General features: G+C 46.0%; 3 protein-coding genes across 13 annotated transcripts; 1 reads left to right on the top strand and 2 right to left on the bottom strand.

The window, feature by feature from the left end:
- The first annotated feature begins 845 nt into the window (after nucleotides 1-845).
- Nucleotides 846-24,632, top strand: Syt4 (Synaptotagmin 4). Its single transcript, XM_075895682.1, has 8 exons — nucleotides 846-1,245; nucleotides 10,626-10,898; nucleotides 12,747-12,952; nucleotides 18,164-18,343; nucleotides 19,477-19,716; nucleotides 20,096-20,219; nucleotides 22,733-23,065; nucleotides 24,397-24,632. The coding sequence occupies exons 1-7, from the start codon at nucleotides 1,176-1,178 to the stop codon at nucleotides 23,038-23,040; spliced, it is 1,401 nt and encodes a 466-aa protein (XP_075751797.1). The 5' UTR covers nucleotides 846-1,175; the 3' UTR covers nucleotides 23,041-23,065; nucleotides 24,397-24,632.
- A 13,961-nt stretch (nucleotides 24,633-38,593) lies between these two features.
- Nucleotides 38,594-102,354, bottom strand: LOC119188255 (aquaporin-9). Of its 4 annotated transcripts, none has more exons than XM_037436208.2 (8): nucleotides 101,953-102,354; nucleotides 72,849-72,975; nucleotides 71,098-71,232; nucleotides 67,715-67,833; nucleotides 65,655-65,875; nucleotides 64,079-64,206; nucleotides 43,669-43,755; nucleotides 38,594-38,995 (listed from the first exon to the last, which is right to left on the bottom strand). In XM_037436208.2, exons 1-8 carry the CDS (start codon nucleotides 102,016-102,018, stop codon nucleotides 38,892-38,894), a joined length of 987 nt encoding a protein of 328 aa, XP_037292105.1. In that variant the 5' UTR covers nucleotides 102,019-102,354; the 3' UTR covers nucleotides 38,594-38,891. The 4 variants fall into 4 exon arrangements, 3 of the variants coding, with proteins under 3 accessions (XP_037292105.1, XP_037292106.1, XP_037292107.1); XR_012895381.1 differs by lacking the exons at nucleotides 38,594-38,995; nucleotides 43,669-43,755 and adding exons at nucleotides 47,285-47,740; nucleotides 62,065-62,274; XM_037436209.2 differs by lacking the exon at nucleotides 43,669-43,755.
- A 9,652-nt stretch (nucleotides 102,355-112,006) lies between these two features.
- LOC119188254 (aquaporin-7) lies at nucleotides 112,007-215,049 on the bottom strand. 8 transcript variants are annotated; one of them, XM_037436202.2, is made up of 9 exons: nucleotides 214,636-215,049; nucleotides 133,340-133,466; nucleotides 130,663-130,800; nucleotides 127,112-127,230; nucleotides 124,701-124,918; nucleotides 119,610-119,761; nucleotides 117,989-118,034; nucleotides 116,082-116,115; nucleotides 112,007-112,087 (listed from the first exon to the last, which is right to left on the bottom strand). In XM_037436202.2, the coding sequence occupies exons 1-7, from the start codon at nucleotides 214,711-214,713 to the stop codon at nucleotides 117,991-117,993; spliced, it is 876 nt and encodes a 291-aa protein (XP_037292099.1). In that variant the 5' UTR covers nucleotides 214,714-215,049; the 3' UTR covers nucleotides 112,007-112,087; nucleotides 116,082-116,115; nucleotides 117,989-117,990. The 8 variants fall into 8 exon arrangements, with proteins under 8 accessions (XP_037292099.1, XP_037292101.1, XP_037292102.1 ...); XM_037436203.2 differs by lacking the exon at nucleotides 112,007-112,087 and adding an exon at nucleotides 112,919-113,071; XM_037436204.2 differs by lacking the exon at nucleotides 116,082-116,115.
- Between the last annotated feature and the right edge of the window lie 23,142 nt (nucleotides 215,050-238,191).

The raw sequence follows: 238,191 nt of genomic DNA, 5'->3' as shown, positions 1-238,191 counted from the left end.
TCTTCAGTGCTGCCGTGGGTATTGTTTTGTTTCAGCCTTATTTGCTTGCTCCGACTTTCCCCAAACATTGAAGTGTTACGTGCAAGGCGCGCAACTGTTTCCAGTGAAGGCTAATTAGTAAGTGTGAAGCAACAAGCACTGATACGTGCATATACGACCGCGGACGTGTGAAGGAATTAAAGAAGAAACTATTATGCAAATATCACTGGTTCCCGCGAAACAAGAAAGCGGGAATTTTCCTTGCCATGTGTTTACTAATGAACTTTCAGGGCGTTTCCACTGTATTTTCCACGTGTTCAGTGGCTTGTTTATACACCGATGATATATTAACGCTGTGAACGGTTGTCAGAACTAATGTAAGTGGATATGATGTCACAACAGAAGTCCAGTCACCGCATCAATTCGCATACAAAACTCGAAAAATATTCAGTGGCGCCTAACCATGTCATGCACTGAAGCGCCGTAGACTATAGCCATATGCAGCCCAGTCCGGTAGCTATAAATCGAGTCATGGTCGTGCCATAGTATGAACCGGCGACACAGTTGCGGTATTATTTCATCATAAGTCTTTGAAAAATTGACACCACTGCACTTCAAAACGTATCTACGCCAACTCTACTTATTTCCACACATACACACCGTAAATAGAAATTCTCGAGCACCTCGCGTCTGGTAACAATGACCAGTGGGCCGCGGCTAAAACCCCGAGTCGCCCCGCGACTGGCGAGCCAATAAGCCCCGCACTGTCATCGTGACGTCACGTCTCCACGGCGACGCCTAGCGTTGACGCGGCCGGCCCGCCAACTTATCGATCCGTTCGGCGTCCTTCGAGAGGCGCTCTCTCGCAACGGGGCGCTTGTGTGTGTTCCCGACAATCGGTCGCGAAAATTGCGCAGATTTAGTTTTGTTTTTTGCTCCGTTCCAGCTCGACTGGCCCCTCGACCGTCCGTCGGCAAGCCTAAAAATCTGCGCCGCTTCGTACGACAGCGGAACGCCCGGTGTGGCCACCATGTAAACGTGTTGGTTCTCTCTGCATCTCGCACGCGTCCGCGTACCCCGTGAAGTGAGGGGACTTTCCTTCGACTCCTGCTGCTCTGGGAGCCGCAGGGAAAGAACAAAAAAAGGAGGAAGCTTGGGCGCATCGGTTACGATAGGCCACTCGAACTGGAGCGGCGATGAAGCTTCGCGTCTCGCAGCACAGCTTCCACCACGACGACAGCCCTCAAATCAAGGCGGTCGATGAATGTAAGTATGGTGTTTAACTGACTACGCGAGTTTGTTGTTGCACGCGCGGATACGGCCGCTTCTCTTGCGGACGTAAGCTGTGACTCACCCAGCGCCACATTCAATATGGAGGCTGTCGTATGGTATTGCGCCGGATGGCCGACTCACCTACACACAGCGCTTGGTTCGCTTCGCATGGGACCAGAGCAATCAAAACTTCGTTCACAGTTGGGTGTTCCGAGCCCAGGACTAGCGGTTCTTGCGTTGTCTTAAGAGCGTGTAGATGTGGTTGTTGATACAACGCCATACTTTTAAACGCGCACGACACCGAAGTCGCGCACAGTTTACAGGAGGCCATGATTTTTGGCGTGGCTACCGACAGAAACATGAAGGCGAGTGCTGTGTCTTCTGGACCGTAATATGGTACATTTGTTTTGGCAGATTAAGACTGCTGCTGCTTGCATGAAAAAAATAGGGGGCACTCTAAGGTCTTTGTCGCGCAATGTTTTATAACGACTCTAAGTAGCAGGTACAAAACGACGTCACCGAGCAAGTGTGACAGGTGTATTTGATACGTTGTTCTTGATATCTTCGGCGGTGTTTTTGAAATAGTGCATAACGATCGTGTTTATTGTTTTTTTTTTGTTGTTTCTCTATTTGTTTTTTTTTTCATTGCTTACCTTGGCAGTTTACTCTTCGCACTTAACGCCATGTAACGGCTCACATTAAGCTTGAACCTGGGTGCACAGTCGTGCATTTCGCAACATTGTCATATCTGCTAACCAGCTTTGTTGATTACGATAAAAAACTCGCCTCGTAGTTTTTTTTTTGCCACTATGCTAACCCTTGCTAACACTGTGCTAACAATTGAACGATGTACCCCATGCTGATTATAAAGCATTCGGTTTGTATGCACCTGCTCGGAAAGACAAGATCACCTCTCTTGAGAATTGACTCTCATGCCTCTCTTGAGCATTGCGAACGTGGTTTCGTAACGGCAGATCGCCTAAGCCTTCTGTATTCTCGTTCGGCGTGCTTAAACTCAGTTTGTATAAACGCACTTTATCCAGTTCAGGAGCTCTCGTTCATGATGTTTTTTGTTTACCTGCTGTTAACTGCTTCTGTGGTGGCACGCATTTTTTTAGGCGTGACTCGGAACAAAGAATGTCGGCTTTGTGTTGACGTTTGTATAGTCGGCAGTCATCATGCAACAAACGAGGAGTAGCCAAGCCTAACCATTCGCTAGTTTCGTTCTTCTACTAAAAAAAGTACTAGGTTGGCTTTTGTAGAGCTCAGTAACGTATGCTGTCGGGCTAGTTGGTGCGTAGCTGTGTAAAACATCGTTGGCGCAAACTTGAAAGAAGACGAGCGAAGAGACTCGGAAAAGCGCTTTTAAGAGCTTGTGTAGCGAGTAGTGTGATTGGTTTCCTAGATTCAGGGATGTCTATACAGTCCTTACTTTTACTCAAAGCTGACCAGTCGTTCTCATTTACGACGGCGTCTGTCGGGATTGCTGATGTAGCTATTAATCATCGAAGCACTGCGTGAGAACACACACAAGTGCTTTTATTACATACTGCAGACCTAAGGGTCTGCAGTATGTAATAAAGAAAAAAGTAACGTGCACGAACAGGAGAAATACGAAACATCCAACGACTGCGTGCCCGTCGCCCTGCAAACCAGAAAGGAACGTAGACACAAGTATAAATGGGAACAGACCGGAAAAGGTGGGGAGATTGGAATTTGCGAGCACTCAGAGTGGGCAAGAGAAAAAGGGGGAGAGAGGGAACAAGGAGGGAGGCCCGACAAAATCCAGGGCGAAACGAAAGTACTGCCGGAGGCATTTATGTGGAACCGAGAATAAGGTTAGCAGGGAAAGGGGGAAAGGGGGGGGAAGCAGCTGACAAGGTGACCAGACGTAACCTTGAATCGAAATGAGTGTGCGTATACCAATCGATGGCTCCGCGGTGCGGAGAAACGATCTTCCGGCAGCGGCATGCACGGCTGGTCAGGCTATCGGCACGCACGAACATTCGGCGCGTCGCAGCGTTCGGCCCGGGTCTGTTTTTTTTTTTTCGGCAATCTCGGACTGTGCACACGCGTCGCATCCCGATGCCTGGCCCGTAAGCTCTCACGTCTCCCCGGGGGAATCGAGATTGGAGGCCACTATAGTGTTTCGCTCGGCGTGTGCGCCGTCAACAAGAGACGAACATAAAATTTCTTTTCCCCTTCCGCGCCTTCCCATAGAAAGGCCGGGGAAAAAAAAAAGACACACCATAGTAGATCAAGAAGCGTGACAGGTATTGTTCTCTTTTATTTTTTTTGTGCGTGTTTTGTTCATGACATTTGCGAAGATATAATAGAAGGATCGCTATTGAAGGGCTGCGCCGAGTGAGGAAGAGAGGGCTCTTTGTTCGTTCCGGTAGTGATACTTCGCGGCTTTTAAGGTGGAGAATGGCGATTCCGGCAAACGCTGCGTGTTTTCTTTCATGAGGGGGGGGGGGGCTGTAATGACAGGAAGCAGCAAGTAATACTGTAGAGACAGACCTTTTGCGGTCGTTAATTGTTTCCAACTCATGATTTTTTATATTTTTTGGGGGTGGGGGGAAAGGGTGGTGATTGCACTTGTTTGAACAAGAACGTCATGTGAATGTTTTGTGTTCTTCCGCAAAGGCACCCGAGCATTGCATTGCGGGTTGTGTGCACCAAAGCCTCGGTGGGATTACGGAGAACGCTGAATTAGAAGTATGCAAATTAATTTTGATCGCTTGGGGCCGTTTAACGAGTGGTGACCGAATTTGGTCCCCACTGTAATGCGGTCACCGTGACTAAGAGTTAAACCCGCGCTGTTAAGCAACGCAACGTTATAGACGCTTCGCCAAGACGTCGGCTGCGAAAATGTTAGAGCAGACTCATGTGTCCAAAAATACGGTTTCTCAATGGGTTCATGCTGAAAACTGCTTCAAAATTTTATGGTATCGCTGTCTGTTTTCGTCGACACCGACAAGCAGTTCGCAAAAAACAAAAAAAAAAACTCTTGGGTTTTCGTCGGAAGTCTTGAATGAGGCACGTCAACCGGCAAGTTCAAAGCTAACGTGCTTGATATGCTTAACACACAGGGATAGAGATAACAAAATGGCTTGTGAAGTATGTGTGGTATCGAAAAAAACAATAGTGGCGCCCTATATATTGAAGTAGTGCCTTCAGGCAGGAACACATTATACAGAACAGAGAAAAAAAAATAGAAAACATGCTTTGACACCACAAAAGCTGTAGCAGGTGATTCAGGCGATGAGACCTTCTTAAATACTGGCAAATATCGAACAGGAAAGCACTCTACACTTTTGTCATTCAGTTTTACTGATAACAGTTACAAGATATGTTTACCGAATATATCTTGAACGAAAGCCTACAGTGGCCAGTGGTGGGTTCATTGAGGAATATGACGGAGAGGTTAGTAACAGTGGAAATATAGTAAATGCATACCAGCAAGCAGTGTACGGGCTTCGTGAAAAGGAATTTTCCGGATTAATACCTCAGACTCCCAATAACTGGGGCTCTTTCTTACGTTTGTTCAAGTGCTGAAGAGGGAGATAAGAACAGTAAACGTAGTAACTGATACATGTACTCAAACCCTGAAAATGCCAAACAGCACAGCGGCATTGACATTTGAGCGCTCTGTTACCTACATTGATCACATGGTCACACTTTTCGCGCTTATATTGATTTATAGCAATTTGTATAAAGGTACACGGACGTTGCCAAATTTATTGCACGCAATTCCATCGAATGTATGTACGTATCTGACAGAAAACTATAGGTGGGTTGAGCGTACGCCATTGCGTCCTACTGTGCAGGAAATCGCAAGAAGAGACGTGAGACGCAGTGGAAGCGTCGTTATTAAGTGACGCCGCGCAGAGTCGTGTTCCGTTACACACAGGCGAACCTGTCGAGGTGTCATGACGATTGCGACGATAACATGCTATGCTGTCGCATATCCAGGAAAGTAGACGGGGCAACTTAACGACCACTGCTTAGGCATCGTATACGGGCTATCGGAGCGTCCACATTTTGTTACGCCGTCGTTTGCGTTCTTGAACATAGCCTTTAGTCACAATTGGGCACTCTTCAAAACGCGCAAATCCTTCACCTTTTAGGTACTCTTCTTTTTCTAATCGAAAGGGGAAGAGAGGGCTTGCCAAGGGTAATGTTGCGAAATATCTATTATGTCATCTCTTTCAATCATTTATTGTTAATAGCCAAGTGGCCACAAGCATCTCTTAGGCAGCATACCAAGTTCCACAATAAGGCGTTTGTGTGGTTGATAACTATCGTGAGTCTCGGCTGAGGCTTTTATGGTGAGCTGGGCAGTTCATGTATGCACTTTTTACGAAAAAAAGCATCGTATACGTATACGGGCTGTCGGAACGTTGTATAGGTTCGGAGCCTACCGGCGGTAAATGATTCTTGTTTCGTCAGCTGTTATGTACCTCCATTTATGCCGTGATCACTACGCTACAGTTGCATACTACGCATATTAACCCATGTTTTCCTCGGTTTCATCGTTTGTTTCCTTAATTAGGTCGTCTCACAAAGAAACGAGCCCTACATTGATATATTTCCCTCCCTCAGTTACTAGCCGCTTTAAATAATTGTCTTAGTTTGGCAATAGACATTTTACTCGATCACTATACTGGTCGTCTCTCGCGTACGGTTGCTCGGAAGAAAAGAAAAAAAAACGCCTAAAAGCAATAATGAAAATAAAAAAAAATGGAAAGAGAAAGATGTTTCGCAGAGTAAATTATATTATTATACACAACGGAAGTTGCGACTGTGATCAGTACGCTTCTGACGTGTGGCTATAAGCATCATTCATGCTTGAGCTGCCTAGGTAGTGAAGATTTATTATAATTAGCCCACACCCTTCATTATCATGCCCATCAAGCTTTATCCCCCCCCCCCCCCCGAGCATTAATGTATTAAACCTCTTCATTTCGTATGCAGCAGACGAGGTCTTCCTATTTTTATTCTTACTATAATGCTGCTTTACCGTTGACGCTTTACGCATCGCATCGTTCATAATTAAGTGTAAAGACCAGCGAAGCGAACACTCGAAAGTGTCGTGAACACACTGTAGAGGCAATAAAAAGAAAGAAATAAGAAAAAATAAAAAAGAAAAAAACTAAAAAAAAAAACGCATGATGGAATGATATATTCCGCTTAACTCACTCGACTCTGCCCTCTATATCGCTTAATATTTATCCTTAGTTTGGGCGTCCAGTCTCTGCCACGATATCCTGTCAGTCTTAGTTTCCCCCAAATTTGTTGCGCCCGTTTGTTTCTCTCCCCACCCCTCTTTTTTTTCTGTCAGGGGATTATGCCTTATATATACAGTTCGTGAGAAACGTTCCTGCTGTCCTTTCATTCACCGCTAAATTCTCAACATACCGAGAGATGCTGGCGCCTTGCTTTACGCAACATCGTTGCTGCCATATTCCATTTAGGTCTACAGAACTCTGTAGAAGCCCGGAAGATTAGATTACGCCTTGTGCCTCGTTTTAGTATATTTTTTACGTGCTTTTCTTTCAACTCAACAAAACACATCAGCGTTATTTATTATTTTCTGGAATGTGTGTGTGTGTGAACTGAAAAGAGCCGCAGAATCTAATCTTGACTATAGCGCTTTCGAAATAGAACGTTCACTGCCTCGCAACATCAGACGCCCTTTGGTGTTCGGTGTGTCGCAGTTGGCGGCTTAAAATCATGTTGTTTCTCCCGCGGACGATTTCTTTCTTTTTGATTTTTAATTGTGCGTGAAATAAAAAAAAGTCTTGAGTCTTTAGTGTAATAAAACCCAAGAAATCATTGTGAGGCTTTCGGGTGAGGCGTTGGTGTCTGCATGTTTGTTGTTGCTACATTATGGTCTGTAACAACCTTTCTTTCGGGATAAGAATGATCGTTTTATAATTATTAAAAATTTATTGATGTCACGCTTAAATCTAACAATTTCTTTCGTTTCAACTATTGGCAAAATTTTGTTCTTGGTATGCGTTATGCCACTGAAATGAACATGCGCAGAGGAAAAAAAATCATACATGGTTTCGACAATGACATATTGATTTTGTGTGTCTCCCTCAAAATGAAAGTACGGGAGAAAGGACGTGGTTCGAGGGGCTAGTTTTTTTCCATCAGACACGACTAATTAAACTAACTTTCAATGAAGCCGATGAATAAATACAGAGGGGGGGATATTACTTGCTGTTGTTTTCTCATTGAAGCCATTACAACTGGCATTAAAATGTTCATGGTCACGAGAACACTATTATCGTCATGAACGGACTGGGCATGTGCTGCGGGTATTGGGCAAATATAAATATCCCACTACTCATGAAGGGGGAAACTAAAAACGAAGGCAGCAACAGTTGGTCAAAAAAAAAAAGAAAAAGAAAATGGCTGTTAGCACGGGGACGTGCCCGTGAAACTGGGCTAACCCCACCAGTCACCACAAATCTGCCAGAAATGAAGAAGGCCGATAAATGGCTGCAAAGGGGCGGCGGCGATCAGCAAACTCACGAGTACTTAGAAGTGTGGCAGCTTGGGCTAGTTGGTATGGCATGACGATAGTTATAGCGCGAGAACAAAACGACGACTTTCGTGTCCTTCTTGTCTCCGTGTCGTCGTTTTGTCCTCGAGCTATAACTATCGTCACGAGTACGATCAGCCAAAGGAAAAAAGATAGAGAAAGCGATTAATTCTTGGAGAAAATAATCTCTTCGCGAGGCGAGATTCAAACCCGCGTACACTGGCATACGAAGGCGAGCGGCTAGCCGAGCATAGTATATATAACGTTGTAGAGTGCAGTATAGCAAGGGGGTGGGAGAAGAAAGGGGGGGGAAGAATATGGAAAGGAGTACAGCAGAGAGGAAAGCATACTATAGAGAGATAGAGGTAGAGGGAAAAAGGGACAACAAAATGGAGCCAGAAAAGGGTGGGAAAAATGAGGGAATCAAAGGAAGGCAGGAAGACGAGCGATGCTTAGAAAGAAAGGAAAGAGTAAAGGAAAATATGAAAAGAAAAATAGTTTGATACAGAAGAAAGAAAGAGTGTCAGAAAGAGAGAAGCTAGAAATACAGATAGAGATAAAAAATGGAAGGGGGGGGGGAGAAAGATAAAAGGACCACGAGAGAGCAAGAAGTGTAGAGCGATAGAGAAATAATAGAGAGGCGAGGAGGACTGGAACACCACTTGCTCCACTGTTACCTCAGTCTGAGCACCAGACACTAACACAGAGCCGCCCTAGTTTTTTCCTTCTTTTTCTTTTAACGGTTGTGTAATGACCTGGACCTAGATTTGAGGGTATTAAAGTGAGCCGGAGATCGGCCTTCCCGTCTGTGGGATCAGAACCCACAACATTCAAGTTACGCGTCCGGTGTTCCGGGACTGAGGCATGGGGAACGGCACTTTCTCGTCCTCTTCTTGAAGGGCCAGCTTAAAACTGAACGCATCCCTCGATTTATCATCGAGGGAGGCGTTGGGCCGAATCGTAGCTGAGAACCGTGTTTTTTTTTTTGACCTCGCACGATATCTCCAGGACACTTAGCTGACCTTCATGTGCACTAAAACGGATATCAAGAAACTGAACGCTAAAACTGATATCAAGAAACTCAACGCTAAAAAAGATATCAAGAAACTGAATGCTAAAACGGATATCAAGAAACTGAATGCATCCCTTGATTCATCATCGAGAGATGCGTTCAGTTTCTTGATATCCGTCTTAGTGTACAGGAAGGTCAGCTAGGTATGCTGAAGATATCGTGCAAGGTCAAAAAAAAAAAAAGAACAGTTCTCAGCTACGATTCGGCCCATTCTAAGAATGTCTAAAGGGTATTGCTAAAAACTGCATGCGCGCTGCTCTCAGAAAGTCCTGCGTTCGTCAAGTCACGTGCAGTATTGAGTTATGTGCTCCGCGTATACGCCAGGCTAGGTTCCCCGTTGACCCGTTGAGGTTCCCCGTTAAGCTTCCCCATTGCCGGAAGCTTGCCTAAGAAATGGAATAATGAGAACCACACAGGCCCCTATTAAGTGGGCACCAAAATGGTGCGGCCAGTGACCGTGCTGTATACCTGCATGACCTCTCCCACCGCCTCAAGAAGGTGGTCGGGAAGTGCGACCCCTCGGTTGTTCTTTCGGCACCTGATAAGCTTAACGTATGCACAGCCCTGTGAATGGGGCTGACGAGGCTGGCTGCGCAAAAAAGCACGCCACAAAGTTCATTGATTGCAATGTCGGTGTGGTGTGCATGATTCAATTCACTAGAGGGATGTGCTGTGAGGGCCAAACTGGCTGCGGCATTAATGAAAGGCTGGGAGAGCATCGCGCAGCTCTCAATTCAATGGGGGTGGGGAGGGGGGACATTTGGCAGATCACTGCCGAAGGTGTTTTTGCACGCCTGAGTTTAGGGGCATCCGTGTCTTGCGTAGCTTTGTTGCTCGGCAAGCTCGCAAAATCTTCGAGGCCTACTGTATTGCTGTATCGAAGTTGATAAATGCGTGCGTACGCCTTAACTGGCTTTGCACGCGAAACATAAAGCATATTTTATTAAGAAATACTGCCAATCTCAAACGAGATCAAGGCAGGAAAAAGGGAGGAGGGTTACAGCAGAATACATAAGAACAGTGAACAAATTACACCAAGTTGAACTAAAATGCGCTAAAATACATAAATGCAAACATAAGTTAACTACAGATTATGCAATATAAAGATTATTCCGCTAGAAAGAAGAGTAACAGAAAAAAACATACATAAAAATAAATAAATCAGAAATAACATAACCGTACTGTGTTAGTAACGTTCCCTCAATTGTTGCGATGAATCTGTCTAGTGAGTGAATGTTAGCAGTTGATGGATCGAGCTCGTTCCATTCTGTTATGGCTCCAGGGAAGTAGGAGGATTTAAAACAGAATGGTGCGTACATTCAGTTAGTGTCATAGAGTGTGTGTTACGTGTAGGTCTACATGAGGTTACCAAATATATGTAGTGGTGTCTGAAGCATCATGGCGGACATAAGCGTTAGTAGCACTGTCTGCACCTGCTTGTGGGTTCTGCGCATGTCTGTACATTTACGCCGTTCCATGTCAGTAAATTTTCAGTTGATGTCTAACGCCCGTTCTGCTTACGTGCTGCGTTTGCTCCGCTGCGCTTGCTGAGATGCACAAAATCTGCGAGTCTGCGGACCACAACCAGTGTCGCCTAATGTAAGCTATCCGATGTTACGACACCAGCACTGCCTTCGTTTGATTTGAATATTATAGAGCCCTCGCATGCACACAAATAACCTGCGTTGGCACTGAGTCGTCATATTTTTTCTTCTCTCGTTGACCGTCGATGCTGTTCTGTTTCAGCGAGCCCCGCCCTGGTGGGCATTGGGGTGGGCAGTCTGGTGCTCGTGGTGGCCCTGGCCGCCGTCTCGTGCGCCTGCTACCGTCGCCGTGGAGTGGCGCAGGCCAAGGGCCCCTCGCAGCGCCGGCACCCGGACAAGAACCTGCCCCTGAAGAAGTCGTCCGCCGTGCGGTCTCCCAGCAGCGGGCCTGCAGGTCCCATCCTCAAGAAGTCTCCTAGTCCGACGGGGGGAAGCAAGTCGCCGCTTGGAGGGAACAGGTCGCCCTCCAGTCAAGGTGCGTTCTCAGAGGAAAGACCATTAAAAAGAAAGAAAGAAAAAGAAAGGCGTGAAAAAGTCGTGGGGTGGCTTGCTGCCACTACGCTTAAGCACTTTGCGATCTCCCTTAAAAACTTGTTCAGGCAAGGGTTTATCCAAAAGTTTGATTTTCAGAATTTACGTAAGGGGGAAAAGAGAAGGGCATTTTTCCTTGGGGGGGGGGGGAGATAAAAGATAAAAATATTTATCAGGCGAGGAGTAAGTGATTCAAAATGTGTTCAACCGAAAATTTATCAAGAATATCGATTTGAGATTTTTGTGGTGTGTTGTGGGAGGGGGAGAGAAGGGGTAAATGAAGGCCTGTTTCTATGGTGGCGCGGTGTGTTGGTGGTGGATAATTTTTTTTGTTGTTAGAGGGGGGGGGGGGGGTTCTTGGGCGTGTTAGTGGGGTGTTGTAGATGTGTTTCCGTCACTGTCAGCAAAAGTGATTATAATTAGAAGAAATGCGTAATTTTCGGCAACTCACCGAGAAACACAACTTCGCGCCACAGTGAAGAGAGTAGGGAAATAAAGGAATCGAAGAGATACGAGCCAGGAGTGCAGTTGAGCTCGGCTTCATTGGTGGCGACCCTTGCTCCTTCTCTATCAGGCAAGCATTACATAGCAACGAAAGTCTGGCCTCTATGCAAATAAACGAACAAACAAGACAAGGTCACTTATTGCCTACGTGGTGGGCGGGTGAGTGCAGAGCTTTGAATCTACAGCAACTGCTAGAAGTGCCTGCGCTGTTTTCTCTGTAAACACTTAGATACTCGACGACGATTCCATGACGTCAGAAGAGGCGAGAGCGATCGGTCCGTTCAGTCAACAGGGGAATGATTGACTTCGGGAGCAGATTGACTACGCTGGCAGAGAAGTAAACATCCCTCGCTTTGCCTATTTCAGTTTCCGCTCTTCTTTTTCTCTTTATGTGTTATTGTCAGCACGTTTTCCTCTTCGTTTATATCTTGATCACTGACTATTCTTGCCTCGACTGTACTCTGGCATCGCGGTTTCTTCTCAAGAGCGCTTAATTACCACTCATCGTCAGTTAGGCTATGCTATCTTGGTTGGTTAACGGGTTATGTGCGGAGAAAGTTTCTTTTTTTTTTTTGTAGTGCAAGATGGGGGGGGGGGGAGCACGCCCACGAGAGGAAGGGAATAAGTAACGCGTGTCATTAGATAATGACAATATCTATGTTTACGTGACAAAACCACGATATGAGTATATTGCACGCCGTATACTGGAGAGCCCCTGAAATTTCGACCATCTGGTGTTTGATGTCATCGTACACTGACATCACAAGGTACACGTGGTGAGAACATCTTCGAGTTTGACGTGAATATTAGTGCTTTGCGACCTTACCTGTTAAGGGAACATTTGTGTGTATTGAAGTACTAGGGTTACGTGCGTGAGCGTTGGTTCACGTGCCTATTTGCATTGCTTTTTTTTCAATTGCCCGCCACTTAGCGACGTTAACTAACTATGCAAGAGAAGAGTATACCGTGTGCCAGAGATTGTCATTAGTACATTTGACAATAAATTGGCGTCGCCCCGCCGCGGTGGTCTAGTGGCTAAGGTACTCGGCTGCTGACCCGCAGGTCGCGGGTTCAAATCCCGGCTGCGGCGGCTGCATTTCCGATGGAGGTGGAAATGTCGAGGCCCGTGTGCTCAGATTTGGGTGCACGTTAAAGAACCCCAGGTGGTCAAAATTTCCGGAGCCCTCCACTACGGCGTCTCTCATAATCATATGGTGCTTTTGGGACGTTAAACCCCACAAATCAATCAATCAATAAATTGGCGTCTCGCACTGTGTCGGGGTCGCAGGTGGTCTGACGCCTCCGACAGAGACAGCCCGCTCGATATGCGAGTCGGCGACCAAGGAAGTGCGTACCGCGGTGCCCACCGCGGCGGCAGCTTCGACCGCCAGTTCCGCGGTCGTCGCCTCGACAGCCAGGGCGCAGGCGGACGGCGACAAGAAAGACGTGAGCCCACCGGCAACTGAAGATGTCGCTGACACCAAGGAGAAAGAGGTACGCCTGGTTAAGCGCTTATTCTTGTGCTAGTTCACTCAGCAATTATCCTAACATAACCTACATACATAAACAAACCGGTCCGAACCGCATGCCTTCTAACAGCTCACCCGCATGTAGCCGGGATGCGCATACCATTTATCCCGTTTAAAGGCAGCAAACCTACAATAGTTTTCACTGATCCTTCCTGCTTTTTTGTTTTCGGTCTCTTTCAGGACAGTTAGTATTTCTTCTTCATTTTCTTAGTTTAGTTTACCTTTTCATTTAACACTCTCGCACCACGTCACTCGCGGGCCCCGCCGCGGTGGTCTAGTGGCTAAGGTACTCGGCTGCTGACCCGCAGGGCGCGGGTTCGAATCCCGGCTGCGGCGGCTGCATTTCCGATGGAGGCGGAAATGTTCTAGGCCCGTGTGCTCAGATTTGGGTGCACGCTAAAGAACCCCAGGTGGTCGAAATTTCCGGAGCCCTCCACTACGGCGTCTCTCATAATCATATGGTGCTTTTGGGACGTTAAACCCCACATATCAATCAATCAATCACTTCACTCGCGAGCTCTGTCTTTCGATATCACAATCGAGGAATCACGCATTTTATCGCTAATTCGATCGACCATCCATTCGCACCCTCGCCCTGCCCGAAGGCTCAGCGTGTACCGCCGCCGCTTCTAACTTTTGTTGCTGCTACGACGTCATTGCTTTCCCTCTCTAAACGCTTCCAGCCCACGAATTTGTATTGTATGCGCGCCGCTGGCGTGCGCGCGCTTATATGGATGGGTACGCAGACATTGTTGTTTCTGATGTGTTGTTGTGTGACACTCGGGGATTGCGAGTGAAACGGGCTATGCCAGTCGTGTTTTCGTCAGCCGTGCTTTAAAAAAGGGCCCCTAAACCACATACAGTTGAAAGGCGAGGCAGCAGTTTTATTTATTTATTTTATTTATACTGTTAGTCAAAAGCCGATACAGGGTGGAGTACTGAAACGCTCTTCACATATTGTTCAAAAGACACATGCACTACGCAGTGAAGTCAAGACAGACAATGCATCTGACAGCTTTCAACAAAAGTACACCATACAGTTCATACAAATCATAATGCAAACGAAAAGCAACACTTACCAAAAGTACAACGCACAAAAGTATTCAAGTTTTACACAGTAGTGACCAACATTGAGCAGAGTTTCTTTCTCGCCTTCTCTACCCTTCCCTCAAGCGCTATCTTCTCCTGGCCACTTTTTTCTTTAGAAAACTCGTGGAATGTGAGCCTGTAAGGAGTCGGTGCTTTTCGACTGCACGCTGCATGCCATCTCCGCTTGCGTAGTAGCAAGCGCACAAAACGGAGTGAAATCAGTTTATCGCTCACGACAGTGATGTGAGGCAGCGCAGAACAGGCACGTGACTGCAGGGCCAGAACGAGTAGGCGACGATTCGCAACACGTGTCTCTCGTATATAACAGGTGTAACCTTAAGAGACAAGAAGAGAGCAGAGTGGATCAGGGATCAAACCGGGGTTAAGGATATCGTAGTTGAAATCAAGAAGAGAAAATGGACATGGGCCGGCCATGTAGCGCGTAGGCAAGATAACCGCTGGTAATTAAGAGTAACCGACAGGATTCCCAGAGAAGGCAGCCTGGTTAGGGGGAGACAGAAAGTTAGATGGGCAGATGAGATTATTAAGTTTGCGTGTATAAAGTGGCAGCAGCAAGCACAGGACCAAGTTGACTGGGGGAACAAGGGAGAGGCCTTTGTGCTGGAGTGGACGTAGTCAGGCTGATGATGATGATAATCTCTCGCATAGGAATCAATCGAGAGCTTATTCCATCCTGACGTCACGTGAAGAAACAAGTGACGTCATGAATTACGCCTCAAACATGGGAGGTAGTGGGAGAAAATAACGCGCTTGTTCTTCGCATTTTCAAAGGTTCTTTCGGGGGCCCTTAAAGCTTCAAGTGACAAACAGCAAGGTATATCCCTACCCACAAACTATATGACTCAACCTCGTTTCGTGACTCACTCTTGCTCAAATTTAGTTTGGCGTGTAGGCTCCCTCAAGTGTTTAAAATATTTCGTGACTATTTATCGTCATGTTAAACATTGAATAGTCATTTGATGTTTCTTTTTTTTTACTTCGTCATCAGGTTACGTGCCTTGATAACGCCCTGAAGAGCCATCTGTATATCTCTTCCTCACGCGAGAAGCCCCCGACGCGCTGTCCTCGGAAGCAGCTGTGCAACTGCTGTGTCAGTTGTCACGTGATCATAGAGGGTGGTGGCGAGCTTTGGGCTGGGCGGAGCCTACGTGCCATGACGTCGCAACAAGCGCGTCAGTATGTCGACGGCGCCTGCCACTGTTTACAAGCATAGACTAGGTCTATAGATGATGATCCTGCAGTCTATTGGCTGATTATTCTGAGTGGAGTGTCAATCATCATCATCATCATCATCATCATCATCATGATCCTCATCACCATCATCATTACTGCTACACAGGAGGGGTCTTCCCAGGGAAGCGTCCAAGCAGAGGTGTTTCCTAAAGAGCATAGCGGGATCAGAACAGTACTACAGTAATTCTTTTTTTTTTCCGAAACGTTTTTTCAATTTCCCTCATCCCGTTCCCACTTGTAAGGCAGCAAACTTATCCTGGACTGGTCAACCTCCCGGTTTTTCCTTCTCTACCACTTCCCCTCACTCTTCTCCGAAACGTTTAATCAGTCAACGTCTGGTGGAGTAGCCATGTAACAGCGTAAAACATACTCGATAAGCATCAGCCAAGAAGGTCAATCGAACCTCGTATTTTACGAGACCACTTCAGTCGCACCGCTACCACTGTAATTTGTAGCGTACGTCTACAGATAAGCTCGTTCACTCATTCAAAAGACTGATCGTTTGCTAGTCCTCTGACTTCGCTGCGAAAAGTTCAGAATAACGTTTAATTCTTCGCACAGTGGGATCACGTTACGCAGGAAAGACCAACGATTGCCTCAGAAGAATGAAAGTTGATAATGTACAACTACGCCCTAACGCCGTGCATTCTTACGTATTCAGTGTATTTCGAAAACTGTACTGATCGATACTGCCCTAAAATACGATGGTCAATAATTCGATTACTTGGACGCCGTTGAGGATACAGTGCAGTGGCGTGACCTTGGATATAAACGAAAAATAAGTAAAGAAAAATGAAACAAGGATTCGAAGACTCATGTTTGAAGTTCTTGAACTTCGCACAGACATTTAACAATACTGCCTGATGGATGGCACTAAAGTGAACCGTTTTACACGTAGTTTTTTTTATTTATGGTTTTATTTACTCTTCATTTGGCCGCTAAACGAGCGTGCATTGTGTAAGCTGTTGTGTACGGGTCGAACTATGCCTTCATATTTTGTCTGTCGCATTGAAGCGGTCCGTACCGGATGGGATATAAAAGCGTTGTCGAGGCCGCCTTTCATTAAGCGCATAAAGAAGAAGAAGGGAAGAAAAAAGAAAAAAAGCTCTAAGCCTGCGTGGTACTCGCAGCACAGTGGCACCATTAGTTGGAGAAGGGGCCTTTTTAGAGCACATTGCAAACTTTATTGGGACGCCTACTGCACGTACAGCTGTGAAGCAGCCACTTCCACATAGTTCATCGTCATTGCGGGACACGTATAATAAAGCAGCCATGCGTCTTTAAAGTGCTGCCCTCTGTGTTGATGCTGAACAACTAATGCTAATGATGATGATAGTGAATGGTCGCGGTGGTCTAGTGGTTATGGGGGTTAGACTGCTGATCCGAAAGTCACGGTATCTAACCCAGGCCGCAGTGGCTGTATTTGGATGAACGTGGTATGCTAGAAGCAATGTACTTAGATTTATAGGTGCACGCTGAAGAAGACCAGATGACCGACATTTCTGGAGCCATCTGCCACGGCGTCCGTCATAGGGATATCGTGAGACTGGAACGTTAAAACCTCACATATATCAGTGATGACGATGATGATTATCACTGAGCCCATTGTAACGGGCGGGCGTCTTTCAATCACCTGCTCGTTGCTAAAGTCACGTGGTGTGACGGCTTGTGCGCTTCTACACTTGATTGATATGTGGGGTTCAACGTCCCAAAACCACCATATGATTATGAGAGACGCCGTAGTGGAGGGCTCCGGAAATTTCGACCACCTGGTGTTTTTTAACGTGCACCCAAATCTGAGCACACGGGCCTACAACATTTCCGCCTCCAACGGAAATGCAGCCGCCGCAGCCGGGATTCGAACCCGCGACCTGCGGGTCAGTAGCCGAGTGCCTTAGCCACTAGACCACCGCGGCGGGGCGTGCTTCTACACTTCTGCCACCCAGTACTATACGACTGTTAACCTGTCCCCTCGACCTATATATGATATCTGTGTATATGGTGTTTTTCCGAAGAAGTTGCAAGTGATGTAGTGGCTCTGTAATAGAATGCTTGAGTACAGCGCTGTGGACTTGTGTTCGATTCCTGCTTGAAATCCTGGTTTTTATCTGCGCTTCTACGCAGTCGACTGTGGATTATGTGACAGTACGAGAGTGGGAACCTCACTGGGGGTGTACCATGGCGGTTGCTGTAAGAAGTCGCACCGAGATAGCCCAGAGTCCGTGTTTGTGAAAATTTCGCATCCCACAGGAAAGGCGAAGAGAGAAAAACTGAGCGTTTAGCAAGTCGTATGGTTCTTCATTTGCACCAGGTTCATTCCTTTGCTAGCAGCACATATGCGTGTTCAGCTGTTCATTATTTATTTGTTGTTTAGATTAAGAGGCTTTTTGTGAATACGAGACAAGTCTGCTAGTTAGTACACATAAAGACAGCACTGACTGACCTACGATTTAAAGCGACAGCCTCATATGCCTCATCAGACGTGAAAAGTGAGGCTCGACGTTGCGAACACGAACGATTTGATGACGTCACAGGTCGCACAAATGATGACTTCACAGGTTACTACTACGTCCCATGATGACGACCGAACATGACATCGTCGCATGGTCGAAGGTCACTAAGACAGTGAAAAACCACGCTGTGTGCAGAGTTTTCAGGAAAGGAGAGGTTGGGTATCGAAACGAACGACTGACAAAAATAAAGGCGGCCTCAGCCTTTGAATTCTCTTAGGAACCTAAAGAACCGTGTCACTTGTTGTCTTAATAACACACGCAGTTTCTCGTGTTCTCTTCACCTGTATATGCCAGTTGACATTGCTTTTCTGATTGCACAGGTGACGGAGGAGAAGCCCACGCAACTGGGCCAGCTGCACTTTCGACTGCGTTACAACTCGGAGAAGCACGCGCTGCTCGTGACCATCGTGCGCTGTTCGGACTTGCCGGCGCGGGACCCCAACACGGGCTCCTCCGACCCCTACGTCAAGCTACAGCTGCTTCCAGAGAAGCAGCACAAGGTACGCAATTGGTCACCTTTCGTGCAACGCCACGTTGCCCGGCTCAACGAAATCCGTAAAGGAGAGCCGTGTTTTAAAGACGGTAGTCTTTCTTGGGGACCTTAGACAGACCAAAAAATTTTCGTTTTTTCCGTCGGTCTGTGCATTTGTCTGTTTGTCCGCTTTTAACGACACCTCACACGGCACCAAACGGCCAACCCCATCCGCAACGCCCACCAATATTGCTCAAGATTGAGCGTTCATAGTTGTGCGATTGTCAATTAAAAACAATTATTGCGCATATCTGAGGCGCCATAACAACACGTCGATGTTTTGTATGTGTGCCTTCATACTAGAAGAGGCACACACAAGTAAATATAAGGACTGTAGCGTTTGTCGCGCTGCGCTGACAGTGCAACGCGATGCTCAAAAAGGTAAGCGTTTCCAACACTTTGATAAGACGACATGGTGGTGGCACCTGCCTGTCGCTTTGCGTTCTACACCTTCTCACCTCCGATACAGGCGCGCATCTTTCTCCGCGAGTGCCCACGCCTTCGTTTTCGAAGATAACTGCCAGATGGCACTCGTGTCTAACGTGCTTTGATGCGCTCGTTCGCCTCCGCTACATGCTCGAGGCACTCTAACGGAGCGCCTCCAGAATACCGTTCACCGATTTTCTTGCGCAGAATATCAAGGAAACGTTTTGTTCACTCTCTTCCGACGCAAGACGATCGACTTTCGACGACATTTGCAATATAACATGCAGATTCTGGGCCAATTAATTTTTCTATGATTGCATCATGGTAGCTTAGCACCTAACGGTTAGCTCTGCTCACCTCGAGGGGGTGCAATTCACGTCTGTAGCGGCCAGAATTCGATAGGAGCGGAATGCAAGAACAAGAGTTTAAGAAGGTGGTGATGTTAAATCTGGAGTCTACTGGGGCGTGTTGGTTCATAAGATAAGGAAGGTGTCGCATAACAGAAATTAGACTAATACACATGGACATTGGCTTCGTAAAGTCAGCGGGTTTGGAATGGGGTCCATTAAACCTCCCTCACTCCGACCTTTTTAAGCTCTGCACGTGCATATACGCACCCATACACACAAACACGCTTTCGAAACGCCCGTTAATTCTGTATGGCTTTCCGCGCAGGTGAAGACGCGCGTGCTGCGACGCACGTTGAGCCCGGTTTACGACGAGGACTTCACCTTCTACGGTATCAACCCGAACCAGCTGCAGGCCACCACGCTGCACTTCGTCGTGCTCAGCTTTGATCGGTACTCTCGCGATGACGTCATCGGCGAGGTGGTCTGCTCCATGGCGGGTCTCGACACCGACCACCTCGACAAGACGCTCGCCCTGTCGAGAGACATCGCACCGCGCCACTTCAAGGTATACCTGCCCTAGGTTACGGTTTGTTTGCTTCTATACATTCTAGCTTTAACCGCGTAAATATGACACGTGGTACACTGAGACTTTGGCTCACCGAAAAATGTCGAGCTTTCAATTTTTCGGTTGACTTATTAATTATAGACTCCCTGAGCATGCGTATAGCCGCTCAAAGTTTCCGTCAGCGATCACCTCTGCTGAACGCCACCATAATCGTCACTGCAACTGCAATCTTCGCAGTGACCAATTTAGGTATGCTGTCCTATATGCTACCGGAAACTTGAAGATAGGTCTTGCGGTGTACCATAGATAGAGTTGTTAAGTATAATGTAGCGATGATCCTAACGCAACCTGTGTCATAACCTCGACCGCGTTTCTCCAGATTCGATCCCAGGGTCGCGGCGAGCTGCTCGTCTCTCTGTGCCACCAGCCGGCGGCCAACCGACTAACCGTAGTGGTGCTCAAGGCCCGGAACTTGCCCAAGGTGGACATCACCGGACTCTGCGGTGCGTCTTTACCCTTTTGTGACACGGTGTCCCCATTTTGAGGCGCACCTTGCTCTTGTCATTTCTGTCTACTGTTGGCCAGGAAGAGTCCACAAACACTGAGCTAATGGTAAATTGAACATTTTTGTCCTAATTATTGTTGAGTGATATCGCTTTTGGTTGAAAAGTATTGCTACAAACGATCGCTTTGGTGGAGGCAGTACCGTGCTTAATAATACGTCGGATGCGGGGTGTTCCAGCTCGAATTTGAAAATTTTTAACACGAAAGTGTTTGATACCAGGGTCCACTGATATTTCAGTGACGTACTTCCGTCACGGAAATGACATATTAAAGTAACTTTCAGAAGACAAAGAAAAACGTTCTGCCAACGGGAGTCAGACCCACGACCACTCGTGTGGCGAGAACAGCTGCCCGGCACATTATCCACCTCACCACGGTTACTTTTTTCATTTCTTTCATGGTATTGAATAAGAAATAGTTGCATAATAAAGACAAAAATACAGCAAACAAGAGTACAATCATGGGGCGCGCTGAAGCGTTACTAAGAAACACTCAATGGCTAACACAGCGTTAACATAAGAGCGAGAGTGCTTCACACCGTGTTAAAGAAGAAAAGGGGTGAGGCCGAACACCTCACCTACGATATAGAGTACCAGCCCGGTCAAAAGTCTACCTCGTCACAAATGTCCTTGATGTAAATAGCCATTTTAATGAAGTGTGTACTTGAAGAAGTGGTGGGTTCTGCATTACGGTCCGCATTTATACAGTTACCATCGAATATTATAGCGTTATCGCTAGTGGCGACGTATGTTCCAGAATAATCTGTTATGTTGAAGTGGGTGTAAATTAACAAAATGATCTACTGCAGTCCTGGCTTTTCTCAAACACTGTAAGCGCGGTTCGTACTGAGAATTCCTGACAGTGAAATGCAATATCAAGATGGGAGCCGACACATGGAAACAACGTAATGGGATAATCAGGGTGAACAGTGGAAGTGCATCAGACAGGCTGGCCTGGGCGCTGTGTCACTACTAACCCCTTTAAAACTAACACGCCAAGGATGACACGGCGTTTTTGAGAAAGATAGGTCCTCCTATCGAAACGTCGGCCAGCCTGTCTGAGGCACTTCCACTGTTCACCCTGATTATTCCTGACAGTGAAATGGGGCGATAACTTGAGGAGGAAATGTTGCTACATGAAGAAGCGTATAGGACGACTTAACGTACAATTAATAGGCGAATATTTGCGATGCAATTGCAAATATTTGCAATGAAATACACCATAATTTATTTATTCTAACAATCCAATTTTCCTTAAGATTAGTCTCCAAATTGTTGGCATCAAATTATGCAAATTTGACGCGTTTGTAGGCAGTAACACACGAATATGAATCGACCCACGAGTCAGAGGACTCCATGAATGATGATCGAGAAAGAACGTGCGGTACGTCACGTGACTCGAATCAAGCCTAACCATTTGAAGTCAGTAACGTGCGCGCAGCTACTTGGCTAGTAGAAAAACCGTCGCTGAAGAGCGCGCACGCGTGAGCGGTTGGGAAGTTCGTCTTCTTGTTTGAGCAAATCGTCTGTGAAACATTGTGAATTACGGCTACGGGCATTCAAATACTGCACCAGTGCAACGGAGGTGCTTGATGTAGGCACGACTGCGTGAGATTGTGTTGACCCCGTGGTCACAATGGTGTGTAAGTACCAGTCTTAGCATTATTACGTCACGTTCGGTGTCGGTTCCCGCCGGTCGCGAGCGTGAGGTGACCGTGACCTTGTTGAAGGCGAATCGACTGTGCATAAATCCCTTTCCAGATGTGACCAAGTATATTGGCGCACACTTCAAACGGCCCCATTCACGATTCCTTTTATTCTCCCCCTTATAGCACACGGTGAAACATCTCACTGCAACTTGTGTCCGAGTGCCACAGCCGGCTTTAATCTCGTCTTCCTAACGTTCCCGAACAAACCCAAGCCCCTGCGGTGAGGGCCAGAACACCAGGAGCGATCGGAGGTTGCTCTGCGCAGCTCGCCACTGGCGTAGCTACAGCTTCGGACAAAAGGCTGGGTCGGAAGGGTCGCCGGAGCAATAAAGTGTCCGGCTGTCTAGAGCGGGCTTTATTTGGAGCTGGCCGAGGGCGCATCGTCTTCCTGCTTCCTTTTCCACCTTCTCTCCCCCCCCCCCCCACCCGCACGGTTATCTCGTCCATCAATGGAGTCTGCCTCGATGGTGCACCTGCAATGCTCGGCTGAAGACGTGAAGGTCGCGAGTTCAATTCCGGTCGTGGCTGCCGCATACCAGTGGAGGCACAATGCTACAGGACTATGTACTGTGCGAAGTCAGTGCACGTTAAACAACACCAGATGGTCTAAATTTCCGCAGCCCTCCACTATGGCGTCCCTCATGATTACTTCGAACGTAAAGCTCCAGATATTATTATATTATCTGTGAATGGATGAAGTTGTGTGCCTAACTAAGCGAGGTCCACCCCGGCGGTGTCGCGCAGATCCGTACGTGAAGATCTACCTGCTGTACAACGACCAGCGCATCGCGAAGAAGAAGACGCACATCAAGAAGCGCACCGTGAACCCGGTGTTCAACGAGTCGTTCGTGTTCGAGGTTCCGTACAACGAGGGCCTGGACAACCTGAGCCTGGAGTTCCTCGTACTCGACTGGGACCGAGTGACCAAGAACGAGGTAGTGGGCCGCCTGCAGCTCGGCCCGCACGGTTCGCCCACCGCGCAGCAGCACTGGCGCGAGGTGCGCAACTCGCCGAGGCGCCAGATCGCCGAGTGGCACAAGCTCAGGGAGTAATTGCCACCTCCGTGACACACCACAGGTGGGTGCATGGGTGATATTGCAGTGCATGCGCAGTGGCCTGATTTCTGGTCATTCTTTCGTCAGAGGAGGGCACTAAAATGAACATGAGTGGAGGTATGAATGGATGGATGGGCAGAAGGATACATCACTCACTAACTCACTCACTCACCCACTTATTCACCCACTCACTCATTCACTTTATCACTCACCCACTCACTCATTCACTCACTCACTTCCTCATTCACTCACTCACTCATTCACTTTATCACTTACTCACTCATTCACTCACTCATCCACCCACTCACTCATCCGCTCACTCACTCACTCGCCCACTCACTCATTCACTCACTCACTCCCTCATTCACTCACTCACTCATCCACTTTATCACTTACTCACTCATTCACTCACTCATCCACCCACTCACTCATCCGCTCACTCACTCACCCACTCATTCACTCACTCACTCCCTCATTCACTCACTCACTCACTCATTAACTTTATCACTCACCCACTCATTCACTCACTCATCCACTCACTCACTCATCCGCTCGCTCACTCACTGACTCACTCATTCTCTCACTCACTCATTCACTCATTCGCTCATTGATTCACTCATTCACCCATTCACTTTATCACTCAAGCACTCACTCATTCACTCACCCACTCATTCATTCACTCACTCATCCACTCACTCACTCACTCACTCATCCACTCACTCACTCACTCGCTCACTCACTTTTACTTAGAGTTGTACCTATGCATGTAAAAAATGCCATTTACTCTGCTGTTTAACTTGTGCCCTCTGTCCGCCTCGGCGGAACAGAACCTGCGGTGCTCAGCTGCTGTTTCGAAGATTGTGAGTTCGACTCCGGTGTTCGCATTTCTTTGGAGGCGAAGTGCGCGTTAAGAACACCAGATGGTCCAAATTTCCGGAGCCCTCCACTATTTCGTCTCTCGATCATATATCGTGGTCTTGTGACGAAATACCCCAGATAATAAAACAGTGATTAATTATCGTGTTCTACCATCAATGAGGAAGGAAGCATTCCATCGCCTGTGTTAGGAGTGGCCTTCCTTATCAATCACCTGTCCCCTCATGAATGTCGATATTAATTTTTTTTCATCACTCCCTAGACGGTTGCAGTGTTTCTAGCTTATCTCTCATACCTTTGCAGTATACTGATTATATTGTTATGCGGCTTTCACTATTTTGCTCTATATCACTTAAATGTAGATTTTTCGCTTACCCTTTATTCGTCTTATTTATAACTGCAAAGTTACTTGCTTGAAACGTTTGTGAAAGATTTCTTGTAGATTTAGTCATTTTACGTAATTAATTTTCGTTCCAGGTTTAGGAGGGAAAAGCACGGCCTCCGTCTCAGACTTCAGACTTTGAAGACGCAAAGAAAAAAAATGGAGTCGCACCGGACGAATGGCGAGACGTCTTGTCACTTATGTTGTTCATTGGCCTTCTGTTTAAGCTATATATCAGAAAAGTTTCTTCTGCCGAACGGAGAGTATTATTTTCCGACACCTATAGCGACGTGAATTCATTGAAGGGAACTTGCCTTATCTGTTAACCGATGACCCAACTGACGGTGTCCCACGCTTTTCAGAAAAACAAAAAGCGCTTAGATAAACTAGAATAAGTTGTAAACCGAGCACGGGCCTTTTCCTTTCGCACCTGTTTGCCCGCACTGACACTTTGCAACAACTGTTTCGTGAGCTGTAGTTATTGCTTAAGAGAAAACTTGCTTTTTTATGCTTATGGCCGCTTGCGTTCCTGATTGACACAAGTTTCGATGTTCTGAGATTCATTTGCCGCCGCTTGTTGCGTGGCCGTGCGCGATGTATATCCCATAGTGTGAACTGGATCACTACATTTAAATGCATGTGCAAAAAAAGACTATATGTACATACAAGTCGCGACGAAAACTGATCTCTTTTTCTCTCTCGGTTGCTTCCTCATCGGTAGAGTGCTATGACTTAAAAAGCGGCGTAAGGTTTTTCCCTATAATTCGACAGTGATACACCAGCTAAATTATTTTACGAGATCATCCACCTTTCATTCTTATACAAAATTTGAAAACTAGAGCTTTCACTGCAAGATGTAGAGAAAGTCCTCGAGTATAGGGTGTGTTTTTCGTCGAACGGCAAATTCAGCTCACACAGCCGGGAACCACGTGCTCCTGTTCAATAAGACCTGCGGTAGTACCTAGCTTAGCTACTTAGGAGTGTTGCGTGTGAGTGGATTCATCTGCCTGTCTCAAGTCAGTACTACTTAACAGGAGAACATATAAACAGTGCGGCCGTTCACGTACACCAGATATGCGTGACGCGTTAGCTCTTAACAAGAGCTACAGCTGCTAACTGAGTCGCAGTATTTAACTATACACGATACATCAACGCGAGCTTCTGTGCCACCAGGTTGCTTTCGTACATCATCGCCTTTTTCTCGTTGCTTAATATTTCAGCCGATGCGAACCTGCGTGTTATTGTAATAACGACGACAGACGAAGCTGTTTTATGTGATAAGTGAGACGGAATAGATGACTTAGGTTGAAAAAAAGAACGATAGAGCACGAACTTGTTTCCCACGCGAGGGCTGGTGCGCGACGTACACTTCGAAGATGTCCCAAGTTTTTTGTCACTATAAATTCAAAGCAGCGCGAAACACGCCAACACGATCACACCGTTTACCGCTTACACCGCTAACAAACAAACACGTGCACCATACGCTAGCCGCGCGGTGACATTGCGAAACCGAGCGGCGACCTTCGACAGGAAGCCACAGCAGCGCTTGTGAAATGTGGCCCGCGGGGAGCGTTCCGTACACAAAGACGGGGCTGCATGTTGAGACGGCTTCACTTTCCTACATGAAAGACATATCGTGTTAGTGTGGAAGTGGTTGCCCTTACGTGAACCTGCGCGCACACAAACGATGTGCGAAGATTCTTTGCGAGGAGAGCGTTTGTGAAGCCGTGTGCGAAAGTTAATTGTTTATCCTTCCCCTCCACCCTGTACATACGACGACCCACTGTAACACCACGCGGTAAGCGACGACAGCGGCAGAGTATTTTATGTACCACGTTGAATGATGAGGAAGGAGAAAGTGCGTTGCACGTTTTTTTTTTCCCTTCTTCTTTGGTGTCTATACTACTACAGCAACTATTACTGCTTCGTAAGTACGAGCGTACACATATTCGTGCGTATAATGTCGAGATACATGCTTCTGTATAAGCAAAGTGAAAAACGACGAAGCAAAGCCTATACTTACACAACTCCCGCTGTTATCCAGACACAAGCCTCCGCTCTGAACGAGTAAAAAACACCTTTCTTCCCGCCAACTTACAGAGTGTTGTTCCCTCGTAGACCGTTTTATCGCATCGTTGGATCGCGCGTCGCTGCCGATTTTTTTTTTTTTGCGTCATTGTCGATGCTTATTGCATGACGTGCGCGGATACGTGTTGCGACTAATATTCTTGTGCCTCACATCGAGACTACCCGACCTCCCTTTCCTTCCCGCTCAACCTTTATCGCCCTCACCTACCCTCCATCATCTCCTATGACCCCCCCCCCCCCCTCTCCAAGTTCACTTCTAATTGTTTTTAACACCGATCTCGTTGCGAATACTTTATAATATAGGCGTGAAGTATAACGTGTCTTTTAATTAACGTATCGTGCTGTAAAGTTAAGATATATATTACACCGCTGGTCGGGCGCCGTGCGTCGAGGGCAACATTGTTGCAAATCGAGCCTGTGGCCGTGCAAATGACGAGCTCTCTCTGTAACCCGCGCAGCAACGCAAGTCTGTAGATTTTTTTTGTGACTTTCATGAAGTGATTCTGCAATAAACACAAAAAAACTTTATCGGAAACACACGTATCTTGCACATTATTTCTTGTCTTTATTTTAATTTGTGTGTGTGTGTGTGCGCGCGCGCGCGTGTGTGTGTGTGTGTGTGATAAACTTTATTCTTTTGCTTTTGAAGTTAACCGCCCCAGGACAGCAGATAAGGCACCGGAAGTCGCTGCAGAACTTCCTGTTGCTTGATAGCGTCTTCCTGTTGCTTGATAGAAGTAACGCAACGGGCACATTGTTACACGCCACGGAACTCTGCAGTGAGCCGAGGACATCTCGGCATTCTGCTGCATGGCCCATGGTCGTCAGCATTATTGTATCATTTAAGTGGCAAAAGAGAAGTCCCCGCCGTGGTGGTCTAGTGGCTAAGCAACTCGGCTGCTGACGCGCAGGTCGCGGGATCGAATCCCGGCAGCGGCGGCTGCATTTTAGATGGAGGCGAAAATGCTGTAGGCCCGTATGCTCAGATTTGGGTGCACGTTAAAGAACCTCAGGTGGTCGAAATTTCCGGAGTCCTCGACTACGGCGTTTCTCACAATCGTGTAGTGGTTTGGGGACGTTAAATCCCACGTATCAATCAATCAACAAAAGAGAAGCAAAGAAAGTGTCGTGGGGAAAAGGTAACAATGTTTTGGGAGTTGACGAGTCTCATATCAAAGGAAACGTGAAGGCAGTGATAGTGCGACAATGACTGGTAACGATATGAATGGTGACGAAAGAGGTGGGATGCAAACATTACGCCTTTATCGCTGAGCTTGGCAATATGGTGTCTCATTGTGTCTTATCTGAAATTCCGGTAGCTGTGGCTGACGCACTTTAAAAACACGTTACTAAAGCCGAATGTTCATATTACTGTGTGAATGCGTGTTCAACGATCTGTAAAAGTAATATTGCAAAAGTGTGCTTTCTACCCTCCGCCATCATCTCATGTGCTCAAGGGACTGGCCAGATTAAGGCATTAATTTCTCCTATTTTACAGGATGCTTTATCCAGTGCGCCCGCCTTGTAGATATATGACTGTAACAGTTTTTCTTTTTTTTTTCACGGCGAAACGATCCTTACAAGCCAACAAACACGCGGAAAGCAGTTGACAGGGAGTGGGATGTGGTGTTTTTCACGCTATCATTGACTACCACCGCCCGTGCTACGTAGTGGTAATTTCTTGAGTGATTATTAGAAAAATAGTGACAAATGTAATTTCTCTCTCTCTCTCTTCGCAAAAGTTCTTTTTACCATCTTTTATTCCCTTCACCCCTTTCCACAGCACAGGGTAGCCAGCTGGTCTAAGAACTGGCTAACCTCCCTGTCCCTCCACTTAAACTTTCCTCCTCCTCCTTTCCTCCTTGTGTGATTATACCGCGCATGCGCATGACATTGAGCGCAAAAATAGAAGCACCTCTTACGCTTCAAGGATTACGGCTATCGGTTAAATCTGAAGAAAAAAGAAAGACCATTCTTTTCAAAATTTCGTGGACGAAGATAGAGTCAACAAACTGCTGAATTTTCGGTCTAGTCACCTCTGAGACAAGTAGCAATTTTTTCCAGATAGCTGCACACTGTAGCACGAGTGGCGGGCAAACGTGTAGTAATTTGACGTCAGCGCCTGCATGTGCACCGGTGTTTCCCCGTGATCGCGCGAAGGGGCGAGCGATGGTTGTCTCGAGGAAGCATCGGCGGTGGAAACACTTCCAGCGTCAACTCTCGGTGGTGCGTCGTTTTAGCGAGGCGCTGAAGAAACATTCCGCTGTGCCCACGTTATCCCTCGCAAGATGGCGAGGACGAAGCCACCCAGCGACGACATCGAACCGCAGTAAGTACGCAACGGGGCATTGATTGCAACCAGGAGACGCTTACGTGCAAGCTTATATACTCCTCTCCCTACACTGGTCAGATGGCATTGCGACTGCTTCAGCTGTTTGAATGTGCTGCCGACGCCTGCCGTTTGGCGTAAGGCAACCGGTGAGACGCGCCCATTTGTGGGCGTGAGCTCTGGTTAGCTTGCGCATGCCAATATAAAGTGTTAGGTAGTTGTGCATTCTTTGCAGTGCGGTGATTCAGTAAGAATAGATGGATGTATGTGCAGCGTGCTACAGGTTCAAGCGTGGATATGTGTTCATTGGTGGTTGGCGTCATAATAAGGCTTCCTGTCCTGGAAGGGCGTGGGAGGCGGCCGTGGCAATCTTCGTGGAAGGCGAGAGCGTTACAGGATGCGAGGCATAGATTTGCGCTATAGTCGCCTTACTCTCGATCGTGGCTCCGGTTTTATCCGTGTGCTGTGGCACAGTCACGTGCCTGCCGATTTCCGAGCAAGGACTCGTGCCCCGGAGATCGTCCAGTGATCATGTGTGGTGGAGATTGGTGCACTACACTCAAAACCCCACTCGAGGTCTTTGTACAGAAAAGATCCTCGACTGAAATCTACGCGCCGCTCGAGACTCATCGCTGTGACGCACTCTGATCGTTGTTTCGTCGTGATGCGTGGCTCCTGCTATGGCTAATTCCTGCAACTTCGCTGCGCCCGCCTTGAAAATTGACGAAACCGCAAGTGAGGCAACTGATAGACTCGTTGGATATGGGCGTCAGTGATGGAGTGCAGTGCGCACTACGGACACGATTGACTGATGAAATGCGAATGCTGTTTTTTTTTTCACTTAAAAAGTGTGTCAGACCGCGTGTATTCGGCGTGTGGGATTCACATCTCGTACATCCAGTATTTCCAGAGACAGGCGCACGAAGAACGACTGCACCGTCTGCGTTAAAAAAAAAAAAAAACATCGCGGGCTCCATTGCGGGTCATTCGCGAATGACCTCATTACAGTATACAGGCTCAACAACATGATTTCCAAAAAGTAGTGAAACGTGTCCCCACTAAATTTCACTAAAATCAGTCCCCACTAAAATTCCGGTGATGTATAGCGCATGGATGTTTATACCCAGTGACGGTAAGGAAGGAAGGAAGGAAAATAGGAGGAAAAGAACGGTGGGGAGGTTGACCAGCCTATAGGCAGCCGGTTTGCTACCCTGCGCATGGGAGGGGGATGGGGGAGATGAAAGATAGAGGAGTGACGGTAGCAGTCTCCATTAGTGCATTTGAGCTTTAGTTGAGAGGGGAATCTATATATGCTCGGTGCCAAGATAGTCGTCTAAGATGCAGCTAAAACATACGGGATGTCTTCGTCTTCATGACTGTCGCTTGGTGGAAGCGTGTGTGTTTATTGATTGAGCACGCTGTGCTCTGACTTAGAAGCCGCGTGCTATACGTAGGCAGGCAGCGTATAGCGCTACTCCTATCGAGTCTTGATCAGTTGCACGTTCTTTGATAGATTTCCGTGTAAAAGTCAGCAGCGCTGTGGTTCGCAGCTAAGGTTTAGAAGGGAATGTACTGTTTTAGTGCTTGTCGTAGCACTGCATGTCCGTTTAATAGATTCCAAAATTCTCTTGACTTTTCTTCGTTATGCGTACAGTTTTTATTATGAGCATATTCTTGGTAACCGTGGGAAAAGCTCGACGTATGCATATCGGCGCAATCCAGGCAAGTAAGCGCTCACCTCTGTATTCTGGAACCTCCCTTCACTCAACGCTCCACCTTCACTTGAGAAAGCCGATGGGAGCGCCATCTTTAGGCAGGGCAAGTCACTGCATATCAGTGATAGTCTACTGCTATTCTTGAGTAGCGCGGCGTCATTTTCAGCCGAGCAGTGGCGCAGTGCTCAACTCTGTCAAGTGAAGGATAGAAGTCGAGTCGAGGAGCGTTTGTGAATACGGGGGTCGGAGGCCTCCCGCCGTGCCTGTGAGCCAAGTGATCCACAGCTGTGCCGTTCTTGATATTTTATTATATGACTTTACTTAAGACGCGTGTGTTGGGGAGAAGGGGCTCAGGAAGGCCACATGATGGATTCTAAGAAGGTTCTTTTCTGACTGTCCTATATGTATACGTGAAATATAATTCGGCGATGCTTTGCAAGTGACTTCGGGACTTTGCGCGTTCGCACTCTTGCGCGTTCTCGGCGTGCATCTCGTCACGTTCGCCCTAACAGCTGTCAAGCACGTGTCATCGCTCCGCACCAAGAGCGACGACCCCCTAGTTCAGTCTAACCATAGCGGAAACTGGAGCCGCCGCTCGAAGACGTTATACGCCACCTCGCAAGCAGCACTCTTGCAGGATCCTCAAATACGCGCTCGAAAGAGGTCGGCGTACCGAGATGATGCGACCAAGACACTGCGTTCGTTTTACTTCTCAGAAAAAACGAGGTGACCCCGACAGGGTCTGCAATGTAGGCCTCGTGCACACCCGATCCAGTAGAGCGCATCAGATTACCACGGCGCCGCTGCTGAAGCTCTTCTGCTATCGCCAGTTTGCACGGCGGGAAACAAACTCAGTGTGGTGCGGACACAGTTCTATACGCAGTGTGGACTCATTTATGTGTGGTGTGGACACTCATTGTGGAAAAAACGTGAACTCATTGTGTAAGTGTTGTGCTATGTACATATGTATATAGCCTTGTGTTTGCTACTGAATGTGCGATGTTGACTTTTGTGCAAGAGAAGAGGAGTAGCCGGCGCCACGCATTGGCACCAACCTCTCCCTAAATACATTTAATAATAAAAAAAGAAAGCAGTTGGAACAACGCAAGGCTCACAAAGTGCGAAACCCTACTTTTCTTCGAAACATTTTGTTCTTAATTATTCTCTTTGTAACTGTCCCTTTGGCTGAAAACGAGCTCTGGTCCGCCACAGTGGAACAGTGGTTACGGTGCTCTGAGGCTGACACGGAGGTTGCGGATTCGATCCCGGCCACGGCGGTTCCATTTAGATGGAGCCGAAATGTTAGAGGTCCGCATACTGTGTGATAGTGGTGCGATGGTCGAAATTTCCGGAACCCTTCACTACGGAGTCTCTCATGATCATATCGCGGTTTAGGGACGTGAAAATCGCCGGATATTCTTAAAACAAAATTTGTTGGCCGGTGAGCACCCTTAAGTGACAGTCGAAGGCGGTATGATAATTTGTGACAGTTGCCGTTCTCCAATTTAGCGGACACAACTTCTTTCTTTCTACGAAAATTCTCTACAATTACCGCATTTGTTTATGAATTACACGTTTTTATCATTGCTTTTTTTTACTTTTCATATGCAAATTAAACCACACTTTCGTTCTTCATAAGTGATTCTCTCTTCAAATGATAAAGTAACTTTCGAAATCTCCCATATCTCAAGATATTCCTGTACCTCTCGCGCCCACAGAACGCCTCTGGAAGCTTCTGGATGATGCCTGCAGTTCCGGCCACCAGAACTATATATTCATTGCGAGAAGGATTTTGCACGCCTCAACAGCATCAATATTCACACGATAAAATGCAATTATGTACACATCACCCTTTTTGGGTCCAGTATTCATCACTTCATTTGCCAAAAAAAAAAATGGTTCAAGAAGGCCAATGGTTCAAGTAGGCGTAACAAAGAAAATAAAAAAGAGGAGAAAGTGAATAACATTTGATTGATATAAACGGTTCTTGGACAGGTACGTACCTTCTTACGGGGGTATCGGCAGGATAGGAAGAGAGAGAGATAACAAGCATCTTTATTTTGGGAATGTAGCTTCAGGGGGGGGGGGTGGGGGTGCTTAAAGAGGCCATGACACCAAATTTCCTATCATAATCTGTTATGTGACTTAATACTTGTGGATGCAGAACAAGGTGGTATGATTATGCCGTGGGGGAGCGCTTCAAGAGTTTCTTCCGCCTGGTGTTCTTTACCTTGCGCTAACATCGCACAGTCTACGGGCCTCTAATATTTCACTTTAACCAGATGCCGCTGCCGGGGGTAGGAACCATGCCTTATGGGTCTGCAGTCTGCTCTTCTGCAGACCCAAACTGACATCTAATCACTGTGTCACCAAGGGGGACAGACGAACAAATTACAAACAAATGGAAGTTGCATTTGAGTGTTCAATACTGAAGAAAACTGAAGCTCGGCTGTGAACGTCTTTTTATTTTGATAAAGCTGCGATAGCACCAACTCAGTGCACTGCCGTTAGTCGTGGAATCCTCGCGCGTTGATCGTTTCATCTCGCGTTATTGCACCATGCTGCAGACGCGATGAGCGACCGTTTATTTTCCCAACCGCTTTCCTTCCCGGGCTAGGCGTGAATATTGCTTGTATCGTTATGTGAAACCGTTAACGAGACAGCTGTACATGGCGTCAATAAGAAAGAGGGGCTGCTCTGCAATTTCGCTGGCCGCATGCGCATTACGCAAGCTCGAACGGTAAATGCACCGAGCCTTGCAAATTGGATTGGTGTATATTGCTCACAGTTATTCGATTGATATGTGGGGTTTAACGTCCCAAAACCACCATATGATTATGAGAGACGCCGTAGTGGAGGGCTCCGCAAATTTCGACCACCTGGGGTTCTTTAACGTGCACCCAAATCTGAGCACACGGGCCTGTTATTTCACTCTATTATATTTTCTTCGTACCGTGTATACACCGTTCACAGAAGAATAAGATGCCAACGAGACTGTGAGCAGGGTGCCGTTCATACCACGCGCAAAAGAAGCGTAAAGGTATGAATATTATTAGAATATAATTGTTATCGGCCGGCCTTGGAACCTGGTGCAGCGTACCAACGCACTGCTTTCTTCTCGGAAAGCATGGTCACATACTTAACCTGCAGGTGACACATCAGTTACTCGCATCCGCAATTACAAGTGACAACTGCACTGTGCCTCGGTGATCTTTTACTGCGATGACGTTGGACACGGGTGACAGTGTCTAGCAATCACTTGAGCAGAACTTGAGGATCACCTCAAGGCAGAACGTTGAAGGTAGACCTTGAGGCTCTGCTTAATTTGTCTTTGTGCTCAGTACAAAATGCAAACGGCACTGCACTGTGCCCATAATTGATCCTTTTGTAAATGGGCGAAACACGTTTTCCCGCAATGTTCAATTTCTTGTAATGTAGCGCCTAACGAAACGTGTTTGTTGTGAAACTTCAATACTTTATTCTTGTCCTTCTATTGCGATGGGATGATTAACCATGATGCTATCTCGTGTTTTTTTTTCTTTCTTTCATTCAGTTTGGTTTTTTTGCGCTTGCTTGCCTAAAGCTACAGAAGTGACGCCTTTGCATAAAGCGTTCTTCGTCGTGACTCGGACAATCAATGAATGTTACGTTCCAAGGTGGCAACGTTCACGTTCTATCAGCAGCCACGTCGGGGCGCTGAGCTCTGGAGCCGTAAATTACGCTACCCCATAGCTCCCTGACGCCCAATCGTCTTATCTGCGAAAAACCGCTTTTGGTTTCGGCCGCCTCAAAAAGCCCCGAAGCTTGACCTCAGTGGCTCAAACTGTCCCTTTGACACCGCTGCGTTTGTATGCAACCACGTTGTTTTTGGCAGTGTTATTCTTTGACCGGCCACGACCTAGTTATTTGATAGGGCCCTTTTTCACGCAACCGGACCCTTGGTGGTGCAATAAAGCCTTTGATACATAAGTCAAGGTTGTATGCCCTACTGACACTATGAAAGAACAAGGACGTCCACACTCTGCTTTATGGGAACAGCGAATCACTTATGTGGGTCGAATGATCGTTAACACGTCTGCTCGAGCTATAAAAGCATGCTATAGCACCAAGCGCGCTCGGTAAAAGGATGATATATACTGTGGTTGAAATGCACACTGCCTTCTGCACAGACGTTTTTCTTACTAAACACCGACTTCCCGAAAGGGCGAGCTTAAGCTTGGTTTAATAATTTGAGTGCCTTGCGCACGCAAATCGAAGCGGGACAATGCGCCGCTCGCTCGAAACGATAATATTTAGCAGCACTAAAACAGAAACAGACATGGCATGCGTCCTTAATTCAGTTAGTCCTATGGTATAATCCCAAAAGAACTTTTTTGTTGCCAAAGTTGAAGCAAACTGCCTTACTTACTATTTTGCTCACTTGTTACCATATCATGAAACTTTTCTGAAAGTTGGCCTCCCTTTCGAAGAAAACAATGCGTTCAGTCAATGCTTCGAATGAGACACTCCTGTAACTCTCATTTTTCCCCGTGTTTGAAATTTGCTTGTGAATTCTTTGAACGTAGCAAGTATGCAAGTATGCAAGGTTTTTATGCTCAGCAATCCGAAAACATCACACCACTGACAACTTCTTTCATATAAGATGACATAGTTTTATTAGGCGACTTGTCAAAGCATTGGTTTCAGCAACAGTATAGCGGCTACAAGATGCGGCAGAAACGACACTTTGACACAACAACACACGAGCGTCACCAGCGACAGCTCGTTCAACGGTTTGTCATCCAGAAAAGTGAACCATAGCACATATTCAAAGCAGCTTGACCTGCGCATATATATTGACAGGCTAGACAATATTCGCGACGTGTACAGTCAGATCAAGGGGAGCGCGTTCAAAACGAATTATAATAACGGCGACAGAAGCGTACCGAAATTCACCCACGGACGTCTCGCCATTTTGTAAACTTTTACGCTGTTTGAATCTGTTTCAGTTCACTCTAAAGTTCTTACCTTACGACACTGTAAACCTTCGTGATGACGACAAAACGACACGTTACGCACAAAAACATGCTTCTTAATACAAATGTCCACACTTAATACAACGGCCACGCATACACAATGTTGTTCGTGCGTGCCATCAAATAGCAATGTCCGGATCAACAGCCCGTTGAGAGTCATGGCGTTAAGCGACAGAGCGTTTATTTCACTTACGAAAAGCTTTCTCGAACGAACCACAGATGTTTACATGCTGGTATTTGTTGCCGCCCACTCGGTTAAAAGTATTCAGGAACAACGTCGTGCAGAACTACATTTCAGTTTGGAACATGCTGGCCACTATACATTCGAAGCTTTGCACTGCTACGTTTCACACAATTGGCGTCGTCCAAATGAAACATGTATATGACATCTGTTAATGTGCGGTATGATCGATGCTTGTGTGGCTACCAATGTCCTTGATATGATTACAGTTGACGTTTCGCACTGCACCAAAAGAAATTGACATCTCGACACTATTGTAACACCAGTCAAAGCTTAAGGCCTATACTGCGTAAGCTATTTGGTCAACTCAATCTTTGAGGAAGGAACCAAACTGAACCCGAGACGACGCCGGGACTACCTTTTATGACATGATAATAAACTGATTGATTGAAACATTGGCTGATGTCACTTCATTTTCAAGAGTCTTCGGACGTTCTAAACAAAGTTCAGTTGGAGATGTTTACATTTCTTTAAAAATTGGCACATTTACTCGCAAAATTTCTGCGATTTCACGCTCAACGTTTGCGTGTGCAAATTCAAGTGTGTTACATTTGGGCGACCGTCATTGTTATCTACTCACGAAAAGTAATTTGGCCGACGTTCGCTTAAGAGCCAAGTTTGTCTCAACACCGAAAAAGCCAGTGCTTGCAGTATTTAATTTTTTTCTTCTCGTATGAGGCATTAGCCGTAATTTATGCATTCTGTTTTAGCCTTGCGGAAGACAAGTGCCCTTGTCGAAGCGTCGGTTTGACGCCACCCTTGTTTACAGGATTTTTTTTTTCATCGCGAGCTTCTATCTTCCCTTTCTGTAGTTTTTTAATATTGTGTTATTTTATACAATATTTTCCGGGTTTCACTGCATTGTAACCGTTATTGATTGAAATTTCTACAGACTCTTGCCTGGAAGGCACGGGAGTAAGAAAATACCAATATTTTGCGACTTAATTCAATGCTGTAGATATTGCAGATTATTGAGGGATAGCAGTTTATACTTGAGCATACTTTTTTTACACTTACATAAGATTCAACGATATAATATATTGATACAGCTATTGCAGCACTAAAAGAGCATAAAAACTTTGAAAACTCAGATGCCTTGAACGTACAAGTACGTGAGCATTTTTTATTGCGCTTTACGAAGCGAACTTTCCTACTTAGTATTTCGGGCAACAATTGCTTCAGCTCACATATGTAGAAGCCAGCCCAACATGATTCGTGAAAGGAAGCAGAGACCCAAGATGCCGACGGGCTTATAGGCCTACATGCCTATTGCCATTTGTTTACGCTAACATAATGTTGCCAGATTTTCATAGACTAATTTTTAACCAAGTCACAGCATGTGAAAATCAACGCATTATCAAAATTTTCATCATAATAATGGCTCAAAACTAAATCGGCATTGTTTTTCAGAAAATTTTACTTTTTTTGTTTATTTGAATAAATAATAAGCGAAAGAGTTGTAACCATTAGTTGGCGATGTACAAATTTTACTACTTTATTGTCTGTGAGCAAATCTTAATTTTGAGCGGGACTTTGCTTATTAATAATATTGCTGAAGTTACATTGCGTACAGCAGTCAGGCTTGTAAAGTCGTACGTGACTGTTTCGTCTAACACTCCTTTCGTGCAATAACATCATTATTTGGCATATAACCACCGAACTCTGCTTAACTACTGTCAAGTTCAAGTGGCCACAAAACTATCTATCTATACTTCTGCAGGACACTTGTCTCTCCATTTAGAAGCAGAAACCACCCTATTACACGCTATAGTCCACTCACTCTTCAACAAAAGTGTATGAAACAGGTGCCCATCTGGCGCGTCGCCAACAAAATAAACACGCGAGGTTCACTCATACATAAACTAAACACCGTGAAACGATCTACCTGCTACATCCAAAAATAGCCACCGACGCTTTGTATTTATAAAACCTATAGGCGTGATTTGTCAAGCGCGGTAGTTGAGAAAAACCCTGTCCGCATACGTCAGCAATGCGTTGAAGTACATTCTGGCGGATAATTACTCGCCCTTCGTTTGGTTGCTTTCAAAACATCCCATGTTCAAGAATATATAGGAACGAGTAGCATGTAATAAACCCGATGAATAATGAACAAGCACTTGAGGCATGAGGGGCAATATTTAGAACACATCTCTATTCAATGTAGACTTGCTGTCAATGACAGCGATGCACACGTGTAATGTAAGTGGAGCGACGTCCCTTCATTTCCCTAATGGTCAAATAGAAGTTCTGGTAGCATTACTCGTGGCACGTGACCTCTCCATAGGCCGATAACATGAAGTTATTTCGCAATTGTGGACCTGACAAAAACCACTTTGACAAACAATGCTCGGCACTTAGAAGCACCAGTTTAACTCTCAGTACAGCAGCTTATGCCGTTTAATTTTTTTAAATTTGGAAAAGTTTCCGTCTACCGGCTCCTAGCTCTATGTCACTGAGAAAAGAATAAACAAAAAAAAAGATTGCAGTCCAGCACGATTGAAGCCAAAAAGGTATCGGCCTAACACGTGATCACTAAGTGACGAGCGCGCGTGCAGGCACTAAGTAACGGCCCTGCAACCGAATAAGCACTATCGACCAATACCATGGAAAATTCGCTGTCTCTCAGTGTTCACGTATCAGGACGGTACTGTGAGGTACAACAAGGAGAAAAATGACTGCCAGGGGAGTTTCCCTGGTCAAGGCTGGCCGTGCGAGGTGAATCTCTCTCCTAGTTGATTTCTTCCTCCATGCTGTTTAGTTTAGAGTAGGCTTAGTATACTATCGCATCACATCGCGTCGTTAAATCTCTAGAAATACAAAATGAAAAAAAAAGCCCTAGCGATGTTTCCGTGACCACCATTCACGACGGCCCAATCTCGTAGAACAGAAAACGTAGCGCAATAGTTGCACGGCGTACATCTTCTATTTCCCTAGCCGTCATCAGTCCAAAGGGGTGATCTGCAGAGAAACTGCCGGCCTGGCAGGCCACACAATGATGTGCGGGGTTGCCAGGATTCGTTCGGATGAATAGCTCGTCAGTACGAAGAGGGGCGAACGGCTTGCGTTGTGTCATTTGAGGGACACCGCCATCCGAAGTGACACCCGTTGTTGGCCCACCTGGACAAACGTGCGGGCGTAAACGCTAGCCGTTCGGCACAGCTTCGGGCGATACTTGTGTAGCAGCGGGGGCACGCACGAGGTTTCACAGCCGCTGGTGCTGGGTAGGTTCCAGCTCGAGCACCATCTTGTCGCCGTCGACCTTGTACAGTGTCTCCACCAGGTCCTCCTTCGTCTCCTTGCCGTCCGCTGCGAAGTGGAATTGAATTACACAATTCATTAAAACACGAGTTCTCGCGCTCAACCTACATTTGTAGCAGGATGACACTCGCTTAACAAGAATGGCATGACCTAAAGAAAAAAACTGCTCAGCCGACAACTTCACGTTAATTTTCGTTTGGCGAGCCGAAATATTTCCTCGTGGTTCGAAAGAGCGACGGAAATTCGTCGACCCGATCTTGCAGACGGGCAGCCATCGACATGCAGACGATGACAACGACGAGAACAAAAAGCTGCGGGTGAGGTTCTACTAATAAATTCACAAAAATATATTTCACCCTTTTTATTAGTACGATATTTGTAGTATTCTTTTCGGCTAATTATTTCATAAATGAAATTCAGTTAGTCCGACTAGTAACCCGAATGCTTGAGCACATTTCTTGGTTTTTCGTGGCAGCCGAGCTCTTCCCTCACAACAAATCTATTCACCGTCGTTCCACCTTGGAGTTTGAATTTGACATCTTAAGCCGGATGGTTAGACGTAGCAGACAAAGATGTACATAAGGATAGATATTTGTACACCCAAGAATATCTACCCCAGAATAGCCAATCAAATGCAGTCAATTTTAAGGGCATGCAAAGAGGTACCTCTAGAACGAAAGAAGGTTCGTTGTAGAAAGGTGGAAAAGGGCCGATATTATTGCCAGGGGCACAGTTGCAACGTGGTCATTGATGCGCTCGTTTGAAATCGGGCAAGCGCGGGACAATAAGCTGCTCGCTCAAAACGATAATAATATTTAGCAGCACTAAAACAGTAACAGACATGGCATACGTCCCCAAATATTTATCCCTGCCTTTCTTTGTAAAAGAGTTGACTAGGGGGAAAGAGTTCTCTGAACTCGAGTTTCTAAACGCACAGATGACGTTAGTGCGACGTGAATGATTTCATTGCAGCTTCACTTATTTGGACCTGCACCGAGATTGACGAGGAATGCCAGGTTAGCCTGCCACTGACGCACAGTTTTTATAAACTGCAAAGACTGTGTGCGATTCTGGGGACCAAATTGCTAAACGTTTCAGCCGGAACGAGTTGACGTTTGAGGCCGGCCGCTTCCATAGGCCTAACACGTTCGCCATCATGGTCCCCTCCTCCCTTCCACCGTGTAAAGCAGATAGCCGGGTGTGATGTGGTTAAAAGGGCCATAATACCGAATGATCACTCCCTGAATAATCAGTGTTATGTGGGTTAATCCTTGAATGTTTACAAACAATCTGGCGAAATTTCAGCGCATTTGGTGAAGCACTCAATATATATGTATAACGAGCATTTTTATAAAGCGAGCGGCCAGAGAGTCGGACAATACTGGCACACTCGCAAGGACCGTCACGTAACAAGTCCCTCGCTTTGCGAGCGTCCGAATTCCGGTCAACGATTTTGTTTCGTGGTCAGTTTCGCGTACAGTGGAGCTATCACACCTTTCCTTAGCTCGGTGTTGGAAGCTATAAACGATTTGTCGCGGCTGAAACTTAGCTGGAAGACGACAGCTCCGCTCCATGGAACTCGTGACGTCACACACGTCATGGCCAAATGGCGGTCGCTGTTGGTGGGAGGGGTATATGTCCGACGACGTCTAGGGCTCCCTTTAGAATGAAATGTTCTTTGACATTCTATTTTCGTCCATGCATGATAGACCGTCTACTTCTATTTATTTTTTTTTGCTGAAAAGCGACATTTTGGTGGGAGACCACGCTGTGGCCCCTTTACCCTTTCTGTTCTTAATCTCTCTGTTTCTCTCTCCCTATTACGGTTCACGAATCCTTTGATAAGAAGAACTTGTTTGTACAAAATTTTGTGTGAGTTCATTGTCAACACAGACGTCACATGGAAAGTTTTAACTTCATCACAGTTAGGCTTAAGTCTAAATTTACCGGAGACAACGACCTCTTTCAAGCATTTCTAGTTACGCTGGAAGTGCTCTTCTCATAAGCCTGAGAATTAGGTTTCGCATTTTACTAAGTCTGCTTATGTAGACTTGTTTAAAGGCCCCCTCACCTCTTTTGGTATCTGTCCTGCTTTTATAACACACCACCAATAATTAGTGCGCCTGACTTATTCTGGCCAAGCTCATTTAACATCAAATGTTCGTAAACAACCGCAGTATATAGTTGTTTGCCTGTAGCGTATCCTAACCATGCATGTTAACTGTGTCTGCCTGTTTCTTGGCTGTTGAAGCTTTTTAGTTACTCGTTTGCACGTTTGTTGTTCTTAAGGCTCCATCGATACAGCTCAGCACCTGTAAGACGATGGTATTAGATATAGTTATCTTGCATATATTGGGTGAGTTGCCGTTCATCACTTGGATGTGTTTTGTCAAATAAGTGCCAGACCACATTGATATATTTTTTTTGCATGCTTAACCTTCACGATCCGACGGTTCCTCTATTGTGAATACCTGACCTAGATAAGGTGTGCTTAATCACCGCTTAAAAACGAATAGAGTAAGGCAAGGCGTATCTCGTGATAAGCTGATCGCGATAAGATGGCCTTTTTCTTTCTCGAGCGCCGGCGAGATGCACGCGAAAAGAAATCGCCAGTGGCGTTTCTCTCAGCGGACTAAAAATGCTCCCGTGTGAGGCCCCCTTGCGAAATGAACACGGTCACGACAGCCGGTCTGCTGTTATCGACTAAAGCTGCGACGCAAACATAAGCAGACAATGAGGCACCTGTCAGGGCCGCTTTGTATGATGCGTAGCCGGTCTGTGTATACAGCCGTCCTGCTCTCCCCCGCTAAGTGCGCAGTTGTGAACAACGTGAGCTGTGTAAACGCATCGCCGCCCCGTTTTTACAAAACCTGATAGGTTTGTTTATCGCGAGCATTCCGCTCGAGCCGTGATTACGTGTGAAGTCGTTCTATTTTTACTCCCTTGTTTCACATTTTTCCCACGGGTGGGTCACGTAACGCGCGTGCTTTGGAACTAAAAAAAAAAAAAAAGATGCCACTTCTTCGTCCTTGCGATCTTCGAAATGGACTGTTTTTCTGCGCCGCTTTTGATCATGGCAATCGGCCAAATGTACCTCTAGTGTTGTCACTTGCGAAAGTACTTATATAATTACCTGTTCTGGAGAGCAAATTTAACAGCTACCTGCTTGGCGCTCACACACAACTATCCATAATCTGAAAGAAAATAAAGCGGGCCCCTGTTGCCTACGGGAATGAAGATAATTACTTTGGGCTACTGGAAACCTGGCTATACCACTCTTCAATTCATTAATTCACTTGCTGACAAACACTGTGGCCTTGGTGTGTGTGTGTGTGTGTGTGTGTGTGTGTGTGTGTGTGTGTGTGCGTGTGTGCGTGTGTGTGTGTGTGTGTGTGTGTGTGTGTGTGTGTGTGTGTGTGTGTGTGTGTGTGTGTGTGTGTGTGTGTGTGCGTGTGTGGACGCTGCAAAAGATTTGCTATCTCCCATCAAGCAACTGGTCCCTTCTCGTCCTTGTTTTACATCGCACTAAATATTACCCAGTGTTTTAACAAGGACTAATTTCCCTCCTTGTTTGGTAACACATTTCGTTTCGTATAAGTTTCGAACTGCTATACGACATTTCGAATGATATTTAGCTTAACTAAACTTTATGAGGATGCGCAGTAAATCACCTTATTGCTTTTACGCGCAACCACATACTGAACCTCTTAAGTTTATATATATACTTGCTTTAAGCTGAGTTACTTACCTTTTCAAGTTAACAAAACACACCAGAAAAATTTCACTTCCACTCCAAAAAACAAACAAAAAAAGGCATTGTTCATAAACGCCATACACAAGGACACTTGCAGTGTCATTTAGTGAGTGTTGCGAAGAACAAGTACAAAAGTGCGCATGCCATAAGTAACCGTGCGGGTTAGTGTGGGAAGCTAAAGCCTGCAACGTGCTAAAGCAAAAATGAAAGCACATGCGGTTTAATGTAGCGGGATACGGCCAGCAGGCAATACTTCAATGCTCAGAGAGCGCATGCTTATCACTATATCTGCGTACATTACTCGCACAGCAGAATGTGTATAACTTCACGATATCGAGCAAAGAGCTGTCGACGTGGCGAGAACCTTCCGGGGTGTGTTACGTAAGGTTGATGACAATGTTGGCAGGTTCTTTAAGGTATACGTAATTAGTTTTGATACTGGTTTCTTGTAGCGCAAGGAATCCCGGTAGGGGGGGGGGGGGCTTTTGGCTACGACATTGAGCTGCTAAGAACGACGTCTTCCTATAATTGAATCGTGGTTTTGAGATAAAAAACACAATAGATTTTAATGCAAAGGTGAATGAATGTTTATACTGTGTCATCAAACAGACTTAGAACACATCCTTTCTCTTGCGATCTTGATTGTATTGTCGGGAAACCATCAATGAACCATTGTGGTCACCAACCGAATTCCTTCGCACGCAAGCTGGAACAAAATCGGAACGTAATCTCGGAGAGCAAATGAACGGCATTCTAAAAAGTCACTGGAAACAAATGGTAAAAGTAATACACAGAGGCGAACATAATCAAATGAAGTGAACGCAAAGTGAACGTGCACTCGTATTTTCGCCGCTTCAAGTGCCTTGTGCTCAAAATTAGGAGTCAAGTCAGCGAAGCTCGTGAAGGCAGGTTAGCAGGCGTGGTGGTGGTCGCGCTGTGCTTGTGTCTTCACGTATGTCATACTTACGGCTGCCCACCACCCTAGAAGTGGACACCTTGCGCATGGGCCAGCAGTCCGCGGGTCTCGGCCTGCCTGTCGTTGGCTCTCCGTTAGCTACAAAGAGATGCGGGCATTGTCCAGCTCTGTGGTAAACGAGACGGGCCACTGCTGCGGTCCGACCCAAACGTTTATCGCGTGGTGAGACGGTGTGTCAGATGTGTTTCGAAAAGCATCGCCTCCGTACCTGTGCATCGCCCGTTAAACTACGCTTGAACACCTCCAGTGACAGTTAAAAAGTAGCGGATATGTGTAGTTGGTATAGTAATGACGAGGGTTATAACACGAACTGGGAACGAATAAGAAATAGCAGGGGAGTACAAGTGGTATACCTCCAACTGTGCTTGCACCGTTTGCAAATGCACTTTTTTTCGAAGGCACAATAATCTCCTATTAACACAAGGATGATGACACGAAGATTATCGTCGAGGCCGCGAAGATACGGCACAGCGGCGTGACATTTGCGGCAATAATCCGTCCATGTTCCCGAGACCGAATTAAGGTATCTGTGAGGCATGGATGCGTGCACTATGCGACTCCAGTGAACATTTTCTTATCTTATCTGATTTCGTAGACTTTTGCTTGCTGGGTTTTCGCTTTGATCTTTTCCTCGTGATCTTGTGGTTCGTCGTTGACTACATACAACAAACGCAGTTTCCATGTTCTCGCCTGTTTTGTCTTCTTCGTTCCCAGTTTGCGCTACAGTTATTTGCAGTTAGAGATTGGGTACCTATAAGGCATCATTAGCTACCGAGCCATCATCTATGCATATAGTAGAGTTTTAGGCATCGTGATAGAGTTCGAGCCGTTACCGTACCGCGTTTACGTTTATGTTCCTCCCTAACGCTGACAGAAGCATAATTTATTATCTATACCTTGAATGACAATAACATCATTAATATGAACTGGATGGTTAGAAGACTTCCGTTTACACAGAGCCGAAGGCTTCATAGTAGACTGCATGAGTTCTGCGGTGATATACAAAATCAAATTTATTTTCATTTATCCTTGTGCTGGGAAGCAAAACAATCATAAATGTATGCGCGAACCTTATCAACTTCGTCCCGAGCTGTCTTTACACTTCCTTATACCCCATCGTAGCATTCACTCTTGCACCATTAATTCCAGGTACCATAGGCGCAATATATGCCTTCCGTCCACTGCAGTTACCATTGCTTTACCTGCTATGGACTTGGTCGTGTTACTTACAAGCTGTCGAGAAGGCTCACTTTCGCTTAGTTACTGGCTAAAATGAAGTGGTTTCAAGCAATTCGCTTGTGTCCAAATATAGCTAGCACAAGGCTATTCCTACGTGCAACAATAAAATACAATTCAACCTTGAGTATGTGTTCCACTGAATACTGCACATGAGCGTATAGTCCGCCAGTATATGCGATTACCATGCATTCGAGTGTGTTATCGCATTTTATCATTTTCTAATCATAGCAGTGTATGTTTGGTGCATCACCACTTCCTCAATGTCACAGTCACGGCTATTTATGCATATGTGATAAAATGCGACCACGTCGCAACTTAACGGATCAACTATTACTTCACGTCGTATATGTGCGCGCGTCAATCCACTTATTACAAGCAGCTTTATGTTTTGTTCAGATAATTGTCTACGGTATAGAATCAAAGAGCAAGTCAACTCTTTCATTGACGGGAAGCCACAGTATGTCGAAATTACCGCTTTAGGGATGCTATACTGATCTGCGGAATTCAGCATTCCAGCGAAACACGTTGCCGTCAGTGAAGGGCTTCAAACTTTCAAGAATTGGGCTCATCCTCTCATATAATGTCTTACGGGGTCTCTAAATCGTGCCATATTGTACCGTTAACTCTGGCGAACTGTATCCGTAACCATTTAATGAACAGCGCAACGGTGCACTCATACGCATGAATATGGTTCACATGGTTCATTACACGAATTATGACCTCGTTAATTTTATGTCAAGTCAAAAAAAAAAAAAACCTAAGAAAACACTAGTTTTACAGCCTAAGATGCCGATGACTATGAATCGAAAATGAAATTGCCTGCATCTTAACAAGCAAGCGTTCCTAAAACTTGTCTGTATCGGAACGTGTCGAGCCGGTTATCGAACCGGCAGCCTCGTGCCTAGGAACAAAACAATAGTAAAAGTCGGCAAAGAGAAACAGCAGCGCAGTTGGTTGTCTACTTATCAGTCTCAACCTTCGTCAAGTAAGATTTCCTGGCCGCATTGGGAGCATCGAGTCTTATACAAGATTTCGAGTATTCTAATCTTTCCGCTGTCTTTTGAACGACGATTGATTTACGGTCTTTTTTTCGACACGATTTCGCACAGTTTACAGCTAGGAAGGTGCTGAAGCTCCAGTTCAAGTTTAACGCAAATTATTACGTTGTACAGTTGCTCCTTTCGGTGCCTTGCTGTTGGCGAAATGCTAACGAAACAGGGCCGTTGCTGTGGCACGCGCAGTGAGCTGCTGACATACGTAAACTTCCATCGAGATCTGATAGTTCGAACAGACACTTCTGCGTGCACGGCTTATTTGTTATATAAAAGGCATCCGCGTGCCCTTAATTCACATTCAGACGCACCTTGAGCAGCTGTGTTCCCAAACGACATGTATCGTATATTCTTCACGGCTTCGCGACATCAACTAGTATATGCTCTTTAGCGATGTGTATTAATTTCTATTCTCTACGATCAGGGCCCCTTCGGGACACGTGCACCAAGCAGCACGCAACTCGCCAGAGGAGCTCACGGACCACCCATCGCTTCTAACAGTAGATTGATTCAGCCTAACCGGTGCCTGAAAAAAAAATAGAGGAGGCGTTGGCTGGGCGCACCTTGCTCTCAGCTGAACATACATGCGCCCCAACGCCGTGGTTTTGGTTCTCAGCTCTGAGCTTAGAGAAACTCAAGGCTACACACCTACTGAATGTCGGCTTGAAACACACCATGTATGCACCAGCTGGCCTCGCAGTGGCTGGGCGCACCTTGCTTTCAGCTGAATCTACGTGTGCCTTAACACTATGGTTTTGGTTCTCAGATCTGGGCAGAGAAACTCAAGGCTACACACTTATACTGAATGTCGGCTTGAAACACACCATGCACCAGCTGGCCTCACAGTGGGACTCACAGACTACCAATATGCTTTTAAATAGGTTCCGCATACAAGATAGCTTTTGTCTAGTCGTTCTACTGAGCCGGAAAGTATCAGCTTGAACGGCAAAGCTTTTTTTGTTGGTATAAACGAACAGTAGTTGCCGGAAGAAGATGGATATCCATATTATTTTATCCGTACGGAGTACTTTATGCGAAAACGCTGGAATACAACTCACAGCTACACCAAGATTACGTTACATGAAGCGATGCAAGGTGAATGAAAAGAGAACATCGAAATTGGCAAAATCATTCGATAGCATATCAAACGTAATTTAGTTTCGTTTGCGCTGCCTTCCCATGGTAAAAGCATCCAGTTCTCCAAATGATAACACGTTAGCAAAAGTAGCTGCTCAATATTGGGGCTGACACTCACTGTGAAAGCTTGATGCAGCAACTAGAACATTAAAGTGCAAAAAAACACCCTTAGTAAGACCTTCTTTTTGTTCTGCGCTTTCATGCCTGATTTATTAGGGACGCTGAGTTAAAAACCATGCTAGTCTTGCTCAGTCAATCGTCCGCGAACGTAGTTGAAACTCCTTTAACGAAGGTAGACGTCTCCGATGTAATGATGCAGTGGTTCTTGGAGGCTCACGTCACGAGGTTTAGTATGACGCAGCTCTTTTGATACCCATGGTTGCCCTCGCCACAGTTCCGTTGCGCACACGTGAAGTAACTACACTGAGCGATGAAGTTTGGAATGTCGAGTGTTAATGACGATGACGGTGATTGCCAGTATGTCCGAGTCCACGAACATCAACAGACGTGTCTCCAAAACCGACGTAGAGAGAAAAAAAAACAAGAAAGGAAAGCAATCTGGTTTTCCGTAGATTCGAATTAGGCTTCTTTTGCAAGTTGTCCAGGGCTGGGAGATGCGACCACCACGTGTTCGTCTGCGGGAAAAAAAAAATCGCGCATATGGACGAATAGAGGTCAGATGGGCCGCGTTTTTACAAGTATACGCGCTGCTTCTTCACCACGTATTCATCCAACATGCTACACAGGTACAGACGTCAGCTTATGCGTGCGTTTGTTGACGTGATCTTCCTACGATACGATTCAACGTTGACGCCTATAGGCGTGAAGTTTCTAGAATGATTTATTTATCCTACATTCGATCGACTGTTCATTTCATAGAGGGCTCCGGCAACGCGCGTCGAAGTTCGGCTGCTTGGAATAGACTGAATACGTCCGGCTGCTGTTTTCAGAGCACTGCACGCTAGCTCACAAGTTCAGAGTGCTCTGACGGGCTTTCGATTCCAACCTCGACGCACGGCTGAGATCCCATCACGTGCCCTATCCGAATATCGCTCTGGTGTTACGTCAGTCACGTCTGCATGCGAAATGCGACTGCGCGTCATAGTTGCAACACGATACGCGGTGACGCGTTCGCTAAGTTTTTGTGACTCGTGCTAATAGCGGGCTCCGCAATGCCGCAATCCGAGTGAGCTCAGCCCCACGTACCATGAATGCTCGTTCACACCTGCGACTATATAGCACCAGTCGCGCGGCTCAGCTATTGTCGCAAAGCGACTGGTGGCAAATGCCTTTTATGTATCGGTGTAAAGCGTATGCGTTTTTTCAGTCCGCGCGACTGTATAGTCATGAACTTTCGGAACCAGTCTTATGCATCGGAATATGGCGTCGGCTTACTTTAGCCACGGCGCAAGCAGACGCTGTTCCTGATTGGTCAAGGGCAGGTCGCATTCGCTGGTGTGAACATCGGCCACCTTTTTTTGGTCGCCAATTGCAAATGGTCGCGTGACCGATGTAGTCGCAAGTGTGAACAAGTATAGCTTAAATCGTTTTCTTTAGCAACCTCTACCCGATGGCTATATACGTTTCGACATAAACGGTGTCACTAGACTTACAGTAAACGAATTGCCGAAGAAAAGTGAGATATGCCTATAGTGTCATAGAGCATTAAAAAGAGGGTAGCAGAAAATAATTTGAGTTGCATTATTATGCGGAGTCATTTTTCAGACAATAACAGGTTTTTATAAAATCCTATGACAATACGGCTCCTGTCAGTTTCACACATTAAAACCACGTCGTGGGGAAAATACTTTGCCGCAGCTGAATTAACACTGTTGTGACTAATTAACTAAAACTCAATATTGACTTTCTAATTTTAAACTTTAGTACAAGTATACATACCTCGAAGTTGTAGTGCGTGTCGATTTATGGCACATTTTTTTATAAATCAAGAAAGTTGCGCTTAGCGCGAATTATTTGTCACAGGTGAAACCGAAATGGACCGCACCCGGTCCTGTTACGTCAGTCCTGTTACGTCAGACCGGAACTACCCATGACAAGGAAGTGACGAAATTTGAATGAAGGTGTGACGCGGCGGCTGTATAATTTCGAGAAAAGCTGCAGGTCATCTCACTTGTGGCATCGCACAGCCTTACTTTTGCACCTAGTGTGTGGCACTTAGCTGTTTGTTTGATCTGTGCATAACAAAGCTGCCATATGAACTTTTTCTTTGCCTGGGAAACGTGAAACTCAGGGGCAGCCACTGCGGAAGAAAGCTGAAAATTTTTTGGCCTATTTATAATGTGTAAAGAGGTTTATTGGGCGAACCAAACGGGCAGGCGGGAGATTGCAGATAGCGACAGGACGAGGAAGATGGAGGAGCTCGAGCGCCGATCTCGTGGTGCCTTACTCTGCGATGATGCTTGCTGTTTCCTTTTGTTATCATCATTCCTTCATTATAATTGCCCCCGTCGAGAAAGATCAAGCCATCCTGGCGATCTAACAAGTAGGAACGAGCGGGTCGAAGTACGGCTTCAAGCGGTCCACGTGAACAATATCGTGTCCACGCCGACGATGGCCACCGGGTGGCGTAAGCGGTTCGATGGCGTAATTGACGGGCGATGTGCGCTCTACCACGCGGTATGGGCCATGGTAATTTGAAAGTAGCTTGGTAGACAAACCAGGTGCACAGGGTGGTACATACAGCCATACAAGGGTTCCAGGGGCGAACTTGGCGGCAGGAGGGTGGTCGTCATCGCGGGCCTTTTTCTGGCGTTGCTGGTCAGCCGTAGTAAACTGCTTCGCTAGTTGGCGGCATTCTTGGGCGTGACGGGCGGCTTCAGACACGGTCGTGCACTCAGATACATCTGGTGCGTATGGCAGCAAAGTGTCAATTGTGTGCGATGGTTGACGTCCGTATAGAAGGTAGAATGGAGAAAAGCCGGTGGTGACTTGGGTAGCGGTGTTGTACGCGTAGGTCGCAAACGGAAGAACCAGGTCCCAGTTCGTTTGGTCAGATGCCACATGCGTCGCGAGCATGTCACCCAGGGTCCGATTAAACCGCTCAGTCAGGCCATTCGTCTGAGGGTGGTAAGCAGTACTCATCCGGTGTACAATATGGCACTGACGGAGAAGTGTTTGGATTACGTCGGATAGAAATACACGGCCCCGGTCACTGAGGAGCTCGCGAGGAGGGCCGTGACGCAACACAAACCGATGGAGGATGAAAGATGCGACGTCCTGAGCGGTCGCCGTAGGAAGAGCAGCGGTTTCGGCGTACCGTGTCAGGTGATCTACAGCAACGATAGCCCACCGGTTACCTGCTGTGGTCAATGGCAGTGGTCCATAAAGGTCGATTCCGACGCGATCGAATGGGCGGTCAGGGCACGCAAGCGGCTGTAGTGGAGCTGCTCCTGCATTCGGTGGCTGTTTTTGTCGCTGACACTCGTGGCAGCCGCGAATAAACTGTCGAACAAAAGTAAACATCCCACGCCAGTAGTACCGCTTCCTTAAACGCTCGTAGGTCTTGAAGACACCGGCGTGAGCGCATTGCGGGTCGGAGTGAAATGATGCACAGATTGTAGAGCGCAGCTTTCGGGGAATAACGAGCAGCCACTTCCTGCCGTCTGGTGAGTAATTGCGCCGGTACAAGAGGCCACCTCGAATGGTGAAGTGCGAAGCCTGGCGTCGCATTGCTCGAGTGATGGGAAGTGTCGGTACCCCAGATAAGACGTCCAGAAGCGAAGTTATCCATGGATCGTCGCGCTGTGCAGAGGTCATTGTGTCGATGTCAAGAGCGGACAGCGCGTGTTCCATAGAAGATATAGAGGCAGCCTCAGTCGACAGTGGTGATCGCGAGAGCGCATCAGCATCAGCATGTTGGCGGCCGGAACGGTACACGACGCGGATGTCATACTCTTGAAGTCGCAGAGCCCAACGAGCAAGGCGACCTGATGGATCCTTCAGCGACGACAACCAACATAAGGCATGATGGTCTGTAACTACAGCAAAGGTGCGGCCATATAAGTATGGGCGAAATTTCACAATTGCCCAAAGTATGGCTAAGCACTCTTTTTCGGTAACACTGTAGTTTACCTCAGCCTTGTTGAGCGTTCTGCTGGCGTAGGCGACGACATACTCAGGGGATCCAGGCTTGCATTGAGCGAGAACTGCACCGAGACCGACACCGCTGGCGTCTGTATGGATTTCAGTTGCAGCCGTGGGATCATAGTGGCGCAATATAGGCGGTGATGTCAGGAGACGGCGAAGAGTGGTAAATGCGTGATCACATTCGGAAGACCATGATGAGATGTCGTTGGCACTGCTTAAAAGTTGGGTCAAAGGGGCAATTATGGAGGCAAAGTTGCGCACAAACCGACGAAAGTAGGAGCAGAATCCTACGAAGCTGCGTAACTGTTTTACAGTCGTTGGTTTGGGGAATTCAGCAACAGCGCGTAGTTTAGCCGGGTCGGGAAGAACACCATCCTTTGATACGACGTGACCGAGAATGGTGAGCGTCCGAGCAGCGAAGTGGCATTTCTTTAGATTCAGTTGGAGCTGCGCATTCTTCAGACACGTGAGGACATGTTTCAGGCGTACAAGGTGTGTTGCGAAATCGGGTGCAAAGACGACGATATCGTCGAGGTAGCAGAGGCATATGTTCCATTTCAAACCCCGCAGAACCGAGTCCATCATGCGCTCGAATGTGGCCGGCGCATTGCAGAGGCCGAAGGGCATGACATTGAACTCATATAGCCCGTCCGGTGTCACGAATGCTGTTTTTGGACGATCACCATCTGCTAAGGGCACCTGCCAATACCCCGAACGCAAATCTAGCGACGAAAAAAACTCGGCACCTTGTAAGCAATCAAGGGCGTCATCAATCCTGGGCAAAGGGTATACGTCTTTGCGAGTGATCTTATTTAAGCGCCTGTAATCAACGCAGAAGCAAATTGCACCATCCTTCTTAACAAGAACGACAGGTGATGCCCATGGACTTTGGGAAGGTCGGATAACGTCGCGCTTGAGCATATCGTCAACGTGTTCGGTGATAACCTGACGTTCTGTGGCGGAAACACGGTATGGTCGCTGTCGTACTGGCGCGTTGGAACCTGTGTCGATGCGGTGGAAAAAACTGGGAGTTCGGCCAAGGGTAGGTTGAGCAACGTCAAAGGATTCAAGAAACTGGTAGAGCAGCTGAAGGAGCTCAGAGCGTTCAGATGGCGATAGTCCGTCGGCAATCGATGAATCGAAAAGCTCGCAAGGTGGTATATTGGAAGGGTTGAGGGCACTTATGGCGTCGTAGTCACCGGAACAATCTGGCGGCATGGTAAAAATTTGTTCTTTATCAATGGCATGCACGTGTCCAAGAGATTCACCTTGAAACAGTTCAACGGGATACGGAAGGGGATTGATGAGGCAAAGAGCACTGTTTCCTTCAGAAATAGAGAGGGTTGAATAAGGCAGAAGAAGTGATCTTCGACTAAGGAAGAGGCTTGATGGCTCAAAGAATGCAGCTTCGTTCCTAATGCCGTCACAGAACACGGGGAGCAACACAGCTGCTGTCGGAGGAATTTCAGTGCCTTCTTTGACGACGAGTTTGTGTACGGCGGGCTGAATGCGGCTGGTTGGTTGGTCGTAAAACGGGAAAAGTTCAAGCTCCGATCTTGCACAATCAATAACGGCATGGTTACGCGATAAAAAATCCCATCCAAGTATGATGTCGTGTGAGCATGACGACAGGACAATAAACTCAACAGTGTAGTGGTCATTCGCGATCATCAGTCGGACAGTACAGGCGGCTACAGGCTGAACCGGGTCCCCATTCGCTGTTTGCAAGGACATCATATTAAGAGGCGTCGTCACTTTACGGAGCTTGCGGCAAAGTTTAGCGTCTATCACGGAAACGGCAGCACCAGTATCCACTAGAGCATATGCTCGAGTACCTTCTACAAAAACTTCGACAATATTCGACGGCAATGTCCGAGGACTTGAGCATTTCGACAGCGCAGTTCTTGCCTCCTGAACTGCGGCGGTTAGTTTCCCTCGTGTTCAGGAGCTGGCCGACGACGCATGGGTGACAGGGAGCGACGACGGGGTGAAGGTGAGCGACCAGACATAGTACGCGGACATTCCCGTGAAGACGAGCTTGACTGAGGGTCAGAATTTTCCAGACGGGATGGAGAAAGGTCCATGAAGCTGTTCTGTGTCCGGGCGTCTGGGTATCCCGGCACGCGACGACGGCAGTAACGGGCGATATGGCCAGGGCCGCCGCACGCAAAACAGATGGGCCGGTTATCGCGCGTTCTCCAAGTATTGGCGACGAGGGGACCAGTCCATGCGGCAGACGGGTGTGTCGAGGCTGTGGTGGCAATGGGAGGAACCCAGGCGGTGGACGGCTGAGTCGGGGCTGAGGTATACGACAGTCCCTGGAACGACGGGGGGTGGTGTCGCTGCTGCCGCTTTAGTGCCTCAGCGTAAGTAAGAGGCGCGGTGACGGTGGGCTGCTGCAAGGGCACCGGCATAGCCTCGGAAATCTGCTCCTGGACCACATGTCGGAGCATGGGAGCCAATGGTGGTGGGTGTCGCAGTGGCTGTTGGTGCGAGAGCTCCTGGCGTTGAGCAAAAGGCAGCAGAGAAAGCTGCCGAGCCACTTCCTCTCGCACGAAGTCTTTCATTTGTGCGAGAAGATTTGCCTGGTCAGCCATAGCGTCCAGTGCGGTCACTGGTTGGATTGTCTGGAATGAGCGTCGCGTCTGAGCTCGTTGCCTCCGCAATTCATCATAGCTTTGGCACAAAGTCACTACTTCTGCCACAGTGCTTGGAGACTTCGCGAGAAGCATCTGGAAAACGTCATCGTCGACGCCCTTCATAATGTGCTGTATCTTCGCACTCTCGCTCATGGAAGCATCGACGCGCCGGCAGAGATCAATCACATCTTCTATATATGATGTGAAAGTTTCACCTCGCTCCTGTGCCCGTGTGCGCAGACGTTGTTCGGCGCGTAGCTTCCGTAAGGCAGGACGACCAAAAACGGCACGTATTGCCTCCTTGAAGGCGGACCAATTCGCGAACTCGGTTTCGTGGTTCGTATACCACAGCTTGGCCACGTCGGTGAGATAAAAATTGACAGTGCCTAGCTTAGCAGCGTCATCCCACCTGTTGGGTCCACTGACTTTCTCGTATGACGACAGCCAGTCCTCGACGTCCTGGTCTTCGGTGCCGGCAAAGATCGGGGGGTCTCGCTGATGAACCGGGCCAGGGCAAGTAGTGGCCGCGAGAGGTATTGTTTGTTGGGCAGCGTCTACTTGCATGGTCGACGGCAGGGTGCGAGATCGGAGTTCCAGGTTGTAGGCGATGTGGTTACCCAGCACGATCCACCAAATGTAAAGAGGTTTATTGGGCGAACCAAACGGGCAGGCGGGAGATTGCAGATAGCGACAGGACGAGGAAGATGGAGGAGCTCGAGCGCCGATCTCGTGGTGCCTTACTCTGCGATGATGCTTGCTGTTTCCTTTTGTTATCATCATTCCTTCATTATAAATGTAAGAATGGATAAAAACGCCGTACACATCGTACGCAATCAATAAGCTTTATACTTGTGTGTTTCAGAATACTTGCACATTTTTCTCACGAAGTTCTACTTCGGTGAGCTTTAATTCAAAAATAGTCATTGCCCTGTCGCGTGGTCTGACGTATCAGAACGTTAGCGTTTCGTGCGCGCCGACAGTGATCAGTTTCGACTTCCTCCTTGAAATTCGATGTCGAACATTTCAGAATATACGTGCAGCTTTTGCGATGTGTAGAGAAACTATAGTTATGAATTACAAAGTATCATGCACTACAACTTTTTGGTACGAACCACTGCACTCAAGTCAAAAAATAAAAAAAAGTTGATTGACGAGTTTTGTTAGTTCGTCTCGTCAATCTCATTTTAGCTGCGGATATGTATTTCAGCCTCAACATAGACTTCAAGCGCGAAAACTATAAGAGGCTGAGTCTATTGCAATTTTTATAAAACTTAGTGTTGCCTTAAAAACAGCAACAAAATAAAAAGCTGCATTATCTGTCTAGCTTACAGAAGAGAAAACACAAATGCTGTAATGCGATTCGTCGTGGCACTACCAACTCAATTGTGCTTTCCGTAACAGCATGCTGTGACGTCGCAAATTTTAACAGTTTGCTTAGAGCTTAGCTAATTGGTTATCTGCAAAGGACTGCGCTGCGCCCTGAAAAAGCCAAATACTGAACTTAAAACAAGTTCCTGGTATTTATGTAACGCCACGCTGCCGCCGAAGTTAATATTTGGACACAAAACAAAATTAATAAGAACAATCGCTGTCAATCCCTAATTTACACACTTATTACCATAAAATTATTGGAAATATGATTCGGAAAGCACACTTATGTTATTGCGTGGTTAAACATTTTTCTGAAGTGCTACGCACGGGCTGGAATATGTGCGTTTTAGCGGCAAGCTCCATAATTTTCTCGAGTATACCCATTGTTCTATAAAGCGTGTCGCAGTGTTTAACTTCTTTTGCGGCCGCGTCTGGCTCCCATCTCTAGGTAGCCAATTTTACAGTTGCTGAATTGCGCTTCAGGTGTAGCGTGATTTGATGAGGTCAAAGCGACTAAAATTAGAATGTCCGACGAATGCACGTGCTGAAAGGATGTGTAATTTCCGGTTGCGTTCGCGTTTCCTTGGTTACCAGCACACGCTTCACTCATGAATAATGAGCATCGGAACTCTTCCGAACGGTCCACTCGAATTGCCTCCAAAAGCAATTTCCTGAGATATATTAAGCGTTGTCGCCACGCAAGCTAGTTCCTTGAATGTTCAAATAAAGTTCAGAAAACTCGTCCCTTCGGCAAATAGGAATGAACACACATATACACTTGCCTAAACGTCGGCTAATATCGCGCAAGTAAAAACCAACTATCTTTCTCGCTTTCTCGCATTCGAGCATACTGAGTGGCACAGAATAAGAAAAACCCGTAAACCTCGTTTGGGTGATCTCTTGTAACCTATCTTGAAACCTATCTCTGAATTTTGGTGAGCTTTTAAATCTCTTGATTTCTTGGCCAAATATATTACGACAGAAAATCGAAGCACGACATGAACAATTGGTGTGACTATCGGTCGTTGGCAACATGCTGTCCATCAGGAGCATAGCCGGGGTGCGTTCCCACGACCTGAAACACGAGTGCCTTTTTTCACGAAACGATTGTCTAGCGGCGGGAAACAACAATGAGATAAAACCTTGGCTACTTCTAGGGACCGTGAGCCAATGTCCCTACAGGCATTTCCTCCACAATAACTTGTTTGGGGAGACGGCGCGGCCGACCGACCTCGCAGGTCGTGACCAAGCAATGTAGTCGCTTATCCTTTGCTGCCCTTCCAGGAAAAGACGGCAGTAAGCACTGATAGACGCCAACTTGCCCGCGTGACAGATATCCCTCTTTTCAGTGAAAGTTAGCAGAGCAACATTGCGTCAGCGAATACGACGACTCGCCAACGACCGCGTATTATTGGCTGATGCCATGGTGGGTGGGGACGTGTGTGTGATTGGCTTTTCGATTAAGGAGGAGGAGCCTGATATGGCTTGAAACTACGCCACAAAGTACAGGAAGTCGCCCTGAACCACGGTTTGACGGTTCATCCACCACACTCGTGGCTCGCTAAACTCTAACCGTTGGATATTGTAAATAGTTGTACAAAGTGCCAGTAAATCTGTTTGTTTTCATTTTCCCCAACTTGTCAGCATCGTTTCCTGCACCCGGAGATACGTAAGCGCCAATTCTAAAACCAATTCTTCTGAAGACAACGCCGTAGCAAGACGACTGACAGTAAGACGTGACAATGAGACACCCTGTAAGGTATAGGACTGAAAGCTGGGCCGGTTGGTGTCAGTACTTGAACATTTTTTAACACAGCGCACGACTATGCGTGCACATATTTTTCCAATAAAAATTTAGTTGCGAGTCAGCGCTGCCGTTTGTTCCTTCTTCTGTTGTGTTCACGTAGTCTTGAGCTGTGTTAAAATACGTTAAGCCCTGTGTAGCACAAAAAGGTAGAATGCTGAACGAATTCAACAGATGTACAATGAATAAATAGTCCACTCTTAGAACTTGGTTCGCAGTCTTCTTGGTTTCTTCCATTTTCTTATTACCTGTCTTTATCAGGTCGCCTGGTTCTTTGCATCTGGTTATTGCTTTCCTGAGAGTTGTACAAATGTTTCTGGTGACCTTGATTACGCAATTAAAGTCACCTGACGCACCTGGGAGCTGATGCGAAAGGTTTGGTGGTTGAAAAGATGATTTATCAATATCTTCGCAGCAGATACGTATTTTTTGGGCGCGTCTGGTTGTACCGCTGTCGAGCGCGAAGTTGTACCACTGTCGAGGCTAGTGACTCCTTTAGTAAAAGGTTCACGCCGATGCCACGTGGCTTTGTACCTCAGGTGCTTCGAAGCCTTTGCATGAAGGAATCATTTTGTTCTGCTGAACTATTGTTGCGGTGTAGCCATGCCCACTAGGCTGTAGTGAGGAAAGAGGAGGACGACATGTTCTGGTGAAACGCAACCATCATATTGACTGTCGGGTTGTTTACCCCTATAAATATCATGTAAATACAATCGCAACATTTTGGTAGACGTGCTGAGTACGACGCAAGACGAAACTCCACAGCGGTCGTGTCCTGGACAGCTCCACAATGAAAACAGAAGGAAAGTCTACCGCTTCTACTTCGACTGCGGCTACGGGCCAGCAGCCGGTCGTACTGACTCAGTCGAGTGACCCGGGTAACTTCTGCGGTACAGACAACGTTTACGTCGACGACTGGATTGAGAAATATGAGCGTTTTGCAACGGTTTATTAGTGGGTTTATTAGTGAAAAACGGAGGAAGCGTCAAAGCAGTGAAGAGGAAACTTGGGATAGGCAGAAATCGGATGTATGCACTAAGGGACAAAGAAGGCAAAATAACTACCAATATGGATAGCATAGTTAAAATAGCGGAGGAGTTTTACACAGACCTGTACAGTAGCCGGGAAAACCCTGACCTTAATACTATAAGAACTAGCAGTAACCCAGATGATACACCACCAGTAATGATAGAAGAAGTCAGAAAAGCATAGGAGAGCATGCAAATAGGTAAAGCTGCTGGTGAGGACCAGGTAACATCAGATCTGCTGAAAGATGGAGAACAGATTGTGTTAGAAAAACTAGCCACCCTGTTTACTAGGTGCTTCCTAACGGGAAGAGTCTTGGAATAATGCTAACATCATCTTAATACATAAGAAAAGAGACGACAAGGACTTGAAGAAATACAGGCCGATCAGCTTGCTCTTTGTAGTATACAAGCTATTTAGAAAAGTAATTGCTAACAGAGTAAAGAAAACATTAGAATTCAATCAACCAAAGGAACAAGCAGGATTTCGAACAGGCTACTCAACAATCGACCACATTCATACTATCAATCAGGTAATAGAAAAATGCTCAGAATATAGCCAACCACTATACATAGCCTTCATTGACTACGAGAAGGCGTTTGATTCAGTAGAAATATCAGCAGTCATGCAGACACTGCGAAATCATGGCGTCGATGAACCATATAAAAACGTCCTGGAAAAATATACAGGGGATCAACTGCTACCATAGTGCTTCATAAAGAAAGCAACAGAATACCAATCAAGAAGGGTGTAAGGCAGGGGGACACAATCTCCCCAATGTTATTTACCGCGTGCTTACAGGAGGTTTTCAGAAGCCTAGAATGGGAACAGTTAGGGATAAGAGTTAATGGAGAGTACCTTAGTAACCTGCGCTTCGCCTATGACATTGCATTGCTGAGTAACTCAGGGGACGAATTGTAACTCATGATTACAGAGTTAGACAAGGTGAGCAGAAAGGTGGGTCTTAAAATTAATCTGCAGAAAACGAAAGTAATGTACAACAACCTCGGAAGAGAGCAGCGTTTCAATATAGGTAAAAGTGCACTTCAAGTTGTCAAAAAGTATGTCTACTTAGGGCAGGTAATAACCGCGGAGCCGAACCACGAGATTGAAGTAACTAGAAGAATAAAAATGGGGTGGAGACCATTTGGCAAGCACTCTAAATAATGACAGGTAGATTGCCACTATCCCTCAAGAGGAAAGTATATAACAGCTGCATCTTGCCGGTACTTAGCTATGGAGCAGAAATCTGGAGACTTACACAGAGGGCTCAGCTTAAACTGAGGACGACGCAGCGAGCAATGGAAAAAAAAATGGTAGGTGTAACCTTAAGAGTCAAGAAAAGAGCAGAGTGGATTAGAAAACAAATGGGGGTTAAGGATATCACAGTTGAAATCAAGAAGAGGAAATGGACATGGGCCGGGCATGTAGCACGTAGACAGGATAACCGCTGGTCATTAAGGGTAACTAACTGGATTCCCAGAGAAGGCAAGTTGGTTAGGGGGAGACAGAAGGTTAGGTGGGCAGATAAGATTAAGAAGTTTGCGGGTATAAATTGTCAGCAGCAATCACAGGACCGAGTTAACTGGCGGAACATGGGAGAGGCCTTTGTCCTGCAGTGGACGCAGTCAGGCTGATGATGATGATGATGACGATGATGATGATTAGTGGAACCCAGCAATGATGCTCGCCAACGTAGGCTTCTATCTCTGCGGCACAGGAGGCATGTGGTTTCAGGCCGATGAGGCCGATGATATAACACGTTTGGGGGCATGTAAGCAAAAGCCCCATGACCTCTTTGGTAGACCAGCCGGGCGCCAGCAAGCCGCTTAGAAAGATCTCTCCAGCCGAGCTCAAACTTCGACTGATTCATATGCGTCGTGCATACTTGATGTCTGGCACTTTGTCATCGTATGGACACCAGCATGGCCGAATATGAGAAAGTCAGACATCCTTGAAGGTCATTGCAGATGATGATTTCAATCTCCTGGTGTCCTAGGACTACTCGACCATGGACGACATCATAATAGAGTATCGGCGCTTCGAAGAACTGAAGAGTCGCCGCATTGCCAAGTTTTTCATGTGGTTTCCAAATACTGCATCTACGTCATCCTGCGAGGACTTTCAGCCGACATGCACTGCACTGCCCACCACCAAGAGCATAGCCCGCATTGTGCGTCGCGAAATCGAGGCGGCATCTCCACGATCTTTCCTGGGGCGGCCGTCTGGAACTCCTCGACCAACAATCTCGCTTATCGAGAAGAGTGTGCGGGAAGAACTAGCAAATGTCGGGTTTTCAGCCCGTATGTTCGCTCACACCAGCTCGTCCAAGTGCCATGACGCCACCTTCGCGTGCACAGGAAACGTTTCGTCGCTACCGTGACCATTCATAGTAGAGAACGCAGGACGACTAGCCGATATGCTTTCGTTGCCATGACGTGGGGCATACTGCTCGCTATGGGCGGTCTCGCACATCGCCATCTCGCTCGTTTTTTTTTTTTGGACTATCAATTTGGTGACAACCGGCCCCTGCAGTTTGACGCTCGTGACAGCGGACCACACAATCGGGCTCCTCCAACATCAGTCCGACGCTCCAGTCGTTCACCATCCCCGCACTAAAATTTCTCCCTATGAACAATGACTCCGATTTCTCGGCATTATGCGTCACCCTGACCGAATGATTAATGCGCAATTGACTGGACGTCAAGCATACAACTAACCTGAAGAAAAGCCGGGCTTGTCACCACGTGCAGTTTCACCTGTGGTGTTATGAATTTTCTGCGTAACCCTACGGTTGTCATGAGCAGCTTAGAAGCTACACTTAAATAGAAGTGAGGACACCATAAGTATAGTTCAGTATGCCACTCATACATTATATGCCAGGCACATAATAGACATACTCCAGCGTTTTATGAAGGTCCGCTGTTCTCAGCCTAACAACAATCGACTACACTCTGTTTCATAATAACCACCGATGATGTCATACAAAAAAAAAGTTAGGGGATCCTAAAGGTTCGCCTTTGGGAGTTGAACGGGATAGCGATCACCTGTTCCTAGTGCGTACTTCAAACACATAGTGCATGAAAACCTTTGGAACTAGTTATGCACTCACTACGTTGCCTTGAAGTAACACCTATATATGCACTCACTACGTTGCCTTAAGAGAATCGGCGCAGTAGCGTTTGTGCCTTTTGTAGTGGGTGACCGGCTTTACACCACGAAGCCATTATGATAATCACATGTTCTGACGGCCGCTGGCAATGGGCGCTTGTACCGCGCATTATTACTGCAATATTCCGTGTTGCATTGTGAAGGTTGTAACATGACTAGTGTGTTTGTAAAGCATGAAAGCCGCTTTAAATGCATTTCCAAGCAGAGGGAGTTTTTTTTTTTAATGGTATTCACAAGCAGATGCGTGGCCGTGTGGTATAACAACCACTTTCCACGCAAATTACCGGGATTGATCCCCAATCGGACCCCATTTACCTTGGTTGTTCTGTCCCAGCTCTGGCCCAAGATTTCTTTTATTGTTTATTTGATTTGCATCGTTCTAGATTTTTTGGTCACGCATAATATCATAATTTTTTGCTCACAACCAATGACACTGACGTCAACACCAACGCCGGAATTTCAGCGCAACGAGCTCTTTAACGCTGTCCCATTATAATTAGGACAATTTAAATGTACGCACGTTGATTACTGCCATAATTGCAATTTTTTACATTCCTCGCAGAACAGCCGTTTTGCCTCGCCTCTGTAAGATAAATTACATGTTTCGTAAGAGAAACATCACGTTCAGCTACCTCTGCACTTCTCGAATTATGCATACTGTTATATATAATTTGACTACTCACATCACACGTATGTATTGAAGGTACTCGGCATTTCAGCTAACTCTCCAAATTAAGTTAATTAAAACAAGAAATGCATGTTTATCAACGCGCGATCGCTCTCGGAGTAAGACCATTGTTGGATTCCGCTCCGTACGGTTTACCCGAGGATTCGTTCTTACGTGTATGAATGACGTCTGATGCGGGCAAACACACACAATGGGGGTCGCTTCGTAACTAGGCCTTCGCAGGAGAGCCGGCATTGACATCGGTGGCCTGTGGAGCCGCAGGCTGAGGCGAAGTCGACGTAGTCGGCGCAGCGGAAGGAGAAAGGGCAGGAGGCGTCCGAGATGGTGCTTTCTTGGCGACCACCACGGCGACTGGATGATCCACTGCGCGATGCCGAGAGCGCCGACGCGTGTGTTTTACGAACAGGTTGTCTCGTATGTCACACTTCACCATCCCGCCTAACTCCCCCCTTCTTTTTTTTTTCTTAAGAAGGTCAGCATATCTGACCAGGAACAATGTTCGGTTTGTGATCGCGGCTGCGCTGTTCACTGAAAAGTGCACGCTGTGATTGGACGAAGCATTGCGAGGGGAGAATGGACCTTGCGACAAGCGCATATAGAGTCCAAGGAACTGTCAGAGCTATGCCGGCGATGGACCCTGATATAGAGCAATTGGCGTCTCGGACACTGGATTCTCTGAGTATAGAGTTCTCCAACAGAAGCTAGCGGCACCGAAAAGCAACTCACCCCAGTGACGTTCGAAGAGTAAATGATCGTTAATTTCGTTGAGATTATGTTGTTTATAGGAAGTGACTTGCGGCCTTCATGCAGGAATACCATACCACTTACGCAACTTTCAGTGGAAGGAGCTTCATAGAATCAGGCGGCAGTGATAGACCACGCGGTAAGCATGCGTACTGTATAGTCAGAATAATCTTGGCGTTTCATCTGCTTCTTCCAATCACAGCGCGCTTTCCGGGGTCACTGTTCTTAGGTATTGAGATGGAGATGCGGTCACATTCTGCGTAATTGAATTGGCGCGATACGGAGACACTATATTAGGAAAGATCAATGGCTAGATTCTAATGATAGCTGGCCGTGTACTATTTTTTGCACACACTTAGAAATCGCCTAGCTATAGTGGACAAAGCACGCATATCAAACAATAACAATTTTTTTTCTAGATTATCTAATTGACGTATCCTAGTGTTTGCGGCACAAGTTCGTCATGTTTCAATTTTTTTCTTCTATTGAAATTATTGGCAAGGCTGAGTTTTCGTTCATGCTCACGAAGGCCACACAATTGGTTAATGAACGATGAACAACCACCTCTGACTTTACGTTGGCTTAATGTGTGGATTCACGGGGAGCTCAGGCCGGTGCCACTGCTGGTGTCGGAAGGGAGTAGAGAAGGTGCGCATGGGTAGACAACCCGCCTTCACAGCCCCCCCCCCATCCCATTCCTTCTGAACTTTTTAAGAAACTCGCTTGTCGTGGGTCTTCTCCATAAATAATAGTAGTGGCAGGCTATACGAATCTGTTGAAACATATTTGCGTCGACAGCACATCATGTGGTATGCATGTTTATGTGGCACGTCAGCATGTGGTCTGCATGAAGAAAAGATTGCGCAACAGGTATGCAGAAAGGTCGCTAAATTTTACAAGAACCTACAAATTCAATGAGTGCCTGTGTACTGTTACCAAGTTGCTTACTTTAAGTTGATCACGAACGAACTTATAAGCGTACGTGTACCAACGCAGGCCCATTTAGGAAAATTTACCGCGAAATGAGTGCAATATGTTTCGATCGTTTACTGCTTTCCATGATACCATATCTTGTTTGAACGGTTCGAAGATGCTTACATGAACAATTGAGTGTCAGCGGCCATAAGCCGATGTGGTACATAATGATACAAATATATCCACTCAAAAGGAGCCTTCTCGGGCTCGAAATCTTCCCCAAGTATACTGCAGTCGAAATGTGTAGAGATACTTTCACTCCAATTGAATACATGACATGAGCTAGTCAGCAAGGGGTTTCACAAATGCTTGCGCGTTGCATAAGAAGACTGGTAGCAAAGAGTGTTCAAGGAATCGCACTACATCGCTAAAGGCAATAGGGCGACACACAAACGGAGGCGTGCAGAGAGCATGCGTCGTCCATATGCTGACATCGCTCGCCACTTACTTGAGATGGCTGGCTTCGGCTTCTCGGGCCAGTGGTCACCGATAGCCACCTTGTACAGCCACACGCCCAGTATGGCGCCGATGTGAGGGCCGAGCAGAGGAACCCACACGTAGTTCCATCCGCGGAGACTGAATGAAGAAGGGAAGGGAATGCACGCGATGTTTCATGCAGAACGCGGTGGCGTTGAAAATGACGCTAAAATAGAAGAGCCTATTGGTTTAGAGTGAAAAATAGACTCCGAAGCAGTTAGTTTCACCCCCATAGGTTAATAATGGAGGAGAAAATTTAGGTCAAAGTTTCATTTTTAAAATTTTTTTGCTGAAATATCGGCGCATGGAGTCACAGATTTCCAAGAGTATCTTTAATATTTTGTATCTCAACAAAATTTTCCCAAACTTGGTATGCCAAGTGTATGACCCCTTTAAAAGACAATGTAGTTCATTTTTCGGGATCAGCGACTATGTATACGACCCAGTTGACGCCGTCGAAATTTATGACGTCATGGTATTTGGTGCGGGGTTATCAAGGTAGTGTCACCAGCCGCATTTTATTTTTGTGCGGTTTCACGCTTATCAAGCGTCTCCTCGTAGCAAGTTAAGTGTTTTTCTTATCTTGGAACAGTAAGGATTTGCCCATATCAGAAAGACATTTTTGTCGTTAATGTCCCGTTAAAGGGCGCACTAAAGAGAGTAACGTTTGTCCTAAGCTCATTAAAAAAAATTATGCTCTCATGTTACCAAAAGCACAACTCTAGCAGTTAAGTGAGACCTGGTAAGCGAGAAAACGCGAAAGAAAGGAAGTGCCGCCGGTGACGTCACCTCTAACTTTCCGCGTCAACTCTCCGTGGCGTCGTATATAGACTTGGACGGCGTCTGCAGCGGCCTGTATAGTTCTTAACAATTAAAACAAAAGCACATGATGCAGTCAGGCGGCCAGATGCTAACCTGCCTAGTTTAAGATAATATCGCTGTGCCAATGTCATTGAAATACGAAATAAAAACAATAAAACTGGCGTCTATGACGTCCCGGAGCAGAATTTAAAAATGACACTCTGTCCTTCGTTCTCACTTTTTGAACAAACGCCGGTCATGAAGGGCGAATTTTGATATACTTCTGTCTTCCCCTAACCCGCTTGCCTTCTCTAGGAATCCACTTAATTAACCTTAATGACCAGTGGTTATCCTGTCTACGTGCTACATGCCCAGCCCATGTCCATTTCCTCTTGAATTCAACTATGATATCCTTAACCCCAGTTTGTTTCCTAATCCAATTTCAAAAAACCCTCACAAATCGTTGCTTAATTGACTAATCATCTTTCACCTGGCTGGCATTCTTCGGCCATACATGAGCTTGTACAATTCACAACAATTCACAAAAATAACTTATAATACTTCAGGATATCAATCAAAGACAATTTGAATCAAGCTGATCAGTTGCCAAACAATCGTGCATCGCTCTTCAGAACAAAATTCTTGTCTGAATGCGGCCCTAGCCCAATAGTACAGCTTACATCATCACATGTCATTAGTGTATTGAATGTATACAAAAGAGGACATGGAAGACTGAAAGGACGTACGTGAACGTCTCGGGTCCCCACCCGGCCATGAGCGTGAACAGCCGTGGCGAGATGTCCCTGGCCGGGTTGAGCGGGCACATGCAGTTGTAGGCGAAACTGAAGATAATAGCCATGATCATGAGACCCAAGCAGATTGGGTGAATATGCGGCGGAATGCCGCCGAAGTTGCGAGTGTCGCCGATGGCCTCGACGCACACCATCATTATGCCCGTTGCGATGACCTGCGAAATGATTGGGCGTTCTTCGACACTGTCACGCATGATAATAAAATTAACTATTTGGGTTTTGTGCGCAAGAACTACGTTGTGGTTATGAGGCGTGCTGTATAGTGAAAGATGGATCAATTTCAACCAGCTATAGGGCTTTTTCATGATCTAAGTGCACAGGTGTTTTTTGCATTTCACCCTTGACAGAGAGCTTTATTTGGGCGCTCATAAACGCTAGTATACTGTTATGTACCAACGCCACTCGAACGTGGGGTCGGAAAGGCCTAGCGTCATCGACACATCGTGACCTCTCCAAACAGCCTGTAGTTTCGATGGAAACTCTAGACTTCGTAAGGCAAGAGTCCCACTCTTCTTTGGAAGCCGAAGACGGTGCCGTAACGAGGGTCATCGTCAGAGCATGCGTTCAAAGTAAGAAACTCGGCAGTCAGGGCATGTAGAGTCGAAATCCTCAGAAGAGACGATGCTATAAGCAAAGATAGAGTTGTGTAGGACTTTGTCAGTAGCGTTCTAGATGTGTTGTAGTGAGATCTAGGCAATTTGCTCTGCGACAGAGGAACAAGCCACTGACTCAACCGGTAGTTCTTGGCGATTTAGATGAAAGCGAGTAAAGTGTCCCTACAGACACCCTGCAGCCAACTTGCACCCTTACGTCCTCCCTATAGCGCGGAGTGTTAGTGAGCGCGCGAGAGAGTGAGCATTGTTGAGGGTCGCGATGTGGTGCAGCTGGGGCGCGAGATGTGCAGGATGCCTTTCTGACACGTTGAAAAAGACCCTGAAAGCTTTCCTCACAATCCGATCACTGTACAAGCATTTCTTCTGCCACAGGGAAGAGCCACGCTTTGCAGAGTAGACAGCCAAATCACTGGTCGTCTTAATCTTGGCACACTGGTCATGCTCACGCAAACGAAAGTTGAGGTTCAATCCTGCTCGACGTATACTTACGCATACGTGCCGCCGCAAGGTGTGGTTATTTCATAATTTACATTGGTTTTGAACACAGCGTACTGGGATAACAACAACTTGTTGGTTTAGGCGAAATGGTCCACCTTAAGAATAACTTGAAGCTGGGAAAAGGAAAACGATGTCGAAAGGGGGCCACACACAGCAGGACGAGCGGTGGTAGTGCTCTAACGCTAGTCCTGTTGTTCCAGCGCTTGTCCTATTGCGTTTGTTCCTTCTTTCGCATCGTTTTTATAAGCTCTACTTCAACTTACTCGAATACTGGGTACTGCACCTTGCACCTTCAGTTTTTGACGGCTGTCGTAAACGACTCCTTGCACAAACTTCTATTTACTAGTTTCAGTAAACACCGATTGCATCGTGCAGTACGGCCCGCAAATTTACATATTTTCCAAGCGTTACAAACAACTGCTCTGAAGTTGTTTGTTAATTAGCTTTTTCAAGACAACTGCAGCCTATATATATATATATATATATATATATATATATATATATATATATATATATATATATATATATATATATATATATATATATATATAGAAAAGGTATTTTTGCCTCACCGTAGAGCTACTCTGCTAATTAGGCAGTTGTCTTACATCTGTGCCGCACGTTGAACGATTGATCACGATTAAGCTTCGTCGGGATCAAATTTCTCAACTGTGAGTGACTACAGCTCCTGGAGCTCCCGTAAAGAAGACAATCACGACCGCAAAAATTCCATTCGGATCAAGCTCGATCGCGATCAAAAGTGATCGTGTGAGACCTGTATTAAGGTCACAGGCATTTTATAAAAGAGCTGCATTGGCAAATCAAGTAACCGACGATTACGCACGTTGCATATATGCGTAATTCACTTTCAGCGAAACCCACCTGATCAATGAAGCAGGTCAGAGTGGAGACGTGTGGTCTAGGGTAAGTTGCAAATATACCAGCCGTGGCCTTCTCTCCCGTCACTTGGCGGATTCCCTGGTCGAAGTGTTCAATAGCGTCTGCAACGATCAATGAACCATGTCGTTGACAATGTTGTTACCGCTTAAAATGAGTGCGTCAAAGATACAGCATGAACAGCGCGTGAAGCTCACCGTGAAAGAACATCCACTTGTATTCACATATACACTATGCATTGGAGCACTAAGCTCACGCAAGCATTACATTCCCAATTCCTGTTTAATCATAGGCCCACACCCCGTCGAAGCCTCCTGCCGCATCATCGTTCGCAACCCTTTCCCACCTGTCTACATCTCTTTTTTTCGTTTCTGCCTTGTCCCCTGAAACCGGAGACCACGCGAAACTATCTCTTCACCCTGTCGTCTTCAACCCCGTGGCTTTAGCATTATCGTGTTTTTAGCATTATCAGCAAGATGGCGCAATGAGCGCGCTGCAGCTCTCATCTCACGCGCACTTTGGCCCGCGTAGAGGAGGAGAGTAGACGATCTCTCGCGCGTCCTTATCTCCCGGTGGGGAGGATCATACGCCTTTGCTGGCGTAGGGGCACTGGAACAATTTTGTTGCTGTTACGGCGCGCAGAAAGGTCGCTGCAATCGTTGCAAAGCTTCCATTTGTGAAAAAGGCGCGCTTTTCAGACACAGCGAAGTAACAATGAGACGATTATTCGCTTTCATCTGCACCTGTGAGTACGTTTCGCGCGACATTTGTGCGTGAGAAACACGGGGCACGTTTTAATCTGCTTGCCATTTTGCGCGTGACCTTCCAATTTGTTGCTATAGCGTTCCTTGCTTCGCCTTTGCGGCAAAGCTGCGATTTTTTTTGTCGACTCAACATTATGTTGAAACTATAATTCCCATTTTTTATGGGACAAAAACATGCTTGTTGCCGCCAATGTGATGAACGATCTTCTCATTCGCACCATAATCAGATTTTTTTGTTTTCCCCGAGCGGTAGACAGTCCCTCTAACTGTACTGGGGGGTTGAATCCTCCAACCCATTACAGATGGCCGAGTTAAAATTCATCCTCCTCATCATCAGCCATGACATCAACAAAGGCTACAGCTATTCACGTGACGTGATGATGATGATGATATCCACGCATGCTGGCTTCCGCCTAAAAATAGTCGTAGGTGAATGCGTAAGGAATGTTGTGAGACCCCTGCCGTTTTCTGTAGCCACGTTGCCTTTTGTTTACAAATAAACAACTCGTCCAGGATAAGGGCTACTTCCTGCACGCTCCCGGTGCGCAGTCGAGTAAACACGCTTCCAGGTATGTTGTAAAGCAAGTCAAAAGAAAAACATGCCCGAAGTGTCGCCAGCACGGCTAATGCTCATAATAATACCCGCTGACAAGAGTAGCGGGTGCAGCCTTCAACCACATACTTATCAAGCGATAGACCAATCAGCGTGCGAGGATAAAGCAATAATGAAACGAAGCAGTTCGTGGCAGGACAGGGTACACGCGAGGGCTGATAATCAGAACATCTAGCGCGTGAGCTGTGTTATCGGATCTTGCGACCTGCGTTAACAGGAGCTTTGTCGTTACTTATTTTCTTGGTGGAATGCCGATTGAGCGGGAGAAGAAGCTTCGACGAGATTTCACCTCTTGCTTCTTGATGCCTCGGATGGCGTCAATTTTGTGCGCGTAATCTGATAAACCACGACCCTTTCCTCGTCGCGTCGTGACGAGACAAGAGTGATCCCGTGCACGTGTGTGGGTGAAGACGATTTTCGCCGTGCTAATGTATACCGAAGGATGAGACAATCACCCGCACCACTCGCTAATACGTACGCGGAGATCCGTTCCGGGAGCTTGTGTTCTTTTTTTGTTTCTTATCACCGTGTACAAGTGATTATGCCAATCACCACCTGATTTGCTGCGTCGAGCAATAACGGCACAAAAAAAGTTTTCTAAGCCACGCATTTTCGATTCGGCGCTTCAGTGTAGACAAGGAAAATAAGTATTGTGCTAATGGGAGAAGGCAATTATGCCCTTTCCACCATCTGGCTGTCAGAAGCCGATCGAAGTCATTACGGTGTTACTCCGTAATCTCTGCATCTGCTGTCCCGGATGTTTAGCTGAGAAATCGAGGTCAACATCAACGGCCACTAATAATGAAGCTTCAAAGCCTACATTTGGTTGACTGTATTTCGCAACTGAATTGAAAGAAAACATTATTTTGATTACAATGAAAGGAAGGCGCCGAAGAAAATAATCATATCTTGATGACAATGAAAAGAAAGCACATAAGAAAACTATCATATCTTGATGACAATCAAAGGAAGGCACAGAAGAAAACAATCATATCTTGCGGAATTGTGCGCTAAACGAAACGTCAAAACCTTATCACATCAAACGATTCACCTACATTGTACGGAGTAAAATGCAAGCGAATTCATTGAAGTCCTCCAATAAATCTGCACACTGTCACTCTCGGCGTTTCTTCGCATTTTTATTCGCATATCTCAAACACGTATTCTGAAGTCGCCGCCCGTTCTATGTAATATACCAGCAGTGTGTGTGAGCAGTATGTCAACCATATGTTCTATGCAAGTAGTATGCTAAATCGCGACCTTTTGACAGGCAATAAACAGCACGAAATCGATACAATAGACACAGATAACATATACTTATTGTTTCTGTTACTCGAGTACGTAACTATCTATGTTAATTAATTAATTAAATAATTATTACTTTCAAGTTACAGACGTACAATGTGAGTGGAAAGAAACGTGAACAGTGTGGCAACTACATTCTGTGCTGTATATTTTTTTTTTCAGGCGGTTGTAGCCTGAATGGTAATAAAAAGCTACCAGAGCCATCCGTGACACATTTAAGAGTCTTTCTAGCATTTTTGTTAATGCCGTCCACCACGGTGGTGTAACGGTTACGGGTCTCGGCTGCTGAGCTGAAGGTCGCGGGTTCGATTCCAGCCGCGGCGGTCCCGTTTTGATGGAGGACAAATGCTCGGCCCATGTACTATGCGACGTCAACGCACGTTGAAGAACTCCAGGTGGTCATTAAATTTGCGGAGCCCTGCATCGCGGCATCCCTCATAAGCATATCGTGGTTTTGGGACGTAAAACCTCAGACATTATTATCCTTTTATTGCCGCCAATGTGTAAGAGCGTGACATGAAAACAGCGCGCCGAGTTGCTCACGTTTCTTTCCGTCTCCCCTGTACATCAAAGAGGAGCAAAAGTTGGCACGCAGAATTACTGGCGTTCATACACTTTTGGCATTCACAAACAGTTGACAAAACGAATGTACGGTATATGGGTAAGAACAAGAGTTAACGTCCCACCTTTGTAGGTGGCAAACACGAGCGCCGCACCGACGAAGCCGCCCAGGTACTGAGCCGCGAAGTATAGCGGCACTTTGGCGATCGGAAACTTGCGCACGGACGCCTGGGCCAGCGTCACGGCAGGATTCAGGTGGGCTGCGATGCAAGAGAGGTGTAGTTCTTTAATGACCACTCCAGTTTGGCGCGCATATAGGACCTTGGCTTTTTCTGCCGCATTTCACAGACAGCGAATGGATGGCTTGGCTGCATGGAGAAGATGTCATGGCGATTTTATCCTGTGAAATATAAACTGATCGCGAGCGGAAAACTGTTTTTTTTTTTCACTTTACGACCGTCTGCCAAACTGACGTGCCATATGCTATGCCCTGCTTCGAATCGTCGATTTATTCGTTTTCCTGTTGTGATTTTATAGGCTCCCGGTTATCTCGATTGTATTAAGCGAGTACCCACGATAGAGGATATTACTTCAGTAAGAACGTAATCGAATGAAATAGTTCATTACGTTCAACTGCACGCAGTTGAGACCAAGTAGTGTTATTTTTGGCCATGCGGAGTTCTTAAACATACGTGCAAAACTTCAACAAACACCCTTCGTTATAATTAAAAAAAAGAACAATAACAGAAAACTTAAAAATTTTTCATTACGTATCTATTACCTAATTGGAAGGTTTATAGGACGTCATTTAAACGATAGTAAAAAAAATCAAATAGACTCACGTGACGCCAGATTTTAGTCAACTCACGAATGAGTGCAGTTAATTATAGGCGCACTTTAATGAACCACGCCTGGTGGTCAAAATTAATCAGGCTCGGCCCCTTTCCCTTTTCCTACGACCTGGCTCGCAGCCATATATACAGTTTTGAGTGGTATTGATATCCGAATAGGCAAACTATAGTGAGCATGTTCCTTCTGAAAGCAAAGCATGATTTACAAAGCTACAAGAAATGGTTTAACAGGTTGCACCTCTGTTATGTAATAAGGAAACTTTAAATCTCAACGTCATGCCAAAGAAGTGAATGCCCTCATAGTTCACGCCTGGTTTCATTAAATTAGCGTCGTGCTCTCTATGCGACTTGCGACAGGTGTTTGAAAGTGTAATGTGTTCAAGCATGGCAGTGAAGAAACTAACCCAAAATCGGCTTGCATCTTGTACTAAATACAATTTGCTATTTTAAACGAGTGACCCGTTAGTATAGCATGGCGCTACTTGCATAGCTTACGGGAATGCGTGCGATCCGCTTTTCCGTTAGACCACTGGCACAGGAAAGAAAAATGGCAAGTAATAGTCACACTCTTAACGTTTTCGCGTATGCGTCTGCCCACCACCCTCACCGAATCGCCCAGCGACCACCTATTGCACTGGAGCCCTTGTTATGGCATGTCAATACGTACACGTGCATTAGCTGCGCATGGGATTTAACACACGTTAGTGACAAAAAGATGAAACGAATACGCATTTCCACCATGTATCCACACAGCTGTTGTAACGTCAGAAATGTAGCAGTGAAAACCACTCAAGAGCAACGATCACCAACACAGCATTTTTACACTGCGTCCTAAAGAGCTCTTCGTTAGACCTCCGTTAAATTTGCTTTTCCGCATTCCCGTCGTCGTGGTCCTCGGAGCGATCTCCACAATCTAAAATACAAGACACCGAGAAGCTAAGCACTGAGACATTAGGCTACATTTGCAGCCCGTTAAATCTCTCTGCTGTCGAAGACAATGCGATATAATCAATACGGCTACTCACACGAGACTCCTCCGGAGATTTGCACGGCCACGTAGATGGCGACGCCCCATCCCAAGGGCCCCACGCAAGCAGCCAGGGACTCGTTGTCACCGGCGATGATGATGGCCATGATGGAGTCGCCGATAGTCTGCGCCAACAGATTGCAAATTCGGGGTCAGTATAACTTAGCGACGTAAACGCTTGAATTTGTGGCTGGTTAACTATATGCTTACAGCTCGATTATAATAATGATTGTATTTTTCATGCATAAGGTGTTTAAGTGTCAAAGCCAGTGAACGGATTATCAGGCAAACAATCACAGAGGGCTTCAAAAAATTTGACCACTAGGTGTTGTTTAACGTAGACTGATAATTACGTCGCATAGTGCGCGGACATCTAGTATTTCGCGTCTGTAGAAGTGCGACCGTCACAGCCAGGGTCGAACCCATGACCTTTGGGGCAGCACCGTAATCACTGTATACTATCGGGGCGGACTGCACACGTGGTAGAAAGAGAAGGCGAAACGCTGTCCGAGTCCTCGTCTCTTTCCGATGGAGGCGGAAATGTTGTAGGCCCGTGTACTCGGATTTGGGTGCACGTTAAAGAACCCCAGGTGGTCAAAATTTCCAGAGCCCTCCACTACGGCGTCTCTCATAATCAAATGGTGGTTTTGGGACGTTAAACCCCACATATCAATCAATCAATCCTCGTCTCTTAATTCACCGACGTGTAGGCTTGCAGATGAAAGCATGATTTAAGTACTGTGTAGTTTAGTACTTTTCTTAAGAGAAAAAAATATTATGAATACCAAATTTTAGATTGCTGTTCGGCGTGAAGAAGCGAGAATTTCCGTCGTTAAATTTAATTGAAGACACAAGTGTTACTACTGGTTGATTGATTGATTAGTTGATTGGTTGATCGGTCGAAAAGGGGAAGGTACTTGAGTGAGTGAGCTTAATTTCTTCAATCTTGTAACATACCCGACCTATTTCTATTATTAAAGATTTGTGTTCGAGAAACGGCACCCACTGTAAAATCTATAGGCCAGTGATCTCTTCGACACAGACGTTCACTCGACAACATTACATAAATAAGCCAATTTGCAATAGTTAGACAGCGCTCATCTTATTCGACTTCTGAGCACGTGAACGACCCCGTACTAGTCGTCCGCTTTTGAATCCTGGGTGAATCGAATTGTAGGGCGACGACGTCTGGTCGCCCGTGGCGGTGTACACGTCTGACTTGCGAGGCGCCAAGGCTACCGGCTAGACCCGTCACCGATCATACGTTGGTTAACACTAGCGGCGTTGCGGCCCCGTCAAGTTTTATGATGGCAGAAGGGGAGAAGATAAAACGGGAATGGCGGAAGCCTCGCAACGGCGAGCCGTGGGAACGCGTTTCGTCTTCTCGACATTTGGGTCACATCTGTCATTATCGCCACTTGGCGGCCGTTTAAAGCCGGTCGACCCCGAATAGCTCCCCGTTTCGCAGAAGTGCTTTGACTGCTTAGCGGGCTCTCTGTGCGAACATGTAACCACGAGAGGGCGCTTGTACCTGCATACTACTGTCAAAGCGGGCATGTTAACAGACGTGGTGTCCCGTAGTGCTTCTGGTGCTTGCAACTTCTGACGCGAAGGTCACAGGTTCGAAACCCAGTCGTGGTGGTCGTATTTGGATAGTGGCGTAGCGCTAGAGACTAGTGTGCTCATATTTGAGTACATGTTATATTACCTGGGGGGGGGGGGGCGAAATTTTCGGAAACATACTCCGACGTCTTGCATAATCACACCGTGATTCTGGGACGCGAAACCTATACTATTGTTGAAGCAGACATGTCCTCTACGTGGTATTGTTTGTTGAAGACAGCCGATTAGCTAGACAACGTTCAACCATCACTTCGTCAGCTTGAGTCAACGCAGAAGAGCAGTGGTTTCTACAACAGAGAATGGAACGTCCCGTAGTAGAACAGTGCGTTAAACAAAGCCCAATTTAATCCGTATGCCTCCCGGATTTATTATAATAAGAATAATATCTGGGGTTTTGTGTCCCAAAAAACACGATATGATTACGAATGCTGGCGTAGAGGAGGGTTCCAGAAATTTGAACCATCTGGTGTTCCTTAACGTCCACTGACACCACATGTGGACAGTACACAAACTACCATTATCTTGCCTCCATCGAAAGGTGGCATACCACGGCCTGTATTGAACTCGCAACCATTGGGTCAGCAGCAGAACACCATAGTCACTGCTCTCCCACGGCGGACCCTCCCGGATTTACCAAAAGCACTGCGTAGCTTTGACGGATGCAATTTGTAGGAAACCAAATACGCTCCCATTGAGAACTTTACTTTGGCTGCTGCTCACCTTTTTATCTTTACTTTTCCAATTGAAAGAAGACAAGATGTACAGGGCTGGGGTTACAATATCAATTTTTCAAACCATAAGACGCTTTCAGATGGGCGTCCACAGCAGCTATGCATACTCAACCTGCCAGCCTTTTCCCATGACAGATTGTGTCTGCAGAACTGCTCAGGAAGCTACACTAAAACTTAAGTCTTTGGCATAATATTCATGCCTAAGATATTTCAAAGTGCGATCGCACCTCCCTACTGAGCTGCACGCCTCGTACGCTGACGTCATACCTGAACGCACGAGGCTTTGATACAGTGGCTCTTGTATGCAGTGGGTTATTGCGGTCGTTCCCAAGAAATAAAAAAATACAAAGAAAACACGTGTGCCGTGTACTACTGAGGCTCGAGCTTGCACATGTGCTACTGATAGAAACCACAGCTGCGGCTATTTCATCGTTTCTGTGCGTGCAAGGACATCCGTATATGACACTCTGAGGGAGCTTACATGACGCACCGCTGTTTGAGCTTTCGGTGCAACTTTAGAGACACAGTACGAATTGCACTTTCTCTTCAAACGTGTTTCCGAAACCTCCAACAATCGCTTCGTACTGCTGATAAAGTTTTTCCTCTGAGCTCGTGGTATGCCTTTTTTTTCTTTTTGACTTGTCGTTTCAGCGCAAGCCACAAAGGGCAGGCAAGATCAGACGTGTACTCGTGGCGGCGAAACTTGTGACTTCATCGGTGTTGCAGCGTTGAGTGTAACCGTAACAAAGCTAACCATGCGTCATACCTTGTATGTCCCTTCAGCACCAAAATTCCTGGACATAATCAAATTTGTGACTTCATACTTGAGGGCTTTCATGAAATTAACATGCTACCCTGTGTTTTGGCTGTTAGGTCTGGCATAAGAAGACCTTCGACTCAATAATAACCCGTCCATGTAATGTAAGTGAGGCCACTAACTTTGTTTTATCTATGACTGATGTTTTGACATGGCAGCTGGCCTCAAACGGTTCGGCTAGTCATGTCGAAGGATCAAAATTGCATCTGCGAAATTCGCACAATGCTTCTCAAAAACACATAAATCTAAAAGCCTTGAGGATACTCCGAAATGTCGCTGTACAAACTAGTTTAGAGTGCGGAAGTCTGTTCGTAATCATGTAATTAAAATGCCAAGCAACACGAGAAGCTATACGTCACCAAACACGTTCATTCTTGCATTTCTGGAAAACTGGGATCAAACGCAATGTTGCTTATTAAGGAAAGCAAACCAGCATGACTTACGTAAAGAAGGGATGTTGTAATTTGTTAGATAGGTTCAAGTAACATTTGTTCAGTAGCAACAACAAATATTTAGAAGTTCAAAAGTTTACGCTTGTTGATCCTTGTCGTACCTCCCAACAAACACAAAAGAAAACAAAAAGTTATAACGTTGCAGTTTTTTCTTCTCCTCTTAATTACGGTTTGCATACAAAGGCTTCACTCACGTCAATACTCCCCTAGCTCTCTCCATAAATTTTGTATTAGATAGTTCAGTAGCTGCTGAAGGTATGCGTCAACGTTGACGAAACTCCGACGTATCGAATTGTGCTGCATGCGCAAGCCTTATTCGGCGAATTTTTCGTAACCATTTACATGTTCGCACCGGTAAGCTAACATGATTAATAGCTTTAATAGACGTGAAGGGATTCCCTTCTTCACTGTAGAAAAACCGCTACCAGTAGAATGCGTTAAAAACAACAAAAGAATGATCGCAACTCTACATGTGTGTACGTTACAAACTTTGGAAGCGCTCAGTATTTGCCACAGCGACAGTACCGCTTTCCTGCTGTTTGTCGCTGGATATCATAACAGCGTTTTATCTTCCTTTCTTTTGTTTGTTTCCTCTTCTTACTTCTCTTTTTCTTTTTGCAACAGCTGCTATTTCAAACACGTGGCGTCTCTGTGGCCTCTGAATTCACCACTGACAACCGCCATATCCACCCTGCGCACACACACTCACACACTCACACATGCGCACACGTGCACATGCATACACGCGCACACACACACGCACACGCACGCATGCACGCACGCACGCACGCATGGACACTTTGGGGAATATTGAAATGTCCAAATGTCAGGTAATGCTCCATAACAACTAAATTGTGTACACGGCTTTGTATTGAACAGCCCAAACACCTCGAATCGTGTCAATTTTTAGGAGATACTTCTCATATAACATAATTTCCCAAATGAGTTTGTCAGTCTTATTCATATCCCTATGCGGTAATGCTATAGCTATGCATACCGCTTGATTTCCGTTCACATTTTGTATTTCCTCCAACTGAGACTTTGACATGCCTGACCAAGAGTTAATAATACTTTGCTATTAATCTTCTGCCTTGATCATGCTTTGTAAACCCAACTGTCTACATCCCCTCCCCCTTTGTGCCATGTTCCCTCATGGAAACCGTGAGTTACCTGTATCAACGTATAAACATCAGACTCTGCCCAGGTGGCACTGCGAAAAACCCCGCCACCAGCGCCCTCATCGCTTCTCTGGCTATAAATGGGTAGTGCAAAGGGAGCCGTCCGCAAGTGAACGTGCATAGGCCCCCCTCTTTCATTGGTGTTGAGGCACAGTTTCCTGAAAATCAAGGAGCTGGCAAGTTGCTTCCACCAATCCAACCTCACTTCAGAAAAGTAGGAAGCACATCAACAGTGGTGGCAGCGAATGCTGCCCGGTGATGCGCTGGTGGACCAATTCAGGGCTGTCCAGAGGGTCCGTGCGGCGGCAGAAGGGCTTGGCTTCTCTGTCCCGACGTGGGAGCTGCCAGCATCAGTCCTGGACTGATCCTCAGGACCTTAATAAAGTTCTTATACCATAAAATACAGCAAATCGAGCTGCGGGTATAGGCGAAAGGTGTTTCAGTTATTTCGGCGAGCTGCAACCCGCAATTTAGGAGCAAGCGAGCATCACAAGACATCGAGTATGCACTTCTACATGCGTCCTGTAACGCCTAAATACGTAAATTTGGGCATACACACGTTGCCAAAGTGATGAAGTGCATCCACTAGCATTGCATCTTACGATCGGTGGTACACGAAGCTCGATTTATCAGGCACGAATGATTCCGGCGATTTTCGCCTTTGCAGTTGCATTCTCCATCCATCTCTCGCTTCCTGCCATTGAACTGTTTTATTACGAATCCTAGAATGTTCCGTTGACGGTTCTCATATGTTTGTAATATTGAAAATAGGAATGCATCCCTGTCAACTTTCTCGGAGTAAAACGAAAGCCATACCGAGGCCTCCGTCAATTGCGGAGACCAACGGCAAGAAAAACGTGATTGTGGTCACGATCAATATTTTGCGATTTACTTGTATAACGTACGTGTGAAAATTTGCTATTAAAAGCCGGCCGGAACTTAGAGCCTTCGAAGCCTACGTGCACGATGCTGTGTGGTGGCAACCACCTCCGATTATCGGTGGTCGTGGCGTCTATCACGGGCGTCACCGGTCTACTATTGCACGGCACGCACCTCAGTCAGAGGCTCTGTCGAGCTTCGTAATCAAAGTTACCACAATCCTCCGCCAAGGCTACTCACAACAATAACAGGAGAGCTGCGTTATCACACTTTCTCGAGCGACCGGCTATGGAGAACGCCAGTAATTGGCTAATGGCAGTTTCACGCGCTTCCCGCACAGCCGCAACGCACGTGCGGGACCCCTGCCGCACGCAAGTGGGGGACCAATAAGCCAATTGGCGACGCTCGTTAACCCTCCGCAGCGTCGCCTATTGGCTTATTTGTCCCCCGCTTGCTTGCGGTAGGGGTCCCGGCACGTGCGTTGCGGCTGTGCGGGAAGCGCGTGGAACGGCCCTTACCGAACAATTTCGCAACGGTCCGCATCCAGCGCTCTCACCGTTCTGCTTCGCGGCAGCTACGGAAATCGGTAAAACTGAAGTCCTTCACGTCCGTGGCATTTAACAACGCAAAACTATAGCGTTGACTGATGTCTTTCTTTGAGCGCGGAGCTGTTGCGCGTGCTCTTGTCTTCACCGTCGTTCTGGCGAGTGAACCAGCAAGCACGTCATGGCGGTTCGGTGACGCGTCTCACTAGCGGAGAGAAATTCATAGCTCTTCTTCTGAGTGTTAAATGGGCGAACACACTTAATAATTAACTCAATCGTTGTTTCGCCCGCGCTAGTTGCATCTGGTTGCGCAGCTAACTGTGCAAGAGAGTCGAGCTTTGCACTTCCAAACACTACTTTGACAGGTAGCGCTAGATGTCTGCAAAACTGCAGAGTCTGACGTCTATAAGATAGCACCTTTAAATTGCGTCAGATTATGTCCTCAACCAGGGCGTAGGCAGAAACTTTTTTTGGGGAGGGGGAGAGGGGAGCACCCCCTTGGAACGGTAATTTTTCGCTCTGTATGCCATGGCGAAAAACATTTTTGCCACGACGGGGTGGGGGGTGGGGCGTTGCTGGCGTTACGTCACTGTTTCTAACTAACGGTCTATTCGCAGGTTATTACAGAGGAGAAAAAAATATTTGCGATGTGAGCATAAGCTTCGCGAAATCGCGTCAAGATCGGACATCATATTCTGCTCATATAATGGAACACGTAAGCTGTTTCGCAGCTGGAATCGTCGTACGTTTCTACACTTCCACGTGCTTTCGATTCGGTGTATAAACAAGTTCTTGCTTATATAAACACATCAATATCAAGTTAGAAGAAAACATACATAAAGCACGGTCTAGGCGGGAGGTGGACGTGAACTTTCAATTACTTGTATGCTTTCTTAGCGGGAAACGAACGAGCATTTCGTTATATTGCGATTTCGGCGTAGTTGGTGTAGGGTACGTGTTGTGTTAAGAACCCCCCCCCCCCCCCCCCTCCCAGACACAGAGGTCTGCGCCAGCTTCTGCTATAAAGCACGGCTGCGCGCTCCGATTGCTATGCTATCGCTGTCACTTCCACTAAAAGCGATCCCAGAGACAAAGAACGAAGGCAGGAATATGATACTGCCACAGCGTCATCCACCCAACACCGATGGAATGTACGTGCTATCCTCGGCGTTTGATGGCAAGGCGCCATACATGGTTCAGCGCGCATTCGTTTTGTACTATTTCAGGGGCGTTGACGGAAGGGCGAAAAAGGGGGTCGGGGTGCAGTAGGCCCCCCTAAATTTTCGCCATCCCACCTTTTTCCACGAAAAGCAAACACTGTCAATACACAGCGCGTATATTGTACTCTCACCCCTACACCAGGGCGCAGGGGCGTAGCCAGGGGATGGCACATCGGGTGCGTGCTCCTCCCCCCACCCCCCCCCCCCCAATTTTTTTTCTCGGCATGGCATAGAGAGCGAAAAGTGGGCATTTTAAAGTGTTACCCCTCCCGAAACGAAGGTGGTGCCCCCTCCCCCGGGAAAAAAATTCTTGGCTACACACCTGCCTGGGCGCCTCTTATGATAATATCATGTTTTTGATGTCGCCTCCATTGAAATCATGTAGCCTCCATTGAAATCCTACCTACGTGGACGGTATAGAGCACCCGACACTCGAGTCAGCAGGCGAGCCCTGTACAGCCACTGTCACCATGGCAGACAACAACCAAACATCCTTTCTACACCTATAAAGGTGTTCAGATTTTTAGTGTGTGGTTTTCATTATAATTATTGCCGCCTACAACGTCTCGTGCGACGATGAACTTTTTTTAACTGTGAAGTATCACGTGGCACAGCGATAAGTCGGACAGGAACAAGAGACATGACGAGGCACGGCTGCACGCTGCGCTGTACCGTGCTGCTACGCATGAACCAGACCGTTATCCGCACTCTATGCAACTCGATACAACCGGAGGCAGCACGTACACGATATATATATACACCAGACCAGGAACAATCCTTATAGTGCGCGCGGGCGTGTCGCATAACGTCTGGCCGTCGACTGCTTCTGATGCTATCTCTTATTTCCTCCCACCCCCTCGTGGCTCTTTCACGAGCCTTTCCTCCTCCTCTTATTCTCACTTCTTTGTTGCTACAGAATTGAACTACTGAAATGAAATGTCTCAATGGGAGTAGTAAATAGAGTAGATCGACAGAAAAAAAGCATAAAAGAGATTGCTTAGACGAATTCATACGGAACTATAAGGTTTTTTTTTCTTTTTGTTACGGTGGTTTTGGGACGTTAAACTCCGCGTATTATTATTACTTTCATTCTATTTTATAACTGAGGGAGGGTTGGGCAGGTACTTTCGTATATTTCCTGGTATTGTTGGTATTTTTTTTTGTTTTTTGCGTTGTATCGCTAGCTGTGCCACGGCTGTTGAGCAACTCGACTTGGCTACGGTGACGGCTTTTTACGGAGAGCCAACGCGCTTTGGCGAGAGATTCCCTGGCGAGCGAGAACGGGGTCACCTTGGCTAGAAAGCGAGCCAGAGAGGGACGCTCGGTACGCAGACGGGCGCAGACCCGACGGCACAGCAGCTGGGATTACGACAGGTACTGACGCATCGTGTTTCAGACTACAAGTACACGGGCGCGAGTTGCGGCTGCTTTCCTGATCAGCATCGACGGCGTCCGAGCATCGGAAAGGAAACAACGGATTACGAACGACAAGAGAACGTGATTCACCGACCACCTTTGTTTGATAAACGACGCTCTTTCGTAGACAACTGGTGACACAACAACGTATTGTTCGCGGTTCCGCATTCGTGCGACTACCGTGCTCGGTCATGCGAGACATGAGCAGCAAACAAATAGTGCAGCTGCGGAAGCTCGTACAGACACTTGGCAGGAAGCAATGTAAAGCTAACTTCGTGGTAATTTGCTTCTAAACCACATGTTCTACATTGCCGTCACTATGGAAGGCAGCCAGTTGACGTACAGACTCTCGACATTTCACCAGAACTCTGCAATGTACGACGAGAACAGCGACAAGTCATCGGTCTCGGCCTGACTGCCACCGAGTCCCAAGGGATTCCGGCCGATGACTAGAGGGATGATCGGGGGCAGATGCCGAAGCCTCCTCCCCCGTCGGTCTAGACGGGTGCAAATAAACGTTATTTCTCCCTCTCTGCACGAGTTGTGTGGTATGAGAGGTCCGTGTGTGCGCGCAGGCATACGACGGGTTACATAACGCAAACAAAAAAAAATCGCTTGGCATATTTGCTGACGTAAAAGCGGCCCTTGCTCGCTTGCAATGACTACACAAGGACGCCGTCACGTAGTTGCAGATAACAGCATGGGCTTTGTGTCCCAAAAACGCGATATGATTCTGAGAGACGATGTAGTGCATGGATTGCTCCGGGAATTTCGACCACCCTGACTTCTCTAACGTGCACTAAATCTAAGCACGCGGGCCTCCATAACATTTTACCGGCATTTAAATGTAATTGCCATGGCCGGGACTCAATCCCGCGACCTTCTTGATTGCAATGGAAATCGGCAGAACACTTTTTCACTACGGTAAACTTTAGCGAATGTTCTATGTAGTAGAGTGCCATTCAGATAACAGCGACAAATAACAATCAGCAAAGCGCCTTAAAGGTGCATGACGTAAAAAAAAACCTATAGCTGTCGATCGGCTTGAACTGCTGTTATGGTTTTATATTTTCACACGTCTATGTTGACGTCAAAACTATAAAACTGCTATCCCGAAGAAAATGAGAAAACCCCACGACTTGAAAGTAAAACAATCAATTAGCATCCGAATTTTCAAGTATCACAAGCTTCCGTTTTAAAGGCAAGATTGCAAACCGATGAACGATATACATTGCTACGCGACTAGAGAGAGCTATACCATGACTACTATTCTTTTCTTCATAGATGGTGCCTCCCTTCTCTGAAGATTTGTGACTTTTTTTTTTCAGAATGCTATGGCACTCGTGACAAAATTTTCTCGCGTCTCGAACTGGTCAGATAATCTCCAACTTCTGTTTTAGCATGCCTTGTTAGCGAGCAGCTATCGGCAGTGACGAACACTTTTCTCGAGGTGTAAAATGCTAAACGATGTTATAAACTTCAAAAAAAGACCAGTGTGAAGTTTAGCGATAACAACTCGACGCCACAATCATGCCATTGTCACTGATATGTCACTGTATCGAGCGAGTTTGGCTACCTGTCATTTGCCTGGTTTGAATTTCTTTTGTGATGTTTGTTTGTGGAAGTTGTTTCGTACTACCTGCAGCTGCGATAGCTCTATGACAATGGCATTCTGCATTTTATCACGAGGTCAGGGGTTCATTTTAGACAGACTACGACCACATCATGGCAGAAGCGGAATGCAAAGCACTCGTCTACTGTGCACTTCAGTTTTCCGTTAAGCAATCGCGGGTCATCGTACTCTAAGGACCGTCCCACGTTCAGGCGCCTCTCAAAGCCCATGAACTGCTTTAAACGTCGAACTTCTGTATTTCATTTACATTTACATGTTGACATGTGTTTATCGCACGTGTATATTTACTTTGCATATATTGCAGTTTACTTCACCCTTCACCCCTTTCCTAGCTTCCATCTGTCCTCCATTCGTCATCTCCTGCCTTTCTGATCTGCCTGACCGGGGGACAGTTAAGTGTCCCCTGCAATAATGCGAGACAATACTTAATTGCACGTCTGTTCCTTTCGCTCTTTTCCTAGTTAAATGTGCTACTTGTGCCCCACTATGTTAGAATCATTTGAAATCGCTGTCAATTTAGGATACATTTCCCGCTACTGTGGCCTAATAGTTATTGTGTCTGACTGCTGACCCGATGGTGCTTAGATTTAAGCCCATGCATAGACCTTAGGATTCTTAAATTTCATATTCCCTAGATATCTGTTATATTCATTTTCCTCAATCAAGTTTGAATTTTTTTATCCTCAATATAATAACCACCGGTTTAATGGCCCATCTCTCGTAGTGGGTACGAGTCGAACATAGGCACAAGCAAGCAAGCAAGCAAGAAGCCCAGGCGGTGGAAGTTTCTGGAGCCCGCCACTACGACTCCCCTCCTGCCATATCGTGAATATGGGACGTTAAACCCCAACAATTATTATTAATTGACAAAACTGTAAGTGCTGAGCTATACATCACCATGTTCGGTACGTCACTGAGACTTGCATTAGCAACAATAACAATCTCTGCATGCTATCCTAAGCATAGAGCAACTCCATGCAGCTAAAACGACTTACGATTATGTCGTTGACCCGCAAGTTGCAGGATCGAATCCCGGCGGCGGCGGCTGCATTTTCGTTGGAGGCAGAAATGCTGAGGCCCATCTGCTCAGATTTAGGCGCACGCTAAAGAGCTCCTGGTGGTCTAAATTTCCGGAGCCCTCCACTACGGCGTCTATCATAATCATATGGTGGTTTTGGGACGTTAAACCCCACATATCAATCATTTACGATTATGTCACTGTTAGCGTAGAACGTTCGCCACATCGAGAACAACTTGTTATTGTCACTGCGTATAGCTGGAAGGGGGTTAACTTTCCGCTTTCGAATTTTTTTCAGTTGTACATGTGTGCTTTACACTCACAGAGATGCGCGAACGAACATAAATGGTTAGTGACTCATTGATTTATATGTAGAGTTATGATGTGTGGGGTTTAACGTCCCAAAACAACCATATGAATATGAGAGACGCCGTAGTGGAGGACTCCGCAAATGGCGACCACCTGGGGTTATTGAACGTGCACCCGAACATGAGCACACGGGCCTACAGCATTTCCGACTTTACCGAAAATGCAGCCGCCGCAGCCGGGATTCGATCCCGCGACCTGCGGGTTAGCAGCAAGGGTTGTTGACTCTCCTCCCCTTTTCTTCTCCGAAAAAAAAAATCTGGCTACTCTCTTGCCTTATGTGCTGCTGCTCGTGTTGTGGAGATGTGCGCAGCGCCTGCCAACTGCCTCCGCACTATCTGCACGCCTGTGACACCCATCAACGCGTGGCGGCCTTGACGGCCTCTCTCTCACTCGTCCCACCGGTCCGCGTGGGTTCTAGCTCGGAGTGCGTGCCTTGGCCCGGAAAGCCGCAGTTGTCTGCTATCAAGAAGTTGTGCCGTGTTGCGGTGGCCCGGGAGTAGCACGAGCGCGGGTCTATTTCGGGCGGGCCACGCCAGAAGGATGACGCGCCCGCAGGCACATTTCCGCGCGAGGAAGAGAAGAAAACACTCGCGTGCTCTGCACTTGCCGGTGGCAAGAAAACACGGGAAAGGTCAAGGTACATCACCAGGGTATTGTAGTTTAAGTAGTGGGCGCATGCCTCCCTCATTGTCTTGACGTGACATTCACGAACAGAATAAACTTCGTAGCAGCCCGCGTTGTAAGTTCTACGAGCGAATTGAGAGCCGCAGCTGTCATTTGGGAATTTCAGTGCCATTAGCGTTAAATCTCGACAATTAGAAGCCCCGTAGTGGGGAAGAGGGAGAGAGACAGTGCCTAGTCGGAGCAGCTAGAGGACGACCACGACGAAGAGCTGAGCTCGTGCCAGTGACTGACGCCCCTTAAACCAGACAGTTGGTTTTAGTCAGTAAACCCCCGCATAATTTGGCGGAGGTCACCAAAATGGCGTATGAGGCTTGGGGTGTCTTACACGAACGCCTTTGCTTGCCGCAACGGATGGGCAGACTGTGCTGCGTGTGATCATTGCGGTGCTGACGAAACCATTGAACACATTTTGTGTCACTGCCTTCGGTACAACTGTCGGAGAATGTCCATGTCAGCAGTGTTTCCACACGTCGACGATCTGCCGCTTTCCGAAAAATTAATTTTGGAATACCGGACAGATCGAGCTTCACGCCGAAAAGCGACGAAGGCCCCCCCTGAAATTTCTGTGATCGACCCGCCTCGTCGAACGTTTGAGACGTTTTAGTGTGTTTGTGTGTACTCGTTTCCGTCCCGCCATCTTTCTCTCATCCCCTTTTCCTTACTTACTTTTTGTCTCCCATTTTTCCTTCCCCAGTGCAGTGTAGCAAACCAGACACTTGCTTTCTGGTTAACCTCCCTGTCTTTGTTCTTACCATATATAGCTCTCTCTTAATATAGAGAGTGCAGGAAGTTCAGAAAAACTTGAGGTAAAGCGAAGGTTTGTTTGTGAATACGGGCCTTAGCGGTAATTTTCAGTGACTGCGAAGTGAGGCAGTCAGTATACAGTTGCTCGCGGCTGAGTTTCCAAGGCTGTGTTTGCACAGTGCCAATTTTTATGAAAGGGAACACGGGAGCGCATGGCCTGCGCGCTCCGGCGGCTGCTGGCAGCGCGCTCAACTGGGAGCGAGGGCAACCACAGCCTCTTTTCGCGTCATCTTTCGGCGAGCAAAACAAGAATATGAAACCAGCAGCAAGATTGCTACTTCTTTCCCCTTCAAGGTGATTACCGGCCTTTCGCGCAATCGCATTGAACAGGGAAGGGATTGTGGTCTTTCCGCTGCTTCCACATAAGCAATCAATGAATGGTTGTTTTGCTCGCCGAGAGATGACGCGTAAAGAGGCTGCGGTTGCTCTCACTCCCGCTTGAGTGCGCTGCTAGCAGCCTACAGAGCGTGCAGGCCACACACTCCCGTGTTTCTCTTAATAAAAATTGACACTGTACATACGGCGGCATAAGAAAGCAACCTTTCTTATTCCCCCTTTTCCGCACCGCTATCATTAGTATACACTTGAGGCACGATTACCCCGCTATATAGATAAAGAACGCGTGTGTATGGCAGTGTTACGCGCAGATGCTCCTGAATTGCACAAATTTATCATGACGCCTGCAATATAGCTCTATTTACACGTTTCACAGCGTGTTATCTAAGTGAGATATCTACGAGCTGACAGGAGGCGCGCCACACTATAAACATTTTCTTTCGGGTAGTCGAGATCTGTTGTGACAGACTTAAACGATGCGAGGTCTAAGTGACTTTCATCCGACTGTACAGTGTTGCCCCCTTTGGAGGAGTTAACGGCGTACAAATTGTCCGCCCCGGTAGATGAGCGGTTACGCTGCTCGGTTGGTGACCCCCAACATCCCGGGTTCGGCCGCGGTGGTCTCACCTCGATGGAGGTGAAACGGTAAGAGCCCGTGCACTGTGCGATAATAAACAACACTAGATGCTCAAAAATTGCCGAAGCCCCTTCATTACAATGTCCCAATATTGGAGTTTTGGGACGCATAATCCTCCCATATTATATTATTATTATTATTATTATTATTATTATTATTATTATTATTATTATTATTATTATTATTATTATTATTATTATTATTATTATTATTATTATTATTATTATTATTATTATTCATACAATTTCCCATTTATTAAAATGTATGTGCCAGAGTTTATTTTACTGTTCGTCATGGCCAAACTTTAGGTGAACCATAATTTGAACATGGCTTTAAGTTGGGGAACAATGAACTCAAATCTGCTTATAGATTCATTTAAGCAACTTTCAGAAAACATTGCCATTAGGGCTTTAGCCACTGCCTGGGTAAGTGACCTTGGGAAGACTAAGAACTTAAGCAACGTGCGTTTCTGTATTCAGAAATACTAGCCAAGGACCGCTAATCAATGCTACATCGTCAAATGTGTCTGTTTAGACAACACAAAGAAAAAAAAAGCGAGTTAAGGCTTTCTAAAACGCATGAAAACAGAGCGTTACTGTCACATGTCATATGATTACTTGACGTGCTGTGCGAAGCGTTCATGCCCGCTCGCCTTTATATTTGTTTTCTTTTACGTTCCATCACCGTAACAATCGCTACATTTGTTTGCAGTCTCCGCAGGTCGCGGGATCGAGTCCCGGCTGTGGCGGCTTCATTTCCGATGGAGGCGGAAATGTTGTTGGCCCGTGTGCTCGGATTTGGGTGCACCTTAAAGAACCCCAGGTGATCGAATTTTCCGGTGCCCTCCATTACGGCGTCTTTCGTAATTATATATGGTGGTTTTGGGACGTTAAACTTCACATATGATCATTTGTTTGCAGTCTTCCACATCGAAATTTTCATATGCGGTAAGCTCTATTTCGTGTGGCCAAAGTTTAACCAAATGCCAAGCGCGCTTGTAGGGGGATTGTAGGAGAAGTTGTTACGTTGCAACACTTTAACTAAAACCACGGTGTCGCTATTTTATGTCTACTTTTTAGATGCATTTCCGTCTTTGGTTGAAGTAGCTACAAATCGCGCTGCGCCACTTTTCAGCCCAAGTTCAGTGTTTGTCACCAGCGGGTGACATTCCGGAGCCCTCCACTACGGCGTCTCTCACAATCATACGGTGGTTTTGGGACGTTAAACCCCACAAATCAATCAATCATCAATCAACCAGCGCGTGACATTAAAAGAAAGCTGTGTGCGCGCGTGCTGCTGAATGCGCTGTGTTTATCTCTCTTCCCTCTCTGCTCTCTATCTTTCATCTCCCTCTTCCCCCTCCCATGCGCAGGTTAGCAAACCGGCTGCCTATAGGCTGGTTAACCTCCCTTCTGTTCTTTTCCTCCTAATTTCCTTCGTTCTTTGTACAAAGCAGGACTCTTTTTTTTTCTTCTTTTATTGCAGTATACACTTACTTTTTTGCTATGTTACCACGTGTATGGCGCTTTTTTTTTTTTCATGTGGTCGGGAACGCACAGCTGATGCGAAGCTAATCGAAACGCTCGTTGCAAATTATCAGCTGGCGCTTCTCATATCTACCACATGTTTCCATTGCCAAGGTCGAAAAACAGCACCGCCACGTTTATCATTGTGGAACTGGAGCGGGTATATTGTGGGCTCGGATCAGAATCATGTCGTAGCCACCAGGCCACACATACACACACGAATACTGGGACCTAATGCCGTAAATGTTACGTTTTAACGGCGGCAAAGGTCGCATTCTTATGCGTGAGAAATACCTTGCCGACAGTTGCGGAAGCTTTAGTAATTTCACATGTTAAAAGATTTTATCACCACCTGTGCTCAATCTGCATATGCAGCCATCTTTTTCACACACCTTACACTAATTGTTAAATTATTCGTGTGTTTTCAAACAAAATATGTGCTAGCTGTTCAAACATTTCTCATAAAAATAGCGCTTCAAAAATGTATAAATAACTAAGTAAGTGGCCTCAGATTGAATGAAGACTATGTTGTTGATATAGAAGCCCATAAAAAACAGTATGTATTATAGTTCACGCTTCGCCTCACTTCATTTTTTTTTATTTCCCTAAAGGCATTCTCAGGAGGGGGGAGTGGGTGTCTTACACAAGGGGTGGGTTTAAAATTGTACAGCCCATAACTAGTCACCACATATATGCATAAAAAGAATTAGGGCTTAGGATTTTCAGAAAATTTTGATGGGCAGGCAATTTCAGTCATACAACGTGGCAGGCCATACAGCTCAGTCGATGAACGGCAAAAAATAAATAAAGGATGTGGGAAAAGGTATGATAGTGCGGCTGCATTGGCGGGTTACTTGTAGGTGATACTACGTACGGCAGTGCGAAGGGAAGGTGAGGAGGTGGAACCAGAACTTATGAGGCTTGTGAAATAGGTTTAGTGAATCTCAGGTTTCGGATGTACAAGTGCTTTAAATGCCAACAGCTTAACATCAGGAAGTGCATGACGTAAATGCCGTTTTAGGAATCACTACAGTATAAGTTCGGTTAGCCATCACGTAGTATAACGCAAGCCAGTAAACAAGTACAGCAGTTGAATTATTGGTATCATATAACCTTTACAGAAAGCATGTTCACGAGGCCAAAGAAGGAGAGTGACTCCAAAAAAATGTATACGGTTCATGTAATAGTTACTTTATGTAATAGTAATAGAAACGTCAAAACTGCAAGACGTGTGGAGTACGTGACCAAAAGCGTCTCCACGCATTTTTTTTTTTTTGCGGCAAATGTCGTACGTGTTTACCGCACACTTGATGTACTAAGGACTAAGCTCCATATCAAACAAGAGATTTAAATTCAAATTGAGTAAATATACCATCTCGAGAATGGCGTGATTCCAAGCACGAGCCCAAGGAGATTATCGCTGTCACATCAATTTATGGGAAAAGCAAAAAAGAAAAGCGCGGAAAGAAAGAAAGCACATTGTGGAGGCGCGGGGAGAGGAGATAATTCGAAAGGACACGATGAGACTAGAAGCACTCGTTTAGTGCCCGAGATTATGTTATTTTCAACGTTTCTTATTTGACGCTCAAGCACTTTTAAGGGCTTGTGTTCTCAACGAGTGCATGGTTCGTGATTTGACACCATCTCTTGTTCAGAGATGTTTTCGCAGTTCCGTGTTCAGTGGAACCGACAGAGTGAACAATAATTGGGTTGCACGCAAAATATGTTCACGATAAACCATAGTTGAACGTGACGTGTGTCGTCAAATTATTCGCGTCAAACTGGAAAACGTAAATGGCCCGATTTCGTTATTAAAATCTTTTCAGATTTCCCCACAGACTGAAGGCATCCGCAGTGCTGTGTGGCGCACGCACGTGGTAATGAACACGGTACATAATTTCCTGCATCTCATGACCACACCCTACAATTTGGATACTGCCAAATTGAACGTGGATGTGTTTGTACATCAAAACTAAATGTGCAGTAAGGGGTCGAGTGTGATACAGCACGCAGAAAACACTATAGCATATGTAGAGCACCCTAAAAGCAATGCGGAGTCCGGGTTCTGCGTCACCTCCAACCCATTGTAAAGGTAGACCTTTTGTAGAGGTATTACGGACGAAGCTCCTTAAAGCGGCACCCGTTCGTCCCTCGTCGTAGTATGTAACGTGTCTTGCACTTTGACCTGCAATGTGGTGCCGGTGGGAGATTTCTCCTGTGCGTTGTTGAACAATAAAAAAAATTCGCAGCGTGCACGCTAACTAAAAGCCGAATTCTCCTGTCTCTCATTCCCCGTTAGCAGCCATTGGCATGTACATTGAGCACTATCTGACGAGAAAGGGTTGCTACGTTATACTCGCTGGGCGTAACCTGCCTGGTTTTAGAGAGCTTTAGCGAGCGTTGGGCCGCAGTGCCATAAATACAGTGAACTAGTATATACCATGAGCTCGAGGTTGTTAAACGTGGGAAGGAGACAAGAAGCGCAAGCCGTAAGAAAGTGTGTGTGTGTGCCACCTCTCGTTTAGTCCTTGGAATGTCCGCTGGATGGCGGTGCTTCTATATGCGGAATATATGATGAAAAAATGCGAGATGAAGGTACTTGGAGTGTTGACTAGATGGGCGAACGGACACACAGACATATATGCATGGACGAACGCATGGATGGCTGCATGGACGGATGGACGTATGGACGGACGCAGGCGCGGATGCATGGACGAACGCAGTGACGGACGCACAGATGGACGTGCGGACGCACGAACAGACGCACGTACGGACGGGTGGATGGACGCAAGGACGGTCGCACAGACGGACGCATGGACGGACGGAAGCAAGAACAAATGGACGGACGGATGCTTCGTCCTACTCTCCATCATTCACACCGTGGATATGCTGCCATTTTTTTTTTGTCACGGGCACACTTTGCTAGTCACAATTAAAAAAAAAAAACATGTTTTTACTTCTTAACTGGGCAGCGCCACCTGCACAAGTGAGGAAGACCAAACCCAGACTCATCACAGGCTGCAATATTGTTCTCAATATGACATCGTAAGCATCCTCCACGAGTGTCTTTTTGTGTGTATTACGCGTTTTGTTGCATCGCACAATGTGGGCCAAAATACAACTTCAGTTTTTTGCTGATTTCCGCAACGGGGAACACGGATTTTGAGACGTTGCTTTGCAAGAACTGGTTCGCACGCAAGCCTTACGCAAAAATGTTTTTTTTTTTTATCCTGTGGCTATGAATGTTTCTATTCTATGCGATGTTTGACAATGCTTGACTTTTAAGGCATATGCTAAGAGGGAATGCATTAGCTCTCGGCATATGCATGTGCACGCGGCACTGCTTAAAGGAACCAGTTTAAGCCGACTGAAGATGTGACGTCAAGGGCAAAACAATAGGCACAACATCGATGAATAACGGGAATGGCAGGTCGATGCCTTTATTTCATTTTGGTTTGTCCCTTTGCCTATTGTAATTGATAGTTGTAGCACGAGGTCTCGGATGAAAGAATTCGAAGAACCCATGGTTAAATGCCGCATTTCAAGCTCGCTTTCGCGGCACCCCTGCATTTGATTAACTCCTTTCGTTCCTTGATTTCATGTCAGTTATCAATTGTGCGATGTTGGTGACGTCGAAGAAAACTCCCTTGGTACCTCTGTAATTAGCCGTGGACGATTAGAAGGACGAAGCAAACTTCTCTTTCGTCTCAGCTGATGTATCTAGAGTGCCTATCCCCTCATGAGATTTTACGCGGTTAAAATGGCTACTTTAAGCCAAGCTGGTGATTAAAGACAGCTGCAGTGCGAGCGCGTATACTTAAAAGAGACACCGAGAGACGAGGACGGTATTCGGCATAGCACGCATGGTAAGCTTTTTGCACCACCGTTTTGCACTGCCTCCGTGATTGGCTCACCTTTACCAAGCGATGACGTCATGGGAATACGCTGTCATCTAACCTCACGTTATGCGTCATAGTAAATTCGTAATGACGTCACACATTTCGGAACTTTATGACTTCATGATGTCCTGGCGGAACGTCATCACGTGATCATTAATTTTTTTGCATCATTCGTACTCACGCTGACGCCGCCGACAGTCAACTAGGTGGGGTGCTGGGGAGTGATTTATCAACCGAGCTTCTTCTTAAGCTGATGCCAGACCACGTACGTCCCATGAGCTTTCCTCGTGTCGCGAAATCTAATCCCGACCGCGGCTGCAGCGTTTTCGATGGAGGCGCAAATGCTTGAAGCCCGTGTGCTTAGATTGAGATGCACGGTAAAGAACCCTCAGGTGGTGTGAGAATTCCCGAGCCCTACACTACGGCGTCTCTCAATCATACGGTGGTTTTGGCATGTTAAACCTCAACAAACCCCTACATGAGTGTTCTCACTTCATACCTCGCCCCCCATCTGCTGTTGCCTTGAAGTCGCAATTAGGATACAGCCGCCTCGGTCGGAAGTCGAACCGGTGACCTTGGGCTTTCCAGCACCGCAGTGGATTCTTCAAAAGCCTGCTGCTGGGGTGAGAAAAAATGGGTCGTAACCCAGCGACGCACGCTCTTGGCGTTGACTCGGAGATTTACTTCTATCGTTGGCACCGTTACGTCAGTGGCAAAGTTCGCTGAACGCCGTCCCCTTGGCAGCCAGCTTCAGTCGGCCACCGAGGTGGTGCCAAAAACAACCTTCTCTTCCCTCTTTAATCTCGCTGAGACGAAGAAATAAAAACGAAGAATGAACCAAACTCCAGAAGCGAAGACGAGGCAAAATGTTTCAGTGTAAAATGCTAAGAAGCAGCGCTTGTCCTGTTCCCTTCTATCCTTTTCTTTTTGTTCAATTTGTGCGTTACCCAACGATGAATAAGTTTAAACTCGCCCGCTTTTCCCTTCTGCTAAGAACAGGCGACGAGAAAGCAGCTCAGAATGTTGCGAAAGCGCCTTGAGTGCTAAGTTCCAAAACCTCTCCAACAACGACACGCGCGTTACTGGAACGACGCCTTCCATAATAATTCAAAGCCGGGGTCAACCAGGAGTTGGTTTACCCGTTTGACCTACACAAATATACCACTTTCGTATTGCGTGACCCCCTTGTAGGGAACGACGAAAATTATTGACATTGCCATTCTTTGTTTTTTCTCACCCCGTTTGACTGACCATTAGAGCCAGAGCCATGTTGGAGAAAATGGGGAAACATTGCCCGAGGTGGCACTATGGTGTTGAGGGACATAATTTTTTGGGCTTCATGCGCTGAACTTTATTCCGTTTCTTTCTCTGCTCAAAGTCATGTTTCAAGTCGACAGGTTATATCTGCGTAATCTTTCCAGAAGTTCATTGTTTACGAAGGAATGTAGCACTCTACAAGTTGGTCGTGCAGTACCACAGCGAACGAAATGTAGAAAACTTATGTCAAAGGCTCCTTCGTTTTTCCTAAATGTCAAAGATTACTACACGGAAAGAGACTCGAAGAGCAATTAAGACAAGGGACTCCAGTAGTTTCGACAATTTTCGACAAGGAAAATTTCTTTTCCGCACTCCGAACCAACACAGCCTCATAGCTGTGCACTCTTCTCTAATACAACATAAATTAGGCCGTCCGTTTGCCTCGTCCCGGGTCGTTGTCTAGCGGCACCCACGTGCTGCGCTTATTGACCCCCTGTGACGCCCTTCGCACGTCCTCTAGGAGGACGATTGACCCCCTGGCGAGCGAACGGCGAATAATCCTTCCCGGTTCCTCTTGAAGCTGAAGGGAAATAAGGGAGAGCGCCTTTCCTCCTGGTTGCCATGCCAACGAAGACTCGTTCCATCCTGGCCTGCCACTCCGCATACGTCGCGTGTGACGTCACGGGCTTCGCACGTTGTCGCGCTCAGCCTACGTCCAGGTGACGTAACGCCATTGATCGCCGGCGGCGGCTGACGACACTCGCCGGCCCAGCGCTGACACACTGCACGTGTGCGTCTGCTTTTAGCAGACCCCACCAACGCAACGTGCCGGCCGGCACGTTCAGAGTGTCGAGCAGAGAGGGGCGACGCCAAACGACTCCGGTGGCCCACATGCTGTTGGCTTGGCGCAACTTGAATCGTGGCGACACACTCGATGTGAACACTTGGGCAAATAAACACAGAGTCCACGCTGCCCTTTGCCCGTGTCCGGGGTCAGTAGGACTGAGTTTGATGTACGCTCTCTGGGCTCACACTAGTGTAACCACCTGGACGGTGCTGTTGAGGAAGCACAAACCTCCCTCACCAACCGACAATCTGCAATTTTGCATCGGTATATATGCAGGTACGCATACAAATGAATGCACGAACATGCATAAAGTATGGTTGAAGCCCCCTGTTGGCTGGGTGTTTCGAGCCAAGTTTATCGGAAAGAATGGCGACAAGAAAGGACGAAGACGAGGTGTCGCTGCGTGCGAAAACGGCAGTATAAGATCTATTTCTTGCCATTGGCGTAGCAAGGGGGTAACACACAAGGTTCCTGCCCCCCCCCCTCCCTATTCCCATTTTTTTATCATGGCACACAGAGCGAATTAAGAATGACCGTTTCGAGGGGATGCCCCCTTTCTCCTTCCGAAGTCATGGAGGCGTCCCCCCCCCCCCCCGAAAAACACTGTGCCTATGACCGTGCTTCAAGCAAAAATATAAAGCTTCGTTCTTAAGTGCGAGCAACACCTAATATTGCTGCTTGATACTACATCGTACTGCATGTTTCGTTTGCAGATCGGCTGTATCACACACATGCTACCGAGCCATGCATGCCTGCAGCATGCATACTTCGTACACAAGTACCGGTATATGCGACAGACACATGCGTGTTCGTTAAATTGAATGCGTTGCCATCGCTGCATGCAAAGCTTAGCAGAGTCAAATACCATTGAACTTCCGCGAAGAGGTAACAAAAGGTTTTAATGAGAACGCATCTGTTTTACCCCTTCCATATTTCATCTGCCATAGGCATATCATGTGAGTGCGGCATGCATCGCAACAACGCCGTTGAACTTTGTTACACCTATAGCCTATGGCGCTCACATGATATACCTTTTATGGCGTATGAAATAGAGAAAGGTAAAACAGATGCGTCCTCATTAAACATTTCTGTAACCTCTTCACGGAAGTTATATATATATATATATATATATATATATATATATATATATATATATATATATATATATATATATATTAGAACATTGTTGCAACTATGGCCTACGTTGGAGCCACATTCACATGCTACACCCATGGCTGATGAAATAGAGAAAGGGTAAAACAGGAGGTGCGTCCTCATTAAGCAATACTGTACCCTATTCACGGAAGTTTACTGACACTGTGTGTGTGTGTGCGTGTGTGTGTGTGTGCGTGTGTGCGTGTGTGCGTGTGTGCGTGTGTGTGTGTGTGTGTGTGCGCGCGCGCACGCATGCGCGTACGCGAAGCGATGCTATAGGTTGGCGTGCTAAAACCTCCCGGCTGGCAGGTGGTCATTGCGCTTATCGATTTTCTTCGATATAGGATGACGAAACCACGTTCAGTGTTGCGTTGGGTCGCACTGCTGCACTCCAGGGGTTTCAATAAACGGAGTCGAGCTAGTCGAGCGTGTACACTATTCAGGCGCTATTGCCTCGTAAATGAAGCGTTTTCTGATTAGTTATCATGCATCACCAGCAGTACAGTCGGAGTTTTTGTTTACCGTTCAGCTGCACGACCATTGGCCAGCTGGCTAGCGAAGACAGTAAATAAGCAAGATCAATTTCTTTTTATTAGGGTGATATGCGTTTGTTACGGAAATGTTAGCTACCACTCGCAGTCATTACAGTATAGTGGCCAATAAAACGATACTTGTGGTGGAACAACCAGTGATTGAGCTGTGCTATATAAAGAAAGCAATGACCTAGGTCTAGACCTCGAACAAGACCTTGAACGCAAAAAAAAAATATACGACTCCGAAAGAAATGCGTCACGTCGATGACATCAAAACTGCGTGATCATTCGCGCCGACCCTCCATATTAACGTGCACGTACAAGTGTAACCTTACCAGAATTCCTAAACCATGATATGAGGTCGACGTTCTTCATACTTCTACATAATATACGTAATGATCAAGTGTAGCTAGCTCGATATGTATGAAATCTTAGTTATTTTTTATGAAGCGCTACTGCACGTGACCGACAATCCTAGAAGTACCAACGCTTCAAATGCTCTAGGTAATTTAACATGATCACATAGATGGAAGCCAACTTTTTTCTAGTAGGTGTGGGTTTCATGACGTAATAAGACTGCAGATGACGTAATCAGGCAGCATACGCGGTTGCATAGCGTTGTAGCCTTCTGCCTGTGGTCTGAGCGACCAACCCAGCCTGCGTATGCTCTTTGTTCGTTAGTCAAAGAGCCTCTAGTAGTGCTCGGACTTGTTTCACGGGCCTAGTGTAATTTTCAGGCTGTAGGTTACTAAATTTTCAAGGTAACCGAAGTAGTGGCGCCGCAACCAGACAATAGAACTGTGTAGGGCGTCGATGCGTGGGAGAATGCGATGTAAGCTGCTCACTAACCAGCATGGACCAGCTGGCGTGTCGGGCCGTGTCAAATTTTACTCCTTATCTCAAAAACTCTTCGCTCCAGTGCCCTTGAAGAGTGCAATAATAGTTTGCGCAAGAGCTGCGCAAATCCGATCCGTCGCGTTCAATTCACTCGCAGAACCGAATCTGGCAATCGCCACTGTCCTGCAGAAAGCGTGGAGTCTTATTATAAAGGAAGGCAGTGGTGGTCGGGGAGGAGATGAGCGTTGCGTTGGCGTTCACAGTGTAAAGAAAAAACTTGGCCCGGTCGCCTGCGTCGGCGGCAGCAAGCAGCAGCAGTGGCTCAGCTGTCTTTTATAAACGCGTTGCCGCCCTTCAATTGACCTTGAAAGAGCCCTGAAGGGCCCGGGGTCGATCCGGCTGTTCTGCCAAGACGCCCCTCGAGGTCACGTGGGGCCGCATGATGAGCGTCAATGCGACCTAATTGCAGAAGGACTCGCAGCCTTTCGCAGTCTGACGCGTGGGGTCAGGCGCACGCGCTTCTTTGACGCGCAGCTGGCTCGTTAACCGTGAAACAAAAGCTCCACGCGAGCGCGGTGTAAACGCACTGAACCGAACATTTCAAGAGGGTTCCACCAACAGCGGAGTTTCGATATGCAATTCATAGTCGCACACAATGAAGGGCTCCGCCTGGCTTATCACATTCATATTGATATGCGTTCTACGACCTCATAGACTTTAATATAGGAATGAACAAAGATAAAAAAAACTTTAGGAATAGCATATCAGTGCGTGCACGATATCCGCACAACCTGCACAATCAAAATCTGAAGTATAAGCGCACTGCGTATGCGTCAGCGAAATACTTTTTTCTTCAGAACTTCACGTATAGGCTTGTTTGCGCGCCCCGCCGCGGTGATCTAGTGGCTAAGGTATACTCGGCTGTTGACCTGCAGGTCGCGGGATCGAATCCCGGCTGCGGCGGCTGCATTTTCGATGGAGGCGAAAATGCTGTAGGCCCATGGGCTCAGATTTGGGTGCACGTTAAAGAATCCCAGGTGGTCGAAAATTTCCGGAGTCCTCCACTACGGCGTCTCTCTTAATCACATGGTGGTTTCGGGACGTTAAACCCCACGTATCAGGTTTGTTCGCGCAACACATTTTGCTTCTATGAACCTGTGTACTGAGTGCGACTATAGCAGTCATACATAGGCTGTGTTTCGTCACTATATACTCCTCTGAATCTTTGTACTGACTGCGTCTAGTGGTCATAAATAGGTTGTGTTCTCTCTCAACGCATTTTGATGACGTCTTCCTCGTTTCCTTAAATATGATATGGGATACTCGAAGGTTGAGGAGCCCGTAGCCCTAGCTTAGCGTGTTATCATATCGACGGCAACGTTTTATAAAATGCACTGTAAGAGCTCGCTGTTAATAATATCTGAATTCAGCCTATATATATATATATATATATATATATATATATATATATATATATATATATATATCGAGTTCGTTGCATCAGTGTTCCTTTCAGAAATTGTGTTTCCCATATATATACCGCACTACAAGTAATCATGCGCGTACCTACAAACTGTAGTCTCTCGATCTACAATCAACGATAGGTAATGTTGACTCGGGAAATCATTGCATCACGTAAACTTACATCAGCTTTGCGCAGCGCTTTCTAGCACAAAGCTCCACCAAGTTTGAACGAGTCTTAGCTTTATTGTGATATTTTTAAGACAAAATAAAAAAATGATCTATCGCTAAGCACGTTCATTGGAAAACGTACAGAGGGCATAATTACAGACCTGACACCGTGTATTTGCGGGTATATCTGATAGCATCACAATAAGCGCGATCTCATTGATTTGATAGATATGTGGGGTTTAACGTCCCGAAATCACCATAAGATTATGAGAGACGCCGTGGTGGAGGACTCCGGAAATTTCGACCAACTGGGGTTCTTTAACGTGCGCCCAAATCTGAGCACATGGGCCTAAAGCATTTTCGCCTGCACCGAAAATGCAGCTGCTTTAGCTGGGATTCAATCCCGCGACCTGCGGGTCAGCAGCCGAGTACCTTAGCCACTAGACCACCGTGGCGGGGAAATAAGAGCTATCTCCATTCTAGTACAGCGACGATCTACTCTGCTCGAACTTTAACCTGCGGTACATTTTGTTTTGAGCATCTTTAAAACCTCTCTACAGCATTTGGTTAGTCGGAGTTTATGTCTGGCTTAGTCTATACGGGCACTTCACGTTCGCAATCTTCCTTTCATATACTTCCTTTCATATACTTCCTTTCATATACTTTCATATACTTTCTCTATACTTACGCCAAAATTATCAATGTCATATTGGTTTTGGAAATTACACGTTAGCATGGATCTGCCTGCCAGCGTACAGGTGCTGTTTGTGAAAAAAAAAAAAAAAACTGTCATCCCACTTACTTACAAAAAATAAAACAAGAAAAAAATACGACGGTACGAATCTTCTGGCAGGGAGGAATAAATTCGCATCATCCGAAGCTGAGTAGGTGCTATATAACCTGATTGGTACTTTCGTAAGGGAACAGAAGAAACCGGGGTTAAGGTTATTATAGTTAAAATCAAGAAGAAGAAATGAGCCGGGCACGTAGCACGTAGGCAGGGTAACCGCTGGTCATTAAGGCAACTGTCTGGATTACCAGAGAAGGCAAACGCACGAAGGGGAGAGAGAAAGTTAGGTGGGCTGATGAGATTAAAAAGTTCGTGGGTATAACGTCGCAGCAGAAAACACAATAGTGGGCGTAGTCAGGCTGCATATGATGATGATGATGATGATAATAAACTCAAAACAGGGCAAAGTTTTTGCTGATTTTCAAGAGCGAAGTGCTCGTTGTATAAATGTATTTTTCGGCATTTTTTAAGGAGTAATATTAAAGCGATTCGTGAAGCAACGAACTGACTCGTTGCACAGTCGTGTACTTGTTATTTCAACAAAGTAAAGGCACAAGCCGCGAGTAAGCGGCGACACCTCCTGACGTTTTCTCGTGATTTATCGTCCTAGCTCGCTGCGTGTATAAGAATAGTCCTATCGATTCGCGAGACATTTAAAAGAGTTTGTTTTGAGTTTATTTTTTGCGTGGGAGCAGATACAACACAGTCTGCTTTTTTTAACGTCATCTTTGTTTTCTTCCTGAAATCCCTCGGGCAAATTATTTGATCTGGTTATTTATTTTTCTGTATTTCCAAAAAAATGTTTTTTTCGTATATCAGGGATGATTTTGTAGGCAATGAACACACGAACTGATATACTGGAATCCCCGGTTACGGAAAATTTTTTAGGCGTTCTCTATCATTCATTTGCTGTAGCCTTGGCTGTTGCATTACTACGAAATAGTTTTTCAAACCAGATATTTGAAAAACTTCCTTTCTTTCATCCGCTAGGTCAATCTCCATCTTTCATCCGCTAGGTTTGTGTGGCGTGCAAAAATGGTTAGCATAAAAAAAAAACAATTAAACGAGATGACGCAATACATACACCGATTTATGGACACCATACAAAATAACCTGTTTGTAGACATAAAATATGTGCAAAGATGCGAAATTAAAGAACAGTATGATATATATACCTCTTCTCTCCCAACTACATTTCATATAATATTACTGGGTAATTGATGTCAATAGATTGCGTGACACGGTTGTATTCAGGAATTGTACTCCACATATATTCCACACAACAAGCAAACTAGTGGCCGACCTAGCTGCCAATTTCTGTTTGTAGAGTAATTACCACCACTCGGTAGCATTGACGCAGATGCCAATGGCACCACGTGAGATTGCCTCAGCATTGTGTTAGGTTCTTTTCGCATAGCTCGGGCAGGTTTTGAGGAGTATACGGTTCTATACAGAACGCAGCACCTGTCCTGGCTCCGTGTGCATCGCTGGAATCTCTGACATTACAGTGAGCGTGAAGAATCTCTTGACACATATTTTTAAATAAGAAAAGCACTCCGAACATCTGTCTGCTCTCGAGCAATTTATAAACAAATAATTGGACCAGGTGTAGAAATTTATCACAAAATATAAAATTTGTGACAATGAGCACACGAAGATGGACAATAAGTTCACGCAGCGAAAAATGTCTGCTTAGACTTGATACGAACCCTCACTCATCGCATATTACAACTTTGGGTATATGACGTAATCGCACGTGCAAACATGATAATGACCACAGAAAAGAAAAAAAAAAATGCGGAAATTTTCGTCATTAAATTCGTAACTTGCAGGAGTTAACGCGTGCGCGGACGACGAAAAAACAAACTTTAAAAAGTTATATTGTTCATTTGCGACGGACGAATGCGGGCTCCGTGAGTGCGCTAAAAGCACGCTACTACTGCACGTCCCCTTCCCTGACCTTGGGCTTTCAAAAGCGACCGCCCATCTTACAGGTAAGCGCCTAAGCGCGCGAAAACACAAAACATTCATTCGCGATACAACTCGTGCCCCTAATGACTCCGAAGCGAGAATCAGTGTTTATTTAATATTTAAAAAATGCTGCGAGTGTTCTATAAAAAAAAAGAAGAAAGAACTGAAAGAGGGGTGACAGCTGAAGCTTCCTGTTATATGCATACTTCCGGGCACGGCGACGTGGTGCTGACATTCGCGTCATGTTATGATTTAGGTGGATTGCGCCATCGAAAAGAGATCGATAGTTTTGTAAAAAAAAATTGGAACTTACAATTAGAATCATTGTTCCGAGGAACTCGTTGATGAGCTGCCGTATGAGCAGGTTCTCGATCTTCATCTTGGAGCGTGTCGTCGATGTCTCGGGAGCGGACTGTCAAGACGCCTACGCGGTGGTCCCGAAGTACTTCACCGGCTTTCTCGCAGTGCCGGCGTCGTCTTCGAGCTTCCGAATCTCACCGTCGAAATGCGTGCTCTGACGATCGCATTGCTGCCGTGCAGCTCCGCCTTCGTCGCCGATGCCGGCGATATTTTTTCTTTTCTTCTTTCTCTTTCCTCTCTCCCCCTTTCAGCGAGACGGCGCCACCGCAGGCTGGTCGGGCTTGAGACGCGGTGCGAGACCCCAAGCTAAAGGCCGAGTTGATGATGCTAGCAGCTTTTCCCGGCCAGCTCCGACGGGGGGTTGCCGCATTTTTATACGCAGCGCGGCTTGTCGAGCGAAACGGTTGGAGGCGCTTTCGGTTTTGATTTCCCGAGACTCTCGTTGATTGAGGCAGATGGCGCCACCATCCTAGGAAGCCAGGTTATGCTGCTTTAAGCGGTTGGCGTTTACCTTTAGGCGCTTCTCTACGAAAAAAGAGAAAGATAAAGGAACTAGCCTCTGTTAACGGGGCGTGACGTAAGCAGAAAGACGTATTCGAGGCGCACGCGCACGCTCAATAAGCTAGACGAGGAGCGTTACGCCAAGCGATAACGACAGAATACGACAGCACACGACAGCCCAGTCTCCTAGAGTGCTCGGCACATAATAATAGATAGAAAGATGAAAGCGATTATCGTATGTTGCGGGCACAACAAACCAAGGAGACTTCTAATTATTACTCTCAAATAATTTGTTTTCAATATTGAATTCACTGACTAACATTACTTTATGTGTACGCCATGTTTCAGGTCACATCTGAAGACAAAAATAAGTTTTCCCCCATACATCTTGTGCGGTGCGTTTTTCGTCGTTTGGAACAGAAATGGGGGAGGCGGGGGGGGGGGGGGGGGGCTTAGGTTTCGCCTTTATGAGTTGAACGCGATAGCGATGACCTTTTAGAACTTGCTATGTACCCACTACGCGGCCATAAGGGTGCAGTCACACCATGCGTGCAGTAGGGTGCAGTAGGGGGCGCGCGAGTCAAGGCACCCTAGCGTGCAGCAGCGCGTGCGCCTTTTGTAGTGGGTGACTGGCCTTAAACTCGGAAGTCATTATTATAATCCCATGCTCTGACGCCCGATCGTGACACCCGTGGCACTCTTGTACCCCGCATTATTAAGGCAATATTTGATGTTTTATCGTGAAACATGCATGCAGGACGCGTGTGTTTGTTAAGCATGGCAGTTAGTTTCACTGCACTTTTCTTCATACATTGCCGATTCCCTCACTCCCAGGTCACTGAACGAATAGAAAAAATGTACTTTTAAATCTGCAATGTGACGTACGGAGACTTTAGCGCGATATCTGAAACGCATGGAGGAAAAACCCAGCGCGACCGGCACCGCATCTCATCGATGGGCTTCCCCCCCAAAGCCTGCGGGCTCATCCAGAGGGTGTTGGCTCGGCTTACCTCCTTGCTTATCGGCCAGCCACTTTTCCACCCCCTGTGGCTTTTTTGGATGCTGACGATCGTCCCGCTCATGTGCAATGCACATGTGCTTTTCTCGCCCTGCTTTCCACGGTGCGTGCTGCATGTAAGGGCCCATCGGCCCGACAAGAGTCTGTGGAAAACGTGCATGCAAGACAGTAATCCAGAATCAATGAGTGCTTGAAGTATGCATTTCATGCGTATGGCTCTTCCGCTAAAGGACATTTACGGAGAACTTGACTTCCAACCAGACTGGCAACCCATCTTGATGAGGTGCTCATTCTTACCAGCCTTTTGAAGAGCTTTCCCTCTTTTTCTGGACTTGCTGAGTATGTACGTAAGCATTCGAATGTTTGTGCAGCGGTAGTGCGATTATTGTCGCTGAGTAAGTGTATCACTACTTCATTATTATAATTCCAAATACGCATATAATAAATACCATGAACCAAAAAATCACAGCCTATCAACGGGCTGAATGATGAAGAGTGGGCGAAGCTCCGGAGGCGAATCATCGGTAAACCGTGAATGTTCCGTCTAATTCGCCGAGTCGATCATCATTTAAAGACACGAGAAACGCTGTGTGTGTATGTCGTGCCGCTTGGGCCCACCGCTCCTCGTATACGGCAGGATCTTCGTAGCGGTGTCGCGCAGATTCGTGGCGCGCCAACAGCAAACGAACTTTATTACAACCCTTCCCCTATGGCGTAAGTCACCACACTAAATCGAACGATTGCCTTCCACCAATTACATGCGCCATATGTTCATATGTGGCATCATTCCTATTATAACATCTCGCATCTTTCGTTATCAACTACAGGTAGCGCCATCTATAGTTTTATATCATCTCACATCTATATTCATCAACTACAAGTACCGCTATATACTAAACACTCCAAATACCGCCATCTAGTTTTATAACACCTTGCATAAACTACCACCATCTAGTGAACACTGCAAGAACTAAACTAAAGGTGGCTACCAACTATACTATACTAAAACTACATACCTCGGAGAATGTGCAGATCCACGCCTCAAAGAGCTTCGCCCCTAAAATAGAGGCGTGGCTGTGTGGTATAACACTCGCTTGCCACGCAAACAACCCGAGTTAGATCCCCATTTACACCCACAATTTTTCAAAATCGTTTATTTTATTTGCATCCGTTTCTCGAATTTTCAATCACGCAAATACGGTTGATTTCTCGCTCACAAAGACGCCGACGCCTGAATTTCTGCGAAACGAGCTCTTTAACGTGATCTCATTAAAATGCGTGCTATAGAAACTACTGAACTCAGTGTGCGGAATGTGTCTGACATGAGGCAAACTTCTCATGTTGAAGGCACGCATATAGTTGCTAGGGAATTTAAACAAGACTTCCACATGCAAGCTGAAACGTATACCGGTTTCGAAGTTTCAACTTCTCAGTTCAACGCAGTGGTAACAACATTTACGTTCCTCGGCTGCTGACCTAAGGTCGTGGGTTCGATTCCGGCTGTGGTGGTCACGTTTAGATGAAGATAGAGGAGGCCTGTGTACTTTGTGATGTCAATGCACGTCAATGGCCGGAATTCGTGGGGACCTCTGCTTATATTTGCATCCGTTGCAGTCGTACGAGTCTTGATGGTCCTCGAAGTCTTCCACGCAAAATAAATCTGTCGTGACTTGTCATATCAAGCCTGAGTAATAATGATGAGATCTGAGGTAATCTCGAGCGTGTTAGGTGTTCGGTATACACGCAGAGAAAGTGTCATCACTATAGACATTTCGCGCCGTACAAAATTTGCCTTTTATTTAGGTCATTAATCATATGCCGATGCGTATATGAGGACGTTCTCACACAAGCTCCACAGTTTACATGAAAATCGGCGCGGACTAAAGTTCCAAGGCTGGAAGTCTGACTTTTACGAAGTGAACTCCCAATTTGGGCACTCGAAGCGAGTCCTTTTTTTTCTCACTTTGCTGCATCGAACATTGCCACTTAATGGGACGACAGTAATTTTTTGTATACCAGTAAGTTAAATTTTCACGACACTGAGAAAATCCTTATTATATACCACAAGAAGACGTTTGGTAAACAATAAAACGCTAAAAAATAAGAAATGCGGCTAGCTAAGCCATCTTAAAATTCCCGCACCGAACACCCCGTGGCGTCGTAGACTTTGACGGCGTCTGCTAGAAAATTTGTAGTTACAAATCGGTAAAGAGGACGAATATTGTTCTCTCACGGAGCCATAGACTCAATGTATCAAGTTTAGGGAAATTTTATTGAGCCGATGTCGCCACAATATCAAAAATATACATTGCAATATCATCTAAAGGTGGGATAGATGGTAATTCATATTCCTTCAGCGCACTGGGCGCGCGGAAACAGACAAGGAACGAAGGAAGAACCATGCGCTCGTATTGTATTGTGTGGCTCTTCGGCGAGGGGCATGGGAGTGCTGGAACACCCTCCCCCCATTTTCCCTCCCTGCCACCCCCCTCTCCGAGATAAACCTAGTATACAAACACAACGCATGATTTCCTCGCCGCCATGCCCCCTCACTAATTGCCTCACTTGCCTAAACTCACCTTGTTTTGCATTGCCTCCGTGCAAACGACGATGTCGTATGATCAAGTCATTGTGATGTCACAAATTTAGCTTATCTGTGACGTCATGTGGTGACATCATCGCGGAATCATTCTCGCATCACCCGTGTCGGGACCACCGATGGCGGAGGTCCATTTTCACGCTTGATGAGGCATATCTGAGGCTTTCGCCTCAATAATTACAGTGAATCTGTATATGGCTTGGGTAAACCGAAATTCGTTCTTACTATGTGCACAAGAACTGTTAGCGCGTACGTGTCACACAAATTGGGCGAGCTCCACTTCTGACCACTGGTTCGATAACAGTGAGGAATTCTGAAGGTGGGCTGTGATTTTTGGTCTTTTGGAGCCTCTATCTCTGGGTTCTCCAATGCAAAGGTACGCGTAACTATCGGGTACTACATTAATCAAATAAAACCAATCTGTTGACTAGCTAATCGGTATTATTATCCTTATGTGTCTACAACAATATATATATATATATATATATAGATCAAACAGACAGTAATGCCAAGGAATGTACACGGGAAGTTATTAGAAATAATGGAATGTAAATAAGAAGAAAGAAAAGTGGATGAAAAAATAACCAGCCGTGAGCAGGCTGGTTATTTTTTCATCCACTTTTCTTTCTTCTTATTTACATTCCATTGGTTCTAATAACTTCCCCTGTACATTCCTTGGCATTACTGTCTGTTTGATCTCATTAATATTGTGTTAAAACACGGAAAAACGAGCCCTTAGGTATACACTTCTTTCCCATATATATATATATATATATATATATATATATATATATATATATATATATATATATATATGTATATATATAACCTTTTTGGTATTGATATAGGAAAAAGATACATTTTTGTTGTTTTTGTTTCGTATAGATATATCCAATAATTAGATCGAGCACCGTAAATTTTTATGTAATCTCTAATCTTTTTATTCTATAACCAGGATAACTCCTAAATTTCATGTTTTACAAAAACCATTCATTTCTTGGCCAATCTCGCCTAGTCCACCACGATGAATAGGCGAACAAGAACGTATTTCTCAGTGAAGTTGGTGATCTCTCACTACTCACCTGCGGTCCACTGAAAATGGGTGGCGAACAGCAACTAAGATTTCTGCACACACGTAACCAATACTTCAACGCACCACATGCAGGGATTAGCCTGTGTAGTGATAAACACCGGATCCACGCGTTGCAGCTTTCGCTGGTTAACCATCTGTACGAATAGCTCGGGTGGTTATTCCTGTCATTATTGACCAGTCGATGTTGGCCTCGACAAGAATAACGCGTGGATACCTACATCAGCAATATAGAATCAGAGTGTGATATTTCTATCACTAATATTTTCGAGCGATTTCGCATTGTATGCAAGTGTCGCCTCCTTTCGCCGATTCGATTGCGCAGGGAGTTTACCAACCGCCATGAGATGGCGTTGAAAAGCAACGAACAATTACATTTAGGATGACTGCCAGTTGGGCGTGTTGGTAATGGTTCATGATGAGACAAGCGCAAAAAATACACACACTCAGAGAGGACACAGACAAGCGCTTTAGTGAACGCTTTGTAAAATGTAATTTCTAGTAAAGCGCTTGTCTGTGTCCTCTCTGAGTGTGTGTATGTTTTGCGCTTGTCCCATCAGCAACGAGCAAATATAATTGTTGGGGTTTTACGTTCCAAAACCTCGATGTGATTTTGAGGGACGCCGTAGTGGTGTTCTCTGGACAATTTGATCATCTATGTCTACGTACACGACACTTTAGTATTTCACCTCCATCGAACTACGGGCCCTGTTGCCGGGGTTCGACCCTGCGACCTTCTAGTCAACAGTCAAGCTCCATGAGCACTACACCACTACTACGGGTTGGAGAACTAATGTAGAGCATATTTACGTAGACTTGTGTTCCAAAAATGACGTCCTGTATAACACTGTATAACTAGGTAGTTTTTTTATATATTTGAAGTTTTCTTCATTAACGTTGTGCCTAGCTCTTATTACCAGGATTTAGAGGCATCTGTACGTGGTGCCATCTTTCGGAGGCAACAGTCGCGTCCTGCCATAATTGAAAGGGATATAGGCGAAAAAGCGATCTTTTTTTAAAAAAATAAGCCAATTATCAAGAACGACTGCGGGATCAACAGAGACCATATACTGGAACACTTTGGTTAATTTTCAATAACGTGTGATAACGCGAGTGGCTTCCCGGGACATTTGAACACCACCAATCGGAAATACATAGGGCCCCCTAGTAAAATGTGAAACACTCTGGGAATGGCGTGCGACACTTTAATCTTAACAGAATGTTTGATTAAGTCTCTGCTATGTAGAATTTGGAGTCCTTTTTGATAACTAGATTTTTTTTGTCAGATATAATTTTTCCCCCTATTTTCCATTCAATTACAGCAGGCCGTCGCAGTCACTGACGAGAAATGGCCCTACGTGCAAATGTACACAAATCCCGGTAAAAAAAAATTAGCTGAATAGGTACTGCTTTGTGGTTTTCCCTTTTCTCATTCTGCCCAGTGCGCGATGGTAACACTTGAGGCGTTTTTTTTTTCTAAATGAGCCCAATGCACTTTAAATGAAACTGAGAAAAATGCACTTTTTTCCTCGCGATAGTATGGCTCGACCTGCTCAAACAACTCTTTTGCAGTATGTTGTTCTCCCCTAAATACCACAAATCTATATTTTGGCTAAAATCTACATAGCCGAGTATCGTCAGTATTGGGGAGTAAATTTGTATTTGACTCACATAGATTGAAACATTTCATTTGGACATAAATTAGTTCGTAAAATAAGTGTAAAGCGGTTCGAATGTATGGTATAACAATATTTTGCGATACAACTGACATCATACTTGTGCTTCCGCTGTTGAAGTGCTACGAGACATGAACTGTCATCAGCGTTTTCTTGTTCCCGGCATCTATTGAAGGCCTTTAAAAGTGTTCCAGCTAGTTTTATGCCATGCCGTTTCCCTCCACTTCTTCTTCTTTAGGGAATAGATAGACGCCCAATGTCTTTATTTCATGCCTGTTTCATTTCATATATACCGTGTTGAAGTGAATGGAGGACAAGATATTGTTGCGCTGAAGTCGAAAAGAATCACTAATATGCAAAAAGAAGCAGGCAAGTCCACCCCTTACTCTTTACAATGAAGTTTTGTCATTAAACATCATGTCCTTCAAAAAGTGGCAACTCCCGCTAGCAAACTTAATTGTGGAACGTAAACACGATTACAAAAGCAACTAAGACACAAATGAAATATTTCGGGTTGGATGCATGTGTGTTGTTTTGATCATGTTTGTTGGCGCAGTGCTGGCTCAATGAATGTGGCTCACTTTGATCGAAACAGTTGGAGTGCTCATTTTTTATTACAAACTGCCCCTTTGAGTTCATATTAGAATAAGAATTGCCCCATTTTATTTATAATTGTTCTAGAAGTTAAGGATACTTAGGCATGCTTTACGTTCCACAGAAATTTAGCCTAGTTTTGGTTTCTGCATTTGGCTCTTTAAAAAAAACCTCATTTGGAGATTGAGCATTTATTACTATCAGACTAATTATAATCATTTATTCATTCCGGACAAAGTACTGTCCTCCCAAGTTTATCTTTGATGCTGTATTTAACACTTGTCCTCCGTAACAAGGAAAACATAAACATCTGCGCAGTATATACAAGGTAACAAGAAACAGGAGCGTACTCTAATTAACAGACTACAACGTAGTGTTTATTTCAGGATGCCATGAAGACAATGCAATACCACTCGTTCGAATACACGATAAACGAGATGTGACAGAAATCCAAGTGACAACAACAACAACAACAGTCAGAACAATCCACATAGCGCAAATACAGGTAAATATAGGCGCACACTTCGTTCTGGCAATTTTTTTTCTCAACACAGTGTTAGATAAATATAAGGTGCTGCGTGGAATAACACTTGCGTTTGCGCATATTACAAACGTGCAAGTTCTCAAAAAATTAAACAAGACATTGCAACAACTCACTCTTTCACTAATTAAAGCAATGTTTTTTCTTTATCTTTTGATTACATCAACTCAGCGCTGAAACAAATAGTGCTGTTGTGGGGTCTGTACTCAAAGCCCATAAGACACAAATGTGTCACAAATGTGTCACAAATGTGATTTAAATAACAATATATGGCGGCACAGTAAGAGGATGTAAGCATTGAGTGGCTTACGCAAGTATCTGCAAAAAAAATAAACACGAAAAACACAGAATATTCATCAGTTGGCAGACGAATGCGTTACCCGAAATTCACCAATGAACGCCTAAAAAATGTTTTTAGTTTTATTCATCTGTTTATTTGTCAGGAACGTTGTACAGTTTTAGTAATGGTAATGCAGCCAAAAAATCGCGTAATTTCTAATGAAGTGTTCGTATTCGTGAAAAACGTTTTTTTTTTCCTCGAAAGGTAGTGCATCACTATAAATCAATCGAAAGCGAATGGTATGACCAGTATATAATCTCTAAAGAGAGAGATATCGGTCTAGCTTTCAAGAAAACCAAAATATAACATGTTGAAACAGAAGAAACAATATCTATACACATAATTCAATGAACAAACGGATGGAAAAAATACTCATTGGTAAAATGAACAAAATGAGGTATGGTATGTATATGAAAAGGCGAGCAGCATGAAAGTTTATTCTTCATTTGTTTTCTATTCGATCGTCGTTTGCGTTAAAAGGCGGTGAAATCGCTAAACATTGCAGCAGCGAGAGGGACCACACATCTTTGGCAAGCTTTTAGGGTTGCGATATTTACGCTCGTACCGCAAAACTAGTTACTCGTAAAAACAAACAAAATCCACATTTATTAAAATAAAATTACACTTCACGTGCTCTTTGCAAATTATGTTCACATTTTCAAAGGGGTTCCAGTCGTGTTCGGCAAAACGCTTATTACGTTAGAGGCCGAATCGACAAAACGTCGCTTTCGTAGGTGCATTTTCCTATTGGATAGCCGGCTTCACTAAAGCTACGTCCCGCGTCATGATTGGCTGAAATATTAGGAAAGTTTTTAGCGTAAGATGTTTTCGTGATTATGAGCCCAGATGGCTCCATCATATAACCCGCCTACTTTTTGTCTCCGCTTTATGCTTGATCTTGCTCACCCCTCTGCTTAGTGAAGGGTAGCAAACCGGATGCTACAATCCTGGTTGACCTCCCAGCCTTTCTCTTAATTTATTTTTTCTCTCTCTCTCTCTCTCTCCATTCAAGCGTTGAGACTGAGCAATTTATTTTATTGCTAGTCATCCCTAACGCACCACTTCTGTTTCCTCGCAGAACAAATAGAAAAAAAAAATGCGAGCACAAAAGCCACTTCACAATTGAAGAAGAAAGAAAATGGCCCACAACGTCGATGTATGCTACTAGTGATCAAATATGCACAGGTCTGCGATACCTTTCGTTTGGTACATGCCTTCGCGAGTGCGTAGCTGCTAAGTGAGATAAAAGTTGTGTGCAGCAAACAGTGGCAGAAAACTGCACATAGATTTGTGGTGCTGTGGGAAAGAAAAAAAAATGGACTCGTGTTTTCAAGAAAACACTCGGAACCGCGTTGAAGGGCTTGGAAGTGCAATTGCGCCGCAAGATCAAGTCCAGATGTTCAGCAGTAGTCCAGCGATTCGTTGTTTTATATCCCACTCCAGCCGGATGATGGATGCAGGCCTAAGTCGTACTTTTGTGATGAGATGTATACGACTTCTTGGAGACGCCTTGCCTCGCATCGGATACATCGATCGTTGCGGTCCACGTGGTGGGACTTTAGTTGTGTGCAGTGTGTCCTATGTGAATGTGGGGGAGGCGACGATTTTTTCCCGGGTAACCAACAACACGTGTTTCTCGTTATCCCCGTTTCATGTTTTTTTTTCTTGCTCCATGTTCAATTCTTCAAATCGCATGGTTTGATTCCTCTCATTTGGATGACGTTTTCAACTGGGGAGGAGATGAAGAAAAAAATGAACAGAAAACACAAGAGTGAGTTAATGAATGCACACAGGAATCGACGAACTGTGTCAAAGAATGATGCCCACATTTCACATTGACATGCCCTAAATGTCGGCACCAAAAGAAAAATGGCTGTCTGTGCAGTGACACACAACATAAATTATGCATACACTTGAGCAAATGTGTGACACATATGACTCTGTGTTTATAGTTTTTGAGAGAGTGTTTATCTTATTTCCTTATGGAAGTTCTTCATCCAAAAGAATGTATCCTGCCATACTTAAAGATTTTTGTACCCTCTACCACTTACGGAGGCGTTTTGGTGCACATCGGATGAAGAACGACACAACTTCGATACATTAAAGTGCCGTTGTCACTTTGTCCTTGTTTGTTTCAAATAACTGAATAGGTAATCATATTTATAATAACCGTCATCACTATCAATGTTTGTTGCATATGGTGACGAATAGAAACGTCACCTAACAAACAATAAACAAAGAAAAAAATATACTTTTCAATTACGAATGGCCTGGTCATGGCGCTCGCAAAGTAGCCAATTCAGATTGTGTGACGTAGGATTTCGATAGTTATAGCGCGAGAACAAAACGACGACACAGAGACAAGAAGGACACGAAAGACACAAGCGCTCGTGTCTTTCGTGTCCTTCTTGTCTCTGTGTCGTCGTTTTGTTCTCGCGCTATAACTATCGTCATGTCATACCAACTAGCCCAAGCTGCCACACTTCTAAATATGATTTCGGTTGCTTCTGTCCTGACCAGCAAGCCAGCATCAAGAAAGGAAGTGAGGACTACTCAGAAATGTGAGATCCATTTTCAGTTTATTTGATCGCAGCGTGACTAGACGCCGTTATGAGGATTGCGAGAAGTAATCCGTAGCACGGAATGTGGGTAACATTTTGAAAATTTTCTTTTTGTAGTATTCCGAGCTTTTGCTACATTGACGAAGCAGGCTCTGAAATGCAACGCAAGATGATTTCGATAATCGTAAATGACATTTTAGTGACAGCAACTGCACACAAGTGAACGGTGGCAAACTACAACGGGACAACATTCGCGGCATTAACATGAAAAAAAAGATCATAATAATGCAGCTTCGTACTAATGGTTCCAAGCCTATAGGAAGTGTGGAGCTGCACAGCCTTTTTTTTGTTTCTCTTCTGTTTTATTTTCTATTTCTTTCTTGTTCCTTTTTCCAGTTTCGTTGGTCTTTTCTCTCTCTTCATTTCTATTTATTTTTATTTCTATTTCATTTTTCTTTTCCTCTCCTCTCTAGTTTTTTCATAATAAAGCGCTCCACGCTTCATATCATCAACAAGGCTCTCTAAGAGCAAGAGGAAGAAGCCTTTTCCTTGGCACGAATGCATGCTCAGTATGCTACAGATGGCAATTCTAAACGTGCTTTTACCGGTTTTACGCTGTGCTACACGAGGCGACTACGGCGTACAACAACCCGGACCCATTGAGTGATCTGCACCTAAACTAATCCTCCCCGTCCCATAAGCCAGAAAATACGGAAGTACAACTTTCCTAAATAATGTCTACTGAAGGTTGCAGTCACTAAGTAGAAAATCATTGCATTGCTATGAACGCGCGTTCGTAAAGGAAAACAAGGTCTACATATTTCTTTGAGAGAGATTGATGGTCAAGTGAACAGCTTTTCAGACCACCAGTAATCTTCAAAATGATATGTTAAGCAAGCAATCGAAAGCACGAGATTACTTGTCTTATAAGTATTGTTATTTGTTTTACTAGCTTTCCATGCAGAAACTTCTACGCGTCAGTGCAATCTCAAAAATTTCATGCTGAACAAGCAACCGTGCTCGCCAAGTGCAATAACGTGCTCTAAATGCATGAGATTTTCGTTTATCATGCAATCAACAAACAATACGGAACTTCACATGCAAATCAGTTATTTTTTGCATGCGATACATGCTACCATCCTCATGCTGTCTGGAGCCATTTCAAGTTCAACAGGCGTAGATCTTTTAAAACACTACTTCGTTGCGAAGTATTGTCTAAAAACGTTCTTATCTGAATGAAAACTATAAACTTCTCTAAGAGGCTTCACATTTTAGGATTTTTGAGAAGTGTGTGGCGAATTTCGACGTCTGGCTTTTCTGAGAAAATTCCTTGCCTCTGAGTTGTAGTGCCGTAATAACGTGTGAACGCGTTTTTCTGCTGCTGCGCCAATTTCAACAATTTCTCATTTTCCGTTGCTATAAAGCCCTGCGAATTCGCTCATTCGGCAGAACAGCGTTAAGAGAACGCAATATTCTAAATTTTGCATAAAGAAAGACGATCGATCAACCGATTGGGTTCGCCTCGGACATTAGTGTGTACACGGGCATATTGATGACTTGTGAGCCGATAACCACTCTGTAATCTGTGATCGCGGATAACAGCATGGTAGCCATGAATGAAGCAATCAGCGAAGCGGTGAAGTAATGAGCGCAGCGTGATAAGCTTCTGGTGAGTGATAGCGTGTTCTATAAAAAGCTGAAGCGAACGGAGGAAGCGAAATTCAGTGACACTCTGGCGTGAATGAAGCAAGAAATGATATTGAGATTACCCGTATTCCTATTTACCAATGCTGGGTTGTGGAAGGGTGGGAAGGAACGTGAAGTGCGGATTTGAGAAAGCTCGAGCTAGACAGGAGGGAAGCATTCGGACATGTCTTTCAGTCCAGAAAATGATTGTAATCTGTTCTGCATGTGCGATGTATGTATGTATGTATGTATGTATGTATGTATGTATGTATGTATGTATGTATGTATGTATGTATGTATGTATGTATGTATGTATGTATGTATGTATGTATGTATGTATGTATGTATGTGTATGTGTATGTGTATGTGTATGTGTATGTGTATGTGTATGTGTATGTGTATGTGTATGTGTATGTGTATGTGTGTGTATGTGTATGTGTATGTGTATGTGTATGTGTATGTGTATGTGTATGTGTATGTGTATGTGTATGTGTATGTGTATGTGTATGTGTATGTGTATGTGTATGTGTATGTGTGTGTGTGTGTGTGTGTGTGTGTGTGTGTGTGTGTGTGTGTGTGTGTGTGTGTGTGTGTGTGTGTGTGTGTGTGTAGGTATGTATACGTATGTATGTAGGTATGTATACGTATGTATGTAGGTATGTATACGTATGTATGTAGGTATGTATACGTATGTATGTAGGTATGTATACGTATGTATGTAGGTATGTATACGTATGTATGTAGGTATGTATACGTATGTATGTAGGTATGTATACGTATGTACGTAGGTATGTCTGTTTGTGTGACGGGTTAACAGATGCGTGTGTGGATAACCTATGATGCCAATAACGCGAAAAATTGGCGGGCTTTGCAGCCGTTTTTAACTGGCTGTGATACTGGTCGTACCCATCGATATCACCTATAATTAGTCCCTCTGTCGCATTATTACTGAATGTTTACTCGGGTATCGATAACTACGCATTGACGCAAAAAAAATGCTACATGCGTCTAGCTGATGTCACTGCTCCTTGAAGAAATGAACCGCAGTGTGACAGGGAGATAGTACATTGATTGTCACCTTGGCATATTACTTTAAAGTTGTGTTCTAACATACGGCATTGGAGTCAAGGAATGAATTCAGTTTTATCGGTTTTCAGGCACACACGCATTGACGAAGTTAAACATTCTTATTGCAGTGGTGTTTCAAGAGCCCTGGAGCAGCAAGGAATACTGCGGCAATACTGGTGTTGACGAAAGAGCTGTATTGATATGTAAAGGTGACATTTAAAGACAGGAAACAACGCAGGGAGAAGAAGGAAAAAGGAACAGGAGGAAGGATTGAAAGTGGTTGTCTGGAAAAGACGTTCACCCTAACAAAGCCACATCCGCACGTTTGCCTTCAGTCCAACAAAGCGAGCAGTGTGCCACACTGTGCGGGGGACGCCATGCTTAAGCATGCTGCGACTTCGCACTTACTTTCACATTCGAACACTGTCTTGTCCGATACCATCTGAAAAGTAGCAACAATTTCCACCTGTTCTAGTATCTGAATTGGTTTGGTGAACGAAATTCACGCGATGATATGCATCAAAAATACTGTATTCGGTATGGGGACATACGAGTATGTACACTGTGACTGCAAGGGAGTGCCATTCTTTTTTATTGTAACCTAACATTCAGTTTTGAGATGGGGGATAATGGACCCGGAAGCGAAAGATGACGCTGGCAATAAGGGAAACAGCCATACGAAACAGTTTACTGTTTGCTATATAATGTGCTATAGATGCCGCTTCACTGTAACAATAACCTCGTGAAAACGATGACAGTTGTCCTTTCATACGAGTAATGTTCCGCACTTTTTGAGGACGATGGTTGATGTTGTACAGGCTTGAAGCAGACTGGAGCTGACTAGTCTACCATTGATGAGTATGGGCGAGAGTTTCTAGCTAGAAGCACCGAATTGACATGTCCTATTCCAATTCCTATTCCAGACTACCCTGGATAACAACCTGCTCTTAGAAACTGTGTTGCCTGCTGCGATGGTGTAATGGTTATGGCGCCCAGCTGCTGACCTGAAAACAGCGGGATTGAATCCCAACACCGCCAGCCGCAATTCGGTGGAGGTGAGATGCTGAAGACCCGTGTATTTTTTATTTATTTAAAGTTCCCCAGAAGGCCAAAATTTTCACAGCTCCTCCTAAGGCATCTCTAATTTTCATACCAGGCTTTTAGGAAGTGATATCCTAACAATTACTATCGTAATGTCATTGTTTTGGCCGACACACAGTCCTATTTTAGTTTCTATATACATTTTCTGGCGCAATCTTTGCCTCCACACACGTTTCTCGCCATATGCGCTTTGCAATAAATTCTACAGCTATATAAGCAAAGCCATGTGCGGGGTTCAAATAATAACTATTCACGCATCAGGTACTGTGAATGTTTTTTTTTTTAGAAACTGGTCAGGCTGTTTGTTGTTTTTGTATTGCAATCAATTAAGCGATGAAGGTCTCGTGAGTGATTTTTAGATGAAATGTGAATGATTTTTTAACTGCATGTTCATGAATATCTCGAAGACATTTCGCACAGTCTGGATAGTCTTTAACAGCTTGCCTGTCACAACTTGAATTAAATCGCACAATAGCAACATCTACGCTGCATTGCAACCGGCTCCAAGTACTTGCCGTGTTGCTGCGCACTGTGCGCTCTACTACCCTCTCAGATATTGCCTGACTTCTCGGGGGCACAGTACAACTGTGACTGTTGGCGTGTCGCTTTCGTTTGTAAGGGCATCAGAAGAGTCAATAGAACTCGTGTGTGCAGAAGTGACGCTGACGTGAAGTTGGAGACGACGATTTTAAAGTTCAAGAGTTTCACGTCCTTTCAAAAGGCATACCCAAGCCACATACCACATCGCTTAAAGTTATAGTTTAGAAGTTACAGCCTAAGTGTATAATTTCCTTCTAAAAATTGTAGTGATTTTCGCCCAACTTTTCACCTGTGTAGAGTGAGAAAGAAATTAAAGGAAGTATGTTTAGGGTAGCAAGACTGCTGTTTCTCGACACTTAATTACCTCATAACTATCGTCGTCGGCGTTCAAGGTGCTATTGTGTTTGGTCAGTTAGCGCAACATATGGTAAATGAATCAATGTTTCCACTGTTTATCACTCATACTTTTACAATATCGTCGCTGAGGTAACGAAAAACTGTGGCGTCTTATTTACCGTCATACGCGAGTATGAAAATGCAGGCAGATGATTGGCTTTTCTACGTGATTGGCCTTTCTATGGTCGCTGACGCCGACCTTCTTACGTGAACCTTCGTCACTAATGAACCAAACGAGGTTCGCAATCTGCGGTTGCACAGTAAATTGCCGTCCTTACCTCTAAAAAATTGCCTCATTTTGATTGGCCAATTGGAATCGAGGTGCTGTAAAGTGTGCAGAAGGTGTTACGTTGGTGCCGTGTCCACCAAATGTAAAAGAAAAAAAACAACAAAAACAACAACAAACAGCAGTATGGGGGGCGGAGGTGCACAATATTAGTGCTTCAGTGGTAAGTATATGCATGCGGTTAGGCCTTAGTGCCAGAACATTCCCCATGTGAGGTAACGGGCTAGGTGTTAGAAGTAATGGCGCATACTGCAAGCACAGTCAATGTTCAACGCGTCGCGAGCTGCTGTCCCAAGCTCTGAAGTGAATCTGCCAAACCACTATGCAGAGTTAGTTGCTTGTAAAAAGTAAAAAAAAAAAAAAACATCAGCACCAAGATTTCGTTGATTTATCTTTGCAGCATCTTTATCGGGCGAAGCAAAATTATAAATGCGTATACAATGAGAAAATGTTAGTGGTGGTTTTATTAGGTTTGCTTTGCGAGACGCTAGCTGCGTCTAGTCTACACAAACATAAGGTTGTAATCCCGTAACTGTGGCAATGCATACGTGTTCTTCAGGCAATCTTCGAATAGTGAGTAGTCATATTTGCCGCTGTTGGCTTGCAACAAGATTCCCTCGGGACACATTTCCCTGGCCTAAAAGGTGATTTCTTGGTTCCATAACAAACTTTGTCGGCTCTTTCAAAAGTCTCCGGGAAAATAAAAAAATCTGAGGACGAATATATACACGCCCAATCATAAACGTTAGACTGCATCTGACGTTTGCTTTACGAATGGCTACAGATGATTCGAATGAACTATGGTGGAAAGTATTGGTGGCACGAGAGTACGATTATTTTATTTTGTTGTTCAGTGGCAGTCATATTTTTTTGCTTAAGAAAAGCCGTAAAGCAGCGTTTTATTTTCTACACTCCATTTTGTTTTTCAGATGCGCTAGTAAGCACCTCACAATGATAGCCAAGAACCACGATAATATGAGATTTGTTATGGTACGATTTACGACTGACACACGAAAAGTTCAAGAACAGCATAACATTCTGACTTTAAATAATTATGCATTGTTTCGCACTACTGATATGGTGACGATCTATGTAGGGGGGGGGGGGGACTCTTTGGCGTTGGCCATCTTTTATGGCTCTTTGGCTTTGGGTTTGGTATACCTTGCTCTCTGGTAATCTTTCCGGTCGACTTTTTTTTCTTTGTGTGAGTGTGTGTGCGTGTCTGTAGGTGTGCGTGCGTATGTGTCTTTGCGCGAGCACCTCTCTTTCTCAGTGCCTCTAACTTTCAAGCTCACCTACCAATTTTCTTGGTGTTTTGAAAACAGCTCATCTAAACTTGCTAACAACCGTGCCTCTTTTCTCTCGCATGTTCTTTCTGTACACGCTGTTTAGAAAAATAAACAGTAACCAGTGACCAAATGTGTGTGCACGTTACGTTAGAGCTGTGTCATGCATTGGTGCGGTGGCGCTCAGGATAGTAGGCCCTGTGTCTTGTGCTGCCGGCAAACGGACATTGGTGGTAGCACGACCGAGTCTTGGGACAGTAGCTCGAAGCGTCTATTTAACCACCTCCTCTGTGTCAGTGGCGGACTATGGGCGAGTGTCGTACGCACCGTCCTTGGCAGATACCGCGTTACCGCTGTCCATGTCGTAGCTTGATCCGGGCCAGTGAAGCTCGACGGCCAGTGTGTACAACCAGGCTCCAACGATGGCGCCAATGTGTGGGCCCACGATGGGCACCCAGAACCAGTTGTAGTCCCGGTAGCTGCACATCAAACGGTAAAAAAATCAGTATCAGATAGGTGTTCCTATTCCCTCACCATAAACCTAATAGAGGGCAATCTGTCACGCTCAGAATTCTCCAAATGAATTCTCATCTCCCAAAGAGTTTCCTCAGTATATGTGCGAAAATGAATCCAACATGCCCAGACTGATGAGAAGTTAGCTTATTGAAACACATGCTCTAGCGAAGGACTGGGTTGCAGGACTGCTGTCAAGAAGCCTGGTAAACCGCTGCTATCAAACGACCCCAGCAACAACGTATACAGCTCCTGACTGTCCGGAAGGGTCGCGAAAGGGCGGAGATGCTCGGCCTGCCCGTCCTGACATGGTTCTAGCCAGGATTTTAGTGTATAAGCGCCTCATACTCTTCTTTCCGGACAAAATAAATGCATTCTCTCTCTCTCTCTCTCTCTCTCTCTCTCTCTCTCTTTTATTGCGGATACGATAAGCTTCCAAGAACTCACGTATAGTCATGAGATTTACCTTATAGTAGCTGACACTACTCCGTCTGTTAACGAGAGAATGGATCTGGACTGAGTAGCTCATTTTTCATGAGCAGCATCACGGGGCCAAAAGACAGCGAAGTCCTTGTAAGGGATGTTATTTGTGGCTTTTAACTAAAGTGTAGAGATTATGGCATCAATGCAATATGAGATGAGGTGGATGAAAAAAATGCCCCCCCACTCCCCATAGAGAATCGTGAGGAAATTCGAATGCATTTCTTGCGCCTAGAGAGGGCACCGTTGCTGTCAGACAATCACTTTAACCGACTTCTGCCATTGCCTTGAGAGGGGCCCAGCCAGCGAACGGTCGAAAGTGAGGAGCGAGCGGACGGGAGAGTGAGGCGCCAGCGTTCTCGGCACTGCGTAGGCGTTTCAAAGCAGCTTTTCAAGCACACAAGTTTCCGAATGTTCCTGAGAGGCGCTCAGCCAGCGAAAGGTTGAGAGTGAGGCGCAAATGGACGGCAGAGTAAACGGAAAGAGAGCGAACGGAATGGTGAAGCAGTGCTCCTAAGGCCTTTAACTTCACCTACCCTCTCCTAGATAAAGCCCCTAAGTTCTATGAACTTTGCTCCTCTCCTAGACTGTCACGCACCACATGCTCCGCTTTTTAGGGGTGAGGACAAGCGCGCGCACACTAAGCTGTTGCTATGGGGAGAGGGAGTGAGAGGGCAGAAGAAACACCTGCCGGCGCACGACCGCCGTCGCCGGATGCCTGACATAGCCCGACTAAGAAATGCGTTCGCATTTGAAAGAACGTGTGGCTGATGGGGACCAACTCCCAACCTTCGCACTAGGATTGTATTAATGAATTTGCGACGCCTTTCTGCACTGTTCTCCTACATTTCCTTCCATTAGGGAATTTTCGCATAGGGGCCCCAAAAGTTTGGGGCCCAAAGCTCTTTGCGTATGCATGCTTTGGGTCAAGCACGAGCGAAGAGTTTTTGAATAGGACCTGCGGAGCTTTAGATACACATTCAATCCTTGGTCATGCCACTTCAATTGGTGCCATCACGTTTGTCTGACGCAAAGCCTTTGGGTCAGGCTTTGAGGCTCCGGCTAAATTTGAGAAATAAGTTCCCCAACCCAAAACCCAAATGCCGTTCAAGGCCACTGCGCATGCTCAACACTCAAACGCTGTTTGGCTTTTGCGCATGCGCAGTGATCTTGACGCTCTTGGAATTTCTATTCTAAAGCTCCCCATTATTTCATAATCTTTTTTTTTCCAAGTAGCCAACAGGAGAACTTCTCTCGCTAACCTTTTAATATATTCTTTGTTTTTCTCTCTCTGTTTCAAGGCCACTGCAGCAAATTTTTTGTCTAGAGGACTCACGAAAAACAAGAAAAAGGAGAGAGGGAAGAAGGAAGAAGGAAAAGGATAAGAAAGTAAGACAGGCCAGAGGAAGCTGAAATTCCATGTAGTCGACCAACGTAGTGGATGATTTCTATCAAACTTTTAAAAAGGCTTGCCACTTGAACTTAGCAACGTTGTCGTTATTGCTGTTGGTCCCCATCACGTTAATTGAATGTGCCATCAAATAGACCAAACATCACATCTAAAGGTCGAACAGAAATTTTGTTTTCCGTGCGGACATTTGAAATATGAGTTGTTTACTTAAAGAAAAAAATATTGTAGGCCACTTCAAAAGTGCCATACTAAGCAGACACTTTATGGACTCAAAATCGTATGTTGGGAGGGGCATTGAGGTCGCTATAGTGTAGCGATTTCTTTCCTGGTGCCGATAGTTTTTCCCGGTTTTCACTCTTCGTTACTAGTCGTAGTTACGCTCCGCTCACGATATCAGCTGGGTCACCCGTCCGTGAGTGATGGCTGATGAAAACGTCATGCAATCGAGCGTATGACAGAGCTTTAAGACAGCTATGGCGTCTTAAGGCTGACATCTCTGCTGATCAAGGGCTTAGGCAGAAAAACATAGACATGCGAAGGGTTACAGTCAGAAGGCTCCCGTCACCTCCTGCAAGTCAGCCTTCGCTACAGCGGCCCAACCAGTTACGACCGCTCAATACATGACAATACATTCCACAAAACACTACTTCATTCCATGCACAGCACCGGCCTAACGGCGCTCAATTAATACACATACACGCGCAAAGTATTATTCTATAAGCGCAAGTCTATCTTGCAAAAGAACCTACAAAACAGAATGTTCCTTCATAACACCTTTATTTGAGATATTTGGTACTACGTTTTAACGCAGTTTCGCTGAGCGAGATTTACGAAGTACTAACAAAGAGAATATGAAGAATGTGCGCTAGCTTTCAAGTGTTGTAAGTTGAAACTTCGCGCACATACTTTATATTGTTACAGTGCGAAAATAACAAGAAAACGTAGTAAGGTACACATCAGACAGGACAGAGCACTGACTATCAGCCGATTTTTTTTTTTCATTCAGGAAATGGGTTCATGAAGGGAAGGTGGAACCTGTGCGTCTCGCGCATTTAACCACGACACACATGATGCAATTTTTTTCGTAAGATCGGAAGTTTAGAACTGGATTTCACGTGTATGTCCCTACGCAATTCGTTGAAAGAAGTGCCATTTTGCTGTGACGGAGGGTGATAGCCGTGATATTTCAAATATTTACAGTGCTCTTTGTTAGTCTCACATGGTCTAGTGGCTATGGTGCTAGACTGGTGACCCGAGGTTGCGGTATCGAATCAGGGCCACACAGTGGCGTAACTAGATAGGACGGCGCCCAGGGCAAATATATTTCCGCGCCCCTCATTATGCCCGTGATAATGTTTGTTATTATTATTATTATTATTATTATTATTATTATTATTATTATTATATAATAATAATAATAATATTAATTATAATAATAATAATAATATTAATAATATTAATAATAATAATAATAATAATAATAATAATAATAAATAATATTATTATTATTATTATATTATTATTATTATTAGCGCTAATGTAGGCTTCCGCGATTGCCTACTGGCGCGCGGCGGGCCATTTCGGAGGCCAAGGGCCACCAGTTCTGATTTCGATGAGCTACGCCCGCGTTTTTGTATAGTATTTTTCTTTTTTTATTCAAACTTCCGGAAGTCCCTTACCCGTCATTGTTCTCTTCCAGTCCACACTGCAAAAATCTTGACGGCACGGGCGCTTCCCAGGCCCAAGTTTCTCGTACCTAAGCTTTCGCGCTATTTGTGCATCCCAAGGAATGCAGGGTGAGTACAAAACAAAGCAACCAGCTAGACACCGCGCCCTCGGGTCTGGTATGGGGGTTAAACTGGTCGGAGTGTTCTGCCGTTTCGCTCCGTTCGCTGTTCCATTGATGGAGGTCATCCTTGTGCGGCCGCATTCTTTCAGGGAAGTTCTTGGTTTCTCCAACGTACGAAGCGGGGCAGTCGGCACATGCTGTCGGGTACACTACGCTCTGCGCTTTTTTCGCAGGTGCGTGTTCTTTGGGCCAAAGGATGAACCTGCCCATGGCGGTGGATGGCATGTGGGAAACGTTGACCCCCGCCCTTCTATTGCTTTGCTGGCGCCCGCGATGCAGGGAATCAACAAACGTCGCCGTCGTGTCACGCTTTCTCCGTCTTTCCTCCAGAGAACTCTGCGAATAAACGCCTTTGTTTAGCCTTTGGTGCCGAGGTCACGGATTATATTCGCCCTTCCTTCCGCCGCTGCGTGGACGATTAGTCGTTGGACGATCGGCTATTTCGTTGGAGTTTTCTGTTCTTACTCAAAAAAGGTGCATTCGAACTTTTTTATTTTATTTTGTTTACGTACGTGGTTGGTTTCAGGGAAGCTTTCAGTAAGTGGTTTGGGAGGCTGGTGGGGTTCGCTGAAACTCATCTAACCCAGTGCTGCGGAGCACAAAACAAAGCTTAGCCGAGGGTCATGGGAAGGCACGGAGGTAGCGCAGCAAAATGAAAATAGAGGATCCTTTTCCCGATGCAAAAGCCATTGCGGCAACCCTTTCCTTCACCACCATCCCCACTTCCAGTCGTACATTACAACCTCGCCCCTCCCCCCTTCCAGGCGGTTTTACGGAAAAAAACATTGACAACCTTTCCAGGGGGCGCCAACCCGAGGACTCGGCTTGGCGCCCCCTCCCTAGTGGCGCCCGGGGCACTTGTACCCCCTTGCCCCCCCCTAGTTACGCCACTGGGGCCACAGCGGCCACATTTTAATGGACGATAAATTCGAGAGGCCAGCGCACGTAGGACTAAGTGCACGTTAGAGGTGGTCAAAGTTTTTGTAGCTCTCCACCACGGAGTCCTTTATGATCATACGTTTTTGCGAGGTAAATCCCGAACAGTTATATTTAGTATATTATGTCTCCTTCAGCACAAATACACTAAAATGTTGCTTGGCCTTCTATGCTGAGGAACAGCCTTCGAGAATATTTCGGGAAAAGGCCCAGAAGAACGCGCGCTTACCTGAATACCTCAACTCCCCATCCTGCCATGGCAGTGAAGACTCTGGGCCCCAGGTCTCTCGCGGGGTTCAGGGGTGCACCGCAGTTGTAGCCGAAGCAGAGAATGATCGCACCCAAAGCGAGGCCGATGAACAGTGGCTGGACGCCCTGTGGCACCGCCATGTTTCGAGAGTCCGTGATGGCCAGGATGGCGAGCACCAACAGCGCGGTGCCCACGATCTGCGCGGAAGAAAACACCATAGGATCAAACTGGCGTGTAGTCGTGCGAAAACGAGTCGCAATGACATTGCTTTTCTTTGCACTGCATCGGTGTATAAGGCGCATTTAGTCAAGTTGAATGACAGCAGTGCGCATTATGGCTTTTACACAGCCGTGGCCATAGATACCTGCAAGATGTGATACCCCTCTACTGTTACAGTACACAGAACTCGCCAATACGCTTCTTCTCAGAAGCGTACACAAAGTGCTTTCAATCGCTTTGTTGAACAAAAATATACCATACTTATGCGCACAATTTGCGCCCTTGCATAATTTACGCACCCCAAACATTTTGCCAGCTTTTGGGAAAGAAAATTGGCGCAAGAAAATTGGTGAATGGTACTCTGGAGGCGCTGCGCTAGAGTGCCTCGAGCGTGCAGCGGAGGCGAACGAGCGCATCAAGTCACGTCACACGTGAGACGTATCTTGGAAAACGAAGTGCGTGGCGTGCGCGCCAGCCTCGGAGGTGATAAGGTGTAGAACGCAAAGCGACGGGTAGGTGCCACCACCGTGTCGTCTTAGCAGAGCGTTGGAAACACTTGCCTTTTCGTGCAAGCGTTGCAGGGTCAGCGCAACGTGATAAATGCTACGGTCCTCAGAATTACGTATGTACGCCTTTTCCAGTAAATATACACACATACAGAACATTGACGTGTTGATATGGTGCCTCAGATATGCGCAATAATTGCTTTTTATTTGACAATCGCACAAGTATGAACGCTGAAGCTTGAGCAATATTGGTGCGCGCTATGGATCGGGTCGGCCGTTTGAAATATCGTTTGGTGCCGTTTGGGATATCGTTAAGGGCAGACAAACAGACAAATGTGCAGATAGACAGACAGACAGACAGACAGACAGACAGACAGACAGACAGACAGACAGACAGACAGACAGACAGACAGACAGACAGACAGACAGACAAACAGACAGACAGACACAGACAGACAGACACAGACAGACAGACAGACAGACAGACAGACAGACAGACAGACAGACAGACAGACAGACAGGGAGAGGCAGACAGACAGACAGGGAGAGGCAGACCGACAGAAAGAGGCAGACAGGGAGAGGCAGACGGAGACAGACCGACAGAAAGAGGCAGACAGAGACAGACAGACAGAGACAGACAGACAGAGACAGACAGACCAAAGTTTATGCATCGAAGGTCCCCAAGAAAGACCACCGTCTTTAAAAAAGTTTATTCGCATATTTCGCCCCCCCCCCCCACCCGAGCCAACTCGCTGGCGCACCCAGCTTTGGACATTTCGATGCTTCAACCGGGTGCGCGCCTCGCCGAGCAGGCGAGTGCAGTCAAGCAGGCTGCTAGTGCGAAGTCCCTTCTCTTACGAGGACTTCCCCCGAACTAGGATCCCTAGAATACCACACCGAAACACAAATCTGTTGACGGGTCACCAAAGCTGCTCGAGCATTTGCTTCCCCCTATCTCCCAATCTCTACCACCGCGAGAATGCACACTCGCGTTATGGCATGGACGACTTTCTCCATCGCAGGCGTGCGAGGGCCCGTCGCGCCGACTTTCCCCTCGTTCTCTGCGTCCGCAAGCGAATGCGTGGCAGAGTTGTGGCGGTATCGCGCGAATATTGCATAATTAGGTATGTTTTTAAGAATAATTATTTGTTATTCCATTCGGATTTATATTCTATTGAATGAAGGAGAAGCGTTGCCTCCAACGAGTGGTGGGACGCTGAGGTGCGATACAGTGCCTACATATGCGGAGTGGCCCGGGAACGGTTGTGCAGCTCGAGCAGTCGGTTTTACTAGCAGACGCTGCTTGAGTCGGCCTTGCGAGGCAAGAGAGGGAGGGGAGCAGACAGTTGGCACGGGACGCAAGCATGCGGCATGATTCGCGAGGCGCGAGCATGCGCAGTGGGGTGTGGACATTGCCGCCGACGCGTGACATCGTGCGACTAAGAAATGCGCCGCATTTAAAACACAGACAAAACACAAAGATACAAGTATACATTGATATCTGAAGTCCTTAAACCTACAGTAGCGACATCACAGGTAGTTCTCGCAAATGCGGTGTTTTCACGCAGATTTAGACCGATGGCTTGTTTTGGCTACTCCTTTTATGGACGTCGGCCGAGGCTAACGCGACACCGAGTGAACAGTCTCCCATTAACCGTTTCTTACCTGGTCAACAAGGCCATTGCCAGTGCTGACGAATTCTTGAGGATAGGAGGCGAATATTCCCGCGGTAGCATTCGCTCCCGTCACAGCCCGTACTCCACCGTCGTAGTTGTCCAGTGCACCTGCAGGAGGTGCGCTTCGCGTTCATGAATGAAGAATGCACTCCAGTTGGCCTGTCCATGGCACTTCGTCTACATATATTAGACAAAGGATTATACTGCAGTTTGCCGAATCCCGACAACCTTATTCACTCTCCACTTACTCTCTAAACCGCATTGAGCACATCGAGTAGCGTACTCTGCGAGTTCAGGCCTGCACATGGCTTGCACTGACGTCACCGAAACAGTGACGTGGGGCACCAACATGGTGGTACGCGAACTGTGTGATGTGACGTTAATGTTAACAGTACATACCATGCTGTTTCCTTCGCTATTCATGCACATAGGCCAAATAAAGTTCAAGTGACGTATTTATAAAATGATGTGTATTTATCACTGCGAATTTATACTGTCTTCAAGTCAACTAAGCCGTCATGTTGGAGTCGTTATGGGCGTTCATTATGTCACGTGAAAGCTGTTAGTATGCACCATGTGAAAAGCACACCAAAACTACTCGTAGCGCGGCGCTACACGCCATTGCTGTGGGCCCTTTCTGATTCCTCATTATTCGCACGGTTCCCTAGTGCAAAAGGTATCTTTCTTGACCTGCCTTTCCTTTCGCTGCCTTTCCTTGCATCTCTCTCTTTCTCTCTTGACTCACGCGAATAGATATGTGATGTATGTCTATCACTCTTGTAATTAGATAGCAGCGCTCCATGTTTGGTATAGGGAACCACCAAATGACAGAAATGTCTGACTTCTAGCATAGTGCTTCGTCCATTCTGCAATTTAAAGTTTTTGGAGGAGTTACGTAATAACATACTACACTTGTAGCTATCATTATTACCCTACTGAGAGCAAACCAACTAATCAGATTTGTATGACGCATACATATCCAGCCATCTGAGACATTTACTAGTGCGGCAAAGCCGACCGCAAGAGGAAGCACTGGGCGTAACGCTATGGGGAGCGTTCGTCAAAAATGATGACTAAGCAATGCCTGATTTTTCGCTGATTGCACTTCAGGCACTTAATGCTGACAACATCCTTATGCTGTAAAACGCGATCAGTTTTAATTCGCCACTTGTATTTTTTTCCCGATACACTTTTGTGTATCCGTTGAAAATATATGAGGTGATTTTCGAAAAGTTCATTGTGGCACAACGATAAGTTATTCGCTAATTGCACTGTATCGACATGTACCGTAGGACAACTTTTTTGTGTTAGCCATTTCGTGGGATTAAAATGGGTAAATTTTTTTCCTGAAGAGCTTTCCCAAATCCATAGTGCAGGAAAGCAGCATTACAGGGGTAAAAGAATCACCTGTCGGTGAATCGATGAGGAAGTGGACGTTGATCACGGTAAAACCTCAGCCAAAGTGTGCAGATGTGATGTACATTATGATGTACAGTATGAAGGTCTGTACACCAAGTGGTGCGAAAAACGGCGAACTAAAAGCGATGTCTCGAATTGCTGGAAATGGAAGCAGCAGTGCCCAACAGTAACTTATTGTCTTCATTCTTTGAAGGCTTCACACTGCCAGTTAGCCAAGGATGACAGAGACGAGAGGCATTGTCAATGCGCTTGCCCTTTCTACTTGCGTTTCAGCAAGAGCTGTTATATTTATAACTATGACGTCACTGAGAGGGCTTTATTCTATAAAGGGACACTAAAGGCAACTATTACGTTGACGTTGATTGTTGAAATAGCGGTCCAGAAACCTGGTAGTGTTACTTTTGTGCCGAGGATCCGCTTATATTGAAATGAAATCGCGTTTTAGTGGCCCGGCCGCATAAGGTTAGCGCACTTCATATCCCGCCTCAACAAGCGGACCGACTCGCGTCACTGTTGCCGTGCACAATTTTGCCCGGCTTTACTGCGTGGTCACCGATACTACTAGACAGAACGAAAGTAGCGGAAGCCACAGCAGCAACAACGGCCATTGATCAATTTTCTGTCGTTGGCTCCGAGATGGCAGACAAGTTTCGGTTCAACTGCACCCCGCTAGATGGCCCGACCTGTCCAGTTTAACCAAGCGAAGATTGAATTTTTCAACGACTCATGCCATTCACCATAGCAACGTACGGCGCTTATTTTTTCAATGAATCAACCGAGAAAAACAAGCAGCATTTTATTGCCTGTCTTGATGCACAGAAGTTCTTTTATTTAGTGTAGCTAGATTGATTTTCTAGTGATTAACTGTAGGCAGTTCGTGTGACGTCATCTGTATCATTTTGAGAATGTTCTGCTGAGGCGTATGTATTTTTTATGTATTTATTTCAATTTCTCAGTTAGTAGCGCGCTGATGTTGTTAATATTGTCGTTTTAGATGCTGTCATACATTGATCTTTCACCTTGACGTAAATTGTTATTTGACTTTAGTGTCCCTTTAACGTCAAGCAGGCTGCCATTCAGTATATCAGGTGGTCTAAATAGAGGTGTAGATGCTGTTTTCGTGGTATTGACTTTTGTTGATTGCTGATATCTCTGCGCTGTATCAGATACCCTTTTCGCAAACCATATTCGGGGCCATTATCAGTCAGAATTCATATTGGAATAGCACTGTTGACACGATTATTTCGTAAAAAAGAGGTAACCAGCTGTATATGAGCCGCATACGGGTGAAAAAAAAGTAGGACACGCGAAGGACTCCGAACACGAGACAGAATGTCATTGTGCTTTGTATCTCGTTCCAATTTCACTTTCGATGCGGGCTCTTCCAGCTGCTTTCAGACGGACCAAGAAAGATGGGACACGAGACTGAGGGTCCACAGTGCTTCGAAGAAACTACAAGCACACGCTTATAGCACGTTCAGTCCAGATGTCGCGGGACACGAGTAGTTTCAAGCCCAATGCGTGCTTGGGTGAGTGATGAGGGCCATTGTTGTGAAGACGAGCAAAAAACTTAAAATAGTGCGAGCCCAAACAAATGCGGCTTTTCTCTTCCACAGCTGTTCGCGTTTTCGCAAGGCTCCCAAGTTGGAGAACCTTAGTACGCGAGAGAACTGCACTCAAGTGCAATCACGCCTTGTACGACATGCAACACGCTGGCCATGGTCAGAGCGGGGCCAACACTGCATGGTAACGCCAGGATAGAAAATAACGACTAATGTAAACATGCTTTAGACTATTGTTTTCTTTTTCAATTGCAATTTCCCGTTTGCATATTTGAAGGCCTGCGGACCCTTCAACTCTGGCCGCTGTGTTGCAACTCTTATTGAGCACCACTGTACTTTCACGATGGTAAAATTCATAAACGGGGGGTGTTTGCTCGAGCCGGCGTTTCTACAAGTGGACTCGTACTCTTCAAGGCCGGAAGAGTTTGTCTTGAAGGATAAACCTCCCGAGTTTGTAGTGACTAATGTCACTCACTCACTCACTCAATCAATCAATCAATCAATCAATCAATCAATCAATAAATCACTCACTCAACTGGAACCGAAGAAATGTGCTCACCGCGATACGTGATGAACAGTATAACGGAGGCGAGGAATGCGCCGATGTACTGTGCCACCATGTACGGCACGATCTTCCGCCACGGGAACTTGCCCACCGTGGTCACGGCGACCGTGATGGCGGGGTTCAGGTGCGCTCCTGCGAAAATCCGTGAGAGCAAGACGCCTTTATTTATGTCGTCTCAAAGCCTTCCTTCCTGGCAATGGTCAGCATGGATCCATAAACTCTTGTAAACCTCAAAAACTTAAAAAGCGTCGTTATAAATTCGCTATAGAGAGTATACTTTCAATTACCTTGTGAAAACGTTTCAGACTACCGAAAGTAGTCAGGTGCTTTTAACTAGGTCTCTCATGTGCCAGTTCCCCTCCGGAATGCTATATACCATTAGTCAATCAAGGGAACATTCATGAATTAGCTCGGTCTGTGGTCTTACAAAAGTCAATTAATCGCATGGCACATGTACTCATCGCCGTTATTGCTTATAACAAGATTCAGCGAACTGTTTTTGCGAGCACGTCTTACTTGTAGAAGACTCAAAAGCTCGTGCCGTAATCAAAGGCCTTCAGTTTGAAAGCATAGGGCCTATAGGCTATTGCCTCATCGTTACAAATGGTTCAACCTTGACGTTAGTCGGTTGGTACCGCGAACGTCTGTTATATGTGTTGCGTTGATGGCAACCCATCTGCAAAGGATGAGTGCAAGTCGGTAATCTAGAACACGCAATCCTTCACGTATATGCATATTATGGTGGATAATTAGAAGTTAGAATTACCGTACGCCATTCTTGTGCTTGTCTCGTTAAGCCTGCAAAAGACATTCTTCTTGCATATCAACTTTTGAAATTTGTACTGGTGAACGTGATAGCAAATAGTGCTGCGCAGGTTATGCATTTAACAAATTGCAGCTGAATTTCTGTAAGACATGAGACCTTTTCAATATTTCACAGCGATCTTGTAAGAGGGAACAAAGTAGCAGGTTGGCCAGGATCCTAAAAATTATTAAAACGGGACACTTTTATTATGACAGGAATAGAAATAGCTTCAGACTAGTCTGACACTATAGTACAATCTGAGATTGAATCATTGAATGTATTTAGCGTCAGAACATTTCCATTTCATGTGAAATCAATATCAATAGCGTACGCTGTATGCAGCTAACTCCTAAAGTATACAACTCCATTTATGGCAACCTAAACCAAGGACCAGAAACGAATATTCACTGATACTTGTTATATAACCGCTTAAATCGTCATGGTTTTGCGCTATCACCTTTACAAATAGCGTGAAATAAGGAAAGGCGTGGGAAGGAACACTTGGACGTTTACAGAGCTGACAGCCCGTATACTTAACCTTGGCAGAAAAGCCCTCCCGTCATGTTTAACGCGAGACTTACTGCGCTTTTGTTCGGCAGATATGAAGTGCTTTCGGGTTGGGTCGCTGCGATGATCGCATCTCTTGGCACAAGGTCCCGACAGTCGTGTCAACGCATGTCAGCTGCCTTGTTCCGCATGAAAGTCGTTTTTTTTTTGGTCGTATTGACGGGTGTGTACAGAATTCCGCAGAAAATGCCAGTGGGCCATTAGCGAAAGCTTTGCGTTCGTAAGTTGTCGCTGCCATTGGCCGGCATGGCTTGCCCAATGATATATCGGGCACATTCATATTGGCCGAGAATTTTTCTTACGATCGCGATAACATGTTGCGTAAGGAACAAAGCGCCAACAATGTGAGCACGAGAAGTCCCAGAAACGAGCGGGTACTTACGACCGATTATTTCTTGAAAGAAACACGCACATATACAGGCTAAAATTTGTCATCGCTAATCGCATCTAGTCGAAAGTCACATGGCGTGGTACATAAAAGAAATAAAAATGTATCTGATTACATAACTCGAATAAAAATGATGGTTTTACAATCTATGACACGCTTTGTACAGTGCCGAAATAACACGAAAAAAATGCATAATTATCGGCTTTGTTGACGAAATTTTTATAACTACATGTGAATGCTGACGACGTGTGGATAGCACTGCGGAATTAGGGGAATTTTTTCTTGTTTCTTTCAATAAAAAATGTATGCCCTTCCTATCTCTCCCAGTTCTTCCTTCAATAAAGAATGTGTTGTCAGTCAGCGCATGTCCATGTTCCTTGTGTTCGTTTCGTTGGGGCTTTATTCATAAGTAACCAGCGAAACGTTTTGCATTATCTTTTGGCATTGCTAGATAGTCGCGTTATAACAAAGAAAGCCATTTTAAAGTCAGCGCTTGAGTTTCTCTTTTTTTGCACACTGTTCTGGTGTGTAAATCATGAATAGACGACCATCCCGAAGTCCTACTTTGTGAAGTTCTTACGAAAAATTGGTAGCGTACGATGCTTCTGTAAATGTTCGTCCTGCGTAAACCGCCAGATAATCTCGGCTGCAGAGGCCTTATTCTCGATGGAGGTGAAAATGCCGGAGACCCTTGTACTTACATTTGGGTCCTCGTTAAAAAACTCCAGGTGGTCGAACTTTCCGAAGCCCTTCTACAGCATCTTTTATAATCGTATCGCAATTTTGGGACGTTAAACTCGAAAGGTTATCAGTAGCATGCCGTATGCCATGTCCAGCGTCTTTTTCCAATATACGGAGATTCCATCTCTTTACATGTGTCAGCATAGTAAATAGCACCGATCGACGCTCACCGGATACTCCACCGGCGACCAGCACACCAAGCGTCAGCGCCAGTGCCCATCCCCAGAAGGCAGCAGCATAGCCCAAATTCGGAGGCCGGTCAAAAGTCACTATGGCCAGCACTGTGTTGCCGAACAACTGCGAAGGGGAAAAAAAGAGACAGACAACAGATTACGCATCCACGTGTCTCATGCAATTACCAATTCCGAGGTTTTTCAGTATGACACTCAGCTGTCCGACAGCCTCTCTGAACGCTACCCGTTCGCAGCCTCGCTACGCCATAAACCAGAATGGTAAGAAGGGGATGCAAGGATTGGCACTGGTTTTGAAATTGGCAGGGCGAAGTGATTGCTTCTCGCGTAAAATGAACGGGTGCACCTGTCCCATACTGAAAGCACCTTAATCGCTGTTTTTTTTTATTCCCTTATTTCCTTTCTCTCAGATAAGGGTAGCCGAACAGGTTTCCATCTAGTAGACCTTCCTTCGTTTCCCCCATTTCCTCCTACTGCTTCTTCTTGAACGACGCAAGAATCTAGAGCTTAACAGTGTGTTGCTTCCCCTCCAGCTTCTTTGAGAACCTTTACAAATAAGAGTGCGTACGTCTAAATCAAGCAAGAGGTTGAAGGTTTTACGTAAGTTATCGCAAAACCTCCCAAACAAGCACGGGATGTTATCTAGCTTTAGGTATACATCAATAACCTGCAGGTGTATACGACGCGAGAGTTTACAGGACGTCGCGAATCGTATACAGCGGCATGAAACAGTACCACATGTTCGATAGATAGATTCAGCGTCTCACGTCGACAACTTCCGAAACAACACGTGTCATAAACGAACTAAAAAAAATCACAGCACATCCACGGAGCGAATGATAATGAGTAGGGCGAAGCGTCCACCAGTCCATCCGTGCTTCTGTCCGTCCGTTCGTTCTTGCTTCCGTCCATCCGCGCGACCATCTATGCGTCCATCCATGCGTCCGTCCGTCTGTCCATCCGTCCGTTCATTAGTGCGTCCATGTCCGTCCACATGTCCGTCCATTGGTCCGTCCATCTGCTAGTTTGTCTGTCCATGCGTCCATCCATGCGTCAATCTAATGAACACTCCAAGTACCGCCATCTCCCATCTAGCATTCTCTCTGGCACATTCCCGCTATATAGCGGGTATGTACCACTGGTGGCTACTAACTACTACATACATCGGAAGATGTACAGACCCACGCCTTAGCTTCGCCCCTAAAATATTGGGACACTAGAGCACATACGGGCAAGGTGGAAAAGAGTGCATACCCGCATGTTGTGACAGTGACCGTTATCGCAGCTTGACCTTCAGTTCAGCGCAAAAATTAATTCACTGTTGGTCGCACAGCCTGAAGGAGGTGACTGAACAAATGTGTCTAGCGGCCTACTATACGTATACAGGCGAAAACATCATGAATATTGAAAAATGGGGACATTTCAGCCCCGTAGCCTTCTTCTTACCAGCTTGCATTTACCATATAGATTTCGATCACACTGCCACTTATTGTTCTAACCACTGAGATATATTACCGCGTTGACTGCAAACTTGGGACGGTGAGCATGCATATAGCCGCGTATATATAGGACGGAGGTTATCATCCGTGCCTTAGCACTTCTCGAACTAGAAGCAATCGCTCACACGAATCACATTCAGGGCACGTTCACGAGAAAATAAAATTAGAAAATTAAATATATTAGTTTAACCTCGGCATAGATCCACCTTTCATGTGCTGCGTAGTCGGCGTTCAGCAGAAACAATCAACACCGTCAACCATGTACACATTGGCAAGTGCGTGAGGACACAAAGACGTATATATACCGGTTGCTCTTTTCTGACGTCTCAATACACTAGCTTTATAATTGTTTTTTATTCTCCTGATAAGCACATTAGGCTCGCTTCGCTACTGTTTGCAAGCATGCATCTATCGCACGAACAGGCTCAGCTGGGGCGTTCAATTAAGAGCCGTGCCTTTATGTTCACTTTGGTCAATATTTGCGCTGTGAAGTGAGAATACTGTAGACGTCGGCTTTCGTATATAAAGCATACGGGCACCCACTGTGCTAAAGCCGCCACGCTCTCATGAATATGAATTCACGGCGCCTGTATACTTGCATGGGACAATCGTGCGTTCATAAATTGCCGGGCAATTCATCTCTCACTTTCTCCCGAACGCACGCCGTGATATGGTCTTTCTTTTTTCCCGCCAACTTTTTGACCCACGTTTGGTTGCGCTCTTCCAGGTTCGCAGCAGGCAAGCAGGGACACTATTAGTGACTCGAAGTGAACGTGCAGAAGTCATGGGACCACAACTACACGAGCGTCTGTCTGGCGTCCGTCCGTGTGCGCATGCGCACGCGCTGCCGAGTATAAATAAGCGAATGAGCATCGATTATACGTACGTACACCCGCGTGCACGTATACGTGGCGTTCAAGGTTCTGTAATTGAAAAATGAGACCGCTAATAAAACCGCGCCGCGCTCTTGCGGTCATGGCAGTACGTTCTCCCGTCTCCCGTGCACACGTTTCACGCATGCGTATCATAATTAGGTACACACAAAAGTGTACACACATAACAGCTTGCCGATGCCGGAGCCATCAAGATGTGTGCTGCCGATTAGGTGGCAGAATTAACGCTGCCCTATACAACACGCAAGGCTGTGTCCCCCCGAAAGATGGAGCGATCACTGCCCGCCCGTGGCCCACGTGCTATCAAGACAGACTGTGGGAAACAATACGCACTAAATGCATACGCGCGCGCGTGTGCGTGCATGCGTATGTACACGTTGGGAATGAACGAAGGATCGTAGAGTATGTGCACGCTGTTCGCAACTCAAATGAACCGGAGAGGGCGCTGCGGAGTTGCAGCATGGCGGATTCACGGAGGTCACCACGTCCGCTGTCGCTAACACGACAAATATTCAGTTTTCTGCAGAGTGATTGCAGTTCGCGCTGCTTTGTAGAAAGGGAGTGGGTTGTTGACGTGGAGCATCTTATTTTAGTCGGCACCAGTGGTCCCACAAGCGCGAGCGGCGTTCCTGAAGGGGTCGTATTGGGTGTGTAATGCACACGGCGCACCGCGTCTCTGCGAAATTTTGTTTACATACTTTGGGCGCCGCAGCGACACGTAGTCACTGGATATGATGGTCATTTAATAGGTTCGAGTGAACAAGTTAACACTGGTGCCTCGCCTGGAAAGAAGGAATCTGCTTGGCCGTTCGTTTTTTTTTTCTTCACGGGCGCCACCACCCTACCATGCTCCTACCTACGACTGGCGCTTGGATTGTTTGGACCTCAGTACGCAGCTTCCCTATATTGCCGCTAGGTGGCGCATAAATTGTTGGAGTCATGAATACCTGTGTATGCTCGGCGGCTTCCTTCAGGAATTCGTGCCTCCGAGCCAAGAAATGTCACAGGGGCTCCTACAGGGTTTCTCCGTGGTGACGAAGGACCCATTGTCTGGTGTCGGCGCTAACGTATCTCGCATTTCACCACGTGCCCGGGCATCGTTCTTTTTGGTATTGTTGTTATTGTCCGTTTTTTTTTCTTTTGTCGTTTACAATTTCCTTTAGGTAAAGTTGTTTACGCACTGTCTTATGTGACTCGGTGATCCTCGAATGGGCGCCAGGCCAAACGGGGATAGTTATGAACCCAATCATTCTTCGTGCAAGCAGGCACCTTGACAGGCGCTTTGAGATAGGAAAACCTTATGATACTAAGTGGTGACGTGATGCTTAGTGATGGCATGACGGCTGTCATGCTTAGAAAAGCTTTGATGACTCAGCAAGAGAAGCTAGAATGGATGTTAGACGTCGTCTGATTATTCTATAGTTTCTTATTTGTCCCGGAACATGTTATGGATGTTCTATGCGCATATCAAACAGTGTTAACATTTCAAATCAGATAAATTACATCTCTCTCTCTTTTTTTTTTACTGGCGAAATCCCAGTGGACTGGCATTATATCCTAAGAAAATTCGGGGCGGGGGGGGGGGGGGGGTTACAAAGCGAAATCTAAACGTGTCTGACTCGTTTATCTTCAAACAAGCTTTAAAAATTTCACCTGATACAATTGTAATTAAACACCTTGTCGGCAGTGTAATACTGACTCATTTATCAATTTTAATGAAGTCATAGAACCTAAAAATAAACGTCCGCAAAATGAATTTTACTACAGTTGAATCTCTCAGTCTGGACTTCCGGGTTAGGATAACTTCTAAACATGAATTCAAATATCGGTCCAAAATGCCGTAGCGTTCTATTTTTTTTTTCTCGAGCGTCAAACACTCCTGCTATACGCGCCGACGTCCCCCACGCACGTAAATAATTCGCTTTCTACACTTTCCACAATAACAGCAGGAGCTATTCGATGTTGATTAAGAGAGCGGCAAAAATGCGAATTCCCAAAAGAGTTGTGCCGAGCAACGCGTGAGGCAGACTCCATTAGAGTTCTATATCGCTTGACGGCTGGCATTCATCAGTTGTTTTTTTCTCCTCCTTTCTTCCCGTCAACCGGGGCTACCGAACAACTTCTATGAGGCGGGCGTGTGCGCAAGTGCGGAGGCAGTGGCGCCCAATTCAGCCGCGTACGGGGCTGTAAGTGAAATCTGTGCAGCAACCCGATCGAAGCACCAGTTTGAGAAACCAGTCACGTTCCTGTGTATCCACCGGAACCCACGAGGCACCACCATTAGACAATAATCGAAGGGGATGCGAAAGTATACATAAAGGGCCCAGTGAAGCACGCATATATGTAGATAGCCTTAAGCTTCCACATATGAGGCTACTCAAAACAGGTGAAGTACCCTCCTCCCTCTCCTCCTTCAACGACGTAGCCTTGCAGGTATCTCTGCAGGCTGTCATGAGCTATATCAGAACACGCGCTAACATCGCTAGCACGATGTGTCTTGTACGCATACGAGGGCAGCCTCTCGTACGTACGAAATTGGCGACGCGCAAACGCGGGCTTCGCTCTTTTAAAAGCGTGCCCCCGTATAATGACCGTAGGGTCGAAATGTTTGACTATGGCAGGACATAGCAATGTATTCGTCTGGAGGCGAAGCAAAATGCGCTCCTCTGCTTTCTTCAACCCCCGTGCGGGGGGAGGGTAGCGGCGATGACTTTCCCGATAATAATAAAGAATTTCCTTATATCGGAGGAGAGGGTAACCCTCCTCATCGGTCTCCATCGGCATTGACGAAGGTAGCCCGGAAATGAGCGCTCGGGCAGCCGCATCTGCAGCCTCATTTCCCCGCAATCCCTGATGGCCCGGTGTCCATATAATGCGTTTCGGATGCGTTGATGCATCCGAAACGGACATTTCGACCCTACGGACATTTCGACCCTACGGTCACAGGACAGTGCCAGCACTGTGGGGAGGTGGCAGACACCTACCACATGGTGTGGGCCTGCCAAGCTAACGCAGCCATTACTCCTAACCCAAACCCTAGGCGAGAGGACTGGGAGGCGGCCCTGCTCGGCTGCTCAGACCTTCAGGCCCAGCAGGCCTTGGTCCAGAGAGCCAAGACGGCGGCTTTAACCAATGGGGTCCCGGAATAGAGACTCCACCTAGTCTGTAGGGGCCTCTACAGAGGTCCTACACCTCTCTTTTGTAAATAAATGTTTTTCACCACCACCACCCGTATAATGACGGAGTCCATGTTTCCCGCTGGGGTCGCATGGCCGTTGTAATTGCACTGAAAGTGGTTATGACCGTGCGCGTGATTTACGCCCAGATTAGCATTCATTTGCCGGCCAGGTCCGCTCCGTCTTGCTTGGCCGTTGGCTGCTTCAACGGCTGGATTTTTCAGGAATGTTTTAGACCGCTTTGTGGTAAAAATTTTGAGATCAGGATTTCAGTCATTCGATGCGGTGCATGGCTTGCGAAATGTCTCCAACCTTTATGTTGAAAAAAAAAAACTATACCAGCGATGCCACGAAGTCCCACACACGCACATGCACGCAAGCTTATAATAGTGCGTAGAAGGTAAATGACATCAATCAATCAATCAATCAATAAATCAATCAAGCAATTATTTAATTATTTAACGTTCCCCGGAGCAATCATGAGGTCTTAGTGCAGGCGCGCGCAACAAAATAAACAATAAAAATAAACAATACACTACAGAAAGTTTTCAGAAAAAGGAATGAAACAAAGAGAGTGAAAACGCACAGAAAAAAAGAAATCAGTGCAAAACGGGAAAAATAAAAATGCAAGACGAGAATGACTGAATGGGAGTGAAAAATAAAGGGGAATATACACAACTATGTAGAAGCCTTCCTGAAGGAAGAATATAGATAATAATAATATTAATAATAATAATAATAATAATAATAATAATAATAATAATAATAATAATAATAATAATAATAATAATAATAATAATAATAATAATAATAATAATAATAATAATAATAATAATAATAATAATAATAATAATAATAATAAATATTAGTAATGACAGTAATGACATATATTATTTATTTATTTATTTATTTATTTATTTATTTATTTATTTATTTATTTATTTATTACATGCACGAATCGGCAGATCCCGCGTATCTTGGGGATCGACATCATGCGAAGCATGCGGAGGCAAGGCGACCTTGCATGCTGTAATTGACGAAGGAAAGGTGACCCCAGCACTGCAATCTCAATTAACATTTCACAAACAATATGGTCTATTAGAAAAATAGCCCCGGGACCGGGCGTGGCTCAGTGATAAAATACTTGATTGCCACGCAGAGTGCTGGGGTTCGGCACCTGCTGAGGCCATAATGTTTATTGTATGCGTTCGTTGAGTCAACCCTGTTGATGTTAGCTTTTCCTTATGCATTAACGCGCTAAAATTAGCCGTGTGTGTTTTCGTCGTTCCTGGGTAGATACCAAGTTTTAAAAACCTGTGGCACATACCCACCTGCAGGTATGTGCGCCTGTTTAACGGGAAGCGTTTGACGACGTATACGCTACGGGATTGTGACATTATTCAAGTCTCGACTAGCGTTTCATATTTGGCAAACCATATTACTCTTTCATTAATTTTCGTTTGTTAAGGGAGTGATTACGAGAGCACCCAGTCGTAAGCGGCTACATAGATAGATAGATAGATAGATAGATAGATAGATAGATAGATAGATAGATAGATAGATAGATAGATAGATAGATAGATAGATAGATAGATAGATAGATAGATAGATAGATAGATAGATAGATAGATAGAAGTGCTTGCAGTGTGCAAAGAAATTCTTCCCATTTAAAAAATGAAATAGTGCAGTATCATGTAGGGTAGCGCCATACGTATAAACGAGCACTATATGCTACAAGTTGACCCCGTTTCTAATCTTCACAGAGTTCGCCCAGACAGAGCATCCTCATCGGCAAGTTCGGCAGGCTCATGGCTATGTCAGAGTACGAGGAAGTAATTGTGCTCATTCTTCCATCCATTACATTGCGTCCGCAGGCTGGCCCCCATCTCCAGCCTGCCTTGCCCGCTCTTTACCCGTCCGATATCTCATGCGGCGAATACGCGTAGCAATCACTTCCATAAAGCGTAGTCATCGACGGTCGCCAATATTCTCCAGAACGCGTCACGAACACTCGATCGATATCTTTGTCGAGGCACACGGGATCGTTCGCCTATCAAGCTGAGTGGCCCGCTATCGCTTACTCAGTGGCAAGGCGCACTCGGATACTTCTTACACGTGCACGAACGAGATGAAAGAAACTGGGACAAGATAAACTGCTGGGCGAATCTATAGTAGGAGCCGGTGTGAGGTCCCACCTTTCGCGTCATGCGGGGGGATGAGTGCCGCCACTAAAATACGCTGAGCTCCGCATTCTCGTTATAATGCTTCTACAATTTCTTGTAATAAGCTGCCGAGAAAAAAAAGAGAGAGAGAGAGAGACGAATGGGAAACGTATTTGCTCGTACATTCATTTTTGAACGTGTACGAAAAGTGATTCTCCTAACTATTCACGCAGATAGAGAGTGACCATTAGCCTAACAAATGAAATACAAAACGACAGTCACTTGTGTTATTTCAGGTGCCATTTACGTCAAACAAGTTTCATCTTGCCGTTGTGTACAGTGCCGTTCACATTGCAGCAATATAAAAATTATTTATGCTCCGCATATTTGTGTAATTGCTGCGTTCGCCGCAATGAACAAAAGATGTATACGGTTAGAGAGCATGAAAGAATAATCTAGTACTCGTTAAACATCCTGCCGCAAGACACGAATAGTCACACTAAGGTTAAAGCTAGGAACCAATTACTGAAAAGCATCGTATACCACCTTGCGCCGATTCGCGTGCGCTCGCAAACTTGCGACTTACGATAGAAACGCGACCGCGCATGACGCACGAGAGACGCAAGAAAGCTCTAACTCGTCCACTCGACCTAATCATGGAACCAACCAGTCGACGTCGGCATGTCTGCAGGAGAGAATGCGTCACGAACGTTACGGTCACTGACGTATGCATGCGATGTGAGGATGTAAGCTCCCAGATAAGATATCGGTCATTGATTTAGCATGGTGGTTTCGGCTGATTTGCGTGCAGCGTAGTCTCCATGATTTGTAGTTCCTCGAAGACGCAGCCTTTCATTCGCGTCTCGCTTCACGGGCGTCATCGTTGACCAGGCCATCTCGGGGAATGGGTTTTGACGAGAGCGAATGATTGGATGCGCTGGAATGGAATGCGCAAACGCATGCACCATCGTCAACGTGCGATTAGTGGACACGCACTTACATTCTTACGGTCACCTGCATGCCCTCCCTTTCCACTGTGTCCACTTATGCGCGCCTTGCTTGACCTGCTTCCCCGGGAGCAGCGCTCGGCAAGACTTTAAAGATTCGCTCGCACTCAGGTTTTAGTCGACCCTCCATCTGACATTTCGTTCATTCACACGAGGATGTTGTGATGTAGGGACGGCACGTGTCGATGTTCTGGGGTTATCGTCACTGATCTGCAGAGATTGGTGCAGCATTATTTTTCGTATTATACCAGAAACAAAATCGTCAAAGGTGCTCGCCGTTCAATAAAACAGGGTCCGTAATCACAAAATTGTCCTACGACGACAATTTTCATTAGAAAATGTTCCTGCCAATCACAATGCGGAGCTTATCATTACCGAACCCGAATGACCAACGAGAAAACGCACTTATGATAGTTTAGTCAATTCTGTCGCAGACGTTAGTAGTTTAGAAACCTGGATTCTTTCTGTTCCCGTAATTGAATTACGCTGAAATTCACGCGTACTGGGAGAAACAATTCAATAGAAAGGTTAATAACGCACCGTGGTGCGTTATTAACCATGATGTGTATGAAAAGCATATATAGTGAGACGCACAAAAGCGAACTCCTTTTCTACATCAACAAGAAATCGACGACTGTGCATTTTTTGCAATATCCGTAGTGCACTTTCCCCAGTGAAGTTTTCAGCACCATGATTCGTTAGAAGTTTTTGTTACAAACATTTTACACGTAAGTTTTTTTTTTTCATGAATACGAATCCATAGGTTTGTGAGCACGTGCAGGATTCATCTGGTTAAGGCGAAGCGGGCCCGACATCTCCGCGGAGAAATGAAATAAAAGCGAGGGTGACCAAGAAACGTCGCGCTTCCGCGCTCAACCGAGCTTCACCATAATCCACTTCTGTGATTCCCCACAATCGTCGCAACCTAAGTTGATGCTATAAGCGCGCACGCGTCTTTCAAGGCAAACAAGAGGCCCGCATCTGTCACGGTATAGCGCTCTCAGAGCTTTGTTTTCGAAACGGCAGTACGGGACTTTCCAGCAGCATCCGATTCTCTCTTCTGTGCTGGAATTGCCGCCGCTCGCATGGATACGGGAGAAGCCCGACTATACTCTGCGTCGACGGACGACTCGATAGAGGCGGCAACAGGCGTGCCGCCAGTGTTGCCCCGTGCATCGCGCCTCTTCGCCGCGGGATTTCGGCAGGAACAATGGCCATTCTTCGTGATCCACAGAAATACGACACACACGTGCACGCGACGAGAACGCCACTACCGAGTAAGAGGCCGATGGCACGAACGGCAGCTACCACCGACGTGTCCATGCACGTACACCTCCGAATCGTCTATACGAATCCAAGAATGGCGAAGTACTGGTGTCGCGTCGTTCGACAGCGGAGCATCCCGAAGACGCCACGTTGACCCAGCGTTCTTTCATCATTGCGCGTGCCAACTTCGTCAAGCCACTTCCAAACATTTGCATTTGAAGGTTGTTGCCAAGTTGCGCGCTGTATTACAACAGTCATGCCATCTGGTTCACACGTCACTATACACGATAGGTCCGCTTCGTAAAAGAGTGAATGTATTTAGGAGCAACGTCCACGTTTAACGCGAATACGTAGTGACCGTGCCTGAATTGATGCGTTCCTTGCCGCGCATAGTTACCATACCTACCTCTCCCCCTCTCTCTCCTGCTTTTCTCTCTGTTTTCCTTTCGTTGTATTTAAATACAAAGAAGAAATATGCTTTCGTAAGCATAGGATTAGCAACAACGACCAGCTTCAACGTAGTGTACGCTGGAGACCCTTGCCCCGTGTCCGGTTGGCCAATGACCATGCAGAGATGTTTCTGATAAACCTAACCTGTCTTCTTTCTTCCTTCTGTTTTTTTTTCCATAAAGATATGCCTGCTTACCACAGTGCAGTCTTCGTACCTTAAGCTACACACTCATTGCGCCTACATTAATGTTGCCCGCCAAAACAAGAAAATGTGTACCCACACATAATGCACATTTCACCTTCACATTCACGTTACGCAGCCATTTCTTCTCACAGCAAAGTGCTGACCGTGATTCACCAGCACCTTTCTCGGTTTTGAATCATCTTCCTTTCGTTGGATGACATGCTAAATAAATAACTAAACATACACCTTCCTTCGTTCCTGCTTCTCGTTCACTGCAGAAGGTTCAGCTGTTCACACGCACGCATATAAAGCATTGTTACGAACCATTTTACTGTTACTGTCATTAACCCTGACATTGGGGTGAGTCACTGTCATTGTGTTCTTTCTGGCGAAAGCATTGATGCAAGGCACTGCATGGCTTTCTTTCTTTACTATTTTTTTCCTCGTTGCGATGTGCAGACGATGAGGTATGCGATGTGCAGGTATGAGGTTTTTGCGCAGTATACTTACCTATAGCTAACATGCTCAAAAGCATATTTTTGCAGCTGTATTATCATAAGCTTACGGTTGTTACAAAAACCAGGAGATACTCGTTGCACATAACACGCACACCACACACACAGGTCAGGTTTCACAGGTGGTCACAAAGTGACGTTTCTTTCAGGAATTGTCGAAGGGCTCGTGTGGCTTTCTGGGCGGAAATACGTGAAGGTCATGCTCCCAAGATCCTTCCATATTTAACCTTCCTACCTTTCCGATATTTTTCTTTTCTTTATTTTATTAGAGACCCAGACAGGGGCAAAAAAGTTCGGAATTTCGCTTACAGTTTACCTTCGCGATTCCGTTGAATTGAACGTATATTGTGCATATCATGAACGGAAGACACTTCCAGGAGTGAAGTCGGAAATGTTTTTTTTTTGGGGGGGGGGGCAGTCGGGGGTGGGGGGGGTAGAGTTACACTCACTCAAAATTGAAAAAATTCTGTGGTAGTTTGAAGCCCCCAACATCCCCACCTTCCGGCTACGCCCCTGCATGCACACTTCTCCCGTAATCTTTATACAATATCTAACGTAACTATTTCAAAAACGGAACAAGAGCCCGGTGAAATTTTCATTAAAAGAAGTGTACTATAGTACAAAGTTACAACGAGTATATAATTTATTTCAGAAAAGTGATAGAGAGGTAGTAAAAATGAATTGGGAGCTTTTGTATGAAGATATTTCACGTACTATACATACTTATTATTTTATTTTCAAGTTTTCTTCACCGAGATGCTAAACTATGCTTTATTAAGGGTGCCTTAAGATAGCACTACATTTAATTTTTTAATCGAGAAGAAATAAAGAACAAATTCAAAAAGGACGCATCGCGCCTTCTAGAGATTTTTTTATTAATATTCATTTTAATAACAGCGCCAATATACGATGCTGGCAAGACTTAGTAAGTCTGCTGATTCATTGAAAGCAACCGCACCTATGCGCAAGGCTTAAGTGGCTGAAGAGCGCTTATACAAAATAATTGAAATTTTTAAAAATAATTGAAATTGAAATAATAATCACATACGCACACGCTGCATGATTACTTCAAGAATACCACCTAGACAAAGCAGATTCAAACCCGGACATCGCAAGATGTGTTCAAACAGTCGGAAACTGCGTTTTATTTTGCCATAATCTCGTTAGAAGTTGTCGGAACTCCACTTCATCTACAGCAATATTCTTTTGCTATTTACTGTGAGATTGAGTGGATGGAAATAATCCGCACATTTCTTCGCGCAGCGAATCACAGGTGTCGTCGTGGCTAGCGTTGTAGGTGATTGTGGTGACCAAGGAAAGTTAGTTTCAAAATATGAGGGGGGACATAAAAAAAACGCGTAGCGCGAGAAAGGCAGTCACAAATACGCGGTACAAGTGAACTAATACCATTTAAAAAAAAGAAAAGATAACTGACAGTGACGTTCATGGGAGACGGCGATAAATTCTTCCAGCGCGCTGTCGGCCCGTCGCATCGCACGGTATTTGGAGGCTGAATTCAAGGACGCGTCCTCTTCCAAGCTCTACAAATGTTCTTCCTGTCACCCTGTTATTGTTAGTGCAAGCAGAATTATGACTGTGCATTCCATCTGCGACCTGTTGCTCAGCATGGAGAACGCTGAGGGACAAATATGTTCGCTGTCAAGCAGGTCGGCCAAGCAATTCAGCCAGATTTCGCGCACAAGTGTTTTTCAAGTTTTTTTTTTTCAGGAGTCCAACTACAAGTCAAACGGCAAGGAGTCTGCGCAGCTGTGTCCCGTATAGCTACATCAGAGCTTTGTGGCAGGCCAGTTCATATATGGAAGGGTACCACTATTGAGTGGCCCAAATGCGCTGCGTGCTCGGAAATTTTTTCGAATCATGTCATGAAGCGTTTACCCGACACCTTTATCGGGATATTTCTCGTTTTTTTTCTTTTAGCTTTGTTGATCTTAACACCGGCTCACGGCACGTATAAAGTGAGCTTTCTGAGTACATGTAGACTCGCCAACCTAATGTTTGCCAACATGACTGTAAAGCTCAGGATCTTAATCAGGTTTTTATTATGAAAAGTAACAAAGTTAAAGATATACTTTTACACAGATCCGATTGGCGTCGAATCCAATGATATGATGTCAAGGATATATGCCACCAGATCTGGACAACCGACAAAGAGAGGTGTACAGTCGTCAGCAAGCTTAACACACATGATCCGCATCGTGTCCTGGAACAGTTTGAGCGACGCTAGTGCCGTGTATGTTTGGGCTCTATGTGCGAGATGCTGTTACTCGTGCATTCCGACATACAATCAAGTTTCATAGCGAAGCATTACCTCGGCAACAGCGCCCAGCGCTTCGCCCATAGTGCCAGACAAGCAGTCTAGGTCACGTGTCGGAGCGTTCGCGTTAAGCTTGCTCACGACTGTACGTGCACCTTGGTAGATAGCGATACTCTCCGAAGTACAAATAAATGAAGAAAGTATGAAGGGTATGCCTGTGTAAACTGGATATGTATTCTAATTACTCCAGTTTAATTACCCAACTCGTAGTCAGTAGGTCTGATATGCCCGGAAAGCAAATGCTCCGTTTTGTGACGCACCATGCTTATATATGGGTCCACCGCAGTCGAGCAATCAATGTCTATGGTGCCCGGCTGCTGAACTGAAAGTCGTGGGTTCGATTCCGGCGGCGGCGGTCATGCTTCGATGGAGGCGAATGGGTAGAGGTCCATGTATACTGTGCCATGTCAGTGCTCGATAAAGAGTACCAGATGGTCCAAATTTCTGGAGTCCTCCCTCATAATAACATCGTTGCTTAGGAACGTGAAACCCCAGATACTATTATCATTACCACACTTCTACGGTTGTACTGAACGCACAGCGACCTGATTGATTGATATGTGGGGTTTAACGTCCCAAAACCACCATATGATTATGAGAGACACCGTAGTGGAGGACTCCGGAAATTTCGACCACCTGGGGTTCTTTAACGTGCACCCAAATCTGAGCACACTGGCCTACAACATTTCCGCCTCCATCAGAAATGCAGCCACCGCAGCCGGGATTCGAACCCGCGACCTGCGGGTCAGCAGCCGAGTACCTTAGCCACTAGACCACCACAGCGGGGCAACGCACAACGACCTGTTTGTCACGTTGATCTTTCCTAGCCTAACACGCACAGGCTTTATTTATTTTTTTCGTTTTCTTTAACCAGGAAGTAGAATGTATTCGTCAGCGTAGAATTTCATAAGCACCCCATGCTGAAGTCATGCAGTTAGTCTCTTTTTTTCTTCTTATTTCGTCATGTCACAATTATTGTAGGTGTTTCCTGTCACACAAACGTTTGCAGACTATACGCCCGAGCGAGTGCCGGAAACCGTCCCGCACGTCTGGTTGAGATGTGCGCACCGAACAATACACCTACTCGTTCGTGCTAAAACGGCGCAGCCCTGAAGAAGCCATGGCAACTCGTGCAGCGGGTTGCGAGAGCGAAATCGTTGCACGCGTAGCTGGCTCTCGGTCGGTCATTGCGCCACTATTCGTTAACGATTGCCGAATAAGCGTGCGGTGTCCGAATCACGTGCAAATAAAGAAATTCCGACAGACCCGACACATTATGAGAAACACATGCGAACTAGTTAGCGAGTTGCGCCGTGCTTTTTGCTATGATCCAGGTGTTACGAGGAGGATCGACGTAATTGTGTAGAATAATTAGTTATACGCCTTCCGTGGATAATTTTTCACGACCTTGGGCAGATCACCTGTGCATAGAGTGTACATAGGCACATTGAGTACATGAAACGTGATTCTTTTTCTGCTTCGTTCCGCCATGAAAACGAAGAAGTTGACTATATTGTGAGTTCTCCCTCGTCCACACCAAAATGTAGTTCAAAAATGCCAGCCCTTGTGGAACGCCTGTCACCGCCTATACTTCTCGTCCCTCACTCGTTGCAATCGCTCAACAGCAATGGCTTCCTGCTTCTGCCGTGAGCGTAGCCAGATTTGTTTTTTGGTTTTTTTTTTGGGGGGGGGGGTGTTCAAGCATATTTCATGTTCGTGCGTATGTTTGTATGTTTGCGTGTAATATTCGCAAGAAACTGAATATATTCAGGGGGTTTGAACTTCCCACCCCTTCTTTAGCCACGTCCCTGGCTGCTGAAGACAGAGTCGTCGGTTCTATTACAGGCATGACAGGCATGACGGGCACTTATTGATGCGGAAAGAATGCAAAACACTCTCGTGTGCATTCAGGTACGAGTTGATTGATATGTGAGGTTGAACGTCCCAAAACCACCATATGATTATGAGAGACGCCGTAGTGGAGGGCTCCGGAAATTTCGACCATCTGCTGTTCTTTAACTTGCGCCCAAATCCGAGCACACGGGCCTACAACATTTCCGCCTTCATCGGAAATGCAGCCGCCGCAGCCGGGATTCGATGCCGCGACCTGCGGGTCAGCTGCCGAGTACCTTAGCCACTAGACCACCGCGGCGGGGCTTCAGGTACGAGTTAAATCGGTCTTGACGTTCAAAACAAAACCAGACCACGGAGTCATGGTTACTTTGGTATGTCGTAAACCAAACGGATTGACTCATAACAAGTTATAGTTGTACATAAGCCCCAATTATCTAATAAACGGCGTGATCGGACTCAGCCAATGAGATTTTCCTTGTTGGCCAATGGTTGTTTCCGTTCTGAAATCTAATTATTTTTTGAGGATATGATTGTGGCTGTATCGAGAACGGCACCTCGATATCGCTTTTTCACAGGCGTATATATAGCAGAGTGTGCATTCTCTCACAGAATTGAATCGTTATAGTGCTTGCATTTCAAGAACACACCCCGGCACCTCCTGAGATGAAACATTTTAATCGCACATTTCTGGCGCCTCCTGACTCCAGAAATAAATTGTTGGGGAATAAGTGCATGGTCAGAAGAAGCACATGCGAATGACTGATTGGAAACACAGATGACGCGGAGGTAGATGAGTTCTTGAGTAACTCTTTAGCGCAGGAATTGCCTGCGTGTTACAGTAGTGTTACTGTAAAGTTACGGAAGCCGCTTGTCGAAGCTTGACGCCCGGGAGCGTATGATGAATACGCAGCCTGGCTTTTCCAATGGCCCTGCCGCGGTGGTCTAGTGGCTAAGGTACTCGGCTGCCGATGCACAGGTCGCGGGATCGAATCCCGGCTGCAGCGGCTGCATTTTTGAAAGGGCGGGAACGCTGTGGGCCCGTGTGCTCAGATTTGGGTTCACGTTGAAGAACCTGGTTAACTGGCGGAACTTGGGAGAGGCTTTTGTCCTGCAGTGGACGTAGTCAGGCTGCTGCTGCTGCTGCTGCTGCTGCTGCTGCTGCTGATGATGATGATGATGATGATGATGGTGATGAAGAAGAACCCCAGGTGGTCGAAATTTCCGGAGCCCTCCACTAAGGCGTCTCTCATTATCATATGGTGGTTTAGGGACGTTAAACACCACATATCAATCAATCAATCAATCAATCAATCAATCAATCAATCAATCAATGGCTTTCCCAATATGCTCGAAATTTATTCAGCACCGAGTTCTGACAAGCGAAGCGCGTCGCCAGCACGACCGTGCACAGATGCCACGTGGGGCGCGTACGTATTCAAGATGCGCCGATAAGGAGGCGCGAATGCGTCGCGACGTGCACGTGGAACCTCGGCGTTGCACAGTTGCGACGCGTAACTTACCACCACCACGCACACCCGCGTTTTGTGGTATGTTGCGAGCGAAGCGATAAGACCCGTATCCGGGTGTCCCTGTCGTAGAAAGGCTTTCCGCAGTGTGCACGTATAGCGTAATATATTTACTCTGTACCCCTACAGAGGCCCGTGGCCGTTACGAAATGTTCGTGTTGTGTGCGTGTTAGATGGCCGAGGCAGATTAATACGAACAATAACACGCTGTGCCGATATCTCTGGCAACGTGCTCCTCACGCACCTCCGTGACGACAGAAACCACAACTTTTTGCTTTAGGCAGTCAGCTGATTGCATTGAACTTACCGCTACAGCTACTGCCTTCTCCTGCTGGAAACAGTCCGATGAGTTCGGTAACTGGTGGTGGTGGCTGTGTGTTTATAGGGGCAACAACGCAAGATGTCTCGTTATTTTATTCCTCTTCCCGCCCTACTAGAAGCCTGACGTTCGGTAACTTTAACTTGGCGCCAAGAAATAACGTTTATGGTGAGAGATTAATGCAATTCACAGGGATACAGATCTGGAATAGTTTGCCCACGGAATTGAAGACATCACACAATGCTGCGGTAAAACTAAAGAATCAATTCTTGAGCAAGCTGTAAATGCTTCTTTTTCTCTTTGGTGGTAAACACTTACATTTGTATAAATATACCCTGGTGAATTTTGTAAATATAGCATTTTTTTCCTTCTAACTAAAAGTTGTGATAGTTTGATGTTCTTTATGTAGTTTAACTGATGTTTTTGGGTGTGTCCACGAAATTATCTGTCGTAAATTTTTGTATGCACACATGCAGTTTTGTTTGGTGTGACCAGATTGTTTAAGAAGAGAAAGACTTCTCTACTCTGTATATGTGTACATTTACAGTGTCTGTATAACTACATATGTATTATGTGTAATTGATATTTCCCGCTTCTGTCCATTACCTTTCTCATTGGACCCTACACTAGCCTCAGGCTATGGGTCCAACCAGTGTTTGTAAACCTCATGTGACAAATGATAATAAACGTTCAATCAATCAATAAAAAAACCAAAAAAATTAGTGGTGCTCTTGCCTTGAATAAACGTTTAGTGTTTCGAAATAGCCTGAAGTTCGAGCAGTCAAAAGCCCTGCCCTAAACGGCACGTCTTCAGGGTCAGTGTTGTTTTACGACGTTAAGCATAGCAAATCAGCATTTCAACTGGTCCCTATACATGAATCAACTGGTCACTGAATCATTTCGACAAGAAATGCGATTCTCAATGCAACATGCAATTCTTTATGTTATCTCCACCTGTATGGTCGTATTTCTAAAAGCGTCCAAGCCTTAGTTTTCAGCTAGCGTTGTTCAGCATACGCTGAAAGTACGCGACATCACTGCAGGCACAGCAACAAGTAGGTATATAAAACTAAGATGAGCAAATTGAGCCAAGTACCGTGTTCCAAGAGCAAGCACGAAAGCTATTTAAAAATAAAACTGCATCTATCAGAATGTATACAGCGCCACATCATGCGAATATCATGTCGTTCCGTAGGCTCTGTTTTGTCACCGTCAGCGGAAACACACAGGAGCTTGGATGGCCTGGCATCACTTACGTCGCAATTTCTGCTAATATTGGCCTTTAGCCGCGCTTCCGTTAAGCTCTGTTTCTCCTGTGCTAATGCATCTTGTTCTTGAGCAAACCAATGCCATTGCAATCAGTCGCGCTGAGACTACAGAAGGCTTAGTTATATATAGCCAGCTGTGCCAATCGCAAAGGAGAATGCGCCTCGGTTTCCTTGTGTCATGGCTGACAGCCGTAAATGTGTAGTCACAAAACTGAGTTCCCGGCCTCTTGAAGAGCGTACTACGCACAGGAACAATGAAGTGCTGTATTATATATGCAACACATTCAATGAAAAGTCCGATACATTCAACTAAAAAGCCGGTGCTGTGTGTTTCGTTACTTCGAACTGCCAAACTTCGTGAGCGACGGAGCTACAATTTGCTGTGAAGATATCCGTACTTGCGCAAGCTTCTACTCAAGGGCATGCGTAAATCTCTCCGTCAGGGAGATGAACGTTTATCCTAGCCCCCCCCCCCCTCCCCCACTCTCAATTAAGTTTTAAGTTAATGTATGGAGTTATATATGAAGAATAAGAATGGGGTGGAGCACATTTGGCAAGCACTCTCAAATTATGACAGGTAGATTGCCACTATCCCTCAAGAGGAAGGTATATAACAGCTGTATCTTGCCGGTACTTAGCTACGGAGCAGAAACCTGGAGACTTACAAAGAGGGTTCAGCTTAAATTGAGGACGACGCAGCGAGTGATGGGGAGAAAAATGGTAGGTGTAACCTTAAGAGACAAGGAGAGAGCAGAGTGGATTAGCGAACAAACGGGGGTTAAGGATATCTTAGTTGAAATAAAGAAGAGGAAATGGACATGGGCCGGGCATGTAGCGCGTAGACAGGATAACCGCAGGTCGTTAAGGGTAACTAACTGGATTCCCAGAGAAGGGAAGCGGGTTAGGGGGAGACAGAAGGTTAGGTGGGCAGATGAGATTAAGAAGTTTGCGGGTATGAATTGGCAGCAGCAAGCACAGGACCGGGTTAACTGGCGGAACATGGGAGAGGCCTTTGTCCTGCAGTGGACGTAGTCAGGCAGATGATGATGATGATGATGATGATGATGATGATGATGATGATGAGGATGATGGTGGTGGAGCAGACTTCACGCCCTCTTCCCATTTCAGATGAATAAAGGGAAACGATGGCCACCCTCCACCCTCCTCTCATGCGCACGCTTATATGCTTCTACACTCGTATACACTCTGCAGTGCTGCCCGGAGTTCTCTCGCACAGGTGGCGGCGCGAAAAGTGAGAGGTGATGCGGCAATATTAACGGTGGAGGCCATTCGAAATTCGCAGCTGTCGTGTGTTCACCTTACGGTATATACGCCTGCGCCGTCGTTGCGCAAGAACACGCTAAACATCGTAATGTACTGCAGATATAGTGCATTCTAAGTCATAGCCGTGTTTCGTTAACTTTCCGTGACACTATCACGTGTTTCTGCACAGTGGAGGCCGTTCGAAATTCACAGCTGTCGTGTGTTCGCCTTACGGTATATGCGCATGCGCTGTCGTTGTGAAAGAACACGCTAAACATCGTAATGTACTGTAGATATAGTGCATCCTTAGTCACAGCCGTGTTTCGTTCACTTTCCGTGACACTGTCACGTGCTTCTGCACTCGGTGGGAGAGCGTACATCCCCGCAGCTGAGTATTTGTACATACATGTGCTCACACTCTAACATGTGCGCCAGAGCACATTTCAATGTGCACAAGTTTAGGCTAAAAAAAAAAAGTACGCTATACGCCACGTTTTTTTTCTTTTTTTCTTCAGGGTATACAGGTGACAGCTAATTGCGCCATGTTTTTCTCTTCCCTTTCGGACCTTTTGTACAGACAGCACACCGATAGACACGAAGCGTTTAGCCGTATCTTGTAGCAATTTGGTTGCGAAGAATCGCTTTTGCCATCATAGTCGCGTTTAGGGCAGAACCAATTTAGCTGGTACTTTGGACATTCTCTTGATTCTGTGGAGGCTAAGTAGTTGATAAATAAACGTTAAAAAACTAGCATGAATGCTCTAACCAATGTTAATGAACTTGAATAAGCATTTCCAGAATAGTTCATTACCATGTCATCAAATAACCTGTTGTCTCTTGTGCGTTGAAAGACAAAGATGAATGGCGGAGTCCGATGCACAACATCTTGTTTGTAACGCTTGGCGCGTTAGTTAACGCTGCTGCGATGAGGATGACATCCGAGCTTTTAGAACGTCCCTGACCAGACGCCTGGCGTTCTCTTGAGATTGTGTTTGACGGGTCGTGTGGGTGGCGCTGGCTTTTAGGTTACATGTACAGAAGGACAACGACTTTGCATCGGCAGAGAGTCTTTGAATTTTTTTTATTTCCCGCTGTATTCACATCGCAACTACACTGCCTCGAATCGAGGCTGCGCATTGGCGTTGTCGTTCCGGAGGGACGATCGAGCGCAAGCATTGCGCCAGCGCTGACGAGACGGAGCATGTCGCGACACCTGGACGAACACGCTCACCGCGACAAAGGCGCGTATAACGAGCCGAGCGTCAAGCGCGCGTATTTCGCCACCCAGACCGAGGACGGGCCAACACGATTACATTGAGAAGCGCACGCGGGGAGTCCCGCCACGTGCTTCGCCTTCCGGTTGGAAAGAGCTGTGCGACTTTTGAGAGCGCTCAAACAGCTCTTGAAAGGGCCAGCAGATCACAGACATGGTATTACCCGGTATAACTACGTTACAAAATATACAGGTAGATTGGTTGGTACGCTGCAGGCAGTTGAATATAGAGCCTTCAATTTTTTCAGCGTGGAATTCTTTCCGTGTAAAGAGTACTTTTTTTTATTGACAGCAGAGAGGCACCTGTTCGCGTGCCATCTGATCGCGAACAAGTGCCTTGTATTAGCAAGCTCTCTGTGGCTCTGTCCCAGAAGGAACTCAGGTTCCTCGAAGGTTTCGGTGCGCGCAAGTAGTTATATGATCTTTACTTTTCTGATTTGTTTTCTTATAAATTTTTCTTTGCCGTTTTTCTGTGCTTTTGTTTTTTGTCTTTCTTTTTCTCTTACTCATGTTCTGGTCTTTGTGCCATATGGTTTTTATCACATGGTTACTGTCTCCTCTATATATTTTCGCGCTCTGCGCAATAAACTCAGTTGGAAGTTAGCGCTCGCGTCTTTCGTGTCATTCTTGTCTCTGTGTCGTCGTTTTTGTTCTCGCGCTATAATTATCGTCCCCACTAAGCCATAAATAAAAAAATTTTGTCAACTTAGCAAGCACCCAATAGGCCATAAATCTGCGGAAAAGCGCCGTACCCGCCATGCATTTCCAAAGCATTATGTGCTCTTTGCGAATGCGACGGCTCATGACGATGAAGAGTTTTGGCTGAGCCTTTTGTAATGCGTTGGAAGCATTCAACGGCCCACTCGTTAAGCGTTTCATATTTTTTTGACGCCTGCTTACAAAATTCGCACTGTGTGACGCCTGGTTGTTATCGTACTCTCCTACCACGCTACATTGCGGTGGTCCAGTGGCTAAGGTACTCGGCTGCTGACCCGCAGGTCGCGGGATCGAATCCCGGCTGCGGCGGCTGCATTTCCGATGGAGGCGCAAATGTTGTAGGCCCGTGGGCTCAGATTTGGGTGCACGTTAAAGAACCCCAGGTGGTCTAAATTTTCGGAGCCCTCCACTGCGGCGTCTCTCATAATCATATGGTGGTTTAGGGACGTTAAACCTCACATATCAATCAATCATTACCACGCTACATTACACATGTCATGTGGTTCCTTCCCGACATAACGCCTGCATAGGGTCTTTTTGCAAAGGAGTTTCGAGCTCAGGCATAATTGCGTGGTAAACTAAGCTGCTACTAAGTGGACCCGTGTTCTGAGACCGTATCGAGTTGAATAATATTTTTTTTTCGCGTGATTGTGGTTACGGACACCGAAGGTGGCAGCGGCCGCAGCTGATAGTCACGGCCCCAAAAACGGCCCTTGTGATCTCATGGCAGCTTTCGCTGTATAAAAAGAGCTTCTTTTGTCGGTGGATCCGAACCCATAACCTTCAAATTAGAGCTACGACAGAAGACATTCTCCGTCCACTTTGTCGAGTAATGTGTACGTGTGATCACTGGGAATGTTCGTCAGCGCCATTTGGTGCAACGGTAGAGAATGTAGAGCATTCTTGTTTTGTTTTTTTTGTTTTTTTAGAAAGTGGTACATGGCGTGTGATCTTTGCACGATGTGTTTCAATTTTTTTTTCTCTTATTCAGTGGCTCACCTCTTTAGTCCGTAAATGTCCAATCGTTAATTTCCCCGCTTTCTTTTTTGTTAGACGTCTCATACACAGGTATCCGGGGCATAGTGTGAACCCAAGACGGAGCTCGAGCAGCTATAATGTCAGACAAGAGTTTGACGAGCCGCGTTTGTCTGCGCCCTACAAGTTGCACGTCGCGGACAGAGACGACGCGGATATTGTTTATCTTGGCGACAGGCTGTCCAGATGCTGTCAACAGCGCTTTCGCACAATGCATCTTCTGCCTGACCGCATTCTTGCACGTTCATGATATATATGCTCTGTGATATGTGCTCGTGGGCACTCGCTTTCACTCGGGTCATGTGCTCCGCCGTTTCCGGTCGTGGCTTGCACATTTGTACGACGCTTCACAATCATACCTGACTCCAAAGACATATGCGTTGCTTCGCGAACTCCCGCCACATTTTCAATGACCAGCGAATGTTTGTTTACTTCCTGCGGTCCGTCGTTCACTCTATGAAATTCACGCGATGACAAGTTTTACGGCGCTTGCATTGTTCGCTTAACGTGACCATGCGGCACGAATTTGGTGCAAGTGCACTGGCGCAGGCGTGGAACACTTCAAGCATTACAGCTTGCCTTCGCTTTTATGGCACATAACTGAAGACACGTTTGCTGGTGGGTGCATGCAATAGTCTACAATTCTGGGTCATTGTCATATATATGCCATTGTGGAATACATTTCTATCAAGAGTGGGAGATTCTATATAAGCGACTGTGTTTCGCTTCGCCGACCGAATTTTCTCTGCGTGCGCACTGTGCTAATATCTAAACTCTGCATATACAGAAGTGAGTTCAACTAACACACTTCAATATAACCTCGTTTGTTTCTCTTGAGTTTACATACACGGATACACTCCTCGTGACATTCTGCCATCGGCAGACTTACGTTGATCTGCGAAGACCAGTGCGTCATTTCAAGGTCAACCCTGCAATGGGTAGCCTCCTTCGACCGCTTCATATCTTTATTAAACACAGTTGAGCGGCCATGTGGTGGGTGCATTGGTGGGTGAAAAGCTGAAGCATGCGGGCCATGGTTTCACTTGAACCGGGATTAATTGTTACTTAATTAAAAGACTGCAATGAGATATTGGCAATTCGTAGACGTGGCAGCTACTATAAATTATCCATCTTATCAGTGCTGTTGCTTACGGCTTTGCTTCCTTTCTAAGCGGTGCTCGGTCCGACAACGTTAACAGTGAAATGGGGCAGTCGTGAGTGGTGCACAAGAGACAAATACACAGCAAGGAGGAAACAGATTTCTCATAAGTAGCGAATGTAATTATTATAATTCTTTACCACTTAACGTGTGCAATGCCTACTCGGAGCACTAATTAAGAATTTAAATATGCCTCTTTTTATTTGCAGACTAGTCCTTCCATTCACGTTGCACATGCTTCACGACTCAATTTCTTTATCATGGTGGAAATACAGCGCAAAAAGACGAAGGCATGAGATGAAGGGCTACACAAGATGATCGGCCCCTGTCCTGTGTAGTTCATCGTGTGCTTTCATTTTTTTTTTTGCACTGCTAATTACCATGAAGTTAAACCACCTAGCCCAGTTTTGCGCACCGTTGCATTCTTCATCGTGTGTTCGGTACTTTTAATTATGCGTTTACCTGCCTTAACAATGTTCTTTAGGTGGCTGTCACACACTTCTGGTGAGGCCCCGCCGATCCAACATCGACGTGCGGCAGACTCGCAGGCTTCCACTTTACGCTTCGACCTGCGACGCCTGAAAGGCCTCGAAGTGCACATTTCGAATTTATTTGCGGGTTGGCCGACCCGTGCGGGGTTGCACGTGTGGTGATGTGTGGGCCTGACCGACGCACTCATAGAGCAGACACGGAGTTTGATTACACTTAGACAAACATTTAATTAAAACAAAGCAAAGGCAGGAGATTACAAAAATAACAAAGAAGGAAGAACTGATACGCGCGATGGAAAGAAGAGCTATATAACAAAATATGCTAAAAAACACGACAAAAAATACAAACTAAAGACAAATATGCGGAACATTAATAAAATAACAACAAGATGGAAATCGTAAAAAAAGGTTACAAGGAAATATTTACAGAATGTCGCGCTTTTGAATTTCTATGTGCGTCGCAGCGCACGCAACTACACAGTTAAAAAAAAAAGGCTGGTTAAAACAATTTAGCAGTTTAAAAAAAAGTCACAATAAAAGTTCCATACGGACCAGGCCAGCTCTTGGTGCACGTAGGGGAGTTGACGGGTGCCGCTGACGGTCTCGCCGGCTTGGTAGACGACGAGGGTGCCCGGAATTGCAGCCGTCTCAATACGTTGCGCGGGTCACTCAATGCTCGCCGCCTACGCGAGACTCGCGACACCGACGACCGCACTTGTTGCTGGCTGTACGTCAACTGCTCTTCCGATGCAGTTCAAACCGCCTCAGGGGCGTACACGTGCTCCCGTCTCATCTGGGAGTAATATTCCTTGTTTAGATCGCCGGTGCCCCTTCCGGCACCGGTGCAGGGAAGACGAGCCGGCGCCACGTTGGGTCGTTATAGTCGCCGGATGTCGTCCCCAACACAAAAGCGCCCTTCCTTGAAGGTGGGGCCTGCGGATGCTCCGAAAATTGGAGTCGTTTGTGACAGTGGCTTTAGTTTAAATTTCCGGCTAATTCACCACCGCGGACACATAACAGAACAGGTGGGGCAAAAAGTTGAAATAGTAAGTATTTTGTGATATTGTAATGATAATGACACCTCTTCTCTCCATGATAGTGAATGAAAATGCACACGGTAAAAAAAATCCTTGTTTGGGGAATGAAAGATGTGAAGCGGATTTTATTAGTTTATAGCTACCCAATAAAACAACGAAGTCTACGCGCTGAAAAATGAACATAAGATGCAAATGATGCTGCCTCAACCAGAATTACGTCTGGTTTCGGACCCTATACGTAATAGAGAGAAGTTTAAGTGAAATGCATGAAGATCAATCAGAAGAAAATTTTCGGTTTGCTACCTTGCACTGGAGAAGAGGTAAGTGAGAAAAGAAAGGTAAAGAATGGCAAAAAAAAGAAGACACGGAAAAGTGTAAAGGAAAAAAAAAACACGCACACACATTCAAGCACACGAGTGTTATAGTCGTTTAGCGAGTCCGTGCGACCGCAGAAACTTCAGCAACGCCTTCGTCGCTCTCTGGTTGGAAGCTCGAACGTCGAGGCCCTCCAAAACTGATTGCTCGGAAAGCGTCCGCCGCAGGTCGCGGGTTCGAATCCCGGCTGCGGTGGCTGCATTTCCGATGGAGGCGGAAATGTTGTAGGCCCGTGTGCTCAGATTTGGGTGCACGTTAAAGAACCCCAGGTGGTCAAAATTTCAGGAGCCCTCCACTACGGCGTTTCTCATAATCATACGGTGGTTTTGGTACGTTAAACCCCACATATCAATCAATCAATCAATCGGAAAGCGGCCGATAAGCACGAGCGGTTTCGCGTACCGAATCAAAATGGCAGACAGTGCTGCATGTGGTCGCTGTTACAGCGGGGAAACCATTGCGCATGCCCTTCGTCTCTTTCCTCACTATAGCTCCGAGAAACAAAAGGAAGGAACTTGAACGAGTAAGTACATCGTGTATGGAGTTGTCATGGCGACACAAGCCGTTCACCTTCAAGCATTCTCTTCGAATCACTTAACAATGGGCACATAACCACACCATATGGCTGCTCCTGTTGTCGACGGTGTTTATATATTCGCAGTTCCCGATGCGCAGCACGTGCAACACATGTCGTACGAGCCGTTTTTTTTCTTTTTTTCGTGGGGACGTACCACGAGTACAGAAGTATTTCATTACGGATCCATAAAAGTTTCGGTGGGAGATAGGTTTATCACAAATGCGCTTCGCTTGGATTGCTCTCGCTTCAAAATATATCGGACAATCAGTATCGAAGATTGAACGTGAGGTCGGATAGAAATGAGAAGTGACGTGTAGTTTGGAGTAGTCGGCAACGTTGTTCCTTCAATGGTCCGTTGAAGGACCAGGAGAATGTCACTGATCGCCATCTTCCTTTGTTTGGTTCTCATTGCCAATAATATCGTTCTGATCCGCTGTAATGGTTGCTTGCGTCCAGCAACGCAGGTTAGAGTGTGAGAAAGAGGAAAACACAATGACCAAGAGCAGTGACGAAATACACTAACGAATATTTATTCATGAGTCACGCGCATATTAATCTGCATGGATTTCTCATCAACAAATTGTATTTACGTATAAGTTACTTGCTGTACATACGGGACTTTACTCTTACATGTTGTCTTCGTAGAGTAGCAAACAATCGCAGAGCCATACGAGGCATATTATTATTATTATTATTATTATTATTATTATTATTATTATCATCATCATCATCAACACGGGTTTCTTCATAGCAGCTCAACTACCACAAATCTTGATCTTGATAGTTTCATGACGAAAATAGCCCCACCTATTTCTTAGAGAGGACAGGTTGACGTATAGTCTACTGTAACCTGAGTAAGGCTTTGGACGCAATCAGCCATTCACTGTTTTTGGTTAAACTTGCAACCTTTGATGTTGACTCGTCTGTTGTGAATCTTTCGCACTGCTATCGACTTAATGGATGATGTTGTGCTGCCGTAAATGACCAAACGCCTTCCTTGAACAAAGTTACTAGTAGAGTTTCTCAAGGGTGGTTATTAGGCCTGAATACCTCTAGGACAAAGTTCATGAGTATTTCTCGCAAAACAACCATCGTGTCGTTTACGTACTTTGTCATTACCATGTTGTTAGGTAAGGTTTATGAGTTCAGTGTTTTTTTTTTATATAGCATGCTCAATTTTTCTGCTCACACTAAACGTACTGCAACGCGAAACCTTCGTCCTCTTGGCTGCGTTTGCAGAATCGTTCGAGAATTAAGGTGACATAGTGAGATTCGAACCCAGGTCCGCTGCATGCCAGCCCTGTATTTTACCGCTGACCCAAGCCGGAGCTTGGGGTTCGTTCGCAAACTTTCCTTAAGTAGGCTTGATGTCGGGAAAGAAATCACGTTAGTGTGAGTAATAAAACGTTTTAGAACAGCAAAGAAACAACTAGGCGTCGCACAATGCGAATCACGTAACGAGTGGGTCGTCCAATGCTCCAACACAATACAAAAGCTCGCTCTTCACCTACAGTGTCTAGAAATATTTCTTTGTTTGTTTGTTTGTATTTCTAGACACTGTACTTCATCACCTAATGACTGTGGCACGTACCCACTTCAGGCGTAATTCTTCATCGTTGTCAGCCACTGAATGCAACACAAACTTCGGTACAAGTGTTTAGCAGATAAACACGCTTTTCCGAAGAATGACGAAGGATAGCATACTGAATGCCAGCCTACTGTGCAGAAATTATGAATATTTATGGCGTAGTGGGTACCCAGCAAGTGTTGTCCTAGCATTTAGCCAAAGAATGCTAAAACAGCCTTTGAAATGCCCCTCTTCGTGCTTTCGCTGTGATTGTGCTGCGCCCTGCGCGCAGGCCTGGCGTTTTTTTTTTTTTTTGTAGAGTGTATTGTATTGTTTACTTTTTGTTTTATTTTTGCGTGCACCTGCACAAGGACCTTATCGTTGTTTCTGATTAAGTTAAATAAATTATTGATGGATTGATTATTATTTTCATTATTAATAATAGTGTTAGCATTGTTGTTGTTGGGTCTGCGCTTCTACTTCATATGAATGACGTCACCATTGTGCCATCTTCTAACGAGCCTCATTTAGGAGACAGAACGAAGAAGAAGAGCCTGTCATCGTTAGGCTTCACTCTGTGGCATATTAGCAATGATTTCCCAGTTCTTCCTTTCTTTTATTTGTATGTTGAAGTGCAGACAGGCTTTTTTGTGTAGTTCTGTAATATGAGGTCATCGTGGCGTCCTATTCTCGCCTCCAACAACGGCGTGCTTGAACAGGCGCCCTCGTGTCGATGATTCTGGAGCTGTTTTTTTTTTTTTTTTTTTTTTTTTTGTCAGCGCGCCGTCGCACTGGCGCCTACAGCTGTTCGAATCGCGTTCCGCGAGCAGGCAGGCGTGCTGGGGCAAGAAAGAGGGCGAACACAGCTGTGGCGTGCGGGGGGGGGGGGGGGGGGGGGTTCTGCCTTTTTCCCTGAACCGCTGATCCATCTTGCGTCTCAAAAAAAGAAAAACAAAACAAAACAAAGAGACGCGTTTTATGCGCCGTTGCCGTGGCATTTTTATGCCTGCCTCGACCGCATAGTCATATTGCCGTGTGCGGCGCAAGAGGCATCTGCGGCAGGTCACCGACAAAAGGTGCTTCCGGGCACAGTTTCTTTCTTTCGTTGTGAGACTGTGTTGTCGCACTCGAGCGGCGGAGCATGCAGTACACACCTGTCAACTTCGTCACTTGCGTGTGCCGAATCGCGTTCTACGGCTGCTTGTGGGGACAGCGCGCGCGAATGCCATTACTGACCTGGTATCGGCCTAAAAGTGAACATGCCGGAATTTTATTCGGGGGTACCTCTTAAAAGATGCATTGGTGAAAGTGAAGAATAAAATCTAGTGACTCATAATAGTGATTAAAATGCTGCTGGTGACCGTGGACGGATACAGTTACTTCACTGTTCTCAGCCGTATTTCATTGGTTGTTACATTATATTACCGTTTCGTTGTCAATTTTTTGTCGTTATTTCAAATTCACACATCTTAAGGTTTCGAAAACCACGATCCTCGCAATACTGCAGATAACCGCAATCACAACTCAGTATAAATAGCCAAAGCCGGCTGGACGGGCGCAATGCATAAAAGAAAGTACTGCTCATAAAAAAAAAAATGCTGCCACACTTTATTCTTTTTTTTCCTTTTTATTCGTGGGCATGCTCTGCTTATGACGAGCCATCATCACCTGTTGCTGCATTGCATGTGTGCTACAGGCTAATGAGGAGCTCCGTCATGGCGGCTTGGTGGCAGTTATGCGTTACTGTTTTCGAATGTTTCGTGTACTTCGAGCGTCGTGGTACCACTGTGTTTCGCGACGGCTACCGTTTGTCATGGGTGTTACGTTTCCGCTTTAGTTTCGATGTCTGTCACCCTCTGCTAATTGGACTTCATCTTCAACTTAGACAGTCGTGCTGGCGAGAAGACGAGACTTGTAGAGCGCTCACATTGTATGTTGTTATATACAGGTTATCTGTAAACCGGTGGGTTGGCGACTTCACCACGAGTACGCTTTGTGAATGCAGAAGTAACTTACCCCCCCCCCCCCCCTATTCTAGAACGTTCCTTCACTCGAAACTTCACCTTCATTTGAGAAAGCCGATAAAAGCGCCCTCTGTAGGCGCGGCAAGTCACTGCATATCAGCGATCATATGGTGCGACTCTCGAGCAGCGCAATGTCATTTTTAGCCGAGAAGCGGCGCAGTGCTCAGCTTTGTCAAGTGAAGGGTGAAAGTCGAGTCGAGGAGCATTTGTGATTACGGGGGTTAACCTACCATGCATGTGACGTTACGTGCCTCGCCGTCATACAAAACGAATGTGGTAACCACGTTTTTTTTTTCCTTTTTTTTTTCTTTTTAACGATCCCACAGGCTTCTTGCCTAACGCGTAAGACGGGCGCCACCTGTACCCCGATAGGCGCCCTCTGTTCATTCGTTAGCGACGTTGTGACTGTTGGATTGTCTGTCCACGTTGCGTAATCACGGTGACCTACGCAATCTGCTACGTAACCACGCCCCGTGAGGTCGTAAACATAAATATTGAAGTGACGCGGTTGACCCAAGCGGACGGTACAAAAATCGAGACCGACCACCCGTCTTCAAGCATGTATTCCTTTCTTGTTCGATTTTTTTCCCTGCATTTTGTCCGACTTTTGCGAAATTTTTCATCTGCTTACTCGGGGTTTCGGTCTTTATCGACTGCCCCCAGGTGGGCCATTTGACTTTCTGAATAACTGAGCTCAAATCACAGCAAGTTGCAGAACGACCTGGAGACTGCCGTCTTTTTACTTTCTCTGCGAAACAACGGCCTTTTATATACCGTTGTGTGATTTCTCGAGACTCACATTATTGTCGGCGAGCGAGAGCTGACTACTTTACTGTTTGTTTCTTTCGCAGTTTTTGTGCGCTTGAGCCGTTGACCGGCGCCGCATGGCACGAGGTCTAATGAAGTCGACCTTTATGTTTGGCAACCTATAGTTGAAACGCGCTTTATACATGTTATTTTCTTTTTTGTTTTAGTGCAGCGTCAGGTATCTCGGCGTCCGGTTTATCGTCTACTGTATGACGCAAACAACCTTTCTTGAGCTACTATAGTGCACAGCTTGTTTCCAAAATGACGCCTAAGATTATGCGCAGCTTTATGGTGCCCTTTAATGTTTCTTTTTATGTTTAATTCAATTTTTAGGCCGACACACACACACACACACACACACACACACACACACACACACACACACACACACACACACACACACACACACACACACACACACACACACACACACACACACACACACACACACACACACACACACACACACACACACACACTCGTCATCGACGACATACGACTTCCATGGGGCACAGAAATAATTTGTTTTTGTTTGAGTTTATTCCCTCCTTTTTTATTTCTGATTTGCAGCATTGTTCCTTCCGAGGAAAGAAAATGCAGCCATGGCGTCCAGTGACCCCTGTCCCGTTAATGAGATGCAAATCACAATTTTCGAAATAGAGAACCGTCGCCAGAGCGCAAGATGAAAGCTGTGGACTCGGAAAGGCAAAGGGGGGGGGGGGGGAAGAGAAAAGATTCGAGCAAAAGAACGAGAAGGTGTCACCTGCATGGTTCAGGAAAACCGAAACAAAGTTAATAAAGCTTATACAGAGACATCCAAAGAGACGGGGCGAGTTCAAAGGGCTTTCCTGCGCGCTCAGCTGAAAGGGAGAGGTATCGGACCTTGCCCTAGAAACATCAATCATGTCGGGAAGACAGCGACTGCCACTCCGCGTTCGATTTCATTTTTCCAAGCAACCGCCTTTGGGTCAGGGCGCGTCGGTGAACAATCGCTTTTTTTGTTTGTTTGTTTCAAGGTGTCCTCTGGAGCCTAATCGCCTTTTACTGGCTTTCACTGCTGCTGCACATACATGCAGGGGTTGCACGAAAAGCGCTGGTAGCCTTTACGTCTTCATGAGGCGCAATCTGATTTTGGAGAACAAAGAGAGGGGAGGTTTCAAGAGGCCGCTCAGATGGATGGAGAAGTCATACGCGAACGTATATGGGGGGTAAAACTGTTGCGCAAGATATGTGGCGACGGTGACAGTATAGCGAGAGGGTGTTTGGCGCGATTGAGTAAGCCGACCGCTGAGACAGGCGTTTCGACCCCCTTTCTGTCGAAAAGCGCGAAATCGCAACTCGCGTGCCTTGTATGCTTTCACGCCTCATTAATCTCACCTCTGTTCGGAACGCGTACTTGCATGACGGGGATTTTTTTTTTTTTTCACCGTTGACGGCTTTAATTTTGCAGCTCCGAGAGGGTATTTAGATTAATCTTTTGCGCGGTCTGCGCGTTAATGGAAGTCTCGTGGGTGTGCTCATTCGCGACCGCTGTCGCGAGTGTACTCGTATATAATGTTTTGATCGTCCCTCTTATGGCTATTTTTGAGGTGTGACCACTAGTTTTGGCTCCGCTACGCCGCATACCTTTGATGTGAAGTCTATAAGTGGGTCATGATGGGTAAAAAAAGACAAACAAAGCATTACATCACTCAGACCGTCATTGAACCTCGACTCCGAATCTCGTGACGAGAATTCCATCAATTGAGTCATGAAGGTGTGGGAGAAAGTTTGCGCTGGGAGAAAATGGCGCGTCCGATTGCGAAGCGCGCGCATGTGTGTGTGCGTGTGCGCGCGTGCGTGCGTGAGTGCGTGCGTAAATGGCTAGTAAGTTGGCCCCTCCTAATCTTTTTCCTATTACGTCTCATCCGACATTACTTCGGACACTTGAGCTGTGGTCATCAGGAGAAAAAAAATCAGAAACAGAAGTTAGGGACAGAGAATGAGACTAGAAAACGAAACAGATAGTAGATAGTGGGCTAGCACTTAGTAGATTAGCGGGCAATCTAAGAGCACGAGCAAGCTAATCCACCAGCCGGTCATTAAAAATAAGGGCTTCCTGTCACTGAAAAACACTTTTAACGAGTGAAAAACTTCGGCCATTGGAAATCATGCGCAATACTTCTTTTCTGTTGTTGTTGTTGTTGTTGTTGTTGTTGTACAACGGCGTTTAATAACTTATTGACTTTCAATATTCAGCCACTGACACGATGAAGACCTGCGCGATAACGATACAGTCACTGCGGCTCTAGCAGCCATGGTCACACACCACAGTTACGTAAGAGGAGTTCCTCGAATAGAATAAATATGTTTCCACCTTTCTCGAATAGAGGACGCGCGCACTGTCCTCTTATAAGGGCGCGCTTATGTGACTCGGGTTACGCCTGAATCACTGCTTGTTCGTTTCACCGCCTGCTTCAGCCGCTCACCGTTCTTTACAGTCACCGCTTTGCTCGTTAAACGTCCTTTTCGCACAGCATGGCTCGCTGTACATACTTTGCCTCGCAGTCATCGCGTGACTCACGGAGCCAACGCACATTTAGTGGCCGCGAAGCCGTCCGTCAGCGCCCCTCACGGCAAGAGAAGGAAGCATTCCAGCGCACATTGCCGCAGCCGCCAACCACGTAATAATCTTGCTCGGACCATACCACTCCGCTGCACTGCCTGCGCAAAGGCATCGCCTTCGTGATGGCCGTGGAAAAATCCGTGCCTAACTTCGTGTTCGAATGCGTTGATAGTTAGCAACTGTGCCGCCCGCAGTGAAGATGTCCGTCGGCCGGTAATGTACTTATACAAACGCGCGCTCTCATTTGACGATACACAAATTACAGATAGAAAACACACACAGAAAGTTCATACTTGCATATGCAGATGGAAAACACACACACCCAACCATACGCACGCACGCACGTACACGAAACGATCAGCCACCGAAAGGAAATGGCCCATCACGTGACAGCGGACCGCATCACGTTACTAAAAGGTGAGGGTGACCATAAACGTAGGAATAAAGAGAGCGCAGTATCCTCGTGCGGAGGCCAGTCGGCCACGTGCAGCCGTTATAATTGTTACCCTGTCCCTTTGCTCTTTTTCTTCGCGCCGTTAGACATACTATACGGCCTGCTCGTTTGGCTCTGTCGTGTCAGTCGTTGCATGGCGGTTCGGCGCTGGGCGATTGAGTTCAGGGTCTGTTCGATGGCAGGGGCACAACGGGCGCGCTATCGCGCTCCGAATATTGGCGCCCTAGGGCGAGCCATATTGGACATTTCCCGTCGGCGCCCTTTTTGCTCGATCCCTGCTTGCGCTCTGTGATCTCTGCTGCTCGTGTGACTCTATTAGTTCGGTGCGGCGTTTTCTCTAAGGTACCGTAAGCAACGATTAACTCTTTCGGGTAAACGGGCCAGTGCAACGCAGAGGTCAGCGCCTCCACTGTCATTCAAATTCGCCCACACCGCTTCGATGCATTCTCTAGGCGTGAATTAGTGACTCTTCCTCATGACCTTGAAAACCTTATTTTCTAGAGTCATGGCTCGCCATTGGCCTGCTGCATGTCGGTGCGACATTCGACACCGCCACCGCTGTAAGCCAGATACTGTTGACCAGTCGTTAAATTCTGAATACTGATGAGCATATCTGTTTTGACAGGACTAGTCATAGGCGGTATGGTATGGTATGGTACGGTATGGTATCGTGTGGTATGGTATGGTATGGTATGGTATGGTAAGGTATGGTATGGTATGGTATAGTACGGTATGTTATGGTATGGAGAACTTTATTGAAGTCCTGAGAATCAGTCCAGGACTGATGCTGGCAGCTCCCACGTCGGGACAGGGAGGCCAAGCCCCTCTGCCGCCACAAGGGCCTTCTGGACAGCCCTGAGTTGGTCGCCTGCGCGTCACTGTGCAGCATTCGCTGCCACCACTGTTCACCATGAGAAGCTGCACCCGCCATTGCCGAGCAGCGCCAGAGCATGTGTTCAAAATTGAGCAAGCCCCCCCACACTTACTACAAAAAATCGATACTCCGCCTTCCGGGTTAATTTTCTTCATGACGACCGGGTTGGGGTATACGTCCGCGTCTGCAAAAGCCTTAATGTAACCGCCTGTGGCCTGTCAAGTCTAGAATGTGGCAAGGGGAATTTTGTGCGCTCTAAGTAATAATAACAGGCGGACGGTTCTCGCGCAATTCTTCTGTTGTGTTCTGCATAGCCAAAAAAGAAAACGTGGTATGTTGTCATCAAAAAAGTTTGAGAGCTCGTAGATTCGCGTTACGTTTACGAATATCCTTCTTGTCTTTGTACTTAAATAAGACAGCTATGCATGCGACTTTTTGTTAATTTGACATGAACTGCCAAGTGCGTAAGTCATAAGGGCTTTTTCTTTTCTATTCTTCATCGATTTTCATCTTTCTATCTCCCTTTCCGAATGCAGGGAAGCAAATCAAACTTGCGGTTGGTCAATCCCAATGCCTTTATTTTCTTTCCTCTCTGTGCATCTCTATTTATGTCTTGATGTTACCATGCCAGATATGCTAGATAGAGAAAATAAAGTGAGAGACACACAGCGAGATAACCCAGAATTCGGGAATATGGTTTGCTACCCTGCATGAAGGAGAGGGGGAAAGGAAAAGAAAGCGCTGCTGCTGGTCGGGATGTTTTCGAAGCACGGGTTACATCGACGATTAGTCTGCGAATTCGCTTTCAAGGCTCAACTTATGTCAGTGATAGACGATACGTTTGGCAAGAGGTCCGCAGGAGCAATCTACACGGTCCTGGTGACGTTCATTCGTCGCCGCTTGTTGCATAACACTCGCGGTTAGGTTGGCGGTACATGCTGCGAACAAAGCCGTATTGCCTCTGTGTGGCGAAACGTGGAACAATTCATTCGCCTGTGTTGATAACGCCGATTTGCTCTGACGTGTAGCAGCCCGCACGAAAGTGATCAATTTAAACCGCAGCGTTCAAAAAATTCTAAATTGGTGTGAAGTCTGACGAGCGACTTTGAATAAAAAAGTTTATATGTCTATAACGAGAAAGAAAAGACCGCTGGCTTATGACTACCAGATTAACAACAACAAATTGAAACGTGTAGAGAAATACAAACATCTTGGAATATTGTTTAAGCCAGATCTGCGATGAAATTCGCATATTGACCATGGCTCTTCAAAGGCTACTAAGGCATTGTGCAGCCTCCAGCGTAACCTTTACAGGTGTCTTTCTGATATAAAGTGCCTAGCTTACAACACCCTAGCCAGGCTAATTGTTGAGTATTACAACATTGTATGGAACCCATATACACCGTCGCACTGGAATAAAATAGCGAGGGTACACCGACTTAGCGGAAGATTTGTATTTAATAAATATCGCTGGCAAGGAGGAGGAAAATACGAGGAAAAGAGCGGCATGAGAGGTTAATCAGTCTATAAGCAGCCGGTTTGCTACCATGCGCATGGGAGGAGGATGCGGGGGATGAAAAATAGGGATGAGAGAGGGAAGAAAGATAAACACGGCACATTAAACAGCACACGCGCGTACACTCAGTCATAGTCCAATCTATATTCTCCTACTGAGCACTGAGTGCAAGCGTGCTTCGATAGTTTGGAAGTTAGAAGGAAGATTGAGAGACTGAAATTCCTCTTTCAGTTAATTCATAAGCAGTCTCAACTAACCCACACAGCTTTTTTTCAGGTTAGCGCGCAGGAACAATCAAGACATCGCCATGGTATGTACATAACGTCCCTTGCTTCTCGTAATGACTGCTTTAAGCTCAGTTACTTTTCCCGTGCTATCGAAGAATAGAATGTTACCCGAATATGGCTCTACATGCAGCATTTATTTTCATTAATGCTTTTAACTGAGGCTTGATGCTGTCTACGCTTTTTTTTTTGCTTTTGAACACAATGCACGTTATTCTGTTCGTTATCAGTACTTGTTATTGTTCCTTTGTTCATTCTTTTGTATATTTTTGCTGTTGTTTGTAATCAACCCTGCAAGGTGACCTTAGATTTTTGTAGTAAATTTTGCCTGTAACATACTTGTACCTTCCACCCTTTAATGGCCTTTTTGAGGGGGTAACAGTGTTAATACATGAAGTTTAAATACGTAAGCCCAACGATTCAAAGCACCACTCCTCCGAGGTTCTTGCACTTTGCGACACGAGGTAGCATTTGAGGCAGCATCTGTAGTCAGGTGATTGTGTTATGTATCACAACTATTGTGGTCGGCCTCTTGGCACAATTGAATCCAGTTAACTCTCTGATGCCTGCTAATGACTGATTCAAACAAGATAAAAATAATTATACAAAAGTTGTTACGCCTATCTTGGCAACTAAAGTTTAAACGGGGTGTAGCAGCGGGAACTGCCAAGGTACAGAATCCGCTTGCACAACTGAAGTATTATGGCATTACGACACAATTACTGAATCCGTGCGTGTAGCAGGTAACGAGAGGGCGTGAAAATTGTTTGTCTTGCGAGACCACGAAATCTGACTTTACGTAACGTTGTCGGATAATCCGACAGCACAAAGTAATAGTATACGATACGCTTGTTAAGGGATTAGGTCGCAACAAGAGACATCTTGAGTACACTAGACAAATATTATGCTTTAGCCACATTGTTTGAACGTAGGAATTGCTCAACGTTTACGTTGCACCAGCGCTATTCAGACTCAATGTTTACGGCAGTGATCTTCATTAATTGCACCTACCTTCAACTTACAATCCATCTAACGAACATTGTTATCCGTTACGTTAGTGAGACTGCCATTGTGCAAGGGTTTACGCAATATCTGGTGCTGGATTCACAAAGCTTATATTTTGGCGCTCTTTATCACTCTATCGTCTCCGTCGTCAATGATGTGTACGGCGGAAGGATTGGCCGGAATGTTTTCGCATGAATAGCTGTAGCACATGAGCTCTTTGCGAAAAGAACCACCATTGATTTCCACGCTATATGAAGTTCACATAGTCACGAACTCATTTTACCACTTGTGTAACCAAGGGGGTTAGTTCAGAGTATTAACCCCCCCCCCCCCCCCGCTTCCAATCTCCCTAAAACATTTTACAGCTGCATTTTACGCAATTAATTTGTAAGTGATATACGACATTCTAGTCAATCCTGGTGTTAGCAGATAAAGCTTGCGGGAAACTTAGGTAATATAGCTTTTGGCAATTTGGTTTTCTAGTTTTGACTTTCGTTTTGTCTAGCTGCCGATATATAGGTGAATGTTTGTTTAGTAAACGCACTTATCGAGCGCCTGACTATACGTAGCTACATGGTAACTCTCTTCTTTTAACAATAACCGCCAGCCCTTTACTACAATCTATGTAGGCCTACGCACTGCACATTTTAGAAACACCGCTTTTACGAACTTAAAGTTGAGCTGCCCGCAATGCAACATCCCGCCATTCATTGTATGCGCGAGGAGCCCTGCCGCGGAAACAAAAGGAAATGCCTCGTAAACATGCAAGCTGATCGGCCACACTGGAATCGAAGGCAAGCAAATTACAGAAGATGGCCCCAGCCACGCGTGCCACTACAGTCGTGCGGCGGCGGTTTCTTCTGCGAGAGGAAGCGCGAAGCAACGGAGCATGACTGCGCATTGGCAACGTCACTCGCATCCCGACGCCACCTTTTTATGATTTAATGGCCGCCTCTTCATTTATACCCTCCGTTTTTTTATATTCATCGTTGTTTTCGGTTGCCTTTGTCTTCCAGGCGCCTCTGCTACGATGTGCTGTCGCGTTTCATTATATACGCAGACCGCAGAGAGACGGAGAGTGAGCGAGAGAGCGACCAACGCTATTCATATGAAAAACCGGAGATGACAGGAAAGGAAGAGAGGATGCCCATATGGCGGGCACAAAATTTCACGGTCACTTTGAGCTGGCGACCTTGAACAGACCACGATGAACAAAGCCGAGTCCACCCATCACCATGTATACCGCTAACGAATATTGCGTTCGCCACGCAGCTCCCCCGAATTGCGCGTATTCTTCGGCATCATTGTGCATATCATACAACGTGGACGAGGCTGCTTCCTTTAATCGTGTGTACGCTGAGCGCGAAGACGCGGTCACGAAGGTCCGCTCCTAATGAACCCTCATCATACCAGGTGTACTCGTTCAACTTGTACACGCAACTTACGCGAGGTTGTACCACTTATGTTTTTCTTGGCTGTCAGTGTATACGAGGTTTCATTAAGTGGTCACGTAAGTGGGGTGTGTCTGCCTGATAAAGAAGATTTAATCAATGTAACGAGCATTTGTGTGGTGCTTAGTAAACTCCAGCCGAAACAAGTATGCGGAGAAAGAAGAATGTGCAGAATTCAGGAAGGTTAGCTACCAGGCTTACGCTGGGAGAAGGGTGAGGGGCGAGAAATTTCGAGAAAAGGAGAGAAAAGCGAGTGTTGACGTATCTGACTTAGTCAAAGTTGTAGGCGCCGTATCGCAGACGGCAACTCTTTTCTCTTGGGTTTTGAGATCACAGCGGCCTTGTTATGGCCCTCCTTCAGCACTGATATGCGACTACAAGGTCAAAAGATTTTGTGCAGCGAATTATTCTTTCGACCTCTATATGTGAGTTAAAAATGCGCAGATGGCGTGATCTAAGCGTGTTCTAGTGCATAAAATTCACCCCGGCAGGCATCCTTTACAGCGCCAATGGTCGTTCTGACCCGATATGAGTATTCATTGGTGACACATAAGGGGCGAAGTACTGTTTCGGTAAAGACAACGAAGTATGAGTGGGCAGAGGGTATTATCCAGTAGTGCGTTACTACGTGGACTGCCTATTTCTGCGTACGCCAACTGGATGAAGCCGAAGAGCTCGAGGTAAGGAGTGTTGCCAGTCCGCCAGTTACCGAACACTAAGCTCGCGCTATAATGCACAGTCCACAAAGAAGACTGTTAAGGTTAAACCTTCCTGCATGCTAGGACCTTCGAATGGACAGAGCCAGTAGGGTCCTTTAAAGCAAACCTTGCTGCAAGGAATGAACTTGTTTCCACACAGCCCGAAATGCCGAGGTAAGGACAATGTATGGCCGAGTCAATTTCCGTGAACGGATTAATAGGAGACGCTCATGCCTCTCAAAACGTGTCCACAGAACAAAGGCACGTGCCGAATACAATGGAATGAAAGCAGCACCAGGTAGGCAAGGCAATAGAAGTAGCACCAAGTAGGCATCTGCTTGTTGCTACTGCCAGTGATTGCGTGTTCGAGCAAGGTTTAGAGAGATGCAGCCTGTGCAACTACGAAAAGGTTCTGTGATATCGCTACCTTTTTTTTCGATTCTATTCCATAGCTACGCTTGCCTCTTCGAAAGTTCAGAGGGGTAAATTTGCTTCAAAACCTTCCTTGTGTGTAAAAATAATCGGGTCTCCGCCGAAATAAACAAACTGCTGTCCTCTCCCCAATCGGATCTGTTCATCACGCACCTTATGGGAGCGAATGTTCTGTGAGAAAAAGAAAGATAACCATCAAGCATCTCGCATAACGTCCGACGCATTAACTTTCATTCAGCGACTTGTTGCTTTATCTCTATAAAGCCTATACAAATGCCCGACTTTGCCCGTACTTCCAGGATGCACCCGGCAAGTAACTCTTGAGCCAAGAATTTTTATTGTCATCAATATGCGCTGAACAGATGTGCCTGATTCTTGTGCGGCAATCTCATACATGGCCATGTGGTCGTTCCCTGCTTTTCGTAAACACACCGGACGCCCTTTTCATTTCTTCGCCAAAGAAAAGTGTCATTTCAGTCGCAGTCATCACGTGAAAGCGTCGTCATACTACCAGACTTTATAATTTCGTATAAGAATATTCTCATGTCCTACTCATGCCACTCATGTCAACCTATTCATGCCATCCTCAGTTCTCACTCTTCCAGCGCAGGGTTCATCCATTCGTCTGTTCATCTATCTATCTATCTATCTATCTATCTATCTATCTATCTATCTATCTATCTATCTATCTATCTATCTATCTATCTATCTATCTATCTATCTATCTATCTATCTATCTATCTATCTATCTATCTATCTATGTATGTATGTATGTATGTATGTATGTATGTATGTATGTATGTATGTATGTATGTATGTATGTATGTATGTATGTATGTATGTATGTATGTATGTATGTATGTATGTATGTATGTATGTATGTATGTATGTATGTATGTATGTATGTATGTATGTATGTATGTATGTATGTATGTATGTATGTATGTATGTATGTATGTATGTATGTATGTATGTATGTATGTATGTATGTATGTATGTATGTATGTATGTATGTATGTATGTATGTATGTATGTATGTATGTATGTATGTATGTATGTATGTATGTATGTATGTATGTATGTATGTATGTATGTATGTATGCATGCATGCATGCATGCATGCATGCATGCATGCATGCATGCATGCATGCATGCATGTATGCATGCATGCATGCATGCATGTATGTATGCATGCATGTATGCATGCATGTATGCATGCATGCATGCATGCATGTATGCATGCATGCATGTATGCATGCATGTATGCATGTATGTATGTATGTATGTATGTATGTATGTATGTATGTATGTATGTATGTATGTGTGTGTGTGTGTATCTATGTATCTATGTATGTGTGTGTATGTATGTATGTATGTATGTGTGTGTATGTATGTATGTATGTATGTATGTATGTATTTATCTATTTATCTGATCTGCCTCTGTTGAGTACCTTTCTGCGGAGGTGTTCAATGTATGTTATTCCTCTGTGATTTTTTTTACTTAAATAAAGTTGTTTCTCTCTCTCAATGAACGTGTTTAGTTAGAAATTCCTTATGGATTAGGAGTTGAGTACGACCTCGCTTGATCACTGCTGTAGACATCAGTATATTTCCGGGTCAGGGTCTTCCTTCGAGCTTTTGTGACCATGCGTGGATGACAGCGGTCGGCGGTTGCGGACAGTCTGCAGCCGGTAGACGACACACATAGCTCTGGCCATTGGCTTGTTGTTTTCTTTCATTAGTTTATTGGTTTCGTTTGTTACTCTTTTCTTTTGTATCTCTGTGTCATTCGCAAGCACGTCCGGAATCTCATTAAACTTTGGCGTCTCGCTTGGTTTGGCATCGCTGAGCAGAATAAACCGCGTTTGACAGGATCCGCCGCGATTACTAAAGGACGCGTAGTGGAAAACAAAAGTGAGCGAAGAAAATAGAAAAAAAAAATGAACGGAAAATCACGCGGAAAACTACCCACGAGCTAACGGTCAAGTACGAAGCTTAAAACAAACAAAAAAAAGGGGGGGGCTATGCTCGTGTCACCAGCGGAGACGTTTGAAAGCCCGGTTCTATGACGCATAATCGCTGCGTTTAAAGCTATAAGAATGGGGCACCCTCTACGAATTGGTGTAGACACTTAAGAAAGGTTAAAGAGCGCTTATGTTAGATGGATGGGGGGGGGGGGAGACAATAGCATCTAAAAGTGTTGAGCTCTGTGAGGACAAGTAAAGCTTCCTTCAAACGACCTCGAGAAACGCTAAATTAGTATAAAAAATATTCTGGAGTTCCAATTCTGTTGCCCCGCCGCGTTGGTCTAGTGGCTAAGGTACTCGGCTGCTGACCCGCAGGTCACGGGATTGAATTCCGGCTGCGGCGGCTGCATTTTCGATGGAGGCGGTAATGTTGTAGCCTCGTGTGCTCAGATTTGGGTGCACGTTAAATTACCCCAGGTGGGTCGAAATTTCTGGAGCCCTCTCCTACGGCGTCTCTCATAATCTTATGGTGCTTTTGGTACGTTAAACCTCACATATCAAATCAGTCAATCACATTTTATTGTAGATCCAGGGAAAATAGGGTAGACTCAAAATTCGCAGGAACGAGGCACTTGTGTGTGATTTTTAATCTACCGGTTTTATTCTAAACTGTAGAGACCTGTATAATGCGAGTGTGTAGTTTCTCTTCTGGCATCACACAAAGACGTCGGGACCATATCACCATGTTCGCAACCCAATATGACATCCCTGGAATGTGTCAAATATAAATGCAACGTATGTTAACCAGCATTGCGCCCATAGTAGAGTGCTGGTAGACGCTGAAAAATTGAAACGGAATTAAACGGTGCCCTTCTTTTTCGGTGCAGATAGGGTGGGAAATCCACGAGATTGGTCTTCTTTCTTTGAGTAAAACTAAAGCCACGCAGCTGTGGCATATCTGGAGCATAGTGACGACGTTGCGAGCTCACGCGCTTGAATCGAGGCGTGCGTGCGGGGAAATTCAACGCGCCGGTATGACAACAAGGAAGTGCATGCACTATTCAGTCATGTTGAGCGTCCTGCATTTTCGTCCCGCGCGTCATGGCGGTGGATGGCATGACGGATTCATTGAAAGCGGTAGTGCAGTGCTGGGAGCACCGGAAGTGGGAAGTTGACTCTTCGCATGGTGACGTAGAATAAGAGCGTAAAGTCGGCAACCTCAAGACGTACTAAATGTTTTTTTTTTTATTGAGAGTTGAGATTATGACGCCGAGAAACATTGGCAGACATTGATGGGTAGGCAGCGATGGGTATGCAGAGCCTCGGCCGCTTAGTTAGGTGCATCATGGTGTCATTAAGCACTTTATGAGTAACTTCGTGTTTAGAATAATCTTCTTAACTCTCTTTATTAAAGTGTCGTGGCAGTTTCTTAAGAATACTAGTCTTACTCACCATCTGTGATTTCAAGCGCGGAAATGCATGTCAGTGGTAGCAATGATTTCTTCTCCCCTCGTTTCCTTTTTTTTCTCCTTGCTCAACCCAGCTTAACCTCTTTGCATTGCTTTTGCCCTCCTCCACCTGCTTCAAAATTTTACTTTCCTCTTTGAGCGAATATCCGCGGCATATCCTTCTGCACTGGACGCACCCGTCTCAAACTGAAATCTAATCAACCCAATCACATTAATTGGGAACCGACCACCTTGACCGTATGCGCTTCTCGGTACGACCTCGTTAGTTCGTGCAAGTATATGCCTCCCTATGCCGACTACCACTGGATAGACTCGATCCCCTTCCAACACACATGCAGTCGCTTGCCTTATGAAGGTTCATCGAGGAAATGTGTACAGACAGTTTTGCGAGCGAAACGTCGTGTATTATAGCTACAGGTTGCTTGAGTTCACATCTTCAATTATATTCAGTCGCATGTCTTTGTTTCTCCTTACCTCTCACTGTTGAAGTGAAGCGCCACGTTGAATTGTTTTGCCAGCTCAGCTGTTGGCTTTGTCTTCCGTTAAAACGAGAAAAGAAAATACATGATTGACTAAAGGATATCTAGAGTTCAGCATACGAAAGTGATTGTCATTACCACATGCGCGTGCACCACGAGCGATATTTGGGAAGTTCGCGATGTGATTTGAAAAGCGTCGTTTACTCCGGCTTGAAGTGAAAAAGAAAAATTGAGGCCTGCACGTATAATTTTGCTTGTGCAAGAGACGGAACTACTTCGGTGTCTGACTGACAGGCGAAACCGAGCCCACGCTTCTATTGTACGAATTCGTGCTGAAGCTGGACTATTAGGGCCTTCTCTGCGCATAGATCAGAAGTTCGATTCCCCGCGTGAAGTGAAGAATAATAAAGAAAAAAATCACGGCGTATCCATGAAGTGAATAATAATGAGCGGGCGAAGCAGTGGGATTGTTTCGTGTTAATTAGCGTCAATCGCCGGTAACGTTGAACACTCATGCATCTAAATGAGTGACAAAGAGCTGTACAGGTACATACAATGTTTATTGGTCAGTATCGGTCACAAATGTTGTGTTGAGTTGTGAACTTTGTTTTGATATCATTATTGCTTTGTGGTATCAGATGTAGTCTGAAGTTGGCAAAGACGAGGTCTTTGCACGTTCCCTTATTGCTTGTTTGTTGTTTCCAGTCATACAAAACGCTTCATAGAGCATATCGAGACGTCATATACTGCACAAGCCAGTCGTTGTTTGCGATCATTGCCTTCATCATCATCATCATGACTTGTAGTGGGTACCTTACGTCTGCTCGGCTGCGGGTAACGTCAACGCCGTCAACGAACAAGTCTCGACTTTAGGGAGCTTCGTCCCTAAAACATGAAGGGTCCCTTATGTGTTCGACGAAGACCACTCGAAGGCAAGAATCATTCACTCTTGCTAATTCTAAGTCGTTTATTTAACCTCCCGAGCCACTCTCTAAAAACTTTCTGCACCCTAGGTGGCTTCGCACAGCCTACAAGATCAGAGGCGCTGCAAGCTTTCAGCACCTCCCGCGGTTTTGCACTACTTCCATGAGGGGCCCCCGTTTGACCAAGCGACGGTGACACCCATCATCTGACGTCACGTTGTGCGACGTCATGATCCCATCACCGGTGTTGGAGATCTGCCACATCATGATGGCGTGGCATAATGACGTCATCACGCGATTATTTTCTTGGATCACTTGGGCTCTGACGGTATTTTTCTTTTGCGTTTTATGAGGCATCTATAAGGCTTTCGCCTTAGTCATAAAGAAGGCCTGCCATCACGGCTGGCCTTAAGAAAAACGTTGTTCACGTAAGAGCAAACTCAATTTGCCGGAACAGAGTTATGGCTTAGGCGGGTGCCGAATGGAAACAGGTGCGCAGCGTTACGCATCAGCATTTGCATGCGCAACTGCCTGTTCGACACGAGGTCTCTGTTTTGTCGGGGCTTGTGCACAGTGCACGCGAAAGAGTGACTGGAAGCTTCTAGGTCTTCGTTCGACGTGGATGCATACTGTGCAGTAGCAAGGAGCGGCGGCCGCACGATATCGACCGGCTTTGTCCGCCCGGCACTAAACAGAAAAAAGAAGGCGAGTAATGCGAGACAAGGCTTAGCGAGAGAGCTCGTGCAGTCGGCTTTCGGTCGGTCTGGTTTCTGGAACGCGCTCCAAGCACGTCTCGGAAGAATACGAAGGCGGCGCGCCATCGTTCGTCGCTCGCTTCTTTTTTACGACGACGTGCACAATGCGAATCGCTCTTCCTTCGTATATACAGTGTCACGCGGCGAGGGCGCTTGCACGCCGAAACGTGGGGGCGTACCTTTCTTCCGGCCTTGGAGGTGTCGGTATATGCCTCACTGCTCGCAAACCATATACCTCCACGCGCGCGCACCCATATCTGTAGACCGCTCTCTAGGCTAGTACTCACTCCTATCCTCATTCATGCGACCGACCGACTTTTTTTTTTATTTATCGTTATTATTCTTAGGAGCGCGGTTAAGAAGCTGCGAGGGCCACAGACGCGAGTCACGCTGAAGTTTTCTTGTGCGTGTTTCCCGGGCCACTGGAGGATGCGGAACGTGGATCACTCGCGTTTTTGTTTTTTTGTTGCTGTTGCTTTTCATTTATTTGCCTTCGACCACGCGTGGTCATAGAAGAAGCAGTCCGCGCATTAATAATGAGCTCGCTTCCTACCGGCAGAAGGAGCGGCGAAGTGTACACGGAGGCCTTCGAAGGGCTCCCACAAAGGCGCAGCCATCGCGGGATAAGCTTGCGTCGGGAATTACGGCGTGGAGTTTTCTTTTCTGCTCGCTCCGGGCGATGTATACTTGCGTACGCAAACGCGACGCAGGGAGAGTTCGATGGCGGCGCTGTGTCGAACTTGTCCTTCGGGGGCAACTTTCACTTTCCTCGTGGAGTGGCCTCCCCGTCCTCCTCTCTTGTTTATGCTCTCGCTCTCTCGCGTGTCAGCCAAGCCGCCCGAGCCGATCTGCTATTCTCACTCTTGGGCTCGCTTATGGATTGCCGCATTCGCATACTGAGTTAGGAGCCTTCTTTGTTTACCGAAGGAAAAAAAAAAAAGCGGGGTGTGGGAGGGGGGCTCTCGACCGTAAAAAGTGAGGTGCCTACATCTCCTTATTTTGGCGCTTTACGAAGACATTTTAGTTCACGGAATCACGGAAAAGGTTAGGCGCTGTCTTGATGTCAGTTTATTTAATGTCGCAAATGATGCATAAGCAGGACAGTTATGGAAGAATTGCAATGATACCTTGCTTTTTATTTAGAAATAACTAATAAACCTACGGTGTCAATGTATCAACAACGGGACATTAAAACAAATTGATTTCACTGACACAACCAATAAAATTATCTGTTTATATATTCTACTACTACGGATAGATGGGCGGGTGGACAGACGGACGGGCGGACAGGTAGATGGACAGACGGGTGTACAGAGAATTTCATTTGATCCTGAGGAACTCTCACATGAACCCTTATCGGGGACCCGCGAAAACCTCTGGCCGCATCCAAGGTGCTCTGCCCTTTCTTGGGCCCTCTGGATTGCCTGAAGTTTGAGGCCGTTAGGTAACGTGGGGTGTTGTCAAAGTGTTTGCGCTATAAAGTACAGTACGTTTCATTGCTGTCCGGACAAGTTGAATCACCTCTTTGGAGATACGACTGAGAAATCCCCGCGTGGAGAATGGGGCTGTCTGTAGCATTCCAAGTGTGACTAACTGAGACCTATCTAATTTCGGGTGAGGAAGAAGATAGGCCCTCTTCGACTAAGCCGATAGTGGGAGGTGATTTTATTGAAAGTAAGGAGCCGACAATTATCTGGATTTCATTCTGTCCCCATAAAGCGCACAGTGTCTTTTTTTTTTTCAGCACGTCATTTCATGTCTTTGTACCAAATAGCTGAATGCGTTTTGCAAATTCATAACATGCACTCGCAAAGTTCTCGGGTCCTGTCTTTTTTAAAATCTGCCACCAAAGCTCATTCTTTTGACCATCTGAGTATGTACAGCCTTCACCACAGCTCATCAATTGCAAGATGCGTTTCAGAACTTTTCATGTATCTCAGATCGATTTGAGCGCCTCAGTTATTCAGAAAATTGCCGTCTATAGAGGCTCATCACATATAAACAATGAACGTCCATGGTCTGCACGGGATGTCGCAATGTTTGGCGCACTATTTACTCCTCTCTAACTGAGCGACGGTCCCATTCTGTTGGTGTCCAAAAAAAAAAAAAAAATGGAAGGAATGATTCTCCTCCACATTCTAGCACTTGCCTTACGGTCCATTCTTTTTTAGTGTATTATTTTCATCGTCGTAGTTCTTGGAGACTGTCCGAGCCAGTTTCGAACAACGTTTCGTTCGACTAAACACTCGTGTGTGCGCAAGCATTACGCCACATCTGCGCGAGCTAGCTGTATAGTTCCTATACTCTTTTTTTTTCTCTTTAAGCTCGTGTCACGCGCAGAGGAGCTCAGTTTCCCGCGAAAATCACGCGTTTACCGCAACAACCATCACACGAGCGCGCACACCTCTTCGGTTCCCGCGTCCTTCCGCACAGGTCCTATAGTACACGTGAACGATCTCTCACTGCATGCAGAGTCGCCTGGCCGAATTCAGACTGCCTCGATCCACCCTCCGTAAGGGCAGGTGACCTCGTTGCGCAATATTTAGTCGGTCGCAAGAGACCCTCGACTCCCAAGTGGTAAAACAAAGAAGAAAATAGAATGGCTCAACGGACGGGGATGTACGTATGCGTACAGGAGTTGTGGAGGGGACGATCTGAGCGAGTCTGACGAATGCGTGTACATAGAGATTTGTCGTTCAGGACCTTAGATCACACCTGCGTGTGATTGCCTGGCAAACTTTACGATGCGCATGCTTAGTCTTACTCGCCCATCTTTTTTTTTTCATTTATTTGAATTTTTTCACAGGACGAATATTTGTCTTACTTCGTTTACCTTTACTTGGATTCGTTCTGCCTTGATTTCGAAGCAGCCGGGCTTCGCCTGTCCGTCGCATACATTGGCGTTGAACGCGGGTCGAGAGTACTGTGTCCCTTTGTTTTCTTTTTTCATAGCTTCAATCTCTTTGTCCGGCCTTTCGTCTCGTCTCTGTGGCAGTGTGTACACAGTGGTACGGAGAAATGGGCTTTCGCAATGTACGACCCGAATATCGTGACCGAGTCTGGTTGGGTCATTGCTGTATTCAGGCATCGCTGATGATTGTGGAACGAACCATATAAGGCTGCATGGGTGTTGTATTTATGTGATTCAGAGAATGATCCGAGAAATTGTACGTGTTCGTAACACGCTGCTTATTCCGCTCATACTGCGTCTTTCATTGCACCTCAAAGTTTGAAACATCCGAGTAATATATGCAATGCATTACGTCGATGGTTCTCTCCAAAACGATGAAACGATCATTATGGGCATGTAGCGCACTGATGTGGTCCGCAACAATCCGACCAGGAGAAGGCGACGACGCACCAAGCTCGAGATGGGCGCGCCTGTTTTTGTTCGCGCATGACTAAATGGCTTGCGAGGAAATCAATTAATGCGATATTGTTAAAGAGCTCGTTTCGCGAAAATTCCGACGCCTTTGTCGGCGTCGCTGATTATGAGTGAAAAATCATCGCATGCGTGACCGAAAAATTGAGAATGAAGCAAATAAAAATAAATAATAAATGATCCTGGGTCACAGCGTGTATTGAACCCAAGTCACTTACGTAGCAAGCAGGTACTCTGCCACATGGCCAAGCGTCTTTTTTTTTTCTTCTTTATTTCCAGTTAAACTTCACACATGTGGCGCTAAGATGAATATATTACAGTACACAACAAACATAACAAAAAAAGAACTGCGGCCGTCAAGCATTACTATAACACATCACGTCCTAAAATTTCTTCATCGTCAGTAGGGCTTCTACCCTTTCTAATCATAGAAGTACAGATTCATCTGTTCCTACTACCTCGAGAAACCTTGAGATACTTTCTTTAAAATACTCACTTGCTAGTCTCCTGTCAGGGTCGCAGTAAAGTCCAGCCATTCTGGAGTGTCATATACTGTGCAAGGCAGTCATCATGATAAAATCGAAAGGTAATCCATCATCATTATCTATTGCCGAATACCTGATTTCGTAAGGGTCTAACGGAAACTCTTTTTTCATTGTCCATTGTAATACCTCCCAAAAGTATACTCCATCCCAGCAGTGCAGAAAAACGTGGTCGACAGTGTCCGGTTTCTTGCAGATTAGACAGTGGTATCCCCATGGCATATAAAACCCACGCTCCTCTAGGAAGGTTTTCACAGGAAGTGTTGCGGTGTGTAATTTAAAAATGAAAGTTTTTGCGCTTGAAGCTGCCGGCATTTTTTTTTAGCTCGTTTAAGTACACTCTGACCCTTGCGTGCTGTATATAGCACTCTGTACACTGGGATGGGGAGCATAGTGTCACATAAATCTTTGTACAGTTTTTTTTCCCTTTCCAACAGACCACAGGCAGTCAGTCGAACAACGAACACATAAGAACCGCACGCTGCAGCCACAACTTCCTTCACGAATCATTGCACAGCCCCTGTGGTAACATGAGTGCTCACAACAAACTCAGGCAACAGTCTACTTGGTCTTGTTTGACATACTGTTGGCAGAAAAGAATCTCTTGGCTCGCGAAAAAAGAAAAAAAACTATTTACCAACTGCTTGATAAACAGATGTCCTAGCCCTAGGCTTGCACACTCCACCCGTTTAAGGAAATTCCTGCAACTGCACCTTTCCCAGTTAGACCCACACACAAATATTGCAAACACCCAATGTAATTTTTGCACATTGACCCGGAAACAACACACGACCGCGCGTCTGCTTGTGAATACACTGAACATTACTTCCTCTGCTTGGAAATGCAGTAAAACTGATGATGCTTTACAAACACGTGCGTCACAATACAACATAAAATATTGCAGTAATAATGCGTCATACAAGTGTCCATTGCAATCATGGACTCAGAACATGTAATTATGTCTAGTGGCTAAGGTACTCGGCTGCTGACCCGCAGGTCGTGGGTTCAAATCCCGGCTGCGGCGGCTGCATTTCCGATGGAGGCGGAAATGTTGTAGGCCTGCGTGCTCAGATTTGGGCGCACGTTAAAGAACCCCAGGTGGTCTAAACTTCCGGAGCCCTCCACTACGGCGTCTCTCATAATCATATGGTGGTATTTGGACGTTAAACCTTGCAAATCATCAGAACATGTGATTATCAAAATGACTTCATGGTTTAAAGCCGGTAACCCACTAAGAAAAGGCGCACACGCTACCGCACCTGTTTCCATAAGGCCATGTAGTGGGTGCATAGGTACTTCGAAAAGGGTTCTTGCACTAAGTGTTTCAAGTACGCACTAGGAACAGGTGATCGCTACAGCGTTCAACTCTTAAAGGCGACGTTTTAAGGTCCTCCAATTTCTTTTTGTTTTGTCGAAGCATTGACATCTGCCTGCATATTTTCACAGGACTACAGTGTGACCACGCTGGCAGAATACTGAACAAAAAAAGTGACGCTGTTCTTCGAACATGTTTCAAGAATAGTATTTACTGTCATCTTTCAGACACACTTTGCCATATTGTGTGGGTATGCATACAAAAACCTTGCACAGGTAATTAAGCCACATTCAAAGAGCTGTGGGATGCCAAGCTATCAGACCAGGGCCCAAATAATCAGCGACCCCTGATAGAACGGATTCAAGAGATGAATATGGCCCGAGGCTACCTGAAATGAGCAGGCTACCCACATAAGAACTTCATAAAAACTTCTTGCTGGGCAAGTTGGTGCATGTCTATGGTATTTAACGTTGCGCATACAATCAGACAAACACAGGAAGTAAAGAAGTGCAAACGAAAAGAGCGCAACATACCACATAAGAAGCACACTGTGCTTTCTCAGAATTAAAGTTTATTTTCCTCTTTCTCATACTGATTATGAAAATACCGTGCCGTACAATCTGGTGACGTCTTACAAGCACTGATAAATCAAGGATGCTCTAACCGCTGCATTTACGACAGGTCATTTTTCTCTTAACGGGCACGCGAAACTGGATGAGTTAGGTTCGAGACTGAATTAACGTCTCGTTGAGAGAACGTACAAGAAATTAAGGTGGACCTAAGGCGACGTACACTTTGTGGCAGCAACGCCCAACTGTTTGTACTGTCTTCCTACCTTTCCCTCTCTCTCTCTTTATTTTTTTCCTTGTCGGCCATCGCAACAGGTATGCATATTCCGTTCTCGTTCGCAAGCAGGTGACGTAAGCTCTCTTGAGTCCCGACCCGGCTTCGTCCCTGTAAATCGATCCGCGTTGCGTGAAGGGTGCGACTGGCAACCTCTAACGACCCGTGCTCATTTAGCCTCTGTGCAAGAAAACGACGTTTCCCCCCTCTCTCTCGGTCTCTTCGTATACCCCGGACGGGTCGAGCAGAGGCGTGATTCCCGGAGGCGCGAACTCGCTCCTTTGTGGGCGTGCCGCGCTCTCTTAACTCGGCCATTGTCGGCCTCGACTATATCCACCCTTTCTTCCTTCGTCTCCTCGGGCAGCAAGCGTGCCCCGACGGCACCGGTCCGGTCTCGATATTGCCTGTTCGCACCTCCATTGCATGCCTCGTGTAGGCAAGGTGCCTTGGCTCCACTCCCCTTGTCCACGAGGGTGGCGAAATCAATTTCTTGGTCGGAAGTAGCAGGAATGTAATCTAAATAGGGCGACAAAACATGTACAAAAAAAAACGAAGATGACCAGAAAAGCGACTCGTCGTCTTAGTCTCTCTTGTGTTCATGTTTCGTTGCCTTATCCAGATAACATTAGCATTTTCCTGTGTTTTGACAACATCGCAGTGACACACCGTGGTGGTTTGCCCCGCCGCGGTGGTCTAGTGGCTAAGGTACTCGGCTGCTGACCCGCAGGTCGCGGGTTCGAATCCCGGCTGCGGCGGCTGCATTTCCGATGGAGGCGGAAATGTTGTACGCCCGTGTGCTCAGATTTGGGTGCACGTTAAAGAACCCCAGGTGGTCGAAATTTCCGGAGCCCTCCACTACGGCGTCTCTCATAATCATACGGTGGGTTCGGGACGTTAAACCCCACATATCAATCAATCAATCAACACCGTGGTGGTTTAGGTGTTATGTTGCTCGACTTCTGACCCGTAGGTCGCGGGATCAAACCTCGGACGCGGCGGGTGCATTCGGATGGAGGAGAAATACTCGAGTTCTGTGTGTTGTACGATGTAAAGCCACGTTAAGGCCCACCAGATAGTAGACACTTTGGGAACACTCCACTACGGCGTTCCTCGTCACCTTATAGTGGTTCTGAGAAGGTGCGTAAAGTCCCACAAATTGTGAATAATATTATTACTTTAGTGAAGTTGCACGTTTTCATGCGTCTTGAGATAGTCCCCGTGAGCTCAGCCAGGTAATCGCAAAGACCAGCGTACGTAGTGCAAAGTCTGCTCCAGGTATACGTAGCACTCGCGTGGCTTCTGAGAGCTTCACAACTTGCAGTAAGATCACGGAGGCCTTGATAGTTTCGAAATTCACAACCAAGGTAGGTGTTACACAGCCCGAGGTTACGCCGTAGTCCTAGATGCTAGTCAGCTTTCGCCGGGCAGAGAATCTATAGAAGCTGTGGATCTGTTCTAAAATTTCGGATCTACTAGAGCTGCAGCTACCACGACAAGGCCTCACACAAGCTAGATTCAATAACTTCATAGATATATTTTTAAAGATCATATCACCGCTTCAATATCCGCCTTAGTCGAAGTCCTTCTCGTTCATCTTCTTGCTGCTACCTTTTTCTTCGTACGTTGTTTTGCAGCCTTGTTACGACGGGCACAGAGAAAGCAATATCAGATACAGGGAGAACCCTCTTTCCATCTTCGTCTGCGCCATCACATCGTTCCACATCGCGACCCGCCGTAAAACCCCAAGCCAATTGTAAAGCATTTGTTCTTGTTAACTGCTCACTCGTAAATTCACGTTTCGTCTGCCGTCTCGTAAAAGCTAAGTGGTCTGCATCGCGGCCATTATCACTCTTTTACCTCTTCCGTCCCGTATTTAGTACACGTTTAGTCAAATAAACAACCACTTAATACTACCAACGACACTGCATCACACTGATCCGATTCGCGTGAAGGCGGACAGTACACCACAGCGTTTTCGCGCTGCTTCATATTGCCGCCAATGCTTCGTTATATATGGCACCACCACCACGCCACACTTTCTTCCGCCAGATTCCTTTGTTTCCGGGTGAGCGGTCTTTTTCCTTTATTTTTCTGCATCTATTATTCTTTCTTTCTTTCGCAGGGCCCACTTCTGGCCTACTTTGTCTTTGGAAGCGTTATACGTCCGTCGCCCGCGGGCACTATTTTCGGCAATGCGCCGCGTGTGTAGGGGTCTGTAACGAGTACATCCGGTGTTGTTGTCGGGACCTCCTCTCGCCTCGGCCCTGTATAGAGTTGTTGTACTCTTGCTCGCTTGCCTGAGCACAATACAATCTTTCCGCGCTCCCCGGCCCCTCTTCTGTTTCATGCTGCAGCAATCCATCGGTGCACAGATCGAGTTGGCTTCCCGTTCACCGTCGATGCCGTCACCCACTGCCGATTCTTCCGGTCAGATCCGATAGCTAGTACCGGTCTCACTCTCTCCTTGTTTTGCTCTTCTTCATTATTTCATCACTGCGGACGCTATACTTTGGCACACACGTTCTCGCTCTATCGGCGATTGTTGTTAGCGCATTTCACGCCCGTGCCGTGTATTTAAGGAAGCCGAGGAGCACCCTTTATACTGGAAAGCGTGAACGGAGGAGGAAAGGGTCATTGAACGCAAGCGTGAGGCATTCGTGGCTCAACGTCTTCGGGCAGGAGTCACTGTCTATGTGCATAGGCGTGCGAACAAGAAAAGGGGGAGAGATGTCACCCAGCTTGTACCAAACTAATCATCAATTACATAAGGGGGCGCCAAGTCTGTCCAACACCTTTACTTGGCCGGACCTGTCCCATTGCTGTTTGAATTTGCAGAGCTATGACCACTCGAGTTTTTTTTTTTTACAATACAGGCAGCCGAGGACGTCTGATGTTGCGTTCCAAAAACTGTTTACTTTTCATGTTGCCTTTGTAAAGGCCTCCGCACCACATCATGTTGCCTTCGTAAAGCCGAAGACCAAAGGCCTCACCACCACGTTACCACATCATTATCATGTTTGCATCCACGGCTAAGCTTGCCCGTCCCAACGTTGGAGAAGACCACTGCGAATTAGTCGCATATCTCAGGATTCTAAACAATGTTTGACCATCCATCCATTCTACCACTGCGAAGCCTGTCTTCTTGCGGACTCGACAAATTGTGATACTTGGCTCCCTCTGATGACGAAACTTGCGCACGCCTATGACTGCCGACAAGTTCTGTAGGTTGGGTTTGCAGAAGTGGTGGTCAGCAGAGCACAGCACGGGGCGTTGGCTTCATATTCGATTGCGAGACTTTCTAGCGAAACTCTCGCTAACGTGGATGAGGGTGGGTGTGCAAGGTAACTACTACTCGGCGAGTTTCCAAACGCCTGGATATATACAGCTTCACTGTAAGAAAAAGCCGATGCCGCTGTTGTGAGCATGCCTTTCAGGTCAGTGTATGCTCATCATGAAGTACACGCAATGAAGAGAGCCATGCAAACATTGGTGAAGATGTGATTTCGAGAAATATCAGGAAAACTTTACGTTCTATATGACGAGGCTATGTAAGCATGCTCTTCAGCGTTCTTGGGAAAACGGCTATCACTGTGCACTTCGGAGGGACTGTGGAACAATAGAAACATACGATGCTTGGGTAATCGCATAACACGAGACTGCTCTGTAAGTGGTCTTGTTTACTTAAGATTGCAGTACATGCGTCCGTACACCCTTACGTTCCGGAATCCGATAGCGGCACAATTGTGTGTAAACCATATTATCGCACAATACAAGACCACACTTTAAGTGTTCCCATTTTTCTGATTACACGTGCTTTGAGGAACCTGTTGAAATATATAATTGAGGTTTAGCTCTCTCGCTGTGTTGAAGGCTGCCTTTTTTTTTATATTCTCGATACGACCACAGTCCGGTGGGCGGCGGCCCTCCACAACTCCCTCAGGGCCAGTCAATGCTAAAACCCAGCGAGCCCATGCACCGACTGACAAGCGGCTGGGCCTGACTGAAGTTCGCAACGAGGGAGTCGCCCGCTGCGCGCTAACGCACGCGCCTTGCAGGGCTTCTATGAAGTTTCGCACCAACCCATCCACCCTACATATTGATGACATTCTTGGATTTTCGGGGTTTTTTTTCACAACCACGGTATGATTGTGAAGCATAGAGGAACATTTAGGTGAGAAAATAGCGCGAACAAATACAGGACACACCGAAAGGGAACGCAAACAGCGCTCCATTTCTGCGTGTCTTGTAGTTTTTCCGCACTGTTATCCAACCAATTACAACCAACAAGCCCAGCTCTCCACACATTTGATTCTGGATTAATCTTAACTAGTGAGAGCTATTTAGCGTACACCTAAGCCGAATTACGTGAGAGCTTACCCATTTCGCTTTCATTCAAGTGCGCAATAAAACCGGTGATCTGGAGTCAAGCTGCGCAACAACATCTTCACGGAACTAACTCTCCCAGTGGGCATTTGTGCATAAAATAAACAGCTGTCCAAAAGAAAAAGAATCGGGGGTTTGTTTAGCTCAACAATTAGTTAAGACAGTCCGTGCAGTGGTCTGCGTTGTTAACGTATAACTGCGGAACCATTGGCTCATTAGGGAATAAGCTATGTAGTGCAGCGTGTAAATATTAGCAAAGCCACACTTGTGCACCGCATTCTTATAGCGACGCTCCCCGAACAACTTGCATAATTTTTTTATTTAACGAAGGGGACATTTCGTACTCCTATACTGCATTCGTACAATAGCAACCGTCCGAAAGATGTTTATTCCTTTCCTGCAATTTTCTGAACGACTTAAGATACACGCATGAATACAAATAGCTAACCTATTCAAATAGTTTTTGTTAATTGTTCATGGACATCGGGAAATGTTGCTTCGAAGTATAGCCGACTCTGGCGGAATCAAAACAACGCCACGTCGGAGAACAACGCAATAAAAGAACCACCCGAGAAAGCTGCGCATTCAAGACAGTGGGACGACAGCGTCGCAGTTTATGTCGTGTAAAGATCTAGACAGAGATATTGGGCCGCACTTTTTTTGTTATGGCATCGGAAATACATATAAGACGACGCAACTAGTATGGCCTCCCCTTGGGTGCGTAGATTAAAATTGATTGAGCAAGTTGTGTACGAACATGATTTCGCCAGACAGGTAGATGAAGGTATGGGTGACGGCGCTGGTTATGCGCCATCATGGGTTTCTGGCATTTCGCCCTACGCGACATGCACATAGCTGAGGCGTAAACGCGTGCTCTTCGAAAGAGCGCGATTCAGACTAGCTCAGATTGTGTATGGCAGACCACGTGTGTATACGAGAAGACCTTTCGCCTCAAGCGAAATGGCTCGCTGTGATGACACAAAATTGGCAGCCAGAAAGATTGGACTCGTTAATCGGCATTCGCCTCATCGAAACAAATCGTCACATTGAGGCTCACCGAAGATATCGCTCTCACCTTCGCGAATTGCCACTACCCCCGCTCAACGACGACGCAGACTTGGTAGTCAACAGCGTATTTCGCAAGACGGGGAGTGACAAACACGACAAGAAGAGGATAGAAGGGGCAAACAAGATGTTCTTTTTGCCGTACAGAAAGCCTTATTTGCTTCTAGTAGCTAAGGTACTTGGCTGCTGACCCGCATGTCGCGGGATTGGATCCCGGCTGTGGCGGCTGAATTTTCGATGGAGGCGGAAATGTTGCAGGTCCGTGGGCTCAGATTTTGGTGCACGTTAAAAACTCCCAGGTCGTGGAAATTTCCGGAGCCTTCCACTACGGCGTCTCTCATAACCAAAGGGTGGTTTTGGGACGTTAAATACCTCTTATCAAGCAATCAATCAAGCCTTATTTGCTGAGTACCTTTGTACAACGTACGGCGTTGCTAGACGAACTCGACAGGTAGAAAAGAATAATATACAGTGGAAGGAACTCATGCTCTTACACATACAATTAAGGCTGCTGCTTATGCTGAACTAGAAACAGATTCCTGGTTATGGTAGAATACAAATATTTCGCTCATACATGCATGTGGATGTACTCTCATGCCACAGACACCCTATACGCCGTATGGTATACGGAGACAGGTACGAAAAAAACCTGGCACCTCATACAAGCAAACAATAACACATAAGCGATACGAGGCGAAGTTGTCAGACCCAAATCCGTGTAATCAGCGCAGCCTGATACAAGAGATTGGCGTGGCCCTCGGCTGTCTGGAAAAAGAGGCTGCTCACCTGGAGCTCACAGTGCGTGCTCTTGTTAAAAGTAAATATTACTCCACCCCTCTCCATTCTGAAGAAGTGTGTGGAAATTCCTTAATTTCAGTGCAAATGGAAACTGCCGTCAATAGAAAGCCAGAGGTACTCGCATTTTGAACAACCCCCCTCTCCTCCCTTGTTGGTTTTATGTAGAGATACCGTATGCTCGTCACATTTCGATTAATCAGCCTCTGGTGTCTTACTTGCTGAAACAGCAGATGGACAATGACAGTCTTCGAATATAACAAGAAGCCAGAATTTAACAAAAGAAATCATATCTGTCTACAACCTCTCAGACATCCCCTGAAAGGATATCAGTCAAGAATCAGCACTCGTCTGTGTCCTGTCTTCATCTAAATCGCGCTTAACCTATCCAAGTATGTACCAACTTGCCCAACTCAAAGAACTCAAACAGCCCTAAGGCCTGAGCGTCCGATATGTATATCTGAATATCAGAAAGATTAGAAAGCTTACCAGCATAGTATCGGATCAGTTGACCTCAGAGTGGGTTAAGTGAAGAACGATGGCAGAGGCATGCGTGACCTACTGAGAACGTGGAAACTTATTATTTTGCTGATCATTAATATACGACGGTAAATATAACGCAAGTTCTGTATCATACTCCTCAGATCAGAACATGTACTCGAACCCATGAAATTTCGCGATCAGCAGGTGGTCTTAAAAAGCTCTGAGCAGCCACTTGCGACACTGAGAAATAACGAAAGAATGACCACGTGCGAATTCGCCCTTGTGGCCTTAACGAATCGCTTGCGGAACAGAGAAAGCGCAGTATATTTGACGACCCCGCCCGTCATCGCAATTCAGAGCGACGAAGGCGTCGTTACACGCTCCTCAGGAAAGCGTTGCGATATCTACAAAAGGGTCCATAAAAATAAACAAAGAAAAGCAAAACTGAAAAGTTGCAACTGGAATCCACGGAAGCAGCTTGCCCTAAAGACACGCACGGTCAACTTATAGTCTGGCACGCTGAGTTCCAGCGCGCTCTTAGAGAACGCTGCCTCCTCTTTCGCCGTCGCACTGTGGGGCGGGCCCTGAAACCTCAACAGTGCACCGCAGCATGCAGCGTTGCGTTGTTTCGCGGGCGTAACTCGGTGGGCGAGTACAGCGGAATACCGAAGGAACGACGAGTACAGAGTGCACGACGACGATGCCGTTTAGGCGGCAATCGACGGGCTCCCCCTTAACTTGCCTGCGGGTCCGTCCCATTATCGTTATTATCTTTTCGCTTCGCCGGCTCTCCGGGTGTCTTTCTAGCGTGTGGTTCGCGCTCTGCACCCGAGGCGTCTTGGTGGACCACCGTTACGGGGCCAAGGTCCACAGACGTACACGACGGGGCTTCAGAGAAAGTATATATAAACGCGCGTACAACACTGGTGGCATAACAGGAACAGCCGTAACATAACAGGAACAGCCCTTCTTATGGCTGTTTATGGGACAGCGCTGGTAGATTTGTATCCTTGAGGACAGGTATATACTATGCGAGATCGTTCAGTCAGTCGTTCACTCTTTTCACAACGAAAGCTTGTCGAGTAGCATCGCCTAGGTTTTTTTTTAATGAATGAGAGAACAGTTTCCTATGAACTACGGGGGAGATGATGTCACCGTTTATACACGTTACCCGCAGTGACGCATTCATTCCTACGGTGGAGAGGGGAGGGGGCATTTAAAGTGACTTTCTTTGAGCAGTGCAGGTTCAAGGACCCCAGCTGTTGAATCAAGATCCCCGGTCTGTCAAATTGAAAATGATAATTCTTCTCAACGATAAGTCCGTTGCGCAATTACTGATATTCGTATTAGACAGTCAAGTATCATTCATTTCAATATCTCTGGTTAAGAGTGGGCACAACTCAGGCCTGAGCACATATTTATTGATTACTTCTCACTTTGCGTTCTACGGTCATCAACATGATGTTTAAGCGATGCTCAACTGGCACTTCTCTGTTGTCGCCCGAAGTATACCGAAGGGTTTTTGAGGTTATACCATGGGCGCAGTACAAGGACGTATAAGAAAGGTGGTGAAATGTCGCTGTATCAAAAAGGGATCGTTTAGCTAAAGGACTTCGCATGAATGGCGGATAATTTATTCGTCGTGACCTCTCAAGGAGAGAACATTGCGAAGCGTCAATGCTCGCAACGCAGCAGCTCGTGTTATGCCGGAGATAAGAAAAGAGCAGACGAATGGAGGACGAACGGTCATCGGCTCTCTTTTTTTCTCTCTCTCTTTTCAGCCCATATACGCTGCCTGGCCGTTTCTCATTGTCTGCCTCGTTTACGGGTAAATAATCGGCGCCGTCGTTCACGAGGGGGTTCCCGGCCGATTATACACACCTGAACGGCGCCGTCTGGGCTTCATGGACACAATGTGTGTGCGTTCCGGTTGCACAGCCGCCGGCGCACAGTGCGAGCAGTATACAGCATGCTCGTTGCAGGGTGACCCTCTTGTTTGGTGTCTTCACGCCTCTATCCAACATTGACATGGCTTGCAGTGTGGCGATGTGTACAAGTCGCCCGCCTGTTCTGCGCTGGCGTGAACGTCGGCTTGCACAGCACGTCGCATTCCGGCAGGCAGCGCTGTTTGCCAAATGCCCATCCCTCTCCATTGCACTCACGGAACGTGTCAGGAGCCGTTTAGTTAAAAAAAAAAGAAGACACGTTAACGGTTCCTTTTACTGAAGCGAGAGTACATGCACGTTTCCGCCGTCTGTTTGTAGAGAATGCACGCTCTGAACGAGTTCCACGGCGGCACCTCTGCTGTGCAGGATGACTGTGCTGCGCCGTAGACGAAACGACCTTGTCCGCTCCAAATAATGCACGCGTCACACGTTGGTGCGTTTCCGAATGACCATTAGGTTTCCCATTTGGTTCGTCTTTCCCAACGATCGCATACATTGTGGTGGTGAGAACGTTCGTTTATTCATAGGGCTTGCTATATATTCGGAGCCCCTTTAGGCCTTGGTGAGCTTGTAGCACTCGGGCGTAGTAACCCTGGGGACGCCTCGCAAAGATCAAACGCGGCGCTCGTCTTGTAACATTCATCTAATGACCACCCGTGTGGCGAAAAACAACGCGATACGTCCACGTCGAACATTGGGCCAGCGATGTTGTTCTTTCCTAATATAGGCTTTGCTGTATATGCTACATGTACAGAAATGGGAGTGAGGCATTGTATATAGGCGTAAAAGTAAACTCGTTGGGGTCAAGACTGATGTCAACTGATGTATGATGTAGATGTGATCACGCCTGTGATGTCGGTGCTATTTCTGAGATCACAATTCTGCCGTTTCAGTTGTGTAACACATTTTACTTCTTGCTCTCTTTCCTGGCGTCTTCCATCACTGTTTTTCGTTCGTCCTCCTCTTCCCAATGATTTCTTGTTGTAGTACGTATTAGAATAGCCGTTCGGGACCATTTACGCCTATAATGTGACGTCATCATCAACATCATCATCTTGTAAATTTTTAACAATATCCCCCTTCATGTATGTGTTTACATAGTGGGTTATTACAGGCGTATAGAACTGGGAAAGAACAAAAAGAAAGCCAAACAACGATACGAAGATACCATAAGATGAAAGCAAGTTGCTCGCAGCTTTTAAAGGAGTGGCTAACTACTACACCGATGAACCGCGTGCAGGTTACAAGCGCCACATGGTTAACCATAGGAGATCCAGCGGTGGTGTGCCTCCATAGCGGAGCAGCTATTCTCAGCGTTCTGACGTGAGTTAACGTGAAAGGCTCGGTGACCTGCAGTTCATTACCGTTCGGTGCTGGGGTCTTTGTGTGAAGAGTATGATAAAGCATGGTTGAACGGCTGCATAACATAGCAGGAGCATTATGCTGAGAAGATTAATCGCTCAAGTGGCGTATATTGCTCGACGCGCTTGTTTAGAACCGTGGCTGGGCAGGGATCGTCCGGCGCTTTTGTTGAAGCCACGCCACGCGATGGCGCCATTGCAGTGTGGCCTTTTGTTACGCAATGATCTACGTCTTGGTGGTCCAAGGGTGCACGCACATTCGCAGGCTTGGTAGCGCTGAGAAAGTTCGGGGAATTTCGTGAATGGCGCGTCTCTCATAATCATATGGTGGTTTTGGGACGTTAAACCCCACATATCAATCAATTTCGTGAATGGCTACGCTAAGAATAAAGTGATCACGAAATGGAGGCAGGCGAAACGCATGCGTACTTGGTTTATTTGTCTTTAACGGTAGTTGGAAATGCTCAGTATAGAAAAAAAAAGATAGCGAATTTCCGTGATAGCGAACTTCTTCCATCCTGCAGTCAAATACGGTGTTTTTCAGCTGTCCTCTCATATCAGTGCATGCACGCGATGTTTTTCGGGCTACGTTAACTATATAACCTTCGATTTCTCCGTGTAAGATTGCATAGGTGCAGTAATATGTCAGCAAAAATGGTGGAGCTCACTCGTACTCACTCATGAAACAAGTTTTGCGCTTATGCATGCCTCACTCGGGTGCAGACTTGTGAAAATTACCTTCAAACGGACTAACTGGGACTCCGACTCATGGCTTGATCTGAGTCTAAGTGAGTCCGAATGAGTCAACTCGCGAGTCCATTAGCCTAGAAGTAGCTTGTTCGTCAATGCTTTTTAACGCCAATATCTGACGTAATCAGTGCCATTTTGGTGCCTTTTGATATAGTATCTTGGAATACGAGTTATAAGTGGTTGCAAACTGGTAAGGACATTTCGCTTCAAAGAGATGACAACGTAAAATATATCCATCAAGAACTTCGCTGGAAGAGTTGGCGGGTGGAGAGGGAGTTCAAGGCTCTCTCCTACGTAATTCACGCCTCTAATCAATAAATACTGCAATGCTGTATATCAACGATACTGCTATGGAATACGTGTGAGTCAACGTGAGTTCAAACGTGAATCCCGGAAAGGCTGATAGTGATTCTGAGGATAAGTAGGTAGAAGGGCAAGATTACGGTTACTTCCAACAGCCATCGTCCAAAAGCGAACAATACTACGGAGAGTGAAATAAATCAACTGAACACAATGTGTTTTCTTTATCTCTTCGCGCTTCAGATTTTCACGTGTTCAAATACCGCGCATTAAATTGTTCATGTTCTGTATTTTTTCGCGATATCATTACTGTGCTCATTATAAGCCGGGGTGCTTTTGCATTGCACTGTTTTTCAGTTGAACCTTTAAGGTCACGCCACGCATTACAAACTCTTTTAACGATGACAAGGCACCGTTTTGCGTAGAACTGAGCGGCAAAAATTATTTAGCCCGTAAAATAATAACCAAGACTAAGAATTCCTTAGTTAGCACATAATATAGCTGCGGTCACCTAAAGCCTGCAGGAACAATACTAGCAGAATAGAAGGTTGTCGGCTAACAAAGAACAGGCAAATGAAGCGTGCCTGGCGCTTCGACACAGGTGTTTTTCGGGCGCTCGCCTATTGTCTCGTCGAAACTGGCTTGTAAAGCATTTATAGACGACAGATTTTTCACTGTACCTCTGCTGCTTTTGTTTTCAGCCTATGTACACAGAAAGACAAAGATCCTAACTTCGAAATATCTATGCCAACAATGTCAAGGAAGTGTGCCCCTCATAATTATACATCAGGTTTGACGCAAGAGAACTCAAAAGTTTGTGTTCATGAAATATCTATTATATTATAGTTCTCGAGAAAAAAATTCAGCAGATCTCACGTATCTGGGAATCGACGTTATGCGAAGCATGCGGAGGGAAGGTGACCATGTTGCAATTATTTTTTATTGAAGGACACGTCATGAAATGACGCAAAATGTATGTACAAATGTAGCACGCACCAACGTCGGCACGGTGAGAGACACATGTTCGAGAGTTGAGATGTTTATATAACCAGTTGTTTGTACTTGTGCAATGATGCCAACTGGAACATGCGTATTAGCAACGCCAGAAGCTGATATGAAGTGATGATACTCGCGAGGATGCTGACCCTGGGCACTGCTACATAAATTAACTTCAGCGCGTGGCAACTTACCGCAAATGACGTTAACCCAACGTGACGGCTGTATCAAAGGAGTACATATTTAATGTTTATAAAACTGGGTAGACAGCACCGCAACCACTATTGACGTTTCACGAAGATTAGCGTCTATTTGAAGAATAGTTGCAAGGCCTGCCGTAGATTTGAGGTAAAATGCTTCATTGCCATGCAGAATGCTTGGCTTCGATTCCATCTGGGACCCTGACATTTATTCTTTGCATTCGTCGGGTCGACGCCACCCATGTCTGGTATTTCTTAACGCTCGCGCGTTGAAATTGCTCATGTGTGTCCTCGTCATTCCTGGGTAGGTACTAAGTGTCAATCACCTGTGGCACATACCCGCATACCAGCGGCACATACCCGACTGTGGGTATGTGCCACTGTCTGGCAGGAAGTGTTTGACGACGTACGCGACGGAATCGTGACATTGTTGATGTCTTGACCAGCGCGTCACATTCGTCAAGCCATCTTACCCTCCCATGCTAGTTTTGGTTCATGCCAAGTTAAGGGGGTCACCACGAGAGCATCTACACCTAAGCGGCTAGATAGATAGATAGATAGATAGATAGATAGATAGATAGATAGATAGATAGATAGATAGATAGATAGATAGATAGATAGATAGATAGATAGATAGATAGATAGATAGATAGATAGATAGATAGATAGATAGATAGATAGATAGATAGATAGATAGATAGATAGATAGATAGATAGATAGATAGATAGATAGATAGATAGATAGATAGATAGATAGATAGATAGATAGATAGATAGATAGATACGCTCAAAGTCGCCGAACTTTGCTAAGTTTGCTAAGAAATGCTTCGCATTTAAAATGCAACCAGTCGAGCAACTGGGCATATCGCTTTAACAAATGCAGTCAGCCAGTAACAAAGAATTAATACTAAAAAAAGAGAAAACTTTTTGCACTTGGCGCAGAATTTTAATTAGTATCTGAATATCAACTTCGGTGTTTGCCTATAGTTCTTGTCGAATACAGGACGAAGATCCCGGCTGCCCCCAGATTCGCCGCAAGGGAGATGAATGGGCAGCTGAACCATCCGTGCTGACCGTGATGAGAAACGAGTGCTCTTGTGAGCCGTTGCCAATGTGCATGTGTGTTGTTCTGGTGGTTGTGCTGAGTGACTCTCGGAAGGACGGAAGGGGGAAGAGTGGTAGTAGCCTCAGGATGTTAATTGGACGGATTCGTGTTCCGCTCCGTCCTTGTCATTGTGCATGCGTGTGCGTGAGCTTTGTATGCACGCAGCCGCCCAGGGCGTCGCAATTACGCGGTTCGCTGGCTGCACACCGCGAGACACTCGAACTGGTATCTCAATCCCGAGCTGATGTTGGGTCACGGATCACCCGCAGGCTCGATCTGCTCACCCCAACGACGTCGAGGTTACGAGTCGATGCCGGTCATAGTCGTCGTGAGCCGTTCGTGATGGAAGAGCCTAGGCATATTTGTAGCTTTGAGAACGAAGGGAGAGGACATTGCAACAGAAGGCGACAAAAACACCGTTCATATTCCTATGCGACACGGACTTGAACAAGCGGCTGTAACAGCAATGTCACACACCGCGAAAGACAAGACTGGACTATGACTGAGTGTGCGAGCGTGCGCTGCTTAATGTGCTGTGTTTATCTCTCTTCCCTCTCTCCTCTCTCTTTTATCTACCCCATCTTCCTCCCATGTGCAGGGTAGCAAACCGGCTGCCTATAGGCTGGTTAACCTACCTGCCGTTCTTTTCCTCCTATTTTTTTTTTCTTTTGAGAACGACGGGAACGGGAGTGGTCATGCATTGCCGTGCAGAAGTGCCTATTACTCGCCTTAACTTCTATGCAGAAAGACGACGTTATACGTGAAAAAAAGCTAGGGATCAAATTAGCAACGCTTTATACCAAAAGTACTCAATATTTCCTCAGTGAATCGGCTAATGATATATTCAACATTATGGTTCCTTGAAGCTTTGCCTATAAAACAAAGCTTCAGCTAAAATCCTAAAATCGTACGCTTCAATTCGCGAAACGTTCTGACGCGAAGAATACTTGCATGTGCCAATTAGCCGTTGCTGGTGAGGGTCAATTCGTCCGAGAAGACGGTTCCGATAGCAGGGAACGCCTTACGAATAAAGAAAAAAGCGCTGTGTACTCAACCACTGGTTACCTTTGAACTTCAAAACTAAATGCGCTATGAGCTCGGTTTTGTGATGTATACCGTAGGTGAAACTAAGCCACATCTACATTGTGTGACACAATTCGAGGTAACGTAAAATATTGCAGTCCAAAAATGTCGGTCAACAGGAAATGTCGCTGGGACCAACGTTGTGCCTTCCTTGACAAAGACCTGTACAATACGCTAGATCACGAAATAAGCAACACAGCAGTTGGATGTTTTACACTGCGTCCGGTAGGATATGCACCTGTAGGACATGCACTCGATCACTCACTCATCCCTAACTCGTTCGCGCTCCTTAAAACACACTCACTCGCTTTGCAAAGGTGCAGTCCCGCACTTGCAAGTGATAACGCACGTGCATTGCGGGCTGCCAGTATTCTTGATTACTTCGAGTGCAGCGAGCTAAGCTGCCAACGAGAAAATGGCTGGTCAAATAAAGGGCTAGAAATTGTGACGCACACACCACCTCTCTTTGCCGTGCGTTTGGTGGTTCGGTGATTCGGTGATCAATAGGTAGTCACAGCCCGCAGCACCACTGTGGACGTTGTGTGAACAAATGATTGCGGTGTGCTTTCAACGAATCGGCTCATTTAAAGGCGATCTGTTATGTGCCAGTGTCAAAGACAAGTACGCTTTTTTCGGGTTGGAGCATCGGATCGGAAAACTTATACGGGCCCCTAGCTTATTCCTTGCCAAGCCAGACTTTCGTGTACGACGTGATGCGAGCTGCAGTACTTACAGGGAAAAAAGAAATAGCTCTACCCATAACGCGGTTGCTGCTTAGCTCGTAATTGTCGCAAAATTGAGTGATCGTGCGTAACGGAGTGAGCACGAACCACGAGTGATTCCCGCGAAAATTGCGAATGCAGATGCCTGCACGTTCCTTGCATCTGATTGTGTACTCGTTAAGAGACAGAAACGGCGACCGACGTAACTAGCAGAGAGTGCGTGCAGCACAGTCTAAATCTGGTTAGCTAAAATTGTTCGCGAGAAACACACCACCGTATCCGCTTAATTGCGCCGAATATCAGACGATAATCATGATGTGTCACGAAAGCAGTATACAGGGTGCTTGCATGCGTGACTTGCTCTATTGGAAGTGGTGTCCCAGGTATCGGGCCGCGTCATTCATTTCGGGTGATTGCTGTAGTGTACTTGTATAGATTTGGTCACCTGCAGTGGTCTGTGAAGCGGTAATCCGCCTACAGTTTACACGTACATACATATACATAGATATGATTTTCTGTCGCTCGATTAATCCCTCCGCAGGAACACTGTATAGTGTTCACCGTGATCGCTCTATATCTACTATTATTGCGGGCCATATTAGTGGTGGACACTGCGCAAACGGTATGCCGACTTCCAAACGCAGCTAAGAGTCGTGAGCCGTGACGCAGACCGTAGTTCTCGGGATCGCCTTTGTCATTGCTCACATGTAAACGTTTCTTCGGCAGTGAGATACTTGCGTTCAAGGAGCTGCCACTTATACATAAATGTTAATAAAAGATAGAAAAGTTTACCTATAGCGTTAGGCCTTATAACTTTAAATCAAGCTAGAGAAAATAAACCCCTTCGTGTTACGAGAAAAGCTTAGTCTGCGGGATAGCTCTAAATTATTTTCCTATTACATACAGTTAATAAACGGCCTTTAGGAAGTTCTCAGAATTATTATGTCGCACAAGCGCAATTCACAATGATTTTCGCGAATGTTCTCTTCCAGTGGTTTTCGCTAACAATATGCTCTGCTTCAGTACCGACTGTAGTTTTCTATTTTGCATAAAATTACACCTACACCCATCTGCAAAAAAAAAAAAAAAACGCTAGGCCTGCGCGTAAGGCGTAGTACAGTCACAACGAAAGCTACAACAGCAGCATTTCAGAGCCTTTCATAAACACTCATTAATTAACTAATGCAAGCACACTTGCTTGATACCCACTACAGCATTATTAATAAAAAAATTTGGTAGTAGAACGACATTCGCTAAGCTATTTTGTGTCATTCTTCTCAGAAGTGTGGTATCCGTTAAACACGTGCAATGAATTTTGCGGCAATCGTTCGTGCAGTAGCTGACGACGACTAGGAATTATGCGTGAAGTGGGTATGCTAATTAGTGGACAGGAACAAGCTTTTGTAATAGGTAGGAGCATTGAACGGTCTACTCGTTACGTTATTTGCATTGTGCGATGACTGGTTGTTCTTTCGCTCTTTTAAAATGTTCTTTCGCTCTTTTTAAATGTTCTTTCGCTCTTTCTTTAGCTCTTTTTAAATGCTTGCCTTAAAAAGGCTCTGAAAGGCCACTATTCTAGCTTTCGCTGTGACTGTGCTGCGCCTTCCACGTAGGCCTGGTGTTTCTTCTAACATTATTTGGGTAGCTGCTGCAAGCCCACTTGCAGGGTAGCCGCTACGCCGCAAGTAATGGTAACTTTTGTGTAGTAGGTAGACATTCTTGTTCTCTTTCACTTTTTTCTTGCGACTCATACCCACTGTGGGAGATTGGCCAGGTAATCGCTATGCCATCCTTTGTCATTTTTTGGAGAAGCGTCGTAGCCGCTATACACGTGCAAGAATTTCGTGCAACTTCTTTGTTGCTCTTGTTCTTGTTGACCTTCTGTTGTGGCTCATTTTTTTATGCTTTGGTTGACGACGGTGAAGAATTATGCCCGAAATGGTTGGTGCATTCGACGAACCATTCGTTACGTAGTTCACATCGTATCACGCCTGGTTGTTTCCTTTGCTCTTCTAAAACGTTTTCTTATTCATACTAACGCGATTACTTTCCCGACATCAAGCTTGCCTAAGGCTAGTTTGCCATGAAGTTCGAAGCAGCGCGTGGCTATGTGGTGGAATGCTGGACTGGCACGCAGGGGACCTGGGCTGGAATCTCAATGTGTTCGTGGTGTCTCACTAACTTTTCTTATTTAGCACGATAGTGGTTACGAACAGTGGTAGCGGCGAGGTAGAACGACGGCGCACTTTGCCCTTGTGATCTCATGAGAGCTTTTGCTGTAATACCGATCCTACAGTCGGTTGCAGCCCAAGAAAAAAAAATCACCGCCCGAGCACTTCGTACAAATGGGTAACCGGTGAAAGCTGAAACATAATGCTCCGGTCTTTAACAGTAGGTTCAACCCGAAGCCTTTCACAATTACTGGTTACATGTTCGTGCTTCTTAATGAGGTTAGACACATGTTTGGCTTGGGTTTACCACAGTGTTTATTTCATATGTGGCACGTTGCGCCTCGCATGATCCCTGTCATAAAGGAATGTAATGAGCGGATAAATGCGTTTCGCGATGCGTTAATCACCGGGATTGCTATCGAACCGCAGGCCGTCACAGACGTCGCAGACGAAGCCAGAGTGGCGAATGTGCTCCCGCAATCGTCACATTGACGCTGCTGTGCCCGCGACACCGCTTGTTCGGCGCGGCGTTGTCGCATCACGAGCTAACTCGGCGGTGTGGTTTGCAGGATCTGCCTACCATTTACGCTTGCACTTGTGTTCGAATTTTAGCGCGGCTTGGAAGGCTGTCCATTCATGGGTAAGCAGTTGTTGCCGGCACTCTGCCTCCCAGACCTGTTTTCGTGCCCGGGCAGCACACCATTGGCCCAGCGAATGCTAGCTCTTTCACGTTTCCCTTGTCGGCGCTCTTGTCCGCGGCTCACCCATGGGGAAGCTCTCAGTAGACACTGATGCGCGCATGCATGGTGCAACGGCAACGACGGTATTGGCAACGTCACTCACAGTGCAGCCAATTGCGCGCGTACTTGGGTACGACGCCGAGGACGACGTATCTGATAGCACAACCAATGCAGACAGCTGCTGACACCGATGCCGAAGGGTTCTTTTGTTTCTCCTAGCCATATATAGCTATCGCTCTAAAATGCAAGCTCGTCCCCCCGTACTGCGGCGCGCCTGTCAATTCTTTGTGCCAGAGCCGTGCTTAGTAGTTTCCATTTTATGTAGTTGTCACTGCTAGTTTAAATACTACACCTATTCCAAATTAAAAGTTTGTCATTCCTTGCTGAAATGTTGTACGGGCAGTGCTGAACAATACCCCGAAGTTCTGCCTTTCGAACAAAAACTAGCGACACAAACTTGTACCATTACGGGAAATTCACCTACATGAAATACGTGATGGTTGCTTGACGTCACGTAAACGAGCGATCGAAATTCGATCGAACATTTGTGAAAATTTTATTTGTGCGGGACAGAAACGTCTGGCGGAGCTTATAGATTCGTTTCTAGGTTCTAATAAAGTATAGTGTCGCTACTTAAATCAAACTAGGGCTATATATTCTGTAAGTCACTGTATATCGTACATCTCGTCTAATTTCTCTTCAAGGCCCTGTCAGCTAGCGCCGAATGACAAGCTTAGCGAAGAGAAAGCCCAATCCATTGCGGATTGTGTTACTCCTCTCGTCAGTTTTTGAACAAGGCCGAGCGTCAGGCATCCGTATTCCGTAGTCCTTCGTTTACTTTCACTATGCTCCTTAGAATTTTGTTATAGCTCGTGGCCCTCCTCGCGAGACGCTGAGAGGATTGATTCGGCTACCGGTCGCAGGCAGTGACAAGGACTTGGAGACACTTGACGTAGCACGTCCTTGGGTATGCGTTCGATTAGCAGAGGTGGCGTTGACGCTGCTGAACTTTCTTCTGCTGCAATTAATTATTTTAACTCGATAACTGGCTTCAGACATTGATTAGAGATGCAGGAAGGTGTGCTGTTAAAATAAATAAGCATAGCTCGCGATTTGCGCGTGTTAGTACGCAGCAATTGCACTGTCACGTTCAGTGGTATTTTTCACAAGTCGTCCACCACGAAACGAACGTTTTCAGAATTGCAGCAGAGGGTAATCAAGTAATGCTCAACTATGTGTGCATATGTTTTTCGTTCTTTTTTTTTCTGAGAAGCGGATCATTCTTCGAACAAAACTTATAGAAAGAGAGACAAAGGGAAAAACAGAAGCAGAGGAAAGGCAGTATTATTAACCAGACGAGGTAAGACTGCGGTGTGGTGGTAAAGCATACTTCCATACGGATGGTGCAACGATTTTACGGGAACTGCGCCCTTTTGTGTGTATTTTTTAATGTCCGGTGGCATTGTTGTGATATAAGTAAACCAAACGAGGTTTTCCGGTTTGTTACCCTGGATTTCGGGGAAAGATGAGGTCTCAAAAACAGCAAGAAGAAAATATATATATATATATATAAAGATAAATTTTGAAACGACTGACAGAGAGGGCTTTCCTGTTAAGGGTGTCAGTACCCCAGTGCTTGCACGTCCTTCAGACGGAACAATAAGTCTTGACGGTGTTGTAAAAATATTTCACTACTGGGGCGAATTGTCGAACTTGTTGAGCATGATAAAGAATGCATTGTCTCCTCTTCACGCCGTACTCTGGGCACTGGCATACAACATGATGCGTTCTGGACTCACACTACCGTATATCTATAGGTTATATATTGAAGCAAGACACGATTGTAGGTTGTCAGGGTAATCAAAAAACGAAAAATAAATTGACCACGCGAAGAACAAAGCAGCTATTCATACTATACGGCGCAAAATAAATTTCATTTGCTCGCACCTCTCTCGAAGCTCCACCTTTTTTTTGTGCTCTCTTTTCAATATTTTGTGGGCAGCTGAGCAATGCATAGAAGTGGGCGCCTGGCGCTTTTTTTTTTTTTTGCACCTCCGTTGAGCACCGAGGACACCGATATAACTGCTTATAATATCTAATGAAAGAAAAGGACTAGCTCCCATATTGTGACAACATATTGTCACGACGTCAAAACAGAGGTCTTGCCGCAGAAATTGAGACACCAGAAGCAGGTCGGTTCTTTTATTAGAACGCGCAAGAGAGTTCTTCTTTTTCATCCATTTCGTTGTACTTCATGGCACATGCACAACTGTCATTGTCTTTCTTTTTGACAAGCACGTGACATTTGCCTCCCCCCCGAAAGAGGCATCGTCCCGATGCGCAACTTAGGCGCTCTACCAGGCGTATGAAGTGGTCGCGTCAACTGGATAAATACGGTTTCATACGCACGACGTGTACGACTTCGGGTACGAAAACACATCATTCGCCAGGGGCTCAACAGAGCTCCACTTGTGATGTAAGCCGACTATATCACCTCAATTTCGGATCTCTGTACACGATCGCAACTCTACGTGCAGCCGTGAAGTGGAGCTGCCAGTCAGTCTATGACGAGAAGTGGGCGCTGAAGACTTGCGTGCATGCGAGTGCAGCCTCGCTCGGAAGTTCTCGGATGTATCGCTGACGCGGCAACGGCAAGCGTTCGCACAAGCAGCAGCTGCAATATCGTGCCGTGCCCGAGATTTCCTTCGCGCAACCCTTGCCGTCGTCGCCTGGACCGCTGCCAGCCAATAACTCCTTCACTCGCTCTCTATACGTGCTTCGAGATGGCGTCGAATAAACGTGTCGATTACAATTTGTCACGGGACATGGATCTGATAACCGAGATTCTCATTCCTTGTGTAAAAAATCCTTAGAGAACTTAGAGACTCCCGTGTAGGGGCGCCAAAACGAAATCAGTTTAATGGCTTATTTAATCTTAGATGTTCCCCCCGAATGCCGCTTTTAGCTATAGCGTTCTGTAACGAACGTGCGCAGCTACTCTGTCCAGTTTGCTCATTAACGTATTCCCCGACAAGGAAGCACCTACACAGAAAATCTTGTGCTTGCTTTTGAAGTGCCTGAAGATGTTCTTTATATACAAACGTATACGCTACACCGATTGCTGCTTCTGCTGATGTTTTGCTCGACTTCTTGCTGACAGAGGCTTGCCATGCAAGCTCGCTTCACTGTCGTTTCTCTTTTAAATAGTGATCATATGTTATTTATTTTACTTTGTTTTTTTTTACTGGAGGAAAGATGATCGTATACGGGCGGTTGCATACCTTATCTTCGCGAACGAATAGGTGAGCTTTTTTTTTGCCTTATTTTTTTCTATTACGCAGTGTGAAAGCCAGCTCAACATGCAGTGCCAAGCGTTTGTGCAACTGGCTAAAATCATTTGGCGCGTTTAACATCTGAACGCTCTCTCATAAGGTACAGAGTTGCAGTATCGTTATGCATCTATAATTAAAAAAAATAGAGGTTCTCCAAAATATTTCAGATAATTCGACTTGGAGTGCGTAGGGTACGTAAAATTTTTTAGGGGCGAAGCTCCTTATAGCGGCACCCGTTCGTCCCTCGTAGTCGTAGTGTGTAACCAGTCTCACATTTTGACCTCCAAGGTGGTGCCGGTGAGAAATTTCTCCTGTGCGTTGTTGAACAACAAAAAACTCGCAGCGTGCGCGTTAACTAAAAGTCAAATTCTCCTGTCTCTCATTCCCCCTTAGCAGCCATTGGCATGTACATTCGGCACTATCTGACAAGAAAGGGTTGCTACGTTATACTCGCTGGGCGTAACCTCCTTGGTTTTAGAAAGGTTTTAGCGAGCGTTGGGCCGCAGTGCCATGAATACAGTTAACTAGTATATACCATGAACTCGAGGTGGTTAAAGGTGGGAAATAGACCCGAAGCGCAAGTTCTAAGAAAGTGTGCGTGTGCCACCTCTCGTTTAGTCCTTGGAATGTCTGCTGGATGGCGGTGCATATGCGGAATATATGATGAAAATATGCGAGATGGTGGTACTTGGAGTGTTGACTAGATGGACGAACGGACACACAGACAGATGCATGGACGGACTCACGGATGGCTGCACCGACGGATGACGCATGGACGGACGCAGGCGCGGATGCATGGACGAACGCAGGGACGGACGCACAGATGGACGTGCGGACGTACGAACATACGCACGCACGGACAGGTGAATGGACGCACGGACGGTCACACAGGCGGACGCATAGACGGACGGAAGCAAGAACGAATGGACGGATGGATGCTTCGGCCCACTCTCCATCATTCACTCCGTGGATATGCTGTCATTTGTTTTGATGCTCTCACAAGTGATTTACAGCTTGCTGCTGTTCACGCGAGCTTCTATTCTTATTCGCACACACAAATTGTACCCGGAAGACACCGACCACGTGGGCGGGTATATGATTGATCTGGGATACGCAAGTGATTCTCGACACTTTTGCGGTGCGCACGGACGTCTGGGAGTCGTTTGATTTGCTCTAACGGGGCTAATTTCACGCCAGCATGAGCAACTCGCGATGGAAGTGCACAACCGTTATTAGAGCGAGTGTGAACAATCTTGAGGTTCCTATCGCGACGCGCGACACAGACCTCTGCAGTTACTGGAGCAGGGAACGGGAGGGGAACGGATTGTCACCGGGTCGGTCGTCAGCTGGGCGGACGTCTCATCGAGCTCGACTCGCTCGCTCTCGATTATAACCGACAGGTGCGACGGGAGCTGCGCCCGGGAGACAAGAGCAAAGCGCGACCATACAGAGCAAGGCTGTTCGATTAATCATTTCACGTTGCGTGAACGCGCCCCAGAAGTGAACGTTATCAGACGCATCCGTTATGGTGCACCGTGAGTTACGTTTTTGCTACGTCGTTCTCGAAATAACGTTCGTGAAAACCCGCAACCTTAATTGGATTGGCCCTGGCTCGAATCGCAATGCCAGCGCCGCACGCAGAAACGGAGTGCCGGCTAAAATAGGTAAACGCGCGAAGAGAAAGATTCGAAACGAGTGAAAAGCAGCGATGTCGCCAGCGTTCGCCAGTTCGGGACGTTTACAGTTGTACGCTGCTGGCTCAGTTCGACCGGGGCTTTTACTCAATGCCACGCTTGAGGGGTGGCCGCGCCTCGTTCTTTATTCGAGGCTCATGGAATCACTGACCTTAATTGAGAATCGGGTCCTGCCACAGTGGACTCGTCTTTCAGTATGTGCACGTTCTTGCTGTTTTGTGGCTTTAATGACTTTGCATAATTTTTTTGTCTTTTGTTCGTGTCCCGTTCTTCGTCCCCGCGTGCACCTTGACGTGTAAGAGTTTTCTTCATCGTGGCTACGCCCCGTTTAATAGAAAGAAAGAAAGAAAGAAAGAAAGAAAGAAAGAAAGAAAGAAAGAAAGAAAGAAAGAAAGAAAGAAAGAAAGAAAGAAAGAAAGAAAGAAAGAAAGAAAGAAAGAAAGAAAGAAAGAAAGAAAGAAAGAAATTATGAGCCACGACGTTGAAGAATGGGAGATGCATTTTCTTTGCCGAGATAAGGTGGCGGCAACGGCGGAGTCCGTGCTGCACCCGTCAAAGAGCCCACAGCGTCGTCGGCGGTGTAACTAATTTATGGTCGCTTGTCCTGACTTTGATTTATCGGAAATGCATCTCTCTCACCCACCGAAGCGCCTGCGGCCGCGAAAACTTGCACGGTACGGTGACGGCGTATATAGCGGCCAGATTGATCTCGTTACTCTATGAGCTTCGATAGCATTAGGCAATCGCGTCTGACCATTGTATGTACTTTGTCCTTGTTTAGAAGGTGAAACATTCTCTGACGTATGAACTGAGTTTGAACTCACAAAACTTCTCTTTCGTAAGGAGCCTCTCAACCATTAACTGAGTCTGAAAAAATATTTTAAAAAGACAGTAGTAGAAAGTCAACCGTATTGACTCGCCTATACTACGCCAACACTGCCTATTTGTTGGCTGGATTTTTGATAGCCAGTGTGTAATTATTGTTGGCTGCACACTCAATGCATATATGTTGGTTATATGCGTTTACAGCAAAGTAATATTTCAGTTTTTACTTTGTGGTACGCCTCTATATTAGTTCATGAAATGCATCTGAAGTTACTGATGTTGCACTTAAAAAATATTCAAGTAATTTTCATTTTAAACACATATCTTCAACTATAATTTAAACGTATGTAATGCGCGTCGGTAATATATTTCCACTAATCCTGTTGTTCTGTCAGTCTGTGCGCATTTTTAAAATATATTTAATGCCTTTTTTTTTTATCCTGGTACAAATGATGCACAGTAAAAGTGGCAATAAATTGTATCTCCGGTCCCAGCACCTGTTCTCGGTTGTAAAAAGCGTCCTTCGCGCTGGCAAGAAAGCTTTAATGTCAGCACATCTATTCAAGCGAGACCTCTGTTCTGAAAGACGCTTGCTGCGAGCGCGGTCTCGTGGCGCGATCGCTGGATCAGCTAATTACCGTTATGACGTAATTACTTTTTGCAACGAACAACGTAGTTGAAGGGTGATCTAAAACATGTTTTTCTTGTTTCGAGCATTGCAGCATGTTCCGATTCACCAGTGTCTCGCGATTCGAGTGAGGCGGTGGAACACGCCAGCAGGGGTTTCCAGAAAGAAAAAAAAAAGTCATTAAACAGACAAATAAAAAATAAAGCACGGAGAAAACCCGGCACGCAGCTACTGGAAACGCACTAGTGCACCTTAATTGACGTTCACGTCGTGCGCGATGGACCGTTTATTCGGTCATCTGCGCCCGGGAGTGATATGCGCTTCCATACAGTGAGCTAGTTTTAGCGGTCCGAGGTGCCCCTATACACGTCGGAAGGTGGCTATAAGACGTGCTTGTTTCGTCCCAGCGTGTACAAACGTTGTGGTTTGCTCAGTAAATGGCCGGGTCTTTAAATGGGACTTTCGTGCGTGCTCACGCATGTAGCTGCCGGTCTGTCGTTCAGACGAAGCCCAGAAAGAAACCTCCCAACCTCGCTGCTTGAAAATGTGTCAGCGTTGTTTTTAAGCGTCCTGTTTTGTCCACGGCAAGAAAAGGGCTAAAAAGGGTATTTATTATTCTTTAATAATATTTTATAGTCGTTCTGTCATCTAAGTTTGGTTACCTTAGAGTGGATGGTATTGTTTACCCCCCAAAATATAGCAGTGCCATATAAATAACTCAACAATGTTATCTTAGTGCGTTTTATCGTTCGCTATAGAACAAATATTTCACTTTGGGTTATCGAGGCCGAGTCTAATGAAGTCATATTTAGCACGCCCTGTTTTTTTCTAATGTGCCACCAGTGTTCCCAGTGCGCGGCACACACTGTACAGCGTGACCAGTGCCTCCCAGCGCACTGTAAGATACTAGAGCGTTGCAGTACAGTGTGGTCCAGAGTCTCCCGTTTGCTTTGTATCACAATGGGACACACTGTGCGGCGTTTTCACTGTCACCCCGCGGAACGCTGTTTTTTTGTTTTTTTTTTTTCAATAGGAGATGAGATATTTCTTTTCTCGCACCACTTCTACCAATCCTCTAAGCCTTAACCATTAACTAAAGCATACGCCAAGCAAGAAGTTTGCTCTTACGAGCACATGCTGTCCTACGGTCATTCTGTGAATACACACTGTTCATTGCGACATTCACACTTGCAGCAGTTATTCAACGCAGACGCCATCCAATCGGGGCGCTCGAAATATTCGCGCATTATGTTTCGAAAAGCAGTCATCGAACGAGAAATAGGACTTACAAACGCAGAGCTGTCGATGACTTTAACCCTTGCATGGCAGGTGTATGTGTACGGGTAGCTGGAATACAGCACTGCAAAGGTAACTATAGCCTCACCGCATGCGTTAACCAGTGAGTTTGCGAGGGGATTGGGTATCTCATCTGCATGTTCGAAGTTCTGTCTGTGTTACGTTTTGTAGCGCTTTATTGAAAACAGGAGGCCGGAGAAAGAGTGCATTACGATAATAACATCGTTATATAGTTTATGTGGCAGTGCTATATTTTGGGGGAATAAGCAAATTCAAGTAACGCGAAACCAACTCTTAATCAATGCATGCGTATACGCTTACGAAGGCAATCTTTGGCGCTCGGTCGGCCTTTGCGCTCACTTTCCGGCCGAAGCCGCGTGATGTTTCAAGGTCAAGCGCCCCTGAGGGATGCGGTGACGAGACCGCCGCCGCTCGTTAAGGAGAGAGACAGGAGGGCAGTCCGTTGGTCAAACGGAAACGCGACGCTCCCCCGGTGACGGACAGTGCGGTCAAGCGTGTTCGCGATGCTCCTGCGTGGACCATCGCAGCCACGCTGCATGTTCACCGCGTGCCGCCCGTTCTCTCCGGGAAACACTCCTTTCCGCGTCTGCGTAGACGAAGGCTTCGTCTACGAATGGTCCTTTATACGTTAAGGTCGATGGAAATGTACGGTAATTCAAAATGCACGCCTGATTGTTCCGCACTTTTGCTCACTGCCTTCATGGGAGAAGCTTCGAGCGTGGCCACGAAGTTCGCATAACGTCTTTCTCTTTCAATCATTATTTACCTCTCTCTTCTCGAAACCTTTTAATGCCATTCCCCATCTCTATACAGGGTAGAATGCCAACGCTCTATAGCCGCCGGCAAAAATCTGTTTATTTTTTTTAATACAGTCTCTCTCTATGTTATGGATGGCCGTCTGAAGTTTCTACACTGTAGTGTACAAACTCCCGAGCTATATCTCGCCTGGAATCAATTACATCCAAATGTAAACACCATAGTTGTGTATAAAATACGGATTTCAAGTGCTCAGACCCCGCCGCGGTGGTCTAGTGGCTAAGGTACTCGGCTACTGACCCGCAGGTCGCGGGTTCGAATCCCGGCTGCGGCGGCTGCATTTCCGATGGAGGCGGAAATGTTGTAGGCCCGTGTGCTCAGATTTGGGTGCACGTTAAAGAACCCCAGGTGGTCGACATTTCCGGAGCCCTCCACTACGGCGTCTCTCATAATCATAGGGGGTTTTGGGACGTTAAACCCCACAAATCAATCAATCAAATATATTTCAAGTGCTCAGAAAAGCGCTGCACGTTTCAGCTCCTGCCAACGGTGGCCACATTTCGAATGTGGGAAAATTCGAGAACTCTCGTGCTTGCGTCAACATGGCGTGTCCACAGTATCATTGAAGTGCACCTAGATGAAACAATCGCAACTGGTTGTAATATAAGTAGATGGTCACAACCCAGCGTTGAGCTTCGATATATTAAACACCATAATCTAAATTTCATCCTCGAAGGTGTTGCGCATAGCTGCTGGCCTGTGCACGTTCCGCGAAACGCCACTACGAAGTCTTCGATTTGATTCTTGGCCTTCACGTGCCAAAGCCGCGATAATATTATCACACACATTTAAATGGGGGATTTCGTACTGTTTTTTGAACTCTCTGCACTATGCAACGGTCTGCATCGATTGTACAGTTGTCAGTGTCCTCGGCTGCTGACCGGAAGGTCACGGGTTCGAACCCAACCCCAGCGGTCGCCTTTCGATTGAAGCCAAACGCTTGAGGCCCGTAGGCTGTCTGTTGTCATTGCAGTTAAAGAACGCCCAATAATCGAAATTTCCGGAATCCTCCACTGCGGCGTACCTCATTATCACGCTGTCATTTTGGCACGTAAAAGGTCCAGATATTATTTTTATATTTTCTTCCTCTCTGTAGGTGCCATAACTCCCAACCCTGTAAAACAGCCGCAGCATTTGAAAAGCTTTTTGTCGTCTGTGTGAGTGATTTCTGAAGGAAGAGAAAAAGGCACCCAATTTCTGTCTGCATCGTGGGCGACACGGTGCAGTGCCTTGTAGGGAATGGGATAAGGGGTTAAATAGAATATAAAGATAAATATAAGTAGCCCATCTCGACAAAGACGAAGATATAGAAGACGACGCACTCGTCTCATACGAGTGAAGAAACGGGAGACAAGACAGAGTAAAGATTGGGGACACCGTTGAAGGAGTCCGAGGACGGGGCACCACTCGTCCAGAGCTGCACGGCGTCAGAAGACCGCGGACGGCGGGCCGATCGACGAGAGCTGCGCTGGCGTCAGAGATCCCGGGTGGCACAACCGTTCATCACGGAATCCAGCGAGCGAGTCTCCAATTATGTCTTTTCAACTATAATAGTGATTTATTCCGCATGCATTTTCTCACTTCAGTGTTACGCGTTCAGTATTATTGGGTGATGAATGGCGCGCGCGCGCTACCAGCTTCACATAGAGTTTTTTTTATATATAAAATAGGGGACAAAAAAAGAACACAATCGACGCAGGCAACAATTTTCGTATCCTGTCGAAGAAGATGACAAAACTGTGCAAGCTCTTTTGTATTGTGCAAGTTGAAGTGACGCAACTGCGACCGCAAAAGCTACAGCCCGAAATTTGATTATGTCAATAATATTTTTTTTTTGTAATGAGAATTCGTATTAGAAAGTTGAAGCCATGAAAAAGACAAGTTCACTTGTCGAAACGTAGGATCCGGCACTCACTCTCTGTTTACGAGTTTCTCATATTACGTTAATAATTGCCCCCCCTTCCAAAAAAAAAAACTTTTGCAATTAAGATACGACAACTTTGCATATCTCGCACCAACAACTATGCAATCCCTCATCGTATACACTATAACACACTCTCATAAACAAGTGAAAGAACAAACGAAAAAAATATTGTACATGTTCAATCACGTCGCGCCTAAAGGAATATCCCAAACCCTAAAACAAAACGTCACACACCTGGCTCAGTTCCAACAGCGTAATTTCTTTTTAATCTGTAGAGGTTTTGCTACAACTGCGGTTATGTGGGTTTTCAAGAAAAAAAACAACAACATATAAATGCAGATTGCAACATTTATATGCGACGAATACGTTCGCGATACTTCCACAGTACAAGTAAACTAGAATAAATAGCCAGACTATCCGCTTTCTGTTTAGTTGATCACGTATGCAAATCATGCACGTGTTTTTTATATTGCTGTAGGGATTCAACTACATGACACTTCCATCTATCGTCTTACGTACTCTGTCTGGGCTGAATTTATTTTTTCTCGCGTTTGCTGAGTACGAAAGACAATAACAGCGTAAGTGCGTTTCGACATTTAGCAGGGCTTTTTCGAGCACCGGTTACATTTGTGTGGCCGAGGGCGACATTAAAAGTGGCGACAGCGCGAGCACTCCACACATCGCGTGCATCATGACGCTTTCACTGCACGACACTTCGTGTAAATTGCGATGAGCTGCCGGGAGAGACGGAATCGAGAACGGTTGCGAAACGAAAATCGGACTGTAGCGATGGATTTTTCCCCGCGTTTAGAAACAGCAGACACTTAAACTCGCGCACATGCAACTAAAAGGACATTTTCACTCACCACAAGTACGAACGTTCCCAGGAGTTCAGCGATCACTTCACGCACGAGGGCGTTCTTGATCTTCACACTGTCCAACATCGTGGGTACTCGCGCACTTCACAAATGCAGGGTAACCCGTTTGCAGCAGGCCGGGAAATTTGCCCCCAAAAAAAAGTATAGCGATACTAAGGAACTGTCGTTCTCCTGTGCGTGTTAGGAGAGATGTTTCCAGGCACGGCGACCGAAGTAACGGCCCCTCCTCTCTCTTACACCTTGAAGCGCGAATAAAATTAATGCGACGTTCTTCGTCGTTGCGAACACGAGGAGAGCAAAACGAGAAAGAAAGACAAAAAAAATAAGATGTAGGTGAGATAACGAAGACTGACACTGTCGTCGCCTGTACGCGACGCGAGAGCCTTCGCGAGCTGCGCGAGAGGTGTAATCTAGATTTGCCGGCGTCGTCTGCAAGTGGTTTCGTTTTTGTATCGCAGAACGGCCGCCAGTCAAGAGCCCGTGAGAAAGGAGGATTCGCTCGCGCTGATTGGTTCGCGGGGCGGTTACGTCACTGGGCGACGTAACGGTACGACGCGCGATCGCCTGTGCGCGCTCCGGTTGCCTTTTCTTTCAGACACAGCTGCACTGCGATGTTGCGCGGCGACGCAGATCGCGTCGAGCCGTGTTCGGCGGTGAAGGTACCTTTGCAGGAGAACCAGCTCGGCTCCCGAGGCAGTAAATTGCCAATTAATGACGTTCTTGCGGCGCGCCCTTTAATTATCGTAATTTAGGTAATGTGGCTCACCTTGATTTACATTTTATTAGGTGTGGAGTACAAATTAAAGCTCATCTTGCAAAATACTTCGCAGATTAAGTCATCGAACTATTTTTATACGCGGCTTAAAAGGAACGTGTTTTTCACACGCACACTTCGAGAGAATATTATAAAGTGGTACGAATTCTCCCTACTTTCCCAAAGGAAATTCAGAATTATCTTTTTTATTCGTTACTTATCTTTATAATTGGTTGCACAGTTTCACTGACAATGCGCCAAGTATGAAGATTCATCTTAAAAACAATTATAACGTAAAATACATCTGTAAATAAAGGCATTCTTTAAATATAGGTCCAGTATAATTGGCTGCAATATTTAGAACAATTCTGCGGTAATAACACGGGCTTTCGTTCATAAAAGCCCTAGGCTGATGACACGCTGCTTTCGATAATAGTATGCGAACGCTGTAATTGGTTACAAACAAAAGATAATCGGACTTGTATTTTTTGACCCGCCGATATAAATTGCTGGCTATGCTTCTGGCGGCCAGTCGTCTGCGAAGATTCCTTATCAAAGACAACACTCTTTTAATGCAGCCCAACATCTGATAACAGTTGTCTGCTTCGTTTCGTAGTCCATAATTTCACGTGCAATCAGGTTGTTGGCGTCACTTCAACGTATCCAAGTGCGCATACAGCTCTTCAGATAACTCTGAGGACTTTTGATGATGATGTATGTCTAGAATTTGGTGGTTTTCTTTATCTTTACGCACTCCACTCGTTCGGCTGCAGTTGAGATTTTGAATTGCGACAGCTTCAAGTAACTCGATTTTTCTGGTCCATGTCGTTGGACCTGCTTGGCCCAGGATAAGATAACGCACGACAATAGTAAAGGAGGTATGCGGCGTAGACTTGGATTCGGGCTCTAGAAGGACCGATAAGTTGTGCATACTGCATGCTAGTTTTACGATGACGTAAAAGCTCCTGCCCTACTTAGACAGGGCATTCCAAACATAACACATAGACTGCTATGCTACCGTCTACATTAAAGGTGACGAGCAGGATGTGCTGCTTGTTTTCACACGCCTGCTCTTCTTTCCCCTCCTTTACCATATTTATTTCCCTTTCCCCTCCCCTTATTCTATAATAGCAAACCGGATGCTATAATACTGGTTCAGCTTCTGCCTTACCCTAATTTTCATCCCAATCTCTTTCTACATTGAAGAAAAAAATTTTGCTTATCGCTTTTCATGGGTCATCAACGACTTACAAATATTTCGTATGGTACGTGTAGTTAAGGTGGGTTTATAAACACAACTGCTTCTTTCTCTCATTTCTGAAAGTACAGTGCACAAAAGGCACGGATGAGACAGCAGACAACACAAGTGTTTTGACATCTACAAACTTGTCAGTGTATTTCACGCTGCCTTCAGTAGAGCAACAGAAGAAGATCGAAATTACAAAAACTTGTTCATTCATCTTTGCAATGATCAACGGCACCACAAGTGATTGTTGCATGCATGACAACATATAAGTAGAGCAAAATCTTTGCCGTTGTCCATTCTTCAGCGCTCCAACCATTGCCCGAACCAAAAGCTATGGCTGCCTGGAACGCGCTTCTTGACCCAACACAAAAAGAGAAGTAAACAAAAAAAACGATGACAATGACGTTAACCATAAAAATTTTGTTTGGCTACCATAATCAAACAGGGGGGAATATGGGCATAAGAGAATCTGTGCATGTAAACGGACCGCACCACTCTGAATGAAGCCAATCGTCTTTAAAGAAGCACGACGATCGATGGTCTTCTAGTAGCGTCTGTCAGTACAGTAGACGATCCACCAAGCCAAGACAGTGGCTGGCATTGGACTGCGACGATTGTCTTTGTATATCAAATCTAGGACACAGTGGCAGAATAAGGTTTTCGACGTTCTTCACTTAACCCCCGAATACGTCTCATGCAACACATTGAGTAATTCCAAATTAGCGTTTCTAAGGGGATCCCATGAGGGACCCGTTTTCAGCGAATCATTTTTTTTTTTTTTTTGCGGGTCGATCGCAGAAAACAATCATCATCATAAGCGGCTATGTGACGCAGACATTGGATCAATTTTTTCTACTCGCCACTGGTCCACTAGAAGTGGAGAAGGCGACAGTTAGCACAGCAAATGGCTGCGAAGCGACGGTGACGAGTCGGTGACCCCGAGTACGTACTACGAGAGTACGTACTAGGGAACGGGAAAGTACGTACTAGGGAAAGAGTACGTACTAGGGAACGTACTAGAACGGGAAAGAGTACGTACTAGGGAACGTACTCTTTCCCGGCAATGTCGGTAACGTCGGCTGAGCGACGGCCCCGAGGCGATGGAAGCCCTATACGCCAACGAAGACGTTCCCGTAGATCTGTGAGAGGTGCCAATGCCTTGAGTCAGTGTGAGGTTTCGTATCTAGATCTATGTATACTGCATGGTAGTGAGAACGGACGACAAGCAGACGGGGACAAGCGCGGACTATCAACTGATGGTTTATTTCGGACACACCACATATATATCACTGAAACAGGAAAGGAACAAAACAAAGGTTCGTTGTTAATTTCTTTTTTTTTTCTTAAACCACCCCCTTTTTTTTCACCCATCGCCTCGTGGGAAGTTCACGTGCCCCATGATGCCCTCTGGGAAAAAATAACAAAACAGCAACAACAGAAGTGTTCCACAGTAGCCTCCTGGGCTTCGAGTGGCGCTGACTAGCAATCCTAGCTACTGAGCACACTTAAATACTCTACAAAAAAACAAATAACGAGGTAGTGCCCTCTGTTGCAGCTTAAACGCATTGGAGCAACGAACTAGTAATTCGAAGGTTGTAAGTTCGGTTCCCACCGACGGAAAAGTAATATTTTGTCAATTTTATGTCTTTTTTTATTTCAAGTGATAATCATAACAATGCAGTTGAGAAACCGCGAATAATGCCCCATATGCTTTCCTTGGCTTGGTTGTTGACTTGGCTTGGTTTTGCATAAATGAGCGCTTAGTAAAGTTCAGTAAAGGTGGCTACTAACTATATTATCGCCTTCACTCTCAACATCATCAAAACATTCTCTCTACTTTCTTTACGACCCCCTTTCCTTACCTAGCACTGAGTAGCAGGCCAGAAAATTGATTCAGGCCAACCTCTCAGTCTCATAAGAAAACCCATCTCTCTCACACACAGAACTGACGCAAAAACAATACCTCGCGTTGATGCAGCCAACGGGGAAGTTGGACTAACAGAAAAGAGTTGAGTTCCTTTTGAGAAAAAAGAAAGGCAAAGAGGAAATCAAAGGAACATATGCAAGGTTATAAGTACAACAAATATTCGGTTTGCTGCCCTAAACTTGGTGCAAGAAAAATATCTATAAAAAATATGAAGGGAGCTAGATTGAAATGTCATAAGAAAGCGCGTACGCGGCTTCATACATTGACTTTACGTCTAAGGCTAAACTGTTGAAAGATAGATAAAAAATAATTGGTCCATTTGCTGAGGACTTACAGTTCTAAGCACGTTTGTGAAATTGTCTTAACACTTGCGGGTTGTTCGAAAGGCTGTGATATTAATTTTTGCTTGATCACACTGCTTTGAGTTATAGCATGTGCACTATATCGGTCCTTTTTTATGCGTTCCCTAGCTCCCTCTGTAGCGTTTTGCTTCATTTGCCCCTATTTTTTTGTAATTTCTCTCTCTCTCTTCGCAACATTTCTTTTTAACATCTTTTATTCCCTTCACCCCTTTCCCCAGCACAGGGTAGCCAGCCGGTCTAAGAACTGGCTAACCTCCCTGTCTTTCCGCTTAAACTTTCTTCTTCCTCCTCTTCCTTGCCCCTATTCAAAGCAAAGTGCAGCCAGTCGGGTGCAGGCTATCATCGAGGCTACCTTACTGAGTGGCTACACATCAATGAGCACCATCAGTAGATACGTGGACGAGTCACCTCTCTCTCTCTCTCTCATTTTTCTTTATTCCCCCCCCCTGTGTAGTTTAGAGCCAATATGGTGTCACCACCAGTAGCGTCTTGTTTCTTTGTTTACACGCATATCTCGTGACCAAGTATAGCCCTGCCGACACGGTACGTTTATCGTGTGCCGAGACACATTGAACAGCGATTTCCTGACGTATTTCATGTCCTCGCGATTTCATAGCGGCCTTGACTGCTGTTATCCCACCCTTATCCGAGTGACGCTCCCAGTACGACAAGTGGCGTTCCTTCGTCTATGTTGACTAAAGATAGAGAAAAAAAAACGTTGCGAAAGATAAAGCACCTCCTTGAGAGTGCGTCTCCAAATGCCCGGTGCTCTCCGCAACATTTTGTGTGAACTACCTGCTCGTAAAAACAGTAGCGCACATTCACGCGAGGCTATTCCAAACTTTTTTATCGCGGCGAATTATCTGCAGATGTGCAACTACACTTTGCGCCATCCGTAGGTTCCCCTCGCACCTAATGCAATGTTCTCGGAACGGAGCGAGCAAGCAACATTCTTGGCAACAACGACGCCACCACTGTTGCCGATTTAACTGAAGGTTAAACTTGGGAGCCTCTCGGCTGTTATTGGAATAGAAACATGATGTGGACACTCCTTATGGAACCCATGGAGAAACTTGACCTGAAGTCCCCTCGCGCCTTTATGCAATGAGTTAAGATCACACGTCCAAACTTTAGTCATCCAATAAATTACGCGCGTGCTATATCACTGTCTGTAACCCGTGTTCAGTTTTGTAAGATCCGTTCACATTAAAGCTAATTTGTACTTAGCTCGCTGTATTACTTGTCTGCAAATGCTGGGAAAGCCTCAAGATACCCTACCGCGATGCGATAAAGAACCTGCATGAGCAAAAGCGTTCTTACGTTACCAAATTTGGTAAGGGGAGATTCCAGTTAGTCACGAATCCAAACGTAGCCCCAAACTTTAAAACAGTGCTATACAGACATGAATATAGGACACCAGGCTGTTAAACCGTGTTTGTCTGTTTTTATTCTACTGTTCTTCATCAACTATACTCAACGTCCAAGTCAATCGGCAGGCCACTGAGCTTACGTACCTTAGAGAAGAGGGCATGTTGGCTTTATCTGTTTGCCTTGTTGTTGTCGTCGTCGTCGTCGTCGTCGTCGTTGTTTTTGTTGTTGTTGTTGTTTTTGTTGTTTTTGTTGTTGTTGTTGTTTTTGTTGTTGTTGTTGTTGTTGTTGTTGTTGTTTTTGTTGTTGTTGTTGTTGTTTTTGTTGTTGTTGTTGTTGTTGTTGTTGTTGTTGTTGTTGTTGTTGTTGTTGTTGTTGTTGTTGTTGTTGTTGTTGTTGTTGTTGTTGTTGTTGTTGTTGTTGTTGTTGTTGTTGTTGTTGTTGTTGTTGTTGTTGTTGTTGTTGTTGTTGTTGTTGTTGTTGTTGTTGTTGTTGTTGAATATCACGCACTCAAGGTAAACAATATTAAGTGTGCCACTGATTATTTTTTGTTCTTTTACTCTTCTTAATTTTTCATATGTTTGTCCGTATCTTGTATAATACTATGATATTGGGATAGCCGGCTCTACCTAACGTAGTCTACCTTCCTATATATTTTGCATGTAGAAAAAAAGAGATAACTCATACTTGCTGACTGTGGCAAGTATACGCCACTGTCATGGTTGTAGAAAACACCAAGGTAAAAAATAGATGTGTTATACCCAAGGTTACCAAGTGTAATCAAATGTGCCATGGTCTACACGCCGCATGTGTGCCCCTAATTCCCGATGCTCAGAACTATGAACTTTGCGCCATTCCAGACAACAAAAATAATAATTTCAATACAAATATAAAAAATAAAGCCTCTTAAAATTATATTCAGGTCTTGCAGAGTAAAATATAGGTAAAAAAACCTATAAGGCACAAAGCACACAAATGTGACTGAGGTTCTTTGTGACAAATACTCATGCTGTCTGCGGCAAAGAGTATCTTTCCTTCGTTTCACCACATAGCAACATTGCGGCCCCGCTTGCTCCCTCTCTGCTTCTCCATCCTTTCGTGTCGCATCGAGAGTCCAAGAAACGCGCGCGTTTCGACACGCGTGTGTCCAAAGCGAAGAAAAAAATAGCGGGGTCGTTGCGACGCAGATGAAGCCTGTTCCGCGAAAACTTCCTCGGACACGGCACGGAGCCAGCGGGGCCGCGCAGTGCCGTGAAGCGGACTGCGAAGCGGCCCGGAGAGAAGCCGTGCTTCGACCACGAAGCGGCGCTCTTTCTGCCCGCCGAGAGAAGCACGGTTTCAAAACCAGGCAGTACAACGTGTAAAGCGAACGAGGATATGGGGGGTATTATCGGATGCTTCGGAGATGCCCTGTAATGCCGTTAGTCTAACCACGTTAGACATCTAGGCAGGAAAAAAACTCCCAAGCATTTCCCCGAGGGTGAACATGGTTAAGTGCGAATACACGGGTTGATGCTATGAGGTGTACTTATTAATTCGCGCTATTATATTTATTAATCGCACTATGGTGCCTTTATGGTGTAATGGTTCCTGGGAATCGCAATTTGATCACACGGGGGAGTTTACGTTAACTCACTGGCGAATGCCAACGGGTTTTAACTTTTCTCCCCCTCACGACCCGCTCTCGACGGGAGACTGAGAGAGAAGGCGGGCGCGCGAGAGAGAGGGGTGCGCGCGCAGCTGCAGCGAGCGAGGAGAGCGGAGGGGCGACACCGATATCAGCGTCGCGTCCGTGGCTTATTCGGTAGAGCGTCGCGCTGCGGCCCGCCAAGTCCTCTTTCTTTTAAAGATAGAGAGAAGACAGCGGACGCCGCCGACGGCGGTGGATGGTTTGCGGTCGCTTATAAAGTGTATTCGCACTTAAAAATTGAAAGAGAAATGTAAACACGGCTTGTTCGTACTTCAGTCGTATGACATGACGGCTGCATAAAATACAAGTAGTATGAGTCAACAGATCGGCCTGAACAGAGCAATTGGTACATTTGGTCTACGCCGCTCCTAGTGTTAGAATTAATTGTAAACGACTCGCTATAGCGATCCCCGAAACGCAAATTCTCGCCCATCGAACAGCATCAGTATTCGTCACATCTGTTTGTTTTCTATTGCAAATGTTCGTTTTTCATCCGAAGATACAGTAACAGTTCTTGCGCATTATATATGGGCCTTTTTTCGTGGTTGCTCTAATGATATTCTATAAGACTTCATGAGTCTAATGGCAATTTCATTGAATCGGGCTTCGCATTGATTCCAAACCGGATATCTCCCAATACTCGAAATTTTGCTGTTTATTTGTGTAAGGCTATGTACAAGCAATGATGAGAAAAAAAAAACGTCTTGTTTTCTCAATGACTATGGAAAACGTCGAGCTTGCGCCAACGGTAAGCCTTCTCAGACAGTCAGCTCATTCATCAAGGTGAGCCGACCGACTGTGCTGACCAAAGCAAAAACGCCTATATGTACCGAATCTGCGTTGCGAGTGTCCGAGGTAAAACAATGCGCTCCACGATAAAGGGGCCATCAACTCAAGTTTCATGTTTGTCAGAACTGATTCCTTTCGTCGTTCGTTCATGTATCTCTCCGTCCATCATTTATTCTTAGTCCATTCCATTGTTCTGTGTACAAACCCGTGTGACGGTGGTATACCGCCAGCTCAGCTACATTGCTAGACGTTTACGGTGCGGATAGCAAACATTTTTGTGACACGGACGCGGGCGCGTAGATGCATGCGTGAACGTTGACACAAATACCACAGTACGCGGCAATACTTTCCAACTTCGCGCTGTTTCTTCTGCCAATCTTTGAAAATGTCATAGTGCCCGCAAGCCTGATTATAAAAGTCGATCTGACTGAGATCTGAGATTGTTTCTACCGACCTTATATATATATATATATATATATATATATATATATATATATATATATATATATATATATATATATATATTGGTTAGACCATCGAACGCGTTATTCGAAGGTCGTAGGTTCGATTCCTGCTCACGACTGGTTATTTTTGATCCACTTTTCTTTCTTCTTATTTACATTTCATGGGTTCTAATAACTTCGCCTGTACATTTCTTGGCATTACTGTCTGTTAGATCTCATTAATATTGTGTTAAAACACGGAAAAACGAGCCCTTAGGTATACCCTTCTTTCCCTTATTTCATTGAACCAGGGTATCGTACTGGCAGACTTGGTGTGTTTGGGTTGTATAAGAGGGACAATTAATCAGCTGCCCACTCATAATAAGTTCACGTGCTACGTGACGCCAAACATGCGAATAAGAGTGTTTTCACACTCGTCGTTTGGCTTATAGATGGCGCTGACTGTCACTCCTACTTCTAAATTCACATATAAATCCAAAAAAGTGGATGTAGGGAAGGCCGCTGTGGTAGCTCAGTGGTTAGAGCATCGAACGTGTTATTCGAAGGACGTAGGTTCGATTGCTGCTCACGGCTGGTTATTTTTGCATCCACTTTGCTTCCTTCTTATTTACACTCCATTGGTTCTAATAACTTCCCCTGTACTATACTTTGCATTACTGTCTGTTAGATCTCATTAATATTGTGTTAAAACACGGAAAAATTAGCCCTTAGGTATACACTTCTTTCCGTTATATATATATATATATATATATATATATATATATATATATATATATATATATATATAATGCCACTAGTACAAGTTCTGAAACTATTATTTCTACAGATGCTAGCATGCTTGTATGTGCCGCTGTTCAGAAGAGGACAAAGATGCGCGTGCAGAGAAAAAACAATAGTCGTACTGCCGTTGTTCGAATCAGTTTGACGTCCTTGTGTGCCCTTATCAGCAGGTTACAGTCACGTTGTAACGTGACACTGGTGGAGGTGCTGGGTAATAGTCTATGCACTGTTACCACGAGGAAGATCTCGGTCCCAACATTGACACCTTAGTAGAAACAGCCAACCTTCGACGCAGTCGGCGGCAACTAGGCCTACCACCCCAGTTCAGCCCTCTTCCGGAACGCTCCAGAACCATGGCATATGCGACAACTGCAAGCCAGACTGAACCGTCCGCGACTCCGCCAGCACCATGGCTACCAGCCTCCCGAACGCCAAAGCCCTTCCATGGGGAGCCCTACGAAGACGTTGAAGACTGGCTGGACCAATACGATCGAGTCGCCGTCGCCAACGAGTGGGACGAGCACCGGAAACTGCGGTATGTCTATTTCTACCTGGAAGATTCGGCGCGTATTTGGTTCGAGAATCACGAGGCCGCCCTGACAACCTGGCCGGTGTTTTGCACTCAGCTGCGGAACACGTATGGTAGCGCTGACCGGAAAGAACAAGCCGAACGTCTCCTCAATTCTCGCAATCAACGACCCAATGAAAGCGTGGCCATGTTTGTTGAGGAGATGTCTCGTCTGTTCCGTCGAGCGGATTCTGCAATGACGGAAGACAAAAAGGTGCGCATTCTGATGCGGGGTGTCAAGGAGCAGCTGTTTGCAGGACTTGTACAAAACCCACCAGCTACCGTGGCAGAATGCCTCCGTGAAGCTACGGCCATGGAGTGAATGCTAAGACAGCGGTCGTCGCAGTATGAGCGGTCCGACAACCTTGCATGTCTGTCAGCAGCCTTGGTAACACCCGATGTCACGAGCGTGAGAGACCTTGCTGAGCTAGTCCGTAGCATTGTACGCGACGAGCTGCAAAAGCTTCACGCAGTGCCTTCACAGCCTCAAGTGGCTGCTCTGACAGACGTCGTCCGTGAAGAGGTGCGGCAGCTGGTACGACCATTAGCGCCACCTCCAACCGAAGCTCCTCTGCTAACGTATGCGGAAGCTGTACGTACTCCTGCACCGGCAGCCAGCTATTTCCCCCGACCGACTAGCCTGCAGACGCCACAGCACTTCTCGGGCGGGCCACGCTATGAAAACCAACGACTGCAGATGCCGCAGTACTTCTCGGGCCCACCACACTATGAGAATCCGCGACCCAATTTGCGTAAATCTAGCGTGTGGTGCGCTTCCGACAATCGGCCACTATGCTACCACTGTGGTGAGCCAGGTCACCTGTACCGGGAGTGCTCGTACAGACAGATGGGCCTACCTGGATTTCGGCCAGACGCTCGTCGGCCCAGGGACGGCGAACGACCCCGCGCCATCGCAGAATACTTGGCAAGTCTACCGTCTCCGAATCTTCAGCGACGCCAATCACGCTCTCCGTCTCCTCGACGCTCTACGTCCGCGAATCAATACTCCACTTTCGCCGATGTTGTTGCGGGACGATCCGCTAGGTCCCCAAGTCCACGCCGGGGAAACTAGAATCAGCGGCCTCCGGGGGTGGGACCGCTGTTAAGCTATCGTCAAAACAGCCTCCTCCGACCCATCTGCCGACCTTCGACGATTCCTTTCAGCCGACACCTCACATCGCTGACGAACCCGTTTCTGCTGACATTGCCGTTCGTGTCGACAACCGTCCAGTGACTGCTCTAGTCGACACCGGTGCCGACTACTCAGTTATCAGCGCTGAACTTGTGGCTGAACTCAGGAAAGTCACGACTCCTTGGGGCATGGACCAAACCTTCGGACAGCCGGTGGTCATCTCTTGACACCAATCGGGAGATGCACCGCAAGGCTGCAAATCTGTGAGTCGACGTTCGTTGCTTCTTTCGTTGTGCTTCCCGAATCCTCCCGGAAAGTAATCCTTGGCATGGATTTCCTTCGTGAGCACGGCGCTGTTATAAATCTTCGAGACTGCCTCGTAACGTTTGCTGACGACTATGGCCCGAAGCCTAGAGATACCAATCCGCAGAAGACTGCGCTTCGCATTGTCGACGACACCGTCACACTTCCGCCACGCACCAGTATGTTCGTTACAGTACAGGGCGACATAGACCATGACAGTAGTGGTATCGCTGAAGCCAACCTTTCGGTGCTCTTGTCTCAGCAAATCTGTGTTGCCCGCGGCATAATTCAATTTAAACGTGGGATGACTGAGTTGTTGGTCACCAATTTTAGTGGATCATACCAACATTTGGCCAAGCGAACAACTATCGCTCATTTCGAATTCATTGACGATGAAGCGTGTACGACGATAGCCCCAATTTCTGCAGCCGTTGAAAGTGACACCGCGGTAACCGATGCAGTCGATGTCAATCCGAAGCTGTCATGTGCACAGAAAGAGCAAATCCGCTGTATCCTCCGCATGTTTAGCGACTGTTTCGCGTCTACATCCAAGATAAAACAAACGCCAACCGTAAAGCACCGCATTGTCACTGACCATTCTGAGCGACCCATACGTCAACACGCCTACCGAGTATCACAAAAGGAACAAGAGGCTATACGTTCTCAAGTGAAGCAGATGCTCGAAGATGGCGTAATCCAACCCTCGAACAGTCCATGGTCGTCCCCCGTCGTACTGGTAAAAAAGAAGGACGGCACTCTCCGATTTTGCGTCGATTACCGCAAACTCAACAAAGTCACAAAGAAAGACGTTTATCCGCTTCCGCGCATCGACGACTCACTAGACCGCCTCCGACACGCCCGATACTTCTCCTCTATGGATTTACGCAGTGGCTACTGGCAGATCGAAGTTGATGAACGCGACCGAGAGAAAACAGCATTCATAACGCCTGATGGTCTGTACGAATTCAAGGTGCTGCCCTTCGGTCTGTGTTCTGCCCCTGCGACATTCCAGAGGATGATGGATACAGTGCTCTCCGGTCTCAAGTGGGAAGCATGCCTTGTTTACTTAGACGACGTCGTTGTCTTCTCCCAAACGTTTGAGCAGCATTTGCAGCGACTTAGATCTGTGTTTGCTGCAATTCGCACGGCAGGCCTATCACTGAAACCCGAAAAATGTCATTTTGGTTACAACGAATTAAAGTTCCTCGGTCACCTTGTTAGCCCTGATGGTATTCGGCCGGACCCAGACAAAACATTGGCTGTCGCAGATTTTCCACCACCTACCAACAAACGTGATGTGCGTCGATTTTTAGGCCTCTGCGCATACTACAGACGCTTTGTGCAAAATTTCGCAAACATTGCCGAACCCCTCACTCGTCTGACAAAAGACGACGTCCCCTTCGTGTGGGGCCTTGAGCAAACACGCGCTTTCTCCGAGCTCCAGCAGCGTCTCCAATCTGAGCCCTTACTCGGACACTACGACGAATATGCCGACACTGAACTACACACAGACGCCAGTAACATCGGCCTTGGTGCAGTCCTTGTGCAGTGGCAAGGCGGTGTCGAACGCCCTATTGCTTATGCGAGTCGGATTTTATCATCTGCGCAGGCAAATTACACAACAACTGAAAAAAAGTGCCTAGCTGTTGTCTGGGCAATAGCTAAATTCAGACCGCACCTGTATGGTCGCCCGTTCAGAGTTGTTACCGATCATCATGCGCTCTGCTGGTTGGCGAACCTTAAAGACCCTTCCGGACGTCTGGCCAGGTGGAGCTTACGCCTTCAGGAGTTCGATTTGACAGTCGTGTACAAGTCTGGCCGGAAGCATACTGACGCGGACTGCCTTTCCCGAGCTCCTCTTAAGACAGTGTCAGGTGATCACGATCTCGACGGCCGTTTTCTCTGCGCCGTTAGTGTATCCGACTTGGCCGAACAGCAGAAGAACGATTCCGAGCTTCGACAATTCATCGAATATCTCGAAGGCCGTACGCCGCATCCACCACCAGCATTCGCCCGCTCGTCATCATCGTTCTGCGTCCGCAGAAATATCCTCTATAAAAGAAACTTCGACCCTTACGCGACTGAGTACCTGCTCGTTGTCCCGCCAGCGTTACAAGCCGATGTCTCGTCCGCCTGTCACGATGAGCCTTCCTCAGGCCACTTGGGATACACACGTACCTTGGCCCGGATTCGCCAACACTACTACTGGCCTAAGCTCAGTCGAGACGTGAAGCATTACGTGAAGACGTGTCACGAGTGCCAGCGCCGTAAAGCACCACATCAGCGCCCAGCCGGCTTTTTGAAGCCCATCGCTCCTCCGACACAACCGTTCCAACAAATAGGCATGGATCTACTCGGACCTTTTTCCAAGTCTCGTGACGGCAACCGCTGGATTGTAGTCGCTACTGATTACATGACGCGCTACTGCGAAACGAAGGCATTACAACGTGGCACCGCCATTGAGACTGCCCACTTTTTTATGAAAGACATCGTCCTCCGACATGGAGCACCAGCAGTTGTCATAACTGATCGTGGCACAGCTTTTACCGCCCGGATGATACAAGACGTCATGCAGCTTAGCGGCACAGTACATCGAAAAACTACTGCATACCACCCACAAAGCAACGGCCTTACAGAGCGACTAAACAAGACGATCGCCGACATGCTATCCATGTACGTTGACCAAGACCACAAAAACTGGGATGACATCCTCCCTTATGTCACGTTCGCTTACAACACCGCTGTGCAAGAAACAACTGGATTCACACCATTCCGGTTGCTTCATGGCAGGGAGGTCACTACAATGCTGGATGCCATGCTTCTACCAAACAGACACCAGATTAGTGTCAAGACGAACGAATTTATCAGACTGGCAGACGCGGCTCGTAAGCTTGCAGTCGAACGAATCCATAAGCAACAATGCATCGACTCGCTGCGGTACAACGCTCGTCGTCGCGATGTCTCTTACCAACCCGGAGAACGAGTATGGATGTGGACTCCCAATCGACAACGGGGCCGGTCGGAAAAGTTGTTACGCCGCTATTTTGGTCCCTATAGAGTTCTCCGTCGTCTCAGCCAAGTGAACTACGAGGTTCTTGACGAGGACATGGCTCGTCAATCCCGCCGTTTACAACAGCCACACGTCGTCCATGTTTCGAGGATGAAACCATTTTACCAACGCTGACTATTCGTCACACTCCCTTGAGTAGACTTACAGTGATTGTGAACACCCCCTTGTGTACTGCTTATCGTGTGTGTTTTCATCTGGCAATAATGTTATGACATCGGGACGATGTCCTTTGGGAAGGGGGGTAATGCCACTAGTACAAGTTCTGAAACTATTATTTCTACAGATGCTAGCATGCTTGTATGTGCCGCTGTTCAGAAGAGGACAAAGATGCGCGTGCAGAGAAAAAACAATAGTCGTACTGCCGTTGTTCGAATCAGTCTGACGTCCTTGTGTGCCCTTATCAGCAGGTTACAGTCACGTTGTAACGTGACAATATATATATATATATATATATATATATATATATATATATATATATATATATATATATATAATTTATTTATTTATTTATTATTTATTTATTTATTTATTTATTTATTTTTTATTTATACGCGTTTGCGACGCTGCACACGCAGATATTTCAGAGTACTTTTTTAAAAGAGTGACATCGTTTTAAAGGCCAGGTGCAGTGATGGTCACACTATAACCGAGATATTTGAAAATTGTTCGGTGTACTGACGATTGTCATTGTAAAAGCGCTCTTTACAGAGACGTTCCACCGTACGCGCGAACCTTAGCGTTTCGATTTGATCTTCACTGTACGTTATAACATAGGTAAAGTGTAAGACATTATCACGAAAAGAGCTCACGTGCTTTACTAGTTTTAAACAGAGAAACTTTAACTTAGTTACGACGCTGCGCTTATCTCTGGTGAAGAAGTTTGGCCAATGACTAAAAGCGAATAAAGTCTGAAAATTTTGCCATGTTCATGATTTAGATAACATAATATCTATCACTTCATATAAACACTAAGAAATCAGATAGATACAGCTTTTCAAGCTGTGAGATTTGCATGTCGCGTTCTCATCATATTCAGGTGACGCTGATGGAGTCTCTGCTGTACACTCGTAACGGTGGTCTAGCTGTGTGCTTTACTTTTGACTTGAAGGTCGCGGGATCAAATCCCGACCGTGGCAGCCACATTTCGACGAAGGCGAAATGCTTAAGGCCTATATAGGCTAAGATTAGGGTACACGTTAAAGAGCTCCAGGTGGTCAAAGTTTCAGAAGTCCTCCGCTACGGCGTCTCTAATAATCATATTAGGGTTTTGGGACGTATAGCTTCATTTGTTATTATTACCGTAGCTAGAGAATTTCAAAAGTTTGCCTTTTTGGTGCAAGTTCAGTTGGTTCCCATCAGTCCGACCCATGGACGACGGGTGTGGAAGACGCCATGTATCGCTCCGGAGCTTCGCTCTTAACTGCGTGAACACGCAGCGTTATCTCTATCAACATAGGTTGCCGGGATAAGCATCAGCTCGGCTCCTGAGGTGCGATTATCATAAAAACAAGATCACGTCAAGCAGCCCGAATACGACTTCGCGTTCAACACGTGTCTTGGAGTTCGTCGAACGCCTCTTCGTACCGCTCGATGTTATTGTTCTTTGAGGAGGAATTTCGTGGTGTTTTTAACTCTACGAGCGTGCCGATCTTGAAACCGTATTGAGTCATCACCACTGTATACGCAGAAACAATTTATATTACAGCGATAGCTGCAATCACAACAAGGACTGCATGCGCCGTTGTTGTCCTCCATCGCCGCCGGTGTCCGTATCCACTATCGCATAAAATATGAAAAAAAAACTAAATAAAAACACCAAGGACACAGTAAGATCAGTCGATGTTTTCATCCGTGCCTCTCCTCCCCCCTCTGATAGGTAAGTGCTCTGAATGTCTTTGAAAGAAATATACCTCCTTAGTGCGCATGGAACATTTCAGAAAAAAGACAGATCGGACCCGGATCCCCTGCGTGCCAGCCCAGTATTCTACCGCCGAACAGCGCCGGTGCTTGAAAGTCCGTTGCAAACTTGCCCTAGGCAGGCTTGACTTCGGGAACGGAATCGCGTTATTCTGCGTAATGAAACGTTTTAGCACAGCAAAGAAACAACGAGGTGTCACACAATGCGAACTGCGTAACGAGTAGGTGGTTCAATTCTTTAACCCATAACAGAAGCTTGTCTTTGTTCATCTATTAACTGTGGGGCATACCCACTTCAGGCATAATTCATTGTCGTCTGCAGCCACTGCATGAAAAACTTGCTCAGAAGTCCTTGCAACTGTGCAGTGGATACCACGTTTCTCCGAGGAATGACAAAGGACATCACAGTGAATGCCAGCTTACTACACAACAGTTATTATTATTTATGGTGTCGTGGGTATCTTGCAAGTGTGCTTGCTGCAGTTACCGAAAAAGGGCTTAGAAAAGGGTCTAAAAGGCCGCTGTTCTAGCCCTCGCAGTGAGTTTGCTGCGCGGTCCACGCAGTGCTGGTGGTTTTTATTTGTATTATCTTTATAGAACTTATGCACAGTTCATATTCATAACCTCAAGAATATAATAATCATAGTAATTATTATTATTATTATTATTATTATTATTATTATTATTATTATTATTATTATTATTATTATTATTATTATTATTATTATTATTATTATTATTATTATTATTATTATTATTAATTCTACGCTGAAGCCTATTGTAAAGCTTCCTTTTTTGTCTCACGTATGTTCTATAACATGACCACAACGGAAGAAAGGTCACGTCCGAAGGAGCTTCGCCCCTAAAAAGTGTGAAACACGGGAGAAAAACTGCTGTATTCGTAGTGAAAATTTGAACACTTCATACATAATGCTTACATAATGCATTATACATACAGAAAAAATACACAATTCACACACAACACTGATACAATAAAAGAAATCTATCCTTGCTGTAACGGGCGGCCTTGGTGAGACAGTGAGACTGCAATTAGTAGATGATATAAAGTGTCAGAGTTGCACAATGAAGCTATGTTGTCTGGCAGGTTATTCCATTATCTAATGGCGACTGTGAGCGATAGGGTGCTTTGCCGTAGTGTAAAAAGCCGGGAACTAAAAAAACTCTAAGCCCTTCTACATCGGTAAATGCGACGAACGGTCTTAACCAGGCTGACTTGTCACTTGAGCAACATAGAGACTTTTAATGCGGCGATCATAACTCACGGCCAGATATTGGAACATGGCGCGTTAGTTCATCTCTCTCTCGATGGGATGTGACACGAGGCGCGAGTGACGATGTATCTGTCTGCACCTTCCTCTTGTCTGACACAGTTGGTGCCAACGACCTGCATAGGGCAAGCTATAGGCACCTGCGTCAACGTCTGCGTTTCGGAGATGCCAGCGAGTGCACTTTTGTCGTTCAAGCGAGACAGACGTACACGACGGCAATAAAGTATCCGACAAGTATAATAAAAACTTGTCACAATGACAAGAGATCCGTGAAATATCCCCTAGAGAAAGTAGCGTTGCATTGAAACATGTTATTACGATTTCAGTATATATATAGCTCAGTTGATAGAACATCGGGTGCGTTATCAGAAGGTTGCAGGTTCAGAACCTGCCATCGGCAAGTTGTCTTTTTACCCGCTTCAATTTTTTGGCATAAATTATTACAACGTAGTACAATATCATAATTATTACAACGAAGTTGAAAGGCGTACCGTGGTAAATTAGTTGGCACCATTGTCTGCTAGCTTTCATTAAGGCTATGTATATTTGAAAAAAAAAAAATACGAGCCCTTTAATTCCCTTCTATCGTTCATTAACCATTGTCGGACGTAGTCAAGCGTTCGGCAAAAGTTCGTATAATCAGACATTGGATGAGATGAGATACGGTCACTGGGATAATCTTAAGAAAATTGACGTTTAAGAAGCTGGTCTAGAATTCATTGTCGGGCCAACAGGTGACGCAACGAGCGTGCGTGGATAACAATCATATTCCATGGTGTCCTATTCATCGTAGCTGGCATTGAGTGCATGATTAGAAATTTTAGGAGCCGGTGGGATAGCATGTTATTTTCATTGGCGTTGACAGCGCCATTGTCTCAGTCAATGATGCGATTATGTTCGTATACATATGCTCAGCAATGGCGTTTGTCGTGTAACACTTATTAGCCATTAAAACTTTTTCGGCTACTTGGTAACACGCCATAATGTAAGAAAATTTAGTGCAATAAGAAATCCCTCCAACACTGACGCGTTCACACATGCTTCCACTCGAGAAACAGTGGAAGCTCCGCCGCGGTGGTCTAGTGGCTAAGGTACTCGGCTGCTGACCCGCAGGTCGCGGGTTCAAATCCCGGCTGCGGCGGCTGCATTTCCGATGGAGGCGGAACTGTCGTAGGCCCGTGTGCTCAGATTTGGGTGCACGTTAAAGAACCCCAGGTGGTCAAAATTTCCGGAGCCCTCCACTACGGCGTCTCTCATAATCATATGGTGTTGGGACGTTAAACCCCACAAATCAATCAATCAATCAAACAGTGGAAGCGAACTACAGCAACCTCCTGCACATCTACATGGATGGCTCGAATACGCAGTGATGTTCCGTGCTACGCCGAATAATTCCCATTCCATGACATAAAAAGTCCTTATTTAGGAGATTTTCCCCTGAAAACGTTCACAAAAATTGCGGGACCCCTAAGCTTCACCTTTGAACGCGATAGCGAAATCTGGCCCCTAGTGCACCCTTCAACCGCTAAGTGCATACTTATTCATATGTTTTGTTAAATACACACACACGCACACAAACATGCATACAGTAGATTGGATCAGCGCGTGCTATTATCACTGAATAGGCTCGTTTTTGTCGTGACACCTGTCGAACAAAATGCGTTAAAGGGGCCCTGAAACACTTTTTCAAGTAACCACGGAATGAATAAACTAGAAGATCTTATTGCCTCACGAATTCAGAACCGCGAAAATTTTAAGAATCCGTCCAGTGCGAGTGGAGTTACAAGCGTTTGTCGCAAGCTTCAATTGCATTATCTCTTCTCTCGTCCCAACGAAAGCGCTGGAAGCTAAGCAGGGAGGGGTGGCAGGGCAAAGACACTACCGCGCCTCGTGACCTTGAGCACTTTTTTTTTTTGTTCTTCGAATGCGCGGTTTTTACAGTGTGATCGCGCGCGCACGCGTGGGCAAGTAGCGGCCTCCCGCGGCCATCTCGGTAACTTGATTTTTCGGTCACAGACGCACAGACGATCCTTCACTCACAACCAATGGGGCCGACGCCGGCGGTAGGTTTTCGGCGACACGAGCTCTTTAACGCAATCGCGTTCGAATTCCCAACATATTTCCCTGCACAACAGTGCTGATTTCCGTCCCCATCCACGCACACACATACTATAATTACATGTGTCTTACGTACTGGCAACTTTTGAAATTATGACTAGTCTCTTCACTGCCGCACAACAAAAGCGGGACTTTGTGACTTTTTTTCAATTCATATACTATTAGTACACCGGAAATTGCTGGCTTAGAGTTTAACATCACTTGTAAACTACAAATCGCTCCGCGTGAGTATCAGAAACAAATCTCAAAAGACATGCTTGCGTGGTGCATGCATCAGAACCGATTACAACAGATGAAGGCACACTAAGAACCGCTAATTATCGGTCGTCATAGGAGAACTCGACCATTTCTGAAATTCCCTGCATATCACGAAGACTCCTTTTTTTTTTTCTCTTTGGCTCGAGATCACAGGTGAAAATTCTCTGAAAAAGGAAAAATTCCCTGCGTGGAACATCACTGCGAATACGTCGTCCAGTTCTGGTGGAGCAGTGGTTATACTATGACAAGGGGTAACTCTGCGTTTTAACACTTCACATGCGACGACGTCAACGGTGGCATAACTCGCGCTGACATTTTTCTATTAGTGATTACCAGGGCATTGCGGTATCAGCAGAAATGAATCCGCAGATAGTGCTGCTCTCGCACGTCACATCACGAAGCAAGCAGCGCTACAATTCTAATTTCATGAACAGACTCTGTGAGCCACATTTGTCATCTGGCCCGCAGTCAAACATTGACTGAGCGGAACCCTAAGATAACGGCGAACCATTTATAACGGTCCTCAGAGCTCCGAAGCTTCAGCACATTTTCGTCATCAAAAAATGTCTTGAATGAACGCAACAACATCAACGGCAGCAGAATTGGCAGCAGTTCGTGCCGCGTTGCAATTTGTAGTAGATCAACCTACACGCAAGTGGACTATTTTCTGCGACTCCAAGGCGGCACTGCAGTCTCTACTATCAGCCTTACGCCGTGGACCACACGAGCAGCTGGTACTAGAGATAGCAGAGGTTATACACCACCTGACTGAGAAAGGGCACCAAATTACATTTCAGTGGTTGCCCAGTCACTGCGGAATCATCGGCAATGAACGGGCCGATCAAGCTGCCCGCTCAGCCCACACAGAAGATCATAAACTGCGACTACCACTTTCTAGGACGGATGCTGCACGAGAGCTCCGCAGACTTGCTCGCCGGCAAACCACATCGCAATGGAATCAGCCGCACTTCAAGCATGCCCGACTGTACTCGCTTGACCCTACGCTAAGTCTTCAAGTCCCGTCGAGGCTTCGCCGAGCAGACCAGACCCTGTTATGTAGGCTGTGGTTGGGCGTTGCATTTACCAACGCCTACGCTTTCCGCATTGGGATGGCCGACACCGCAGCCTGTGGCCACTGTGGCAAGGAGGAAAGCATTCAACATGTTCTTTGTGAGTGCCTAGCGTATAGTAGGCAGCGACTATGCCTTCGTAGGGAACTCAACAAATTAGATGATCAGCCTCTGTCGGAGCAGAAAATTCTGCAGTATCGTCAGGATGCGACTTCACAGAAGAGGACCCTGAAAGCGCTGCTGCACTTTTTGCGATTGACCGGCCTTGCTGAACGGTTGTAGCTGGGACGCCCTTCCTGTGTGTGTTTTCGTTTTTTTTTTTTATGAGTGCGCGTGCGTTTTTTTTTTTCCTCTATCTAACCCCTCTTTCTTGCCCCTACTTCCCCACCCCCAGCGCTGGGTAGCAAACCAGATGCCAATATCTGGTTAACCTCCCGGCCTTTCCTTTCTCACTCTCTCTCTCTCTCTCGTCACCAGTAGCGAGATGGCGCGATCAACGTTCTGGTTGGTTTCTCCTGTGTGCGCACTTATCAGACTCGTAATTCGAGAGAGCACGAAGGTGACTTCGCTCGCTGCCGCGGCAGCACTTACGAAAGGAGCGCGCTTCTCACACACGAAAAAGTAAGAATGGTGAAAGTTGTTTGCGCTCGTTCTTTTTATACTTGTACGCTCGTTTTGTGCATCTTGCTATTAGGTCAGCGTGTTTTAAGTACTGACCTGTGACAGTTGTTTGTCCATGCTCGTCATTTGTATGCTCATTTCGTGCTTACTTTCTGCTTGAGGTGCGTGTACTGCGAGTTTCAAGCAGCTGCGGCTTGTCATTCATCCCGTGACTTTGCGATTTGTTGCTGCAACATCCATCCCTTCGTCCTTGTGACGAAACAATGCACAATAAACGCTCAACTACCTCTCCGAAGACATGTCTCACTTTCGTGTTTTACCCATTCCTAGAAAGAGGGATCAGCCACGGTTTTTCGTGCATGCGCTGAACGGGCAACACAGTTGAAGCAAAGCAAATAGTGCAGAAACATCACCACCAATGACAAGAAATACAGAGAAAGAGAGAGAGGAGAGAGAGAGAGAAAGGAGAGAGAAAGAGAGAGAAGGAGAGAGAGACAAAGAGAAAGAAAGAGAGAGAGAGAGGGGGGAGGGAGGGAGAAAGGGAGGGAGGGAGGGAGGGAGGGAGGGAGAGAGAGAGCAAGGCGGTAGGAAAGCACTGGCCGGCGACGCGTTTCAGCGAGTCGTTGGACGATTTTTTTTTCCCTTAAACCACGAGCCACCGTACGTTTGACGCGACGAACAATGGTTTGCGGAGAAAGAAAATAAAGTAAGATCGTTAAACGGCGAAAGACGTACGAGTACGCGACACAGCGTCGTGTGTTAGGTGTCGTCGTGTGCTTCGGCATCCCTTGCATTGGCGTGGTTCATTAGCGTGCAGTGGAAGCGCGTGCACCTGCCTGCCTGCCTCGTCTGCATTTCACACTGCAGCTGCGCATGCTCATTCGGCGGGTTTTTTATTTACAATTTACTTCGTGACGTTCACGAAGATGACGGTTCCCGTGCAGTGCGGGAGCTTTTCTTTTTCTTTTTCACTGTTGCTTTTGCGCCATAAAACCCAACGTAACTAACTACCTAACTTTTTTTCTTTTTTTGCGCAAACGGCTTGTTACTTGACGCTGCCGGTTCTGTAACCATAGGAGAGCTTGCCGACGTGTATAGTCAGGTGGTTAGGGTTCTTCCTGCTTTTCTGGAATGCGAGGCAGGCTGTCTCTGAATGCTCTCGGCACCTCGGAAGCACTAATGATTGAAAACAATGGCTTAAATTTAGAGTCTCGTTCACTGGCTTTCTGTAGGTGTGTACGACATCGTCCTATCTGTGATGAACATATGGGCGCATCTCTGAAACAGTGCCGCCCCGTTGCTTCGCACACTGTATTTGCCCGAATACTAGTAGTATTCGGGTTAAAGTTGACTGCGTTTACACTCATTCCAATTCGTAACGTAAAAGACTGTGCAAACACCGCTTCTAACTATTGTTGTCGCGTCTGTGTAGTCCTGCATGATGGGCAAGTAAGTGGGAAGAGCTGGGATAAGGCTGTGCCGTCGGTTGTGTTCAAAACTTGAATGTGCTACGCAAGTATGAGAAACTGTTTTAGCGGATAACTAAAGCGGTCAACGGGACTAGTCGGGACTCTGAGTTTTGATGCGCTTACAGAGCATACGAAAAAGGGGAGAAGTATGCAAACACAAAAAAGCAAAAATGCAGTAAGAACGCCGCTCTTCAGTTAATTTTATCGCGAAGTAGCAACAGGTTTTCGTGCACAGTGGACACACCCTGACCGACGCCATAACAAAGAATGTAGCGCATGCATGATGCCGCTGTTTAGTGTTGCACGAAAGGCAAGTGAACGAAAAAATAGCCTGCTTCTTTTTACGACA

The sequence above is a fragment of the Rhipicephalus microplus genome, chromosome 1 (assembly GCF_043290135.1).
Source record: "Rhipicephalus microplus isolate Deutch F79 chromosome 1, USDA_Rmic, whole genome shotgun sequence".
Classification (NCBI taxonomy): Eukaryota; Metazoa; Arthropoda; class Arachnida; order Ixodida; family Ixodidae; genus Rhipicephalus; species Rhipicephalus microplus.
This window is presented reverse-complemented; position numbering and strand designations above follow the sequence as displayed.

Bases quoted from the DNA above. Each gene is read 5' to 3' on its own strand.
- LOC119188255 (XM_037436208.2), bottom strand. From the start codon at position 102,018: ATGAAGATCGAGAACCTGCTCATACGGCAGCTCATCAACGAGTTCCTC. The intron at 65,876-67,714 runs GTGGGTTTCGCT...ATCATTTCGCAG, and splicing joins TGACCTGCTTCATTGATCAG to GTCATCGCAACGGGCATAAT. The intron at 38,996-43,668 runs GTAAGTATGACA...TCCACTTCGCAG, and splicing joins TTCTAGGGTGGTGGGCAGCC to CGGACGGCAAGGAGACGAAG.
- Syt4 (XM_075895682.1), top strand. From the start codon at position 1,176: ATGAAGCTTCGCGTCTCGCAGCACAGCTTCCACCACGACGACAGCCCT. The intron at 10,899-12,746 runs GTGCGTTCTCAG...TCGGGGTCGCAG, and splicing joins CAGGTCGCCCTCCAGTCAAG to GTGGTCTGACGCCTCCGACA. The intron at 19,717-20,095 runs GTATACCTGCCC...GCGTTTCTCCAG, and splicing joins TCGCACCGCGCCACTTCAAG to ATTCGATCCCAGGGTCGCGG.
- LOC119188254 (XM_037436201.2), bottom strand. From the start codon at position 214,713: ATGTTGGACAGTGTGAAGATCAAGAACGCCCTCGTGCGTGAAGTGATC. The intron at 133,467-214,635 runs GTGAGTGAAAAT...TCCCCTTCGCAG, and splicing joins TGGGAACGTTCGTACTTGTG to TTGTTCGGCAACACAGTGCT. The intron at 119,762-124,700 runs GTAAGCGCGCGT...TTTGATGTGCAG, and splicing joins TGGGGAGTTGAGGTATTCAG to CTACCGGGACTACAACTGGT.